This window comes from Argiope bruennichi, chromosome 4 (genome assembly GCF_947563725.1).
Source record: "Argiope bruennichi chromosome 4, qqArgBrue1.1, whole genome shotgun sequence".
NCBI classification, from domain to species: Eukaryota; Metazoa; Arthropoda; class Arachnida; order Araneae; family Araneidae; genus Argiope; species Argiope bruennichi.
In genome coordinates, this window is record NC_079154.1 from 121,085,363 (window position 1) to 121,372,139 (window position 286,777).

The 286,777-nt window shown below is 28.1% G+C and overlaps 1 protein-coding gene across 1 annotated transcript; it reads right to left on the minus strand.

Annotated features, from left to right (window-relative positions):
• Positions 1-6,601: 6,601 nt before the first annotated feature.
• Positions 6,602-215,543, minus strand: LOC129967035 (uncharacterized). Its single transcript, XM_056081671.1, has 9 exons — positions 215,188-215,543; positions 197,197-197,370; positions 187,764-187,928; positions 96,640-96,810; positions 94,857-94,991; positions 34,722-34,858; positions 17,286-17,400; positions 14,083-14,208; positions 6,602-8,219 (listed from the first exon to the last, which is right to left on the minus strand). Exons 1-9 carry the CDS (start codon positions 215,294-215,296, stop codon positions 7,009-7,011), a joined length of 2,343 nt encoding a protein of 780 aa, XP_055937646.1. The 5' UTR covers positions 215,297-215,543; the 3' UTR covers positions 6,602-7,008.
• Between the last annotated feature and the right edge of the window lie 71,234 nt (positions 215,544-286,777).

Below are 286,777 nucleotides of genomic sequence, written 5' to 3' on the forward strand. Positions count from 1 at the left end.
AAAGGGAGTGTGTGAGTATATCATATGAGCTAGAAGTCAGATTTCTGCCCTCGGAGGTTCAGGGGTCTTTACCTTCAGAAGCCACTGCACCCCTCTTCCCGCTGTAATGTGGACACGCCATCATCATCGCTGTAATTTCTATTCACCGTGAAAAAGAAATCTATAAAATATTTTCAAAATTCTACAAATTTAAAGAATTCAAATTTAAATTGCCAATGGCGAACGCAGTAGTGTTCACAAAATATATTTTTTTCGAGCTTAAAACCGGTCAGAGTCAATAGCATTTTTGTAAAAAATACTGTGATGTACAGATATTTATGGGATAGAGATTCCGAAACCCCCATGTCAATGAAAGACATTAATAGAAAACATATAAACAAATTTTCGTATATCTTATCTATCTTTCGTATCGTATACAAATTTTCGAATTCTCAATTTATCATATATAAGATAAATAGAGAACAGAACTAAAACAAGATTTCGCAATATGAAGAGTACGTATAAAGAACATAATGGCAAGAGTAAACTGATATCTCTATTTATTGATTGCAGAAAATCTGCCTTAAAACCCCAAGCCTGCTATAAAACCTATCTTTTTTTTAATTGTTGTTCCTTGAAACATGCGCGCGCAAATTCAACAAGCAAAAACATTCATAGGAAATATTGACAAGCTTATCCTAAGCAATTTTTTCAAATGCCAGGTAAAATTATAAATTTATAAAAACATATTATGTAATTTTGTGTGATCCAAATGCTCTAAAAATGATAAAACAGATAATTTCAAGAAATGTTTAATTTTAATCATTTGACAGATTTTATCAAAATAGATGTTTGCTGTTCGGCGAATGTTTCTTTTGGATGTCTTCATTGCTGTTATATAATTCAATAATAACTCAAATCGTTTATTATAAATATTAAATAATGTTGTTCTTGAAAATTATACTACAGGGAAATATTAAAACAGAAAAGAAAAAAGAAGAAAGGGAATATATTTTATGTGATAATTGTTCAACCAAAAATGCGATATTCCCAATACTACTTTATTACTTTATTGGTAACTTAGTTTATTCGATAAATATTGAAATATTTTATTCATATGTCGCCACTGTCAAAACAGGAAATTGCAATATGCATCTTAAAATTATGAATTTACTAAGCGTTCCATTAAAAACATAAAAATACTTTACATAAAAAGGCTTATTTCATCCATTAATATTTTAACTAATAAATTTACTTAAAAATTTAAATTCAACATCTTATTTCAACTATTTTTATGCGTTGTAAAGATTTATTTAAACTGATTTACTCGTTTGAAATAAAAGAAGAAAATGCAGAAAATGATCTTTTTAACTGAAAAAGGTTGTAATACAAAATTAAAGGGGTTTTTTTTTTTACGCCCTATCTTTTCTTCTCAATATCAAGCTGTTATCTGTCCCTTTTTCACGAGAATTTTGTGTACCTTCATGTCAATGCAACGATTACTGCCTGATACTTACATTCTGTCACTTGTATTATTCGAGTCTGCGTAAAAAAGTGTTCGTGTTTATAACTTGACAGGCAACCATTGTAAACTTCTGAATGGGTATCGCAGCCGATCCCTGCCGTCAGCAGTTTTGACACTATCTTTGGACAGGACGTACTTCAAGTTCTCGTATCAGCTATGTCACATCAAGTTAAAAATACACAGCATAAATAACAAAGTATCTTGAGTCTCATGCTCTGAGCATACTGGAATTGAACTAAATCTGTTTTGTCACTTTTATTTTATAACTTGGCGAATTGTGAGAATGGAAGATTAAATCGTTTGCCGGATTTTATAATTTTTCTCCCTTTATTCTTTCTAATATCTTTGCGTATTAACATTTTTAAAGCAAAATAATTGCTAAAATTTTTATTGAAAATTCTGTGCATAAATATAACAGATCATTTATAAGATGAAGTAATATCATACCATCTTATCACACTGTCTGGTAATTTTGCTGTAAAATATTATATCTTATATAATTGGAAGTTAATAATTTATGTATAAACTCAATTATACTGTTATAAATTTTTTAAAAAACTTTTGCTGTAAAAATATATATTTTATATAATTGGAAGTTATTATTTCATTTATGAAATCAATTCTACTTCTGTAAATTATTTAGAATATTTTTCTAAGTGATCTGAATTAAAAAATTTCTGAATCTATTCGATAATGCATATTTTGAAATATATTTGTTCATGTAAAATTATATAAGAAAATACTTTACATATCTTATACTTTCGAATACAATTCACAACAATGAGTTCGAAACTGAAAAAAATGGTAGTTGCATCGTTATTTTATAAAACCTATTGCATTTAAACAATAACGGCATGGATTTATGAGGAGGATATTATTAACTGAAAACATTAACATTATAAAACCAAAATCATAAATTGATAACAAAATCTTTATGACTAATTAAATCTTTAAATAAGGCGTTGTAAAAATGAAAACTCAAACTTTGTTTACATAGTAAGACATTACTTTTTCTATGTCCATTTTTTTATTTAAAAAACATAGCTATGTAATATCCGTAAAGATTTCTGCGGAAGAAAAGTAATTGTTAAAATCCTTTACTCTTTTACTAAATATTTTATTTGGTATTTTAGTAAACTTTGTACTTGAGTAAGTGTAAGAATTAAAAATAAAATAATATTAACGATTTTTAAATATAAATATTATTATTGAAAATGACAAAGTAAAGTAAATTTTTACATGTCTTGTAAGTTTCTCAATGTATTTTGATCATAATGAATCTATATAAAACCATTATAGAATATTCAAAAACAGAATGAAATAATACTTCAGAGAGAATTATTCTTTTTTTCTATGATTTATACAATTAAGCTTTGTTTCTTAGAATTTGAATCTAACAAATTTCATTAAATATTTTATTTCAAACAACGTAAATACAATTTTACTGTTTGTGCTTCTCTTTCGACAACTACTTTAACAAAAAGGAAGAATTAAATGCAGAGTATTTATATCAAAGGAGGAGGAAGAAAATTAGTTCTATCAAGAAAAATTGAAATGCAAATGCAAATAATTACTTTACTATCGTAGTTTTTATATCAATTATAATATTTAAATGTTATGTAATTTGACACAATTCTATCTTACACTTTTCAATACTAGTACCAAGAGTTCATTTGCTTTCTTCAAATCTTTTTTCGGATATGTCTTATACTGGAGAACAAGTTTTACGTATATTTTTAATCTAAAAGAATGAAAAAAATGTCTATTCAATTTATTTATATATTTTTCATAATATCGTTAAAAAATGAAGGCATTCTTTTTAGTTTTTATTTTTAAAAAGTATACTAATAAATATGAAATATATGATTTAAGAAAATTGTTGAACCGTTTATAATAATTATAGCAATTACTCCAAAATTTATGACAGAAAGTAATATACATGTAAACTTATGTTATAACATGAGCTGATATAATTTATTTCGTAGAATAAATTTTTGTGAAGAAAAAAAAAATATGGAAACAATATTTGCTCTATAAATTGAAATATTAATGCTTCTCTAAAGTAAAATGTATTTTTTTATAATATTCTGCATGAATTTATAATTAAGCTATGAAAATCTATATTAATTGAAACTATTTTTCAATTAAAAATTAACTTTCAATTTGTACGTTAGTTTTCTACTAATCTGTTAAATCAAGATTAATAGTTAAATATCAAGGCATCCTTTTTAAAATTATTGTATAAACTCAAATAAAATAACTTTTATTTGAGTTTATTAATTGCTTATATACTCAAATTGGGGAGTGTTGCGAAAGAAAACCAACCCACCTGTTTTTTTATATATACACCATAAACGCGAAGTATTTCCTGTTATTTTATTTTTTGTTCTCTTTACTTTACTTTATGGGCTTTGCACCTGTTTTTCTTTTCTGTCTGGTGGCGCCAGCGACTGATCTTTCAACATTATTAGTATTTTTTTTTATTTTTTGTAATGAGATGATTCTTTGGATAGAATTCCGTGCGGAGAGGCTGTGTCTTGGTGATGTTTGTTATACTAATCATGCTTAAAATTTCAAGAAGACTCCTCGAATCTTTCTTCATGCGGATTTAGGTTTCGAATCTTGGATATTTTTTTCAGGCAAGCTCTGTCCGGGACAATTTGAACCGAACGTTAGAAGGGTCGGCGAAAAAGATGTGAATCCTTTTTGTTTATCCATCAGAAAATATAGAATCTAATCCACAATAATAATTGACTGTTAAGAAACACAAAATAATTATCTTTTACATTCTCTTTACTTTGTTATATTATTAGATCCAAGAATTTTTTCGACAATCAGTTGAATCACATTCGTATAGGCCTTTGATAAGAATAGATTTGTTAATTGCGAAAGTAATTAAACAATAAAAAGAAACATTACTAGTTATGAATATGATGATTAGAGAACATATATTTTAATTTTATTACTGAAAGTGAAATTATTTTAATTTAGAGACAGTCGGGCCATAAATCTATACTTATATAAAGCTCTTATATGCGTGTGCGCTCTACAGGCCAGATCGTTCGACAACTACCAAATTTGGCACATGCATACCTTGGAGGTAGCGAATGTGCACCTGGGGTTTCTTTTTTTTGAATTTTTAATTAGAATTTAATTATTAATTAAAAAATAACTTTCCTGCCAAAAAATATTTTCGTTTCCTCACCTCCAAATGAGTAACGCTTCAGTTATTTTACCCACGCTAATGAGGATAAGCATAACATATTTTGGGCCTATTATTTCAAACGATTCTGTTTATTTTATTAGTGTTTGATGCGTTTAAAGTTAGACATTGTTAATTAATCGATTTTATAGATTCATTCTGAAGTACTTTTGAATTAAAATAAAACAGAATAAAGGAAATTAAAAATTTCTATTCTGCGTAGAATTACCCAACTGGTGTAGAAAACTCACGCATTTGCGTTACTGTAATTGGCGTTGAAAATTCACACATGCGCATTGTGTTCTGATTGTTGCCAACTCTAATTTCAACGGATACGGACTTGGTTTTGAAGGCTTAACATGTTTCCGACCGCTTAATTCAAACGATTCTGTTTATTTTCTTAGAGTTTCATGAATTTAAAACCAAACATTGTTAATTAATTGATCTGTTCATGATGAATCTGAGAAAATTTTGTAGAAAATTTCTAGAGATATTACATAAATTAAGAGATACATTCTTTTGTCCCCATAAGGTTTAAATACTCAGAGACTCTGTTTTCAGTACTCATATTTAAAAAAATGCTTCGTTTCAGTAAAAAAATGTTCTTATATTAATTGCAATTTAACCATTTCCACTTTAATTTTGAGCATAAATTCTACGGGAGCTAACAGAAAATTAGAGAGACTACATATTACGTTATGGCTGAAGGCCTTTATAATATTATGAATGAATTATATGACTATCAAAATTTGAAGCTTTAAAATATTTTTATGAAGAAGCTATTAAAATAGGAGTTACATAAAACATTTAATTATTAAAATTTTAACGAACATTAAGATTGGCGTACCGGCTGGTCACCAAACACGGCTAGTAAACGATAAAATTAAGTATGGTAAAGCATATTAACTACCTGTATGAGGAAGGCTAACTTTTTTCAGCGGTTATTTCACTTTAAATCGAAAATGCAGTAGGAAAACAATTTTAATGAACGCATTAAATTTATTTCAAATTACCGTAAAATTGAAAATGGATGTTGATACAACTGTGATCCATATAGCATATAATCTTTTCTGACAATAATATGTCTCTAGTTAACTTAAACTAGAAACTTATTATCATCAATTTGATATTTTTTTTTTTTTTTTTTTTTTTTTTTTGTAAACACGAATGCCGTTTTATTAAAATAAATGGAATTCAACAACAAGAATTTGTTATTTTAAAAGTATGATAGGCGAAACTCTAATTTAAATTTTTTATTTCCAGTTGACTATATTTAAAACAGTTTCAATTTCCACTTTTCAATTTTCCAACAGCTCATGTAGAAATTTATATTCCTTAATCAACGAGTGAGAGAAAAACGTGTTTTGAATTTAAGGTGCTGAAATTCAAACTACTCCTATCTGATAAAGAAAAAGATACATTTATCTATATCATGTTTACAATAATGTTAACTTCAGGTATGGAAACTATTGATTCATGTTTATCCTCTAACTTATAAATATTTTTAGAGAATGTTTACTTTAAAAATTATGAAGTATTTTCAAACAAACTATTTATTTTAGCAAGTAATCCTGATGCAAATATAGACAAGTTGGGTAATAAGGATATAAAAATCCAGATAAAAGTTATTTTTATCAAATAAAGAATATAACTATCTATAAGATGAATAAGATAAATTCAATGGAAACTTAGATATGCAATTCAAATAAAAAATTGAATATTTTCGTTCAGAATATTACGGAAAAGCACCCCGTGAAGATGAGAGTGTTTAATTTTTTTTTAAAAACAAAAGACTTACAAAAATAATACATCAGTTGAAAATTTTGAACTGACAGTTTATTTAATATTTGCACAAATTAAACTCGACATTTGAAAAGAGCATTGTTATACTGTCACAAAAATGAAACACTACTTGGAAATATTTACAAAACTGGCATTTGTAATTTTGTAATTAAAAATAACAAATTTATATGACACTTTCATTTTAATTTTTTTTTTTTGAAAATTAACAAAATAACATGGAGAAACAATCTGAAGTACTCATAAGATTCCGAATTTCATCAGATATCATAAATTCAGTTCAAATAATGGGCCATTTGATTCCTTTTATACAAATCACAAAGAATCACATCGTCAAAATAGTTGGTTTGAAAAGTATGAGCATTGGTAGTTTTATACATTCATTAAATTAAAATGATGTCATAGTTATTTCTGTCATTGCAATTTGTTTATTGTTAGTAAATTTAATTACATTAAATTATGATCCTAATGTCTTTACTATCATAATATACTTTTTTTTTATCTAAGGATTGAAATTTATCCTGTCCAGTGCCGATGAGTCAGAATATTCCACCACTTCATTTTCTGATAAAAATTTCATTTCTGAGTCATCATCAAGTTTTGAAAGCTTTTGAGCTTTCCATCGTTTTACAAAAAATAGCGCTCCGATGATTACACAAATAAGGATTACGATAATAACAGACACAATCGTAACCACTGGAGCACCCGCATTTGAAACAGACTCAGTTTTGGAAGCATGGGCTTCTGATTCAATGACGGACTTTTCTGTAACTCTTTCTTTTTGGGCGGTGAATTTCATTGTTGGTTCTTGTTGTGCAATGGTCACTTTTGATGACATTGTAGTTGTAAAGCTTTGCAGCCGAGCAGTTGTAAATTCCGTGGTTGAAGTACTTCGTGTTGTTGCACTTGATCTCGGTTTACTTGATGTTACATCTGAATTTGTTGCGCTATATGGAGGAACACTTGTAACAATCTGAGGACTTGTAACAATCCGAGGATCCGGTTTAGGAGTAGTGGGCCTTCTCGGTCTCAAATTATAAATCCTCCTCGTAGAAACAGCCTCTGTAGTTGTGGTTTGCCATGGAGAAGAAGTTGTTATACTTGTTGTTGTAAATAGAGGAGAGGAATTTATAATTAAAGGTGGTTTTGGGGATGTAGTTGACGTTGTTGATACTATAGTAGATGTTGTAGTTCTAAGTGTCGTTGTAGATGGAGTAGTTGTAGTAGTGGTAGTTGTCGATGGTGTTGTAGTAGTGGTAGTTGTCGATGGCGTTGTCGTAGAAGTAGTTGTCGATGGTGTTGTCGTAGAAGTAATTGTAGTTGTCGTTGGCAGTGTAGAAGTGGTAGTTGTCGATGGGGTGGTAGTAGTAGTGGTTGATGATGTTGTCGATGTTGTAGTAGTCGTTGTAGCAATTGTAGAGGTACTTGTTGAGCTGGTAGTTGTAGGAGAAGTTGGCTTTTCTGTGGATGTTGTTGCAAAAAAGATTACTGGTTGTGTGGCATTTATACTGGTATTTTTATCCAGACTCGTGGTTGTTTCAGTGCGAATCTGCGTCGTTTCTGGAATAAATTGGGGTGTCGGAGTTTCTGGAGCTGAAGTAGTCACAGATTTCGAGACATCAATTTCTGTTTCTATAGCAACATGTGTAGTCGGCATAGTTGTTCGATCAGCTGAATTTTCATTTTTTGTTTCGTCTGTTCCTGTTTCAGTATCTAAAAAAAAGAAAATAACTTTGCATAAATAAAAATTTTAGATAATTTGCATACTCCCAACATTTTATTTAAATCTTAAATTAGTAATCATATAGCTGATTTTAATTACTATACATTTTATTTCTTATTTTATAAGTTCTATTTTATGATTATATATTTAATACTGCATCATGGATTATCTAAGTAGTTTCTAAAAGAGAACTAACAGAATTTGATACGAGAATTTGACATATCCAAAGAACGTTCAGAACTTTTAGCACCAAAATTAAAGAAATAATTTGTCAAAAGACTGATATTAAAATAACAGTTTAAAAAATCTGAAAGAAAAAAATCCTTTACAATATAGACAAGATACAAAATATGCATTTTGCAATGATATTCCTCAGTTTGTTTTTTCACATAGTGATAGAATATGGGCAAAAATTTCAAGGCTTTTTTAGTCATTTAGGTAGGAAATTTGAAATAAGTGCTATTGCAAAAACATCGATCACTCTCTTTTTCTTGCATTCAATCACGCTGCGAAACTTTAGGTGGAATGTAAAATGCATTTGAAATGCGCAATAATTTCTGTATGATACATTGTAACAAAATATCTTGTAGAAATTCTGCTATCAGGGACATCATTAATTTGTTTCGTTGATCTAAGAATGGAAAAATTATTACACTTAAATTATTTGATAATATGAGCACAAAGATGCATTTTTCACATAGTCACATGGGCTATATAATCTAATCTAATTCTTAATCTAATTCATTCTATAGATGAACAGTCTAATTCATTTTATAGATGAACAAGGAAATAAATTCCCCAGAATATCAGAATAATTGAACAAATATGTAGACAGCAGATAACTGCTGGAGCTTCCAACACGAACCTATAATTTAACATAAAAGTAAATCCTATAAGGAGTGCTTTTTCATGAAATATTTCAATCAATTTATTTAATTTTCCTTTAATTGGGATTATGCAACATCACCATACATTATTTTTATTATAATAGTATTTAATATACAAAAAATATTGATCAGTTTTTATATATTGAAATTTATTTCATTATTTTATTCATTATTGTTTCAAATTTTACTCTTGAATTTACATTTCTCATAGATTCATGTAACTTCCATATTGATTTATTTTCATATTGAATGCTATTTAGGTCTAAGTTATATTATCTCTCTAAGAATTATATTATCTCTCTCTCTCTCTATATATATATATATATATATATATATGTGTGTGTGTGTGTGTGTGTGTGTGTGTGTGTGTGTGTGTGTGTGTCTGTCTGTCTGTCTGTGTATGTGTGTGTGTGTAGCATTATTTTAGTTGAAACAGAACGCAAGTTTGAAGACATGGAAGATGCTTTGGATTTTTTAATTATCTTTAATATCCCTTCCGGAAAATCAATTTATTTACAAGCAGGCGCAGACAAGGCACATCCACAACAGCGCGAAACGAAAGCAGAAGTTAGAAAGGGGTGAAGAAGGAACGAAAACAATGATGACTAGTCTTATATAACATGGGATTTCCGGCCACATGCCGATGGAATACATGTGTTGACCTTTGACAAGGACAACGGAAGTATCACTTTCATTTGATACGTAGTACTGATGGCGCATTTTTTTTTCACAGCTTCAGTTGAATTAATTAAATCGAAAGTCGAATTGGATCAAGAAATAAGAGAATGAAATTACTATGGGCTAAATTAAGATAAAGCTTTGGAAATTAATTTGGTTTAAATTAAGAGTTTAAAATATTATTACATATATATACAGGGTGGTTATAATTAAAGTCCACTTTAAGATGGTTATGTTTGGAAAAACTACTGGACTAAATGTTCAAATGTTACTAAACTAGGTAATAGTTTAAATAAGTGCATGGAAATTTCTTTCCCGGCAAAAAATGTTCAAAAACTCACATCATGGAAGAAATCTCACGTCTCGCGTTGTATGCAATATTGTTAAACAAAATAGGACATGAAAATGTGGCTTAAATGTGTTTATCATTTCTGAAAACGTGTTTGCAAAGCGTGTGTAATGTGTATTATCTCAAAAAGCACTGTTTATGATGATATTTTGAACAATTTGGCGAAACTGAAAGATGCGATACACTGACATGTCCGTAACTTGGATTTAGAAAATGGTGGTCGCCGCGTTGAGCATGCTTTGTAACACGTTTAAGAAACAATTAAATACATTTTGAACTGATGTCTTCCTTCAGATCCTATTTTGCTTAACGATATTCCATACAGCGCTAATTTCTCTCCTGATAGTGAGTTTTTGAGCTTTTCTTGACGGAAACGAAATTTCCAGAATCTTCTTTAAACTATTACCAAGTTTGATAAAATTTTGTCCAGTAGTTTTTCTTTCATGACCATTTCAAATTGGAACTTTAATTATAACCACCCTGTATTTAAATATAGTTTAATTAGCGAAAAAAGTGCTGGCATCTACGATTCCATCAGCATCATTGATCAGAATTTTGGTAAAAATAATGAAAGTTAAAAAATTTTAAACTACTCTTTTAATGTCTAAAAACCCTTTTACCAAAAAGTTTAAAATCCAAAATATCATACCAATAATTAAATTTTGCATCGTCAGAAAAAAGTGAGAAATACTCTTAATTAACTTTAATACAAATATTTGCAGATATTATGAAATTGAAATTCATTTTCTAATTTCTTTTTTTATGATGGTATTCAGTCCTTTTTAATTTTCTCTTTGTGTTGTTTTTATTCCTTTATCATTTATTGTTTTATTGTAAACTCAAGTTAACTTTTAATATATTAATGGAAGTACTTTTAAAATGCCCTTATTTTTCTTATTTTTCCTTCTTTTTATTTTTCTTTCCTTTCTTATTTTTCCTTCCTACTATAATATATTTAAAAATTCGTTTAAAATGACCAAAATTAAATCCTTAAAAATGTTAAAATATCTTGCAATTCAATTTTTTAATACACTTACTGATTTAATCTACCGTATGAAATCAAATTTTATTTAATATAAGCTAGGAACGGGTGATTAATTTTTTAAATTGAAAATTAATTTGGTGAATATTGTCACGTAGATGCTTTAGCGTGAGACTGAATGAGACACACAAGAAGTAGAGCTAAACCAATTTATTAACTGAACTCTGAACACAGAACACAGTGACTGACAAATCTTCTGCTTTTATACTAGCAGGGTAAGTTCCAGAATACTTTTCTGGAGACAGTAAGAAAAGTCCAGAACACTTGTCTGGTAAACTAAAGAAATGTCCAGAACACTTGTCTGGTAAACTAAAGAAATGTCCAGAATCTTCTGGAACATCAAATAAAGAGAAAAAAAAATTCAAGGAATTAATTATTTACACAGACCTTGAATCGCATTGTCTCTAGCGGGATTCGAACTTAAGGTCTCTTGATTATGAGACCAGTGCCATGACCATTCGGCCATGGAGATTCGATTGTCTTTCTTTCAATGCAGCAATATTTATAAATTTCAAATAATGCAAACATTTGAAAGAAATTAAATTAATTAAAAACGTATAAAAGGGAAATTTTATCAAATTCAAATGAATTGAGCCGTAAGCATCCCGAATTTTCCTTGTTTTTTTTTTCTTTAATATGATTAATTATTGCACAGGGCAATTCAAAATGAATATAGCGATTACAAACGGCTATATCTACTTAATGAAAAAGAATTCGTTGATAGGATGTACATATAATGTAGACGAAACATGAAATTTTTGTATATATATATGTCATAGATATTCTATGGGACTTCCCTTGATCACAATTTTAAATATGTAGGCTGTAGTCCATTTCACGCCATACATTCTGAATCATGTCTGCAGTCACCGACGCAAGAGCATTACAAATTCGTACTTTGAATTCTTCAATTGTTTTGGGCATGGGAAGCACATACACTCTACTTTCACATAACTCCATAGATAAAAATTGCATGGTGACAAGTCCGGACTCACCATTTTCACTAATGAGATAATCACAATGAAAAAGTTTTCTGCTGCGAAGTTTCAACTCGCGCATGCGTAGGCTTCCGCTTCACTGTACCTGCACCTTACGTAAAAAGTTTGAAGTTCAGTCTACATTTTGTATTAATCTTATCGATAAATTCTTTTTCATTAAATAGTTATAGCTGTTTGTAATTTCTATATTCATTCCGAATTACCCTGTATAATAAAATAACAAATATGAATAAAACTTCTCTATTTGAACTTCTAAATTAATCTTTTTGTATTCCAAGCATTACTCATTTTCTAAAGAAAATTTTACAAAAAGAATATTTCACAAATCTATTTTTACGGCCTTCGATAAAAATAGCCTATTTTTAGATTTGAAATACAAGTTTACAAAGTTACTTTCGTTTGTAAGATTTAAAATCGACAATCTATAAACATCTAGTACTTCACTTCGATTTTATATCAAACAGAATTAATTAACATATATATTGCTTCTTTACAAAATACTAAATATACACATATTTTTCAAAATTCTATTTTCATAAGTGAGCACACAAATTTTAAATGCCTCGAGACATGCTAAGAAACAGAAAAAAAAAATACATCAAAAGAAGAAGAAATGTCAAAATCAAGTATGAAATCTTGTTTCTGCCCTGAACAACTCCATAATATCTAGACATCCAAAAGGGCAAAAAAATTGGAATGCTTAGGAATTTAAGAAGTAGATATTTGAGATAAATTTTTTTGTGCCTCCTTTAAAGCCAATAAGCTCTGAAATGCCAATTTCATCTGACTCATTTTTTTTCCTCTGGAATGATAGAAATTCTGAGCAAAAGGGGAAAACTCGATGCCTATATGCCATTTTTTTTCTATGTCCATGGTTCGTTTCCGCTTTCCAAGACCGTGCCTCGGGCAATCATTTCCTTTTCTAAGTTTGCTTTTTGCAGTATGTATTTTTTATTTCCTTACTTCTGCGTGTTTGTAAAATGTTTGTAGAAGATTGTCCTCGGAATAAGATGGCTAACAGTGTGTGCTGACCTCTTTTTTATTAAAAGCAACTAAAGAAAATTCGTTCTCTGTCCATCATGGTAAACGCAATGGAAATATAAGCTCTTCGAATTTTCATTTCTTATCTTTAAAAAAGAAATGTCTATGCTATGTGAGTAATAAAAATAGTCATGTTGTTTGCACGATTCTACGATGATTTAGTGAATTTACTTTTGGGCCATGTTCCTATACAACAGCTAAGTAAAGATATTATGTGCAATGTTATGCAAAACATTCGACTATTAACTCATTTACAAAAATTAACTGTAGGGTGTACGGATTATATATTCATATAATTAATACTCAAAAGAAGAACATATTCAAAATTAGAAAATTAAGATATTTTTATTTCTACAATCTACTGACTCTGCTTTTAAAATAGTGATTTTGAAACCTCTTGGAAGCATATTCTCGATATTTTTAATGCTGGCTCTAATTTGTTTTGAATAAGCATATTTGGCAAAGTCCCTAAGTCAAATACTTGTGATAAAGAAACGTATTATATCTCTCAATGATTAGGGTGACCTAATCACAAATTAACTACTCCAACCCGCCCGAAGGCACACGGATAAAATTGAATGACCGAACCACCGCGACAACAACACTGGCAGAAACTGTGGCTGAGTCAGACGAGCCATCACCGGCCACGGTGCAACCCTTCCCTTGGGAAGTACGTCCCGTCATCTATGGGAGGTAGACACTTCCCCTTTTTCTTTACCCACTGGGGAGGAGAGAACCAACCACCATACCGGAAGCTTCTCATCCTCTTTTTTAAGGTCCCTCCCAATGAAAAGATCAAGGTAACCAAAAAATAAACTGTAATAAACTAAAGATAAAACTGTCATTTTCAGTACTTACTTTTAGTGCAGATTGATTCAAAATCAAAACAACAGCTACGTGATGCAACGCAGTCATCATTACAACCACAAGCAGATGAATTAGCAGATTCTCTGCAGCGACCACGGCAGGAGTCAGAAAATGTTTCTAAAATGACAATATTATAGAAATATTTTAAATTCCTTGTAATATCGTTACATTTTACATCATTATTAACATGCTAGGATATAAAGTACAACATGGAATAAAAAGGTAAAGCCAAATTTTTAAAAGATGGATAATAAAAATGGCACGTTTGCATATATGCATTATATAATAATTACGACATTTTTTAAATTGTGAATATTAACTTTTGCCATATAAGGACTATAGATGTATCAGAATTTTGATTTCGTTGCTTTCTAGCTGCTTGATTGCAAAATCTGAAATATTTCAAATTTAAATCCCACTAATTCTAACAATATTGAAAGACTGCAAAAATCTATTTAACGAAGCTACGGCAGATACCCTAGACGCCTGGATATCTCTGTGAAATTTCTACCTCATTTTTTAAATGTAGTTGATTATAGCACCATCGTGCACTTTTGTTCGCTGCAGACGCTCGCCTTAATGATTTTAAGAGACAGGGTGGCTTTCTGAGAGCTTTTGCAAGGCATCTGAGCAAGGGTTGCTTAATGTCTATCAACTAATCAAGAATTCTTTTGTGTACGCCCCTTAAAAATACGGACCGTCATTGTGATATCTGAGGGTAGTAGGAGAGTTTTAGATATCTTTGAAAGAGGAACTGGCGTGCTTCAGTGTTCTGATGTCCTTAAATTCAAATCATCTTAATGAGAATGATAAATAACAAATTTATGGAAAATTTAGTTATTTTTTTATATGGTTTGAATTCTCTGTCATACGATATCACTGCAAACGTTATATAGTCGTTTTTTTATTAATGTAATCATACTGTTTTAGGATATCAGATTTTTCAACTCATTAATTTGCGAAAGAAGAAACAATTCTTTACCATGCTCTTCCATGATTTTGATTTGAAGAACGTGAGTTGAAAAAAAAATATATAATTTGAAGGTTGAGAACCGATTGGATCTTAAATCTAAATACTTTTAACAACTTAACTGTTTTATCTCCTTTGCTATCTGATAAGATGACACCTTCTATTGTGGGAATATTTTCTTATTTTGATTCAAATGGAAATCCATTGAATATTTGACCTATCTATGTATTCGAAGTGATTTTAATATTGAATTATAATCTTTATGAATGGTTTATTTTTTTGCTTACAACTATCAAAATTCGATGAATCGATGCACGTATGGCTCTCGGGCAAAACAGTTAAGCGGTTAAATGCTTTAATTCGCAATGGGAACTTTCCGACACAAAAATATTTTTCAATGTTTGTACATCACTTAAACTATTGACGGTTTTTTTAGCTTTATTTAACAGTAGTTAAATTAAAATTTAACCAGAATCTTGATTTTAAAAAGTAATGAACTTAGTCATATAATGACTTCACATAATCTTATAGCCATTTTTTAAATCAATTTTAATTTTAATGGATTATTAAAAATATTACACTTAAAGGTAATGATAATTAAATTTCAATAATTTTAATATAGGGTATCTTAATAAGATGTTATTATTTTTTTAAACATAATATTGTATACTTTGGCAATTCAAGAAATATTTTTATGTATACAACTACTTCAAGTATAAATTATTAAAATATTTTAATTCGACTCCATTTGAATATATATATTTTTCAATATTTTCTTTTATGTTGCATTTGATCTCTTTTTAAAGTCTCTTTTCCAAATTAGTACTCTGAAAATATTCTCTAGATATTTTCTTTGAATTCCTCCGTCACAATTTTGTGAGCTTATTGGTCTTCGCCCACTCATTTTCATATTTATTTATTTTATTGGTTTAAAAAATAACTGAATAGGTCTGCATTGTTTCGCAGAAATGTTAAAAATTTATTTGTAAAAGTCATAGGTCCTCTATTATTTTGTATATTGTTTGTCAGAAAAATGAAGTCTGAAAATGAATTTAAAGTAGTTATAATAATACATTGCAAGAGTTATTATTACGAATTCCATTTTATTTACTTGAAATTTAATAGACTTTAAACATTCAAAAAATTGCATAAATTACACTTTGCTTTTTTGTGTTTGCCGCATTGAAAGTATTGTAAATTTTGATTCATGATATTAAATGCTTTTTTTTCTTTATCTTTTTTTTGCATTTTTTTGATTAAAAAAACACGTAAAGGCTTAAAATGATTTCCTCTTAGACATTTTATTAATATTTTCAGCTTAATATTTCAAAGAGTAAAAATTTACAGAATCCCGATTTTTGAATCCTATATTCTTATATCAAAGTAATAACTCATTAATAACAAAAATTGTATTTTTTAATAAAGAAAATCTTTCTAAATATATAGCTGAATAGAATTTTTCTCAGTTTCATTAAATTCATTAATGAAACGTGACATAAGTATTTTTGGCCAGATTGTTATCGATATTTAAATTATTTTTCTACAGCATTTGCAGCTGAAGATCAATCGACTCCCCTTTTATAAGACATTTGTCGAAATATAAATTTAGCTTTGGTATTCTTTTAGAAAAACATCCACCGGAAGTACTTGGTTATAGCACTGTTTCTTAGCATTAACGTTAGATGTCCGTTTTTTGTCGTATGGCATGTCCAAATTTTAAATACAGCTGTATTACTTCGATTAAAAAATAAAGATACGAATTTATTATATAATTATAATTTCAGTATATCCATTAACGATCTGTTGCGTTAACTTCGTGTTTAATAATAAAATACTTACCTTAATATTCATCGGTTACTTTTTACAGTTTAAATAAATGTTTTTGTTGTATGTTAAGGAATTTAGTTTCAAAACTAAGGAAGGAAAGTCTTCCTGATAACTGCTAAATACTGCATTAGCTTTCAGTTGTACAGTACAATTACAAATTTTTTTAAGGGATAACTATATATGATAACATAGTAGATTATTTAATTGATATTTGGCGAGTTTTCTACTCTTTGACGCGATTTGGCAGACATTGGTGAAAACTCCTGAACCATGTTCATTGGTTAGGCCGAATTTCTTAATATGAAACATTTAGGCCAGTTTAACTGTTATATGGTATTGGAAAAAGTCCTGAATATGGCTAAATAAATTACTTTAAAATACTTGTTTTAGTGATTACCAGAAGTGTTGTCTGTTGAATTGCCAATACTTTCACAATCGCCGTCGTTTAAACTAACATCATCAATTGCTGTGTCACCAATATAACTGCTTCCTCTGATTCCTTCAATGATTATCTAAAAAATAAAACATAATTCAAACAATGAATAAAATTAATGCAAATATTAATATAAGTTGCAATTTTTAAGAAAAATAAACTATTTAAATCAGGAACAGATGTCTGATTTCGAGTAATAAGTTTGTTTTACAGTTTCTTAATAATGAAAATGACATAATAATAATTGAAATAAGCAAGTAAAAAAATTAAAATAATTTTAAATTTAATATATATTGAGATTTGAATAAGGCAGCGTATGATAAGATAAAACTAATTTTCTAAGGAAGAATGATATTGAATCTGAGCAAACATCAGATTTAACCCGTAACTGGAGACGGGTATCAAAATGACTCCGAAATGTTCCTTAGCTCTGATTATCACGTGGTATTTTGTTCTTGAATACAATCAGCTTCACAGTACTATTTTCAAGTTGTTCTTTCAGCATTATGATGGCAAAAATCTAAATATGAATACGTGTGTACAACCGAGTTCTTCTTTTATTCTTTTTCAAATTTGTTGTTGTTGTTTATAGACTCCTTGACTCCATGTCTCTGAAACAGTTTTTAATTTGAATAATGCAGAAAGAATACAAAATATTTTGAAAATAATATTTTAAAATATTGTATTCTTTATTTTTGTTTGTTAAATTCTAACAGTTATTAACATTAATGTAATTCCGTGATATCTAAACGAAGTAAATACTCATTAAAAGAATTTTTAGGCTTTTATTATAACATCTTTCTAATATTTAATATAATAACATTTAATATTTTAATATGAATACTTTTAATACTTTTGATAACGACATGATTTCCAGAATGTATCGTGTATCCAAAATAAATCCGAATGCTGTTTAAAAATGATAAAAAGAAAAAAACAATGGAGTCATTTTGACTCCATGTCTCTGGTCGCGTAAGGAAATTCAGGTCCCCAGTTAAGGGTTAATTTGTTCTTTTGGAAACCCTTTAAATTTTCTTCCGGTTTGGTACATATCATCATTTTTTTTCTTTCATTCTTCATTTTGAATTTTTTAAATTAACAAATGAATATATATGTACAATAGCTTACTGGTCTGTATAGCCTGATATGTGTTCTTTTTATAGTCAGAATACTCTATGTTTATATCTTTTATATCTTTATATTCAGAATACTCTTTTTATATTCAGAATAATACTTAATGGAAAAGGATTGTGAATCAAAACATATATAAGTTGCATCAAAATATTGATTCCAATGTTAAAAAGCAGGTCAAGCAAGTACAAACAATTCATTTTTGCAAAGAATATGTGATTAGAATTTGAAAAGGGAAAAAATATAGGTTATGCGATCTATAAACGTTACATCGTGTGTAATAACATTTGAAACAGTCGTCGATTTAGCAAACAAGCCCTTTGAGCACTTACTTTTATTGTATGTTATAAAGTGTATCACAAGCAACATTAGATAATCTGTCGCATGCTCAAGTCATGTATGATGTATTATCATATCCGTCATGCTGAAAACACTTTCTAATGTTTTCTCAAGCAACATTAGATAATCTGTCGCATGCACAAGTCATGTATGATGTATTATCACACCCGTCTTGCTGAGCACAGTTTCTAATGTTTTCATTCATGTAATAAGGTTGTTGAGCTACTAATTTTTTTTTTCATTTATGTTGCACATTTTATTTTTCCTTTTCATTTATTTAATTCAGCTGCAATGTGCCTATTTAAAAATTTATTTTCTTTCTAATGCCTAACAAGTCTTTAATGTTATTTGATAATCTGTAGAGAAATTCTATCTGTTGTTTCTGTTAGAATGTCTCTATGTTAAGCATTTCAGATTTTTTGTAAAACATATACTTTCGTTATATATTTCATACACTTTTTAATGGAGTCTAATAAAATAAATTATTTTTACATTGTAAACCAATTATTTTCATATGAAAATAATTCATTTAAAGATATATATTATTAAAATATCATTTGCATCGCTCTTATACACTTTATGTAAAACATTTTAAAGTAAGGAAATAAAAATAATAAATTTGTTTGTGAAATACTTAATATTTTGCTGAATAGGTTTAATAAAAATATCACACAAATATCACATGAAACAAAAAATGTCGCTTCAATGGTATGTTTTGGAAAGATAAAGAAAAAATATGTATGAGTATAATTTGACATTATTTTTAAAAGGAATTTTATGAAAAAAATAAAATACTAAATTGATTATTTTGTTATTCTCCATTCATATATCACAAAGATGAAAAAGACTGTTTTATGTATGAAATATTTCATTTTATAATTCGTTCCAGCAAATATAAAATTGAATAAAAGGCGACAAAAGGAAAGCTTTTAAACACCATTCACACTATGCAGGAATTCTATTCTCTAGTGAAATTAAATTGTTTTGTAAATACGATATATATCAAAAATAAGAAAATATTTCATTTTAACAATCGGACTCTTAAATAATCAAAAATCGAAAAGCGTATTCAATTTCCATTCTTTGCTTCATATATTGTTATTAAACTTCATATATTTTCTTATTTAAGCTTCATCACAATAACATTCCATTTATAGGTATGAAAATACATAAAATCCATCTGTATCTCTTATTCTATTTAATATCAAAATTAAAGAACTTTGTTTTTAAATCGGAATCCAAATAAGTTTATTATCAATGCCTTCTTTTTTAACTCTAGAAGAAAATTCTATGTAAATTTAAAATTTAATAATTATTATAAACTTGTTGTTTCAAGCGACCTGGAGGGAATATTGGTTGTATTTTTTTCTTACTAATTTTTTAGATATAATTTTATATCCATGATTCCCTGAACTGTTTGATATTAAAATCGTATTATTTTAATTATATTACTTTCGTTCCACTTATTGTGTATAAGAATTTTTCTAATAATGACTGTCCCATAATATCACAAGGACATTAAAAATATAACTATAAGGCTGCTTTAACTTCTAAATTTCACGATATTATAACTTCAGAAATTAGGCAAAAAATTTTTTTTTCAAAAATTGATAGAATTTAATAATATTAATTTAATAATTTCAAAGATTATTAAATTAAAATCATTAAAAAGCCATTTTTAAAATTTTAAAACCACTTTTGTGCAATAATATTTTTAGAAGTTATTGTAGAAACACGAAAATGTCAACCATATTGTTTCTTATGGCACTTGTCATGGACAAGCCAGCTGTTACGAAGACAGAGATTTTAAGCCGGTGGGGGGCCGTCTCTTGTTTTTATAGTAGCACCATCTAGGGCCAAGAGAACGACTTCGCTACACACACGTCACAACACATTTTTACGAGGCAGACTTCATTCATGCATTTCATTCATTCATCCACCGATCGTAATTTAGACCTGAATCAGAAAACCCCTGATCCAGTACCCCCACAGAAATGTCATGTACATAGAGAACATGTACATAAAATGTACATAGAGAAATGTCAACCATTATTTACTTAATTAAAATTTCAAAAAAATGCTTCTTGGTGCACATTTTTACCTTCCAAAATATATATGTCCCAAGTTTAGCAGTTATAGGCGAAACATTCTGACATGTGCAGCGCCAACACACACGCATACATTCATATACATTCATCATTATTATTACTACAGATATAGATTTGCAATTTTACAACTCTTTCATTTTGTTGAATGAGCAGGAAATATATACAAAGGAACTCATTTTGATATTAATGTTGATTTATTTTATATAATGTTTACCATCTTTCCTGAATTGATATTACCGTTTGCGAAATTTAGCAATATTTCTAGCACAAATTCATTTTTCAGGAGTTATTTTATATTAATGAATCACTACAATTATAATTAACTAGTCCCCTTTTGCATCCAGCTGGTTCAACGGGAATATTTATAGTGCTTTATTTCCATTGAAATTCTAATGTATAACTTTAATAATCTTGGATATTTTAAAAATATTTATGATGTAATACCTTATACTTGATATATTTATAGTATAATTGAATCCTTTGAATGAAATCAAATTCCATGTGCTAGTAAAGATAGTACTTTCCGATTCAACCATGTTCCAATTTCCACAGTACTGTAATTTCACTTTCTTATTCTTCACTTAAATTACATATAGATCATTCTTCTGTTAATAACAAAATCATTCTCGCCAATAAATGAATGCTTTCCAGATTTCTTCCACAAAATTTAACATATTCAGTTATCATTTATCTAAATACCTTGAATTTATTAGTTATGTTGGTTTGTATTGAAAACTATCATAATGAAATGTATTTTAATATGGTTATTTATTAATTTTAAACGGCTGATTATGTCTTCACAGAATACTGAAAGATGATTCAAGGCTGTAAGACAATGTTGTTTAATATAATCAGTGAAAAGGAACAAAAAATAAAAGTAGTAAAAGAATATTAATACAATCTAGAACAATTGCAATTTTATTGCTTTTATATCTACTGTAGAAAATGTACCTATACACAGATACAGATTGAAATAGTAACTGCAATTATGTTACGTTGTTGGGTAGAATGTTTGGAATGCAATAAATAATTTTAGAAAAATTCATTATTTAAGCTTTTTTTTTGTAATATTATAAAAAATGCTACATCTGAAAATGTAAATTATATAGATTGTTGCAGTAAGCCTAACAGCAGTTTATTAATGATTCATGTGTGATTGACAACCAATGTACTACTTCTCCTGACTGTACGTAAACAAAACTCAGAAATAAATAATTCCTCTACCTCTCCAGTTCGATAGAAGCCAATCCAACTCGTCTAAAAATACAGATCACGTAGGCGTCGCAATAAACCTTTAAAACGTACAGAAAATGCGAAAGAGTAGTTTCTTCTTCCCTGGAGAGCTTGGGTGCACGAAACAAAGCCAACTTTACAGCGAGTCATTTTCTTACGCTTCACAATGGAGATAGTGTTTCGCGTGCCATGGATACTAAAAGAATAGTGGCACTTAAATCAACCGTAGACTTTTACTTTACCTGTCACTAAGACTTTTATTTGACGACGCTGAAAAACGATCGGAAAGAAAGATTTTGAAGGCTGCTGGTGTGTGTTGTGCCGCCAGAAATTGGGCTGGGTTATTGTGATGTTCTAAATTCGTAAGGTAGCGTGGCGGATTGATATGATTTTTATCAGCCAAGAACGATCGTGCTACGAATGAGCACGTATTCGTTAGGCTATGATTAATTTTCGACATTTTCTTTTATCCAAGAGCTTTTTAATTCGATTCGTTAAAAATGTTGTAGTACATGGTTTATTTATCTGTTAAATAAACTTTTGGCAAATATCTTGTTGGTGTTGCATCGATTTGATTGTGCAAGCTAACTGAAATCAATAATTACATTTTTGGTTAAAAATTATTGCTTTGTTAAACATTCATCATTATGATAATTTAACGAAATCATTCAATCCATTCAGAATCAAATACTACTTGGTGGATTTCTGATTCAATATTGTTAAAAACATAAGCAGTTTGATGCCCAAACTTAAAGTTAACTGACCAAACTGCATTTGAATGTTAAAAATGCAATCTTAGAATAATTTTATAATGTTTTTTTCGATAAATTCAAACTGTATAAATGGAATTAATAACCCTTAAATTACTAAATCTAATTAATCATACTCTTTAATCTGACGAAATACAAAAAATAAGATAAATTCAACAATAATAAAAAAATAATATAAAAATAAGATAAATTCAACAATAAATAGCGCTTTTCCTTTATTTAATTATATTTCGTACGTTATTTTCTATTCTTTTGATAAAAATCATATGTTTTAAAAACTGGTCACCATGATGCTTATATCAAATTATCTTTGAAGTAACTTATTAAGTCTAAAATTCATCTGAAGAGGAAACAACATGGATGATGGATTATTTATTATTTTCGCAATTATTATTGTCACTTTGTAAAAAAGGAAAATGCCGCGAATGTAGGTGGTTAGAAATTACGTTGTTATATCTGTCAAAGTACGAAAATCGTCTTTTGTCAGGAATATAATAACATCTTAAATACAAAAGCTTCATTTTCATTAGCAGGGAACAAATTATATAATAAAGAATTAAAGCAAGGTCTAAAAAAGTACACAAAAGTTTTAATTAAAATAATGTGCATCATGCATAGAAAGATTTCAACTATGACTATAATACATGTCTGAATGCATTTGAGCAGTTTTATAAGAACACGGGGTAGATAATTTAAAACTGAGTTTCAAAGTAGAATTCCCAGAAAAACTAAATTTGAAAAAAAAATAATAATGGCAGAGAAATACACAGATAATTAAAAAACAGTTTAAGTGAACAGGTAGTTAGCGGAAACAAGGTGCAAGCATTAATGAAATTAAAATATCAATATTTGAAAGTGAGAAAAAGAAGTACATAAGATATCAAATCCCAGAAAGAAAAGACAATAAAGAAGCTTATAAGTTAAATAGTTATAGGATTTTAAGAAACACTTAGAGCGTAGAGAAAGTCTATGAAAACAAACTATAAATAGAAATGAAACTAAAATATCAACATTTGTAAGCGACACGAAGAAATGCCGGAAATATCAAATCATAGAAAGAAGCCTACAAGTTTTAAGATTTAGGCAAGCTTGTCTGTAGATATTGAGGACTCCTTCAAGTGGCGAATAACATAATACCTTCCAATAAGATGCATTTTCAAATAATGCATCATATCTTAACTAACATAATTCGTCTTGATATGTACAGTACTGATATGTAGCTAGTAATTAAGAAAGAATGACACATGATTGCTGTAATGGCCAGGAAACAATTCCGATTTGAATCCCATTGAACAGTTGAAATATCATATAAAAATATCTGTATGAACCAGATACCCATAACTTATAAATAATTGAAATTATAATTGTTTCATGATATCATTTAATAAAGAAAGAAGAATCGCAAACAATTTTAGGATCGATGGAAAACTGTTCTGCAGCATTCTTCAAATTAAAAAATAAGTATTACAAATACTGAAAGGATATTGCAACATCAAGTTTCACATATATTTTATCAGAAATGTTTTTCTTTCTTCAAAATTTGGAGCGTAATATAAATATTTTACTAATTATTCATTCTATAATTGAACATTATTTTAATTACATAAATGGCTTACGCAGTGTTTGTTCTCGGCATAAGACTTATTTTTATAACGAAAAATTTAAAACATTTAATACAAATTTGAAAAACATTCAAATTTTTAAAAATATAATCAGTAGTGACCTTTATTGTAATTCATCAGAAATTGTAGAAACCATCCTTAACTATCTATAAAGCAAACTAATTTCTTTTTATTAGAAATTGTTTGAATTATTTAATTAAATTGAAATGAATATTATACTATTGAAAATTGCTACACAATTCACAAATTACTAATCGAGAATTATAAAAAGAATATTATACGTTTAATATGATGTTGCGTAAATGAGTACAATTTTTTTTTGTTTGGGAATAAACATGGATAAAAGAATAAATAAGAGAAATTGATTTGCATATAGATTGAGAAATCCTGTGGGTTTTTTTTCTTAATAAAATTGAAAATTCATTAGAAATCTAATTTAACTTTAATGCAGACTCCAACATAAAATAAAAAAAAAAATTTGCATTTTCTAATCGTAAAGATTTCTGGATACTTACTGAAATTATTCAGCCCTCCAGGACTTCAAAAAATTATAACAAACGACTATTTTAATAAATGGATAAAAGTTGTTACCCCAGAACCAAAATGTAAATAAATAAACATAAACTCTTCTGGAAAAAAGATTTTCCCCTACCTTAAGGGACCGACACATTTCTTTTAGTGTTTACTTTTGTTCTTAAGTTGATTAATCACTCGGATGATAAATCACCTTAAGGTTTTTCTTTTCCTTTGTTTCTGCAGGAAAAGCTAGCAAAAAAATTATATTATATGTGGCAAAAATATTAATTTATGAGTGAAGGTATTTTTTTTTTTAGCCACTGTGCAAATTCATAACAGAATTTTTTTTAAGGCATGTCAGTTTTATCCGCCAAAAAACGTGCAGGATTTCTATAATTATTTTATCTTGCAAAACATAAAGCCACTGTGCATAGTAACGACGTCCTTTGTGCTAACATATCTATAAAAGACTTATTTGTTTTCTAAGCTGATTAAAAATAAAACTTGTAACTTAGCTCCCCTTTCACCAAAGAGGAGTAATTTTACAGAAAAGATATTTTACATGGATTTTTTTAAAAAAAGAAGAAGAAAACAGTTACCTAGATTTTTTTAAATTCTACATTCCTATCTAATTCTGTAATAATAAAATAATTAAGCCTCAGCAAATAAGGAAAAAAAACTTTCTTAATGATTGCTTTCTGATTTAACTCCAGAAGAGTAATTTTTCTTCACTATTCGTTATGTAGGTAACGGATCATCTGCTGTGAGTATGTGACTGGCTTAAATACTATATTTTATCACTACTATATTTTATGAATAACACTACTTAGATATTGAATCCAGATATTTTAATGTATGTTCTAAATTATAAGTCAGAAAATTATGGCATGAAATGTAAGTAATAATCAAATGCAAATTTCTTGTTTGTTTGTGTTTTGCAAAGTGTTTGCAAAACACAAACTTGGTAGAAATGAACACTTTTCTTCCGATTTTCACAAATACATGAAATCAATTGTAATGATGTAAATATTGTAAACTAAAATTTTCATTTATGAAGTGAATGCAGAAATAAGCTTAGCAAATCATGATAGCAATGAAACTAACTCAAGAAACATTTTTTTTTCTTTCGAATTCATCGCATCTTATAATATGAATATATTGTAAAGGATGTTTTAAAATGAATTTGTCTAGGTATTATGCAATCAAATATTCTAAAAAAAAATACTCCATAGACACCTGTAATAAGCTTTTAAAATGTCTTAGCCATTTTGCAGTCCCTTACACTTGGAGTAACCCCGAAAACTCGGAAAATACTAAGCAAAGATAGTATCTTTTTTGTCTAAATTTAATATTTAAGTGCATTTATCCATTTAAAGATGCTGATTTCGTAAATTTAGTAAATTTTAGTAAATTTTATATTTAAAAAATTTTGTCTTCCCTTTAAAAATATTTGGTTTCCATTTAAAGTAATCCTGCCTGAAGGCCAGGAAATGGAAGTAGATTCGTTTAGTCCGAAGATATATAATCGTCTATCGTCAGCTGTAATGCTGGGGAAAATTTAAAATGCAATCGCCGCTGCGTGGCTATCTGAAGTGAAATTTTAACTTATATATAGGCATCTCATAATTGTGAAAATTACTTCAGGTTTAAAATGGCTGACATGTCAGCATGCGATTAAATTTTAGATTCAATAAATATTTGAGAATGATCAATAATGTAAGTTTTGCAATTTTTAACCATTAAATTCGCCCTTCACAGATCAAATTGTAGGTTATTATTACTAATATTATTATCAAATAATTATTAAAAGTAATATAAATCAAATAATTTATTAAAAGTAATATTTTAATAAGAACTTCTCAAAACATCAACAGCATTTACTTAGAGGTTTACACTATTCAGTCAAATGTGATATTTTAAGAATTTAGTAATTGATGCAAATACAACTATAAGAAAAACAGCATTTTTTATAAAAAATTCAATATAATATTTTCCCCCAAGTCAAAATTTCTTTAAAATATCCTTTATTTAATTTTATTTAGTTTTAAAATTAATTTTTATATTTGCAAAAAAGTTAGTAACAATTTTTTTTTGATTAGTGGATCTTTTATTTAGTTTTCTTTCATTAATTTAATCTATTTATGAGCTGGTTTTTACACGGAATATAAAAATTTATCTGGAATCCTCTACAAGTAGAATTCAGATCTCTACGAAAGGGGCATATTCCATACCAAATGTCGAATGTTTTGAAATTAACTGATTGAAATGTAAAGCTGCTGTAAACAAAATAAAAAATAAAATGAAATCAACGATCGCGAATTTTAAGTTATCATGTGAGAACATTATTATTTTTTAAGTCATTATTTGTCTTAATTCATTTAAGTTATTAACCATGTTTAAACCGGTTTGAAACTATCACGAGACTTCTCTATTGGTCTCTCTCTCTCTCTTTCTCTGAATATATATATATATATATATATATATATATATCTGGCAAACAAAGTTTTGGAGCTAGACTGATTTTGAGATGAAATAACAGCTAAGATGTCATAGATCTACGTCAATTTTTTAAAACTGCATCTGCTGACAAAGAAGCATACGTAATAATAAAGCAATACTAGTAAAAGCAGTTCAATCTTTTAAAAACGCGTCTGCTTTCAAAAAAGCATACATAATAATAATTCAATACTGGTAAAAGCAGATAAAAAATATTTCGATTAAAAAATAATTATGAAAATAGCCTTTTATGCTTTATTCATTGCCTATGCGATTTTGAGCTTCAATATTCGTTGCCTACGTGATTTCGAGTTTCAGAACCCCCAATGAAAGCAACATCATGTTCTCACGTGATAAAAGACAAATAAGAAATTTAAATATGTATGCGCCACAGGGACTAGAAATTTCCAATAGTTGAGAGTTCCAGAAATTTCAGATTAATGTACAGCAGTACGAAATGAATAAAATATTTAAAAAATGATATATAACATTTAATACGTCGGAGAGAAAATATTACAGGATATCCCATTTCTATATATTTTATTCATCTCCTTCATGGTGGCATTTCTTAAATTTAACATTATTTTTTATTATTCTCAATTATCTGCTCTGTACTATAGATGTCTATCTAGCAGAGTTTCGATCGATTCAAAGCTTCAAACGATTTATCATTAGTTGCTAGGAAACAAAACATATTTATAAATTGTCTAAGAATCCATTTCTTCAATGCTCTTCCTTTTCAGGATTCTTAGAGAGAACCCATGTAATGCATTTCGAATAAGTGTTTCTCTGGAATCTTGAAATGAATTTTCTTGTGCTATTTCCTTCAATCTGAGTGCGATGTGTTATGTATCATTCGAGAATACATTTGGATGCTATCAAAAGAGAAAATAGCACTGAAAAAAAACAATGTTGAATTGCTCAGTATTCAAAAACATTATCGTAAATAATTACTTTAATTTAGAGAAATCATTTAAATGTTTAAATTTAAATAAGGGGACTAAAACGTTCTCAAACTTTAAAAGTATCGAAATTTAATGATAAATAGAAGCAATTTTTTCCAAGTTATAATTATATTTTTTGTAGAGAGCGAGAGAGAGAAGAGTTCTTTTCATCTTAAAAAGATAAAAATCATTTTTGTTTAAAATATTTATTTTTAAATAGAAAATTGAATATTTCTTATGATATGATAAACTTCTAGTTCATAACCAAAAATTGACATGCTTAGAAGAAAACTATTCTGAATAAAATTACACAAACTTTAATATAAACATTATAGGCTGGAGATTTTACAATAAATTTATTTTCATTTTAATGACCTTAAAACAAGTATTTTTAAAAATTAATTATTCATAAATTAAATAAAGATTTTAAAGCCTGATTAAATGCTTATAAATTAAGATTCCAAGCTATATTTGATATTTCTTTTACTATATTTTGCATCTTAAAAATATGCATTCAACAGACGCATAGGACATAAATATTATAATGCAAAAATTCTCACTAATGCAGTATAAAATTTACACGAGTAATGAAATTTCAAATGAAACATCATGTTTTAAGGGGAAAAAATACCATAATCTTTATATTTTTAAAAAAACATGTTCCCATTGTTTTTGTTTTTAAAAGATAATTTATGAGCTCTTGGCTTTTAAAATAATTAATATTAAAAAATTAATATAAAAATCACAGCTTTAATATTTACAGTGAATTTATTTTCATTTTAATGCCTTTAAAATAAATATTGTTACAATTTACTTATTAATTATTAAAATAAAGATTTTAAAACCTTATTAAATTTTATATAAATTGATTCCAAACTGTATTTGATATTTTTTCACTATACTTTACATCTTAAAAATATACATTCAGCTGATGCATAAGACATAAATATTATAATGCAAAAATAATATATACGGCTGAAACTGAAAAACAAAACAATTTTTTGAAAGTGCAAAAGTGCTCTCTTTACATTTGCATATATTTTTTTATTATTTTTTTTATTTTTGTAAATGTATAATATAAAATGCATAATTTAATATTTTTATGCTATTTATATAAGAATTTTTTACTGTAAAAACATATTTGCCAATGCAAATTTCGTTATTTACTTTATATACTTAAAACAACGAACCATTTTGCATTCGAAGATAGATTTTATAGTAAACTTTTACATACAAAAGCACATACAAAGGGTGTGTACATATACAAAGAATACATTTTTAAAGAATTTGAGAACACATTTACATTACATACGCCTTTTCAAGGGTAGTATTGTAGTTTCTAATCAACTGCAATAGTATAGTATTCTTATCCTTTCTTGAAAAAAAAAATTGATTTTAAAACTATAAGAATTATTCTGATTTTTGTAAATAAAAACTAGTTTGTCTATAAAAGTTTAGTATTATTTAAAGTCTTTCATCTATTTTCGTGTACAATTGCGAAAACAGCAATCTTTCAAACTTTTACATATAAGCATATAATATACGTGCCATATAATCTAGAAGAATACTCAGAATAATATTTGAGCATTAGAAAAGTATACATGAAATATGAATCTAAAATATATGCTTGACTTATAATGTATGTAAAATTTTATCAAAATATAATATATATCAAGCTTTTACTTTCATTAAAAGTCAATCATGTGATTTTAAATTTCGAAAAGGACTGAGTAAAGCTTGAATAGAATAGAATGTTGCCTATGTATGCATATATTGTTATTATTATTATATATATAATTCTTTTAAATAATTAATCCATTAATATAATATAATCTGAGTTAATTGTTCCAATTTATTAATCAGCCTTTAAAAATGGGATTCAAAACTAAATATAAAAGATATCAGATATATTTTATAAGATCTTGGCCTTTTAAAATATTATTTTGTCTAAAGTATAATGCGTCTCCTAACAAAAAAAAAAAACCACGTTTCAATGATATTTGAAGGTTAAAACCTTTAACACTCAGTGAACTATGGTATCTGACATTTCACAATGTAGAAGTATTAAGGAATTTTTCAACCAATTTTTAACCAGACACGGAAATGAATAAAATACCATGAATCCAATTCCAAATGATATATTACACTTGGTACATCACCAAAAAAATGAAGAAAATATTACTGCCTCTCATATTTCTATATTTCACTCATCTCCGCTGCGTCTGCGTTTTTTATTTCAATTTTATTATATTTTCTTCTTCTCAATTATCTACTTGGCTGTACGGATTACCGATGCCGTTCAAGTAGATATTGAATGATAAATGTTTCAAATGATCTATCATAAGATTCAAGAAAAAAATCATCTATGGCTTGTCTAAGAATATTTTTTTTTCCCTCGTTCTCTTTCCATTAGATAGCAGAATAAATTTACGTAATGCATTTCAGTAATGCATTTGAATGGGGAGTTAAAATGGTAGGCATTATTTTACAGGCTTTATAGGTATTATTATTTTTTTAAGGTATAGGTATTTAAAAGTGTTTTAAAATGTATTTTTTTTATTTTAGTTACTTTTTCTTTTAGGCCTTAAAAGTTATGTGGAATCTTAAAAATACTTTCTTAAAATTAAAATCAATTCCTCTTGCTCTGAAATCCACAATTAATAATAGTTCACTATTAAATTACAATTAAGTTATGAAAATAATAAAAAAAAATTTCTAAATCGATGATATGTAAGTGCATAAAATTTAAACTCCAGCACACTGGAAATGGGGGAAATTGAATAATGAAATCCCAGCTTCATAGATATAAATTAAGTAATATTTAATAAAAATATATAAGTAATAATTTTCACACCAGTTTTAATAATTACTTAACAAATTTTATTATCGTTTTTTAAATCTTTGGACAAAAACGCATAACTTTTCAAATATAACTGAAAGTCATTGAAAAAATAACCTACCTAATATAATTTCTAAGTATTTAATTAAATGTAAATGCTAATTTTTTTCCTTTTTATGGTAACGATTATTTTTAGACAAATGTCATTTTTATTGGTTTCAGAGTTTAAAATCTCAGTTTTACAATTTATGACCTTTTTTTTTTATCCTGAATGGGCAATTAAATTTAGAAGCAAAAATTGCACCCCACTCAAAATATGAGTTTAATATATTTCACTTTAATTTTTTGTATTTTAGCTGAACAATATAATATTAGGCCTTTTATAATGCAACATAACTTTGTTAATATATTTTTTCTTTAAATTGTATGAAAATATATACTCTCACTTTTTAATATTTATTCCTTATACAGTAAAATTTTAAGTGCATACATTTAGGTTACTTTAAATTATTATAAGTAAATTAAAAATTTTGAGTAAAATTTTATTTCTAATATAATGTTAGTAAAGCTCATATTTATATTTATATAATTATATCAATTAAATAATTTCAGCAAAACTGATAGCTAGAAAATTGAAAAGAAAGGAGGAAAAACTAATTTAATTTAAATTTTGTTAAATTTAAGATTAATTACTTAAAAAATGGCCTAGACAATATATATTAATGGGGAATTTACTTTCTTTGGTATTTATTCATTGCTGTTTAATTATTAATGGTTTATTTTCAATTTTTTACATTTATGACATAAGTGTTGTAACATAAAATATTTTTAGTGAAGGTAAGTTTCTAATACTTTAGCCAATGATAAAAGTGTATTCCCAGAAAAAATTTTTATCTTGTTATATTAAAATCTTATATTTTTTCATTATTGTATCATAAATTTCATGGAATCTTAAATTAACTAAGAGATGGCGTCAGATCTATGAAATAAAATTTCTTTGAAACAATTGTTTTCAAATATTAAATATTTTACTACTATCGGAAACATAGGACTATACAAATTGCTATATCTTTAATATATAAAAAAATTAGTGAAAAATGAATTAAAGAAATTCAAATTCCATTAGAATTAAACAATTCATATTGAATAAAAATACATTAAAGCCAATAATAATGCGGGAAATCTATTTTGGAGTTACGTGGAAAAAATATTTAAATTCGCTGAGGCCGAAAGATATTTCCAAAACTCTGGAAAGTCGAATGTTTCATTTTAAGCTCAAAGTATTTTTCTACCCTTCTTTACATGCTAACTTCCCGACTTTCCTGACAGCTTAAACATCAAAATCTTACTTTTTCTTATATCGTTTCCTCATGAGAAATATGGAAATATGTTTCCACAGAAGTTACATTTTCCAGGAAATATAAATAGCTGTGATATCAGAGCATTTTACTTTTCTGGAAATTCTCGTAAGCAAAACCAGCTTTCGTAGAAAGCATCAAAATCTTTTTCTTGAGTCCTTCAGGAATTACGTCCTCCTATTCAGTCCATTTCCAAAAATGAAAATTTACGAACCCCATGGACAATGTATTCTTTCATCTTCATATTTTCTAGGTAGTATCTATTTATGTTTCACTGTATTTGGGTTCTCATGTTTTGCAGCAAACACGATGCAATTTTTTTCGTTTTTATTATTTGGCGCTTGTTTTCTAGATGCTTCAATAAAAAAAATCGTACCAATAAACCAAAGATGGAAACATTTTTCCAAATTATGTTTAATAAAATGATTTCCCACTTTGAAAAGAATTTTTCCCCATAGAAAAAACAGCATTGATAATTAATTAAAAATAAATTCCTAATAAATTTATTTGATAATTATTTTTAAAATTATCAGTTATTTAACAGATTTCAGCTAATTTTTTAAGGTTAAAAAAACCACTTGAAAAGGATTTTGAGAAAAAAAATGAATACAAAATGCTTGATATTTATGATAACGAATTGATATTATATTAATGACTAAATGTATGTATTAATGTTTGAATGCTTTAAATTATGGATTTAATGAATAAAAAGATCAAAAACAACCAAGTAAAATTATAAAAACGGTATTATTATTATCTTTTGAAAAATAATTTTTTTTTTCCAAATTATATGGAAATAAGAATAATCCGTGTGAGCATAACACACTGAAAACAAAACGAAACGAAACAAACAAAAAAGACGGTAAGTCACCAAAAATAACCATAAATTCTCTAAGGGAATAAAATTTTAAGAATAATATATTAGTTATAATATATTATTAATTTTAGTTATAATATATTATTAATTTTAGTTATAATATATTATTAATTTTCAAAAACTTTTGGAAATACACATTAGCTCATTAATGCTGCTAAATTACTGGAATTATAACAAAACATGTTATGTTTTGGTTACCTTATAGTAATGTTTTTTACACCTCACTCATATTTTATTTTATTTTTATTTTCTCCGTTTTTTGATAAAAATAAATTGTTTTCCATTTTCCAGAAAATAAATAACATCAGATTATTTTCACTTTCATAACCCTACATACTTAACAAAATTTTATAACTTCATAACATTTCTGCAGTTTCACAAAGACCCTGTATTTAAGTTATGTATCTAATATTAAGACACAGTATTTAATATTAGAGCATCATTAGACCGCTGCATATGGTTGGGAAAAATTCTTAGCTATGCAATGCTAGAAGAAAAAAATTCTGAATGACAATTTGCAACTTAAACAATTGCATAAATTGAGCTCCTGAATCTACAAAAAGATGCTTGCGAACTTTAGCTTTTTACTAGTACATTGTTTTCACATAGCATCGTAATTCAGTATTGTTAAAAAATAAATTATTATAATTAATGGATGTATTTATTGTAAGGTTATATTGTGGTCGAATTTTCTTATATCTTCACAAAATGGGGATTCGGACACAAATAGCGTAAAGCACTAAAGTTTCTTTCCCCTTTCATCAAGTAAGTTTCGGGTAAGATATTTTAGGTTTCGTCAAATCGTGTGCTGACTTGTTATTGTTTTCTTACATTAGAAATTGATTTGATGCTCATAGAATATTAAAGTTATCTATAAATTAAATAATTGCCCAAAAGAAATCCAAACGAGAAAAATAATAATTTAATGGCATTTTTAAAATGAATACTGTGTTTTACCATATTAAAAAAACGTATAGCATATGTATAGTAAATGTATAAAGTACAAGTAATATATATAAGCAAAAGTATATATATAAGCGTAAAAGTGAAAAAAAAACATATAGTAAACGTATAGTATATACTTTAGCATAAAAGATATTCAATTGAGTTGAAACGTTAAGAATGTTAAAAAAAAAACTTTATTTATATGATTTGTAAAATTTGTACCTGAAAATTCTCAGATATGTGAGGTAAGGATACATTTCCACGAAACCAGTGATTTCCCTGATCTCCGTAAAGTGACCATGCTGGTGGTAATTCTCCAAAAACATGACTCTCGGGCTTCACATAGATCCGTAGTCCTCCTGAAATTTAAAAATATCATTAAAATTTTCAATCAATTGACATTTTCAATTTAACGAAGGACCCAAAATATCCAATTTTGCTTGAGAAAATAGAAATTATATTAATATAATGCCTGAACTAAAATGAAAACCTTATTTCATAATATCGACATTTTTATTGATTTTTTTTTATTTGGGGCACATACTAAAGAGTACTGAATGGGCCTTCTGTCATTTCGGTAAAATTATTTTGGAAAGTATCACTTCGTGCTAACTGTCTCGTAATAATTTGTAAAATAATGAACGTCCACAATGAGTACTTTTTTTAAATCCTCGTAGATTCGAAACTAATTTTATTTCTATTTTATTTTTATTTTGGAGAGAAATGATTAAATAGTATACAATTAGAAAAACATCCGCATATTAAGTTTTATTTCACTTATATTTAATTTACATGTTTCCGAATATCTATTCTTATTTTTGATGAAATTTTCTAAATTAGATCCTGGTTCAATCTAGAGACAAAAAGTTAATACCATTGTTTAGATAATACCCAAATTAATATTTTTACTGCTCCGAAAATACATCGAATGCTATAAAACTTTTTTTACATTCCTATTTATCTAGCCTATTACCCCATATATACATAACTTGTATTTAAAATGTGCTTTGAAAGCAAATGAATAGAATTTGTTAATTTGCTGTTGCATTTGAAAGATTAAACTGTTCTCATAAGTATGCTGATGAATTCTTGTATTTCCATACAGGGTGTGGCAGGCAAACTTGAAGTTTCTGAGAGAATGTAATTCAATGAAATTTACAATGATGTGGTTTTTATGAATGCCTTAATTCTCTGCTATTTTCAGAGAAATAGGGGTGTAACCTGAGATCAGAATAATAGATAAATTTCTCAAATGCATATTTTGCAAAAAGTAATCTTGCTTTCAATATTTTTTCTTTGAATTTCATGCCTTTATACTATATTTTGATGAATAGTTTTAGAGTTTTAAAATATGTCATTAAATAATCTGCTCTAATTAAACATTAGAATGAATTGAACACAAAAGATTTCATAAGTTAGACCTAAAAAGAATTAAAATATAATCATTTTTGGTTTTTCAAAATTAATCAAAATGGATTTAATTAATAAGGAAACGTAGAGAATGTAGTAGATACTTAACTTTTGCAGAAATCTTTAATAAAATCTCGCTTTTTTAATGGCGTTTTTTCAGTGATTGGTCAGTTCTTTCAACCATTGAATTAGAAGAAATGATTCTCTCTCTTTCTCTCTCTCTCTCTCTCTCTCTTTTTTTTTTTTTTTTTGAGAATGTGCTGTTTTTTGAGAATGTTTTTTTTATTCAGATAAGAATACTTAAAACTCTAAATTTTCACATGAATTTTAATAACAATTGGACTTTAAAATGACACCATAAGTGAATTTTAATTTGGGAACTTTCGTAATTAATTATAAATTACTGAAATACATAATTTTTATATTTTAATATAGCACTCTTTTTTTAAAAAAATTTTAACAATCGTATTACCCAAAATTTCTGTTAAAGATGCCAATTTTAATATCTCATGAGTACTTTTCAGCACTATGTGAAAAATGTTATTATAAATTCAATCATGAATTTATGTTCAAAAATGTACATTGATATTATTGTCCAACTGCGAATATTTATAGCTTCAGTACTTTTTAAATAAGAATCTGCAAACCCGACTCCAGTTTAGCTGATGTATTAATAGTTTGTTTATTTTGGTTATGTAAATTTCACAAGGAAATAATTCAATCTAATTTCTGAAATCACAGAAATAAATGTCCGAAATTTACACTGAACCTTGTATTTGTAAATTTTTCTTTGGGTTTCTCATTTAATGAATTGTATTAGTAATTTTCCTAAACATCCACCTGAAGCGAGAAAACACTTTATTTTAACATAATACTACATGATTAACAAAAGCCAGCCAACATATCTTGCTTTCTTCCCTTATGGTACATTATCAGCATTCCATAAAGATTTATCTGCAACTCATATTTCTTCTTTAAGTATTGTCCCGACACGCATTTACCCACTCCAAACGATTTGCGGCTGACCACGGTCCACGACATTCACAAATAACTCAGCCAGTACATCACCCTGAAACATTAACTACCCCGAAACCCCATAATCAGCACCCTAAATGATAACGGGACAGGAACAAAAGACACCCCCTCACCCTCTTTCTGAAGAAATAAAAAATAAATCCAAACAGTCACATCTCCCCTTGATGAATTCCTAGTACGTGTCCAACCCGCTTCAGTTGGCGTCCAGAACTTTCGCAATCACTTGCCCTCAGTGACAATTTATCAGTCTTGGCTTCCTCCAATAAATGAGGCGTGCCCATTCTGTATCACAATAGTGGATTAGCTGAATTGAATCGGCACGTCGAATGATTGATAACTGGAAAGGCTGGTGGTGAATTAGAAATTAGAGTGTTATATTTCGGGACCCTAGGAATTACAGCACGCTGAGCGAAATAATAGGCTATGCTCTGGTAAGTCACAGTCCGGTGAGTCCACGGAACAGATTTGGAAGCGGCAATGAGTCCGGATTCCCAAGGTCCTGCAGGAAGGTCGAGTGACTTTAATTTTGGATAGCTTGTCTTTTATTGCTGCCAGGTAATGATGTGGAAAGAGTTAAGTGCTTCTTCCATTTGGAGTGTGAGGGCAAGTGCTGGTATTTTGTGATTGATAATTAATTGGAATTTAGTTAGTGGTCAGCCTTTGAATTTAGGTCAGGGGAGCAAATGTGGATCTGTTTAACAAAATGTTTTGCTGATATTAGGAAAATAATGGAAATTATTTCTGATGCCTTTACTTAAATATATAGTTCATTTAGAGTTTTTTTTTTCCCTTATGACTATTCTCACCTAAATATTTTCATTCGAATCACAAACACGCCAAAAGGAAATAATAATAAAGAATTTATTCGTAAAATTAGAAACAGATAATGTTCCATATTTAAAAAAAAGTAAAAATCAACGTACCATCTATGAATACAAGAGATAAATTCTACAAAATATTCCTTACTAGAAGAAAAAAATTACTATTCTCAACATTCTTTCGTGATTCAGCCTAGCAAAAAAATCACGAAATACCTTTCTCAAATTAATAAATTAAGTGGCAAAGCACAAGCAGTCGAGACTTAACTGGTAATTGGTAGTTTTTATACCTCCAAATATAGCAGAAAGTTGTTGTACCCACTTGCTCTACTCGATAAAAATATGGTATTCTGACAACGTAGCACAGAAAATATGATTTACTACATTTTATTTTCAGTCTTCTACCACTTTTAACGCCTTTAGTTCCTTAGCTTAGGGCCACTTTTCAGCCACATCGGGAAATACCATCAGTAAAACGCAGAACGAAAAATAGCTAAGAGCTGAAATTCAATCAATTCGTAACAAGCTTAGAAAGAAATCTATAAGCGTGTTGAGCAAAACAGTGACGCAAGTCCAAAATTGAATCAAGCTTTCAACTAGTTATCGTATAGCCCAAAGACATTTTTTAATGCGATTTTGCATTCACTCGCACGCAGTAAAAGCGGGAAATCGCCCAACGCTTCGTTTGCTGATATGTATTGTTAGCTAAATAGAGTGGTTAAAAAATTATTTCATAGAATATTTTAGGCAGGGATACAGAAAATAAACGTAAACAAAGTTCAAGAGTTATTTAAATAGTAGAGGAATTCTATCTGAATGTAATTCTGAAAAAATAATCGCATTTATTAAATAAAATTCTATGACGAGGTATAAAACGTCTTATTTATTTATTTATAATAAATCAAGACTATGAAGTAAAAATTTAATATTACTACTTCTCTTTGCTTTCGCTAGTCGTATTTATAATATTTTTTATTTTGGTGTTTAAGAGCAGCAGTGTCTCGGCTGTAATTCTTAATGATAAATATCGCCAGACGTTTTTCAATTAATTCTTGTTATAAATGAGAATACTTTTATTTATATATATTTGTTTTTTATAATTAGCTATTATTGTTATGACTATAGTAATATTCTTAAAATAGGAGAAATGTTCGAGTAAGTTTCTTTCTTCAATAAAAAGAAAAAATCTTTTTAACATTAAAATAATATTTGTAAGATAATAGGTTCATTAAATTAAGAAATAAAATAATAAGATTAATTATGTGCATGCTTCCAATGATATGTAGGAACAATGTAGCTTTGAAATATTATGAAATTTATGTAAACATAATATCGTTTCATTTTAAAAGTACAATAATATCCTTTTTTTATAAAAACATATCGTAGAAGTGAAGAAATAAAAGCTAAGAATTGTTTATGCATTATCGTTAAAAGTTGAGTTAACATGACATTTAATTAAATGTATGATTAATTTTTACGGTCAATGTAATATGAACATATGTTGTCAACCCTCCAACAACAAAATAATTTGTTAAAATGACTTCCACATAATAAAGGCAGTTATATTGCAATATAACTCTCAATCAATACGATTAAAGTAACTTAAAATTTTATGAATGCATTTAAAGAAAAAATAACTGAAAAAGAAAAGAAAGAAACTCAACAAAGAAACCCTCCAATTATAAGGTCCATGTAATAAAAGGGATAAGAACAAGTGCACAATGATAAAAGCTTCCAGTTGGAACTTAAATACGTTAGGAAAATTCATTAGGAATTTAAAAGTTAACTATTAAAAGTCGAAAAAAAAATGCTATAATTCGACTGAATATAAAAGCTAAACACTTATGTATATTTAATTTTAAATTATTGAAAAACATATTTTACCAACGTGTTTGCTTTCCAGCACGAATAGTGTCATCATAAGAAAGACTGATTAACTGTCATCCGTATTGGAAGCTGCCTGATGCCGAACCAGTGATCCCAGAGCTTGGCGACCATTTGGCGACTTTGACGAAAAGATGGATAATGCTCGAAACTTCGAGAATTTTGTCGATTATCTTCTGTTACCTCCATTAGGAACCGAAATATGCCCGATTGGTCTAGAAGATTCTAGCCCAGCCTTCCGGGAACTGTAAAAGCCCGGCACTCTCAAGCTGTGCATCATCGAGAGTCGGAGTCGCCTACAAGTAACGAGTATCGAGAGGATAGCGAAGAAACAGCGGAGTTCCAGCATTGTGTGGAGCGAGTGCTGAGCTGAGCTGTGAGTATCGAATTCTGTTGTCTACTGTGGAAGCAACGTCGTATCTTTTGTGTAGTAGCCAGTTGTGAGAAGTAGTGAGTCGGCAGCTAAAGCGAGAAGAGACAGTGAGAAGTTCAGCCGTTGGAGAGGCCTGTAGAGCGAAGCTCCGAGGATCCCATCTCCTGCTGGATTCTGCCTGGCCGCTTCGTGTGTTGTGGACGATTACTACTTGTGGGCTACTATCTGATGTAGAGTGCAACAATGTGCTGTCCTGTGTTCGTCTCGGCTGTAAATATTTGTCGTCTGAGTCATCGTGTAAATAAATGTCGTCGTTGTTTTCTACTGAAGCCTGCTGATTGCATTTTCACACCATATCACTACTACTATCAAAAGAACCCAGCGGTGAGGAAAATCCGTAAAAATATTAAAATTTTATATATTGTAAATATTTAATCAGAAAAGTATAGAAGTATTTGTTAAAAATATTTGGTTCCTCAGAATTTTTTAAAAATTTTTTTTCTATATTTATATATTGAGAAATTATCTGCATAATTAAAGTTTACAAATATATTATCAAATAGTGGAGTTGTTTCTAAAAGTTTTGGTTTTAACAGCGAATTGAATACTGTTAAGTTTCTGACAGCAATCAATCATATTGTTGAGGAAATTATGAAACTGAAAGCATAAATTGATATATAGCAGAAGTACTTATTTTAGTGTTTTCCTAATACCATATCTAGTTTTCCTTATTTGTAAAATCATGATACATATTTATTTATCACAGATTTTTACTGTTGAAATTTGCATGGCTCAGACTAATATATTAAAATTTGAACTTGTTTAAAATTCTATTTCTGTTAATCAAAATTTCATTACGAATTTAATTTTCTGATTATTGAAAACTCTTCAATAAAATATCTTCAAAGCCGAAAATATTATTTAAAATATTACCTGGGTTACATGTTGAAAAATATAACTTATTTATCCTTGAATTTATTTAAAATAATGCTTTTCCTATCTTTCATGAAATAGATTTCCTAATCAATATTATTTCTAAACTTCTCGATACATGGTTTCGATATAACACAATATTTTTCACAACATTGTTTCGAGGAAAAAAGAAACATATTTTCTTCATTTGATTTGATTGTATTTCATTTAACATGACTTCATTTAGTTTTTATTTAACATGACTTCACTTCATTACAGATAGGAGTATCCATTTATTACACTAGGACCAAGTGATAATTAATTCTTTTTTTTTCTTTTTTTTTACATATGAAAGCACCTAGGGGAGTTAAAACAAAATAAAGACGAAATTCTTGAAATATACTTTTGATTTCAAATTTGATTCACACATTAACAACTTCTTCTACTCAATGTATTTATCACCAAGAAAAATATATAATAATATATTCTTTATCTTCTAGTTTATCTTTTTTCACCTGCAAAAAACAATAAAGAAATACCAATCGAAAAAAAAAAGACTTTTAATTTTTAGAAATATTCTCTTGAAAGAGAAAAGAATCTTCAGTTTTCCTTTGATGTCTGGAGTCAAGAATTGAAATTTTGGGAATTAATCTTGGAAAGTAAATACCTTTCTTCATGTTTCATTTAATACAGATATGTCCAGAAAGCAAACATTGCTTTGTTTTTTTAACCGTAATCTTTTATCACAATAAAATCGTGGATAAAACCCTGTTAGAAAACAGACTGCTTTTTATCTCCTCATCAATAAGTAAAGAAAGAAAATTTAAGACTCTGATTAGAAAGATGATACTACTCCGAAAACAAGTTCCCCCATCTTTTGAGGCACGTCATGCGAAAATATTCTTTATAGTGCCATTTTTATTATTAGACTGTTTTTCACTTTCATTTTCAATTCTCTAGTTTTTAAATCTTTTGGTAAGACGACCAGAGAAGAATGTTAATGAAAAAACATTTCTGAAACTTCTTTGGGTTTTTTTCCAATTCTTTACAATGTAATTATGGCTCATGCAGATGTTGGAAACAATCCAAGAAGATTAGAAGCAAGAATATTTCATCCTATCTTGTTATTTTGTGTGAAAGGTTGGATAATGTAACAAAGAAAGAATAATACTTTGGCTCATCTAGTAGGAAATATTTATTATCATAGTTCTAAACTATGGCAGCTTTTATCTGTCATAAAATCTACAGAACATGGTAAAACATTTAGACAAATATATTTAAGAGATGAAAACGAAAAATGACATATCTGCATGCAAATGCATGTTTATTCAATTATTAACATTTTCCTTAATAATGGTTCCAACGCATTGTTGACTGTATGTTAGATAAACACCAAATGTTCTTTAGGAAAATTATGCATACTGCTAACAAAATTAGCGCATAAAAAGAAAACGGAGATGTAAGGTGTAATTGTCAAAGTTTATTCTACTAAATTTGAATATCATATAAAACTTTTTGTATATATCACTATTTCTAAGTTTTCTTTCTTTAATTATAACTACTACTCCAATACAATTGTCCATTTAAATTATTTTATTAAAATTATATATAATTTCAGCATATTTTACTTAATAAAGTAATTGTTACGAGTTTTCGAATCACGAAAAGGACATTTACAACATATTTTTCCAATTTTGTCCAATATTCTATGTTTATTCATAGTAGTTTCCTAAATAGAAATAAATATATATCTTTTAACGTGATCTATGTATAATTAATTATATCTTAATTTGGCTTCACAGAAGCCGTCTCTCAAATTGAAATCACAGCTCAGAGAAAGTAAGTAATTAATTCAATGCAATTTCAGACTGCATTACTTCTATCCTATGATGTATTCTGGCACAATAAGTAAAATGATGCCATGAAAAATAAATTAATGTATTGAAAACAAAATTTTAACAATTAGCTGTAAAAAATATCTAATGATAATTTAATAGACAAAATAAATGTAAAAAAAATAAGTAAATTGAATCAGTACAACAAAAACTATAAATTGCTAACATATGTAGGTTCTTATAATAATTTCCCTCATTTAGAATATTTACAAATAATTAAGAAATTAATGTCCGTTTTTTTTGAACTACTAAAATATTGATAAAGGAATGAAATTATCCTTTCTTAGTTTAATCAGAAACTCTTGAACCAGATAAACCATACAAAAATAAAACATTTTTATAATTAATAGAAAAAAGAACACATGAAATAAGGAAAAAATATATATTCTTAATGATTTTCATGGAAACTTATATTTTAGTTAATGATCTTCAGATATTACTATTTAGCTCGATGTTCTTTTTAGATTTCAAACATAATTTTTGGTGATTATGAATGCATAAAAAAGCTAATTAAAAGCTAATTAAAATCAAGAAATAAAAGTCATATTATTTTAGAAGTATCTGAAATAAAAGTAATATAAATTTAGTACCTAATTGCTGATGTAATCATTACTAACCATTTTCGCTTTTAATTTTTTTGCTATATATTTTTGAATAAAATTATTGTTGTTTGTTTTTGTTTTTGTTTTTTTTTTCAATATTCTTAATTATATATAGTTTAGTATTTGTTCATGTTTAGATTGCCACGAAATAAAAATATTTTAATGGCTTTCTAGAAATAAAATAAAATGTTGTCTCTTAATTTGAAAATAAAAGAAATTGAACTGTTTTCAAACGTAAAATTTATTTCTACGACTGAATATTTAATGTTATTTATGCAAATATTACTATACACTATTTTTAGTAATAATTCTTTAAAACATTTAATCAATAAAATTTTTTGATAAAAAATTTATAGCTAAATTTATCAGATCATCAGATCTTTGAAGTACTTTAAATTGCTTCAAATCCTTCGATTTTTAAAAATATAAGTTTTTATTTTTATGTCTATAACGCTTTCGGACAAAGTGAAAGTTAACAAATTATTTAGAAATCTAAAGTTATTTCCTAGAGTAAAAATTGAACTGAACCAAACTTTAACCTCTTCATAATTTTAAATGTATGAAAAGTATGTATTAATAATAATCATAATTTTGGTTGTATGGATCTAAAATTTATAAACAGACACTAAAAAGAGAAAAATAATAAAAGTCTTTTGATCATAAACGTGCTTAGGTTTTTACTGCTCTATCTGAATCGCTCACATACATTTATAAACTATTTAATTGCATATAAACGAAATACAGTAATACAGTACAATTATATAATATAAAAAACATAATTATTTCTTAAATAGTGATATATTATATGTATATTCATTAAATAATGTTTGGTTTTTCAAAGATGGGATTTCTGCTAAATCTCACATGAATCTGCATGTCTTTTGCGATGCTTCTTAAAAGTCCTATGGCTCCGCATTATACATTTTTTTCACTCAGCTTAACAAAACTAAGGTTCGACTAGTTTGCAGTCACAACAGACTTTCTCCACTTAAAAGAGTGATACTTCCATGGCTGGAACTTTTGACAGCCTTACTAGGAGCTCGTTTACTTCACCATCTTTGCAAAGAAACTGGTTTAGATAATCAAAAATCTACATTTTTGAATGAGTCAACTGTCGTATTAAGTTGGAGAAGAGATGATCCTAATCGATGGAAAACATTCGTATATAACCGAGTCATAGAAATTATTCAAAGCATTTCTTCAGCGCAGTGGCGGCATTGCCCAGATACAGAGAACTCAGTAGATCATCTTCCTTGTGAGTTTTCCCAGCAAAATTACCTTATCTAGAAATTTGGTGGAACGGTCCAAGTTGGTTGGCGCAAATTCCAGACGCCTAGCCAGTCCAAAACATTTTGACGAAAATTTATTAAATTATTATTATTGATGGATATAGAAACTCGTCAAGTAAAGACCCAAACATTTTGTACACCAACTATCCAAATTTAATCGATATATCCCGCTTCAATTCATACACAAAACTCTTGAGAATAGCAGCTTGGTTTTATCGCTATCTGTACAACTGTAAATCTCGACAACATTTTGCCTCATAATTAATAAATGATGAGTTGAATAAGACAAGAAACTATTGGATTTCAGTTATACAAAAGCAGTGTTTCTCTGTAGAAATCAACGCACTAGAGCATAATTGTTCCTTACCTAAATCCACAAAAATTTCTCGTTTTCGCCCATTTCTAAAAGATAATATTTTACGACTTGGTGGTTGGCTACAATTCGCACGGATATCACTTGAACAAAGACATCCAATACTACCTGTAGGATCTCATTATTTTGTGCACTTGTTGATCAGACACAAGCACATTCGCCTACATCACTTGGATGTTCGCGTAGTTTTTTCAGAATTACGCTCCTAGTGTTTTGATACTCCGAGGTCGTCAAGCCATCAAACGATTAAACCTTGCTTATCATGCAAACTGTCCCATTCTTTAACTTCTAATGAAATAGAAGTCCCTCTTTCAGCTGACAGACTTACTCCTTGTATAGCTTTCGATACTATTGGGATAGACTTTGCAGGCCCAGTTTATATTAGGACCTTTAAACCTTCAAATACGTCTTAAATCACGCTATTTACATGTTCTACTACTAGAACCTTGCATATCAAACTTGATTCTGACTTTTCTGTCGACAAGTTTCTTTCGGCTTCCATGTTTTCTTTTTCTTATAAATATTTGTCGGTAAAAGAGGACTTCCACGTACTATATACAGTGACAACGCCACCACCTTCTAGACACAAAGAAGGAACCATTTTTCTTTGAAATAAATTTTCAGGGAAAGTGCAGATATTGCTCACAATGGTATAAAGTGGAAGTTTATTGCATCACAAGCAGCTCGGTGGGGAGGACAGTGGGAGCGACCAATAGGTCTAACCAAACGATGCCTTCGAAAATCACTTGGTCACTCATTACTAGATGAGGATACATTTTGGAAAAGATGGTCCAAGGAATATCTTTTGGAGTTACGTACATATCATCAAGTACGAAATGTAAAACAATCACCACGAATACGAGTAGGAGGCCTGGTCCTATTACAAGAAGATCTACGACCACGACATATGTGGAAAAATTCTCTCGTAATGAAATTAATCGATGGTCGTGACGGAAAAATTCGTACTCCTTCGTGTCAAATAAAGGAGATTGCACGTCCAATTCAACTGGTCATATCTCTGGAGGTTGACCAGGGTGGAGAGGATGTTGCGGCAAGCAAGCAAGCAAACATTTTTGTATTACTTTTAGCTTGAGTGGCATCGCCTTTTTATTGTTATTATTCTATAAAAACTACTTATATACTTATAACGTACGTATTGTGAAGAAATAAATATATGTTATACTAACGTCTCTTTATTCTTGCATTTTCTATATATAGAAAAAAATTATTTTCTAGTAACTGTATTTTTATTGTAAAAGTTCAAATCTTTCTACAACATTCATAGTCCCTTTTGTATATTTACCTAAAATATTTAAATGATGCCTCACAATTCGTACCTTCTTTCCACTACTGAGATGAAATCGTTCACTTGAGATAGAAGATAGGCTGCTCTACAAATGCAGTTCATATCACCTTCTAAGACTCCTCTCAACTACTTTCCACCCAAATTTGATCACCATGTAGTATCATAAATTCTTCTTCTTTTTCCTAAAATAGCCACTTCTCAAATATCCATCAAATTTGCCCCCTTACAACAATTTTTATTCTTGCACAACAACTATTAGTCAGTAGATGTTCTCCTTATAACAACTATTGATTAGTAGCCTTCTGATAGGGGAAGAGATTAAGCTTGAACCACAAACGAAACTTCTTAAAAGGGAATTAAAACTCCCCGGCAGCTGCAGCTCCTTTTATAGGTCTCAGGAGGCGGGGCCAGAAGCCTCTCAACTAATCAGGAACGTTCGAGGCGTATCTCCGTTCCTACTGGACGGATCGGGAAAATTTTCGATGTTTCGGGTATAATCTAATTTTGCGCTAGAGTCGCCAAATTCGTCGCCAAATGGTGGCCAAGCTCTGGGACCGACTATAGAACCGACTATGCTGGGAAGACGCCTCACAAGTTCGTAACAGTATTTTTTTGGATAAAGTAATTTATCGAAAAAACTCAGAATTCAATAAGACAAACTTTATGAAAACCGATTTTCAGAAGTAAAATCTGCATGTGCAGACCTAGAATACCGAATGAAGTCCGGTTAACTTGATTATTATATGAAGAGCAGTAACAAGAGAAAGTTAATAATTTATAATATAGTAAAATGTAATTTATTTAGAACATTTTAGTTATTATTAATATATACTTTAACATGAAACGAAATCAATTAAAAACTATTTAATTATCAAGTAGAGTGACTAAATAAGTAATGAAACTAACTTCCATCTAATGTTGGTGGAAATGTTGCAGATGGCAAATGTTAATAGAAGACTTGGGATTTAATTCAAAATTTCGAATAGCCGTAATATAATACTGAAAAAATATAAATTTTATTTTAATATCAGAAACAAAACGGCTTGATCTTCTCAGCATTTGCAAGATATTAGTCTTTATACTACAGCTTATAAATTCTAAAACTTACTAACCATTTATTGTTGGAATTATATTATTTCTGACCAGTTGAATAGTTTAAATCTTAATTTATTTTTATCTAAAGCGTCCTATTTTTAATCTAATTTTAATGTAAAAATTTTCTATCAAGAAATTTTGTTTAGATTTAAATTATACCATTCATAATTTGCTTTAATATTTAGTTTCAAAGTTTGGATTTTAGGAATGAAGTAACAACATTATTCTAAGAGAAGTCATTACACAATTTTCATATAAATAATTCATAATTTTACATTAGATATAATTGAAAGTTTAAATATTTTTATTTATAATAAATTTAATATAATATTAGATAGTTATTAAACTATTCCAGTTTTTAATAGGATAATTTCGTACCACAAAATAACTCTATGTAAGCGTGCCTTTATATAATTTAGCAGAATGCACACGTTGAGAGAGATTTTAAGCACGTACATTATGCATAATTTGCTACTTTAATTAAAATAATTAGGAAAGAACATGTTTCCAGAAACCTTATCAATTTCAGAGGCAAAAGAAGAAGGATGCCCTCAAATTTAATTTAAGTCATGTCTCCTGTCTTAATTTAAATCTCCGCTAAAGCATAATGTTATATAAAATCAAGGACATGTTTCATGAATTTTGGAAGAGTTACTTTTGAAACAAATATGCTTTCTCTTAAGTCTAATAATTAAATATTATGTAGTAAACTTGGCGTAACATATTAAAATTCATGTTATTAACGTAACTAAAAAAGTTTTAAATTTTGTGCTAAAACTGAATAATTTCTAATTATTATCATAGTTCAAATTTAAATTTGTTTCAAATTAGTTTACTGACTAAATTGTACTCTAGACCTTATTTGAAATTTATAATTTAAATTTGCGGGATTATTTAAGACAGAAAACAATTCGATTGAGAATAAAAAAGCTAGAATTATTTTTAAGAACCAAAGATGTAATATTAATTCAAGAAAAATATTAATACAAGGGGTGTTCAAATGAAACGGTACGAAATGGCCCTGTGAGTATAAATGAAGACTTTATTCAAAGTATACACAATAGGCCTGAGCACAACGATCCCATTGATTAACGAGCCGAAGAATTCCTGTTCCCAGAATTCTGTTGCCGTGACGAGACCCAGTCCTTCATAGCGCCCTTGAGTTCGCCATCCGAGTTGAAGAGCTTCCCTTTCAGTTGATTTTTCAGGGGACTAAACACATGAAAATCGCAGGGTGACATGTCCTGGCTGTAGAGCGGATGGTCGAGTTTCTCCCTCTTGCACTTGATCAGTTCCGCTTGTGTGACCCTGGAGACGTGTGAACATGCGTTATCATGGAGCAGAACCACACTTTCTATGAGTATCCTCGGTCTTTTGTTCTTGATGGACCTTCATAGTCTTCGGAGTGTCTCACAATACACATCGGAGTTAATGGTTCTGAAAAAACATCTGAAAGGGAAGCGCTTCAACTCGGACCACCAACTCAAGGAGGCTGTGAAGGACTGGGTCTCGTCACGGCCACAGGAATTCTTCGGTTCGTTAATCAATGGGATCGTCGTGCTCAGGCCTATGGTTGTACTGTAATTAAAGTCTTCATTTATATCCAAAGTGTAGTTTCGTACCTTTTCATTTGAAAACCCCTTGTATGTCAGTTGTGTTATCAGTGAGTGCAGTTATAAGTACCAAAGATTAAATTTACAAACATTACTCATCGATCTTTGATTTCTTTCTTTTCATGGGAATCTAATTGCAGTGTTATTTCAAATTTTATGTTTTGACTATGCTTCATTTAACCGTGAACACAAATGAAGTTAAAAAATGTAAGAGTTTATAATAGTTTAATAATTTGCAGACATGGTATAGAAATGTCTTAAGAAATTTATGAGTTTATTTCCAGTGTAATATATTTTATACTATTATTAACTTCTAGTAAAATGTGTATGTTAAGCGTTAACATTCTATATAATTTATGTGTTATAAATTCTGTAAAATTATAATATATATTTTGTTATTTATTTATACTTCAACTGTTATTTTCATATTATAGCCCTTTGTATGAAATTTATTATTTGATGCTTGTTTAATATGTTGATATAATAATGTGAATATTAATTGAAATTAATAAATAAAATAAAGAATATCCTCTAAAATGCTAGTTAATAAGTGTGTATTTCGTTTAAATTTGCTTAAAGTGGATCTGCTATATATGTAACATATTTTAAATTTAAAAAAAAAATTAACGTCTTATATTGCACACATTGGTTAATAAGAAACTATGGACATTCCTTTGCGAAATTAGAAATAATATTTTGTTTGTGAAAAACTTATATGTGAATTTCGAAGTTATTTCATAGGCATTTTAAATTAGTTCTCGACCAACATGATAATCCTGCTTAATTTGAAAAAGAAATATGTTAATGAATTATAGATTTTTACTGGCTTTCAGTTATATTTTAATTAATATTATTTTTATTATTAAGAAATAAGTGATCAAATAATTATTAATATTATAAGTTCAAGATAGAACTATTACACGCTTCGTTATTAGTGCACTGAGCAACTCAGAAAGAATGTTAATCAATGCTAATGTTCTTGTGATTCATTAGTTTTCATAAAATAAAAGTAAATAAATAATAGGTAAGACTTTAATTGTCAAGATGTCATGATTATAGTAGTTTCAAAAAACAAAATTTCAATCAATTACGACAATATTTAATGTAATAGAAATAATAAATGACATTACCTTTATTATGCTGGCAATACACATGCTACAATGTACCCATTTTTTGTATTTATAGCCTAATACCTGCATATCAACAGAATTTCATTCTCTCAGACCGTTATGTTAAAAATTTTAATACCCATTATTTTTTGCATCATACTGATTGTGTTTACGACGTTTATTTCTACCTTTCATAATACCATGCCTGAAAAGCATAAATTAGCAGACTCAGATTTTGGGTTTTATCCTTTGGCTGTTCATTTGACCAGTTTCATTCCAAAACCAGTAAACCCCAGCTTGACAATACCGCTATACCACTAAGGTATATGGATTAAATATGACTGAACGGACTGCCATGACAGTATTGGCATGTAGAACTGTTGAATCCTAAGGGCCATCACCTATCACAACACAACCGTTCCATGGGAAACATGTCCTGTTCCAAAACTTACTACTCCGAACCGACCTAAGCCACACGGAAAAAACTGAATTACCGGATTTTCACGACAGCAACACTATCGGGAACCATGGTTAAGTCTTAAAGGCCATTACCGTCCAAGGTACAACCCTTCCCTTGGGAAATACATTCCATCATCGATGGGAGGGATATACAAACTCTTGTTTTTCTGTGCCCACGAGGTCGCCGAGAACCAACCACCATACTGGAAGCATCTCATCCTCATTTTTAAAGTGTTCCTCATTGGGAATCCAAAACTGATAAATAAACATAGATTTGAGCAATGCAAACTGATAATTGTCTTAGTTTGTTCCCCCTTTTAAAACACAAACGAGGTTATTTGTTATAAAAGTCCTCCAAGAATTCAACCTACCCACACTTCCATTCATATGAGCTAAATGAAATTTATATTTCAGTTTTGTATTAATGATCTCAAATCAAAATTCGTCGAAGTTTATATAGTAGTCTTGCAGATTGTATCAAACCTGCAAAAACCCTGTCGCTTTTAAAAAGCAGCAAACAAAAGATAATGATATTTCACTTCTGGCATAAATCTTTTGTTATATTAGCTAGAACACAGTGCATTAGAATAACCAATTGCTTATAATTAAAGAAAATAAAAACATCTGAACTTATGAGAAATAAAAAAGATGAACTTGCTATTTCTGTGACTTGTAAAGTTGAAAAATTTCTTATTATTCTTCTTTCGTAACCCCATTCACGATCCATAATCAAATTGTTAACTTCCAATCTTCAAATTTCAAACATGTGGTTTGTTAATGAAAATATAAAATTAAAGAAAAGTATAATAGCATTATACTATTTTAACTATTTTTAGAACTTTTAAGCTTACTTTGATATATTTTGACTGTAGTGAATACAAATTCTTCTTATATTTGAAAACAGAATGAAAAAGGAAACATTTAATATTTTTCACGTCCTCCAACGAAAGGTATTAATTGCTGAAACAATCTTTTTTTCTTTTCTTCTCATCGTCGGAAGATTAACTTTTGATCACTTCGACGCGATATTCAAAAGTTATTTCTCGGAACATACTTTAAAATAATGGCTTTTGACTGCCTAGCGAGCATAAAATTATCATTTATATAGTAGTCTTGCAGATTCTGCTAAACCCGCAAAAACCACGTCCCTTTTAAAAAGCAGCACCCATCTAACACACAGCCTCTTAAAGAGAAGACTGAGAAAAATCCCCCTTTTGTGGTTGGCAGCCAATAATATTCCCTAGAAATCCCTTTTCTTGAATGTCTTATTGATTTTACGGCTCTTTTAAGAAAGCCCCAGGAGTGTGGGGGAAAAAAATACCAAAAGTAAGAAACGCCCGACGTATTTTCAGATTTTCTTTTCTTTCTAACCTTTTTTTTTTTTTTTTTTTTTTGTCATCTTCTTTTATCGAACAGAAGTGTTCGGTATAGACACTCCACAAGAAAGAATGAGACTATGGAAACATCTCTTGGACAGGGAGAAGAAAAACGTATTAACTGATTTTTCTCTTTCCTGCTTGCGTTTCTCTCTATATTTTTTTTTACCCCCTCACATCACTTACGTACTGTGTGGGCACCTTTTTAGCTACTCCTGTTTTTCTTTCTTTTCTTCTACTTTTTAAATATCGTTACTGTTTGAAGACATCGCAGAGAAGATAAGTAACCGCAAAGTGAAAAATAAATTTTTCTTGCTGTGAGTTGATAATCTGATCGGAGCGAAGAGTCAATAGATAGAGGTGTTCCCTTTCTTTTTCTTTTCTTTTCTTTTTTTTTCGTTTGTTTTCACTGCGTTTTCTGTTAGAATATGTCTGTATATCCTTGTTTCTGTTTAGTGCGAGAGGAAAAGATCCGGGGTACTTCTGATAAGAAGTAATTTCATAGAAAGACTGACGAGGATAAATGACATGGGTGAAAACGGTAAAAGTGATCGCAATTGTAGGTAGTAAATTTCTTACTAATTTTTTAACAAACGTTTTTGATGTAAATTTGTTTTTTACGTTGCAGATTAGAGCTTTTTTAAAAAAATAAGATTAATTCTTTCCAAATGATATGCTTTGAATCAAACATCATCTTTGAAACATTAGCTATCTAAAAATAAATATAATTTAAAATATTCAATATAAATTTTCGTCGCATTATCTTTAAACAATTAAATAGAAAAGGGTTTAAGATGAAAAATGACTTTTCTGAAAGGAATCTTTTAATTGGAGGTTCATCTCACAAAAGGGAGCAGAAAGAAGAAGTTAAAATATGCATTAACAATGAAGCAATAAATTGATATAAATAAAGAGCATCCCAAAATTAATGCAAGATTTGAATTTGCCACCATTCCTGCAGTAAAGTGTTGGCAACCTTATTAAAAAACATTTGACAGCTGATAGTTTAGAATTAGTAAAGACAGAGCGTGACACGATAGAACAATGTGTTAACGCAAGGTTTGAATTAAATACAGAAATAAAGTTTTTTTCTTTATATTATTATGTATTTATTAAATCGTAAAGTACAAAGGATAGGATTAGGTATGGAATAACACATAGGACAAATGGCCTCCACGGCTTTGTGACACATTCTCACTTTTTTGTCGAAATTTTCCATGACTATTTTGCCTTAATGTCTCTGAATTTCATTGATTCAGCGTCGAATCTCCTCCTTCAATGCACACGAGCTTTTGGGATTGTTGGAATAGAACTTTGTCTTCAAATAACCCCATAGAAAGGAATAAAATGGTGTTAAATCCCACGATCTAAGGAGCCGATTTTCAAATTTTTGAAATGTGTCCGCCAAACATTCATTATTTTTAAAGTATTATTCTTTAATGCAAACATACTCTATTGTGTAACACTCCATTTCTACTAACCCTAAACTATTAACTGTTGAATGGTTTTTAATAGGGTTGCCAACACTTTACTGCACGAATGGTGGTAAATTTAAATAATTTTTGGACAAGATTTACTATTACCTTAAATTAGATATTGAAATAATGATGAAAGCTTTAATGGAATGAAATTCATTAAATTCCACCAAGATTTTCCTATTTTAAACGCCTTTCACTGAATTTTGAATTTTATTTACAATTGGAGACGAACTGCGTAACCAGGTAAATTGGACATTCAAAGACATTAAATAACGATTTCATGTTTGAAATAGTTATCCTTTATGAATTATGCTAAAAAATTTCCCCGTTCCTCAGTAATTATCGAAAAAAAAAATCATATTTTGTATTAAAAATGCGGCCATGAATATAGAGATGATTATGCTAAAAAAATCAACCCTGGCCTTACTACATCAGGTAAATGATGATTGCGAAAAAACATCGTAGTCATGAAGTATCAAAACTGAATGTTTAATTATCATATTCATGATAAGGGCTCATTTCGTGGTTGGAGAGAGTCATGGTTGAAATTATACCAAGTGTAACTGAGACTTTAAGTCACGCAAAAAGCTGAACAACCGAACAATGTACCGAAAACTGAACAATTTTAAGATTACAAAGTATTAGATAAATTATTACTTATTCATTTGAGGCAGAGAGCAAACATAAAAAATTTTATAAGTGCAACAAGTTTTCTCTAGCATATTTAATTATCATAGGATGCATTCTTTTTTAAAATGATTCGAGCGCGGGAAACGTGATAAAAGCCTTTTTTGTAGAGAGTTTACCTGCTACTGGTATGTGCTTTCCTTTTTGTTTCTATAAATAGTTGTGAATATTGTTATAGTTTATATCATGTTACGAGGAGTCATCCCAAATAAAGTTTACAAGCAGCAGCATTTGGAAAGTAGAAATTGTGGATGGGGATATTGTTAACCAGAGTGGAGACAGTTGGCGCTAGTTGTTTTAGACTGGTCGTTCGAGCAGATAGTGTTAGTACTGAGACCCTAAACAGCGACAGTAATCGCAAGACGCCTACAGAAGTGGTCTCGCACAGAGGTACGAGCCGTGATCCGATTTCCATGGGCCAAGAATGTGTCTCCATCGGACATTCACAGACAAATAGATGAAATGTAAAGGGGGCGAAGCAATGAGTATACAAAAGTTGGCGAAATGGTGTCATTCTTTCGAGTGGGCGGAGAGATTGCTGGAAACGTTTAGGTGGGAAGTCTGGAGCCACCCCTATACAGCCCCGTTTTGGCCCCCGGTGATTATTTCCTTTTCCTGGCATTGAAGAAACACTTATCCGAAAAAAGGTTCATATCAGAAGGTGATGTTCAAAAAGTTGCCGAGAACTGGCTCAATAGCCAGGAACCTGATTATTACCAAGACGGGTTAAGCAAATTGATCCAGCGGAGTGATAAATACCTCTACAGGTTTGGGGATTATGTAGATAAGTGATCACCACATATGACTCTTAATTACCATTTGTATCCTGTGTCTATTGCTGATAAAGCATTTTTACTTTGCCTTGTAAACTTTTTTTTTAGATCACGCCTCGTAGTATAATTGGAGATTGTGGAGATTTAAATTGGAGATTGTAATTTATCGATTTATTTCTGTAAAAAATGGTTTATCTCTAAGGCCTCAATTTCAGGGGATTTTTGGGTCACGAGGAGTCAATATTACTGGACAAAAGTCAGACCCCTGACAGAAAAAAATCTCTTGTTTGAATCCCTGATTGAGAGTGACCCTTTAAAAAGTCTTTTTTCATTCTATATTTATTCCTTTTGCTAATATTAACTTTGTATTTTTACTAATTTGGTTAAGTTCATCTGTATTTTAGTAGCAGCTTTAGCGTTCTCTAAATACAATTGTATCTTTTTTAGTTTGATTCAGAAATATTTTTTAATTTTTTTAAGTTTGTTTTCAGAAACAGATTTTAGTTTTAATTGAAATTTCATAATGCATATATTTTTGATTTTCTTATATATATATATATATATATATATATATATATATATATATATATATATATATATATATATATATATATATATATATATATATATACATATATATATATATATATATATATATATATATATATATATATATATATATATATATATATATATATATATATATATATATATATTGAATAATCAGACGAATTACGTTATTTAGTTTTTTTGCAAATGGAATAAAATTTCACTTTAAAAAATTAGAATAAATTCATCTCATATATAACAAAAATTTCTGGGTGATATTCAAATATTTAGGGCCAGATCAATCATAGAGACGGATTCGAAAATATTTTAAAAAGTAATGAAATGTTTAAATTTCCAATAAAAAAATCGTATATTAGTTGAAATTTGAAAGCGAATGTTCATGTTAAGGATCAATCTGAATAATGTTTGGTTAAATGTTTTGGAACCTGAATGAAATATATGAAGGATATATAGGAAGGAAAGTTTTTTTACTTTCAGCATTCTGCGATTTACTTTATATACAGTAGTTTAACTCTTTTCAAGTGGAGTTTTAATCAAAGAAAATTAATTATAACTCAAAAATTACTGCCCATTTTAGATCGAAATTTGATATACTATAAAAAGTCATACCAGATAAAATTATAGGAAAAAAATAATTTTCGTAATGGAAAAATACTGAGATACTAATTAATTAATTATGTTAATTAACTCGGTTAATCTTTTTTTCGATGTGAATAATCCCATTTTCTTGACTCATTTCGGTAGACATCATTTTTTTGAAAATGCGACGATAAATAATAAAGTTACAGAGGTGCCTTATTATTTTTTCGACGACGGTATTTCAGCGTAATTTTCGTTGTAAACATAACCAATTTAACTTGCAAAACAGCTTTATTTGCAGTAATAGGCAGTAATATCTGTACGAAATATGATTACGAATTCCACTTATAATATTTGCTTAATAAGAGACATTTACTTTTTAATAATTTAAGTAAAACTTTTACTCCATAGTAAAATTTCCACAAGTTACGAGACACGTTCCTCATATTAATGCAATGGTATATCGTTAAGGTAGATGAACGCTAGAAAGGATCCGAAGAATATTAAACTTGAGGGCGTTGCTCTTCCTTTGTCTCGAAAATTGGTAAGGTTGCCGAAAGCATGTTCGTTCCTAATTAACTTAATTAAAGCAGCGAATAGCGTATAATGTTCACACTAAAACTTCCTCTCTGCATGTTAATTCTGCTAAACTGCAGGTAACAACATGAACAAGAATTGCTTTACGCTTGCAATTGTGCTGATTTGTTTGGAACACTGGATTTTACCTCAATATACTAATTAAAATATATTGATTATTTTTGTGAAAATTATTTACCTTTAAAATCCATTTTAGATTTTAAAATGTCATAAAAATTTTGAATAATGAAATCTTTAAAGAAAAAAAAATTGCCTTTCAGCAGGGAAAAAGATTATGTTTATCCGGAAATAAGCAAAAATATCCCTTCCTCCCTCCACTTTCTCAATTCCTCCTCTAATTTCATTGAATTGAAGAGCTATGAGAATGAAAAATGACGGAAAAGAATGTAAGAGAGGAGAAATTCAAAGGAAGATGCCATAAAATTAACAGCTATTAGAACGGCGTGAGTATCCTTTTTCAATATTCTAAGCTATTGCAGTTATCAAAATATATTCAACGCAAATGTTATTTGCTACACTTATAGTCAGTCAATACTTCGCATCAATCAAGTGATAACTCATTTGATTAAAGTTATATTTCTATCTACAAACATAAGAGAATTAAAAAAATAGAACTAAACATTTAAAGTACCTATCATTTATAACGACGTGGAGGTTAACCTCCGAACCATGACCACGATTTTTGAACTAGATATTAAATATTTCTTGTCCTTTCAAATATGATCATTACTTGAATTATAATATTCATATAGTTGCGTATACAAAGATATATATATAGAGAGAGATATCATTAGAATTTTTTCTATAAGCAGTACACTTAAAAGAGACTCAAATACATTTACTGTTATCTTTATAAGCGTAAGAAAATTATTTCTTCCACATTTTCGACATTTAGTTTTACCTATCAAACCTAATAAAAATTAATGTTGTTTCATTTTGTACAATAAAAATATTTATAATTATTAATGATCAAAACATTTGGTCATATGGCTTATTTTTCAAATACATATAATAATTACTAATTTAAATTAAAATTTAATTCGTAAACGTAAAAAAAAATGTTATATGAGCATGAGCACATTATAGACTTAGGAGTATATTAAAGAGAGGAAAATTTCATGAGTGAACCACACATCTCAGAAATATATTTTCAATTTTACACAATAATTGACGAGAGAAGGATAATTTAAATCAAACAAATTATCCTTCATAATAACGTAAAATTTACTTGTGAAACTTTTATATAATTTAAATTGCTTAGAAGTCAAGAGATTGAGGAGTACTTTTTAATTAACTTTTACTACATTTCAAGCTATGATAATGGTATCATGTTAGAAAGCAGTCAGCAGTTACATTATCTTCCACTCTTTAATTCCTCGTAATTCTAATCCTTATGTAACTAAGAAAATGAAATGGCGAATGGGGGATTGAAATTACATCCCGGGGCAAAGAAGATTTAAATTACCCTTTCATCTTGCTGAAAAGGAATTTTTAAATTTCAAATGCTTAGTCATTAATCGCTTGTTAATTAAAAAATTGTAAAAGCGTTGGGATTATCCACATAATGTTCCTTCAGAAATAATTAGAAATCCGAAAATAGTAATTAATTTTGGTAATAATTTCTAAAGGATTTAATGCAATGATTATTTAGTGGCTCCGAAAGTCATTAAAATAATCTTAAAGACTTAGTTTTCTCAAATAAACTAAATAACTAAATCCTTGTGAATAAATAGAAAACATCTATTATCCAGTATTTGGTCCATGAATTAGAAGCATATCTAACATTTGTATATTTGGGCAGAATAAAGAGCTCATGGATTAATTCGGAATGTCTAAATGAAAATTCTTTTACATCTTTGCTTAAATAGGTAAACATGGATATAACGAAAAGCAATTTATCCTTCGCAAGAACATTTTCATGTCATATTAATGATTTAATCCCACAGTGTATCGTGACCTACTCAACAGCTCTAGATAATAAATTTTATGTAACTGAGTATAACAGAGAACATGAAATTTATTCTATATTAGCCGTCTTTTGCGACCAACCGGTTCGCTAAGAAATTTATTCTATATTAGCCGTCTTTAGCGACCAACCGGTTCGCTAAGAAATTTATTCTATATTAGCCGTCTTTAGCGATCAACCGGTTCGCTAGCATTAATGCTTAATAAAGTTTTCAATTAAATACTTTATGTAACCTAGTCCTCTCAATAATTTCTTCAGAAAAATATTTTTCAGCTTTAAATTTTGTTAGTCATATGAAAAGCTGTGCTGCTCAATGCTCTACGTATCTCTCTCGGAGTTTCTATCAGCCGCCGTAAAATTTATAGCTATCAACTCTCGTAAAACTTTAAATTAAAGTGGAAATGATTAAACTGCAATTAATATAAAGCATTTTTTATTCATAGTTTGGCTTGGTTTGGTTTAGTTATATTAACGTCCCATTTGAAGCAACAAAAAGGCTATTTTGGGACGGACCTCGTCATTTTGAACCGCGGTCAGATGACGAGGACGACACCTGAGCTGGCACCTCCCTCTCCTCACCACACCACACCACACCAGCGGGAGGACGTTTGGTCATGACGGATTAAACGTGCAACAGACCCCCTAACACGACGGTTCTTCGGTGGAATAGGGTCTCGAACCTGAAACCCTCCGGCTCAGAGCCGAGACCTTACCACCAGGCCACCGCGGCCCTTTTTATTCATAGTTTTTTTATGTACTGAAAACAGAGTCGTGCAGCAAGGAAGCCCTATGCCCGCTGCAAATTTTTTTTTCATAGTTTATGTAACATCTCAATGAATTAATTATTCAACAAAAATTTCTGTGTCGTCAATTATAATACTTTATTTTGTTTTGATCTGTAAATGATTATACGAAATTAAACATAAAAAAATTATGGTCTAAATTTTATATAATCATTTTTCCTAAGGAAAACAATGCTGCGGTATCCTGGTGGTTCGAAACCCGATTCTACCGAAGAACCGTCGTGTAAGGGGGTCTGTTGCTTGTTAAATCCGTCAGGGCCAATCGTCCCAAAATAGCCCTAGTGTTGCTTTAAAACAGGACGTTAATATAACTAAATAAACAACCTAAGGAATCATATTCTGTAAAATAGACAACGCATTTAAACTTTCTGGGTTCCTTTATTATTTTTTCTACTTAAACGTTAAGTTGTTATATGTCTTCAAAACATCCAATGCATCATTCATGTTTCAAGTAACTCATAATATAGTAATTAATTTGCAAAGGTAAAAATGTTAAACACATAAATTGAAAGAGGATCCACCTCCATTTTTACTTCCCAGCTCAATTTTTGAATCTAAAAACTTTTTAAAGACATGTGCATATAATTTTTGATTTTATGGGAATCTCAACGTAATGATTATCTATCATTATATGTACACATCATCTGGCAAAATAAACTTTATATTTATTTCCGAAAAGTATTTTTCATTAATTTTATTGTTTGTGTTTCCTTCTAAAGGAATCTGAAATCTGAATTTGAAAAAAATCTGAATTTGACAGTATTTCTAAACATCCTATGAATGTCATTCGAAGTTGAAAATTATTATTAATATTTTCCAATATTTCTTTGCAGTTGGCAACACAAGTCGAATTTCTTTTAGGTCACAAAGAAACATTGGTAAACAGTAGCTCTATGAATATGAGATATGAAAATCTCCCAATGAGTAAGTAATACTTTTTCCTGTTTCCTCATTCGTCATGTGACAATATACTTATCGCAACAGGGACATATTACTTGGTGTTTTTCTCCTTTCGTTTCATTCTTTTCGACTCATATTCTTTCAAAATATAAACCTCCAACTTGGTTTTCAAAACATCAACGCAATCGCATTGTGATCAGGATATGATAGAACGAAAGAATAAAAAATTTTCTCTCTGAAAGGAAAAAAAAAAAAAAAAAATATTTTCCTTTTATGTCAAAATTTACTCTCGAACGTACTAATGTTCTATATGTATCATAAATAATTTCTTCTTTATATGTATAATAAAAGGCTTGACATTTTCTGTAAAAATTCAATCTGTTAAATTTTCTAAGAAAACCCCATCAAAAAATTCTAAAATAAAGAAGAACAGAAAAGGCATGCAACAGGAATCTATTAAATTGTAGCATTTATAATGTATTTACTAATTTCACTCAGGGCTTTTGTTTCCAACATGTTGAACAAATGAGTTTGTTAATCAACTTAAGTATTCGAATAGCCCATTCATTTAAACGTAAGCAAAAACTACTTTATGATTTAAATCACCATATATCTCCATTTCTGACTCAAATTTAAATTTTACGTTACATTTCAGCTGTACAATATAATTTGGCAGCGTTTAATCCGAAATCTGTGTAAAAATAAAATAACTTCACCAATATAAAATTTTATTATAAACTCCCTTTTCAAATTTTTCAAATCATATGCTTTCCAAACTTGTTTTATAAATATTTGAAGTGTCAAGACCTGTTACAATCAAGTTCGGAAGTTGCAGGTATCAAAATTAAGTTGATATTATATTACAGTTTGCTGAATCTACAGTAGTTAATAAGAAAGTGATTCATAGAAAAGAATTTGAAGGTTATAAATTCTTCAAAGAATCACTGAAAATAAAATTCGGGCGTTTCCATTTGTAGAAATTAATATAAGATTTTAATGAAATGTGATCAAGGAGATGAGATTCTGGAACTGGATTTAATATAATTACCTCAACAGCATATTTCTTCTGGAATATTGTTAGTAAATATTTCCGATAAGATTGAAGAATTATAAAGAAAACTTCCTTTTTCCTCTTTTCCATATTTATGAAAATTTTATGGATTAGAAATATTAACAAGAGTGTTCATACTTGCAATGCAAGTCAATATTTGTATGGCTTTGAGAAAACAGAGAGTAGAGATAATATGACTGTTAGTGAAAATGGTTCATGACAACGTTAGTCATTTTTCTATCCATTTTTCCAGGAAACAGAAGCAAAATGGAAGCAACTTACAAGTCGTCACTTGGAAACATTAATTATAAGCACTCAATTGTTCTAAGAAATATTTTTAATCTTTTAAAAAAATAATCAAAACCAAGTAAACAATTATATGCCGTAAACGGGACATCATTGTCATGTGAGATACTTCGCCAGTTTCAGAAAATAATGTATGGTTGTTTAATATATATTCTTGAATCAAATAATAAAGATGCCATTGATTTGATAGATGACTATGTTTAATGATATTGTTACGAAATTTCCGGGTTCGTATGGATAGTGGGAGTTATATGGTGTGGAGAACGCTCAATCAGCAGGCGGCAGTAGAAACAGAAACAACGACGTTTATTTACACGAAGACACACAGGACAGCACAAAGACGACAACTATATACAGCACAGAAGACGATTATCTTCAGCCGAGACGTGCAGCATTCAACAAGACTCTACTGCAGACAGTAGCGCACAGCTTAGTTCATCACTAGCTTGACTCCGTCGCTGCTCCGCTTATCCCTGGAAGACCAGTTCTTCACCGTCGATTACGACTACTCTCGCACTACTCGATCTGGTTCACGACGACTCGGCAGGGGCAGGACTACTTCCTTTTATAGGTCTCAGGAGGCGGGGCTAGAAGCCTCTCAACTAATCAGGAATGTTCGAGGCGTATCTCGGTTCCTAATGGACGGTTCGGGAAAATTCTCATGTTTCGGGTATCATCTATTTTGGCGCCAAAATCGCCATATTCGTCGCCAAGTCGCCAAATGGTCGCCAAGTTATACTCCTATGGAACCAACTATGCTGGGAAGCCGCATCACAGATTCGTAACAATATATGTTGTTAATGACCATATTTAATTCTAGCCTTTTTGCACGCTTCAACTGCTATAAATTATTTATAGGTTTTAATCAGTACTTTCGTTAAAAATTTATTGAAGAACTGCTTTTGATAGTCAATTAAATGATTCAAATAACCTATTTCATTAAAAATGAATGAAATCTAAATTTTTATACTTAAATCAACCTATGGTTAACCCCTCTCAGATTTAAATTTTATTTTACATTCCGTTAAAATAATATATAATTTGACAAATTTTTTCCCTTTAAATTCTTTGTAAAAATGGAATAATTTTGCATATCTAGAATTTTGTCTTTCTCTCAGATTATTATATACTTTTTTTAAACTGTACATTTCCCATGTGTGTTATATAAATATCCCAGATATCAAAATAAAAGAAGCCAGTTGGAAAATTGCCTATATCAGAATTATGATAAAAATATTCCGGATTCGAAAAAATAACTCTATAGTGGTTAATAAAGAAATCATCTGCGGAAAAGCCTTCAGAAGTCACAATATCTCTAGAAGAATCATTAAGAAAAAATTGCAAAAATCTAATCCATTTTTGGTTTCTTCCATCTCCATTGGAAGAAACCAAGACACCAGATTTTATTGAAAAGTGAGGAAGATGCGATTCTTGAATAAGCCCTTGTTTGTTTAGATTTGGAAACACTTCTTGAGGCTCTTCGGGGAAGATTCTTAGATTCTCTGGGGTAGGCAGTTTCCACAAGTTTACTGCCACTTGACAAAGGACCAATTTTTTCCAAGTACCTCTGCAACAAATCAAATCGGACGTGGGGACTCGTAAATAAAAGAGCAATCAGAGGAATGACTATAACAGCTGCAACGAATCTGGTTGTACACTTTCTTTCCATGATGCATCTGATGAGCATGGTGAAATGTTGAAGGTCAAAGTACCCAGGAGATTGTTGGAATGGTTCTTTAAAATTATAGCTTGGAATGCTTGCTAAAGTAAAGTTCTTGAGGAAAAAGAGTGCCAAGAATTTTGCTGAGAAGCTGTTTCGATTGTATGAAGACTGAAGTTTGAGGTAAAATATCTTCGTATGAATGACAGAAGGTAAATCTTTCACTTACCAAGAGTGCTTGATGAAACTTTACTGAATGTTCAAAATATCACGTACATAATTGAATCTCCTTAGAATGGAAAAGTGGGAAATTTACTTTTCTGATGAAATTGTAAACATTATTTTTAAACATTAGTTTTGTAAGTTTTAAATATTTCAAATTTTATATTTTGAAAATTTTTACATATCTTTCTTTACAATGAAGAGTTATTACAAATGTATGAGGTCTTTTCATAGTTAAAAAAATATTTTACTTATGTTTTGGAGAAATTCAATCGGTTTTAACGTGCTGGAAAAGTTTCCTTTCTCAAAGGGAACTTTGCCAATACTGTTTTTGCATTTTTTCAACGCCTAATTGCTTGCTAAATTTAAATTGCTTTGTTCCAACAGAATGCCAAACTAGAGATTAAAATTAATGGTTTATGAAGATTTTAAAATGTTTTTAATATTGCTAATTTACAAATGAAATAAAAAAATGGGATTAAATTGTCCCAGTTCGATTTTTTTAACTTAATGAAATAAAATTGAAAATAATTATATCGCTGTCTTCGTAACAGTGGGTTTGTCCATGGCAAGTGCCATAAGAAACAACAACAACAGAAAATAATTATAGCATTTCATTGCAGTATTAATATAAAAATTTTGCGAAGTTGATGATGGAATATTTATAAGAAGTTCTTTAACAGTATAATTTAATTTTCTTTATAAATTCCAATACATTTATTTTTAAAACATGATTTTGAAAAAAATATGTGAAATCAGTTTCTCTTTATTTTATTCGTTGAGACATTAACAGCCAGCTCTTGGTTCCATACTGTGATTAAGTGGAAGAATAACGATCTGCTCAACTATTACATCGTGATTTCTGGCTAATAATCGTGTCCAATCAATAATCAATGTCAATAATCGTGTCCAATCAATAATCAATGTCAATAATCGTGTTCTGGCTAATAATCAATCCTTGATGAGAAGGCCAGGACAACAATTACGCAGAATTACACTATTAAAATTACCTTATCAACCGAAAAACTCTATACTGAGGAAAACAGAAAAATTTTCTCTGATGAACTTTGATTTTTGGAATAGTATCTGGAATCGAGCCTTTTAGAAATAAGACCATGACATTCCGATTTTCACAAGAATATATCAAAATTATTTATTTTTGAAAAAAACATAGTTATAAGTGATACATGAAGCCTCTATAGGAAATATGTTATAAAATAGGTAACACCTGAAAAAAAAATCTGATAAATTTAATATATTTTAAATATTTATGCTATTTTTTTTATTTTCCCTTAAATTTTGTTATGATTTGTCTTCATTTTCCCCTACAGTATGTGCACTTGACTAATGAAAAATTGATTTTCCTTTTGAGTTCTTTCTAATTCTGAGTCAGAAAACCTTCTTTGTATTGACATCAAGTAGGAAGATGAGAAGTCATCTTATAAGCAGATGGTTCATAGTTTATCTGACCTCCGAGACAGGTCAACGATTGCATTTGACCGATGTCAGCTTGTTTGTATAGTTTACTATTCCTTTGTTGTTTTATTATCCCGGTCATTCGATCAATCAGCATACCTTGTTTGGTTGGGCATTTTTCATTTGCGGCCTTGTATTAGTTAATGAGCAAGAATTTGTTCCCTTTCTTCTACTTTCTACACTAGCATGTTTTGGTTTAATTACTTTACTTAATTCCTTTTCTTTCTGCTCCTTACTATCTGTAAAAAAGTGTTATTATAATAGCTGTTAAAGGAAACAGAAGAGGCATATTCCTGTATCTGCGCCAAAATTACCATTTTTGGAATAAAAAAAATCAAATTCTTTTAGAAGTATTTAGATTTTTCCTTATCCAGTAATATAAAGGTTAAAGGCAGCTCTTATATTTTATTTAAATAATGTATCATTAATTTCTAAAACATGCCATTACATTTCTTTTTTATATCAGTGAAATTTTTATTTCAAACACACCACCAAGTTAAAAATTTTTGTTTTGACCTCAAATTACCAGGAAAGGTGAAAACAGGTGTTCAATAAAATATTTCAAATTACCATTAATGCTACTGGGATCTTCTCTTTTAAAACTCCTTCTATCTCCTGCATAATTAATAAGTCGGCTTTCCCTTTGAGAAAGCATCATGCGCATTCACGTAAAAGGTAGCTGAATTCCTGCTGGCGAAGCGAGTTAAAATATTTTTTCGTAATGGTTCCTCCTAGGGCACTTAATGCCTAGGAGGAGGAAAAAATAGCATCGGCAAGCTTTTAAATCTTCTGGTAGCTAAGACACAGGTCGGCTATTGCTTAAAAAATTTCTAAAGTGTTTTTAAAAATTGACTAGTGAGACTGTTTAGTTATTTATTACTGGAACATAAATTATTTACTCTTAGGAAACTAATAAATATTCAATAAATTATATATATATATATATATATATATTAATTCGAGAGAAGCTATGTAAAATTGCTGAATCGGCTAAAAGCCTAACTTTCATATTCGTGAAGGGACAAAATACCGCTGACGAGACAAATTCTTTTTTAAAACCTCCCTGTGTTTCCCCTGCCTTAATGGCGCGTGTAGCGAAAATCCCTATCGAAATCTTATTATATATTAGCACTATTAAGAAATATTTTCCCAATCAAAATCTTGGGTTATATAAGACCAGGGATAAAATGTTCAAGTGCTTTTTCCTCATTCCTCTCCGTGTCGTTCTGTTTTGTGTGTGTGCTCATCGCTTGTACATATGCAATCTTTTCCAAAATGAAATAAAACGAAGTCACGAAATCGAAAGTTTTTTCACTGTCTTCAAAACTGTCAATAAAACGCATGTTGTCATAAAAAAAGTGATTAAAATGCTATTTTCAGGAATGAAAAGTTATAACTCTTTTTTAAAAACTCGTCACCTCTAGCAAAATATGATATGTATAGAGAGAGTTTAGTTCATTTGAATATTATTGAATTCTCTTCTTGTAATTTAACGTAGAACATTCTTAAAATTGAAATCTTTATTACAAATGTAGGTTTATGTAGTGGATGACGAATGAATACCCCCTCTAAGTTACCACACCATAACAATAGAAAAATTATTTCTTGCACGGATGAATCATTTACTAGGTCCAAGTACAAGGCACACATATTTTTGTTGCAATGAGATCTCAAGCTTCCAAGATTCTTTGGTGTTAGAAATCCAGACTCAGACACTAAGCATCAGTTACAAAAATCAAAAGAAAACATTATTAACTTTCAAATACAAGCTTAAAATCTGAAAGATACAAGAGCTAAGTATTTTATGGTTGGCTATTTATATATATATCGCTGATTTCATATCTTATTCCATTCCTCTAACTCAGGTTGCTGTAAGGTTCAATGTTACCGAGTGTATTTCTAATCCTCCATAGTACCTTGTACCTTAAGATAAGACGAGTGAAGATTAGCAATTAATTCTTTTTTTATTTAATCAATCAGTTGCATCTCTATAGTTATTTAATACCAAAGAGAATTTAATTGATTGCCAAGGTTTTTGGAAGAGAAACATAGCCTCAGTCTTAATTCAGGTGATCAGCAAGTATGCCTGCATTATGGGAATTTTTATATCGATTTTTGCAATTGAAAATGATGGAGATGAAGAAAATTAGAGTAAATAAGTGACAATGTTCTAAAATCAAGACTTATTTATGTTGTTGGAGCCATTTTTGCGATAATTTTATGAATTAGTTTAAAATATTCTATGTTTATTTATCGATTTGCTCAATTCTTTTCATACTTTTACTACTTTTATTTCCTTTAAAAAGAACATAAAGTAATCCTAAATGCAGTTTGTCAGTATTCGATTTAAATTTCAAAAGGAAAGAGCGATATAATTTAATAATTTTATATTTTTATTAATTTTAGATGAGTAAATATACATTGTGTTTGATAAATGGAGTTGTTAATTGGTTGTACCGAAAAAACATTATGATTAAATGTGTAAAGCCTATTGTATATATTGCAGATACAAGGCATGTACCAATGTGCATTCAGATGACGAATGTATTGTACAGTAAATTGTTTTTATACTTTTATAGAAATAACTTGTTAAAGTACTAATTTAAGCACTGGTATTAATCTTTAAATGCATCTCTTAAAACTATTATACATACCACCTATATATATAATGGATTGCATTTTAACTTTAATTTCCTTAGCATTGCAAGGAATAATTTGGAATAAAGATTTGCTTTATGATCTCGGATATCTCAGCACTCAATGTAATTTTTTTAATTTACTACATTTTCTTTTAACAAAATATTTCAAAAACGAAGTCATGCTTATTTAATGAACGACATTTAAGTTCGTAATATTATATGAAGCATTCAATACTTTTATTTCCAATTCAAAGTTTCATTTGTCATATAGACTCACATTTATTGGTCTGTTTTTAAAATTTGTTTGTTTTTCAAAATTTGCATGGTTTATATTTATACCTAGAATCATTACATTTTAACTTAAACGGGTAATCATATTGGATGTTATATTATAAACATCTTTTAAACATTGTGAAAATAATATTTATTTCTATTTTGAGCAATCGCTGATTCATCTGTTATTTAAAAATAAACGCTTCTTTATTTTTCAGTAATACCTATAACAAAAATATAGTTTCATTTATTAATTTTCTAGACTTTAATGGCTAAAATGATAATGAAAAAAAGCACATACTAAAGGTCACAACTGATACTCTGATATTTAATTGGCCACTATATAAATGGCTACTATTGTAATGGCCCTTTAATCCTTTTCTTATACGAACAGTATAAAGTTTTATTTTATATAAAGGAAAATTTATCAGTGAATTATAAGCAGAGAAGAAAATTGATGTGTGGTTATTTCTTGGCAAACTACAACAAATCAATGAACCAAATATCATCCAATCAACGAAATGTCTCATTTTTCCAGATTCCCCAAAACACCTCATACATTTAAAAAAGTACAATTAGACCTTGATATTTGATTTATAGATCTTTATCAGCAACCTTAATCACGTTCGACAGCTTATAGTTTAATCCTTGGAAAAGGTATGTGGTCAGAATATAAGACAAGTTTCATGAACTGTGTTCGTTACTATATTTATAGGTCGTCATTACTATGAAAGACGCGTTCCTATGCTCAACCAGACTTGCTCAATTATTCATTGAATCAACAATTACATGAAGGGCATCAATTCTGATCCAGATCAGAATTTGAATGTAGCTCTTCTCTAATTATACTATACCTACCACTTTAATATATGTTTATATATCTACTTAAAAGGTATTTCATTTTTTGGCAGAGGTATTGACTTTTATATCTGGCATCTTTCCCACTTAAAAATAGAATGAATCCAAGGGGATAAAAAAAATTGATAATAAGCATTACATTAAATGAAAATTCCTGGTACTAATTTGTCTTCAATGATTAAATCAATACAAAATGTAATACATTTTGAAATAAAAACATATTTTTTTAATAAATAAGAAAATATCAATTATAAAATTAAATAAACAATACAAAATGTAATACATTTTGAAATAAAAACATATTCTTAATAAATAAGAAAATATCAATTGTACAATTAAATATAATGTTTAGTTTTTTTATTGTGGCAGTATTTAACTTTGATTGATTAAATTTTGATTTGATTTTTTTAAACAGTTTGTTTACTAATGTTCCGTAATTTTGTTTTATTTGATTTTTAATGCCAGAATTTACTGTATGTGTAATGCATATAATAATTATTGTCTTACAAAATCTCAACTACTTGAGAGCTTCGGATCATGAGGGGTCAATGCTTTGACAAAAAGTCAGACTCTTCAGAGAAAAAAAATTCCCTGATTTGAGTCCCTTGAAAAAGTCTTCAGACGGGATTCATCGTTATTTTATTATTTTTTTTTCAATTTTTAATTTCTTTTCTATTTTAATGATATATATATACTTAATGTTCATTAATTATTTCTAATTAAGTTAATTTTAATAGATGAATTAAATTCACGAATTTGTAAAGAAGAAATTAATGGATCTGCGTTTTTCTTCGTTTTCCGTATTCTACGTTAAAATCACGGCATAAGGATGTTTTACTGTATTAGGCAGCAATATAATTAATGTCTGAAGAAGAAAAATACTGACTCTATTATTATTTGCTTAGATGTTTTTACCTTCTAGCTAGAGGCGAAGATCAAAATCACTCAACCGAAATGTAATTCGCCGACATTTAAGCATATAATATATATGAAAACATGATTGCATGAAATGTATTGACTTATAATTACGGATAGGATGATAATTGTTATGATAGCAATACAAAACTGATAACAGTTATTGATAATTGCGTATATATTCCTATTAAATTGCAATAAACAATTAATAATATAAATATGGTGTTCGTGCTATAGTGGTGCAGTCCATGATGCCAAACATTTGATATTTGAATGCACCAAGTTTATTCCTGAAAGACGTACAGTATAAATCAACTTTCATTTCCTTTTGTACATATATTAATAGTAGTTTCCCCCGTATTATTTAAACTTTACTTCAGTGTGTTTGCCTACATATATTTGCATATATACGTACTTTTGTATTTTGAATATTTTATTTGATCATGCTTCTTCAATTGTTTTATATTATCTACTGTATGTCTCTGTTACTACGTGAGCAATTTTGTTTCATTTTTCGTTTTGATTGTGTATCTACTTGTTTTCCCTCATTTTCTTTCTTCTTTCTTTGCATTTGTGCCTGCATCCTTATATTTGAAATTTATTCTACTATCAATTGTGTACTGACTTACAAGCCTTGTGGTATACTTGTTGGCACACAAAGAGTTAATACATCGAGAACCAATAATAATAATAATAATAGCTAGAAATTATAATTATTAATTTTTTTTCTTTAATTCATGCTATTAAAATTAATTTAGAAATCTATTGCGCAAAGAAATATGTTATCTTAAAACTATAAAAAAATATTAATTTACCTAATATTTCATTTAAATATTTTGGAGCTGAATGATTATTTATATTTCTTCAGAACCTCAAGCCAGTACATATAAATATCGCAGTTCAAATAAGTAGAAATAAGGGGGAAAAGTGAAACTATTTTAATTCAATTTTGATAGACATAGCTCGTGCTATAAATTGTTTGGCATCTTGAGTTGTGCATATCATATTGATAAGAACTATCTGTTCAGGGAGATTACTCTACTGAATTTCGAATATTGTATAATGTCCAGCATTTGATTCTAGTTTGTTATTTTACTATAGCAATGTTGAAATTATATTAATCCACATATACAACTAGTGTTTTTAAACATCCGTGTTCGCTTAAAGGCTTACAAATCTAAATAAAATAAAAATAAATGGATATTCTTAAAAAATTTCTAAAAACTTTTTTAGTAGTTTACAGATTTTTTCAGTGTATAAACTTCCTCTTGGACGACATGACAGATAAAGGAAAAAATTTATATTTTACGAAATTTAAAATCTTGAAGTTTGAAAATAAATTTGAATATAAAACCCAACAGTGCCAAAATAGATAACCTTTCAGTCAAATAAAACGAATACTGAATAGGGGCTTTTCAAAATAGAGTTACAGTGTTTCAAAAGGTATCAGCTGTCTTTTCAAAGAAACTTTCTATTGCAAGGCAGACAGAAAAAAAAGAATAAAATTCGAATGCTTGACCAACTTGTCAGTTTGATTCTGGAGAAAGATAAGATGATCTGACTGAAATGTGAACTGAAACCAGAACTTTCTTCTCTGTAAGTTATTTTACTCATAGAGAAAAAGAGATTCTTATCAAATATTTTTCTGAGGCTCATGACTTGGAAACTGATATAATGAATGAAACTTTTCTTTTTTTAAAAAAATAAAAATATGGAAAGAAAAAAATAGTTTCATAAAAATATCCTGTACATGAAATATGATTATAATTTAAAATAACCGTGATTGGGCAACTAAATATGAAAAAAAAATTAATACTTCACTTTTTGAATTTATTTCTAGAAATTTAAACAACAGTTAAGAGAAGAAATCTGAGTGAAAATGAAGCACCATGTTCGAACTCTTTATCAAACTGTATGAAAAAAAAAATAGAAATAGCTTTTTTTTCAAAGAACAACCCCTATCTGAAATCATTATTCAGCACTGATTCTTATAATAAATATTTTTTAAGCTATATTTTTAACAATTACTCTCTCTGCCAATTATTCATTTGTACCTAGAAGTTCACTATTGTAAAACAAACCTTGTTAGGGTAGAAAAAGATGCATTTGAATAGAGAAAAAAAGAATAGAAAACCAATTTCGTCAGAAAAACTTATTTTCTTTCTAAATTTAAAATTCATATAAAACTTCGTAGGGAATATTGAGGGATAATATCATGCTCCTGCTTTCCCTTATTTCAGAAAGATATTTCTTTTTCTTTCCTCATCCGAAGGATGACTGAAAAGGCGTATAAGATTTGGTTACCTAAAAAATGTAATTTAATGCAAGCGCACACTTTATTATTTAGGGAAGTCCACTTTATATTTTGGAAGTCCAATTCCCATTTATATGCATTTTAAATTTAGAAATAAAACAAATTTTCTGTTGGAATCGATTTTTCTATTTTTATTCTTTTACTCAAAATATATTTAAGCACATCTTAAGCAAGAGAATATTATATGATGTATTTCTAAGATATTAATATACGCAAAACCTTTATGCCTTTCTTCAAAAAAATTTTAAAAGTGATGCTTCACGATTGGAAGAGTTTGAGTGAAAATGAGAAATACTAAGTGCATTTTCCACTATTATTGAATTGTACATATAGAAGCCTATTCAACAAAAAATGAGTTAGATACACGGTCTGATTTTTTGATGTAAACTTCCAATAAATTTAAAATTCTATCTTTCGTAATGTTTCACTAATAGCATTTAGCTTAAAATACATCTATTTATATGTTATATATCTATCTATCAACATATATCTCTTTCTCTACACACACACACACACACACACACAAATATATATATATATATATATATATATATATATATATATATATATATATATATATATTATAACTTAGGGATGAAAAATAGATGGTCTTGTATAACTTAATTTTATTTATTTTGTACTTCACTCTCCTAATAAAAGTAAAATATTATCAATAATGCACTTATTTCTCAAATATATATAAAAATTTGGAAAATAATATAACCAGGAATTGCTTTTAACTAAAAATGCTGAATGATATAGATCTTAAAATTCACAATTTAGGTACATTTTCTTTTCATGCCGCTGGAAAATTTATATTAAAACTTAAATTTAAGTAAGCATCATATTTATATTGGATATAAACCCAGTTTTTTTTCTGACAGAAAAATGTTAAAGTTTAATGTAGTTTCCTGCAGCCATATATCTTCGAGACATGCTCCTAAAAATGAATTCAGAAATGCATTTTCTATTGATATTTTTGGTTTGGATGCAACTGATAAAAATTTGACTGTGTTATTATATTTCATTAAAGATTCTTTTATCGAATGAAAAGAATTGAAATGTAGGAAGAAATCGTAATTCAATTATATGAATAAGTTCCGCCTTTATTCTCCAATTCTATTATTATATGTAGCTTAAATTTTTCATTTGCGTGTAGACGAACTCATAATTTTTTTGTTTATTTGAAAGATGCATAAAAAATTCAAGAATGATTATATCTATTCATATTTCCATGTACCTCAAGTTCTGAATATGATTTTTAGAATGATGGATTTGTATTTGAAATCAAGAAAAAAACGAGTTTATTTAAAATCATTCAATTTCTTTAAGCATTAAATTTTAAAAAGCAGAGTAGTATTCGAAATTGAAAGAATAGAACAATATTCTTCTCACGGTTCATGTGGAAAAATATTGAACTATAAATTTAGCTCTATCACTTTTTAAAATTATTTGAAAAATAATATAGTTTCTTTTACATAGAAAAGATATTTTTCATTTCATTTTAAACTACCTATGAATTATTATTTATCTTTGTTAAATTCAATTACACATTATTAATTTTAAAAGAATTAGTAATAAATGATTTCGTTATAGAAATTATTTAGGGTTTAATCATTTAAATTCATAGGAAATTTAACATTTCCTATTTTACTCTGTTAATACTATTTCTCTAAGAAACTTAAATAAAAATGCTGTTTTAGTTTAATCTTTCAAAAATAAACTCAAAATGGTTTTAAAAATACAGCAATAAGGTTACAATACTAAAAGATGTTTATTTTATATTATTTCAAAGCAAATGTTTACATTCCAGCTGAAATATATCTTTAAAAAATGAAAAATCTGACTTAAATATATTGATTAAAGGGAGGTTAAATATTGAATGTACACATAAAAATTAAACCAAAAAAATTATAAAAAATATAAAAAAAGAATCCGGCCTGAAGACTTTTTCAAGGGTCACCCTCAGGCAGGGATTCAAAGAAAGGGATTTTTTCTGTGAGGAAATACAGACATTGTCTAATAATGATTCCTCGTGACCCGAAAATCCCCTGAAATTATGCTCAAGAGATATACCATTTTAACAGAAAGGAAATATAAAACAACAAATTAGAAGAAATTAACCACAACAAAGTAAAAATAAAATAACAAAAAAAAAAAAAACAATAAAAAAAAACTAGAACTAAAATTAAAAATTAAAAACGAAAATGCCAGTACATACCATCAACAGTCAAGGAAACTTTAAACTATCGATTGTGATTCCCTGTTTTTAAAAAACTAGCGGTAAATTATGTAAACAGATGTAGGCACCCAGCGCCATCTATTGAGTGATCCAATATGCAATTATATATATATATATATATATATATATATATATATATATATATATATATATATATATATATATATATATGAATTTCTTTTGCGTAGGTATTTTACATACATAAAGAAAAAAGCAATTGTCTATTTGCTAAACCTAGTAACAGTAAGATATCATATTACTGCATTTAAACAAAGTTTTGAAAACTAACCTGAAACATTGCGTTACAAAAATAAATAAAATTAGTAAACATAACGGATTAGTGACCAGACGGAGGCCATGCAGGAAACTTGATGGGACCGCTGAAGAGCAACCCCACCTAACACGAAAGAACAAACTACACTTGATGACAGTGGACCCTTGCGAAAAAAATAAGAAACACACTACAGAAAACGCATATTGGTACAGAAAAAGAATTTTAAAAAAGTGGTGAAACATTAAAAATGAATAAAATAAATTAAATGAGTGTTGACTTTTTACATTAGGAAAGAGAGCTAAATACAAAAGATTTGACAAAATGCCTCTAATAGAAGATTTAACGACAGGAATTTTTATGAGTTCGACTTCAAAAGACATACAATTTCTTGGCCATCTGAGTCTGTGTTCTCGCCATAGTGCACAAGCTTTGATCATGTGATTTAAAGATCCTTCTTCGGTGCCACAATGACAAGTCGAACTTTGGTCAAAGAAAATTCATCAAATATATATAGTTTATATATAGTTTAATATAATAATATATATAAACTTTTAGCTTCATCGCAAATTTATTCACTTATATTAGGAAGAAGGCATTTTTTATAACAGCAGAAGATATATTATGCTTCGTCATGATACTTAATGGATTCAAAAATTAAATTGCCCCGGTTCATTTGATGTGGATCACAGAAGTTTAATTCAGCCTCATTTCATTGGATATAATCAATACGCTTCTTGAACGGATATGTTATCTTTACCCCTTCTTTTGTTTATCGAAATTGATTGGTTCTGCATTAACGAAAAAGAAGCAATAGCTTATATTTCAAAGCAGCATTAATCGTTTTCCAATTTTAAATTTCTTTTGTGATATAGATTATTTAATATCATTTAAAAGAGTGTGCTAAAAATATCAAAATCCAAATAGTTAGCTGGTGGTTAATTGATTGTCGTAGGCACTGGAGACAATTCCGCTTTATTCTATATCTCTAAAATAAAACTTTGATAAATTGTAAACCGATTGAAGCATTAACTTTTTCATCAATCTTCTACGAAAAATAAAAATAACAATAGTGCAATCAATATCGATTCCGGAATAGAAGGAAAATTCAATTATATTTTTTGAAACTTTCGATAATGGGATATATTTGTTTTTCTTTATAGATTCTGATATATATATAGTATTTTTAGAGAAAGTATTAAAATCTTCAAAGAATTAAACTTCGATATTTTTTTTATGATATTTCGATTATTATATTTCTCAGAATGAGAAAAGAAGAAAAATCAATGCTCTTAAAATTGCCCCTGTCCATCTATGCGTATATGTTTTTAACTAGGGGAATGAAAGCTGCACGTGATACTTACATACACATCTTGATTTCCTGTACTTGTTGGACTATTTCCAGCAAAAGAGAAAATAAATTTTTGCAAAAGATTTGTGCATTTTTTTTTCAATACCGCATCTTTAAAAATAACATATCATAAAGAGCTTCAGTCTGCAAATATATTTTTTGAAAGATTTCTTCTTGTGGAATAGAAATGTGAGATACATTTTTACTGATTAAATTTACTTTTATTTGTAAGCATCTGAAAGAAAATATTAGATACAATTTTAGAGTCCAATTTATATTGAGTAGCTGAAATATTATGAATATCTTTTCATAAAAATACTAATCTTGTCCATTCTTTTCTAGTTTTGATATTCGGTAGATATTGCTCTACACATAGTACCTAAAAATTACTAAAGCCACTAAAAAGAAAATTAACATTTGCTGGCAAATTTGTAATTCCTAATTCCTTCACATTCATTTTTTAAATTTATTTGAATAATTTTTCTTACAGATTCCTACAAATCTTTAACTAGATTGCGATTGAATGAAGAAGAGATGATTGAAGGAATTGAAATTTGAAATCAGTTTTCTCAAACAAATTTGGGACTATTCTTTTCAAATGGCAGGGTGCTTGGAAATATGTATGACTATCAAGAAACAACATGGCCATAAGCAAAGTGTCATAATCAGCAATAATTTGACAGTAGACATTGGCATCAGTAGATGTTTTCAGTGGAACTAAGGGACCAATAGACACACAAAAAAATTTTTCAACAGAGAAAAATTCCTCTATCAACCCATTTGATGAGTTATCATGTGGCAGAGTAGCATATCCATAAATTCGAGTAAGCAAAATTCCGTGTATTGCCATCAACTCCACACAGAAAAAAGTCTACTGTTTTCAGTCATGAAATTTTTCCAATACCAAATTTCATTCACTCGCAAAATGCTAATACTTAGGTTTTACAATGAGATCCAAGAGATCTTGTTGATCACCAGATATTAATACCAACGTGTTGTAAAATTTGTTCCAGAGAATGAAGAGATGAATTTTGGAAGTATCCGAGTTTGCTTGTGCTGAAAGATATGGTAATTTTTCTGTTAATGGACTATCTGTATGTCAATAGTGAAGCATGCTTCCGTTATCAAAAAATTTACAATCACTATTCTACTTTTTTATCAGAAATTTTTTGACGCACTTGACATTTTTTGGAAAGTCTATACAGTTATTTTTTCGAAGAAAACTGAGAAGTTCAATATTTATGGATATTGGAATAAATGCCATTGGTGTCTAAAAAACTATACTTGGTTGAAAATATTTTATTTTTTCTCCGTGAATATTCGAATTCCAATGATTAGTTGTGCTCTTACAAAAGGAAAGCTTTAAATTCAGGTTAATGCATCTGCACAAGAGCTTGCTGTGGGGATGAATTTGAGAGAGATACGTTCTTAATATTTGTATTACTCAATCTATATTAGTGATAAATATGAAATGATTTTAACTTTAAAAGTTTAAAATACTAAACATCTGCCAATCATTTCATCATTAATTAAATATAATCATTTAAATTTCAATGTGAAATAGATTTAACATCAAATTAAAGATTCTGTATTTCTCGACGTAAAATATCAATATTAAGAAAGATTAAGAATAATAGCAATCATGAATGGGAAAAGAAAACGTAATGAACCTTCAGAATATGTTTAAGTAATTAAAATTGTTTTTTTATTCTTTTACAGATGGAAGGAAGAATTTTTTTTTTTTTTCATTCAACATTGAAGACTTCGCAATGGTCCAATTTGAGAAAAGTATAATTTAGGATCCTCCTAATTCATTTCCTCGGAATAATTAAAATATTTTCCGTCTCTAAATCAATCAAAAAATGCGTCGGTGTACTAAGAAAGGAGTCACTAAATGGCGCAAACTATTATGAATCAGTTAATTAATATGCTATAATAATCAGTTATACAATTAAAGAGTGATAATGTCTTCATCCCCCAAAATAGCTAATGGCTAATATTTATCTTTAAGGAACAAAGATGCATTTAATTAATAACTTTGAACAGTTAGTGAGCAGCAATTTTTAATATAAAAAAACTCTTTAATATTTAGAAATTAACGTAAATATTTACCTTTTCAGTGTGCATGTATATTGTAAATATAACGAATCCAAATAATTTTAAAAGTTACCTTGTGTTTTAAATGTAAATATCCGATAATTATTTAGAAATGATGCATTTTTCATATAATTATTCAGATAATAATACTTTTTCACCAAAAAAATTAAAGCAAAGTCACTTTGACTTTATAACTATGAGCTTCTTTTCATGTAAATACACGATTTTCAAATAATAGGTACACTTAATGAAGAAGAGACGCAATAAAATGCATCTTGATGATTACATGCATTTCATTTTGCATAAACAGTCAGATGGAGTTATGAAATTGTACTAAGTATATTTTACTAAGAAACATGTATTTTATTTTTTTTTAAAAAACTGATGCTTGACAGAAAATAAATGTGTAATTGCTTATGTGTCAATACTGGTAAAACAGGCGAGAGCGTATAAAAAATTAGAAATTGTTTCGCAATTTAGTTTTATTTTCAATATAAGAATAAGATATACAATTTTGCATCTTATCTTATTTTTACATCATTAAATTCGCACGTAGCTATATTTGTATAGTGAATTTTACAATGAAATGATAAAAATAATATTACATTGAATGCCTGCAAAACATGCTGAATAGAAAACATGCAATGAAACGAAAAATAAAGCCACTTAAGAATCTTTTAATCGATATTTGATGAATCTGCATCGAGTATCTATCGTATAAAGATTATTTTTTTTTAAAAAAAGCACCAGAAAAGAATGCAAAAAATGGTTATCGATATTTAATGCTTGAGTGGATTTACTAGATTCTTGGTGATTCGCAACATCTTCGATGGGGAGAAAGACACTAGTTTTTTTTTTCTCTTAATAATAGGTGCGTGTTCATTAACTTGCTATAGTTGTCCTTTCATTAGCTAAAATTTAGACAGAAGGGGCTAATCACCTCTTAAGGGTGAAATTCGTCAAAAATAAAACTGTATATTCTCCGATCTTAATCCTCTTTCACTCCTAATTAAGCTAATGCCAGGTTAAGAGCGAAAGTTCTTGCCTGGAATTAAACGTGCAGGAAAAACATCATTAAATTTTCGCCTCATTTATTACAGCAGACGATTTTTCACGGACGAAAAGAAGCGAATTAAAAATGCATAATTGATGCCAGATTCCAAAAGCATGACAAAAGAGTTTTAACGAGAGAAATTTTATCAGAAGAATTCCAGAATGTTCCCGAATTTCTCTTCAAAATTAAGAAATTAATGGAATTCCTTATAGGTAAATTTTTTTGTATAACTCAGAATTCTAGAGATATTTTTAAATATTGAAGTTTGAAAATAATTTGAATTTTAAGAAAAGCCATTTCTCTTTTGACAATGTTCCAAGAATAATTGTTTTATGAAAGCAGCATCATAAAGTACAAATAATTTAATCCATGTATAATAATTGAACTTTATATATGTCTGAGCTTTTAAAATATCATAATTTTTAGAATAGTATATTTCCTTTTTTTATGAAAATTCGTAATTAATTAACGCAACATTCTGAATGCATTATTAAACCAAAGTTGATTATGCAATGTTTCATTTTGAATCATTTTTTTATTCAGTTAATCTAAAAACTTTAATAATTTAGCAAATATTAATTAATTTATTTATTGTATTTTAAGCTGAAAGAGAAAAACTTAATGATAAATTAATTCTGTTGACTTTAAATATTTTAAACTTGTTATAGTTACATACTAATTTTAAAATTATTTTTCTCTTTTATTTAATCATTTTTGTTGTAAATTAAAGAAAAGTTTAATCTTTTAAATCATGTGAAATTTAATACAAATGTTATTTTTTATGATTAAATACTGACATGCGGCTCTCAGGGATGGTGCAATGGTTAGGGCTGCGAAATACCATATAGTATTCTCATGTTCGATTTCGCGTTTGCAAGTTCTTTTAGATTTTGTTTAGACAAGCCATGTCCAGGATTTTATTCATAATTTTACAAAAAAAAAAAAAAAAAAAAAAAAAAAAAAAAGCTGCCAAACGAAGTTTGGTTTTGCAGGAACTATTATCATATATATTCTCAAATGCATCAAAACTAGTAATGTTCTTTTAAGAGTGCTAAGGTGTTACATTCAACAAGCGAGGTTATGCATATTCATACGCTAGTTTTAACAAACAGAATTTATATGTTATCATTGTGTTATGATAAAACTACCTACACAAACCATTTAACAAATAGCTATATATGTTTTTAAATAGTGTTCTGATGTAAATCTACATTCAGCAAATAAATAATCAACAAATGATATTGAAGAAATATTTAATGTGCATTACATATGAGCAAAATACACTGCACGTTAAATGATATCAAAATGGAATGCATATTTTTAAGTTATGCATTCTTTATCTTAAATAATATCAAAATAGAATATAATAATTTTAAGTTGTAAATTCTTTATTTTAAATAATGTCAGAATTGAATGTATAGTTTTAGGTTATGTACTATTTTAGAATATTCCTGGGAAAAAAGAAAACTTTATGGAAACTATCAACTTAGCCTGACAACTAAACTCAACCTCACTAATTCCTCCTCTAATTTTACTTTGCTCCTCACTGAAAGTCTTATTATTTTTCTTCATATGTTATACATCATTTTGGACTAAACAAGAATTTATCTTCCCTCTGTTTTCCTTTATCGTGTTCTCTACTTTGCATTGTTCCTCACTGAAAGCAGTATTATTATTTTTCTTCATTTGTTATGCATCGTTTTGGACTAAACAAGAATTTATCTTCCCTCTGTTTTCCTTTATCGTGTTCTCTACTTTGCATTGTTCCTCACTGAAAGCAGTATTATTATTTTTCTTCATATGTTATACATCGTTTTGGACTAAACAAGAATTTATCTTCCCTCTGTTTTCCTTTATCGTGTTCTCTACTTTGCATTGTTCCTCACTGAAAGCAGCATTATTATTTTTCTTCATTTGTTATGCATCGTTTTGGACTAAACAAGAATTTATCTTGCCTTTATTTTCCTTTATCTTGTTCTTTACTTTGTATTTCTCCTCACAGAAAACAGTATTATAATTTTTCTTCATTTGTTATACATCGTGCTTGACTAGACAGAAACTTATCTTGCTTCTATTTTTCTTTATCTCTTTTTTCCAACTTATCTTTCTCTAACTTCTTTGCATGTTTCTTCTTTTTATTTACTTTATTTTTTTTTAATTTCCTTATTATTTAACTTAAAATTATTTCTTCAATTAACTATATTATTTTTCAAAATTATCTATTATCATTTGCTGCATCTGTATTTCTACTTCTTATTTTGCTTATGTATTTACTTTATTTATTAATTTTTTATATTTTTTGCGTTATTTATTACCGATTTTTTTTCTATTTATCTTTTGCTCTGTTTATATTTTATACATCTAATTTATTAATTTATTTATGTTCATTATACTTCAAAATTATATATTGTTTCCTTATACGGATTAATGGTTATATATGCCTTTACATTGTGGGGTATGTATTGAAGCGACCAATCATCTCCCTCCAAAAGGGTCAGACCAAGTTGGTTTTTCTTAAAAGAATTCATCGGCAGAAATGCTATTGCAGCTACATCGATAATTACTTTACTGAAAATATAGTGTCTGAAAAATATTATTAATCAAATGTCCAATCTAAGAATATCCACTAATTGTATTTTTTACTTGTTAAAGGCACTCAAAATGAAGATAAAGTAACGCAATGCCCCAAAAAACAGAAATGTGTCACGTCATTACCAAAGTTACACAAACAATGCATAATTTACATTTGCAACACAGCAATCATTCATTTTTACATATTTTAGTATTGACAGTCGCATGTCAAAAATGAATAAAACTATCACAAATTCTAAGAGAGCAAGGAAAATAAATGGACTTTTGTCATAAATTATATTTTATTATGATTGTTTGAGTAACTGAAAAATAATTACATATTTCTGAAACACGGAAGTTTGGAATTACTCTTAAGAACGAATAGTATATATTTAGATGCAAAATGAGGAGAAATATTTGAACCTATTGTGGAAGCGTTTTATGGAAAATTTTGACACATCCAATAAATCATAATGTTTATATCTATTCAGCAGTTTGTTTAATATTTCATGTATCTCAAATTTCAGATCATATATTGTATTATTAATGATATTTTCTTATATTCATTTATTAAATCTTTGGTATTTTTTTCATTTCATTTTTCAAGAAAAGTCGTGCAAAGTGTTTTCTTTCAATCTAAAGAGCAAACATGAAGCATTCTTACTAAAACAAAAAAGCTTTCATTTTTTGAATTTAAAGCTAATTTTTATTATGTTAAAGATAAATCAAATATATAAATAATATATTATTTCGTTTGTCACTTATTTTATGTTTCCATTGCGACGGCCATATTAACTATCCGTCATAGCTGTTTTCTCTTTATTTTGAATTATGAATATCTGTATTATATCTGAATTCCACTTTTTATTTGAGATGTATTATATTGAAAACTTCTCGGTAACTCAGAGACTTGGTAAAAAGCAACGGTAACATAACGAAAAAATCCCCTTGTCTCCGAAAAAAGAAACAACGGACGTCCTAGTATGCCCACTGTAGATAATGTGTTAAAAAAGAAGATTTGATATTTTCTGTATTAAATATTGTGCTTTCTTAAAAAGATGTTATCATTGCTTAAATCATTGCACGTTTATTGCTCAGTTCAATTTCATTTTAGAATCCAATAAAATATTTACGATAAAAGTTTATGATATCACATTCAATTTATTATAAAGTATACGCATAAACATTAATAACTGCTGTAGTTCATAAAGCATTGTTAGCACATTTAAAAAAAATGTTAATATTAGATTTTCTTTTTATGACAAAAGGGCCTATACTGACTAATAGCGACAATTTAAAAGCATTAAAGTTAGGTTACAGCATTTCTGATATTATAATTATTTTATTTATTAATATTATTTAATAAAAATAAATTGCATTATATGCTGAGAAATATAAATATTTATTTATAATAAAATTGTATAATAATATAAATATGGATTAACTTTTTAAACAAAACTAAAAAAAATTTAATTAATTTTACATAGAAAATGTGTAATTTTCTGTGATTTGCCTTAACGGGCGTTATGTTGTAAAGCAGCAATAATAAAAAAAATCTAAAAATTGACTAATCAAGCTTGTGAAGCTAGGAAATTCTTCAATAATTCATTTTTTCCTTATAAAATCAAATGATATTTTTAATTGTTTGATATGCAAATTTCATGTTGGTTTTATGACTTGAAAATTATGGGAGACGCCTAAGGGCTTACAACATTTCCATCTTCTTTCTTGGAAACAATTTATCAAAACTTCTTATATGTAAACTAAATTTAAAATTTCGATAATGTTCATTGTGTTTCTGTATACGAATAGCAAATAACGAATATGAAAACTGATTCCTAAGTTTCTGTAACCGAATAGATTTAAAAGTTTTGCTAGAAAGTAAATATTAGCGAATATTGTAAAGTTCAAAGATAATTTTAAAATTATATTCGTTTTATCAAATTTAAAAGAAACTACGTTTTATAGTAATTTTATTATATTGAAGCTGAATTAGATAATTCCTTATTCACTATTTATAAATAAAAAAAGCCATATATTTATTTCTAATCAACTAACATATTAGATATTCTTAGATCAGAAATAAAAATTATTAGAGAAGAAAATAAGATGCCGCAAATAAGGCAATCTATTAAAAAGTTTCTTACGATTCTCCCCCTATAGCTAATTTTTTTGCTGAATGTCTACGAGACATGCCATTTTGTTGCAATCAACAATCTCCTATTAAATAGGAATGCAGAGGAAAAAGGGAATGCCGGGAAATATGAGGTCTTAGATCTTGATTAGGTGAGGTGGGCTGTTTCTTTTGCTCTCACCCCCTTAGCAATCTATTCTTCTCATCACATTTAGGCTTACCTTAATCACTGTCTGGGGAATAGGGAATAGAGTAAAAATTGTAGCGAGGCACATATTCACAAAGGTGGCATTAAAAATACATTACGGATTTCTGTGCGAAATTCGATACAAGGTGGTAAAACAGTAAAATAACATTTCAGTACATTAATTATAAGTGAATTTAATACATATTATTTAATTTTCAATTTGTTAATAAAATATGAATTTAGTTTTCTTAATTACCTTAACGTTTAAGTGTGATCAACCATTGCTAGAAGCCAAGTATGGCATGAGAATCAAGTTTCTTTTTCAAACTTCAAGTCAGGGGTGGAAAAAATTGGGTTCTAATAGGTTCAATGTGCCAGGTTCGTATGTAATGAAAATCTTTTAGAATTTTATATCAGACCCTCTGGACCCGAAGCTAGGAAAAGATTATTAAGTAGGTAGGGCATATATATATATATATATTAATGTTCCCTTTTGAAAATTGTTAAGATTTATTTTGGAAGGTGACCAAATAATGAAAAAGAAAACCTGTCATTACAACACTGTTGCCGGATTTCCTACCACCATTTCTCATCATAGGAAAGGTATTTGATTTTAGAGGGGGATTAGAGCACACTTAAACCGTGTATAGGGTATATCTTCAGAGGAATAAAATTTTGAAAGAATTATATGCCCACTGGGCCATGGCGTTCTAAAAAATTATAAGAATATTTATTAATGTAAGTATAAATAACTTCCATATAAGGTAGTAAATTCTTTGTACTTTGTATGAATTCTCATTATAAGAAATATATAATGCAGGAACTTCTTTCCTGTAAAATGTAACAAAGTAAATTAATACAATGTAAGGTAATATTTTTCAGTCATGGAGTCGATTCATGTATACATGACTTTTGAAAAAAGTGAATTTTAAACATGACTTTTGAAAAATTTGACTTTTATACATGACTTTTGCTACTCCAGTCTCTTTTTGAATTATATTATTTATTTCACGGATCGGAGAAGGATTTGAACTTACGAGACATCCAAGACAATATTTTGCAGCATTTTGGAGAGAATGTCGGTTTACACTTATTATATGAGTGGGAAATCATTGAAATTGATAATATTTATAGACTTATAAAACAATCGTATTTTTTTCAAATATTGGCATAACAATAAGTGAACATTGTTGGACTTCAATTCTTGCCGAATCGCTGAAATTTCTGCATCAAAGTTGAATTATTTTGAAATTTTTTAATTGCGTTTTTATTTTATTTTATTGTTTTTCTACATTTAGATTTTGATTATCAACAAAAATATGAAAAAGTGATCAGAGAGAAGAAAAAAGAAGAGAAACCTCAAATGATTTTAGAATTATTATAATAATATATCATCTACTGTACTTTATTAACAGATAAAGGGATTCAATCATTAATTAACAAACAATTACGAATTATTATTAGGAACAAGTTATTTGCATAAAAATATTTTTACAATCTGAAATATTTCTACCATGCACAGTTAGTTTCATGGTAAGGTATATAACTTCCCAAGTATCTCTGAAGGATGAGAAAGGATGTCCAGATCAACGATTCCGAGTCTTGACGATTAACGATTAACTTGGCAAAGTTGATAATAAAAATACAAGTCCCTGAATACTCAAACATTTTGACAATATCTCCATTAGTTTTGGTCTTTGTTTTAGAGTATGCGAAGCCCTATCCCGGGAACTATACAAGCAGATGCGCAAGCAAGTGAGTAGTCAAATCTTGAGAAGAAGTATTTGAGTGAACTCTCTCTTATAAGTGAGGATCTCCAGCTTATTCCTCTTAACATTTCCGCTCTTCTGGTTTTTTTGATAACGCTTTGTTACTAGTGTGTCACTAATTTCTGCAAGCGTTATTTTGTGCACTGGCTTCATTTTGTTTACTATTTTCCACATTTTCGTGTAGAATGAAGCATCGTTTCATTTTATTGAGCCTGTTGGACTTTTCCACTTAATTCCAATTTAAGGATTTTTACGTAACAATATACGTACTTACTTAAAATGTGCTGATATAATTCTGTTTATAATCTAATACATGTATAATTATTGACAATATTCTGGAAAAATTATTAGTTTTTCAACTCGTCTATCTTCATTTTTAATATTTGGAAATACAATGTCAAATGTCAATTTAAAAATGTCGTTCTTCGAACTGAAATGCTTCTTCTAAAATATAAATTAACACCAGTTGGAAAAGTACATTAAAAATATTTTAAAATATCAAAGAAAGTGTCACATTTTTATCATTCAAATCTTAGCTAATTGAACTTGTCAGAAAAGTTTATGCAGAAATAAATTGGAAGTATTCTAATTTATTCCGAATCAGAATTTACTCCGAAGAAAGAAAGAATTATGTTCATAATTAGCAAAACCTGCCAAATGTTATTTTGTTGAAACTAATAATATATGTCGACTGAAATTAAATCTAGATTGCATTTTCCTGCTCAAAGTTCCGCTTTTTAAGAAATATTTTGAGAAGAATTCTTTCATTTACTGATCTTACTCCTGATACATTCTGTGTCAAAACCCATTTAATTATTAATTTAATCTATTTGTAACTCACTTTCAAAATTTTTAAATTTTACGATCGAACTCAAAATTTTTCTTTATATTCTTTGCAATATTGTATTTTCTTAGTTTCAAATTAAATTCTTTAGTGATATTCGAGAGAACATTTTAAGTTTCTCCAACTGTATTTCAAATCAATTTTTCGCTTTATTCAGTGGACGTATTACCGTTGACTAAGATGGAAAAAAATCCGTTTTAAAAATGACAATCTTACTATGAAAAGGGAGAATCATACTCAGCTCTGAAAAATTTAAGAAAATAAAATTTTGCTCTAAGAGAGCTTTTTAATATTAAAAATGATAACAGTATGAGAATATATTATTCTTCTGTATTTAAAAAAGATCACAACATACTGTCAATAGCGCACTTGACTAATAGTCATGATTAAATTCTAACAGCTGTGATAGGGACTGATAACAAATTTAAGTATAAATCTCTTCAAATTCTAATTAAAAAACTTAAATAAACAGCATAATTGTCCCCAGTTGTTGAATGTGAACATATTTTTTAATATGTAAAAAGGTAAAGATATTCTATACATATTACATTATGAATATTGTTACATATTGAAGGCCGGAAAAGCCTGGTTGGTAAGGCGTCTGATTCGTATCCCTTGGGTTGCAAGTCGTCCGAACCTCGACGGCCGAAGACTCCCCGCGTGTGTGGTGGCTGGCGCACATATAAATCTGTCGTGGTCACAAAGTCCTCCATGTCGAGAGTAATGCCACTGGGGGTACTGCATCAGGGGTGATCGTTCTTTGATTCAGGTTTAAGTCGCGATCTATGGTTGAGTGAGTGTCATGCTTGAATGAAGTCTGCCCCGTGAAAAGGGTCGTGAAGTGTGTAGTGGAAAAATCGTATTCTTGGCTCCAGTTGGAGCCACTAAATCAAGAGACGCATCCTTTCGGCTTAAGGCGCTAGCTTGTCCATGGCAAGAGCCATAAAAAACAACAGCAACAGATATTCTTCGTTTATGTAAATTATTATAAGCCACTTTTATTATTCTCAATCCTATTGTCTTGCACTTAGAATGCATAGCTTACCGAAACGTGGTTTACATATTGCAAATATAGATCTGGCTGACGTAAGCAGAGAACATGGGATTAAAAACTGAAAGGATTGCCTGTATCGAGAGCATTTTATCAGCGAAATAAGAAAAGGAAAATGTTGTGTCAAACAAAATGCACAATGCTTATTTAAAAGAATGAAAATTCACAATTGCAAATTTACTATCGCAGCTGTACCTTTGAGTAATTATATGAAGCATGTATCGTTTTGCGGTAGCAATCTTTGAAATCACATTTTGCTCTCAAAACGTAGCTTTGGATACTGGTATGTACTTGCCATTATTGTATTTGCCATGTTACATAAGACTTGTCATTCCTGCAGTTTGATTGCTGTATTAATGTGAAATTGCTTCCCATTGAATTTGCGTTAGACATTTAATCTGTTTATATATTTTTCTTTGCTTAAATCCATAACGTCCTCAGTTTTTGCCGTTATAATCAAATATTTTATTATAAAAATACCTAAATTCCATGCTTACACTCAAAATTTCGTAAAACCTTTTGGAACATCCTGTATTTATATAATTTGGCAACAGGATCATTAAAAAAATTATTAGAACATATATTTTTGTGATTGGATTATTCTCTATGTACATTTTTTTTAATTAACTATGCCTAACTGGTATTTATAAGAAAAAAATTGACGAAAATATGTGTTAAATGAATCTTATTAAGAAACTCTGAGAAATATGACAATATCTATTATGAACATTTTTATTAACTCTTTGAAGCACATAAACACAAATTTTATGATTTGTTAAAAATTAGGCAATTAATTTACATGCTTAGGGTCGAAGGGAAGAGAAAATACCTTTAAAAAATTTATAGTGGACTGCACCACGAGGAGGGGGGTTCACTGGAGTACCACCGCAGACCTACGATTTATTCTTCTTATGAATAATTAATACTTTTTAATTTTTTTTGTAACATAATTATTTATTATTTATTTATGCAAATGCTAAAACATACAATATTATCAATGAAAACTACTTATACAATCTTACAACATGAAATAAAATATAAAAGAAAAATAAACAACTTTAATAATAAGTAATCTTCAAATAAAGCTAACAACGGCAAGTTATTTACGTGGAATTTAGACTTTAAATACAATCAACAATAAATTCAAGGTATGCAAAAACATAATATTTAAATTAACCATTTAAAAATTAAGAAAATTATACTATATTAGAAAATATATTTAACATCCCCATAGTATCGTTACTTGCTAATATAAGAAGAAAGCAACTGAAAAGTGTACATTTCAACAATCCCATTCGTATAACCCTTACTCAAATGTAACACATGGCAAACCCTCCATAAATTATCAGCCACTTGACTTAAGAGAGTCAGGGGAAGGAAAACAGATCTGTTTCGCTAACGCATTTCAAGTGGTAGAGATTCTCATGCCGTAGGTGCGCGGTGGTTATGTCTCTGAAACCACCTAAAAAGATGTAAAGTATGAAGAACTTATCTTTCGCGATTTGATTTGAAAAAAATGAGTATGTTGTAGACAACTTTCATACAACAAATTTATGCTTGCATTTTGAATTTGTTTGTTCTTTGCTTGTTGAAAAAAAATGTAAGTTGAAAGTACTGAGAAAAAGCATTAAAATTGACCATTTTTTGTAAGAGGGATATTAACTAGTCTGCTGACAGGTTAATTATTAAAGTTAGAATATTATTTTAGAGTCTTTGGTTTCGATCAGAAACCATCGTGCATTTAGAAATAATTTTTAGAAAGTGGTGGTTTCACTGTAATACAACCGCGCGTCAAAGGGTTTAAAAGTTAATTATTTATTATATTCTTTGACTATAATGGGTATATATAAACCGGGTATATCCACTTTTACAGGGAGTATGTAAAAATAGCCATTTTACAGGAAATTTAAAATTTTAATCATGCCAAAGTCGGGGTGGGAAAAGTTAAATATAAGTTCAATACAAGCTGAAGTATTCTACTTTAGTTCATTGATTAATGTTTGAAATTCAAAGGAAAAATAAATAAATGCAAAAAATAATATTGATTTAATTGTTTTGATTTGATATATATTCAGTGTTAAAAAAATTAGCTAATACTTCTATATTCATTTCATAAAGATGTAAATGATAAACTAAAATTGTATTGTAATTGTTTTAAAGATTTTTTGAAAATAGCTGGCCAAAATTAAAAAAAAAAAAAAAATATTTAATATATTTTCTTCTATTTTATTTAAGCTATCACAACTCTTTGCTGAAAAAGAAATATATTGAAAATTTACTTATTATTACAAATTTAAATTTCATTTGCTGTAAACTTTTTTTGTTATAAATGCAATTAAATAAACATATTTAAGGTTAAATTAATTTTTCTATATGATTAAATTATTTAAAATTTTTAAAAAATATATATATTTTAAGAAACGTTTCATGTAATTAAAAATTTCTTCTGTCATTTTCGGTTGAAAAATAAAATGTTTTAGAAATCTTTTTCATGTTTTTAAATTACGAGAATCAAAATCTATTAATTTTTCTGAATAGAATACCTCAAAAGCAGCATTTTATTTCTAATAAGATATTATATATTTTTCTAATATTTCTAATATTTGCGTTGTGTTTTTATGTGCATGTTTTTCATTTTATGCATTCGTATTATATATTATAACGTATGTCAACAACTGTTATAAATTTTATAAAATGTATTACTTTAAAAAATGCTGTTTATTTTGAATTGAGAAAGTTTATTTAGCTAATGGACGACTTCATCATATAAAAATATTTTTTTTCCTTTCTAATTTTCAATTCCTTACGGATAATTTTTTATCACATACTCAAAAGTATGTTTTAGGAAAACGGTCTTGTTAAAGTCGGCGAATAACTATCAAAAAGTGCAAATAAGGATGTTAAATACAGAGCAAATTTGCATAAGGAATTTCTTACAAACACCTTCAATTGTACCGCAATATCTGGATATCCCCTTTAGGGACACATTTGTGCGAAAAGCAAATAGTCAATAAGTCAAAAAACAAGTCCGTCGGAGAGATTCTCTGAGAACTAGTAAGTGAAATAACATAAACAGGAGTTCGAATAACGTACTAGAAAATGAAAGAATAAAAAAAAAGAATAGAAGATGTCTTCTTCAGATTTGGAATAACAAGAGCGAGCCATATTTACTTTTCGAAGATTTCAACTCCCCGAATGACATGAAAAAAAATTCCATATGAGAGAAAAGTAAATACGTCTTCAGATTGGAATATGCAAAAGCAACGATTTACTCTGCCGCCAAGAAAATCCTTTGAAAATACCGACGTATGTTTTCGATAATTTTACTCTGTTGCTATTCGAGGATAAAGAAGATTGTGGAAGGAAAAGAATAAAAATAGTTTGTTTGATTCAAAGATAGTATTTCCGATTACTGACCCGGATGCAAGGTTTAAGAGATCCTACATTTGATTATTGGAAGAAATATCGATATTTCACGATGCTTTATAACTGTAAAATAAAACTAAAAATATTAATGTTTCAGTAGGAGAAATGAATGAAATGAAAGTATTTGGAATTTTAAAAGTAAGTTAAATAAAGGCATAAAAGAATGGAAGATTATTTTTTTCAAAGAGCAAGAAGAATTATTTATGGAAAAATATTTAACAATGTTTAACTTTCATCCTTTCGCAATTTAAAGCATATTTTTACTTTTGTTAATGTGTATCCACTTTTGATTCATCAAAAAGAATTTGAAAAAGGATTTTTATCTTCAAACGGTGTGAATAATAACTATCCAATGCTTGAAAAAATATTTTTATTTAATTAAAAAATAAGAATTTTTTTAAAAAAAATTCTTTTATGATATATGTTGAAAGATTAAGGTACAAAAAGATTTTTTATTACATTTATAATTATTTATTTCTTCTGCCAAATTTTTTTTTCAAAATAACCTGATAGCATTGTTGCACGGAAACAAATTATTGCAGACTAAAGCGTTGCAGTAAAATATTACTTTTTAAGAAATCAGAAACAAGTAATAAGACGTAAGAAGAATTAATTGATTTATAGTAAAATTCCATTTTTATATGCATTATTCTACTTTCACAATAGGAGATATTTACAGATTTTTATTTTTTTGACAGGAAGGTCAAATTATATAATTACTTAGTAAATTCGTTGGCTGATCCTTAGATTTTGAATGTCAACAAGTACAATAAATAATTGCTGTAAGATGTGTGCGCGTTTCTCGATGAAATGATATCTAATTAAAAATCACCATATCATTCTTGAATTTGAAGTATACGAGGTACACGATAAGAACCAATCATAAAGGTGTGAAATAGCATAAATTTAGTATGAAAAGTTGGTATGCGCATATAAATGCTATGAGTTTAGCATTAGTTCTTAAATGAAAGATTTTTATCATACTAAATTGGTATTAGTTTAGTACTCTGAAATTGTTCATTTTCCTTTAACCAGTATAGGTTTCAAGAGTGATACCCTAATTCGTAAATTTGAAGCTAGAAAATATATTATCAAGTAAAATGTCTCAAACAATAACACATCAAAGAATTGCTTTCAAGATAGACCATGCAGAAAAATTAAGAGGGAACGTAAAGGACTAGGAAACAGGGCATATTTCTGTCACAGATTGTTATCAACATCAAAATATAAATGTCCTTTTCATTTGATCGGCTTATTACTAGTAATTCTTATACAAAAAATTTATTTAAATATCGTATTATATAACACTGAAGAATACTGTACTATCGTAAATAATGTTCAAATCTATACCAATAGGTGGGAATCACTGAAAAGTCTAGTGACAAAATCAATCGTGTTCAGTAAAATGGTTCGTATCTCATATAAATACATTCATGTCTATAAATTAAGGATAATTCTGAGTCACGCGGAAATAGAACAAATAGAACTCTAAAATACATATATCACCCATAAAATAACTACACACATCTTCAAAAATCATATGCAAATTTCAGGAAGACACCAGATGTCACCGGCAGTACGTCAGAATGACGAGAGTGTAAGAGAGTGATGCATAAGGAATACAGGCAAAAAAGTAAAATTGTTCGCAAGCGCTTTATAAGCCTTTCAGTGCAATAACCGTATAGTTATGACACAAAGGACGCATTTGGATGATTTTTTACGTGGTAGAATTATCGGAAATCTGGCATGTGAGCGCACCAAGCTGGAAATATCCGAGGAACTTGGAATCGCCCAGAGTGTCATCTCCAGGCTTTGGCAACTATTCCAAGATGATGGTAATGTGAGTAGACGTTACAACATTAGTCGCCCCCGAGTTACAGCGACGAATGAGGACAGGCATTTGGCAGTTACTGCCAAAAGAAACAGACAGAGCACAGCATCAGACCTGTCTCGTCAGCTCTCTTCAGCCACTGGCACGACAGTTTCAAGACAGACCGTGTACAGACGCTTAGGGCAGATTGGTCTATATTCTTGTAGGACTTTCATATGTCTTCCAGTTACTGTAACTCACTGTGGCCTATGGTTAGCCTGGAGTAGAGAGCATGCATTGTGGACACTACAACAGTGGACTTATGTGAGGTTTTCCGACGAGTCCAGGTTTAGCTTACAATCTGATTCTTGCCGGACTTGGATATGGAGAGCGCCACCAAGGTACTCGCTACCACCAAGAGAACATCATTGAACGACACCGTTACGGTGGTGCAGGATTGCTCGTTTGGGGAGGAATTATTCTGGGTTCCAGAACTGATCTGCATATTCAAATTGGAACCATGCCAAATCTATCGGGACGACATTTTCGAACAACATGTACATTTGTTTCGGGACACCATGGACACAGAATTCGTGTTTATGGATGACAACGCCCGTCCTCACCGTGCAAACATCATAAACGAAAGCCTTCGATCGGAGGATATCACCCGTATGGACTGGCCAGCATTCTCACCGGACTTGAATCCAGTAGAGCATGTGTGGGACATGCTTCGCCGACGACTTGCAGCCCGTCAACCACCTCCTACATGTCTACCGTAACTTCGGAGAACATTGCTTGATGAGTGGTGCAATATTTCCCAAGAACAGGTCGATAATTTGATACTCAGCATGCCTAGGCGTTGTACGGACCTTATTGCATTGTCTGGAAGACATAATATGCATTAACTATCATACCAATCATGTAATATTGGTTTTTGTAAATAGTTTTTTTATTTGCTCCAGGGAACGAAAAATTGCAATTTTTATTAAGGATATCAAACATATAGCATCTTTTTTGCTCTTTACCTTTTTGTTTAATAAATAGGCTTCAAAAATAAGTCACATTTGCTTTGCTTCTGCCTCTTTTTTTTCCCTGAACTTGCATTATCCTTAACTTATGGACGTGAGTGTGGATGGAAATTTACGCACTTACTAATATAGTTAATTCGGCTTTTCTAGTGAATATTACAGAAAAAAACAAACTAATCATTTCTTGATCCAGTTAAAAAAATATTATATACATAATTTTTATTCAGTAGTATTAAAACCATTCTTTATTTTGACCTCCAACACGCGCAATTTAAAATTTTGTCCCATTTTTATAAATCTGAGGCATTAAAATAGCATTTGCTTCTTTTATACAGATATTTTTTGGTACAATTAACAGTTATATGAAGTTTGCGATTACTTTTTTATTGAAGTTTCCACTCTACGAGCTTCCAGAAAGCTCTCGGCTGCTTTAATGAAGACTTGTAGAATGGGTCTATTTACTTCAAGATTGATGCTGTGTTTTTCTCTTTTCTTATTATTTCTATATGTGTTTTAAGCATCAACCAAGTTTTAAGATTTTCCAGTATTTCTGTGATTGCATTTTTCATTAACGGCTGTTAAAAAGTGCAGATTAATTTAATCAAGAAAAATAACGCAAATTTAGTGTAAAGTGCAGCATTTGTTTATATTCAACCATTTATATAGTTCTGCGTTTTATGGTTGAAAGCCTATAAAGATATTTCCATAGAAGAAAATTCAAAGTTTGAAAAGAAAAAAGAGTTTTTCAAAAATTTGCAAAAGAAAATAATGCAATATTTAGGTTCACTTAGTTACTATATGTCAGTTAATTTTGAATATATCAAATACATCCGAAAAATGTTGTACCTAGTCAGATTTGTTAAAAAATAATACATTCTTAACCTTCATAAAAACAATTACTCCTACCTGTTGTAGAACCAAACATGTGATACCAGAAAATGAAACAGCCGCCACTGTATTCAGATGGATAAACTGGAGAAAATAATCTTGCCGTATCATTCACATTTCTAGGTGCCGAAGCTTCCATGAAGAGATAAAAACCTGAAAAAATTATCAGATGAAAAAATCTCAAACTTTGATTGCAGCAGCAAATTAAAATTGAATTTATCCTATCTTTTCATGATTATTAAAGAAAACACAAATACAGCCTTGTTGCTCGTCGGAAATTAAAAATAACACATGAGGAAAAATAAGTTGAAAATATTACTAACTGATCATTGCAAGCTGCGGCTTCTCAAATAATAAGTGATACAATAATTCATCCTATACTCTTTTAGCATTTCTGATGTGATGTTTTAAAAGTTTACAGATATGCATGTCTTAAATTCTTTCAACATCTTTTAGTAACGGAAGAATAAAAACCTGAGGTTTGATGTAGCGCCAGAAAAAAAAAGAAAAAAAAAACAAGTATCGCGATACGCTCATATTCGCATCTTTTCAAAACTTCACTTTAAGCAACGCGCAGAAAAAATTGTGTGATGAGTTATTGTACTGCTTTGATGTCCTTCGCATTTCTGCGGGGGGGGGGGCATTGAACACTTATAATTATATTAAATTTAAACTTTTAACTCTATTTTTTTTTATTTCCGATGATCAATAAGGCTATACTTTGTCTTGTTTCCCTTATTAGACTTGCAGAGTCTTTCATCTTATTTTCATCCCGCTCCATTCTTAGTTTCGTGTGTTTTATTAATTTCAATGCCTTCAATTTTTAATAAGAGCAATATTTTAAAATTCTTTGCAAACAAAAATTAGCGTATATAAGTTATTTCATTTTTACTTTAAATTTAAAAAATCAAAGGATACTTCAAAAGTATCAAAGCATGAAACAAAATGAAAAAATGATGAATAATTACATGAATTAAGAAGATTCCTGAATTAATTCATGAATTAAGAAGCATATGAAATTCATAAGTAAGGTTGGTTTTTTATTTTAAACGAAAATATTATTTTATTAAGAATTGCGCACTGAAAAGGGTATTATACTTACTGCTATATGATACAGAGCAATGCAATCAATATATAGATTGTATTAAGGGTGTAAATATTAAAATATCATGTAACATTTGTAATAGAATATGGGTGCCAAAAACTTAAACTTGTTGACTACAAGGGACTCTTCGTCAATTATTTAAATAAAAGCAATTATAAAATATATGTAGTGCTGCATGCGTGTATTGCTCCAAGTTCTTCGAGTATTTTAACTTAGTATTCAATGTTGTTTGATATTTTCACCAGACTGCTATGAATGTTTTTGTCATGCTGCATGTGATTTGCATTTGGTTTTCCCTACACCTAAGTTGTTGCGCCATAGAAAATTTTCATGCCATTAAATCGGCGTTGAGCTGACAAACAACCTCATAGTAACAATACTTGCGATTCAGATTCTATCTTATTTTTTAAATAACCTTGTTTGCATGATCTTTTATATTATTTACCAAACGCTTCCTTCCATAATTTCAGGAACATTCTGTATAAATATATATTTTTAATTTCATGGTATTCCAAGAATTTAATTTATATTTAAAAGCTTCAAATATCTAAATTATTTTATCTGTGCATATCTGCCTTATTTTTTAACTGTATTGATCACAATTTCCTCAAATATATTCTAATTATTCTGTGCCTAACCGTTTAAAAAAACATCTTCGCAACTGTGGCATTTGCATTTGCATTAGATGAATCTTACCTCCTTTTCCTTCACCGAAAGTATGATCATAAGAAGGTCCAGTTCCGACATGACCCGATGGAGTAGCAAATTGATTCCGTTTCCAGTCGAAATCATGAGTTGGGTCATGCGACCAGCCACACAAATCAGGATCTTCGAAATCGCAGGACGTTTGAGGATCTGTTGTGGAAACTGCAATAAGAACAAAAAAAAATTCTCTATTACGCAAAATAAAATTTAATTTATATTTTTTAAAAAACGATAACAGCCAATATGTGTATATGTGTGTGTGCGTGTGTGCATTGCACAAATCGTATATGATTTCTGAGTGTTATGGTGTTAAAAAAGGTAAAGGCCTAAAAAGAAGGCCTGGCGGTTAATTTCTTTTACAGTCTAAATTAAATTTATAAAATGTCGACAGACCATTATAATATTAATAAACAAGTTATCATTCAAAAATGGATATAGCTATTGATAATACAATTAATGAAGTCATTTATATATTATGAAAAGTTCATCCTTTAAATGTTTCATACTTTTAATACGTTTAAACATATTCAAAATATTCATCTTTCGCTCATATTTTTCAATAAGCTTACCATATATGAATAGGCACGGAAAAGATTTTGAATATTCTTTATTTTGTGTTATTTTATAATTTTAATGCTGCTGAAAACTAATAGAACAGCAAATTAAAATCCGAGCATGATTTAGATAAAATTAATTAATAATTATGAAAATATTCTTCATTCTTCTCGGCTGCCATTGTTTCATATTATGTAATAACAAAAAAAAAAATGTTGATTGGACGTCAGAATAGATTGCCGCCATTTTTGTGCAATTTTTGTCTCTTATATGGCGTTACAGGACAATAGAAAATAAAGATAATTATACTGAAATAGCATCATGAGTTTAAGTTTCAAAGTCCAGCGGGAAATATTCTTCATAAAATTATCTCTTGTATTCTCTAATAAAAGTAATATATCCTTCCCCTTCTCCTAAATTTCAGACTTCATGCAAGGCAGATAATTCCAAAAGTGTTCAGATTTTATTTTCAGAGTCTTGCAAATGAGAGTTGTGCACTTCTTAGTACAGTAAAGAAAACTAGTACTTGAGTATTTATTTGAAGGTTTTGGTTGAGTCGAAATTAATTTTTGGCTTTACTCTATCTTTTCTACTGCGTTAGCATGCGATCTTCGACGATTAATCGTAAGCATGTTGTTAATACACAAAAGCCAGATAGCAGAATATGTATTTTGGACTACTTTTTCTCGACCGAATAAATCCAAAATTTAATATGAAACTATAATTGCAGTTACCAGAAATTACGAAATGTGTGCATGATTTTTTATTGTAATGAAAAAATTCAGCTAATTTATATAAAAAAAATTTCACTATAAAAAGAACATAACTCTGTACTGTAAAGTTATTTTTAAAAGTGGGTTATTCACTGCAGTGATACCGAACGTGTTATTCATTTGATGCTCAAGACGCTTTTTGATAGTTTTATATTATCAATGTGATTCTATGGGCCCAAATCTAAACATTAACTAATAAACACTCTCTGCAAGGTGGCCGAGTAATATATCCCTTGTTATGAAACCATAATACTACCATTTAATATTATCAGAAGAGAATTCAAATAGAATATAAAAAATTATTATACCCCTATTTCAATGTGGAAATATAAAAAAAGAAACTACAAATAACTGTTGACTATTGAATTCCATTTCAAACGAGGATAGCTAAGTAATATTGGATTTTTTGAACAATAACTAGAATTCCAGTGTTATTTTGGGAACAGTAATTTGATATTTGAATGTAAATCATCAGCAATACTTTTCGAAAACATTTTGATTAGAGAACAATTTTCTTTTATTGGAATTGTTTATATATCGGAAATTCTACAATGGTTGTTTTATTTTCTCAATAAAAACATGAGTTAAAGATGTACAGAGAAAAGAGAAATGAACAAAAACTTGTGAAAGTTCTTTCTCGGCGTCCCCTTAGTCATAAATAAATTAATACTTATGATTCTGAATAAGTAATATTTTAAGTTCCTTATTAATTTCTGCATCATCGGTACAACTAATTTCTTGAATAGCAAATAAATTTTATAATTTACTAATTAGTACAATGATGAAAGGGACTCAAATCACATAACATCAAAGTTGGAATAGGAATTATTGGTTCTCATACCATCAAAAATTTAATTTCATACAACGTTTTCTTATAACATCATGCCATTATTCATTCACAGCGTATTTTAAATTCAGTACAAATGAAAATCAATTATTTAGATTATGAAATTTCATTGAAAAGTTCCAATATTTTGTAATGTAAGCATTTTTCAAATACAAATTTTGTTTTGGGTGCGAGTATGTAAATACATTATTTTTTTTTATTTTTGTGAAAAATATTTTTATTTTCGTTTCTTATTATTTTTATAAATACTATGCATTTTTTAAAGTCCTTAGAATATCATTCTTTATTTTGTAACTGGAATATTTAATAAAACAACGGATTTCGATATCTTATTATATAATTGTTTAAAATAATATGATATGGAAATGTTGTGTCTAATAATTATTCTTCGCTTCTAAATTAATATTTTAAAACAATTAAAAACAAATTTTTGTGTTAAATAGATTCCCCGTTATATTTGTTATGTATTATGAAGTCGCTGTATTTATCAAATGGCATTAAAAATTTAACTTGTATTTCGAATTTGTTTCGCCTCTTTAAAATCAATTTTATTTCACTTTAATCATTTTCATTTCTCAAATATAAAAATGAATAAATAAATGATCTCTTTTTACTTTGTCATTTTATTTTTTAAAACAGAATCAAAATATATTGAATAATTCAAAACTGACTCTCTGTATTTATTTTTCTACTTCAAAAAAAGCTCCAGACGTATGGAATAATTCAAAATTTCATGACTGTATGACACTTTTATTAGAAAAAAAAATTTCAAAAACTTCTAGACGCATATATCAGACAGATTTCTCATCAATCCCAGCACAGCCTCATATTTCATAGAAACAATATAAAATCGCGTTATTTCAACAAAGACATTAAATAAGAAATGAAAAAGTCTTTTATATTTTAGAGGAAAGAAATAATTAGAAACTATAACTCCGGGCTACACTTTCCTAGACAACAATATTTTAAACTTTCACGAAGCAATTGCTAAACAAAAAAAAAATTATTTACCGATACTAACAATTTGCAGTAATTTAGCGATGCCGATTTTTTTTATCGGTATTATTTTCGTTCAAGGAATGCTTTTTGAATAAATAACGCCTCTGCAGTTTAATGAAAAGGTTACAGGGCTTAAAATTTGTACAAGCGTTTGTTTTTCTCAGGAGAGTAATGGTCCCAATTTACTCGGAATGATAGCAATTTCAAAGGCGTGTTTCCTTGTTTCACGAAATTTTGAAAAGATAAAAAAAACTGGGATAGATTAAACGTAATTTCAGAAACATTCACGACTTGGAGTAAATTGGCACATAATAAAAATGTAATGGTGAATGGTTAGAAATATTAAGTTAAATTTAATGCACTGACTGTGCAAATATCTCCGTTTATGCAATTCACGTATTAAGTACTAAGTACTAGTAACTACTTAGCTAGAAAAAGAATTTTAACTAATCCTTTGAAAAACTTTAATGTACTAAAACACTAAAGCTTCAAGTAGTTCTGCATTGGATTCTGTAAAACGGAATAAATAAAGTTAAGTAAAAAAGTCCAAAATGCATTAAACAGAGTGTTGTTAATCCATGTAGATTCTTCGAATCCTATAAGAATTTATGCTCCATTACTATTGTTTAAAGTGTAATGGGGAAGTATTTTAGAAATATTGTGAAAAATTCAGTATATCCAAAAATATTACGCAATTAATTAAAAAAAATATATTAGTGTTAGAAGATAAGTTCTAAAGACCATATTGGTAAAGAGAGCATAATGGAATTTCGAATGCATGGTGCATTATTTTAAGATGCACTAAATAATGATATGAGAAACAGCAAACAACTTTCTCAGGGACGGTCACAGTGACAAAATATATTAACTTGCAAAAAGCAGTAGCTAAATTAATTCTTTGAAAAAAAATTATGTACTAAAGAACTAAAGCTTCAAGCGGTTCTGCAAATTTTCTCGTGCCGTCGAAAAGTCGAATTCTGCACTAAACAGAGCGTTATTAATCCCTGTGGATCATCAACTTGATAGGTTCTTCAAATCTTATAAGAATTTATGGTCCATTATTATTATTTCAAGTGTAATAGAAAAGTATTTCAGAAAGATCGTGAAAAGTTCAGGACATCCAAAAATATCAAGTAATTATTTAAAGTAAGTAATTATCAGTATAAGAAGACAATTCTTAAAGACCATATGGTTCAAGGAAGTATAATAACACTTCGGATGCTAATAACATGACAAAAAGTAATCTGCTTTTCCAGTATCGGACACAGTAATAAAATATCTAAACTTGTAAAAGGCAGTAGCTAAACTAATTCTTTGAAGAAAAAAAATTAATGTACTAAAGTACTAAAGCTTCAAGTAGTGCTGCATTGGATTCTGCAAATTTTCTCGCGTTAGGAGAAAGGAATAAAGAAGAATTAGGGAAGAAAAATTGAATACTGAACTAAACAGAGCGTCGTTAATCCGTGTAGATTCTTTAAATCCTATAAGAATTTATGAGAATAGTCCATTATTATTGTTAAAGTGTAATCGGCTTCAAAAAATATCATTTCAAAAAACACATCAATACAAAAAGATAAGTTTTAAATACCATATGGGTCAAGGAAGCATAATGAAATTTCGGATTCTAATCTTTTAAGGTACACAAAACAATGACATGAGAAACAACAATCATTTTTTTCCAGTTATGGTCGCAGTAACAAAATATATAAGCCTGCAAAACGCAGTAGCTACTTTTAATTTAATGCACTGAAACTTTCGCAGTTCCAAAACTGTAAATGATGCTTAAAAGGTAGTTGCAGCATCGAAAAAGTCAGGTTTGATGAATTAAAAATCAAAGCAACCAATAAACACTATGGAGTAATGGTAAAAAAATAATCACATTTTATTGTCTTTCACAAATGTTTCATGGGTTAGCCTTAAAAATGATTATATGACGAGAGTCACATCCAAATTTTTCATTGTAACTGCAAGCATCCCGTCACTGTTTTTCATCTCTTTCTTAATCGAATACAGTAAAATAGTGGCATATAAAATATATCATAAAATACTTAAAGTTTAGAAGCTCTTAAACTTCCAAATAGTCTTTAAAAATTAACCATGTTTTTTCACATCATAAAATCCTTAATCTTTACCAATAGCACTGATTTTTTTCTCTTGCAATCTTTTAGATAAATCTTCGAATTTCTTGTTAATAGAATTAATATAAAAGCAGGTAGGAAACTGCAGTTAATATGTTTTAAAACATGGCTTTTTTCACATTCAAAGGCAATGTGTCTCACTATCAAATACAATACAAGATTTCATCGAAATTATTAAGCACGGTATAACGAAAGTTAGAAACTCAGTATGAAGAATCTAAATGTGATTAATCTGTTTAACCTCTAAATCTGAAGTTTATGAAGCCTTAGATGCAAAATTATTTAGAAATACATCCGAAAGAAAAGTAATAAAAACGAAATAGATTAAACATGTATGAAGATAATATAAAATTGAATATCTGAAAAAAAGCTTGGTAAAAGTGTGTATGTCTCTTTGTCAAAATTCTTTCATAAATTAACTAAACTTCAACATTGTAGATAAATATTGCATTTTGTCATAAAGTGGCATTATGTTGCTAACATTTCCATTTATAACTTTAAAATTTTGTACCTTCCAATGGGTGTTGTTTTTGATATACGTAATTCTGTTATAACAGCTTATGGATAGTTTAGAAAAATATTTATAAGCGTTTTAAAATTTCTATATGTCATATTATTATTAAGACACAGTATGTTATTGCAGAACTTGATTTTAAACGAAAAAAAAACTTTTAAATGAAAATTCTTTATTGATGTAGAAACGTACGCATGAAAAAAAATTCTCTTTAAATCAATTTTTAACTATATATTTGTTTTAAGAAACAATATGTTTATAAACAAAATATTTTAAAATTTTGAAATTCTGTGACATTTATATTGTATATCTTCGAGTAATTCCCAGAAATGTCTCGGCAATAACATTAGAGAAATTTCTTATCAATATAATACAGTGACACAATATTTCTTAGTAACGATTTAAAATTCTCAGCAGTTTAACAGCAATAAATAACGAAGAAAAATATATTTCTTCTCTTAGATTAAGAAAGTAATTGGAAGCTATATCTCCAAACTTAGCCTAAGACATTTTAAGCATTCATAAAACAACTGGTGAATAAAAAAAACCCTTGCTTATGCTAATAATTTATAGTAATTTAACGATCACTAGTTTCTTTTATCAGTTTCATTTTTATTCGAGGAATGCTTGCTTGTTAAATATATAATGGCAAGGTTACGATATATACGTATATGTATATATGAATGAATTGAATTTGCTCAAGAGTTTAGTTTTTTTCATGAGAGTAATAGCACCACATTTATTCGGGAGAACAGTAGTTTCAAAGGAACATTTTCAGCAAGATTTGAAAAGAAAAAGAAGGAAAAAAAAAAGAATCGATTAGGAACAATCTTGGGAAACCTTCAGGATTTGCTGCAAATTAGATTTTTAAAAAATATAATGTGAATGGTTTGAAATTCTAAGTTAAATTTAAGTCATTTTATACGTAAATAAGTCGTTTTATTCATTCCACGTATTGCCGGTGTTAATTGATAATAAGTATTAATTAGAAATAGAATTTTCTCTAATCCTTTAGAAAAATCAATGCCCTTGTTTTATGAAAAACTACTATTTATTTTCTTTTATATATTCAACAATGCAATTTGAGAAAAGAATAAGAAAAGGACAAAAAAATGTTAGTGATTTTAGTGCGTTGCGTCATAATATTATTATTTCTATTGAAAGTTATCAAATTTTCAGAGTTTCTATCTACTCAAAAAGTCTCTAATTGGTACATTTTTCTTACTACCTTTCTGTTGCTAATAAAATAAAGCTAACAAAACAATTTCCTTACATTATTCTAATAATATTTCAGCGCTTTATTTTAATTTTTGAAAACAAATTAAAAATAAACTATAGAAATAAATTTACTGATATCATAAATTGAATGTAATATTTTAATAAAAAATATTTGACAAGTAGTGATATAAAATCCTTGATTCTTTTTATAACTCTTAGTTTAATCTAAAATTTCATTACAAGGAATTATTAATTGTTAATAGACAGTCAGTGAATATTAATTTGGCTGTACATATTATATAAAGTATTCAACTGAAGCTGTTCATTATTATATTTTTCTCAGATATATAACTCAGGGAAAATATTGATTGAAAGACTTGAGGAAAATATTTTCTCTCAAGTCTACTAAGTCGTTTCTATTGACCAGTCAAACACCAGAGGACAAATCTCAGGGAAAATAATATTTATTTATTACAAATAGCCATAAGATTGGCTATGACGCCATTAGATCTCTAGCCTTCCAAAATTTCTGAACTTTACAGTTTAATAACGCAAGTGCAGAGCACGAGTCAAGATGAGTAGCATCAAATATTTGATGTTGTCTGCACAGAGGACATAAGAGAGAGTCACAAAGCCCAAGTCAATGCAATTATGCGGGTAAACAGTCATGGCCTTTAGTAAGACGGAAAAAAGCCACAGATGCACTTCTAGAAAAATCTGGGATCAACTATGTATTCTCAAGCAGTGAGGCCTATGGCTTACAGGCAGAATCACACAGTGCTCACTTCTTTATCCTGGTGGAGTATCTTCTTATTATTAGAAGTTTGACTGAATGAAATGAGAGGCTTTTCAAAGGTCTCTGGAGAACTCTTGCACCCGTTTTGGCCAAAAAGTTTGCAGCCTCATTCCCAGGAATCTCTCAGTGAACTGGGATTAGTAGCTGAGAAAATAATATTCGACATTCGAAAATGAGCAATCTTGAAACATTTAAAACAAACAGAAAATTGTTTCCATCAGTATTAAAAATAAAGTTTCTCATATATGTTCTTTGTTCTAAAAATCGAACCGCACGTCCTAGTAACTATCAAGTTGTAAAAGACACGGCGCGAAACAGTTTTGTGCAATTGAATTCAAATTCCAAAGATTTTTGTGGCTGGATACAACTGAAGAAAAGCAAATTTTTTTTTTAATTTTCAGTGCCTTAAGGCATTATTGGTGCTGTATATAAAAAAATACCTAATAACTCCATATTTATTGGTGAGAGTATAACAAATCCATACATGCAGTGTATGTATGTGGTTATGTAAATCTTCAGAAATTATTTATTGTCTATTCATTCATTGGAATGAGTCGTAGACGATATTTTATTACTTTCCTTTGGTGGGAAAGGTGGAAACGAACTATAGATTCTCTAAAAGAATTATTCATTTTAGCCATGGAAATATTAGCCATTCAAACATTACCCATGCTTTCTTGTGCCATATTTTGGAACATGATTGTTCCGTTTTTCTAATTAAAGTGGCTCCAAACTTTTTAGGCATTTGGACTTCTTTCACATTCTATTTTACTAATTTATTATTAGTTGATACATCTTGAATGGTGCACAACATAGCTTTGTGCCAAAAAACACAAATTCAAACTCTTTTCATGCCAAAAAGTGCCTAACAACTCCATAACTATTGAGGAGAATACAACAGCATTATACATCGCTGTATATGGTTATGTAAATTTTCAGAAATAATTTATTGTCTATTTATTTCATTAGATGAGTCGTAGACGATATTTTATTGCTTTCTTTTGGTGGGAAAAATGAAAACTAATTATAGATTCTCTAAAAGAGCGATTCCTATTATACTGAAATTAACAACACTTTGAGGCTCATTTTCAGAAAAATTGAACCAAGAGAGGACAGTTAGTAAACAGGTAAATAATTCTTAAAAGTTCCCTTTGTATATCGTGCCAGAATATTTTCTTGTTGTTTTTTTTACAAGAAAGTATAGGTGTTGGTAATGTGTGCCATTGCTCTAAAGAATATTGCATATTGAAAAAAGGAGGTCTTAATATATCTCTTTGCTTATAACATATTATCTTGAAACAAACTAGTTATCTGAAATGCTGTATAAGCTTCAAGAGAAAAAAATCTAATAAAAACAATATTGCAAGAGTAGTTTCAACAATAATCAAGTTTATAATCAATAATAAATGACGAAACTGTAAAGATGCTTTTTTCGTTTTACCCTTTTCCATCAGATTTTTGCGCCCTCAATCCCTACTGACCCCCAGAGCTTAAATATGAATGAAACCATCGTAAATATCCTGGATCTTTGCTCCCTTGCGTCATCTTTAAACGCACTCGTAAAAAATCAAGATTTTTTATGACCCAGAACATTTTTTATCGCAATTTCGAAGCAAAGCAAGGAAAACGATTTTTTTTATGTCATAACTTCAGTGTATAAAGGATTCTCAGCCATAACAATGAGAAAGAAGAGCAAATGTGATTGAATTATGCAACAAGTTAATCCATAAAAGTAAAAATACCGATATATCCAAGTATTTCTCGCAGTCTTTTATCCAGGATAAGTTACGCTTGCCGTTCGTCAATTCACAAAGGAAATCTAAAAATTGCATTAAATCCAAATGTTAATTTTTTTAATTAAGCAGGTCCCCCAGGATCGTAAGCAGCATCAGGTACAACATAGATATGCTTATCTAAAAATGTTTTGTATAATGTGATTATTGCTCTCAAAGAAAAATAATTATGCATTTATGCAAGATTAAAATAAGAAAAAAAATTATAGGATAAATAAGATGGAATTTCACAGTTTTTGTAAATAGTAAAAGGGAAAGATTCTAAAAAAATAGACAATGAATATATTTAAAAATGAAGAGAGCATAAAACATTTTAAAGAGAAAATTATGAAAAAATTAAAAGCAAGGAAAAAACAGACAGGTGAATGAATTGAGTTTCAGCCATTCTATATGCATTTGGATAGTTAAAATCGTCAGTTCCGACAGCGACACAAAAAAAATCATTATCCTTGCTTTATAAACCATTTATCTTTGCTATTTCATGTTATTTTATAGGCAGTTCAGCTGTTGTGAAGAGCAACGAGAAACAACTCAAAATTCTATTTTAACTTCAACTGAAACTTATTTGAGCTGTATTATAGAAGAATATATTCAAATTTCAGGATAGTATTCAAAATTGTTTTTATGTTACTTATTAAATATTTTTGAAATCTTGAAGATGAAAAGTCAACAAATACAAAAACATTCTCAGAGATAAAGATACAGTAGTTAAGCAGTTGCAATGTGCAAGCTTTAAATTAGTTCCAAAGTCATTTTTAAAAACAAAGTATGAGATGCTAATATATTATAGTTCATACACAGAGCAATTCTAGTTAAATATTAACTTTCAAAAAGCTGTAAAATCAAAATTACATACAAGGAAAAAACCGGAATTTTTTAACCCTTTAAAAGGCCATTTTTTTTCTAGTCATATTATGTTAAAATATTTTTAGGCTTGAAATTAGAATAAGAAAAGGGATTCATTTGGCTTATTAGATAAATTTAATTTGATTAATTAATTAATTTAGTTAAATTAACAATTAAGTATCAAATCAAGACACATCATTTTGTGTAAAATAAAGAACTAACGCATCTAAGTTTCTGCCTTTCTAAAAAAATTTGTCAGAACTTATGCCAACCTACATAAATTCACACAAAGATTGATAAAGTTGGTGGGAAGCATACTTCCCACGGCTCTAGAAAGGGTTAAAGAAAATATATAGTTTAAAGCTTTAGCAACAGATGGCGCTTTTTATGTAAAGATGTATGTAGGTTCCGATGACAGGCGTTGCATGGATTTTACGTTAAACACACTGTACTGTTCATTATGCTTGGCTGAAATAGTATTTTTACTGAAAAGCATAATTAATAAAACTATAATCTCTAAGGCATTCGACAGTCCTAGTAATTTTAAATGAATGTTCACCCAATACATCAAAATTAAGCCACTTCGGATAGTAAATGGTTGGTTCCCACCCCCCACCCCCGATCAAATATAGCAGGGAAAATAATGATAAAATCGGTTTTTAACTATGCTATCTCAGAAAAAACCACAATGATATCGATTCATAACTGTCGCTAGATTTGCTTCAGATATGCTGTTAACCGTTTTCTGTCATAAGCTCAGAAAGAAAAGAAAACAATATGTTGCACAACAAATCAAACTATATCTGCGTTGACGTTGTAAATGTGTGAGCAATGCCTAGCTTCAGTTAAGTTAAGTTTGCAATGGGGTCATTGAATATGCATGTTTCAGATACGCCAAATAGCCAGAAATCATAATGATTAAGATCAGGTAATCTTGGCAAAGTATTTGACGGAAAATAGCATTGAAACACTTGTCGTAGTGAAAAGATTTTCAATTAGGAGTACCACAACAACCATAAGTTATTGTTTCTATCATTAAAGTTTCAATGAAAGAAAAATAGCTATAATTATGTACATTGAACAGCAAGTACAATTGATTTAAAGCGAGACAATGGAATAGCTGCCGTGTAGGATTACCAGAACCATTGATGCTCGAATTATGTCCATTTTATGACGTGTAAAGCATCATGCATTGCTAAAATGTTGAACTATTTTTTTTATTTCAATTTTCTCTGTCATACATTCTGCTTTTTTCTGTTTGATTATTTTAGAGTCTTTTGGAAATCGGGCTTTAATTATTATCCCCATGTTTATTCCATTTATATAAAATGAAATATGCTAACTAGTTTAATACAATTAGGAAATGTAAAGGTCTAAATTCTCCTTTTGAAATTGTAAAAAACTGAAATTAATGACTGCTATATAAACTTATAATTCAAAATATACATATTTTTTTTTACAAATAAAATCATGAATATTGAAATAATTAAACAGGAGCCTCATTGTGTCTTTGTTTATGTGATATCCATACACTGTTCTTTTTAACTAGAGGCGGTTTATAATCAAATAAACATCAAATTCGCTTTTTCAAAAAATCATTACATAGAGAATTTTGGTATGAATTTTTGATGACAAATTTTAGAAATGTGTCATCACATAAAATTATAAATTAATAATAATATTCCATTTTTACACTACAGATGACATTTTTCCAATGTATCTATTCTTTAATTTTTTTTTATATATATCACCAATAATACAACAGGGAAAGAATAAGATACTGGGAGATGGTTTTTCAAACAATTTTCTGTTTGCTGCTGATATATCATTATTTGCATTTCACATCAGAACAATTTATCGAACTTTATTGTCATTCATTAACACAAGCCATTCATGGATGCTGTGATATGGAGCTGCACGCATGTTAATGAATAATGGTTCATCTGACAGGCTTTTGCGACATAATTTCGGCGCCCTTTATCGGGTAATCTGTGCTAAACTACAAACACATAGTGCGGTGGTCAAAGTTCAAAGGCTGTCGGCAGTGGAGTTGACAGCATGCTAAACTAATTACACTAAAACTCAAGTGCATATAGCGGCAGTGGAAATCTTTGTATTAAAAGCAATGTCACAAACAACTCAAATCTGTTTATTTGGATTGGTACAATGAAGGATTTGTGTAAATTGTTTATATTTGCCCTTCCGTTTCTTATTGCAGTCCATATTAATAAACTGGTTGTAAGTCAAGTCTTTAAATTTTCATTATTGTTGGAAACGCATGATTAATATAGATAATATACATCAAGCGTTGATTCCCGTTTGAGTATTGCATTTGTTGTATCAGCAGAAGAGACTCTATTATTGATATGAGTTATTTATTGTTATATAAAGACGTTCATAATAAGCAATGTTTAAATTCCTCTGATTTAGGGAATATCTTTTTTAACAACAAATATAAAAAATTGTTATAGAATATATTACATATGGATATTTTTAATATTACAATGTGTGTGTGTGTGTGTGTGTGTGTGTGTGTGTGTGTGTGTGTGTGTGTGTGTGTGTGTGTGTGTGTGTGTGTGTGTGTGTGTGTGTGTGTGTGTGTGTGATGGATTTCGAATCTTGTTGGCTAAATAAAATGTAACATTATTCTGTTAAAGCAGAAGGCAGGTTTGAAGACATAGATGAGACTTTATATTTTTAATTTCGTTTTATTTTTTTCCGAGTGGCAAGCATGATTATTTACAAGAAGGCGCAGCGCGGCGCAAAAGCAGAAGGCAAAAAGGGAAGAAGACCCGAAACAAATGATCACTAGTCTTATATAACATAGGATTTCCGGCCATGTGCCGATGGAATGACCTTTGACAAGGGCAACGTATTAAATGAAGTATCACTTTCATTTGATACGTTGTGCTGATATATATATATATATATATATATATATATATATATATATATATATATATATATATATATATATATGATTATAAATTATGATTTATTTCATTTTTGCAAGTTCTGGTTCACATTTCTGGCTGAAAATCACATTAATTCCCTGGAGATATTCTGAACTCTGTCGCTTTATGTTTCTCAAGCCGGTTTTGTTCAGAGAATATTTGGAACATTCGTTACATCTTCAACTGCAATATAGTGCTGGTCAATTTTAATTTATGTTCATTTCTATTTAGTAATACTCCTTCGTTTATTAAAACTACAATTGGTCGCTTTTAAACTACTTTTTTGTTATTGAAAAGATTCCCTTTTCGAACTACATAATAAGTAACTAGTTCCGAGTAAACTATAAATTTTCGTGATGCTTAAATCTTTTTTATGAAATTTTTCTAATCACCAAGTGATTTAGATTTTGAGATAACTAAAAAGTGTGCAATTGCTTAATAATTTTAATACACACCATTGGGTGAAGTCTTATTGAATGGTAAATTTCGATGTGAAGATTTTATATAGAATCTAAATGAATTTTTTCGCCATCGTCCAAATATCATTAAGAATATCATAAGTGATTATAATAAATGGATTTTCAAAACATCCATTGTCGAATTTTACATATCTTTTCGGAAAAAATAAATTATTCTAAATTTCGAACCATATATTATTTAAATATTATTAATTACTTTAGATTCATTCATAGCATTAAAGGAAAAACAATTATTTGTTTCATGATATAGATGAATATAGCATTAATCGTCACACATATCGAATAATATGCTATTTTAATATAGCTAAGAATTCGTGTTTTCCTCAAATAATCTTTTGCAAGCACCTTTAGACGTCCTAAGATTTGCGTTTTAATGCAGTATTCTACAAAAAATTCGGAAAATAGGATCATTTACGTTTAGGTTTAAGTAAATTTTACTATATTATTCAGAAATATAAATTTTTATAAATTAATGTCATATTTTACCACATGAAAGTCAGCCCAAAATAATCTTATCAATATTTTATAGTATTAAATAACAGCTAAAGCTTCCTATTTACTTTCATGTTGTAATAAACACAATAAATGAAACCAAAAATTTTCGGGTCATATTTCTAAGCCATTCAATTTTGTTGCTGGCCATCTCTTTTGTCTGAAATTTACTTTCGACAATTTCTTTTCTTCTTTTAAGAAAAACAAACTTTCTTCATATCTTTATGTAGCTTTCTTTCCCTTTTAAGTAAAGGTCCAAGAAACAAGCTTTTTCTTTCTTTTTTTTTATGAAACTTGAGCTTTGCCATTTCAAAATATCCGACTACTTTGTCCGCTGTGTTCAAATAAAATTTCGCTTACGCCTTAGAGATCAAAATAAGAGATAAGAAAACATTTCATGCAAGACGATGCCTTTTTCCATAAAGATGGAAGAAGATTAAAATAAAACCCAACTTTCAAAAGTACCACTGTGTTACAGTTTCATTGAAAACAGAAAGCCTACCTGAGTTTCTGGATCTAATACTTTAGGAAAGAAGTATTTTTTTTATCTTTTCGAGAAGGAAATAATGCAGGTGGCCAACGTATACCTTTAAAACCTACGACCGAGTGATAGCTTTATAATGCGAGAGAAGGCTGTATTTTGTTATGCCTGCATATAGATGCTATTGTAAGATCAAACAAATCTTGAAGGTATTCAAAGCAACGTTATTTTCTTATGATCGTTTAGAGCGAACATGAAATTTTTGCAGAGATAAAGATATCATTTGAGCATGTAAGAACATTTTTCTTTGTGAGCATTTTCATCTGAGGGAAGTTCTCCTGAATGGATAACTGTTTACTATCAACATTTATGACTTCTTAAACTCTTAGTATTATATCTTAATTAAATTAAGATCTTAGCGTATGATAACCTGTATTATTTATCTTTTCGAGAAGCAAATAATGCAGGTGGTAAACGTATATACCTTTTAAACCTGCGACAGAGTGACAGCTTTATAATGCGAGATAAGGCTCTATTTTGTTATGCCTGCATATAGATGCTATTGTAAGATTCATACTGAAACAATCTTGAAGGTATTCAAAGCAACGTTATTTTCTTATGATCGTTTAGAGCGAATATGAAATTTTTGCAGAGATAAAAATGATTATTTGAGCATGTAAGAACATTTTTCTTTGTGAACATTTACATCTGAGGGAAGTTCTCCTGAATGGATAATTGTTTACTATCAATATCTATGATTTCTTAAACTCTTAGTTTTATATTTTAATTAAATTAAGATCTTAGCGTATGATTACCTGTATTATTCTAATATGTAATTTGAGAAACTTTTATATTTAAATCATTTATTAAGACAAAGTAATAAATAACTTAAAAGATAAAAAAAAATCCCTGCGTAAAGGATGAGTATATTCTTACCGAGTGAAATAGCGAAAATTTTACTAAATGATTTGCCATTTAAATAAGTGGTTAAATAAATCACGGGAACGAATAAAATGAATCATGAGAATATAACTGAAATGAGATATTCGAACTAAAATATGCATATTTATACTTAAGATATCCGACTAGGTTTGGAGGAGATCTAAAAAAAATTATATTATATTTTTTATTAATATAAGAATAAAATGGTGAATCAAAGTGAAATTATTTAAATATATATGTAGCTTTAGAAGAAAAATCATATTCTGATGTAAATTTTAGCATTTATTTACAACAATTAGGATTGTTCTAGAGAATCATATTGTTAGATTTTTTTCATTTTTCTTTTTAATTTTACTCGTGAAATGCGTCTTAAAAAGTAACTAACTACTGTCTAAGAATTATATTCAAAAATGAATTTTTTTTGTGTATAATATAGGGAATTATCTAAGAAATTTTTGAATATTTTTCACAAATATTTACAATAAGCAATCAGAAATTCTAGAGCATTCAATATCAAATCCATAGTTCATTACATTCTGCATTACATAACAAGCCCTAATTATAAATTTCATTAAGATATTTTGATTATTTTTTTGAGATATGATGATGATTGTGCAGTAAAATTATAAAAAAAAATCTTTCTTCAGAAAATGCATTTAAAGTTTTTATATGCTTATAAATAAGCATCTCTTGAATGCCTATAGTTTGCAATACTTTAGCTTCTAATTAACATGAAGACAAAATGATGATATCACTAGAAACAGAACCGCGCCAATTCTTTGATACTGCAAAAAATAAAAATACGAATTTTCACCAAGATTCATCTTTTCAACGTAATGGGATACCTTAAAAAATAGTTTTAAAGAATAATATATTATTAAACTTGTGATAACTCAATTTATTTTTAAATAGCTCATTTTTTAAGCGTTCGCCATACATAATATCTGAACTTTTTTGTTAAAGCATCGAACAATGGAAAGAATTTCCAATGATTGAAACTATGGATTTGAAGGCAAAGCAAATTGATAAAACTCAACAAATGGTTAAATTACAAAATGCTCTGTTTTATCGTTACAAAATGCCAACCAATGCACTATTATAGATGTAACAACTACGACTCTTCCATTGTTAGTAAAATTCATATATTTCATAAAAGAAACGAAAGAAAAAATAAAATTTTTATTAAAAGGTTTTAAAAAATATGTTTTATGTCATTATCATCAGAATTAGTTGACAAATTTCATTTTAAATTAGCAAATAACAATTAAATGACGCCAATTGCTATTCATATAATAAATGATATCCAAACATATAAAACGGTAAAGTACATGGCACAAAAATTGCTTTTATTATTTATTCCCGAATGTCATTTATTACTTATTGTTGAGTCAAATATAAACAAACCATAATTCGAAATTCAGGCTGCTTCCAATAGAATATTTTCATCTGCACTGAATTCAACTCTCCACTGAGCTCATTTCAGAAGCACAAAATATTATTAGAAATGTTTTGGAGAATATTTGCCGTGTCGCCAAATAGCTCATTCAGTCAGAAGACATTAAATAAAGATCAAGAAATAGTATTTAAACAGAAAGCTTGATAAAACGCAAAAATAGGCTAATAGGCTTACTCACCGACAAATGATGACTTAACTATGGAAGTGAAGGTCCATAAAGTCACAAATAATAATCTAGCAAAAATGCTTTTTGTATTACAAATTTATCTTTTTAATTTCCTTTTAGGCATTTTCCTTTTTAATTTCCTTTAGGCATTTAGGTACTTTCCTTTTTAATTTCCTTTTTAGGCATTGTTTCCCTCAATTTTAGTAATGTTTTTGTTTTATTCATTTGATACATAATTGATTTTATGGCATGTTTTTAAATGCTATGATTGAATTCAAGCGTTCCCTTCAAAATATTTTAATTTCCTGCTTTTGCCAATCATTAATTACTTAGTAGGATTACTTTTTTATTAGATAATGTGCATACTTTTTTAACTTGCACTAAACCGATTCAATTGATTTCAGGTTTTTTGGTCGCATCAAATAACAATATATACATATATACATATCCCATATGAATCAGTCAAGAAATTTGAGTGAACAAGCTTATAGTCAAAGGCGGCTTGTTAAATAGAATTTATTAATAATATTATACAAAATTTAGATAAATATCTTTTTTATCTGTTTACCCGTTTGAAATTTCTAATATGTATAATTCACATTTCTCTATATAAATTTTTCGCTCTTATAAGTAATTATTGTATTGTTCAAAGCAATATACCAGAATATGTTTCCGTGGGTTTCAACATAAATGGCTCGCATAATGTAAATACCAAAGTAATTTTCAGAGGACAGAACGTTAATGATAAAGAAAAAGAAAAAGAGAAAAGAAAATATCAGATCTCTGTTTTACCCTTAAACAAATAAGAGAAAACGTCTTTCGAAATACGATATTATCTTAATGAATCAGCGAAACTCCAGTATAACGGAAGTAAATGTTCTTTACTGCTGAATTCAGTCGTATCTTTCGATACAGTAGCTTGAAATTGCCTAATCGATATTTATGATCTACAGCCGATATAAGATACAACAGAAATAAGAAAGGAAAGTTACATTTTGGCAATGATTAGAAAGAAGTGACTAAAGAAAAAAAAAAGACCAGGACATAAAAGCATTGTGTTACATATGGAAGTAAATGAGCTTCTCATCGACAATGGATATAGACAGCTATAATCAACAAAATGGGAAAACAAAGGAGGAATTGTATCGAATTTATTTCATGCTATCAACAAAGCAGGACTAATGTTATAAAATATAAAAAAATGGGGTTCTTAAGAAAGCACATCAACAGTACCTCTTCCTTAGCATAAATACATCAGCCGGATTTAAAAAGAAAGGAACAATCAACAAATAAACTTTATTTTACTTTGAAAGACAGACTGCCATTATTTAATTCTAAATATATCTGAATGCACGCCTTTTGAACTAAATAAAATAAATGGAATTTTGGATTTTATCAAGAAATATTTCCTTGCGAACCTAAAAGCACATTTCATTTTATTGCATTTGTCTATTTTCCAAGATCTCCCTATTCAATATAACCTAATTTGTTTGTTGAAAGTCACATTTAAACGGAAATATAATGGTATTTGTGCAAGGAAATATCAAAAGAAAGCATTTCTTTGTGTTGTAGTTGGTTTCTTTAGCTGGGCCTGATTCAAAACTGACTATATTAAAATAAGTTTTCAAACTATATTAAAATAATTTGAATAGCCAGATTTTTTTTTTGCCAAAATGAAATTGAATTTTAATACCTTGGTTCTTTTCATGGTTTCTTTTAAGACTTGTTATATGAAAATACCAGTTTTGTTTAAAATTAAATAAAGGTTGGTCGCAAAATAAATTTTCTGCTTAAAACATCCTTGGAAAATTAATTTCATGTATGCACTGTATTGGGCATAATAGACGAATCTGGTAAAAGGAAAAAATAATTGTGTATATATACCAGAAGTGTCACATATTTTACATAAGGTAGGTAAGATCATTAAAATGATGCTTTCAAACTTAGTTTAGTTTGGTTTAATTCAGTTATATTAACGTCACAGTTAAAAGCAAGTTTAAAGTTCAGTTTAAAGCAACACTAGGGCTATTTTGAGGCGGACCTCATAATTTTGAACAACGGTCAGATGATGAGGACGATACCTGAGCTAGCATCCCCTCTCCAAACTTCCACACCATACCAGCGGGAGGACGTTTGATCCCGACGGATTTAATGTGCTCCAGACCCGCTTACACGATGGCTCTTCGGTGTAAGTGGATTTCGTACCTGAAACCTTTCGGTTCCGAAGCCGAGACCGCAAAGGGAGTCTAGTTTTGGTTAATAAAAGATGATTTTCTGTGAAATTTATGCTTTCGTCCTTCATTTCTGTATGTGTATATTTTTGTTACTTGAGCACTAATTAAATTTTGCGTAATCCATTTGCAGAGTTTTCTTTATGAGCTGCTGTCGTTATAAAAGCATCAAAATCTTCTTTATCAGTGACTTTGTTTTTAAATTTTTTTAGAAATTCGTTTTCCAATATATTCCAAAATGAAATTTGCTAATTTTAGCTGAATTATTAATTTTAACTGAAAATATGTCCAGACAAGGTGAACGAACACTAATTCGTAGTATTTAGCATACATAAAATGTTGTTCATAAATTAATGAGCTCGAAAATGTCGAATAAAAATAAAAGAAGAAATATTTCATCAGTGAAATATTTAACAATTTATGAACTATTCGAAATTATGCAATTTTAAGTTTATTATAAAATGTAAAATTGAATAATATTTAAAAGATATTTTGTGATGAATGTCAATATTTTTAAGAGAATCAATGCTTATGTGTATTTGATTATAATTTCCGTACATTGTCGCTTATATAATCATTCTGTAGTTCAAGATGCATGAAAGATGAAATCATGAAAACAGACAACTCTAACAAGCTTTTGAATGTGAATAATTATCTTGATTATATACAGAGAAATATCATAAGAATGGCTTAACGTCATATGAGAATCTATATTAATTCAAATATGCATTATAGTGTGAATCAATATTTATTCATATATGTATTATAATTTAACAACTCTCTTATTAGTCCAAATGTACTCACAAACTAGATAACGCCTATTCGAAATACATTTTAATATGTACATTTTGACATAATTTATAAAATACGTTACATAGCTTATAAAATTAAATCAATATTTGGTTTCTGCTTTTTCATTTAGTTTGTGTTTTAAATTGTTTATTTAATTATTTATTTTGTAGTACGTTACATTGCTTCTTACATTATCGCTTGCAGGTTATTAAAATGAAAAGATTTATAGAAAGTATTTTATATATCATAATTTAATAGAAAATGCCGGCGTCATGGCATAAGGGTAGCGCATCTTCCCCGTGATCTGGGCGTCCCGGGTTCGAGTCCCGGTTTGGGCATGGTTGTTCTATCTGTGAGATGTGTGAATGTGCCCTCCTGTATGAAGGGGCTGTGCAAGCGAATGAGTGATGCGTGAGTAGTCAAGTCGTACTCTTGGCTCAAGTTGGCTCTACAATAAAAACAAGAGGCGCTACCCCTTAGGCTTAAATCGGCTGTCTTTAAACAGCGGGCTTGTCCGTGGCAAGTGCCCTAAGAAACCGCAACTTAGAAAATGCGTTTTCTTTTTTATATTTTTATTATTTTCGATATCTACAAATATTCATAACTCCCAGTCTTATAAAATATCGAGTTTACGACTGTTCTAGTTTCTCCAGTTTATATCCAGTATCCAATTTATCATTTTCCTAATGGAATTATCTATCTTTTAAACTAATCTTTACCAAAGCCATTTCAAGCAATCATTTTTTAAAAAAGTAATACATATACGATAATAGAGAGTATATTAAATTAAACAACAAATAGAAAATGCCAAAGTGTGACATTAAGATTTTGAATATTAAGAATAGTTCTTGAATGTTTCATCATTTAGTAACCTAAATAAAACTGTTGAATTAATATTCATCATAAAGTTTCTTGAATAATTTCAGAAATATGAAGCATTTCCGTCATTATTTCATACATTTTTTTCATAAAACATTTGCTATCAATTGCAATTCGCAATCTTGAACATTTTGCCATTTTATTCAAACAAGTTCTTTTAAATCTTCTATATCAAAATAAGAAATATAAGGAACTACGTTTTTCATTAAAGTGAAATAAAATCAAAACAGAACCAAACTTCTCAAATAACCATCGTTTTTCAGTTTTATTTGAAGAGAAATGAAATCAACCTGCGTCTACTGCTCTTATAATTTTGATAGTCAAACTATTTTTTTTAACTTTTAATGAGGAAAAATATTCATTTCGCAATAAAGAAAGTCTAAAATAGCAAAAAAAAAAAAAATGGTGCTTTCATAAAACTGAATAAACGTAATGATGTAGCAGCAAGAATTCCATATTTTCCAAACTGAGTATCAAAATTTTAGGAATTTTTTCCAAATACTTTTAGAAAATATCTACAATTTCTAACTTTAATCAAATATTCTGTTAGAAATTTGAATATTTTATTGTGATATTACGAACGTCATGATAAATATAAGAAAACATTTAATTAAATACTGATATATTTTACGAGCTCTATGAAATAAACCAGTTAAACTTTAGTCATGAAATATCACTTCACAATCCTTCCTATTTCCTTCTAAGATATGATAAACATAATAAAAAAAATATATGATATTTTATTGTGATATTACGAACGCTGTGACAAATATAAAAAAAAATCTTCAATTAAATACTGATATATTTTACGAACTCCATGAAATAAAACAATCAAATTCTAGTCATGAAATATCACATCCCAATTCTTCCTATTTCCTACCAACATATATTAAATATAATAAATCAAATACATGATATTTTATTGTGATATTATTAATGCTGTGACAAATATTTAAAAAAAACTCTAATTAAATACTGATATATTTTATGAACTCCCTGAAATAAATAAATCAAACTTTAGTCATGAAATATCACCTCTCAATCCTTCCCATTTCCTTCCAAGATATATTAAACATAATAAATAAAATACAAAATTTCCTTGTCAGATTTCTTAGCAATCGAACTTTGTTCTGGGTTGTCATTTTTGTCCTTTATTTACTTACGGCAATTTCTTTGTTTCTTTAAGAGTCGCAAGTTTTCTTCATAACTTCAGTGCCCCCTTTCTTTTCTTTCGAGCAAAGATCCATGGAACACTGTTTTCTTTATTATCTTCCTTCTTTTTTCCTGTGAAACTAGGTATTCTAGTCTCCAAATACTTGGTTACTTTGTTCGCTGTATTCAAACAAAACTTCTTTTAAGTCTTCCAGATCCAAATAAGAGATAAAATAGCCCTAGCCGGTAAATGCCCTTTTCCATAAAGAGGGAAAAAAGATTAAAATAAAACCGATCTTTAAAGAGAACTTTTGTCCTATAGTTTCATTTAAAAAGAGAAAAATTTATCTAAGTGTTTTTTTGTTATTTATTTTTATACTTAGGAAAGTCAAAGTGTTTTTTTTTATATCTTTTTGAAAGGTGAAAGAATACGCGTGGTTATTGAACAGTTTCGGAATCTGTGAAGAGTTGGTTGTTCAATAAATATGTAAGCAAGTACTACTTCAGTTATTGGAATTTATACTCCTTTTTTCGTTTTTTTATTGTGAAATAATTATATAAGATTCATAATAAAACTATCTAGTAAATCTCAGACCACTATTGCTTTCTCAAAATTTTTTTTGTCTAATATTCAATTGTTTCAAGAATAAGGGCAATATTTTTTTTGAAAAGGACACTTGTTAGCAATTTTTTAATAAAGATTGCAAGAAAACACAACTACTAGCAGTTAACCCTTAATAAGCAGACTTTACTCTATTTCTCTAAAATAATTTTTATGATGTATCAAAAATTATGGCCACAGTATCATTTTGTTTAATACAAATTATTAGAAATATTTTTATTAGTTTTGGTAGACAGAGATTTTTATAAAGTAAGTCAAAAGTTTAATTCTTATTTCACACATATTGAATTCAAAAAATAGAATTTGATATTCAAAGAATCTTTATTTTTTGGAAATCAACCTTTTTAACACTCAAAACTGTACTCACATGACTCTCAACATAAATAATCATTAAACTATAAATACTGCAATAACGTGCAGAAGAAGAAATATAATGTTATTAAATAAATAACAATTATTTTGTATTTCTTGGTTTTAGTTTTAAAGTAAATAATACAAATATGTTTTCAAATAATTTATAAATAAATCAAACTCGAATATAATGAAAACAACATATTCTTCATTTGATTATTTAAGACTGATTTAGTCGACTGAGGATTATTAGTCGATAATTATCCAATGCAGTTAATATAATGAAGAAGTGAAATAAAAAGCAACTTAATGTTTTTGTCAAAAATTAAAAAGAAGCGATTGAAATATTAAGTGCGAGAAATTAAAAGCTACAAGTGACGTAAATAAGACAATGGATCTTATAATTAATTATAATATATTAGGATGGAAAGCAAAGCAATAGTTGATAACAATTTGCATATGCCATCTAAAAACCAATTATTATGAGATAAAATATTAGTTGAACAAGTATAAAGAAAATTCTTGCAATAACTCTTGCTCAGCGCGAATGCATCATTTTTTTTCATTAAACGTAAGGAATAATCAATAAAAAAATATAATCTTAGTTCGAAAGACGAGCAATCATTACTTAAATCCAAATATTTCTGAAAGCATGTCTTATGTTTCTGTGTCAGAAATAGTATAAATGGAATCTTGTTATTTGTCAAGAAACATTTTTTTACGAACCAATAGTCTTTTGATTCTTGATTCTACGTTACTTTTCAAGAACACCGAATTCAATCAAACTGAATTCATGTACTGCATTTAAACTGGAATATGATACATTTTTGAAAACAAATGATAAATGAAGGCATTGCTTTGGATTTGAATGGAATTCTTTAAAGAAATCTGTTATAAGGATTTTCGAAACTGCATAAAATATTTTCTGAAAAGAGAAACTGGGTTTTTATATTTCTATTTCATTCATTGCTTTATTCAGTAATTGGGTATTTGCCCTATGTCAACTGCCATATTATTTTAAACTTGACAATATAGGATTGCAATAAAATCATACGTTATATCAACCTATGAATGCTATATTTTCATATAAAGTTATACTATTATACAAATTTGTAACAATGGCAGAATGCTAATTTTTTGTATCAGTATATATACGCGGACTAAAATACTAATATACTAATTTAAATCTTCCATTTGTAATATTTTCAATAATTACAGATAATAAAATTCAATCTATTCTGGAAATGGATAAAATATTTAATAATGCAGTTTCTATTGAAATCGCCAATTCGTGAACAGACAAATAATATTTTAATTTAAAAAAATAAAAAAATATATATTGATGTTCATTTTCAAATAGGACTCTTTTCCATATATCCTGTATGTGATTAACTTCAAATAAAAATGTGTATATACATTTGCATGTGCAACAAAATCTCATAAATCTCTTCTTTTTATTAAATTTTGTAAGCTTCAGCTTGAATTTGTTACTGAGGCTTAAAAGATATTTTAAAATCAAAACTCCTCATGTTATATATTTTTATATTTTTGCATAATGATATTCCTTAATACTTAGTTTCTGCTCCGTTAAATTGTCGTTTGGCTTCCTTTTGCAAAAACTACAAATTACATAAGTGAACACAGTATTTTCAAATCTTAATTATTATTAAATTTTTAAATTCTTACTTACAAATTTAAATGTTGCACAATACATTAGGCATGAAGTGACAATTCAAATTATTCATGTGACAATAATCGACATAAAATTTTAAATAATTACAAGTTCTTTTGATGTTGACCTCAATAGTCCAGCTTTTTTGGAATAAAAGACCTAAATATGGCATATTGGTGGGGTAGTCGACTAAAGTAAAATATGTTTCTTATTAAGAAACATCTTGTAATAAAATAATTGCAATTTTTATAATAATATTTCAAAAAAATGAAAACATTTTTTTTGAAAAATTTAATTAATTCTTCAAATAGAATTTAATTAATTCCTTCATAAGATAAACAGATTAAATTTTACTCTAACTTTTGCAACTACTTCAAATAGAATTTAACATAGCAAAAAAAAAAAAAAAAAAAAAATCCAGAATTTTTCCACTATGACTTGCGGTTATTCCAACTTTGTTTTTGGCTCTGTCTTTTGCGGGACATTTTCTTATTGCACTTTGTTCCCTACTTTTATGAGTAACAAACTTAGTTCATGACTTCAGCTCTTTCTTTTCTTTTGAGAAAGGTCCATGAAACGTTTTCTGCTTTGCTTCTTCATTCTTTTTTATGGGCCTTTAGCTGGTTCTGTTTCCAAATACTTGCCTACTTTGCCCGTGCTGTTCAAACAAAACTTCTTTTACGCTTTCTACATCGAAATAAGAGATAGTGAACAATGCGAGAAGAAAGATCCATAAAGATGAAAGGAGATTAAAATAAAACACAACTTTTAAAAATATCTTCGTGTAATGCTGCGTTTGAACAGAAAATTCTATTTTTCTTCCAATTATATTTTAACAAGGGAAAATAATTTTTATCTTGGCGCGCGAAATAGAATATAAGTAACCTTCGAATAATTCTAAAACATAAAACTAGGTGCTACCGCCATGCAATATTTTGCAGCATATTATTAATAGAACTTTTTGGTATAATTTCTTTATTTGCTCTTCTCTCTTTCTTATCTCTTCTCTTCTTCATATGCCATCTACATCTATATATATTGCTTTTATAATAAGCCGATGGTTCCCACCTAATAAAAAACTTTCATTTTTAGCCAGTTCAATAGAACATTATAATTGAAATTTGAAAATTAACCTTGGAAGTATAAAAACAAGAAAGAATATATTTGTATAAATAGAAATATCTTCGAATTTATTAAATAAATGATAAGGAAGAAACAAATAGTTAAATCTATTCTCAGTAAATGTATATTTCCTTCGCCTGTATTTTATATAAGAATTAAGCAAGAAAAATTGAAGATTTAAATTCTCTTGAGCATATACACGTCAAATATTCCCTAATCTTAAAATATATAGCTTCAGTCACTCAACCACATTTACAAGATTGTACTATATATATATATTGCAGATGGTGTAAAACAAATTTATATCAAATGTTCAGTGGAAAGAAAGATGTTATGTAAAACATTTTAGAAATATTCCAATGACAAACACAATATACTATGTGCTTTATTAAGTTTAATTATAACATTTTTTATACTATAATACTACTAGTTTTTTACAATCCCCGTTTATGAAAAAGCTGTGAAAAATTCTGGTAGCTGCGCATTTTCATTTTACTAATTTAAAATCTGAAATAAATAGATGTCAAGATAAATGCTTAAAGAGTAATCAAATAATAGCAATTATCTTATTTATATTTTTGAAATCTTAAAGAGCAACTACAAAATGTTGTCAACTACTTCAAAATAAAAGATTTTTTAACGATTATGACATAAATAATTTGTACAGAAACAATATATAACATCTTTTTATAGGAAATGAGAAATTAGTAGTTATTTCCATATTTTCCTTAAAATAAATAAAGAATATGTTTCTAAGCTATTTGTGTAACAACACTATTAACTCTCTTACTGTTATATAATACAAACACATTTATTTTAAAATTCAAATGAATCTTCTTTTTCTTCATTAATGAATCTAGTTGTATATTTAAATATCATTGCTAGAAATAATTTATAGATCTTTATGATCAATGAGTTACTCTACAAATAGCAGAAATAAAAAGGATTTTTATATCTTCTTAAATTTTATCGACGATTAGAATGTAGCATGTGAGGAAAAAAAATAATGACTTTTCTGTTACAGAAAGAAATAAATTACTTTCACGGCGACAACGAATCCAAATGAATCTGAAACCAGGAAAGAAGAAGAAGAAAAAAATGGCTGGGGGGGGGATTTATCTTATACAATCAATAAAGGATGAGTAATATGATGTAGAAGCAAATTCATAACCTTGTAGGTAAAATACAAATTTGAGTCTTTGCTTTATATATCTTTTGCATATATAAAGCAAAACATAGCTTGTTAAATGCATATATACGAATTGAGATTTCAAATGAAGGAATGAATTATCCAATGAATATATTATTACTTTTTTTATAAAAATAGTTACATTACTTGGTTAAATCCTCCTCTATTTTTTTTTATAAAATATGTTAAGCAAAATTAATAAATAAATTACCAAGAACGCCTTTGCAAAACGAACGTCATCGAATATTTATTTATTTATTTTATTATTATTATTTTGTATTTGTTTATCTTTCAAGGATTCAGCATTCTATCCAACGCAATTCATATGCAAAAAAAATCATTTTAATGAAAATATTTGAAATAAATGGAAGCTAGTTCTCAGAAAATGTTACATCTTCTTAAATTTCGAATCTTTAGTACGAAACATTGCACGTGATAATGTTTTAGGTTTGATTTATCTAACTTTTTTTCGATTGAATTGATTGTTACAATGTTACTTGAATACATAATTATTACAAATCTCTTACTTGAATACTCATTTATTACGAATCTGTTACTTGAATACTCATTTATTACGAATCTGTTACCCGAATACTCATTTAGTGCGAATCTGTTACTTGAATACACAATTATTACGATTATATTACTTGAATACTCATTTATTCCGAATCTGTTACTTGAATACACAATCATTACTATTATATTACTTGAGTACTCATTTATTACGAATCTGCTACTTGAATGCTTGAGTGTTACTAATATGCTACATAAAACTTGCTAGGGATTACCTCTTGTTAATAATATTTAAATTATATATTTTTTATTATGAAATACACACAAAAAAAATTCTAAAAACGCATTAATTTTGAGTATAGCAATTCCATAACAACTTTTATAAAGCATATATTTTAGAACATTCACAAAAAAATCTCACAACGCTACTTTAATTTTTAAAAAAAGACTTTGCCATTCGAAAAATCATATATAATCAAAAGCCCAACATAGAGAAAAATATATTTAATTCATATAAATATATTTAATTTATTTTCATTCATGAACAACATGATATGAAATACATTCGGGTTACTTCTAACTTTTACAAAATATTAATTAATTCATTCTTAATTGCTTAGAATAAAAAAAACGTAAAAAAATGTTGAAATAAAATATTATGCCTGTTTAATGAATACATAAAATAAAAACATATGAATGATCAATATTTCAAAAATTTCAAACATAGCAGCTTTAAAAAAATAAGTTAAAATGAAAACTATTTATTCACATCCTTCATATTAATTGGTTGGTTGGTTGGTTTTGTGGTGTTTTATGGCGCAAAAGCCATATCTGGCCATACTGCGCGAAGCAAAGGTTTAAGTTAAAAAATACAGTTAAAGTAAGAAAATCTCGAAAATGGAGACAATTCCATGTGGCATGACCCTTGATCTTAGAGCATAGTTTATTTTATTCGATATTTCGGTTGACATAAATACCTATTATTAATGTTAACTGAAATATGCATTGCAATCAATAAATTTATTTAAATAAAAATTAAATAATAACTTTAAATTATTATTGATTCTAAATGCAATTTTGAGTTGTATAGTCTTGGCGACCTTTGCTTTATAACTCTAACTTGTAATTTTATATACAAAATCTAAATAAAATAATAAAAAGCGGAAAATATTCTTAATCTTTTTCGGGTTAACAATAACTTTGATCGATTGATCTATAACTTTGAGAGTATTCTGCGAAGTTATTATATCATAATAATAAAGGGCGTTGGAAGAATCAGGGGAAAAAATAGGGATTGATTGTAGATATCAACTTTATGTAGATATAAGACCTGAGAATACTTTTATAACAGGCTATGGAATTTCTGTAGCATAGTATAAGTAATATATCTGAAATTATAAATCATAAAAAGCATGAAAAGTTTCTTTTATATATGGTTCAACAATTTCTTAGTTTAGATAAGCTGCACAATATATCTTTGATACATTCTGACGGTTTTGGGTATTTACTTAAACAGGTAACTTGATTTAGAAAGTAAATGAAATATATTATTGGATTATGGATATATATTTACATGTTTTTGTGCCTCAGTGGAAAGCTCGACAAAATCTGTAGAATCTTTAACAAAATCTGTACTGCGAAAATCAGATTGAGATGTAATGATTTTTGTAATATATATGTAAAATTATTTTGGTTGAAACAGAATGCAGGTTGGTTAAGCAGTGAAGAGACTTTGTATTTTTAATTTCGTTTTATTCTCTCTCGGGAGGTAAGCATGTTTATTTACAAGAAGGCACAGCTCGGCACAAATGATCACTAGTTTTATATAACATGGGATTTCCAGCCACGCGTCAATTGAATACACGCGTTGACCTTTGACAACTTGACAAGGGCACCGAATGGATCAATTTCATTTGAGACGTAGATTGATTGCGCAGTAATTTTTACACAGCTTCATATGTGGAATGAGATCAGAAAATAAGAGAATATTTTACTATGGGCTAAATTAAGATAAAGTTTCGGAAATTAATTTGGATTAAGTAATAATATAATTACATATATATATATTCTGGATTTACAAAATATAGCACCTATTAACATCATCATATCACATTATCTCTTCATTTTCTATAACTTCAAGAACAAAAGTTTGTTTTAATTTAATTAAATTTTTAGGGTAAATTATATTCTTATGTTGTCACACTATTTTAACATCCCAACATAATGTAAACATAGTTTAGACTCTATGTGATTTATATAAAAATTATTTTGTAACTTCATTTTCAAATATCATAACCCTATGAAACAGAACAGTGTTTAGCTATTCGATTGGCATGGATAGAGCTAGATAAATAATCTGCCAGATTTGAACCATTGGCAGCATTCCTGTTACTACGTTAACTGCCCTATTACTAGTTAAAACTATCTTCTCCTTCAGCTTGTTTCAATATTTCAGAAAGTCTACTTGTCACTATTATACAGAATTTATCACTAACTCTTTGCTTTTCTATTCTCGAAATGTAACTAATGGTCAAGAAGATAATATAGGGATTCCCTTGGCCATTCATAAAACAACAAGCGATGACAAAAAATTATTATTTTTATTTTTTTAACTTATTAATAACTTACGCTGTAATGTATTTCAACATATTACATTTCATTTTCACATGATTAAAATTGTTAGCTGGCGTTCTTTCTGAAATTTCCAAGCCCTATCAATAAAATTACTTTTTTCGTTAACATTTACCGAAATATTCATTTGTTCAAAAAATACTGCACCAGTTCAAACTCTGAAAAACGCTTAGTAAATTATGTTCCACAGTAATTGTATTTACAATGATGAAATACTGAGGATTTACTGAATCTAAATTTTATCCCAAGAATGCATTTTCATTCGATATATAACTATTAATAGAACGCGCACGGTATCGCCAGTTGCATGAAGAATGCCAGCTTAATCAAAACATCAATAATATAAAACAAAATTTTCAAAATAAGTTAAAAAATTGATTTTTTCACTTTTATTCCTTTTCGAGATAACGTCAGGAATCAAATAAATAAAATAAATTTAATGAAAGATAAATTCGGAATATATAAGACAAAAATTGAAAAAAAAAATATAAATAAATGGAAAATGATAACTGAAAAACGAAAGAAAAAAAACTGAAATGGCCGTATAAAGAAAAAAGAGACAAGGAAATTAAGAAGCTATTAGAACAGCAAATTATTCTATTAGAATTTAAATTAATAAAAATTATCTCCATCATTCAAGATTTTTCAAATTAGGCTCCATGCCAAATTAACAAAGAATAAGACTTCTCATGTAGGATCCGTATTTTCGGTCATATATCAGTGAAAAAAATTCGCCAGCAAAAAAAAAGTAATTAAGAATCAATGATAAGACGTATCTTCATTGCTCTCGCTTGGAATTAAAGAAGAATGTTCGAATACTTACTTCAAAAAAATTTGGAAAAGACAAGAGAATTAAAATGTCTGTTGCAAGAATTTTTAAAGTTTTCATGATTAGTAAGTAATTTTCAGTTTCTCAAATACAAAGTAAACAAAAAGAAAGTATTGCAATTGTCAAAAACTCTAGATTTTAAAGAAAATCTCCACCTTTCAGAATTCTCAGAAAAATGCAAAGAAAAATACAATTTTGGAATTAGTGTCTATCTGCCTGTGAACACGATAACACAAAAATGTATTGCGCTGGACGAATGAAAGTCTATGTAATGAATACTAAATTGTTAGATTTCTGTTATATTTTAAACAAAATCCATTTACAGGAAGACTGTCAATCCGACTATATAATTAAAATGTGACATAAAAATTAAAAAAAAGAGTTTGATAAACATAATTTGGGACATAGATTTTGAATCTTATGAAAATGTTCTGAATGAATTTTGAAATAAATCTGTCGAAATGTTGATTGTCTATCGTTCTGTATTTTCGTATGCATAACTCAAAAACACGATGACTTAAATAAAAATAAATAAAATTTGGTATGCGCTGCCATGACTACTAAAGGGCATCCAAGTATATATTCAATTTTCTTGTTATTATAACGATGTGTTTGCGAGTAATCGCCAAAGATTGAACGCTAGACTCAGTAAAAACACTAGATTCATATCGAAGATCAACATTTCATTATGTTTCATTGTTTCTCACCAATGTCATGGTTTTAATGCACAAATACCTATTCTCTTTACAATATTAAAAAATAAACTCTTTCATGTTTGATATTCTGAAAATGAAAATCTGCGCACTCGTGGGTGGCATTCATGGCTTTGCCCAAAGATCCTCGAAATCTCTCTATTAACCTTTACTAGAGAGAATGCGAGATAGTTTCAGGGAGACCACTTCCGCAAGCTTATTTCTCATAGTTCAGTAAATTACGGCGAAGATGCAAAACACATTTTCTTATCCCTTCTCTAATAGTTTTTTTTTTTCAATCTTTAGCAATGATATAATGGCAAATGCGTCGGAAAAGTCATAAATTCGCAAAATGTGAGATGAAACTTTACTAGTTTAAATTTTAAAAATGGATCTATGAGGTGCATTGCATTGAATCAGAATTACGACTATGGTTTTTGCAAATTTCGTAGTACGTGCGATAGATTTGTCTGTACATTGCAGATAAACGTTCCTTTAAAAAAATATTGAAAGGATCTATTTAGTCCTGCCTATCAGTAGCATTAAAAACATTAGCCAAAACTAAATGAATATATATATATATATATATATATATATATATATATATATATATACACACAAAATGTTTCCTGGAGCATCAATTTATATGGCTCATAAAATAAAAATAATGAATTGATATGTAGGAAATAATAAAATAATTATTTCTAGCATCAAGATATAATAAACTAATAACTTTTATTTCAATACCTCCCCTCCAATAGAAATAAATAAAACCTCTTATACATTTCTATATTACTTTAATAAATAAGCAAGATTCTAATATAACGGAAGAATAGGTTCTTTATATCTGAATTCAGCCGCATTCTCGATATCGTTGAAAGAAATTGCTTGTCGATATTTATGATCCCTAACCGATGCAAGAAAGAAGTTAAAAACAGAAGAATTTTATATATTTTTAAAGATTAGAAAGAAGCAACTGAAGAATAAACAGAGGAAAATAATAGTCTTCTATTACATATGGAAGTTAATAAGCATCTCATGGTTAATGGATCTAGAGAAATATAAGCTAAAGAAATTGGAGAATAAATCAAAAGTTGTATTGAATCTTATTTCTTGATATAATTTAGGATATAATAATGCTATGAAATATTAGAAGAAATTTTTTTATATATAAATATGGAAGTTGTATTTTGAAATAAAAACGCTTCAATTGGAATTTATAATGAAAGGAACAATCAGTAAATTAATTAAATATTATAAATTAAGAGAGGGTCAGTCATTATTTAATTCTAAAACTTTCTGAGCTTTCTTCTTTGCTTTCTTACGAGAAAATTATATAAATGCTACTTCAGATTTTTTTACCGCATTTTAAATATTTCTTTGCGCTTCAAATGACATTATTAAATTTAATGCATTTACTTATTTTTCAAGTTGGATTGAATGCCATCCAACTCGATTCATTTAAAAAGAATCTTAATAGCATTTATTCAAGCAAATGTGAAAGAAAGGTTTTTCTTTGCACCAAGAACGATTTCTCTGGTTTATCATGTTTCGAATTTGGCTATTGAAAATATTTAGAAAGCATTACTTAAATAGGGAAAGTGAATTTTATATTTATATTCTTTTTCTGAAGTATTATATGTAAAAACACTGCTTTATTTTAAGCAAAAAATAAAAATATGAATATATAAGACTTTTTATTTGGCTTCAATTCAAACTATTTTGGTAGAGGAATATTCTGTCGTTTTATAATTATTTTGAATCTAATTCATCGGACATCATTTTAGAACAGCTCAAAATTTAACATTCAGCAAATGAAGCACTTTATGAGATAGTGAAAAGGTATAAACCATTATTAATAAAATTATTTATTGTAAATCATGAAATTAAATAATTTTCAGACATGTTGATCACATAATTCTCATATTCATTCAAACAATATATCCATACACATTCATCATAAATATAATCTATATACGTATAATAATGGCGGAAAAATTCTGATGATACATTTGCAATAAAAACCTACTTTCAGGAATAAAGATTTATTTAATATTCTTTGTAAAAATTATTTTTATAAGTGCACTTTTATTAGCGTGCTAAGAAAAAATTTTTACTTCGAAATATTTATAAGTCTCTGGTGAAAGCTTATAAGCCAGTTAACAGCTACGCTACACGAGTAATTGCTTTTGTATTGTGGTCATGTTACTCGGCTGCGAACCACAAGGTCCCAGGTTCTATCCTCGCCCAAAACAAGTCACCGCTACAAGTCCTAGTCTTTAAGCTTTAATGAGTTTAGTCTTCAGCATATAATCAAGATTTAATTTAAATAATTGATGAATTAATGCTTAATAAAAGTTGAATGATATCATCTAGAATATGGAAATCTAAAAAATTCAAATGTTTAGAGCATTAGATAGTTAATGAAAATCGATAATAAAATTCCATCCGCAGAAGGAAACGAGATGTATATATATCGAAATATGGTTATTATCTAAAATGACTTGTTCATTTCTTTTAGTCAGACAATTTTTAATTTAAAAAGGTTTGAAATTTGTTAACTTATTAATTTCAAAAATCCTTATGGAATTTTTTGTGCTTCATTCGAAACTAACGATATTTCCTTCAATATCATGAAACTTATACACTAATGAACATAAAACTATATTTCAAATGTAATTAGACCATTTAAAATTGATTTTTAACTATTTATATGTTTTTAATTCACTAAAGAGGATATCGGAAAATTTGATTCATTGTGTAAGAAATAAATAATTTATTCCAAAGTTTTCTAAATGAAATAAATAAATGTAAAGGTAGAAATTATTAAATATAAAAATGTCTCTTTCATTTGCTTTCACAACTCTAAATTCAATTTGACATTATTTTTATTTTCTACAATAACATTTCTTTTTATATTGAAGCGAACAATCATAAAGTAAATGTTTGGAAATGCATTCACGATTTTTTAAAAATACTTTCTTTTTATCTTTCTTGTTGAATAACGCTAACTTGAATTCTCGATAATTGAATAAAAATGATAAATTCTTCGATTATAATTAAAACTCAGCATAAACTCCTTGTTTAAACTTTCTTTTGCGAATAATTCTTTCTGAAAAAAAGAAGAAAAATAGTTCCGTTTTTAATAAAACATCCGCTTCTATATTTTTCCAATTACATTCTGTCACATGACTTTGGAAATTCCAACTCGCTGTCCGATTTGATTAATAAAAATAACGACTTCTCATTTACTCTCGAGTTAAGTTGAGCTGTATTTTACGGTTCGGAAATCTTCCTGTTTATCGTTTGATCTCGAAAGAATTCTGAAAACTATCGCAGTTTCTTCTTTCCTTCTATCGGAATGGGTATCGATAGCGATCTGTTGTTGCCATGGCAACACCTAACTGACGTCACAGGAGCGTAACAAGTAAATATCATTAAAAATGCAAAAAGTTGCCATACACTTTACAGGCGAAAAATTCTGCTGGAATGCAACTGAAAGTAAGGAAAGGATAAAAAAATAACTTTCAGGTGATGCATATTGCAACCTTGAAAAGTCTCGAGAATTATGATGAAACTTTAAAATTTGAAACAGTATTTGGAGAGGAAAAAATCGATCTGCCTTATATGTGTGTGAATGTATAGATTAAAATAAAACAATAAGAATTTCTTCATTTCACAAAAAGGAATAAAAAACGAATCCATTAGTTTTAAATGCGTGCAAATCTTTTGTTAATATTTTATTTTTGAAGTTTTAATAGAGATATCTTGCTTTGATGAAGCCTTGTTTATAATTTATTCTTTTCTTCCTTTTATAAATTTTTCTCCTCCTTTCGATGAGTAGCAGAACATAAAAATTTGAATTACTTATAGAAAGCTATATTTTAGAAGTTGTTTAACCTTAATTTAAAACTGCTTTGAAATTCGAAAATGAAATAATTGTGAGTGAAAATCTTTAGGTAAAAATTCATTGCATTATAACAAAAAAAATCGAATGCTTTCCTGATCTTTAAAATAAACAGTGAATCATACCAACAATCGAAAATTAGAATAATATATGAAGAATCTAATTTTTAAAATAAAAAATAAATAGCGATAATTTTGAATTTCCATTTTCTTCCCGAAATGTAAAAATTGAAGTTATTATTCTTTTTAGATTCTAACATAATAAATATTACAAATACAATAAACTCTACTTTTAAATATATTGATTAATATAACTGATCTAAGATCTGGGAATAAATACTAAAAAAAAAGAAGAAGAATCACAATAGATATTTATTAAATTTCGATAACCCTAAATGTCAATTACAATATTTTTTGTGGAATGTGTTAGAAGTGAAAAGAATTTGAGACAAAAACTTTCATTAATCTTTTAATAGTTTTTTTTATTTTCATTATAAAATTTTGCTAAATGTAATAAATTCTTTGAAATTTAATTTCTCTGTAATTCAATCTTTTATCTTTTGTAACCGTTTTTACTGTCGTATTAAATCCTTTCTAGTTCAATGTAATTTCGTCATAAACTTCAAATTCGATTTATTTTCCCATTAATGATCTTCATATATTCCGAAATTAGTCTAACTGATTTCAATTAAATTAAGATATAATAAAATCGAATAATAAATAAGTGTTCTTCTTACCTTTAGCTTGATATTATTTAGTAAAAGTAAATGTATTTCAGTTTTAATTACTATACAATCTATAATTCAGTGAAAACAAAGGAGAGTTAAAAAAATAAAGCAAATTAAGGGTAAGGAAAGAGGAATTACAATAGATCTAAATCCTTCAATTCCAAATATTGAGAATTATTGACATAAAACGATTGCTTTTCTTTTAATTAGAGTGTAAAATTCCTGAAATGTCTCTGAAAAATAGATTTCAAGCAAAACATAAATTTGGTTCAAGAGTAAATTCTCTCTCTCTCTCTCTCTAATACTATTCTTTTCTTACTGTAAAGCTTTCATTTTTCTAAATTTCTAAATTATTTCATGTGATTTATAACTGAGACATTTAGAAAAATTTAGTACATTTAGTTTGAACATATATCAGTTCATTTAGTATGAACTAATTGACTAAAATTTGATCAGTTTCTACTAAATTAATCTTGACTTCAAAGTTTCTGTTGCAATTTATTTTTTGAACCTGATATTCAATGTTCTTTTCATTAATTAGCTATGTTTTACCACTACTAGATTGCCTAGACAATTCCAAATATGAATTTGAACAGTGAAGTATTAACAACTGACAGAGAAAACTAAAATGAAAAAATACGAACAACTGACGTCTTTTGTCATGCCACAGAATTGAATTTGTTTTTATGAAAGTTCTCGAAGGAATAAGACATGTGTGATACAATGAACAATCCTGATAGAGGGAAGCAATCTTTTTATCAACATAATCTGAAAATTTGTGCACAACTGTGAGTGAAATTGCTCATCATCTTCAAATATCCGAAACCATTGAATATATTCACTAAATTTCAGTAATGAATACAGATTTGCTGTTTCATTGTGCAATTTTTATGCAGTTACGAATATTTCTTAGGATTTTGAACTTTTTCAAACCCAATTTAAAAATTACAAACAGCAAACAAAAAAGCATGAATATATTTTCAATAAATCGCCTACGTTATTTTGAAATTGTTTGAATATCTAAACAAAAACTTTTTAGAATATTTTAGAACATTTCCTAATATAGAGATTTATGAATCATTAGTTCTATTTTAATAGCAACCACACGTGTTATTTTATTTTTTATGAACTAGTTTATTCCTTTGCTGATTTTATGAATATTAAATAATGAAATAGATAGATTTTCGTTCTAACTAACTGTTTAAAAAAGGAAGAAACTGCTGTTTGATTATTTGTTTTGAAATGAATTGTGTTTGGGATATTTCAATAAGATCTTTTTATAAATATATAAATTTAATAAATATCACAAATATATTAATGCTTTAAATACAAAGAAGGCAATATTTCTTTTCTTAAATACATGCTTTCATTACCAAGGACGTGTGTAGGCAACTTAAGAAAAATGCTATCCTTTATAATATGTTGCTAGTCGCATAACTGTGCCAAATGGTTTGAGGCGCAATAAATTGAACCGGAATAGTGGTTCTATTCTAAGACAAAGGGTTGCATGTCTCATGGAAGAAGATAAATGTTATTGTAAGAGCAACAGTTAGTATGAATCATGTAGGATCAGGTGGCATTGGAGAAGGAATCGTGGAAGATTTCTATGGTAGTTAAGAAGTAAAAGCAATTGTCCTTCTCTAAGTGATATTGGTACATGTTTCCTGTTCTATGGAATTCTTTGGTTAGTGAAAAAGAAAATGAAAACCTCTAAATAGATAATTTCAACTTACGCTAGTAAAGTTCTTGGTTTGAGTTTTTGCAAATAAAAATGTGACTTGAGTTATCTGAATAAAAATAGTTTTTAGGAGACAATTTAGGAAATAGTTTTGCTAGGAGACAAAGAAGGCGTGTAGGATATAATAGTTATATCCAAAAATTGCAAAAATTACTGGTTCTAGTTTTATATTTTATACCAGATATGTTTTTAATCATGAAAGATGTAATACTTTTTATTATTAATTTTCATTCCATATATTTTATTTTATAATAGTATATTTTTATTTTAGGCATTGATTACTTTTAAACATTAAGAGCTCATAAGATATAGAATATTTTTTATTTCATTAATTTATTATTTCATGACTCTAATGGATGAAATCTGCAAAAGAATTCACTTAACTATGCAGTTTTAAACTATAATGAAATCAATTAGAATGGAATCGATGCAGCTATTCTTTTTTGAAATAGAGCTAAGAATCCAAATGTTTATTTTTAAATCAAATTTCGATTGCACTTTTGCTTCTTACTGAATTTAGTAAAATGATTCATGGCACAATTAGGTTTTGAATGTTTTGGAAAAGAAACATGTATCGTAAAATCTTAAAAAACATCAAACTTTTGATGATGGACAAAACTAATAAAGCATAAATTAATGCAGAAACAATGTAAAAAAATTGAATCACATATTTCATGCACAATGGAACATTCTTTTACATTAATAACACACGATACATTAATGGGCAAGGACAAAAAGGTCATTACCCTCTCAGTCAATCAATATTCAATAGAGCTTGTCAAATGACTCGACTTGTTTTCATGAAAAAACAATAAGGAGACGCATATTATCCCGTAATGCACGTACGTTAAAACACTAGATTTTTTTTTTTTTGCTTTGTTATCTTATTGCTACTAAAAGAATAAAGAGCCTTTAAAAGCACTCATGTTACACTACAAATTATTTTTTTAATTAATTCTTTATGGAAGAAATGAAAATTTTATTTAACTTTTATCACCTGAATAATGAATGCATGCTTCAAATTCATATACGTAATAAAATAGCTATTGAATCATAATCAAATTAAATAAAAGTCATTGCGACTATATATATATGTAATGAATTTCAAATCCTGTCGACTAAATAATATGTAACATATTTTTGGTTTAAGTAGAATGCAAGTTCGAAGCAGTGAAGAGACTTGGTATTTTTAATTCCGTTTTATTCTCTCTCGGGAGGCAAACACGATTATTTACAATAAGGCGCAAGCGGCACAAAAGCAGAAGGCAAAAATGTACGAACAAATGATCACTTGTCTTATATAACATAGGATTTCTGGCCAGGCCCCAATTCAATACACGTGGTAACTTTTGACACCTTTTCAAGAGCAACCGAAGATATCACTTTCTCTCTCTCGATGTGTAGTACTGATGGCGCATTATTTTTACAGAGGAATTAATTAAACCGAAAGTGGAATTGGATCACGAAATAAGAGAAATGGGCTAAATTAAGATAAAATCTTGGAAATTAATTTAGATTAAATTAAGAGTTTAAAATATCATTACACACACACACACACACACACACACACACACACATATATATATATATATATATATATATATATATATATATATATATATGCTACACATCTCTTCTCAAAAAAATAGGCCGAATTCAATCAAACTTTTACAAGATGAGGAAAAGTATTTTATCAAATCTTCAAAATGCAAAAGTTACTTAAACATTATATTAATTAAAAAGGAACCAAAATTTCCCTTTTTTTACATTTTAACCGAATATACCATTTTTTTTTCTTTTGTTTAAATGTATCTTTTGATGTTTCTTAATATCTTTAAAATGATGGTTTAACCGTCTTTAAAATTAAGCTTAAATAAGTCATTCAATGATCACTTTTCTTATATTACAGCATATATGAACAGAATTTTGGCTTTCTTCTACATGAATTATTAGCAAACTTATAAAAAAGATTACATGTTGTCGGGTTTTAAAAACAGTTTGGTTCAATTTATATTCTAATTTTAAGTTTTAAAAAACGTGTCAGAATATATAAGGAATTTTTTATATTAAGATATTTTATACAAAAGTAATTTTTATGTTCAATGTATTATTTATGGGATAGTTTTAATTGCGAGGAAAGCTGGATACATCAAGTAATTCTTAAATTTTAATAAAAGGATTTTTTTTAAAAGAAATTTTAATCAAACCATCAAAGTCTTTTTTCATATGAATTATCATTAAAATGTACGCATATAAATAAATTAATATTAATCAAAAATATAAGATCAAGAGAATATTTATGCTCTTTTTATATATTTCGTGCATCCATTTATATACATTTGTCAAACATCTTTTTTGGAAAATAAGTTATTACATAATGCAGTCTTAAATATTTAAATTTCGTTTGGTAAATCAGTGTTGTTAATTCTAAATATTTAAAATTTATGATAAATATAAGCAATGGAAAATTACTATAGTCAAAGCTTATTGTAATTGTTTTTAAAAAATTCTTAAATTTGATAAATTCCTCTAAATTTTTCATAATTATAGCTATTTTTTTTCTTTATTTATAGGTGAAACTAACGAATTAATTAAATGAATGGCGAACGTGGCACTAAAAAAATTATTATTATATTATTTCCAAACAAATTATGCTAATTCAAAGTATGCAAAAAGATATGATAATAAATTTGATAAATTTTTAATTTGTTTTAAATAAAAATATCTTAACGATGCCATAACATTACTGAATTTTTTTTTATACTTCAGAATGCAACATAAAATTCCTGAGCATTTTTTGCCATCACATGGAAATTTATTTTATAAAATGGCAATATTTTTATAAAACTTATAAATTGCATCCCTTACGAGTTTGGATTATTATACCAGAAAATAATTATAATGGATATTTGATTAATAAATACATATAGTAAACATTCCAAAATTCATTTGCATATTTTGGAGATTTTGTAAATTTAAGATGTTAATAAATTAAAAATTCTGATAAAAAAATTGCCTCCACATAATAATGTTATCTGAATAATGTATTTGAGAATATTAAGTTAAAAATTTGTTCCATAGTATGTTTGCAACAAATAAACTGGTTTTTTAACAGAAAAAGTATATTATAATTTACATGACATTTCTGACTGAAACTGAACATTAGTAATAAACAATTTAGCATCAAAAATAAGGAAATCTGCAAGAAATATATTGTTTGTTTAAAAACGGATGTATTTTTATTACTAGTGTGATATATAATGTATATAAATACGGACTAAATTCAATTAAAATTTAACATGAACCTCTATGTAAGTAACCCTCATTAGAAACTATAGATGAAAAAATTATAGGAATTATATATGAGTATAACAATCATTAAAAATACTCACTTACATACTAGTATTCTCCAAATGTATTTTCTATATTTTGACATCTTTTTATCAATATTTTGAAGTAGAATATATTTTAATGTATTGTAAGAATACATTAAAATATAATACATTGCTCTCATTTTAAATGATTAATGATTCTGTTTAATTTAGAATCTTTAAAACATATAATAGTTCTAATTTTTATTCAAAATGAGAGCAATGATGTTAATCAGGATTATGTTATGAAAAAAAAAATCAAAAATGTTAGAAAGCAATTTTTAATAGGATGTTTAACACTGGATAGGATTTTTAATAGTATGTGCGAAAAATATTTTGGTTTCAATTTATTTTATATTACATATATGTAAGTTTACTGTACGTCAATAGTTTCACAAGGTGTGTTTTATCAGATTTCAAATATAGAATTTTTTTACTTGACAAATTCAAAAGCGTGCTCTATGTCAGTAGAAGGTAATATTAGATATATCTTTTTATTTTAATTTCCAAATATCTATATTTTAATTCAACTGTAGCAAATATGAAAGAATAAACGATAAAGAAAAACATTCGAACTGTGTTTTAAAAAACTCAAAGAAATATTGATTATCATAGGAAATAAATAATAGAACTTCTTATTAAGAATTTTTCCAAAACCAGATTTATATTCTGAATAAGCCACCAATGCAGCTCAGATGGGTAAAATTTATAGCAACTCTTCACAACTCTCCCTTGCTTGGTAAAAACTATGGAAACAGCAAGGATCCTAAAGGCAATAAATATTTCGGTGACTTTCTGAGCTGGCTATAAAAGTCTGATCCCAATAAACACTCCAGCATACTAGGAGAGAGAATGCAGAGAAAAAAAGGTACTCCTACGTTAGAGATTGGCGTCTGACCATCCAGGGAAATAATTGGAACCATCTACAAGAAAGATTGCTATATGGTCTGTCCAATGCAAACAAAATAGACCTACAACGACGGACAGGAAACTTGGTTTATAAGAGGGGACCGCATTCAAAGTACTGTCAACTGTTTGTCGTTCTATATTCATATCCGATTGTGATAGGCATTTCGGTTAGTTTCGAAAATCAATAAATCTGTTCGTTTAAAATAAATGATGAATTGAAACTATCTTTTGTAAATAACAGATTAAAGCAAATAAAATATCCCTAACATTTCAGCAATCGGTATTTCAAAACCCTTTCCATTGTTACTATGTTATTCTAAACATGAGGAATATTACATTAAACCAACGGCTTCGATAATAATTCGAGTTAGATTAACTTTTTAACACTGTGACTGCTGCTGATATCTTTTGACTCATTCCTTGTATTCACACTTATTATCTGAATAGGTGAATCCTTCATTATTATAGGTAAGAGAAAATATGTGTTCTAATTTGATGGAATGACAGAAATAGGCATTAGTTATGGCAAATGTTACTTATGACATCATTATGGAATATGCTAAAATAAATTCATAATGATAAATACATTTGCAATCATTTGGTTTATAATTGAATTCTACCTGTTCTATTTTTCATATTTTATGCTATTTCTTATCGATGAAATTTTTAGGATTTTCTTGAAACTCTTTTGAGAAAAATCTCCACTAAAATAAATTTAAAGAAATAGATGAAGTTGAGATAATCTTGCTGCCTTATTTTTCTATCAATTCCAATATAAGAAATACTAGAAAGCTACATATATATAGCTTTTTTTTCCAAAGAAAAAAAGATTACTGAAGAGTGTGTTTTCCCGTGGAAAAAAATTATTCATTATTGCAATAAAGCATTTGAGACAATCTTGTTGTATTTTTATCCTTTATTTCAGCATTAAATCTTCTGGTAATATGGAGAATTTAGTAATAATCAATTGTTTAAATACAATTTTCTTGCTAAAAACCAGTAATAAATGCATAAATCTGAATGAGCCGTGACTGGTAATTGTATGTTGAAGCTGAATTAGAATCTTTTGACTTTTAATTGTAATATTTTTATTGCTGTAACAGTGTCTCCTAAAACGGCCTTTATCATTCTTTTATGTAGTGTTGTTTTGCCTTTCTACTTTCTGTGCTTCTATTTTTTCATTGGCAGATTTTTCATAATTTTTTAAAGAATCCTTGCCATTTCCGCATTCTCTTAGCACCATATCAAATAATTTAAGAAAGACTATCAAGAAGAAAAAGGTAATTACACAAAGCTAATATCTTCCCTCCCCCTTATTTACAATGCATACGGATTAAGTTTGAGCGATCTAACAGCCACTACAGCATTTTCAGGGACTAAGCTTGAATCCTAATGGCCATCACCGGCCAGCGGTAAAATCCTTCCTGTGGAAATCCCGTTCCGTCATCAATAGGAAGTAGCCCGCCCCACTATTTCTGTACTCATTCGAGTGCCGAGACCCAACCACTATGCAGCAAGCTTCTTATCATCATATCTGAGCACCCCCCCCTTCCGGTGGGAGGAAGAAAAAGGTAATCAGACTTTATTGATTGATTTAAAAATATCTAGCTCAAAAATCAATTACATATTAGGCAACTTTTAGAAATAAATGGACAAAGAAACTATCAAAAAGAAAATTTAAGTATCGAACTGATTCGTTTTGCATTTTGTATTAAAATTATTTATAATGAAAGTAGTAAACTCTTATAAAGTTGTAATCTTCAAATTCAGTATTTATTTATTTTTGTATCCTGGCACTTTTTTTTTTCTTTTTGTAATTATTTCAAACTTTTTGCCATTTTCAGTTAATTTCGTTCATAAAAACAGTCTCAGATATACTAAAGAGAAAATTTAAGAATCAAGTGAATTATATGTATCAATTTTGATATGCGAATTTAATATCAAATTCATAATTTTTAGTGAAATTCGAACTATTGCTCTCGAAAGCGGTAATTTTCTAACATGTGTGCTCTGCCTTGTTTGATACTCTTTGAACGGCAAAAAAGTATCTTTGTTTGCATATTTTTTTAATAGTAGAATTGATTTAAAAATAAATAAAATTATTACATTTAATTTTAAATATTGTTTTTAGTTACCTATGTATTATCACTCACTTTTAGTGAGAATCTTAAACACATTTATTGCATGAACAATGTTTCGTGGCTATAGATGTTAAAATAAATTGTTAGAATGTAATTAAAGTGAATGAGAAAAAGATCACGATTTAAAAACTTTTAGCTTTCAATAGATAATGTTTATATCTCAAAGTATATAATATTTTTATCATTTTGACTTTGAATCTTCGAAATTACCGATTTCAAGTACTAAATAGACAAATTAAAAACCTTCAATAATAAATTGTTATTAGGAAAAAAGCTTCTGCTATTATTGGGGGTATTATTTTTGATCCCTCAGGCACAATTACGTACATACATGCTATGTATATGACACAATTCTTTGATGAAATATATGAGAAAAATCAAGTAATGAACAAGTTGTATTGCACACTTATACTCACTTTAAAATAGTGAGTCACATTCTTTTGCACTGCCTTATGATGATCTTTCATATTTACAAACATAAATTTTTGTATTAAACCTTATACACTTATACTCACTTTAAAATAGTGAGTCACATTCTTTTGCACTGCCTTATGATGATCTTTCATATTTACAAACATAAATTTTTGTATTAAACCTTATACACTTATACTCACTTTAAAATAGTGAGTCACATTCTTTTGCACTGCCTTATGATGATCTTTCATATTTACAAACATAAATTTTTGTATTAAACCTTATACACTTATACTCCCTTTAAAATAGTGAGTCACATTCTTTTGCACTGCCTTATGATGATCTTTCATATTTACAAACATAAACTTTTGTATTAAGCCTTCAATACCATTTTTAAAAAGTTATTTGTATAAAATTAATATTTCAATTGGAGCTACGCTGTACAGAATTATGAGAAATATAATATATTTTTAGATACAGTTTTTGATGTACAATGAAAAAAATTATTTCTCATGTTGTATATTTTTTACGTGTGAAATATAAAAATATACACAAAAATTTTAAAACATATACAAAGATATTTTTGCATATAGATTTTTTAATATACTTTTTTCTCAAAAATATAAATATTTAAATGAACTCCTTCTAAACTTTTCAGTAAACTATTAAAATTGATAAAATAAGTAGTTTCGATTATTTCATAATGATATTAAAATCGATTCAATTTAACCTTTACCATAATTCTTAAATTGATATATTTTCGTTAATATTATCTGAAAAATTGTATAGAATCATGCACAAATAAATTTTATTTTCTTTCTATGATACGGAATCGGATTAATGAATGAAATGGACTTCTGGTCAATCTACATTGATTAATATTTTTATTTATATTTTTCCATAATATATGAAAAACCCTTAAACTTGTTACAAACTTGCATTTCAATCCTATGCTATATATTTCATTTTATTCTCCGTATTCGAAAGAAAGGTGATACAACTGAATGAAAATTCTAAAGTTCCATGCTCACAAAATTCATGCATATAATATCTTCGTTTTCTTAAAATCAAAATCTCGTAAATAAATGAAGCAGATTTATGATCCATATACATATACATAAGCAGACTGCAATATACAGTTCGCATAAAACACAAATATTTTATATTTACAACTTCATGCTTGTTTTGTCATTCGATATATCTTTTATATTATTTTTATTCGTCATATTATGAGTATATTCATCACAACTGTCTAAAAATTCCAATGTTTTCTTCTTATTCAAGTATTCCTCTTTCCATAATGGCAACAAATTGTCGGAGTCTTCTAGCCTTACTGAACCGAAAACAAAAACTCCATTATAGAATTCCAATATTTCGAGCATCACGTACACCTCTTGTATTTTAGTATTGATTTGCTATAAGAGCTCGGTTTTTGCTGTAATCCAGTACCACTGTTGGTCCTCTATTGCTTCTTGAGGAATTGGAATTTGATGACGGTCTTTTATTTTCGATGTTATCGTTGCTTGTAAAAATTTTTAAAAAGAAAGCAATATTCTTTGAGTAGTCATATAATATTCTTTGTTGTGATACCATCGAATATCCATAACTGACCTTTGAATTATGCTGCTTTTAGATTAAAGCTATAAATTAATATCGACAATATTAATTAATCGATCAAGCATTGTAATTTAAGTACTGTGGAGTTTTTTTTTTTTGTTTTTTTTTTCTTTTGCTTCATGCTCCTTTGTTATAATAATTTCCCTTTATATTTTTATTCCTTTTTGATAACTCTTTAATTCTTTTTCAAAAAGAAGTTCTTATATTTTTTACACTTAAAAATGTAGAAAGTAGATCATTGTATTTCAGAAATATTGTACCTATTTCAAGAGAACATCACTCAATGTTTTTTATAATATGCATTTATTATATTAAATTTAATGAAGTGCTAAGTGGAATTATCAATAATTGTTAACACTCGAGTTCTTTTACAAAGCATTTTATGAAAAAGAGGTTAGTAAAGTTTTTTATCTAGGGGAAAAAACGATGAAATAACTCGAATGAAGAGAATAAAAAAAAGGAATAGTTTCAATAGACGCATAAAATATTAAAAATTGAGAAACTGAAAAGAACCAGAAATATAAAATGTTTGCTTAAATATAACTTGATATCCTTCTTTATTGCGGATGGTCTAGAGAAGAAATCTCAGTTTCTGACCAGATGTTAAGGAATCGAGAATCGATTCCAACATGTACACGTTTACGATGCGCTATAAATCCGCAGAGAGAAAAATCCGTTCACAGATATAATATGAAGAGGCATAGGAACATACATCTTCTCCGTCATTTGACCTCAATTTCAGGTCCAGACTTATTTTTAAATGTACAAACAAAGCATAAATCAGAAAATACAAAGTTTTAGGCTTTTGACTAAAGGTCTAGAGTTTTTGCATTCAAACAATCAGTCTATTCTTAGACCCACCTAACTAGATTGAACTCATAATTATTTCAATTTACTGACTAGTTCTTTGAAATATTTTTCCATTGCATTTGTTTTATTAGTAAGTCCAAACTGATTCATTTTTCATTTGGTTTTCAAGTAATTTCAAAATTGGTAAAGAAATATTAATTAAGCAAAATGCAATTTAAATGCAAAAACAATTAATTTTTGATATAAAACCCATGAAGGTGATTAATTATGTATTTGATATCAAATCAAAAACTATCATTCTGAAAATAAAATGATTTCATTGATAAAAAAAATAAAACGAACTGCCGAAAAAAAATGTTGAATCAGTGGAGTACTGGATATACACTGTAACCTGGAGCTAAATCTTAGTCTGGAGCTTAAAAAGTCAAATTAATTATAAGAATATGTAATTAATTCAGCATTATTTAATCTAGATATCAAACATAGAATATGTAACAAAGTAATTATTGTGAAAAGCTATGAAATATTAATTTTTTTTTTGTAAGAATGTAAAATTTAAATTAATATTTTGTTAAGAAATTCTTGACTGAATCGGTATTTTTTTAAAAAAGACTTGTAAAATATTTAAAATTGCCTTTTTTGAAAATGACAAATAAATTGCAATAATGTTATCGATTTCTATTATTCACTAATTATAACAAAATAGAGAAAAATAAAGTCATAAAACTGAGCAATGTAGGAGTATCAACGATGTTTGGTTGGCGATGAGTGAATTTCCACCAGATAAATTCTGTAATCATGTTTTGTTCATAATAAATGTGTGTGATTGTTATTCAAAAAATCATTAAATATTGAATTTCATAAAAATTTATAAATTTAAAAATTTTATTAATTTTTATCACATTTTTAAATATTAAAATGTAACAGATATCAAAGCGATATTATTTTGATAGTTTTAAACCCACTTCCTTCATTGTAAACGAACCGTCCTAAAAGAGTTAAGCTCCATTACATCAAAATGCTAATGTTATTAAAAATGTAATTGCTCAGTTCATCAGTTCATCTACTTTATTTATAGTACTATAATATCACTTTCTTATTCTTTTTGTAAATCACATAATATTATATTATTCCTTAGTTTCCAACAATGGAAGAAAATCACGAGATTAAATATTTGACAGCATATTGAAAAAAAGGTTGGAATTCTAATTCAACAATAAAATCTATTGTAGAAAACTGCAAAAAATAAATATATTAAAAAAATTGCCAAACTTCAAGAAACATTTGTATGAGAAGTTGGTATCGTTAAAACTATATTTAAAATTCCAAAACGGTGAAAAATCTATTTTTCCTGCAACATTTGAGGAAGGTATGGTGAAAATATCAAAATTTTACTTCATTTTCAATTAGTTATAATTGCAATTACAATTTTGAAAAAAAATAGCTTATTGGTGTATATTCTAATACTTTAAAGCATATATATGCCATTTTTGGTATATTTACACCAGACGGTCTGTTGTTGTTTCTTATGGCACTTGCCACTGACAAGCCTGCTGTTCAGAGACAGCCGATTTAAGCCTTATGGGGAGCGCCTCTTGTTTTTTATCGTAGAGCCAACTTGGGCCAAGATTACGACTTGACTATTCACGCATCACTCATTCGTTTGCACAACTCCATTTTACAGCAGGGCACATTCTCACATCTCACAGAGAGAACAGGAGGAACAACCATGCCAAACCGGGACTCGAAACCGGGACGCTCAGATCACGGGGAAGATGCGCCACCCCTATGCCAGGACACCGGCACATCAGACGGTGTGACTTATAGAAACCCAACATACTCATACAAATTCAGTTTTATAAGTGGTATTTATTAAGAAGAAGAATTGTGTTCATCGAGGGAAATATAATAAATGGAACATATTTAAAGCTTAATATAATGCATGCAGTTATGTATTACAAAGTAATGTTTAAAATGTTTTTGAACAAGTTGTTAGTTTTCCCTTCAACATCTTCATATCTCAAGCAATATAACGCGTTTTAAGCATCGTAAATTAGTGAAAAGGAGATAGCATGGATTTTGGATGTATTTTACATCGATCGGAAAAATTTGACACACATCAGCAATTTTCATTAACATAACTGGACAACAAATTCTTTTTGACTAAATCAACGCAAATAAGTGCACAAACCGACAGATATCAACTTTAACAGGTTTGCTCTGAAATATGACACAAATCTACAACCATAATATAAAACTATGCTAAATCTCATCTATCTGACTAATTTATTTTAGGGATAGCGTGTTCAGATAGATATGGGCAGACGAACAAATGTTCAAAATAGTTCAAAATTTGTTAGGTATCTTCAATTTTGGATGAAGATGTCACATCAAATTCCGTGCTTCTAATTAACTGCCTATTTATATTTTAGTAGACATATCGAGAGAAAAAGGTAGTTCCAAAAATGGCTATTTTCGACTCATGGAAGATTGTAACAGGTTTTCTCTGAAATATGACACAAATCCACAACCATAATAATAAAACTATGCTAAATCTCATCTATCTGACTAATTTATTTTAGGGATAGCATGTTCAGATAGATATGGGCAGACGAACAAATGTTCAAAATAGTTCAAAATTTGTTAGGTATCTTCAATTTTGGATGAAGATGTCACATCAAATTCCGTGCTTCTAATTAACTGCCTATTTATATTTTAGTAGACATATCGAGAGAAAAAGGTAGTTCCAAAAATGGCTATTTTCGACTCATGGAAGATTGTAACAGGTTTTCTCTGAAATATGACACAAATCCACAACCATAATAATAAAACTATGCTAAATTTCATCTATCTGACTAATTTATTTTAGGGATAGCATGTTCAGATAGATATGGGCAGACGAACAAATGTTCAAAATAGTTCAAAATTTGTTAGGTATCTTCAATTTTGGATGAAGATGTCACATCAAATTCCGTGCTTCTAATTAACTGCCTATTTATATTTTAGTAGACATATCGAGAGAAAAAGGTAGTTCCAAAAATGGCTATTTTCGACTCATGGAAGATTGTAACAGGTTTTCTCTGAAATATGACACAAATCCACAACCATAATAATAAAACTATGCTAAATCTCATCTATCTGACTAATTTATTTTAGGGATAGCATGTTCAGATAGATATGGGCAGACGAACAAATGTTCAAAATAGTTCAAAATTTGATAGGTATCTTCAATTTTGGATAAAGATGTCACATCAAATTCAGTGCTTCTAATTAATTGCCTGTTTATATTTTAGTAAACAGATCGAGTGAAATATATAGTTCCAAAAATGACTATTTTCTACTCATGGGGGATTGTAATCTATGTATGAATTCATGAAAGTCTGTTGATCGACTTTTAGATTTATTTATTTTTCTTTTCTTTTCTTTTTTGTATGTTTAGTATATGAGAAAGCAAAAGTCAAATGTGTGATTGAAAGAACGTCCCGAATCTGTTTGTTTCAATCCATATCTGTGATTGCGTTTCTTAAACGGTTGTTCATTTAAAACTAATGACTCATTTCCGTTTTCCGATGCTAACCGAAACGACCATCCATCAATAACAAATGAGTCAAGATGGGAAAAACTATACTTTATTGATTGCGAACCAAGAGAGATGTTTACGCTGTAGCATCCACCACATTGTAACAATTGTCCGCATGACGTCACTCGCTTAATGATGAGATTGACAAAGGCTCTTTTCAACCAGTTTGGCATTGTAGGGGGTGATGGATGATTTGTATGGCGCCAACTTCTCCACCCACAAGTGTGTGGTCAGCACCGCTGATATACACAAAGGGAAGACTTGCGTCGGTGAACGCTTTTGAAGGCCACCGCAACTTCTTACAAATATGCTTATCACAGTCAGCTATATCTAATAATGATGATAGTTTGAAACGATAAATCGCTGACCAATGCATAAACATATATTCAGCCAGAAAAATCTTTAAAGCTCTTGCTTCCAATATTTCTTAAATAATATACCTTCATTGACATTAAGAGCACTTTCATTCTACTATTTATGGATCTAAGTTTTATTCAATTTATTTTCCTATATTTTAAATTGAGAAAAAAATGAAACTATTATAATAACATTTCCATAATTATAAAAAGATAGAAATTATTAGTAAAGTTTTGTTACAGGCTGTTGTAAACCTTTTAAAAATAAGAATGTTTTTTTTATCATAAAAAGCATAAAGTAATTAAAAAAATAAATTTTATTTTATGTATGTGCAAATTATTGCAAGAAATTAGTTAAAATAAAATTCATTGCTATTATTATATTTTCAAAAATACAGAGAATATATAAATTTTCAAATTTAATTACTTTCCCCTTAAATCACGAATTTTTTAAGAAGCTAATTTTAAAAATTATCCAAAAATTCCACAGTTTAATTAATTTATTTATTTTCCTTTTTATGGAAATATTAACCCTTCTTTGTAAAATGATGGAAATTTCCATCATAACATTTCGTGAACCAAAAAATGTACTCAAAACAGGTATACTGTAAATTGGTTGTTGCTGACAACTTTTTTCGCGATTATTGCGTAATAAGGAAAGTAGCTGTCAAAAATAAATCGCTCGTCACTCTCATTATAGAGGGTTTGAACTTGTAGTTCACTACTTGTTGTGGTTGGAAGAAACGAGCGATTTTTTAAATATTTTTTTATAACTAATCTGAGATGTTTTTACTAATAAAAAGAATGATGAGTGGAGAAATTTAGAAGAGGGGGACATTGAAGATTTTGTACTGAACTTAGCATGCAAATTTGCATGACAATGGATATTTCCATAATACTGTTTTTTTAAATTATTTTATATTATATATCTATACTGTGATTTTTTAAAAACGTTTTTCCTTTATACTAGAACATGAATTATATCACTCTGATTTATTTCACAAAAAAAGAAAGTAAAATCATGCAACGAAGGGTTAATACATAGTCAAAATTAATTGCTTACATTTTATGCTAAAGATTCATTTCTAGTTTAAAAATGAATGTATCTGGGAATAAAACGCTTGCAGCCGACGTCTTGGCGTAGGGGTAGCGCGTCTTCCCGGTGATCTGAGCTTCCCAGGTTCGAATCCCGATTTGGGCATGGTTGTTCTTCCACTATACTGTGAAGCGAGTGAAAGCGATCCCCTCTGAAAAGGGGTTGGCAAGCGAATGTATGGATGTGTGTCATCTTCCTCTGGATGAGTGAATGAAGTCCCCCCCCCCAGCGTAAAATGGGTTGTGACGCATGAGTAGCGAAGACGTACTTTTGACCCTAGATGGCGCTACTGAAAAACAAGAGACGCTCTTTAAGGCTTAAAATCGCTGACTTCGTCATCGGGCTTGTCTACAACAAGTCCCATAAGAAACAACATCAATTATTTGCTATAAAGCCTTTTCGAATCATGCATAAAAATGCAGTTTATGACTTTTTCCTTTGCTCCTTATTAATATATATATATATATATATATATATATATATATATATATATATATATATATATATATATATATATATATATATATATATATATATATATATATACCAGCTGATAAGGAATGAAATCCTTAAATAATAGACAACTTCTACCAGTTTCCGAAGATTGAAGTCATAAAGCTCATTAGTGCGGTATTTGTATCTGTGCTTTGAAAATAAAGCCATTAAATAATGCAATATTTGTACTAGTATTTGAAGAGTGAAGTCTTTATGTTTACTATCATAACAATTATACTAACTTACCATAAGCAAAAAACGCAAAATATATAAGAATATTCTTTGGGTTATTCACCAGAAGTGAAAAATCCCTTCCTAAAATCTCGTCATTTATCATAGTTTGAGTGTTTATATTGCTTTCTTGGATTGATTCTTTTTGTTCAGTATCATAACAATTATGCTAACTTACCATCAGCAAAAAACTCAAAATATGTAAGGATATTCTTTGGATTATTTAACAAAAGGAGAGCAAAATATCTTCCTAAAATCTCATCATTTATCTTAATTTGAGTTCTTAAGCTAACTTCTTGGATTGAAAGGAATCTTAATGTAACAGCTAACATCACATTTATCAGCCAGCAATCATCCAATAAAACGAAACGATTACATCTGATTGCTCTTACGTGCTGTTTGATTTTTATTGAAGATTTTTTTTCACAATTTCAGGAGAAACTGCTAGAACTATTAGCGCTTTCGATTGAGAAAATGGAATGCGGTTTCATTATATTAGACCACACCCCTTCGAAATGTGTGCGTCACCCTTTTAGGACTTAATACCACCCTGCGGTGAAGCCCCATCTATTGCCCCCTCGAGTGGAACGTACTTGTTAAGAGAAACATTTTTATACCTTCTTTCTCCTTCATGTAGGCGCATAAAAACATAAAGAAAAATAAGTCTGTACCCCCTCCAACGCCTGGCCATAGAATTAATACTTTTCTTATCACGGCAAAAGCTCTTAGCCTTCGTGGTTCAGACTCCCGGCGGATGTATAAAAAAGTTTTCTTTATTCTTTCGCACTTTTTTTTTTGGTACAAAAAGGTTGAAAGCATGCATTGATACTCCAATCTTGTTTTCTTTATGCTGCAGAGAATCAAGGCTTTATCTTTTATTCGACGTTTAAATGAAAATGTTTCCTAGACGAGGATACGCAGGGAGGGGGGGGGATGAAACTGAGGATCGTTAATTCCGTTTACGCAACAAGGGGTATTGGTAAAAGAGAGAGGCTGAGACGTTATGTAAAAAGTTTAAAAGTTTTATTATTTTTTAGTACGGGTAAAGTGTACAGAATTTTTTGTTTTTATTGTTGAAAATATATTCTTGTTTGGTAAGAGAGAAATGCGAAGATTAGTAGAATAAATGGTGTTGTTTTAATGCAAACTCTTGAAAAGAAAAAAAAATGTAGGGAGATGAACAAAAAAAAAAGCATTAAAAGCTTGCGTTGCAAAAATATTTTCTTCCTTTTTTTACTGGTTAATGCTTTTTGTTAATTAAATCAATTTCGTTAACAAACCGCCATATTTTTGATTTTTGATTATACATTTCTGATTCATTTTCCTTTTTTATTCAGAATAAATAAAACCTTCTAAGAAACAAATATTAACATTGTTTATTTCGTTTAGCATTATATTTCAAATAGAATATAAATTATTTACCAAACTATGAAATATTTCAAAGTAAAACAAAATAAATGTTTTTTTAAAAAACCTTAATATGATTCATATGTAAAGAAATGAAAAATGTGACAAGTGAATTAAACATTTGCAAAGGAATATTAAAAAAAATAATGCAGCTTTAATGCACAAAGGAGATAGAACTGCACAATAATTCATACTAACAACAAAAGTCATTGTTTTGTTATTGTCATTAATTTTGTATAATTAATAAATAAAATAATAATAAATAAATAATAAAAAATATAATAAAATAAATAAATAATAAATAAAAATATAATAAATTAATAATAAAAGGTAATTGAGTATAAGTTAATAAAACTTATTTGGTTTGAATTAAGCTGCGTTTGCTAAAAATATTTATTATATTATTGACCAATAATTATATTCGTTTACTTGAATAATTTCCAAATTCACATGGATTCAAATTCTTGTTATTGTTTTTGTTTTTTATTAAATGATAAATTTGAAATCCCAAAACCTTATTTAAAACTTTCTGAGCAATATATCGACACATTCTGAGAGATAGGGAAAATAAAAGGAAAGACAAATGGGAAAAAATTGCTGAAAAAGGCAAATAGAAATAAATATATTTAATTTTATATAATTAAGTTCATTAAATTTATAACTAATTATATACTCTGAAATAACATATAATTTTTAATTTAAAAACCTAACCCTTTCCTCCCAGCTGTTTCCTAAAAATTTGCAAGAGTATTGAATTAAGAATAAAGTTTTAGCATTTCTATATACTAGAGCATCTTCGAAGCAACAACGGTGAGATTGCCTGAGAAAAAGGTATTCATAAGAAAATGGCGACCAGTTTTTATTTTTATCGCACAGTTAGATCGACAATTCATATGTTCTCTTTCAAAAAGTGGGTTTGGAAATTTGTTATTGAAGTCTTTATTCATGTGGTTCAATTGAAACTTTTCTAATTATTTTGCTGTAAATATTATTTTTGGGATACTAAAAAAAATGTATCACAGGCAAATCTAAAAAATATCTAGTTGTATGAAAGTTATAGTGGAACAAAGCTATAGAAACACTTTAATGCAATTCATTGAAGAAATGTTAAATTGCGATGAGTACCTACAATGCATTCACCTGTCTTAAATAACCAGCGGGAGTGGTCTCCCGAAAAATTTCTCGCATACTTTCTAAAAAAAGTTCTATTTCCAACCCGCCCATCATAACATGTGGGTCCTTGTGCCAGACCATGAGTGCCACAAGGGCTCAAATTTTTATTTTTAGAATCCTGAACATTAAAATTATATATTTCGTAGAATAATAAATAAAGTTGGTAGTTGTACAATAACCATATTCCATTGGCAAAAGATAATTCGAAAAAGCCTATTAAAGTAAATTTTAATTTCTGTATTAAACAATTAATCGTTCGCATGAAATTAACGCACAAGCACCAAAAAAAATAGACTTTTAATTTTTGATTGCTCTTTTTGACCTATTCAAACCAAAATTCGACTCGTAACTGCAATTGTAATCGCAAGATTGAAATTCCATATATTTAAGTTATCAGTTTTACACGTATGCAAAATTATAGACTGGAAATTGGTTAATTCTTTGACAGATTTGATTAAAAATTTGATAAGAACATGCAGTTTAAATGGCGTAAAACTCTGAACCAAATTTTATTTCCCAATGTTTTTAAATTTTAGAATTATCATATTTACATATACTACATCAGGCAGACATTCAGTTCTTCGACTAATTTGCCACCAAATTTCATACATTTTAGATCCTAAATGTATATTAAATTTTATCTATCTAAAACTTTACATTTTTGGGGTTGTCGTGTTCCTCTTGTGGTAAGTTGGTTTCTCTGAATGGATAACATTCAAAATTTGAGAGCATTTTATAAATTTGGTGATAACACCACATAACAAGTTTCATCCATACAGATAGATAATTTGTAATTATTATTTTTGGCTTAAAAAAGTCTGAAACGACAATTTGTCAAAATTTGTAATTCGAATTTTTTGACGATTACAGCTTTTTCTCTTTGAATACTAAGTATACAAGAAAGTAAAAAACAAAGTTATATAATGTTGCGATATAAAAACATCTAGAAAACTATAGAGGAAGTAAACAATTGGTAAACATCTGTTAATGAACAGCTGTCGACGACTTAAAGGAAGAAGTCAAGACACTGGAACGTTGTTTATCGAAATCTAAAATAGAGGAAATCATTTTTAGCTTGTTGCAAATATCCGGATATTGTTACTGGTTGTTGTTTAGAATTTGAAGAATATTAAGTTTCAAACTTATGAGTTCTTTCGGATATTTATAATTTTTACTTACTTCAATTTTGTTTTACTTAAAAATCCATTTGATTTAAAAAGATAATTGATTGTTATTTATTTGAATATTTGATAAATCATATGTTAAATAAATACTTAATGTACGGCAATAAAACGCTTAAAAATAATTAGTTAAAAATAATTTATACTTTCTGAACTGTTTATAAACTTATTCTTTGCAAGCTTTTCTACAATATTATAAATTGTGAAAGTACTGAAAATGAGCAGAAAATATGATAAGATTTTCTGCTCATTATATTTTATATTTTATTTTAAGTTCAACTACGCACTAAATGAATTGAATTTCTGAAAACTTTAATGTTATTCAAAAATGATAATTCAAAGCATTTTAAATTTAAAGAACTTGTAAAAATTTTGAAGCGTTAATTTGCACTATAAAATTTTTATATTAAAATACTAATATATGATGCACTTTTTGTGTCTATTTGTTAATAATATTGGTTTTTTTTTATTTAGGCTATTGAAAATTCAGAGAAAATTGCCATGCTTCCAAATTATATATAAAGTTTTCAAAATTATACTTAGACATATATATAATTTTTAAATGTATCGTTTGCATTATTTAAGATTTTCAAAATAAAATTGTAGGCTTCCTTTTTTCAAATAAAATAAAACATTCCAGTTCAAAACATATAAATGCAATAAAAATTTGCATAAAATTTTATAAAGAATTAACTCATTTATTTGTTGTATTCGACTGCTTCTTTCAAATGATTTAATCTATAAAAATTTCTTTTTATTTTTCAACAAAAATGAAATTATTTTACGATTAAAAGCAAAATTTCCAATTTTTTGTAATTAATTGCGAAATCATGAGAGTTAATATCAAATACCAAGGAGATTATAGTGTTACTATTACATTAATAGCAAACGATAGCTGAATAATCATAAAACTTATTGATAAAGGTATTTTAGAAAAAGTTATGAGCATTTACTAACAGGTATTGATTTGTATTTTCTCTTTAATACATTTAAAGAAAATGGCTATTTTTCAATCAATTTCTGTAATTAAATAAGAAGGATTCATTTGAAATTGAAAATATGTAATGATAAAATGGTTAACTTTTCATACAAAAATATTCTTTAATTTTCTTACAAAAGTCTACTGTTATATACATTCCTCTCTGTTGAAGAAAAGTACTTGATAAGAAACATTCCTTTATCTCAGTTTGCAATCTCCTAGATATTCGAAATCGAGATCACTCAGTCAAATATTTTCGTTTCAAATCAGATCCTGAAAAGCAAACTCTATCGGAAATCAATAAGTTAGTCATTTTCGCGATGCAGTTTTCGAGATACAAGGAATGTTGACGTAAGACGTGGATAAGAAGTAGCATAGATTTGAAAGATTTCCATCCAAGTCATTGAACGTGCTGGCATTGAAATGGCTAAACTTACAAATGTTTCCTTTGAAAAGATGTCGGTACTGAAAGAAATTCATCTCATTTATGTGAGACATATCTCTATAACATTTAATCTCTTCGAATTTCACGTCTGGTATAGCGAGCAATAACTGTAATCATGTAATAAATATCTCACTCAAAAGCTTTACATGTTTAAAATTGTTACGAATTCAACAAATATAATCTTTGAGAAAGATTTTAGATTGGCAACAACAATAGTTCATATATTCTTAAAATCATAACCTTACTGTTGATTGGCGAGTACTAATCAAGCTCTTATGGTAAATAAATTCAATATTTTAACAAATTTCTTTCATTGTTTTTGTAGAATATCTGCATTGTTGAATTAAGACTCTGTGGATTTTTTAAAACTTATTTTAAAATAAAATCGTTTTCGTGTGCAATATGCAGTATATTTGATTTTTAGTAACTAGTTTTATATTTCAATACTTATTCCAGTAAACAGCTTCTATTGCAATTTAAACCAATTTAACACATTCGATAAAAGCAATTAAACAGTTTCTCAATTAATTATCTGTATTCTCAAATGCATTTATACTTAGCATTTCAGCTGCACTATCATAGCCATGGAACTAAGAGGCTTGAATGTTTATATATATATATATATATATATATATATATATATATAGTCAACAAATATATGCATTTATATAATATGCACTTTTGTCAGGCAGACTAAATCAAAATGTTGCAAAACATACTATAGTTCAATTTAATTTGATGTCTTTGTGCAATAAGGAAATAATTATATTCTAAGAATTCATTATAGCAATGTATGTCAAAATATGATCATACAGAATTGAAATAACTCAAAATTCTCCACAAAAAATTGCAATATAATAAATAAATTTGAAAACGTCTTGTATTATCTTTTTTCTGTCATGTTTTTTCTGAAATATCAATGGTAACATTGCCTTCACTTGTTAAACACTGCATTTCATAATTTTGAACCATTTTTAAAACAACAGCACATTCTTTGCTATAACATCTGAAGACATATCATTTCCCAAACTAACATAAGACGCATAGATGTTATTGGCTGGTAAGGAAAGGCAAATATCTTTCTGACTAAGTGTCACACTGAGACTATTCTTGGCTCACCAAACTTCCCAGAGACATTTCCCGATACTTAATATCCTCTCGTGAGTATTTCGATAAAAGTCTCCTAAGTATCCGCCGAGCACGTGGGAATACTAATACATTTTACCTCCCCTAAGTATCCGGGAACATATCGTAGATTCAATCGGATATGAGATGGATGTTCTGACGGGATTAGAAGGGAGACTCTCGGATTCGTCCATCGACAACCGATGCCGGAACACACTCGCTTTTCATGTTAGTCTAGTGCAAGGGGACTGTATAGAAACACGAAAGGGTGACTTAATACAAAAGAGGAAAGGGACGATACGTTCAAGTAAACGGAATTTGTTACATTTATACATCAAATTACATATAATTTTTACCGAAAGGTTTTTAGTTTTTTAGGCTTTTATTCCTAATTTTAAAGATTATCTTGCATAACTGCTTAATTATATCACTGAAAATATAGCATTAGTATGATTGTATTTATGTATGATTTAGATAAATTGCTTTTTCTATTTGAGAAATAAATGTATCCTATATTCCTAAAATCAAATAAACGATTCTCTTGCATAACTGTTTAATTATATCACTGAAAGTATAGCATCAGTAGGATAGCATTTATGTATGAATTAGATAAAGTGCTTTTTCTATTGGAGAAATAAGTGTATCCTATATTCCTAAAATCAAATAATCAACATGAATTAAATGCTCCTATTATTTGATGTCGTAACTTAATGATAATTGTTAAATTCCATATGTTTAGTTTATAACTAGAGAATCTATCAGTTGTGTTATACTACGCTACCAGACTAAATAATTTTTGTGAACAACAAGATCAGATCATAGGTATATGGCATCATTTAGTAAAAAAAAAAAAAATTGCATTTGATTTTTAATCTTTATTACAATATTAGTTGACAAACACAGTGAAACATAAAACAACAAAACAGAGGCAAATAAAAAATTAAAAAATATTTTTAAAAAATAATTACAATTTCACTCGATTTGTAAACAGTTATCGTAATTGTATTGGATGAAGAATCAACTGCTATGGTACCTATAAGGTAATTATGTGGATTCACTTTATAGTAAAATCTAACTGGTAAATTTGAAGATAAATATACATTTTTCAATAGTGCAAATTTTTCTTCTAGGTTGTTCTCCACAGTTGCATGAAATACATATTTATAATAATTACTAAGCTTTTTACACAAGCACAGCTTTTGGAAATTTGCTATTAAATGCAAAAATAATGTCTAAATCATGAAAATGAGACGATATTTATTTATAGTTCTTGGAATTGCAGTTTCATAGCATATTATAAATAATCTGATACAAATATTGTATTTATTGTATTATTATAATATATTTGTATATTATAATGCATATTTGTATACATTTATATTATTATAATATTATAGTGTATTATTATAATAATTATTATATGAGGGATTACGAGGTTTTAGAAGGAATTAAGCATTCTTCATAAATGACAAATCATGATATTTAAAAAATCAAATATATGTGAAAAAGTTTTAAATTAGAAATAGGAACTTTTTAATATTTATACAATATTTGGGCTACCAATACTGAGTATGATACTGGGACGTAAGTTTACACACATTCAAACACAAACACTAACTTAAAAAAATTACAAAGAACTAAATCTGAATTATAAAACAAAACAATTATTTGGAAGAATAATTATTATAATTTTTTTTTAAAAAAACCTAAACAAACCTAACCATCGAGTAAGTAAATAAGAATACAGAAATTTGTATTTGGATGGATTCAACAATAATTAGTAGCTATACATTAGGAATGTCAGTAGTTTATAATAAATGTCCTATTTACAGTTAAAATAAAAATCTCAATAAAACGTTTTGCAGAATAAAACGTTCAGAATAAAACTTTGACAAAGTATACGAACTCACACAATTTACTTAAAAATATATAAAACATAATATTATTAAAACTTTAATTACACACACAGAAGACATTATTACTTTAGTAAAAGCAATCGATCTTGTAAAAGCAGATTTTAAAATTCAATCTAATTTAAACAGAACAAATTAATTATCAGTTCCAGACTAGTAAATTTTATCAGACAGTCTAGAAACTTTAGAATAGTACCAAATAGAATAAATAAATTCAGACTCAGTACTTTCATAATAGCTCAATATTGATTATTTCAAATAACAGAAAACTGCTTACGACAGAAAATAATTAATCCAATTATTTCATTATTTAAATTACTCAATAAATTTCAGAACTACGGTATGTAGAATTACAAATTCTGTATGTATTTTGTCTACGCAATGTCTGTACTTTCAAAGACAAATCACATTAGCTGGAGAAATGAATTCATTTTAGATAATCCTTAAAGTTAATAGTAGTAAAAAGTATTATTTTTTTAAATATTAATTAAGTTACTTATACATATAGAAAAGTTTTAGAATGATGCATAATATACACGATGCACTAACCTATATGTTATGATAGATATATATAGTAAACAATAATATCTTTATAAATTGATATTTTTATAATTCATATCTTAATTAATATCTTTATAAATTGACGATTTTTTTTCGAGAAATAATACACAATTTACCCTTATTTTTCCATTGTTAGCTTATAAAATCTATTCTTCCATTGGCGACGGTATGTTAATATTTTAACGTTATTAGCAATAAATCTAATCAAGATATATTTGGCTGTCCAATAAGAAATGGGAGCAAAAGTATAATTGTAAACTTCATGGATTTATTGAATTAGAGGATATTGAAATGTTATAACTTCGAGATAAAATTCAAAAACAAAAAATAATAATATATGCACCTAAATATGAGTTATATAATGAATAAATTCAATGAATTCAATCTGAAAAACTAATAGCTTCGATTTAGCATCCGATCAAATGAATTTAGGGGAAAAATATGAGGTAGAAAAATGGTATTTAATTAAAAAATATTATGCAATGAGAAAAATAAAAAAGATTAATATTAGTAAAAATATTATATTGTAATTTTGCAAATTATACATATGAATGGACATATCCTTTCACCTTTCAAATAATATTTAAAAGTACATACGCTGTCCCAACTCTCTAGGATATTGGTATGTTTACCAAAAAACTCTACCCCTGGAGACCCAAAATATTTGCTAAGTTAAACACATTGGCAAACTATAGAGACTTGTTGCTTACTAATCCCGATCTAGTGTAATTACCCAGTGCAGATATAGAAAAGTAACATTCTGTATTAGTCCTATTAACCTTGGAATCTCCTAAGTATCATATGATTAATAAGCCTGAAATTTAATATGTATAAAGGAATAAGATACGTTACTCAAAGACATACAAGGTGATCTAGTCACCATTTGTATTTTAATTGGAAGAAAGTAGAAGGAACTTCAACAACCGTCCTGATTACATCAAACATCTAAAAGCATGTTAACAATAGTATAGGAGGTTATAAAGAAATTCAAAAAAATAATGCAAATCTGACACGCAATTGCTTTACGAGAACTTTACTAACAACTATTCCTTATTTTCATCATTTCCCGCACATTTATGCCATTTTTTTCTGTTCTCCGAAATAGAAGATCAAAAAGTGATACTCGAAAGACATGTTAACAGACGCATGTTTTCAGATAGCCCATATTTTGTTGTTGTTCTTATTTAAGTTTAAACATATGTTAAACTAGCCACTAACTACATTTTAACAAAGCACTGTTCCTTCTATAGGCTGCTAAATATCCATTTTCAATGAAATATTTTTAATTTGAGAACTAATCACAGTATGTTAAATTCTACTGATTCAACTAAAAAAAAAAATCAATGAGACATATTGCATAAAATTTGCACTCCTATCTTAATAAAATTCGAAATAGTTGTATTAAAATACCAGTTATTGCATATTAAAAATATAAGCTTTAGGCACTAAGGCAGGTGCGGATATCCTTTTACTTCAATAAAAGAATTCATACTGCATTATGAATGAGGAAAAAGCGAAATATAATATAAACATGTTATCTTTTGCCAAGTTTGAATTAATATTTTATCTTGGATAAAGCATAAAGGGGAGACATCTGAATACATAAACGAATAAATATGTTTAAAACGAGGCTGTTATAAATATTTACTCTAAGGATGTTATGTATATATCTTTACTTTCAAATTATTTATTTTCAAAATAAAATAACTCTTTCTTCTTGTGCACACCTACTATCATAAATCAAATTTAATAGTTTCTTAATGCGTAAGTTTATTATTATCCAAGTGTTAGATCTCATTCATTGGTAATACATTTATTTATTTTTTACTTTTGTTGTGCAGAGAAAGTACAGTAATCGTTGAAAAATTCGAACTCGAGATTTTGACGAATCTCCAATTTTTAGATTTTCCTGCGTTAAAAACATATTTTTGGAAAAAAATTTCTGTTTGTCTCTCTGTGACAAAGATGACTCAAAAGCATTTCGAGCTAGATGTTTGAAATTTGATATACGGTCTTTATACCAAATTTGTGGATTTCTATGAAATTTTGAGCACATTCCGTTCAGCGGAAGTCTGTCAGTCCGGCTGTTCGAATACGATTTAACGCGATAACTACAAAACGAAGAGACATATAAAATTCGACAGACAAAATAAACATTTATAATCTAAATACCTGTCAAAATTTGAGCCAAATCTTACAAGGGATTGGCCGTCTGTCGGTCTTAATTTTAGAAACAAGCAAACGAGGCAACTCAAAGTCGCAATGACTTAAATATATCAAATTTGGTACGTGATATATATTTTTTTTTGCTACAAGTGTAATTTCCTGCCAAGTTTTTATTTCAATCGGCTAAGAAAAGCGCATTTAAAATACGAATCCGTTTCGGCGATAATAATTGCATGCTAGGGATTTATCGCCAAATAATGCTCCAAGGATGACACAACATATTAAATGAAAAGGTTCAATTCACGTCAAGTTTAAATATTTCATAACTATTGTACACAAATAATATGCAAGATGTTCTCTGAGATAAAACCTTTATTAGAGAGTGTGTGAGAAAGAAACTCAAATGCTAATAGCGACAAAATAATCAATACAGTAATCGTTATATCATTTCAAATGTTACATGAATCGGATAAGGAAAAAAGAAAAATGCATTTCAGTTTTTATAGAAACGCATATTTATTTCAAAAACAGCATGAAAAACAAACCTATCGGTAATATTAATATTTTTTTTAATAATTCATTCTTTAATACTATGGCATATACTGATCCTCAGTGGCTAATTTCAAAACGGATTCTAATAATTCAGTAATTATAAACGTAGCAGAAAATGTAATTAATTAATTTCATAAATGTAATGATTGATCTTACAGGTAATTAAAGATATGGAGTTAATTTCATTTGACGTTTGATTGCATTATCCAGCTTTATCGATCATTGTTTTAGCTTTATTGAACAGCACTGGTTCTTGACTCCCTCTATTCATATTTATTTAGTTACTAATTCAGTATCTATAAAGGAAAATCAAAAATAACGGAAAAGATTTTTTCCAAAGATAATTACTAATGCCGAGAAGAAAGGCGTTTTCATGTAACACGACTTATAGTTGGCCATTAACGAATGTTGAGATGCGTCTTTTATAATTAAATATAGTGCAATTTTTTAATTATGTTACTACTTTTTTAAAATGTTGGTATCCATCCTTTAATATGCCTTACGAATTCATTAATATCATCAAATTTTAAACTTTTATATAGCCTTATATATTTGAAGTTGTAAATATTTCAAATTTCTGATACAGTTTTTTGCATACATTCTGAATACATGAATAAAATTTATGAAAAGAATTCAAAACGTGAAATGTCCACACCAAATACTTAATACTGAAAATTACAAAAAGCTTTAATGAAAGGTAAACAAGATTACATGATATCAAAACTGCCATTTTCTATTAAGTAAGCACAGGGATTCTCAAATGTGCACATAATCAAAGGGTATCTATTATTTTGATATATCTTGATCGTAACCATTATAAAATTTTAATGTCATTGGATATCCTTCATTGGAGTCTTTTATTCAAGTACTGAAGGTTCCTTTCTGTATACATTTATAAATATTTTCTGCCTTATGTATGATTCTACATATAGCTACCACAATTAATAAAAAAAATTAATAAAAATTAATAAAAAAATAAAGATAATTTATAAAAAGAATTCAAAACACTTCACTATGAAAAGAACTTCACACTTCATTATGAAAAGAATTCAATAAACAATTCGATCTTTGATTCCTTTCTTAGAGATAGAGAGACTTTCGATACTTTCCCTTTCCTTTTTCAATGTATGATACAAAAGTTTTCCTTCTAGCATTCTGTAAAATTATTAATCCAGTACCTATAGCCGAAAATTAGATGTTCCTTCAAAAAATTTTTAAGAGGTGTTATTTATATTATTTTAAATGATATCTCAAAAGTCTCCAAACCTTCTGTTGCACACTTTCCCATTTGGGGGGGGGGGGGATAAGACTATTGTATCTTAACAATCTGGGTGCAAGTAAAAGAGGATTTTAAAAATAGCAACAAAAAAATTATGGCTGTAATTTTGTTGTTTTGATCATTTCAGCAAGGATCCATTATTACAGCCATTATTAAGTTTTCTTCTACTGAGAGTTGAAGATTGGCTTCTAAATGTAAAAAAGTGAAGTATAATGGAATTGTTCTTTCATACTTTCCGGCTCAGAAACCCAAAGTCCTAAGTCAAGGAAACTCGATGTGTTATTTTGTGACTACAGTTGCAATCATTGCTAAAGTTTGAAGTCATTTGACTCCAAAAGAGCATCCGAAATACACATTCTCGAGACATATTCAATAAATATGCTAGATTACTACCAAAGATCTATCGTTCACTAAAGCCATGAAAAATTTTTGATTTATTTATATCACCCTTATTCGAGATTATGCAAGAAAGTTTAGGAAAGACCACTCCTGATGGTTTTATTTGACATGGCTTTATTTATATTTGTAAAGTTGGAATTGGGCAACCAATTTTTCACTCTTATTTTTGAGGGGCCAAAGCTTTGAAATGTTTTACTCTTACATTGTTATCTTCAATAACAACACGCTATTTTAATATTTTTAAAATTAAATTACCCGTTAGTAGATTTATTTAATTAAATTTTTACGTCATGTAAATGGTGGTGTTTCTCAGAAAATTTCGCAAAAATCCTAAAATATTTCTCTTTATTCTAAAATATTTATAATCTCAGTATTCTAAAATATTTATAAAAAAGAATTATAATTTTTTAAAAATAAATAACAGAGATTTAAATGAAATCTACCATCGCAAATTTCAAGTTATCAAGTGAGAACATTATTATTTTTATGTCATTATTTGTCGTAATTAATTTAAATCATTAACCAGTTTAAACCGGTTTGAAACAATCACGAGACTTCTCCATCGGTCTCTCTCTCTCTCTCTCTCTCTATATATATATATATATATATATATATATATATATATATATATATATATATAGAGAGAGAGAGAGAGAGAGAGAGAGAGAGAGTTTTTTAACTTTCATTTTCAATTTTCTAGCTGGCAAACAAAGTTTTGGAGCTCGACCGATTTTAAGATGAAATAACAGCTATGATGTCATAGTTTTACGTCAATCTTTTAAAAATGCATCTGCTGTCAAAGAAGCATACATAATAATAAAGCAATACTGGTAAAATCATGTAAAAAAATATATGCAATTAAAAGATAATGGTAAAAATTGCCATATATGCCTTATTCATTGCCTACGCGATTTCGAGCTTTAGAACCTCCTAACCAAAACAACATCATGTTATCACATGATAATATTCTACTCTGAGATAAATGAATAATATTGTGTTTCTATAAACTATTTTTTTAAACTTATTTGTTTTTATATCTTTTTGAATCGGAATTAAAACTGTTGAAATCCTAAAGGTTATAGGTTAGAGACCAAACTCATAAAAATCCACTTCATAGAAGAAACAGATTCAAGTTTATTCTTAGTCTAATAGTCGGGCGCAGATGCAATTTGCAAGTTCAGAAGTACGAATTTCTATTTCAGCATTGTACTAGTTGATCGTGAATCATGTCACAAAATTACGATAGCCATCGTCAAACATAAAAAGAATCTTTTAAAATGATTAATCTAATGTTAAGGCCAAATATTGTTAGGAATTAAATTTTTGGAGCCAAAATATTTGGTAAATTAACAAAATAGGAGAAAAAATTATTGAAGGAACTTTAAATTTCAAATACTTCAAGTGACATTCCCTTGACAAAATACATGGATGCAACCAAAAAAACATTTTCCAATGTTGAACATCATTCAGATTAAATATTAATTTATCAGAAATTATGATTTCAACTGATAACAAACTGTGATACATAAATCAAAATACATTGCAAATAGAAATTTTACAGCGACACACAAATCTAAAATATTTATTATATTATATATTCTTAAAGTTCTTTTAATGTTACATACAAATTTTCAATCTATTCCTAAAATCTTTCACAACTGAGAGTCATATCCAGTCTCAATAACAACTGATAGGGATTTTTCTAAAGTAAACCCATTCCTAAATCACCATCTAATCTTGAATATTTCCCTAATTTAGCATCTTACTGCCAACTGAAAGGCTGTATACCAAGAGACCCAATCGACTCCAAACTATGGAGCTCTCGATTTATCATTGGATCGTCCTCTTATCTTAACGGACAGCGAATCATTTCGGAGAGCTAATAGACCTCTCCATATCCGTGCATATCGAACCAGGCTAAGTGTTATGGAATAAATGAAGTGCGATTCAAGAGGGACCAGTGGAACACTTACACAGGAAGAGAATTTATACCTAACCCTTATCCTGATTTATAATAATTCATCAGGAATTAGATAAGATAAAGTCTAATTTTGTCAGTCTATTTTTAAATAAGGGACAAAAGCTATTCGTGATAAAAAATAATTGACTTAATTATGCAATACTTGTATTTTTCTCATACGTGATATGAAATATTGTTCGTGATATATATATATATATATACAAAAGTACCTTTCTGGATTTAAAAATCGAAATTGCTAATGATAAAACAATAGTTGATATCTACGGTAAAAGGGATGAATTCAACTTTAAAATAACAAAACTTTGTAATTATCATTCCAAACTAAACTCTAAAATTTTCAAAAATCTAATTTTTTCACAATTTAACAGGATCAAAACGGTTTGCAATAATAAAAATTCCTATATTGAAGCATCAAATAACCTCATAAAAAATTTAATTAATAATGAATTTCCAAGAAACTACTGTAATATCAACTTTTTGATTAAACAAAATATGATTTGAGATTAATACTTTACCTAAAATTAAAATAGAACTTTCCTTGCATATTAGATCACTCAATTGATGGCGCTGGGAGACTGCAATTATTGTTTACCTTTAATACGTTAGCTTTGTGTTTTTAAAAAGCGGGAATCACAATCGATAGCTTAAACATTCCTTGCTGCTGCTAGTATGTTCTTTCCTTTTTGTTTTTTCTTTAATAGTTTAAGTGTTTTTAGGGTTTTTTGTTATTGTATTTTTACTTATTAGTGGTTAATTTCTTCTAATTTGTTGTTTTGTATTGTCCTTTCTGTTAAAATGGTTATCTCTTAGGCCTAATTTCAGGGGATTTTCGGGTCACGAGGAATCATTATAAGACATTCTTGTCAGCATTCCCTCACAGAAAAAAATCCCTTTTTTTGGATCCCTGCCTGAGGGTGACCCTTGAAAAAGTCTTCAGGCCGGATTCTTTTTTTATTTGGTTTATTTGATTTTCCTATTAACTTGATTTTAATACTTTTTGTATCAATTCATCTGTGTTTTAGAAGTAGCTGCATTTGCGCTACTTCTAATACTCTAAATACTATGAAGTTTTTCCTGTTCCTTTTTTGGTTTCAGTTTGAATAAGAAATAATTTTTAGTTACGATTCCAAAACTATTTCTTTCGTTTTCAGTTTGGTTTCGTTTTCAAAATATTTCTCACTTTAGATTGGTTACTATATATATATATATAAAAATTCGATAATATGTGTCAAAGTGAAGTATTTCTAGCGTTTCAGTGCTGAGGTTTGAGATTCTGTTTCCTATTTGTTAAAAAAAGCAAATAAATGAAATTTCATGATATTATCGTGAGCTATAACACAATTTCTTATTTTTCCATGAGATTACATTGGTGAGTCATTCTCTTGTCCACCTTTGAAAAAAACTAACAATTGTCATTAATCGATTTGCTGATAAAAATTGTTTCAGTTCAATCAATTCAGAAGAAACTTTAGTGTAAAAATTGAACGTTTCTTTTTCCGCTCGATATATCATATGGTATGTTCTTGCCAATGTATTCTTCAATCTTCTAGTTGCTTTATTCCAACAAAATTAAACAATAGAACAATGATCTAATTTGAAAAAAAATCAGCATGTTATCATTTGGTTTTATTAAGTATAAAAATAGCTATGAATTTATAATAAATCATGAAACAGTAAAGAATTAAAAATTAATTTTTGCAGGAAATTTGAAAAATCAATTATCAAAATCGTTGAAGTAAAAAGGCATATTTGTAGCAAATTAAGAACATATTATTAATTCATATAACTATCTACATTAGTTAGCTTTCATAAAGTGCTAAAGCATTTCAAATCATTATCTATCTCTCAAAAGTCACCTAACTTCTGGAAAATGACTATAGCCATAACTATAATCTTTTAAGCGCAGTTAAGAGTAAATCATCCATTAAATAGCTTGCCACTGAGGCTTCTTAACTTCCTGAGATTTTGGACTGCTGCCATTCGTCTGAAGCAAGGATCAGTGACAAATAATTTTAGTTTGGAACCATTATATAGAACAAATAGATATGACAGAATATAAAAGAAAAGTAGGAAGTTATTCAAATAACTAGTGATTGAAAATTATTATTCAATGATTTTTGTAAGAGAATTTTGCAAAGCATTACTGGTATAAAATACAGTAACTACTCGTAAACATAGAAGTGAGCAAAAATCAGTCTTTAAAAAGTTGCTTTTTAAACTCTATTAATTTCTATAAATTTTGAATTCAATACTAAGTTTTTATATTCAGCCCAAGATGTGAAATTTTCTCTCTTTGCATAAAATAAATTGAGGATAATCATAGATATATGTAATCTATTCTATCCTTATTTAACGTAGAAATATTGATTTACACAATTACTCCAAATATATTTACATATTCATGAATAAAACAGGAAGCATCATAGCTCGAATAGTTGATATATAAATAAGGAAATATTGATAAAAATTTCGTTAATCTGATATACCCATAACATTTTCCTTTATTTGAATACTGATGCGAAGTTTTTAAAAATTGTACAAAAGGGGGCGGGGATTGGGGAGAAGAGAAGAGAAGGAAACACCATCTCTTTTTCCTGAATTTCATTCGATTATAGAAAAACTGCGAACTCTTCTATGCATATCTATATATTTATTATAAATTATTTTTTATAAATTTTTTTCGTCATTATGCTCTAAGGAGCAGTCAGAAAAATTTTACGATTTGATTTAAAAAGGTAATCCTTCTAAAAGGTAATCTAGATTTCGTGATCAAAATATTATTATAGGGTGAGACTCATAATTAGTTCTTATTCTTTATTTTTAACTGAATAATATCAAAATAATATCAGTAAGAACCATTGGAAGTGGTTCACAGCGAAACTTTTTCTCACCTTTTCCAATAAAGGTTTTTTTTTTCACTCTTCCCTCACATGAAATTGTGAACCACCAAATGTAATACCACCACCGTAATATTTTTAAGCAACAGTTGAGACAGTTTGAGAATCTTTGCTATGAATATAACATTTTTACTGAATTTATCGGACGAATATGTATCTTGGAAAACTTTTTAGACCTTTCGAAACTAAATTTTGAACCAAAATAGCATTTGTATTCACAAGATCATGTACCAAATTTCATTGATTTAAAACAGAGAAAATGTCCCAGCTCAAATATGCGAAATCATAAACCGGCAAATGATCAAATTTCAGACAGATTTTGCTTCAAAATATGATAAGAATCTACATTTCAAATGCTAAATGCAAATGCCAAATATATATATATATATATATATATATATATATATATAATATATATATATATATATATATATATATATATATATATATATATATATATATATATATATATATATATATATATATATATATATATATAATGATAAAACAATAGTTGGTATCTACGATAAAAGGGATGAACTCAACTTTAAAATAACAAAACTTTGTAATTATCATTCCAATCTAAACTCTAAAATTTTCAAAAATCTAATTTTTTCACAATTTAACAGGATCAAAACGGTTTGCAATAATAAAAATTCCTATATTGAAGCATCAAACAACCTCATAAAAAATTTAATTAATAATGAATTTCCAAGAAACTACTGTAATATCAACTTTTTGATTAAACAAAATATGATTTGGGATTAATACTTTACCTAAAATTAAAATAGAACTTTAATTGCATATTAGATCACTCAATTGATGGCGCTGGGAGACTACAATTATATATATATATATATATATATATATATATATATATATATATATATATATATATGTATATGCAGTCCATATACTAATTTTTTTTCGTGTAATTTAAAGTATTTTTGAGTCGAGTCTTATCTTATTCACAAATATACAGACAAATTGGAAGACGACGAAGATATATACATATATATAAAATGTCAAAAATTGTTTTTAGAACAGTGAGAGGTTTGAAACGTAGAAATTCTTCAACTCACGAGTTTTATTTATTTGGCAAATACAATGCCTTTTCTATTCTTCTGATACAAGAAAATAAAAAAAACTACAGTGGCTGAGAAAGAACTTAAATAATTGTAGAGTTTTTTTGCTTTCCTAAAGAGCAAGTTGCGGTTGACAAGTAGAGCTTTTGCCCTGTTATTTAGACTAGTTTATTTCGTATTAAAATTTAAAACACTTCTCGTGATTGAAACTTCATGTGAGAAACTAGTGATGCTACAGATTTCTCAAGAAGTAACAAGAGCAAAATAATTCAATCTCTTGTAAACCAATCCCAGAAACTGGGGCAAATCAAAATTCAAGATCCAACTTAGAAGGATTAAGAATTCCTTTTCATTTCCATGAGAAAAAATCTATTCTCAAAATATCTCTAATGCATGAAACAGTCAAATATAATGCATCTTTAAAAAATAGCAACAATTTTATTCGAATGCCACAGTTGTTGATTTTTATATCCCCCAACTAGTAAACTTTCACCACATTTATTAACAAAGCAGGAAACATTCGATACTTTGTACCATCAAACCACAACCAATCAGCTTAATTTAAAATAACTTCTATAATTTCCTTCGAATTTTTCTTAATATTCTTTGTTTCCTCTTTCTAGGCAATCTATATATATTAGAATATCGTTTAGAAACAAATTAGGTATAATTTTTTTTAAATTTTAATTCAAAAAGTCATTTTATATTTAAAATACCAATTGTTAATACCATTTGAAATTATTGTTAATTATATTTTTAAAAATGGAAAATAAAATGCAAAAATATTAAGAAAATTATTTATTTTTTAAGCGAGGTATCATTGGATTAAATGGAAAATTAATCGTTGCTCATGATACGAAGAAACAAAACACTTCTCACTATCCATTTCCCAAATGCATTTTGAATACCATAAATTAATTCATATTTCAGAAACCTAGGATTTTTTCTCAATTTGAATTAAATTACATTTTATCGTTGCATTGATGTAATGGGAATTATTTTTGATATTTTATTTTTGGTGATGAGAAATCCAAGAAAGAATATTTCGTACATTTTGTAAAATTTCGAATATTTGATATCATATAAATAATAAGGGCAATAATAATCTTCGGGAAACACAAAAACCTGTGCTTCAATTCACAGCTTATTTAAATGCAACATTTTGAAAGAAAAATAAATTTAAAAGTAGCAGACGATACTTATATCAAATAATAATCAGTTTCCAGAAATTTTTATTCTTAATCATTTACTTTTTTTTTTAATTTCTGTATCGAAATCACTCTAAAAAGGTGTAAATATTCTCTATACATTTTAGAATATAGTTTCCATTCATATTGTTTACTTGAAAGCACGGCGTTTTTTATCTAATTTCCTATTAAAAGAACGTATACTTAATTACAAACAAATGATCGAATTTTTGTGTCTTTTTTGAATTTTGATCCTAGCATGAAGAAAATTCTTATAAACAAAATAAATTTGTAAAATATATTAACATTTACTTTTACTTAATAATACTGGATATCAAATTAATGCCATTTATTGTGGCATTAGAAAATATTTTATTTCTGTAACTCTAGTGGTTTCTCTCTGATTTATTTTAGATTTAGATGGAGTATTTCTTAAAATAAAAATAATAAAATTTTTTGTTAATTCCCTGGAAATTAAAAAAAAAATTATCAAAATTCCGAAATCGAAATAAAACAATAAAGGTGTGAAGTGCTGATAAAAGTTTTTAGAATTTTTTTTTTCCTTATCTATATTGACAAATTGATCCGATATTAATTATATTATCATATATTGCTTGATAAAAGTTGCGAATAGTCTAGTAACTAATTATTTTAAAGATATGAATTTCAAGATAAGTTCTATTTTCCAGATATCATTTTTCATTTAAATGAATTCCTTTAATATCAGTCAAATTATATTTTGATCTTCAAGCTCTGCTTTCTTAATATTATTATTCTCAAAAACATTACATATAACATTACATGAATTGAATTAATACAGGAAGCCGAAAATGAATTATGACTTTATCAAATCTTGTTTTTGATATGTGTTAATAATTGTCACAAAGTTCCTTCTCAGCGTAAAAGTTCTCCTTGGAAATATGAACTCAATTTCAAGAGATTCTAATTTAAATTTTGGTATAATCATTTTACGTTTAACTTAATCATGTTAGAAAAGTACAAATCCGATAGGACTTTGAATCTTTTCCCCATTTTTTGCCACTAATTAAATCACAAATCAGGCTAAAGTTTCTGAACAATAACCAGTAAGCACATTTAAACTGATGAATATTTTTCTATTCTGATTAGACTGATACAAAGAATTTTGAACAATGTTTAACGTTAGTAAGCTACGTTGGTTAATTGATACGAATTTTACTTAACAAAGCTTTGCTCTTTCTTGTCATTCAAGGGAAATTTCCACTAATAGACTTAATATAGAAATTTTGACATTCTTTGAAATTTCACTCTGCATATCAAATGTAAATTTCATGATTTGACTATGGTGGCGAGGATGCAATAAATTTAACAATTTCAAAATTATCAAACAAAGTTCATTTAAAGATATCAAAGAGTAGTGGGAAAAGATGTTTGTAGTTTGTTTTCTTATATCAACTGTTTTTGATTGTTTGGGGGCATTCTTTCTGAAAATATTTATTGTGATTTAGTTTTTTAAAGTAGTCAGAAAACACCTAATGTTTTTCCGATTTCACAGTTCCGATTTACAAAGTATTGTTTTCCACTTTAAAGTACATCAATAAAATAAAAATATTTTTGAAATATTTTTTTTCTAGTTTCTCAAAATTTTAACTTATTTCATAATTCAATTTCATAAATATTATGGCAGCTGCTTCCCAATTTTTTCTAGTTTCTTCACCAGATGACCCTCCTCATATAGATTTAAAATTTATCTAAGAATAATACATTAATTTAAAATTAAATTGAGGAAACAAATACAGTTTTGAATCGTAATTATGAAAAAATAAACGAATAAAATTTTAAAATTCTAAAACATTAAAGACATTATCTCAAATGTGGAAGAATTACATCAAACTTGCCCCTAACCAAAAGCGCAGTTTGGAATGATATAAAAAATTTTAAAAATCTATGCAAGAAATTATAAAATATTATTGAATTATGTAAAAAGTTATATATTAAAAAGAAAAATGTATGTAAGCAAATAAATATACAAGAATATTTGAAAATATTCAACAAGATTTATGAGAAAAATAAAAATACGAAGGAAAACATTGCGAAGTATCTCGGGTTTTTAAACAAAATTTCTCGATGTATTGGGTTTACAGAAACCTTTTTCAATAAAGTATGTTTATCATTATTTAAAAGAAACTAAAAGCCGAGTTAACTAGCTATCGAATATTTTGCTATAAAAGGGTTTCGACCTATTTCAACATCTAAAATTGGAAATATTTCAAAAAGCCTTCAAAGAGTGATATTGACTTACATGTACATTTGCACAAACATAAAATTATCCACTGCCTATAACCGAAACTGTATTTTACCGAAAAGAAGATTAAGAGAACAGTAGAAAACTTTGGGTTCGAATAAATTTGCAAGCTTACGGAGTCGAAGAAACTTCTTTCTTTCGTTCTTTTTTCCCCTTCCCTCTTTCTAGCAAACCGTATTTCTATTCTAGAAGTTAAATTAGTTTCAGTTCTTATCAGTTCGATTTGGCTTACAGCCAAAAACAAATTCCAGCTAGGCTAGAAGTGGCCTCTTAGGAATGTGGTAAATTTGGTTTGCTTTAGCACATCTTTTCTATAAAAGTGACCGTTCCAGCACCATTTTTCAAGATGAAAAAACGTAAGGAAAATAAAGTATTATTTATTCCAAAGGATTTATTTTTGCCACTCTCTCAACCGAAGAAATGTCGTTAAAGAAAAGCATTTCGTAACATCATTAAAAAAATGAGCGAAATGCTTCCAATGGAATATGGGACTAATGTTGGTTTTGTCTTGATAATTACTTAGCATCAATATTGTATTTTCATTTTTGAATATTTAAAATATAAATGTTATAGATTGTTTTGGGAAAAACACAATTAAATCCTCCTAAACTTAATAAAATCCTCGTATTTATCTCATAACATATGAAAAACGAAATGCCATTTTATTTCCTATATAGTCTTTTTTTTTTAAATTCAAGTGAAGAATACTGTTCAGAATTCTTCCACTTACATAATTTTTTACACTTTTATAAATGCATATTAGTTAGGATAGAATTTTTTAAACAATTTTTCATTCTATTCATTTAGAATTCATTCTCAAGAGTTCAATCGTTTTTTTTTTTTTTTTTTTTTTTTTTTGTTGTTTGCTTGTTTGTTGGTTGGTTTTTTTTTTTTTTTTTCATTCATTTTTAGGAATTCGAATTCTAAAATTTTAGACTGTTTCCGGAGAATTAAAGAATATTTTAATTATTTTAGATCTCTTAGTTATAATTTAATACATTATTTCAAATTAATATCACAAAGCTATTCCTCTCTAGAATCCATTTCAAGAAATATTAAATTTTAAATTCTGTAATAATAATAATTCTTAAATATGGAATGTATTACATCAAAAAATTAGAAAATTAAAAAAATGACGCAGTTTAAAATAGATTTTTATTAATTTTGTAAATTGTGGGAAATAACAGTTTTTAACGAAAAATCATATAAAATTATAAAGAAACGGAAACGCAAGGTAATGATGAAAATAATTCCTTGAATATTCATTTAAAGTCAGAATATATTATAAACGGGCTTAAAATTCCAATTAAAATATTTCTACCAAAATATCAAACCTTTAGTGCTTTGCTTTGACATCGATTTTTTTTATGTAAAAAATATTAATCAAAGTGCATTAGAATATTATGAAAAAAATTAAAATTAAATAATTTATAATTAGAATGGCAATATTACTAATTTAGTTTAAATTTAATGGATAATTACTAATTTAGTAAAAAATTAAATATATAGATTGCGTACAAATCATAATATTTATTATAAGAAATTTATAATATTGATAGTAAGTTATCTTTTCTGAAGATGGAATTTATATTACTGTTTAAAATGTTGATTTAAACTTAAATAATATCAACCAATTTAGTAGAATGATTTGTGTTTGATGTTTGAATGACATTGGTTCGGTAAGCCTATGCGCGATCGCGTTTAGATCCACATAATGCTTGACACTTTTCTGTCTATCCTTACCGCTCTTTCGAGTTTTGCTTTAGCTATAAGAATTTTGGTTAAAATATGCATTTAATACACTGATCAAAACAATTTTTTAATGCTTTTATTTTTATTTTAAAATGAGGAAGAAAACTATGTGCACATGTCTATATTTATAATATATATTTCAAGATATAGACGACTAGAGAAAAATATTCAGAATGGTTGTAAATTTAACTGAAAATGTTTCTGTATCTACATACAATATAAATGTAATGAAATGTAACGCTGCATTTCCATTTAATATCTACTACAATTATTCCACTTCAAATGACAATGATAAGAGATAATTTAATTAAATTGGGATATTTCCATACTATTCCATACTTTATATCCATACACTTGGGGTCAATTCAGTTATCATATAAACATAAATGTAGAGATACATGCTGTTTAAAAATTAATTGTTTGTAATTTCCAGACAATGTTTAATAGTGACGCTTAATTCAGTTAATGATTAATTAAATTTTACTGGCTATATATATATATATATATATATATATATATATATATTTCCATTCATAAAAAAAGTTTCATAATATTTTAAATAAATTATACAAAAGTTTCATAAGGAATCAATATAACAAAAAATTAAAATTGACTTTTGATTAATAATTAAAGTAATCACTGGCAATAATTCTTATGAATAATGAGTTTAAATCATTCTTATTAAATGCAGTTATAAAAATATTCATAAAAATAACATTATCAGAACACAAATAGTCATAGAGTTTAGAGTTTCCACTGTAGAATAACGATAACTCGAACGACTCAGTTCTTGAAATTTCAAACTTTCTAATTAAATATTCTATAAAATGAATCAACTAGAAAATATCAATAAATTAAAACTAATTACAGAATCTATTTCAAAATAAACAAGCAAGTTCATCTACTTCAGAAATATAATCTCCAAATATTACAAATTTGAAAGTACAAAGGTTATCGTAAATGTTTAGATTTTTTTCCTTTATCGATAGAATTCTGATAGAAATAACATTTTATGGATATAATTAGAGCCAGTTAAGGTAATTGGGAAAGAATTTAAGAGGTATTGTCATTTTCCTCTATTCGAAATGATTGTAAAAGGAAAATCGACCTATGATCTGTGCAAGCACAAACACGTTTTTAGACACCTCATTAAACAATGTTTTTTTCCAAATTAATCCATTAATTAATCAGTCTTAGCTTCGGTGACATTCATAATTACCCCAGAGACTATAGGATAATTGGTAACACCTGTTTTGGTTTCTAATCGCTGTAATGAAATAATTTTAAAAGAATGCATTAGAAATAATACAAAATTACAGTTCCTATAATCTCAAAATTTGTTTTATCTCTCATCACTAACAACAACATTGTTACCTCTCAAAATATTGCTTTTTTCACTATTTTGATTTATAAAAAATTACTTTATTTCATGAAATAAAGCTTATCATAGTTAGTTAATACTTTCAATTTGGTGTAATTTATCTATTTTTATTTTTAATAATTTATGATCAATTTTGTTTGGAAATAAACCATTATGAAAACCAGAAATGACAACTCTATTAGATACTGGTAGTGAAGATTTAAGATTTAGAAACGCATTTTAAAATGAATTTAAACTAATATTTCAATTTAACAGCAGAAAATACATCGTTCTCTTCAAGTAGAACATACAATCTTAGATTTTTCTTCGTCTCTTTTTTCGACGTGTATGCTATCTGAAAATATTCTACTTAAACAACAGCAGCTAGTAGAAAAACTTTCATCTGACCATTGGCAACTCTATTCTGTAATTTTTCTCCAAATCCATTTTTCGTTTAATCAAATTGGTGATCTTTACACTTATCACATTCAAATGAAAACTGCCAACTCCATCAATCCCTCCAATTAATGAATAACCTATCTTGATTCTGGCACCTACGGCACAAGCGATTTAAATATGCATAATTGTTGAGAAATCAAGAAATATGTATATTTTGATACATATTGGTTTACAATATGTATCAAAGGGGATATGCTACTTCTTCCATTTTTTTATTGAAAACAGTCAAAATGATTATGTTCTAATTCTTGCTTCAGCATCATAATTTTTTCCCTTCTACGCATCATTTTCCTTTTGCACTTCCATAATTGACGTCAAAAAATCTCAAGTCGTCATTAACAACGAAGTTTCATTCGTGAAAGCTATATGTTTGTAGGTTACATGGAGTAATTATTAATTTTGTTATAATTATTAATTTTGCATAAAATAATGACTGTTATTTAATGAAAGTTGTAAGGGCCGCTACAACTTTCTTTAATTTACTTCATAATCACTTCATATCCAATAATAAATTATTCAAAACGCATAAAAAATGTATAAATATTGTTTATTTTTAATTACTCTAAGATCAAAATTATTGGAAGCAACTGAGAAATATATCCTGTTTTACAGGATAATGACCAAAAATAACAACTGAATCTGATTTGTACAATCCTAGAGATGCATGAAATATATAACTTTGCAACTTTTCTTTCAAATAAGCGAATTGGGAAATAAACAATGATACTTAGAATAATTTTGGTTTCACTATTACTGAACAAGGTAGCAACTAAAGTAAACAAGCTTTAGAAAATAATACTGAAAATAGCTGTAGAGTGTTCGTTTGCCTCAAGAGTGCTTTATGTAACGCGGTAGGCTTCAAAATTCGATAAGGCATCACTTATTAACTATTCCCAAATATTTCTTGTTCCCAGTTATTCTATTTAAGATAATATTGAAATAATTTCTCATAATTCTGTAAGTAAAAAAGCAGAATTACAGCAGACCGAAATATCAACTAGCGTTATTATTTCAATTTATATCTTAATTAACTCAAGTAGGGAAATATATGTCAGGAGAATAAACTAGGTAAATAGAAAAAGAGAAAATAAATTATCTGTTTTTAAAGCTTCGAATGGAGTATAAATTGTGCATTAGTTAAGCAATAGTTTCAAAAGCATGTGAAAATTCTGTCATTAATAATTTGTGCATAGTAAAATTTTCAATTAATTTTCCATCAGTATGATTATCTTATTTTTGTAAAACTTTGGAAGGAAATCGAAAGCAATTGCATGATATTGGCTCAATATATAGTGTTATCTGTTTATCTGTTTTTAAAGCTTCGAATGGAGTATAAATTGTGCATTAGTTAAGCAATAGTTTCAAAAGCATGTGAAAATTCTGTCATTAATAATTTGTGCATAGTAAAATTTTCAATTAATTTTCCATCAGTATGATTATCTTATTTTTGTAAAACTTTGGAAGGAAATCGAAAGCAATTGCATGATATTGGCTCAATATATAGTGTGAATATAAATTTTTATGCTAAAAAATTCATTAAAAGGAATAATAAAGAACAATTTTTTTCATGTGCTTAAAGAAAAAATGAATTCATGAAAACCATTTAATTTGTTACAACATTTCTTGCATAATAATGCCTGCAGTTATTCATTATGAAATATTTTAAATATTATTTGGTAATATATTTTACAGTTTTATTTATATTAAGGATAATAAACTGCTAAATTAAAAAAAAAGATTGAAGAAATAATTAAAATTTTATGACTTTACTTAAATTTCTTAAGAAATAAATTTTCTTGATATTTGTTTAATTTTCTTATTACTTTTTTTTCTTTCTTATAATTAATGTCTATTAATATTGCCCCACTTAATTAATAACAAATAATATTTTATTAGTGGTTATAAATTATAATATCAAATAAATATATGTCTTTATTTTATGCGTGTCAATTAAATAAATAAATATCTACTGAAATAAAAAAAATCTTTATTTCACGAAAATATCTTAGTTATTGATTTCATTTTCTACTTAGTTCAAATGAAACTCTTTTCGGCTTTCAGGGAAATTAAACGCAAACTTCTCAACAACGCTTGCGGTCAAACTTCAAACTAATCCAATATTTCTCCGGTATTTCTAAATGGAGATACAGATATCGATCTCAGTTACAATTAATTAAAATTCCTTCCAAAAGAGTTTTCATTACCTCAAATTAATTTCCGAATTTGAATTATTGACGTGACAGGCATCAACATTGTGCAGTATGAAATGCCTTGAAGTAGCTGAATTCGGTATTTTGTCTCAACTATTCTCTTCAATAAATGATGACAGGAAATATGAATAGTTTGAAAATAAAAGTTTTGCCGCCAGTATAGTCAAAAGTTTTACATTAATTTATGATATGTATTGTCTATCATCTGAAGTTAATACATTCTATATATAAAAGGAAAAAAGCAAATAACAAATAACTTTTGATGTTAAGTTAATAATTACGCGCAATAATTCTGTTTGTATCAATTTACTATAGATTCATTAAATATTTCGAAGCCCACATATGCTGAAACTATAAAATTCTTGAACAATAAATAATAAATAAATAAAATGAATAATTTGAAAATAAAGGTTTTAACTTAGACTTGAAAAAAATAAAATAAGGCTTGAAAATAAAGACTTTAACCAAGCCTTGAAAAAAGTAAAATAGGGCTTGAAAATAAAGGCTTAACCAAAATAAGGCTTTGGCCTTAAAGCCAAAATGCTGCAATTATTATTTAAATATTTTGCAGATTATAAAATGATTATTCAATCCTTTTTTGTTTTCTTATTAAATGAATTCATTCATAATTAATGAAATGAATTCGTCTCAATTCCGTTATTAATTGACATTATCAATGAATTCAATGCCATCAATTAAATTCATGTTCTGAACATTATTAAACAATTCTGCGTCTTTCTATAATCTTCATTTATTACAGTTTCATTTTAATAGAAAGAAGCTGTAAAAATCAATGGCTATAAAAAAATGACATTATTTTATTAATATACTTTTAAAAATATAATTAATTGATTAATTAATTCAATCAAGTTAATTAGTAGTTTTGCAATGTCTTTCTTGTTTGCCATCAGTTTCGTCCTTTCCAGAAAAAAAAAATACATGATGGAATTCAAGCGAAATTCTTCCTTACGTTTGTTTCCAAATCGTCAGGTAAACAAACTTTCAGTCATGTTGTTCTCGCTAATTTTATTAGCTCTATTGAATTAATGCAGCCGATTTCTTAAAGAACATCTGTCTGATGTCACTGATTTTAGTATTGTTATTTTGATTTATTTAATGAAGATTGCTGCTGAAAAAGCAACATTCATTTTCTGATTCGATTACATATTGGTGAATCTATATAAGTAAAATCCAATTTCTTTTGTTGTTGCTGTTGTTGATAGCAGAAATTCCATTTTAGACCCAACTATGAGTTTTCAGACTTTAATTTTCTATAGACGTAGTAATATAGGTAATGAGATTGTATTTACATATATTTTAAGTATGAGAAAGGTTTTAGTAAAGATTTTCTTGCAATTAATTTATAATTTCTTTTCCATTGTGCTTGCGCAGGGCAAGTAACATATTTGAACTGTCATGACCAGAAACTATCAACTTATGGAAAGTGTTTGTAAAGTTTGACGAAGATATTGTCATTTCAGTTTGTTTTGATAGCACAAAAAATACTTAAATTGCATAACATAAAGTACAATAAAATATTTACATTACAACATGTAAAAAGAATATTTCATTTTATTAAAACTTCCTTTGCATTGATCAAAACCAAGTTTGTAAATTTTTCTCTCCGTTTTGGATATATCCCTTCTTCTTACTGCAACCGTTTACTTAAAATTTTGCATCATCAAGTATTATAATGTATTCCATTCTTCTAACTGTTCCATGTTGAGCACATGCTGGCGAACATTATGTTCTTTTTTAGTCTTTTAAGTTGTGAATATTGGTTTATTATCTTACGTAATTTTGATAAAGTTGCTACTATTTCCTTAGCTGTTGATTTTTATGTCGACGGATTTTCTCTTGTTAATAGCTATTTCGCTTGAAAATATTTGAAACAGCCCTATCTCTTTCGGGCAAGCGTTTGGTGTCTCTTTTCCAAAAAGAAGTAAATATTGAAGGGATTTTTTTTTTCATTCCGATTAATAATGTTCCAATTTTGCATTTATAAATTTTAACACAACAAATTTCACACAGTTTTTAAATTATGAAATATAAATATTTACCTCAAAAAGTGCAAAAATATAATCTTTAATTCCCAACTTGTTTATATGTGTCACGTTGAAAGAAAAATAAATTCAAAAGCAGACGGTATTTCTCATTTTAGATTAAAGCTGTTGCCATAAATTTTCTATTCCTTTTTTTTTGTAAATTCTTTATCGAAATTGTTAAAATTATATGTAAATGCCCTTTGTATATATATTATTGTATAAATATTATATGTCAGAGAAAAAAATTGAAATGAAACAATATAAAGCTGAAACGTTTAATATTTATTTTTGTTTTAACAAATGAGAGTTGTAAAAATAAATACATTAGATTGTTGAAATGGTTGATACATTTTATCTCTTAACATTTGTGTAAGTTTGACAGAAAGATATTTCAGTAATTTATTTTATTTATCTGTACTCATGTTTCGTTTCTTCATAAAATGATCTTATAATATGCAAACACTGGCGTATTCATAGTAAAATGCATCTTGTAGATTTTCTTGAACTTTTGTTGACAATTTGTAAAAGAAATATCGTTAAAGTGCTGGTCGTTTACCTGCAGAAACGAGCATTACTGTTTTTACCCATGATTCAAAATCAATACAAAATCCATCCATATGTATGAACTAAGAAACCAGTTCCTGAATCACCTCTTAAAGAAATGAGATACATTTTTTATGCAATATATTTACCTCTTGCATTGAAAACCTATTTTTTTCTGGCCAATTCTTGTCTGCATTCAAAATTGATTATTAAACAAATTCTTTTCTAAAACTTTATTAAAATAGATAAATAAATAAATAAGCATTTTAACTCGGAATACTGATGGAAGAAACTTAATTTTTAAATTTTTAATTTGATTATCAGCATAGAAAATATTTCGTGTGTCTGAAGAAAAAACTGGTTAGATTTTGTCTCCTTAGATATTCCAGCAATTAGATGCATTTATCATGAATTTATTTACGAATAAAATCAGTTCTTTGATAATATGATCTTTCTCTTCCTTATAAGGATCTATTTTATTTTGGTCAATTTTTAGCCTTTATTATATGCACTCATGATGCATATAATAAAGAATTAATTAATTTACATACTAAGCATAGGTAGAAATTAAGCATAGGTAGCATATTAAGCAAGGTTGAACATTGACAATTATTATGGGATATCTTAGTTTCTTATTAACCTAAACTTTTTAACCATAGAGTTAGCATTAATTTTATGTGAATTCAATGAAAGCGTGTTGAGAGAGAAAATCTAGTAGCTACCTTTAAAAGAGAAATATCTGGCAATTAACTAGTTTTGAAAGATTAGTGCTTGGCAGGTACATTCACTTAATGCTTGCCAATAATATAAACATTTAATGCACAACTATAGACTTGATAGATAGTGTTAACTATTTGATAGATAGATCAATGTTGTCATTCCTTTGGTGCGTATACGCTTTTTAGGAAAAAATGATGCTTTTATGTAATAAAATGAAATAATTTGCTATTTGTTTCAAAACCCAAAAGCTTAATACTCAAAGTATAATACCTTTCAATTTCACTTATTTGTTATTAGCAAAAATGAAATTATTATTTAAAAGAAATTTATTTAAGAAATTATTAATTAAAAGAAATCTATTTGAGAAATTATTATTTAAAAGAAGTTTATTTTAGAAATTATTATTTAAAAGAAATTTATTTAAGTAATTATGATTTAAAAGAAATTTATTTTAGAAATTATTATTTAAAAGAAATTTATCTAAGAAATTATTATTTAAAAGTTCATTATATTCAAATTGTAAAATATATATAGGCCAAATCAAGGCAACATATTGCTTATGAATATCTCATTCGTATCTATCTAATCACTACCACATGAATATTCAAAATCCTCAGAAATTACCAATGTATTCCATATTTTATTCACCTGCATATATCAGGTAAATATATGCTACTGGAGAATTCCCTTACAATCCATTCCAACCGTTTTAATGCAATAATGCAGCATACATATTTGAAATGACCTTTAAATATTAAAATCCCTATTGAGTTAAAAATCCTTTATTTCAGTTGTCTCACAAAGCAGTTCCAGTTACATTCTTTCAAGTAGAAAATACATTTGCATTCGTTTTCTAGGTATTTTCTTCCGAATAGAACGCTCTCGGTGTTTCTAGACCCAAAAATCACAAGATATTCATAGAGATTTCTCCGCAGGGAAATAAAACAGAAATCTTCCCCCGTGCGCTTCGTGTCGAGGGATGCGTTGACGTCAGCATATGTTTCCGAATACAGAAGTAAAAATCAAATCTTCAGCTGCCATCCATGTTTGGTCACAATACATTTCAGAATATCCATTCAGCTTTTAATGCCTTGTGCAAATTCCCTCAAGAACGCTAATGAATCGGACTCGTAAATCTGATGAAGATATTTCATACTACAACGCAATATAACTAAAACCTGTCGCGCTAATTTAGAAACTTAATATAAACACTGTAGGAACACATGACAGCGTGATATAACACAGCGTGATATTTGAGATATCTTTCGGATGCTGTGTCAATTCAATTAGAGATTTTCTTTATAAATAAAGTTATAAAGTTATCGGACATAAAAGATAAAAAGAAGATTAAGAAATATCAACGAATGAAGAATATCTCAAAAATTCGAACAAAATTATTATTTAGTAAATGTCTTGTTAATGTTCCCACTTCTATTTAAATTTTTAGTAATAATAAAGGACTGTGTGTGTGTGTGAGAGAGAGAGAGACAGAAAGTGTGTGTCTGTATTGACGCTATAAACTTAACTTCCATCTGGTAGTGATTTTTTAATTCTTTTTTTATTACAATATTAATCTATTGAAAATTATGCAAGATTTTGATATTTTTTTACGTTAATTTTATAATTTATTATTGTTTAAAATGATTATTATATAATTTTTTTCAAATATATTTTTAATTACATCCTTTTTTTAGTTATGTAAATTTTTCTTGAATTCTTTGATGGTATTTAAAAATATTTTATACATTTCCTTCCATAGTATCTTTTATTTTTGTAAAGAAATATAAATTTATTTCATTGTTTAATCAAATCAATTGATATTTTTTGCTATAACTTAAGGCTAAAGGAAGATATCCGCGCTTTTTGCATGAAGAAAAAATGTATTTTTAGTAAATAGCCAGTACGCTGTGATTTCAAAAATTGAAAAAAAAAAATGTAGAAGGCTTAGCTTTTATTTTTAAATATTGCAGAGTATTTTGTATTAATACATTTTAAATAATCCAGAGTGATATTAATGTTTACCATTGTGCCTTTTAAATGCATAAAATTATTCAGTCAACCTTATAGTATTTCGCATTAATACATTTTAAATAATCTGGAGCAATACTAATGTTTACCATTGTGCCTTTTAAATACATAAAATTATTTAATCAGCCACACTTATTTTCAAACAAAATTCTCTCTCTTAGAATTTTTTTTTTTTTTTTTTTGTGAAATAAGAACGGTGAATTCCTTAGTCATTAGTTTCTATCATAAAAATGAAGTATTATTTCTTTAAGTAATCTTAGCAATTCCATTCAAAGAATTCAACTACTTCTCATTACATCAATTGCAAATTCCTATTTAATATATTATTTAAATATCAATACCTAAACGAAATATAATTAACTTAAAAATACATTGATTTCGTACATATGCTTTCGTACAATTTTTTTAAAAAACCTATATTATTAGGAAGTCCAGTATGAAGAATTTAAAAGAAATAAAGTTCCTTATAATATAAGTGTATCTGTTTGTTTAAGCATGATAAAAACATGCTTATAAAAACTTTAAAATGTGACCAAAAATGTCACGAAAAATAGAACAGAGTATCTGAAGGTTTAACCAAAGAAAAGGTATCTTGAGTTTCCTTCTTGGAATTTTATACAAAAATCCATCATCAGCATACAAAACAGGAAAAAAAATTCTGAATTTCTCTCTATTTAATTTACATTTTCAAGAATTACATGCCCTGTTCTCCTATTAGCTGAAGAAATGCTTTTCTCAAAAATGTTTTTAAAAAATTCTAATCTCATTCCTTCTGAGTAAAGAAGCCTTTGAATTAATTTGGAAAGATATTTGTTTTAGTTTCTAAAACCAAGAGAAAAATGTTTTTTATAAAACGAAAATTTCAGCTCTCACTTAATGAAACGTTGCTTTTTTTCACTTTTTTTTAAGACTTACGTAGCTCTTTAAATATTTATTTCAAAAATCAAGGTTAGCTCTTTGAAAAAAAATTATTGCATTTTAATAATATGCGCAACTTAAAAATAAAAAAATGCCTTGTCTGTTTTTTTACAAACTGTTTATTCTAGAATGGAAAAGTACCTTATTAAGAAAGATTCATAAAAATGAATCTCTCTTTAAAAATATTTAAATGAAATGCTGAAATATTTTTAACATTCTTCTTTTCCTTAAATTAATTAAAGCTTGATGTTTTTTGTTTTAATTAGAAATATGCATCATTTCTTTAATTAATAATTTTTTTCTCTGAAAAAAATTGCAGTTGTTTCAGCTACTGATTTACAATGAGAAAAATAAGTTTGTTTGGAAGGCTTTCTTCCTAATTTGACGTAATAATCTTAATTCACAAAAAAAAACACAAAGCCAACATTTCTTTTCCTTCGATTATAACTTAAAACGAACAAATATTACTTACTGTAAACATTATTCATTATTTTATGTGGTTGCATTAAACAAAATACTGCTGATTGTGTCTATAACGTTATGTAACTAGGACTATATGACAAATGTAATTTGTTTCGTAATTATATTTTATTAATTATAAAATTTTTCTTTCTTAAAATAAAATTTCTTCAGAAAGAATTAAATTCTATATTAGCGCTCAAAAAAGCATTTGGTTGCAAATTTTTTCCTCAATTGCGCACAGATAAGCATATGATTTATACATTTATTACTTGCTTTTTAAATTTATTCCAATATTTTAATATTTAATTAATAAATCAATTCATTATAACATAATAATTCACATTTTCCTTTTTTAACTTATTCCAATATTTTAAAATTTAACGCTATGTAACTAGGATTATATAACAAATGTAATTTGTATTATAACATAATAATTCACATTTTCCTTTTTTAACTTATTCAAATATTTTAATATTTAATTATTAAATCAATTCATTATAACATAATTTTTTTTTTTTTTTTACAAAATTCTATCAGTTATGTTCAAATATGAGGTTCGGTATGAGGTTCAGATTTCTTTAACAATTAATTCAATTTAGTACTTTATTGTACAGTAAAAAAAAAGGTTGAGTCGCTAATACGATTCACTATGGAACAAATAATTTTCCTTATCTTCTTATTTTAAAAAGTTTTAATTAGCACATTAAATATTGTGATTTAAATTTCATTACATTTTGCGCAAGCTATATTTAAATAAAATATAACAAACCATTTTAATTTTTTTGTTCCTTATAATCTAATATAATACAAAATCCATTCGAATACGACTCAAAATTTAAATGTTAATATCATTAATTAAGTTTTAAAAAAAATGTTATAATCTATATTCCATCCACTTAAGAAACAAATTTACAAGTAATTTCGAATTTCTGATTTTACTTCATATGAAGTAAAAGGTTTTACTTCATATGAAGTAAAATTGAAGTTTTTCTTAAAAATGATTTTGAGATTAACCTGTTCACTGCCATTTACGAGACATTTCACAGGAAACTGCTGTAAAATTAAGCGTCTGTAAATTTCTTTGGCAGTGAATGGGTTAATTATCATTTGATAAACTCATTAAAAAAAGGTTGTGTTTGTTATATAAGAACTATAATTGATATGGTAAATGTTTAAAACGTTAATTAACATTTGATGCTTTATCATACATTTTAAAATTCGCCGATTTCAGGACTAAATTCATGTTCTGTATCTCATTTATGATTTAAATAATTAGCATAAAAAATAGTTGCATAAAATTCTGGAATGGCAAATAAATTAATAACATTATAATTGCATTAGCATTCTACAAGTCATGGCAAAAAAGTACCTCCAGTACATTCGTATGAGAAAAGTAAATGCTTTATTCATATTTATTTAGAATTCCATTTTATCGTGCACAATTTCGAGATGTCATCTTCAATTCAATTTTAATACCTAAAATGCATTGCAATATTTCAACACACTTTAAGAGGTTAAATTCACTAATTCTATTTGATTATATTATCGCCTAGAAAATTTTCATTCGTTAAATTTGCAGTAAATGAACTCATTATTTTTTTCTAATTGAAAGTTTTAATAATATTGATGAATTTGACTAATTAGTGAAATTTAATTTATCTGTGAATCTCTGGAAGAAATACGTAATTAATAAATTCATCAAATTCATTAAAATGTTTCTAAGTGAAAGTGTGAATTATTTCTGATTTTCTGTGTGAGAAATGTTACTAATTTGTGAACTCTTAGTTATCTGTGATTTAAATCTATTAAATGTCTTGTATTTCAATAATCTTAGCATTGCAATTTATCAAAAAAATCCATCATTTTACTTAAAATATAAGTTGGACCCGACAACATACGTAAAACCCTTCGTAGACCAAAGTCTCAACCGAAAAGTAAGAAACCATGTTCAATATTTTATTTATTTGATTGAGACATGATTTGATAAGTTCACATATGAATTACAGAAATGAGCAGTTTGTTGATATTGTTTATTTTTACTTATGATCCCGATGAGAAGTACCAAATGAATTTGTCCCCGGGCAAAAGAATAAAGAAATAGAAGTTATCAATAAATCAGTAATAAAAATCCAACGATTTTGCTCAGCTAGAAACAATTAACTTGTTCAATTGTGATTCTGAATTCATATTTGCTATCTTTTAATATAATTTGATTTTTTAATGTACAAAATCAAAAGATCAAGTATAAACAAATTCATTCTGATCCAAAGGTTTTAGGATAAATTACCAAAGCCACTAGTTCAGCTATCAACTATATCCTGTCTTTTTTTATGTTGAAGCATCTAAATTTGTCATCTCTTAAAAGCCTATATTTTTATCATTTATTGTTTCTTTTTATTAATAAGATAATTTACTAATATGGTTCGGTTTTAAAATGGAAAATTTATCATTTTATTAATTTATTGAGAAAAATTATCATTCGACTTACCCACACACGTTGGTGGTTCCGCACTCCATCGTCTACCATCACAATATATGGACGCACCGCCATCCAGGGTGTATCCTGGGAGGCAATCATACGTCAGCACAGCTCCTCTGTACATCAATGTTACACGTGCATTGTCAACGTGAGAGGGTCTGTGGCAACCACGAGCTGTAGAAATAATGAAGTTATGTTTTATTCTTTATACTAAAGCATAATGATTATAAGTATAATAGATGGTAATTGTCCTTGTAAATAGCACGACGAAAAATGCTAGTTAGTCGAAGGCGGAGTGCTCATTGCCATTGTTTTTAAAATCTATGTTTGTTTTTTTCGTAATATTCATCGATTTTTTGTTCTGAAAGTGACATGAATATAGATCAAATTAATTGATTAACATATTGAAAAACATCAATTTTAGTATGAAAACGTCTTTCAGTTTGTGCAACCTCAACACAACGGGAAAACAAGAAAACAAAGCTGTGTTTTCTCACTATCACTTAACGATGCTAAAATGCTGATGGCAAAATGATAAAATTACAGAAGGAAAATATTATTTAATCTTCCCCGTACTAAGAATGAGGTAGTTATTTTTTCTTTTTTGCCACTTGGCCAATAAATTCCTTATATTCTATGTATCTCTTTTTATTATTATTATTTTCCAAATGCCATTTAATTTCCTTTGTAATGAAAATGGAATATTGCCCCACTACATGCTGCTAAGTATGTACTAAGGTAATATTGCTATCCCTATTCCTTTTAGTTCCTTTCGAAGCTAATTATAGTTTTTCTCAAGGAAAATTGACATATTTAGAAGACGGAGATGAAGTAATTTTTGTTTTCACTTCACTTACATCCGACTAGAAAATCCTTTGTCTTTTGTTCTCCCTTTAAAAAAAATCCATCAGAGCTTAAAATATTTTAATACATATCGTTTAGTTTGGATTTCACGTAATTAATAAACAAAATATTTATTAAAATAGAACTTAATTTTCTTGAAAAAGTATTTTTAAAACCAATATATTATATACCTAAAAATATTTTTAGGCATGCATCCATACGTTAAATCGAAGGCAATTTAGAGGTAAATAGGCTCCATAAATATGCCAGTATTCAATAAAGAACAATATTCTTTTATTATTACTTGAATAAAAAGTAAATGATTTCTGATTTTCGGTTCAAATAAAATTCTGAATACTTTTCATCTATTATCCAATGAAATAATATTTTGAATCATAGACAAGCCTTTTTAATAAGAACAATTAACCCTTGCAACATTTGAAAAAATCTTCTCCAGAATATTCTGGTTTCTTAATATAAGAAACTCTCTGAAACTGCTTTCACAAGAAAAAATAAATTCGTATGTAAAGTATATTGATATGAAATACGATAACGATTTTTAAATCTCACTGACTTGAACATGAGAAATTATTTGATGACGCAGTCATAGGACAAAAGTACTTGGATAAACTGTCAAACAAATAATTGTTCTTTTTAATCTAATTTTAACTATAATTTTTTCTTCATACTAGCAGCGCAAAAGGTTTCTAAACTTCTAAGTGAGTGGCACATTTGATGCGCACGGCATAATCATGAATTTATTTCGTTATCATGTCCAGTTTATTACCTCATGATTTCTTTAATGTTTCCACTGCAGGCAATATGATTTTGAAAATAAGTGGTATTAGACTATATAAAACAATGAACAGCCTGTTGAAATATGTGTTATAGTTATAAACGAATTTACGTAATTACTTATAAATTAATTAATAGTAAAAAAAGTCTAAGCATAAATTATTTATTAAAATCACTCGTAGAAATTTCTTTTGAAAAAAATATTATTAAATAATTATTTCACGTTTTACAAATCCTTCTGTAGATTATGAAAAAAAAATGTTATCTGTACTTGCTAATATTGGAATCTTACTCTAGAATAATTAAATGAAATTTTTCATTTATTATATGTTTTTTCTTCCAATGAAATTTCAAGTCATTGAAAGATCAAATGAGTACGCCAAACATGGCTCAATGATATTGAATTACATATTCTTTTATTTCTAAATTAGCAAGTGATCTATTAGTAACAAAGTGATAAGCAATGTATAACAACCACAAGACAGCATGAATGAAAACTCCAGGATTAACTTCTTGCCTTAGATAAATCTCAACTTTTAAGTGGCACAATATCTGTTCTGTTGTCATGCAAATATTAAAATTATTATTTAGTATCTAAATCAAGCTAATGTAGCGTCCATACCATTTCTGTATTTAAATTTATGTTTTACAGGTTCATTTCCCATCTGCACCATGTTGGCACTAAAACTAAAATTCTCTTGCGGAAACAACTGATCCAGTTAAAATTTTACTAATATAATATATTTATCAATAAGGAAAATATGAAAGAGTAAAATATAAATATTGAACGAAAGATTAGAGAATTAGGCTTTATACATAGTGCAAATGTATCCAGTTCTTTGATATTCTTTTATATAATAATTTTACAAAATTTATGTTAAATATATATCCTTTTGGCTATTAGGAGTTTCATTAAAATATTTTGAAAAACAATATCTTCTGAGAAATTATTACAAAATACTTTTATACTTCCTTTAAGGTCTCCGCTTCTAGAAAAATAAAGCTATAAACGTTGTTACGAAATTAAGAGGAAATTCGTAACTGAAGTAGCAGACATTGAACTTCCTTTCCGAAAATTGCTGCGTATTTTACAAAATACAAGTAAATGTAGATTTTTCTAAAAATAATGCAGATGTCTATTTCAAGCGTGATATTGTCTTTCTGAATAATTATTCATTTTTCTTATGAAAAATTTTAAATTCTTAGAATATTTGCTCAAACTTTTATTTTAAATTTTACTTGAGCCTCATAAATAAAATGTTACCCTCGAATCAAATTCAGCACCATAAATATACTCACAATAAATAAAAAAAAATTCATTCCAGAACCTGGCAAGTGGAAATATTTTATTTATAATACTATTGAGTTATATTTTGATGTAATACCTTTTTTTTTTTTAGAAAATCTTAAACTTTAAAGCTTCAGGGGTGAATCTACAAGAGAAAAAAATTGAATTTCTAAAATCCCTAATAAGAACGTTTTTTTTTCTAGGAGAAAAAAAAAATTTAGTATCAGAAACCATCTGAAAGATTCATCAATAATTCAGAGTTCCCCTCATTAAAGGAACATCGAAACGCTCTTTGAAAAAGAAAAGGATTACTACTCCCGACAGCCTCATATAAAATGGTTTTCTCTATTTTTGATGACATTACTATGTTTTTTTATGAGCAACACATGGAAAGCTTCTAAAAAACTTCAAAATAAATTATTAAATTTTCCTTAATTCTATTTGCATTGAGGCATTATACAAACAGGATCAGAATTTTATAAACTGAAAATCTTATTTTAATAATTTTGCTACAGTGTATCAAAAGTATTTTTAGTTTTTGAGTGCTTACGTTTCAAAGTTTTTATCTGCCATTTGTACCCTTCTATTGTTAAGTTATATAAAAGATTCTATTTATTATAATTTGGATACATACAATTATCTTTCTTACATTTTAAGACCAGATGACAGATTTAAGACATATTATTGTAGCTGAAGATGAATTTCAGCAAAGAAACATGAGAGGAATCGTGACGAGAGATCAAAAATGGTTCAAAAGTTTCAAATAAGAGCTAGCATTTGAAATCAAACTCAAGAATAGTAGGTTTTCAGCTATATATCTCCTGAGAACAAATTTGCAGTTACACACATTCAAAGGAACTGAAGAGAAGAATAGAATCAGTGCCACTGAAAAAATCACAGGAAAGATTGGGTACTTCTTGTCAAGCACAATAAAATTAAAAATATGTTAAAAATCAAGAGAAATACTTCACAATAAGTAAATCATCGAGTGGAAAAGTTCTATTACACCCTTCTGAAATTTCGGGAGGTTTTCTCGGCGAATATTGGCTTGAAATGAAAGTAGAAATATCGCACAAATTCGGAAACAACAAGTAAATTTTATTCAAGGATGAAACCAATTTCAAAAACGGACGTTTTAGAAAATGTTTACAATCAGTATTTATAGAATTTTGTGTTAATCGTCCACATCAAGTTACGATTAAACGACCAATCTGGCTTCTTTGTATTCTATCATGAACAGCTGGATATGTTTGTTTTCTTTTTGTAAATAGAAAAATGGCTGGTCTATAGGACAATGCAAATCTCTCACGTCTTTAAATAGGGCAAAAGAAATCACTGTTTTGCTCTATTCACCAAATCTTGTTGAGTTGAACAAACTCGTGCTTCTATTGGTAGAATTGGATTTTGCTATAACCGCTTTTCAAAAATTCGCCAAGAAATCTTCAAATATATTCAGATTCTGATATCGCCAAGAAATCTTCAGTCGTTAAAAAATTACATGAAATTATTATCAACTTATACATGAATTTCTTATATTTTGTCACTTATAATAACTTATAACTTATAATGTAGTGAAGATTAATTTTTAAAAAGACGAAAATACTTTTGATACATCTTAATAAAAAAGCGAATGATCTTTTGATGAAGATAACTTTTTAAAAAATGATGTTCACTAAATAGAAGTAAATAATAATAGATTTTCTTTAACCTATTGGCGATTTTCTATAAATTTTTATAAAGACTTGAACTATTTGGTTTGAATACCAAATGAAATATTTTTTGAAATTAATGCCTTCGTTAATGAGTATGTAATAGCTTTTAAATGTATATGCATTGCACATATACTGAAAAGAGTATTATAATCTTGACTCATTTTAAGTCATATAACAGAATCGTTTTCTCGATACGAAGTTCAGCAAACATTTTCTAAAACATAAAAAATATATATGTACGAAAGCAGTTTTTCAAAAGCAAATACAATTCTCAACTGCGAGGTATATGTATCTCAAATTTGGAAATAAAAAATTAATTTTCTTCATCCAAAAGCGTGATTTTTTTTTAAAAAAATCATCATTATTTTAAAACAAACTTTTAATTTAAATCAAACAATGTAACAAGTCAAGAATGTTTCTAAAAAGTTGTTTTAAACGGTATAAAATAATAAAAATTGCCTTATTAATGCCTTTGAAAATAAAAACCGGTTTTAAAATATTATTACAATGTGGAAACTAACTTAACTATTTCAGTGAAAAACGAAATTTTTAAAATGAGAAAAAAATTAAAACACATTTTTTAAAGCATCAAGAATTTTTTTACAAATGTATCTTTTAGTAAAATTTGCTTTCGTTCCTGGAAGTTTTATTAGGAAGGTAAAGGAATGAAATAATAGAAAACAAAAGAAATTTTTCAAAGAAGGCTTGTGTTTATTGAAACTTTCAAAATACATTCTCAAATTCCATTTCAGTTTATTTTGGTTTTTAAACAAAAGGCGATAATTTTGTCTTTTATGAACAAAGTTTCATTTTCTAACTATTGCAACAATCTATGATACTCTGTACATTTTATATCGTTACTGAAAGCAGTTGAAAGAAGTATTATTTCAATTAACATTAGTAATATTTAAAAGAGATAAAAGCCTCCAGATATATATTTTTACATTCATCAATCATAATTTATTAATGTAAATAGTTTTGCTCCTGAAGTTGGATAACATTGAAAAAGAAAACACATATTGGAAACAACAGAGATACGAAATGGTATAGGTGTAGGAATTCATTTTCGTAAGTAAAATATTTTGGCGTTAATGCAATTTCCATTTGCAAGTTCATTAAAGGCACATCAATCACGATAAAGTCACTGAACATGAATATTTCTTAGGGTTTCGAAAATGTCAGCAAAACTATCCTAAATGTTAGAATTAATATAAATTATTCCTAAGGAAGACTTCTTCATAAATATTTTTTCATTAAACAGAATGGTTTTTAAAGAATTTTATTGACTAAAATTATTTTAAAACAGTAACAGAGAAAAAAACGATTTAAATTTCTCATTAAATGAAATTTTTAAAAGATAATATAAAAAATCGTGATGAAATTTGGAAATAATTCTTTGTATTACTCATTATTTATCCTAGGTTTTTTTATGCATTTTAAAATAATATTTCTGTATAAATTTGAATTATTATTTATCTTTATTGGAGTCAATTAATAGTCATATAATGCACTATAAAAGCATAAATTTAAAATCTATTGCCAATTGTGCAAGAGAAGAAATCTCATAGACATACAAATGAAATCAGGAATGCTAATTAGCAAAAACTGCTTACCACTAACTTGATGTCATGCTGATTTTATTTTTTTGCATAAATTTTTGTTCCAAATTTTAAAGTTTTAAAAAAATTAGAGATATTATATGAAGTTTGTATAATATAGTTTTCCTTGTAAAATTAGATTTTGGAAAAAAAATACTCAGCATGTATTTGAAATACAAACCTCAATATTTCATTCATCAAAAGTATCTCCATATGATTATTCTGCTTCAGTATGTACTACCCTCATTACGATCAAAAATTGTAACAAAAATTAAAATTTAAAAATTTGTTATTTATTCAGACATCAAAATCATTTACTTTTCTGTTACTGCATCATCCCCATTTTAGATTGTTTTATAGGCTTGGATGGCATAGCAGACACTGTGGAAACTGCTTGCATAAAGGTTTGTGATACTACTATGATCAAAGTGAACTCAAAATGGTAATACGAAACAAGAGGTATCAATTTAACATTCAAAATGCATTGCATTGCATTTAAAATAATCTCTTTCGTCTGCAATCCACTTTAACCAACGTTCTTTCCAATCTTTAAAACACTCCTTAAAGTCATTTCCGCCGAAACCTTTCATAGCGAATTTTTTAATCTAATTTATGAACACAAAGAGGCGATTTTCACTGTGAAATTACAATGTGCCTCATCACTTCAATTCGGAGAAAGTGAACCTATAATCGATCATTTTCTTTTTGTTAAAAGTTTGTAGAAGTTTGCTGCAATGACATTAGACAATACATTAGTCAATAACAATGGACAACAGTAATAGACAATAATTATACACTAGACAGTAATAATGAGTCTAGAAAAAAACACATTATGGTTTTGCAAAGCCCATGAGTGATTTCTAAACAGCTTTGTTGTTTATGACATTTTCCATATAGGAACACGTTAAATAATACCTCTAATTGTTAAATGATGATGACTTAAAGCCAATTATCTGATATCATAGACACACTTATGAGAAAAAACAAATAATGGTTTTCCAAAGTATGATTCATCTATGACAGATTCTCTACCTCCTTTAAACATTTTAATCTATTTAAATAATCCAGTTTGTAAAAAAAAAAAAAAAAAAAAAAAAAAAAAATGCCTTTAAAGGCTTTGCACACCATTTCAGATATTTTTATTGTTAAAATTGTTTGCAAATTTTAATGCATAAACATTACTGATTTATACTCACTATTATGGAAAGTCAACAAAGTTAAGATTCGCATCTTATTAAAAACAAATGTATCAAGTGATGGCAAAATGAAATAAATTTCGAACTGTTGCCAAATACTTATAGAAATAATAAAAATACTTGATAAAAAATATCTATAATAAACATATTTTAAAATAATCATTCCAGATACTTTTTAATCACAGTAGTGATCTGAATCATTTATATTTCTTATATGTGCTTTTTCATACCGTGATTTTAAAAAAGTTTCGATCATCGCTTTTCAATAGTAAATCTATGATGAAACTATGAAAATATTGGAAACTATATTGGAATGCTGCTTGCAGTCACTGGTAGAGTTCTAAATTAATAACTCACATTTAATTATTGCTTCCTAACTAAAGTTTATCAATTTCGTGAAAACTTCATCTCTTTTTTAAAAAAAGTCATGTTCTCTTTTACATTAAAAGTTAAGTTCACGTTATACAAAAAAATAATATCAGTTCGTTAATCTTTCATTCCCTAGACGAGATCTGAAATTCCGTAAATTCCAGAATGAATGCGCTGTGTCATTTATATCGAAAATAGTTGAATTCAGCTATTTTGTTTTTTTTTTATTATTATTATTTTCGAGTAGGCAGCAATTCTTTAACATTAATTTACTTTGTTTTGAGAATGAAATGTATAAAAAAAATATGAGGTCATATCAGTGTAAAAATATTTCAAAAAACTCTTTTAAGTTTAAACACAAGAAAACGAAAAAAAAATCTTGAAACAAAGAATAATTTGTTTCAAAATATTGCTCTAAAATTAGAGCTAAACATAACCGCGATGTCAGAAAAAACCCACTTTATTCTGTTTTAAGACTACGCATTAAAATTCCTTTGTAAAAAGTTTCAGAATTTGATGAAATAATAAAAAATATCACATGCGTATGAAACAATCAAGAAGAAGTGATTTAATTATTCTAGAACATTCTAAATCATAAAAAAACGCTGAATATGAACGAATTGCTTATGCAAACAATTTTGTCATTTTTAAGAAAAATTAATATGTAGCGACTTTTTTTTTCTTTCGGATATTGTAAATACGCTAAAAGCTTTAAGAAATATTTAAATAAAAATAAATTTCTTGGCATTTTTTCTCATAAATTTAGCAAGACATGTGAATGAGAATTAATTAATTCTCTGAAAATTATTACAGCAATGCGAAATGCTAAATATTTTATGAATTTTACGTGGTATAAAAATAAAAATACATACACTGAAAAAAAAAACATCTAAATAAAAATTGTAAATATTTTCTTTCCTTCGACCTTTAAATAAACGTTTATCACTGAATTTGTATGCCATCTTACTTAAAAATCCTAAAATTGATGCATTCTTTAACTGTCTGCTGTGAGATAGATTTTATAAAACAAAAACCAGAGAAGGTGGCCTTAATTTACATTGATGCTATTTTTAGAAGAGATTTGATGAAAAAATCTTTGAGTCTATAAAAAAAAGAGTATATAGAAAGTTACTGTAATCTGTATAAAAGTTTAATGCAAATGCATATAATGATAGTCAATAATCTTTATTTCATATAATCTTCCAATTATTTCTGATACTGTTATTTCTATTATTTCTCTATCCTTACTAACTGAATGCATAAAGTTTGAAAGTATTCCTAGGTTTACATAGGGCCGCGGTGGCCTGGTGGTAAGGTCTCGGCTTGTGAGCAGTAGGGTTTCAGGTTCGAGACCCGATTCCGCCGAAAAACCGTCGTGTAAGGGGGTCTGTTGCACGTTAAATCCATCATGCCAAACGTCCTCCCGCTGGTGTGGTATGGAGAGGAGGTGCCAGCTCAGGTGTCGTCCTCGTCATCTGACCGTGGTTCAAAATGACGAGGTCCGTCCCAAAATAGCCCTAGTGTGGCTTTACAACGAGGCGTTAATATAACTAAACTTAGGTTTACACAAACCAGTTCTAGCATTGATTCCTCGATATTAATTGTTTCCCTATCCTTAGTTCAATATTGAGTTTTACTTACAAACACAAACAGGTAGCGGATTGTTCCATTGTCCTCTAACACACGTGGCGAATCTTTTCCCGGCCAGTTCATACCCGGGCTCGCACAGGAACTTGGCTATCCGACCTCTAGACCTGATTTTCACTCTTCCGTTTTTCAGCTTATTTCGGATCCACGGACACCTATTCCAATTCCCTGAAAAGATAAGGATTATTGATTAGGTGAAAATTTAAAAAATAACACTTATTTAATATGGTTACTTAGTGCCAAAACAAGTGTTTCTGTCATAATGAGTCTATGTCCTATTATTGCACTATAGTTAACATAACTAATGATTAATATTGAAGAGGTGGAAAATAATGCTTCTTTCTTCAACTGACTTTAATTGATTGATTTCTCATTTTATTATTTTTTCATTTGCAAAAGAGGAGAAAAGAAAAAAAAATTAATTGACAAAAAAATTAAATTCGAGACATTAACGAATCTTTAAATCAGAAAAATTATTTTTTGGCATTATTTCTGTCTGTGAAAACGATAACTCTAACACGCTTTGAGCTAGATGGGTAAAATTTTGATAGGTGATTTTTAAATTAAATTTGCAGATTTCTCTCAAAGTTAGAAAGAAATCCATTCAGGGAATATCCAGACATACATCCGAATATAAATTAACAAGACACTACGAAACAAAGAGACAGAGAGATGGAGAAAATTTGGTACACAAATTTAACGTCTAAAATGTGGATAACCTAAAATTATGAATCAATTACATGAAGGAATTGACCATCTGTCTTACTTCATGTAAAAAAAAAAAAAAAAAAACCGTAATGACATAAATGTAAAAAATTTGGTAGTTGATTTTTGTGATTACAAAAGACGTTTTAGGCTCTTTCATAACCAATATTTTCCAAAATCGAAAATTGCTTAATTTATCTTTCTTTTTAATTAGAAAATGCATCATTCACATATTTATATAATAAAAGATGCATGATCAATATCAAAATCCAATTTTCTCTAACTTCTAAATTTTAAGGGGAAAGATGAATCGAATAGCTGCAGTTAGACAAAATGAGTATTAAAAATATCAATTTTCCTTTAACAAAAGATTATATTTTATAAGGAATGTATTGATTTAAACACTCTCTTATAAAATATTGCTTAAGAAACTAATAATATCCATCAAGAGTCTCACGAATTAATAAATTCAAATGTAGGATCCTGCTATCTATTGGAAGTTTTGGAATTCTAATTAATAATAAAATTTATATTTCATAATTGCAATTTTTAGAGTAAAATAATATCTTTTATAAAACTGATCCAGTCAACCATGGAAAAAAAGCTGTTTGACAACTGATAGCTCCACATCGAAAAGAGGAACGCCATACTAATTATTTACCAGAGTAATATACAAACGTAGGGTTTGATTGTTATTTGTATTTCTTATTGGAAAATACAATGACTGCTAATGTTTAATTGAGTGTATTATGGGACTTGATTATGCATGAAGGATCCAAATAATTAGATTGAATTATGACGCGAATGATCCAAATTATTAGATTGGATTATGACACGAATGATCCAAATTATTATATTGAATTATGACACGAAGGATGTGTGTTTCTGTGTGGGGGGGGGCGCGTATATGAGTGTGCGCTTGTGTATCTTATGTTCAAATATTCAGTTTGATTTAAGTTAGCACCACTTTGTAATTAGGTATTACTAATCACTACATAACACTCTTAACTTGTATTTAAAAGTCTAAAAAAATTAAGACTATATTTGCCGTCCAATGAAAATTCCTTGATGTATCGTTTATGATGAATCATTGTCAATAAAGCATTTGTATATGCAATATTTGTATATGTGTGCTTTGTATATGCAATTTTAAAATATGAAACAAGAAATGAATTATATATACATCATTATATAATTAATTCTGAATGAAATTAATTATAAAATATGAAGTAAGAAATGAAATAAATTATAAGAAATGATTTTTTTAAATCTTCGTTTCAATCTCTGTTTTTTTTTATTTCAATCCATTAAAATGAATTTCATTAATGTTATCATCTTTATGAATTAGTAATTGAATTTTGATTAGGATTATGCTATTAAATGGTATTTAAATAATTAAACTAATTAAATGATTTCATTATATTTTAATCAATATTAGGAATTTAGAGCCTGATTTGTTGAGAATTTCGGCTTGATTTAATTATAGGAACCTTTCTCAAAACCAAAGAAGGTACTTCCATCAAGATTACTAGCTCCTCCATTACTCCAGATTACTAGTGAGATGTAGACATATCAGCATGCAATTTGGGTATATAGATGATTAGGTCGAATACTCAATAAAGATTCGAAACATTTTTAAGTATTCAAACAATGAAGCTAATTTAGAAAGTCCTGCTGAAATGGATCGTTCCATTTGCCTATATTAATTATAATTAAATCCTATAATTAAATCGTTACAAATACTCTTCGTGATTTCTCTAAATGGAATCAATATTAAAATAATCGCTCAATCAATCAATATCCATGCATGCTTTTCAATATGTAAAATAATTATTTTGACTTTTACTGGAACCTCACTCAGAGCCAAAGAAGGACTTTTCCAGTTAGATAAAAAATTCCACATTACGAGTGCAATGCTAAGACCTATAAGAATTGAATTATGATTAACAATGATTAAGTATAATGTGTGATAGTAATTAAATACTTTTTTAATTATTGACCTGATGAATTTAACTTCAAAAAAGTATAATGTGTGATAATAATTAAATACTTTTTTAATTATTCAACTAATTAATTTAACTTCAGAAAAGTATAATGTGTGATAATAATTAAATACTTTTTTAATTATTCACCTAATGAATTTAACTTCAAAAAAGTATAATGTGTGATAATAATTAAATACTTTTTTAATTATTCAACTAATGAATTTAACTTCAGAAAAGTATAATGTGTGATAATAATTAAATAATGTTTTAATTATTCACCTAATGAATTTAACTTGAGAAAACTTTGAGGCAAATTGCTCTAATTGCCAATACTAATTAAGTCGTATAATTGAGTAGATACAAGTATTACTAGTAATTATTTTAAAACTATTTAAAATATTTTCAATATGTAGAATAATCCCATAGATTATATGAAGTGAAATAATTTTCGATTAAATAAAATAGTGAACAATATGAAAACTTTCTCAGAACTGAGTTTAAATTAGTTCCAGATGATAAATCATAACTTAATGTTTCCAGTCACTCCTAATTTTCAAAATTGTTGAAAATTAATTTTAAAAAAATAGCTATTAGAAGTTTTGATTTAATTTTTTTCTTAATACATTTCTCTAAATATGTCAGTTCAGATTACGTGACAAGTACATGATAAATTCAGTTGCGTTTGATATCAAAAAGCAAGTTTTCTTATAATGTATTATGTTGCATCGTCTTTTATTCCTCCTATATAGTGTTCAAAGAACTCCAAAATTTCTATTACACAAAATATTATACGACGATTAAATGATTTCATTAAATTTAACTTTAAGTTTATAAGTGTAAAATACTTCTAGATTATTTGGACATATATTTCCACTTTATAGCATTTAGAAAATGAATCAATATTTTAGGTTTTAGTTTTAAAATAAATACTTTATTTTAAATATTTAACTGCTCCCTTAATGTATATTAGATTATAATATAATAGTTTTATATTCATATCGAAATTCCAGAAAAATCAAATTATAAATTTTTCTTCATTTTCATATTCTGTAAACGAACGTCAGTAAGCCTAATACAATATTCATAATCTAAATTAATTTTAAATGCCAGTGGGAATTAAAATTATATAATGAAATTTTCTTTTAACTGCTAAATTTTTCTCAATAATATGATTATCAGAACAAAAAATTTAAAAAGATTCAATTGAATCCAAGAATTTCTGAAATTTCAATAATAAAACTGATTAGATTGGGAATTCATTTATACGCACTGCTTTTCAAATAATTATTACTAAATATATATGGTAAGATGTAAAATAATATTTATTTCAATTAGTTTCATTTACTTCCGTCTTATGAAAGATTTAATATTTATGCATAAATCTTATTCACATTAATTTCATAAGGCCAGAACTATTTATTATTAAGAATTAATTAATTAGAGTTTACTATTCTAGCTTTTCTAATACATTTAACATAATTTTCACTCCACTAATTTTTATTATATTTAGAATTACATATTTGCAGTTTTCAATCAATTTCTTTTAAATACCGAAGAATTAATTATTTCAAATTTTTATTCAGGTTTCCTTATTACTTACTTTCTTTCTTTAGAATAATTAATGAATAAAAAAATTCATATACTTTTAAAATCAAGTTGTAAGATAATGCTCTCTCTCTATTTTCATTATTTTATACTATTTAAATTTAGATTAGAATGTTTAATTATATAGCATACCATAAATGCTTGCCATTATTTTTCTAAGGATCATATTTCGATAAACGAGTTTATAAATTATTTCTTTTTGATTGACTATACATTTTTAAATCATTTAATTCAAAAGGGCAGACCCTTGTTAATTGTTACCCATGATTTAAATAGAAAACAATCATTGTATTCAGTGCCGCTCATTACTGGCGTAGCTGTTTGCGAATAATATTTCAAAAAATAGAGGTAATGTATTATCTCTTATTGCTAAGATAATACATACCTCCTGCTTTTGAACCAGGTCAGTTCAGAAGCAGGAGGACCTATATTATTCTGTTTCCTCTATTTAGCTACAAATTGTTCGCAGGATTCTCAGCCGTTCATTACTGGCATAGTTGTTTACGATCATTTTTCAAAGATGGAGATTATGAGTTATCTGCTTTTGCTCAGCTATTAATCAGCTCTGGTCAGAATCGGGTAGACCTAAATTAATCGTTTCCCCAATTTAATTACAAATTGTTTACTCAGTTAATATGATATGAGAGATATTCCTCCAAGCGAAATGGAAAGAGTCTTCATTTCCTTTGAAAATCCTCCTATAGCTGGGTCTAACTCGGCACTCAAAGGCAGTTTAACCGATAAAACATTCCAACATCTAGATTTTTTACAAGAGACTTGGGTCCGTACTCACGATAGCCTTCCATTACAATGCATTCCAGAATCAATAAAAAAGTTATTCTTTCAATTATTCATTCCAAAGAAAGTGTTTGTTAAAGATTAAGCTATGCACATAAATTAAAATAGAGAAAATAGTCTCCCCAGAATCTTTTTTGCATAGTCTTTAAAAGCGGTCTTAACCCTTTTGCCCTAATATAAAATTGTGGGCCATGGGCAAGGCTGTGGTGCTCAAATTTTTATTTTCAGTGTCACACAGTTGAATTGTCTGTTTCCTATTATAGCAAAAAAAAACAACCGATATTTGTGCATGGTATTTTATTGCACAGCAACAGGGAGACCAGTTTTTTTTTTATTTTGTAAAATCACGTTTTTTGGAGAAAATATTCAGATACGAATCACATACTAATTACATATGAATTTTTACAACCTTACTTACATATGAAATTGTCATTTAAATAAAAAAAACATCAATGCACTTAGTTTAACATGTTATTCGAATAGGTAATTCGAATGATAATTGCATTGTTGCTATTAGATGTGAGCCGAACTTATGTGTATTTGGATAATGTCAAATAGAGCCATCTAACAAAATTTTGAGATACCAATAGGCTATCATCCTATGGCAACAATGCAAGACACCTATATAGATAAACTTAAAAATTAAAACCTTATCTAAATACAAAATTTCATCCAAATTGTTAGAGCCGTTTCCGAGACACAAGAAATAAATTTATATATATGTACAAGAATTGCTCATTTAAAGTTATAAGATTAGCGAATAATAAATATGAAAAATAAATACTTGGCATGGATCTAGCATTTTTATTGAATCTGGCGTGCGATGTTTGGCGACGACTTTTTCTTTTGTAATTAATCGAAAGCCTGTAGTTAATACACAAGTACCAGAAAACCGAATATGTATTTTAGGTCCCTTTTATCCTATCGGTTGAAATTTAACATTAAAGTGAAATTGTAGTCAAATCATATACCAAAATTCAATTTGCCAAAACTGCTATATTTTTGAATTACTGAGGTTATATTCATTCAAAATGCGAATGAAGATTGACAGACAGTCAACTCCTTGACAAACTTGATTCCAAATTTCATATGGTTCTACATTTTAGATGCTTACTTTTGAATCAAATTTTTTCGACCTATTTATTTAAGTTTTCTAATTATCCTATGAACTTGTTCCCTTGCAGCAGGATAGGCGAATTTAAAATGAATGAATTTCATTCAAAATTTAATAGAAATCTTCGAATTTGATGTTGAGTTCGTATAGAAAAGTTCTTACATCTTTCAACTCAAAACATTTTTGATTTATCGTGTCCACAGACTAGCAGAATTACAAAAATATATTTTTCAGACTAGGAGAGATCTGAAATGCAGAGATTCTTCAAAATTTCGATTTTTTTTTTTTTTTGACGATTACAATATTTTCTCGTTTTAGGCTTCGTATACGAGAAAATAGAAAGGGATTCTGGGTAATGAATTTCAGGAATCCTGTGTTATGATATTTACTTGATAAAATAGTTTTCTGAGAAGCTTATACTGATATTTTTTTGTCTCGTATTTGATTATTCTATAATGTTCCGATGTCTACAATGCTCCTTTTTGTGCATACAAATTATTGATTTCCTTCTAACATTCCAATTTCTATGATATTTGATAATTCTAATCCAGAAAAACTATTATGAATAGCTTCCTTGAAGAGCTTTGATAAGCGAAATAAATAAATAAATAAAAGAATCTTTCAGAATAACTGCGGAGTAATATAATATAATTTATAGAATATCACTATAACTGTAGATGAGTTTTCACTTTGTAATAAATTTAACCGGATCTAAAATAAATATCCGTTCTGAAAATGACTGTCTGACGGGATATGGCGTTTCAAAATGTCAAAGGAATAATACGTTTTAATTGTGAAATGAAAGCGGATGTAAAATTAACATATTCTTGAAATTTCTAGTGTATATAAAAGAATGTAAAAATAAACCCAGATTTTTTTTAATATATATATTAGAAAGCCCTTTCGAAAAAGTTCTTAGCACAACATATGAATGTAGCTTACATATCAGTATTTTATTCGCACTTTAAAATAATTTTATATAGTACTCTTATTTGTAATTGTAAAATAAATTTGTAAACCTAAAGTACGACAAATCCACAGTGATAACCCAAATGTCTCCTACACTAGTTTAAACAAAGAATAAATGCTGAATTTAACTTCAACGTTATTAGGATTCTCAATTTCTTCTCACGTTTAATAAATCAGTTAATTAACGCAAATTTACATTTTTAATGAACGTTAACAGATAAAAATACTATATTTTTTTAAAAAGTTCTTTTTAATCATATTTATCAACTTATTGTTATAGTTAACCATTTTTATAGTTTCAGAGATCACTGCAAAATATTTGTTACATTCTCAACTTTATTCAATTTTTCATTGAAATCAAAATCTCACATTATTTTATCCATTTACATATCGTCAAGTATTGAAATGGTAAAAATAACTGTAAGTAATTATTAAATAACAATTCAGATATAAATAATATATATTTAAAACAAAAAGCCTGATATGTATGCTAATGTTAAAATGTATAACTCGACTATTATTTCATAAAACTGCTAGTCAATTCATGAAACAATTTATTTATCTGTTGTTTCGTCAAATATCTAGTAGTTTCTTGAAATAACGGATAATGTTCTATGAAATTCGGCATTTTATGCTTTCATGATAAATTATAAATAAAGTTATAAATTACCAGAACGATTAAAACTGTCTTCCAAATCTTTATATAAGCTGTCTACTATCAATTATCACTATTTTTTTCCTTTAAAGAGCTTACAGTAAGAGCTTTTTTTCCTTTAAAGAGCTTTAAAAGCTGGAAAAATTCAATCTGTTCTTCTGTCGTTCAACTTATGCTACATCAATTTACATTATTTATCTTATATAACAAAATTATTTTAAATTTTAACATAAAGCCAATATTTCCATATTATTCAATGAATAAAGAAATGCAAGTCGATTTTCTCTTTTAAAACTTAACAAACTTTTACGAAAGCTGTTATATTTTAGGTAATGTGTAAAATATTCAGTACATGCAACTAAGCCATTTTCTTAAATATTCCATTAATTACTTTGTCTAAAACTCTTTATGAAAAATTTCAGTAAAAATGGAAAGGTAATCGCTTCTTTGATAGGATGCAAAAGTATATTTTATTCTTATTTATAAATTCAATTTATTTTTAGTTATTATATTGAACAAAAAGTTATGCATGATTAGATGTACTACTTCAAAAAAAATTAACTGATGCATAAAATTAATCAGTATTTCAATTTCCACTATTTCCTGCAGTAATTTTCCATCTATCTTTACGACTCTGGCTTTGAAGAATTTTTCGGAATCCATTAAAAATAATCATTTATTGTAATTTCTTCAAAATGTTTTCTAATGAAGTTTTGTAAGCTGGAAATGTCACTGTGATGTAAAAAGTTTATAATCTTAGTCATCCTATCTACAATGCATTGTAAGAAAAGAAGAAAGCTTTAAAGAAAGTCAGTTCAGCCTCATGTTATAGAGTATTATTTTATTCAAAGGTCACTTTTTATCTTATGCGTATTTCAGTTATTTAGTTTTCGTATTGTTTTTCATGAACGTTTACATCTGTTGTTGTTGTTTCTAATGATCCCATGAACAAGCTCGATTTTAAGCCAAGGGAGCGTCCCTTGTTTTAGTAGCGCCAACTAGGGCCAAAAGTACGTCTTAGCTACTCACGCATCACATTAGCTTGCACAACCCCTTTTTACAGGGGGGCACATTCACACATCTCACAGATAGAGCAGATGAAGAATAACCATACCCGAACCGGGACTCGCACCCAGGACTGCCCAGAGCACGGGAAAGACGCGCTACCCCAATGCCAGGACGCCGGCAAATCTTCTACATACTATCATTCATATATATATAATCTAAGGTTTGACTAAGTTTCTGTTTTAGATTCAAATATATACGCAAAGTATGGAATCATAAAAGTATAACATAATCATAAATTATTATTTATAATCATTAAAAGTATTTGCTCTCATAGCAGTGTCAGCATTTACTTCTCAATTTACAACAAAGTTCCTCTCATACTGAAATTGAAATTGGATTTTTTAGCAGTATTTTCATTCAAATTGATTTGTAAATTAATCTTAGCAATTCAATCTATGTACTCATAAACAGTATGTTTAATACGAAGTTTGCCTTACGTGCATTTTATTGTCATACTTTAAACAAAAATATAATTTAAATTGTGTTCTTTTTTTCAATTCATTTTTTGTAATCATAAATGCAGGTGATCAAAAAGTAAAGGAAAATGAGTTAATTGTTTATATTTCCAGTAAAATGCAAAGTTATGAAGCTGGTGTAAGTTTAAGCATTAGGTGACAAATTTATAGATACAGAATGATAAAACATACTTAAATGTTAACTCCCTATTAATTGTATCTAAAAAAGCCACCCAAATATTCCCAACAAGATGTATGGGAATTTTTGTCGTTCCATTATCACCCAATGAATTTACACATTTACACCACTCCCAGAGTACCCCCTCGTTTATGAGGATGCACTAGTTATCTAATAAGTAAACGAATTAGATAGATACAGAATGATAAAACATACTTAAATGTTAAATCCCTATTAATTGTATCTAAAGAAGCCACCCAAATATTCCCAACAAGATGTATGGGAATTTTTGTCGTTCCATTATCATCCAATGAATTAACACATTTACACCACTCCCAGAGTGCCACCTCGTTTATGAGGATGCAATAGTTATCTAATAAGTAAACGAATTAGATAGATACAGAATGATAAAACATACTTAAATGTTAAATCCCTATTAATTGTATCGAAAGAAGCCACCCAAATATTCCCAACAAGATGTATGGGAATTTTTGTCGTTCCATTATCACCCAATGAATTAACACATTTACACCACTCCCAGAGTGCCACCTCGTTTATGAGGATGCAATAGTTATCTAATAAGTAAACGAATTAGATAGATACAGAATGATAAAACATACTTAAATGTTAAATCCCTATTAATTGTATCGAAAGAAGCCACCCAAATATTCCCAACAAGATGTATGGGAATTTTTGTCGTTCCATTATCACCCAATGAATTAACACATTTACACCACTCCCAGAGTGCCACCTCGTTTATGAGGATGCAATAGTTATCTAATAAGTAAACGAATTAGATAGATACAGAATGATAAAACATACTTAAATGTTAAATCCCTATTAATTGTATCTAAAGAAGCCACCCAGATATTTCCAACAAGATGTATGGGAATTTTTGTCGTTCCATTATCACCCAATGAATTTACACATCTACACCACTCCCAGAGTGCCATCTCGTTTATGAGAATGAATAGTTATGTAGTAAGTAAACGAATTAGATACATACAGAATTTATAGATACAGAATGATAAAAAATACATAAATTTTAACTATCTATTAATTGTATCTAAAGAAGCTACCCAAATATTCCCAACAAGATGTATGGAAATTTTTGTCGTTCCATTATCACCCAATAAATTTACACATCTATACCACTCTCAGAGTGCCACCTCTTTTATGAGGATGAATAGTTATCTAGGAAGTAAATGAATTTTCGATACCCATAGCATATATTAATGATGTTGAGGTCAGATAATTATCTTATCGCTGATTAAGAAATATATCTCGCTACGTTCACAATATCGCAGTTAGGTTCTATCTCAAGATTCAAATCTCTCTCTCACTATATTTTAAATAACCGTTAGAAATCATTTATAATATGCTGATAAGTTTAAAAAAAGCATTTTCTGAAGAGATTTAGCAGCGTTTCCATGATGAAAAAAATTCTTAATAATCACATAAAGTTTCAATTAATACATAATTTGTCTATTTTATTTTTTTCCCTACTTTATAGAAAATGAAATATAAAAATAAATGGTATGAATTCAATATTGTCACAATATATTATCATCTATAACAATATTAATTTGATAGATTTTCACGCATTAAATATTTTAAAGTAAGATAACCCTTTTCTTTTCGTCTAATCCGATGAAATATTTTATTTGAAAAAAGACTGAATAAAATATTCTTTCTCGATAAAACAAAATAAATATATTACCCGATATTAAAATTGTCAGCATAAAAAAGGAAAGGAAATATACTTCAGAATTTTAGCCAAATAAAATATAAACTATGCTGACACTTTCACGATATTTTATACAAAAGGATTTAGCTGTAAAATTTCTTACGAATGACTATTATATGCACCATAATATCATACGCCAAATAAAATTTTTCAGTTAGAAAATCGTATTTTTCACTGCATTGCATATTGAATAGTTATTTATTATTTTTTTAAATAAGAAGATGCTATTTTTGAAGTTATTTTATCCACAAAAGTGACAATATTCATAAAAATGTAATATCTTCTAATGCATTTCTTTTTATTTCAAACAAAATAAGATTCATTTTTCCTTTAAAGATTATTAATGTTCACATTTTAATTCTTCAACTTTAGATAATAAGAAAATATCCAATGAATTTTCGCTGAATTGTTAAAGACAAACAATTTCGAACTTGAAACATTTATAAATAATCATTATTTTTTAAATTAATGTACTTTTAAAAAATTTAATTGATTTCCAAAAAAAATTCAATAAAATTCAAATTGATCAATTTGAAAAATTCCTCCTAAATGAATTAAAATGATCAATTGCAAAATCCTTACTTTATTGCATATGATGTATACAAGAAGAAAAATTCATAATCGTTTGAAAATTACATATCAAGATGTTGTTAAGTTTTCTTGTTTCAGACTTTCTTCAATTCAAATTGATTTACATTTTTTAATCTTAGGATGAACACAAAATTGGAAAGAACTATGCAAAATTTGATGTTTAATGTTTTTAATCAAATTATCAGCGTTTTAACAAATTTTGAATAATGTTTATTCATCCTAAGTCCATCCAGAGATAATTCCATGCAATAACTCCAAAAGCAAATAGCTGTAAAGAAAACGTACAGAATATTGATTTATCACTTGAATTTTATAAGTGCATCAAATGCTGGATAGATGTCTTTTAATGATTAATGCCTCGTCTTTTATGATTTAAAAGCAACAGCATAAACACAAAAACTTGTTAAATATAATTTAGAAACTGTCCTGATATTAGAAGCTGAGAAAAAAAATATATCGTATAATGTTAGAAATTATAGCAGCATTTTACTTTCGACACATTTATACTATTTTTCAACGTGACATTACTTTTAAAAAAGTTGAATTACATTGTTATATTCAGAATTGAGGTTAAACTATATTTATTCGGTAAAATTAATCGATATAAAATTAATCGGTAAAATTAAATAGGTATGTATTTTATAGAGTTTCTGATAAGTGTTATCAAAATAATTAAAATTTAGTTTGAAAATATCATTTCATTGGTCTCTTTTTCTTAAGTGAATTCATTTGATGAATTAATATCCTAAAAAAATCGCAGTGAAAAAGAACAGTAACTTATATTTTGAAGAAAAGAATTCTCTTTTTAAGATCCCTTTTTTTTTAAAAGGAATCCAAATAATTTTTCTCCCTCACAGAAGCAGAAAAAAAAACGGATGATTTTTTAAATTCTCTTAATATACGGTTGATGAAAAGGATTCTCAATGTTTTTTTTATTTATTATGATTTTATGTTGATATCAAAGAATTTTAAAAAAATCGTAATAAAAGATTTTAGGATCGTTTTTTTTTAATTTTATCGGAATTCAAACAATAATTATCAGTTAATTTCGTGTCAGTGCTGTATTGAATTAATTGAATTAGCGAGCAATTAAGTCACTTGATATCTTAAAGCTAATAGGAAGTGTTTGTCAAAAGTTAAATTTTTATTTTCGGCTATATCGCTATTCAGTTTTTAAGAACTGAATTATAAATTCAATAGTTCCTTATTATTATAAATTTATTTCCTGTTTTAAAGTGTTTTTTTTTCTTTAAAACAGGAAATAGCATTATTTGACTTCTGAACCTATCAGAGCAATACATTTTCATCAACTTGAATTTTTCTAAATGAACTTTGCAATAATTGAGAAGTTCTACATAGCCAAACCAGGAAAAAAAAGAAAATGTTGCTTTTTTTCTATAGTTAATTCCACAGAAAAGATCAAATAATTACTGGAAAAAATTTCGTTTGAGCATTTATTTCTCCATTACTATAACTTTCGGGATTTTAGTGCAAAATAAAAGTTTCCTTAAAAGCAATTAGTAACAAAAAAACTTCATTGCATGTATTCTGAGAAACAAAGTGATTTTCTGCTTGTATGATGAATACTTTTACTGGATTGCGGTACTTTTACTAGAATACAAAGAGATTGAAAAGAAGAACATTTCCAGAGGAATTCATTCTTAAAACCAATGTTCCAAATTCACTAATGCATCAGCGTTCAATATGTAAATTTATATGTGATAATGAGCTTACTTATGAGAGTATTGGCATTCTAACAATTGTTAATTTTAGATGTATTTCTTTTTTCTCTAGCTTAATGATTAGAGTTTTTAAAGAAAGAAGTAGATGTTAAAGAAAATTTCTTACATATTAATTAAATGATAATTTTTTTTTATTAATAAAGATCATAGACTCAATTTCAGTCCACATATCACAGAGAATGCCGGTTAGTAAATAAATAAAATTAAAACTAATCACAAGGAAAAACATATTCTTCAGAATACAAACTGAACTATAAATATCAAAGAAAGTCTGTAAGCAATGCTTCTAAAATTCAAATTAAATGATGCATATTTGATCTTATTATATGCTATTGTGAATTCATGCGGATACTTCATTAGGTTACAGAGTTGTGCAGCATAATATAAACACTCAAGAGATATTTTTAAAATGCATTATACTTTTATATCTCTACTAAAATGCTTCCCAGTGAAATGAATATAAAACATACTCATCTATAGGTTTATATTTAAATTATTAGAAATCTTGAAAGCAATGCTTCTAAAATTCAAATTAAATTATACAAATTTGATCTTATTATGCGCTATTGTGAATTCATGCGGATTCTTCATTAGGTTACAGAGTGCGTAGCATATTATAAACACTCAAGAGATATTTTTAAAATGCATTATACTTTGATATCTCTACTAAAACGCTTCCCAGTGAAATGAATATAAAACATACTCATCTATAGGTTTATATTTAAATTATTAGAAATCTTGAAAGCAATGCTTCTAAAATTCAAATTAAATTATACAAATTTGATCTTATTATGCGCTATTGTGAATTCATGCGGATTCTTCATTAGGTTACAGAGTGCGTAGCATATTATAAACACTCAAGAGATATTTTTAAAATGCATTATACTTTGATATCTCTACTAAAACGCTTCCCAGTGAAATGAATTTAAAACGTACTCATTTATATTTAAATTATTTTGAATCTGAAAAGGAAAAGTTGAAATTTTAATTTGAATGCAAATGCATTTGCTATATTTAATTTGTTTGAATTCTATATGTATTATTCCTATAAAATTTAAAGAGAATTAAAAATTGAATTTTCTTAGAGAATATTACTTTTTCAAAATTTAAACAACAATAATGTGTAATAAAAAAAGCGGATAAACAGCGGATTTAAAATATTTGCTTATCTATATCATATAAAAAATTTTTTTCAGCTAGCAGAATCATTTAAATAAAAAAAACTGTGACACTTTGAATACATGGTTATGTATTTTTCAAAGTATCGCAGTTTTTTAATGAATACAGAAATTATTAGTAGGGCAAAATATTATGCCATAAATATTTGACAACTTATAATTTACATTTGAAGAAAATAATATGGATCTTTTTCAACTCAATGTTGATATAAAGTTTGTTATTTACAAAACTAATTTTTAAGTTTGATTAAAACTAACTTTGATTAAATTTAAGATTAAATTAACTGTTTTCAATGTAAGAATTTTTGAAACAAAATAGGTTCATCTGCTGGTGGGCAGCGTGCAGGTAATTAATGCAGAGGTTTATATTGATAAAAGCAGTCTAAAATACACAGTCTAATATCGAGTTCTATAATGAAGGTATAGCCAGTCAGACCTAATGTGGACTTTCCCCCTTGCAACACACCACTCTCTTCGTGATCAAGAATACCTTAAGAAATGAATAATGTATATCTTTTCAGAGACCTGCATTTGAAACGATATGTCAGAATCACTGCTTCTAGAAATTTTCTTCTCTTAATTCAATGAATAACGAAATTACTGAAGCGTTTCCTAACGTTTGATATATATACAGATAGATGATAAATTGAATTCATATATATTGTCATCAAAGATATTGTTCAAAATGTCCGTGTTCAAATGTAAATGAACTTTCTAGAGAAACTATAACAATAATTTATCTTTTCTAAGGAAATGAATAACAATTCAATGCGAATTTCCTACTGTTAAATTCTAGGTGAGTGTTTTTAAGCGCTTTGCAACACTTGACTTTCCAAATACTTTTGTATGAAATACTTGCTGCTTTTATATGAAACATTAGGATAATATCAACCGTCAAATTATATGGAATAATCAAGGCATAATTTTCTTGTGACTATAGGTAAAAGTATTTAAAAAATTAAGTTCATTTATAAAATAAGAAAGCTTTGTAACTTTATATGCAACATTTATTTAAAGAATGGAAAAGAGAATTATGAAATCAAGTTTTGTGGTGGTTTTTCTTATTGACAACGTTTCAGGTTAGAGCTTCGCCAATAGGAAATGTAAAGGAATGTTCACACATGATTCATAGAAAAGGTGAATGTTTACAGATGCTATTCGGTGGAATATACGCTTTAGTATGTCAAGTAACCTTTTAGTATGTTAAGTAATACAACCATATCGTCTTTTAAGTAGATTGAACTAACAAATTAGAGAATAATTATCACCAAAAATGTAAAAATATTATTGCACAGGAAGATTATTTGCTAAATAATTTATTAAAATCCATTCCTCTTTTTAACCATTTTCTCTACTAATTTACATTCATTCGGATTTAGCTAGTACGAAATTGCATTTCATTAAAGATCAGCTATTTATCGTCAATAGTTATCTGAGCAACATCAAATTACACTTTAATATGCCGTACTAACTTATCAAAAAATACAGTAATATTATTTGATTTTGCCTAAACAATTATTTTGTTGAAATAAAAATATTTTTATTATTAATCTAAGAGAAATTATTTATAGCTTTTAAAAAAATAGCATACAAACGAAAAATTGCATCCGAATTTGTTTTAAGCGTTCCTTTTACTTTATTTACTAAGGAAAATACTATTTCCTCTTTATTGAAATAAGAATTTTAAAAAAAGAAACGTTTTAAAAATTATTAATTACAATGAAACACATTTGCGTTCAAATAGTTAACTCACTTGAATGCAACTGTGATTTATACAATATAAAAATAAATTAGAAGTTAATTTTCAAGCCTACTCATCTACGAAACCTTTTTAAAAGCAGTTTTTTGTACGAGTAATTAAGTTTCATTTCAAAGGAAGAATAAACATTCTTTAAAGTCTATTCGATTTTGGTCTATTGTTTGTCTAATCTATGACGTAGATTCAAATCAAGACTTTAATTAACAAATAAACTCTTCTTGTTAGACTACTATTATACTTTTTGCTCTTTAGAATGGAAAAAAAACAATTCTTTTCAATTGCTCTACAAGGTTTCTATTGTCTTCTGTTTCTTAAAATATTTACTCTTGTCTCCGTTAATTTTTAGCGCAAATCAATTATTTAATCTCTATTCTAGGCTATGAATGTGACTTTCTTTTTGAAAAAAATACAAAAGACAAAAATAAAAAAAAATACAAATAGGCAGTTTTAACTTAAAGGCTTTTTAATGAACATTTCTAATTTAGTTGGTGAATGTAGATTGTCAATAATTCCTAGGATTTAAGCGATAAATTCTATTCAAAGCTTTTGTTGTGTCAGATCAAACTCATTTCTGAGAACAAACCATTTTCGGAGGTGTTTTTTTTTTTTTTGTTGTTTTTTTTTTGTTGTTGTTTTTAAAACTTTAATGTAACCATTAAGCATTTTATAAGATGAAATTTTGAAATTAGAGTTTCTACATGACACTGAACAGAAATAACACTATACTTCTACAAGAAATCATTCCGTCGATATATAAAAGGATCAGAAGTTAAATACAGCTCTTCTACAATATAACATTTGTCAGCAAGTATAAAATAGTAAGAATGGATTATTTATAGATAACTTGGTTCAAAAAATAATAGCGGGTTTCCCCAACATTCGTTCATTTTTATTTTTCCTATATTTTATAATAAAAAAATGTATTCATTGGTGATGCAAAGTAAATAAATTCACCTCACAAACTATTAAAAAATTGGGAATATACTGTTGTGAACCTTTTAACACATTTTCTAAAATTGCTTATTTTGCATTACCGCATACGTAAGGGTAAATCCATTCACCAAATCAATTAAACATAGGATAGCAAATTATACTTACATATCTTTTAGATATCTCTCAAAATTAGAATAAAAGATTGTGAAAATAAAGTTGATATTATTAAAACGTAGAGTAAAAATAATTTTTGTATAAAAATATCTTCTGAACTTATTAAGAAGGGCTTTGAAATTTTGATTAATTTTGAATTAAATTTTGTAAAATAGTGACAAATCTTGTAGTTGTAAGTCTAATGGCCTGCCCTACAGAGAGTTTTCAAGGAATTTTTCATTTCTACATCCCAATTTGCTATTAGTATTTCAGCATATAAGCGTCATCTTGTTAAAACTCTCAAAAAGAAAACTGACTACACTTATAATAAAAGAGTATATCAACCTTACCGCTTTCTTCTTCATCATCGTCGTAGATTTCACCAGCTATTAAAGTCTGAACAGTAAAAATAACTAGAATGATAAAAGTCGATTCTATGCAAAACCGCTTTATATCCATATTTCTTGGGTTCTTTGAAAACAACTCACAGCAATCTTCCCAAGTATTTCCAGTTGGAAAAAGTTCAAACTCACAGTCACGATTATTGAGGAAAAGAAGGGATAGAAGCTCGAAAGGGACTTATCTCAAATAAATAGTGGCATTCAAGGATCTGACACCTTCTCCATGTTATTCTTGTCTTAGCGGGAAAAATCCGAATTCAAGTCTCGTCGCTGTTCAAATGTTAGAGTGGAAGTTGAGCGGAACTTGACTCTTTGGCGCTCCAAGACCGACGGACATCCGGTCCGGAACAGTTTGAATGACGAAGGGAAATAGAACCCTCTGTATCGTAAGAATTGTTGAAGACAGGATGGCTCTGTGATTTTTCAGCTGAAGGAATAAGAATGTTCCAAAATCTCCCTCAGTCACTGACAAAATCCAAGCTGTCATATTTCACATATAAACAATATTAGAAGATTCTACTCGTACTCAGATTTTAAAATTATAAGTTACTTTTTAATTTATGTTTGTACTTTCTGTCAAAAATTCTGCAATGAAATTCGCCAATTCATATATTTAAGCACCAAAATTTGTGTTGGGGCATATTACACTAAGTTTTTCTGATCTGAAATAAATTTTTAAAAAATTTAATTAAAAATTGAAAAGTGATAGTTCAAAAGTAAAAAGTAGAAAACAATTAAAATAAAATATATTCTTATATTTGATACACTAGTAAAAATAAGATATTTTTTTCAAAAATAATATCTGCTGTCCTTACTTATATTTCAATATTTTTTTTGTTAAATCAGTCATAAATCAGTCAATAAACTGACTGATTAATGAAAATTGAATATCCCTATTTAATAAAACAGGCAGTTTTAGACCACTTCATCGACCATCTCAAAGATACCCTCTGCCCGCAGTTGCTCAAGACTTATTGGCTTATGATTGTAAAAATGTTGATTGTTCTAATCTATTCTATTCAAAACTTAATAAATCTATCAGATTTGATAGCAAAAGATAGAAGCGTTCATTTATATATTTAAAAGTTGAAGTGTGAAAAATATTTCGCTGAATATGATTCCTTAGGACCAAAGGACTGTATAAAATTTAAACTTCATCATTTTTTGAAGTATATTCATAGATCGAAATAAAATAAAATAGTGTTATTCATGTCATTTAAATCCTTTTGAAAGCAAAACTAAAAATTGAATTTTATGATGAATCAGAAATTTTTGTTGAATAATTCTTGAGATATTTTATAAATTATGAAAGTTATTCTGTAAAGCACATAAGACTTAAATGAATCTATTTTCAGTGCTCTTTTTTTAAAAAAATGCTTGGTTTCGTAAAAAAACGTTTCTTTATGTTAATTGCAGTTTAATCATTCCCACTTAAATTGAAATTTGAAATTTTTTGGTAGCTGACAGAAAATTAGAGAGATACATAGTACATTATGGCTTTATAATAATGAGTTATATATTATAATATTATGAGTGAAATACTTTATAATATACTTTATAAATTTTATTTTAATTGTTTTCTACTTTTTACTTTTTAACTATCACTTTTCAATACTTTATAATATTATGAGTGAAATACATGGCTATCAAAATTTGACGCTTAAAAAGGATTTGATGCAGAATTTATTAAAAGAGAAGTTACATAAAATATTTAAATGAAGATTTTAACTAACATTACGATTGGCGAACTGGCTGGTCACCAAAGGCGGCTAGTATTTATAAATTCAGCAAAAAAAAAATATTTGTAAAAATAATAAAACTTTAATTTTTTTCTAATTGTAATTTTGGTAATTGTGAAAAATTATCGAATTCCTAAAATTTTATCTATTTAGTTACTTAATAATAATTTAATAATTATATTAATTTGTCAAACTAAATTTCCCGCTATAACTACGAACTAAAATTGCAAACCATTTCTCCTATAAAATAGTTTTCCAATGTCAGAAATTTTATTTCAGAAACAATTACTTTCACTTAAGATATCTTTTCAAAACTCATTTAAACTGAAATATCGATTGATTTGGAAATGCAACAGAGAGAATTTCGGAGCAAATCTATTTCAAAGTTAAATAGCTCCCTTTGCCTAGCATTAAAATGAAAGAATCGATAACTCTTAAATTTTAATTATAAAGGAACAAAGAAGTCTGTTTAAATAACAATCGGAAGAGATTTAATTTCGGATTTGCCTCGAAATAATTAGTTGGAGTTAATAGGAAAATGGCTGAACAAAGGTAAATGATTTTTTCATGAGGCTATTTGATACACTATTTAAAATTTATCAGTTTCGAATTCATGCTTAAATTCAGTTTATTCAGATGATTATTTATTAAAATGTAAATATTCTGCAATAATGAATTTCACAGAAATGTATTCAGCATTTTTTTACACGAAAGCGGTCCAAACATTAATAGAATTTTAAAAGCACTCATTGAAATAAAGTTCTTTTTTAAAATATAAATTGAGTTGGAATATAGATGCTGTAAAACTATAGAACTGTGCTCTGGCCTAATGAACGTATCTTCCAGAATCGAGATTTAATATTTAGAATCTCGGGACGAATGCTGCTATTAAATTACTAACTCATAATTATTTTTGAACGTTTTATTTCAGTGTATTTAGCTTTAAAGTATTTAATTATCTAAACAGAAGATTTGCGGATTATTATTTGTGTTTTCTCTACACAGCTGAATACTCTTTCCGTCATTTTTGTACACACTTTAGAATGATTGCCCCATTCGAAACGTCATGACCAAATTGCGTGCTTTAAGGATGCTTGACAAATTGTATACCGTAGCTGTCTTTATTGATGTAACAGCGAATATAGAAATATTCCGTATCTCGGGACGAATGCTGCTATTAAATTACTAACTCATAACTATTTTTGAATGTTTTATTTCAGTATATTTAGCTTTAAATTATTTAATTATCTAAAAAGAAGATTTGCGGATTATTATTTGTGTTTTCTCTATATAATTGAATACTCTTTCCGTCATTTTTGTACACACTTTAGAATGATTGCCCCATTCGAAACGTCATAACCAAATTGCGTGCTTTAGGGATGCTTGACAAATTGTATACCTTAGATGTATGTATTGATGTAACATGGAATGTAGAAACATTCTTCCTGATTGGAGTATTTTTTCTATATTAAATTGTTTGCTAAACGACTCTCAATGATTCTATGCTGAGCGACCACATTTGAGAGACGAAAACACTAATTTTATAAATTTGAATATACTTTAATACAGCAAAAAAATATAATTATAGTTTTTTTAAACAAGCTGCAATTTTTTAAAGGAGACCGACTTATAAAAACATGAATCGCTGAAATTTTTATTAGAAATCTTCATCTTGGTACAAAAATCTAACGTATTCAGATGCATTAATAAAATGATGAAATTTAGTAATTGATCGAAAGCCTATTTAATTTAGTGGTGTGTTGTAAAAGAATTGGTATGTTTTTGAGCATGAAACTTGATAATTATCGTAAATTACAGCATACCCTTCTGTCCATTCGTCTAATTTCTCGACAAATGCAACATTACACTTATTAATCAAAAACAAAATCGTTAATTCAGAATCAGAAAAAAACTTGTTTAACATCCTGCCAAATTTCCTTGTTGGATGTATAAAAGCTGACGTCTTCATCTCTTTTCTTAACTAAATTTATCTCATTATCTGGATACTTACTTCATAGCTTAGTGACTTGAAAGAAAAATGTAATGCTATAATAAAATAAAGAAATGAGAGAACATTATCATTTTGCAAAATAAATTTTGATTAGGATGAGTTGGATTTTTAAACCAACAGATATTTCTTCTTCGAAACACAATGATGAACTGTACCATCCAAAGTATTTTGAAAAAAAAAAGTAAATTGAACTTTCTGCTATAACCTTTCTAGAGAAATATTTTTATTAAAGTAATTTAAATTAAATATAGATAATGATATTTCGAAATCCAAACTCTTTTCTTTGGTCCTGGTGTGAGTCAAGCTTCTATAGTCGATATTCATCGATGATCCGTAATTATATTTATATTGGTTTATTTTCTTTTTTTACATGATAAACCCCATTCACAAAATAGTGTAATGATCTTACACGGTAAAGCGTTTTATATTATTAATAACCAAAGAAGAAAGGTTGGCCTTTACAGATTAAACTAATTACACTTAATTGGGCCACGTTCTTAAGGTACCCCTGCGTCAGAATGCAGTCTATTTTTCACTCAATTCTGTTGTCGATGATGCAAATAGGACTTGTGGCGGATTGGGATGAGCGAGGATAGAACCTGGAACCTTATGGTTCGCATCCCAGTAATATAACCACAATACAAAAGCAATTGCTCGTGTTGTGTGGCTATTAACTGGCTTATAAGCTTTTACCACAGACTCTCCCTCCAGTGAGTCGGAGGTGAGACGAACGATATGGCTGTGAGGTATTAGCTGTTGATTCTAATGCGCCTGTACCCATTTGAGTAGCGCCAAACGTTATGGCGAGCGTGTGTGGTTGAGTGGTTGCTGATGCTGTTGCTGCGCCAAGTGAGTCTGACGACTTTGGGTTGCTGCGTCTTTTTTGTGTGTGTGTGTTGCTGCGTCAAGTGAATCTGACGACTTTGATTGCTGTGGGTAGATGGCGCCACAACATCTGTACAAAGGTTGAAGGTTCATCGTCCGAGGTCACCAATATAGGCGATTGGAAGGAGTGAAGATTGAACCTAGGACATTGTGGTTCGCAGTCCAGTAACATGACCAGGATACAAAAGCATATGCTCGTGTAGCGTAGCTGTTAACTGGCTTATAAGCTTTCACCACAGACTTATAGCCTGGGTACATTACAAGAGGCTCAAATTGTTAAGAATTTAAGAAAACTGTCATCTGTTTTTATCTTTTTTAGTTCTGTACTTACAAAGAATCTACAAAAAATCTGGAATTGTTCATGCACTCATTTTTTATAATTTGGTCTTGAATCTTGGTTTGATAAACTTAATAAATCTTTTTCTCCAATTCAATTTATTAACACATTATTAATAAGGAAGTCAAAATTATATACGGAAAGAATAAATTAAAAATAAACAATAAAAATATATTGCCTCATTTTTAAAAATTATAAAAATAAATATCTGAAAGAAGCATTCATTTCTCACCAGTTTTTGGATCCAAGTTGATTTTTTATGCATTTCAAATTTGAAAACGTGTAAAGAAGAGAGGAACTTGAAAGTGCAAATTTATTGGAAATCAGGACGGTTAACAAGAATATTGTTTCCAAATAAGCCTAAGGCCTACTCTGCAAAGAATTAAGCTATAAACTTCTATTTCCTATAATATATTGACATTAATAAATTTAAGTAAATTTGTATTAACTGCAAGATATTGTGCCTAAATCTATTATATATTTTGAAACTGTTTATTTCGTTCAATCTAAATCAAAATTTGACACCAATCAGTAGTTTTAGTTAAGTTACTAAAATAAAGATTAGTTAATTAATTAGTTAATTATTAATTAGTTAACTTACTTAAATAAAGACAGAATAACATTAGTTGACTGGTTTCACCTAAAATTCATCTCAAATAATTATGATGTAAACCATATTTCTTTTCCTGTTTATCTAGCCTTTGACGACAGACGAATTTCCATATGACGAATTTCGACAAAATTTGGTATCCACAATTTTAGTGTAGAATTTGTGTCCAGATCTTGTACTTAACACGTTACATGTGTTCGAGTAACATGTTTACAGAGAAACAGATCTATAGATACGTAGACAAAATTTAGAAAACCCATTTTTTGTAATGAGAGCTATCTATTATTTTCTAAATGATTTCAAATGCTCTAGATCTATTTTTTTAACTCTTATGATATTTCATTCACCAGAAAAGTGAAAAAAGACGTATTTTTAACAATTGTATCTTAAGACACAATGATTTAAATTTTAAAAAACTTTGATAAATTTAATCATTTTTCAATGACATTTTATTTATTTCAATACGGTAATAAAAATTATAAATCGATAAAATTATGGGAAATAACACCGATAAAATTATAACGATAACATAATATGGTCAAAAAATTATTACCGTGGTATTGCTTCCGAAATCTCCTATATGTCATGCTCCAGGATAATATTTTACTCATAATTATAAAATTTTACTTACAAATCTTGATTAGTCATTCTTCTTTTAAATATTAACAAATATTTGTATCATCGATGAAAAAATGCTCAGCCCTTCAGTTCAGCAAATTCAGAACTCTAAAAGTGCTCAAAATAGTGAAGCTTTATCCAAAATGTTAAAGTTTTGAAAGTTACAATGCCAAGTTTTAATAAATATAGAATTTAAGAAAAGTTTATTTAGTTCGCAATCAGACACATATTTTATCTAAAATCTATTTCCATTGTCTTATATATATATATATATATATATATATATATATATATATAGAGAGAGAGAGAGAGAGAGAGAGAGGGGGAGAAAGAGAGAGATTCTAAAAGCATCGGTAATGCTACAGATGCATTAAGAATTTTATATAAATCAATTGAAAGGAACTTGAATTAAGAAGCTTTCATACATAACATCTTAAGTTTTTTTCTTAAACAATCAACTTCTTGTAAAAATTCCTTAAATAAGTTTTAAATAAATCATTTTGAAAACAAAATTAAATGCTGTTTTTTTTTTATATAGTTTACCAAGTTTCAGTAATGGACGGATATTTATGAATATTTTAGTATTTTAAAATAAATTTCATTACAAACTCATTAGTAGTGACTATAAAATTTTAGAGGCAATTATATTTTCAGAAAAAAATTTGCTTTTATATGCAAATAAAGTATTTTACAGAAAAAATAATTGCTAAAATAATAATTAATAAAATAAAGTAGTAGAAAATATGAGCATCTATAAGAACATAAATAACATTTTTTCAGAAAAAGGATTCCACAACGTTTAGTCTCTCGTAATCCTCAATTTAAATTCTTTTTAAAATATGTTTCTAGAAAATGCAGTTTAATTAAAATTATCTTCCCAGTTTCTTTTTTTTTCTTCTTTTTGTTCCATTTTTATTAACAACCACTGTTTTACTGTTTCCGGTCTGAAATAAGTAATTAAACTCGAGAGCAAGGACTAATAATATAAACTGAGAAAAAAAAAAACGAAATAATATTTGCATTAAAGAAAACTCTCTTTTTCGTAATATGAAGTGCATACAAATGGAAAACTGTGTATTTCATCATGTAAATCCAATTACCAATTTTTTAAGAAAAAAAAAATATGCTTGCCTTACTTCATTCTTTCTTTACTTTGGGAAAACAAGCTCGATTTCTTTTACTTCAATCGCTTCATTTTAGTTAATCATATCGAAATAAAGATAAAATACTTCAAATGTTCTTTAAGCATCCGTGACAAAATGTAATTAATTAACTAGTTAATTACATTTCACTCGAAGCTGGATCAATAACATCTTCATCCTGAATTGAAGGTTTTTTTCCCTCAATAATTTTCTTGTTGCTTTTTCTGGAAATCATTTTAAGATTTATTGTCGTTTTATTTGAATAGAGAATCTCTTAAGTAGACCAGCATTCAATTTTTTCTGAAGATCTCTCAAGAATTACGTAATTAATTAGGATCTCAAATATACCATTTCATTACTCTTCATTATCTGTCACTGTCATATAACGAATTCTGCATAAAGAATTTTTGAAAAGAGAAGAGACCCTTTTTTTTCAAAAGAAATTACCTGTGCAAAAAAGTCACATTTATTGGTTTTACGTCATATAATATAAAAAAAATGAAATCTCAAAAGTTTATTCTTAATAACAATTCGATGGTGATCTCCAAAATGATCTTTTTTTAACATATGATAATGTTTCAACAATTAATAATTTCAAATTAATGTATTATAATGAATTAAAATTTCAAATTAGCCGTATCTGTTCAAAATTCATATAATCAAGATATAATTGAGTCATGGGTATAACAACTATTACCTTATTGCAGACTATATTACAATTAACTGCGACACTTATTTGTTCTTTTCTTTTACAGTAGACACAACGGGTTCAAAATCTTGATAATTTGGTATATCTGACTTGCAACATTTCTAAAAAATAACTGAAAATATTTATCCTAAATAAAGTATTAGAGTGTTCTAAAATGTGACGAAATCTCTGCTAAATTTAATTAATTAAAAAATCAAAAAGTTTTAGATAATAGTTTATAAGATTAAGCAAACGTACTACTGAATCAACGGAAAATAATATAAATAAAAAAATAACTGTTTTTAAATTAATATAGAGGTTTATTAAAAAAACGCATGAATTGAAAACTTCACATATGAATTAAAACTTTTAATAGCAAATACCAAAGTCCATAACACTTAAATGAAATTATAGTTGCAGCAATGCGGGCTTTTACCAGTGTTGTCTATTGCGCTAGTCCAATATTCAATTTCGCTTGCTTTTACCAATGATGTCTGTTGTGTGAATCTAACATGAACATGTGTTATATTTGAAAAACCCAGATTATTGAGATATTTAATCGAAGTAAATATTTTGTTCTCTTGAAGTCTCAAACTGAGATTTGTGATGTTGCTGATTTAAAATCCTCATTAGCAATATAAAACTACTTTAATAGAATGAATACCAATATCTGATAAATGCAACATAACTTTCCTTACACACGGCATTTAATTGTCAGCATGTTTGTTATATTTGGTAATTTTTCAATTAATAAATTTAATTCGTAATTTTAAAATTTCCTTCCATAATTATTTATGTTATTTATTTAATTTAATACTATAATGAAAGAAAGTAATATCTTAAGAAAGCTTAATATGAGGAAATTCTGCTTTTTCCATATTAAATTTGCACATTTGTACGAAATTAATTGTTAATTTAAACTGGAAACAACATTTTATGTGCCAAAATATATTTAAATGTATCTTTATACTTTTGTTTCTTTTTTTAAAAAAACACATTTTTAATCTTCAAACGTTGTAAACGCTTATCTTACCAATTTTTCATATCTGCGAACTTCTTCCAGTACTTAGAACAAGAGATGCAATAGAAAGTTGAACCTAAATAACCTCCTGATTCCCTAGTCCCCGCTCCCATTACTTCCGCCTATTGTGGGAGATAAAAATAGAATATCTTGTAAAAGCTAGAAAATGAACTAGGTGCAAGGTATTGCTGCGGAAATTCCCTTATGTTTCCTCGGAGAATATGTAGCAATGCAGAGTAGAAACAAAAAGCTATAAAAGCTTTTTGTAAGACTTGAATTTTATCTTTCAAGGAAGTGTAGTTGGCATATAAAATCCGGCATTACATTTTATGCATGCGACTAAAAATTGAATACAGAATGGTTGAAACTTTGATAAACTCTCAAATGAATACTATTACATAGTTACAATGATGTATTTTTAATAATTTCAATTATTTTTAATACCATCAACAAAAAAATTGAAATTTACGCAACTAGTTTGCAATTATATCTAACAGGTATCTTGCTAAGAACATAATATGGATACTATGCTTATAAGCATTAGATTGGTGCAAAAAGCTATCTTTTCAACAGTTTAGCTATCTTTTTCAACAGTTTTTATCAAAATTAACAAATTTTCATTTGATGTGCTTTAGCTAATAATTTATATTTTAAACCAAGTTGTGCATAATTTTATTTAATTCTACGTGTATATTGTTATTTTTTTATATAAAATGAACAAAAAAATAATTTTCATCTTTGTTTTTTTTTAACTTTTAAAAAAATAAGAATGCTGTTAATGGTAACAAAGAAATAGGTGAATTTGAATATGCTGATTAATAAAATTAATTACTCAGAACTGGTGATAGATTATTTTCAGATTATTTTTCACTAAAATGTATTCAACGTTTCAATCCGCCAGCTTATATTTACGACGAGAAAATGTTTCCCATAACGGAATTGGATCGTCATATTTCAGTATATGAAATATGACGACAGATAACCTGATGTTAAAGCTAAACAAGTTTTTATATAGCTCAATATTTGAATCAAACACAAATTGGAAAAAAAAATGAACTTTGAGGATTATTCGTAAGATGTATGGAAAATACTCCATTTTTAAAATAAATAATAAATAGCTACGAAATGTTTGATTATTTAACATAAATCAAAGGTGACATTTGAAAAGAAAATCTTGCAGTAATTGTGATGGACTAGCACATAAACCTGATCGAAATTTGCAATTCGCATATGAAGGTATTGAAAAGGTATAAATTTGAGTATATTACAAATTTGCAGAATATTTCTAATTTTTCCGATAGTATTGCTATAAACTATTGAAATTAGATAAAATAGTCAAAGAAAAATATCTTAAGTTTGGACTCTGTTAAGATTCATGCTTCTCTACACTATTAGTACAAAATATTGTACAGTATTTCCTCAATGCTCATGGGTATTTTGTGCTAATAATTCTTCAATTTGTTTGGTATTTTGTGTTAATAGAGTATTTCTGTATAATAACGGAAGATCATGCACATCTTTTGAAACTCAAAAAAATATATATATTGGAGTTTTTCAGAAAAATGATATTATATCAATAATCTAGCGTGACAATCAAGTTGATATTTATTTTAACAAAAATATTTGAATAGCAAAAATCGTCATGGAAATCATGCAATGAAATATTAAATAGTTCAGCATTTTATATTGGCAAGCCTTAGAAGTTCTATGCATAGGTTTAATACATATGTATGTAATGATATTTTAAACTCTTAATTTAATCCAAATTAATTTCCAAAACTTTATCTTAATTTAGCCCATAGTAAAATATTCACTTATTTCCTGATCTATTTCCACTTTCGGTTTAATCCATTCATTTGTAAAAATTATGTGCCATCAATATTACGTATCAAATGAAAGTGATACTTTCGTTACCCTTGTCAGAGGTCAACACATGTATTCCATTGGCGCGTGGCCGGAAATCCCATGTTATATAAGACTAGTGATCATTTATTTCGCCCCTCGTTTTTACTTCTACTTTTGTGCCGCTTTGCGCCTTCTTGAAAATAAATTGCTTTTTCGAGATGGATATTAAAGAGAATTAAAAATACAATGTCTATTCAATGTCTTCAAACTTGCATTCTGCTTCAAACAAAAATATATTACATATATATGAAGAGAGAAAATACTTATTCATGAAATATAGCAGTTATGGCTTTAAAAGTATCCAGATAAATAAAATAGGACTTCAAAGTGTTAATATTCTCTTCAAAATTGCCATTTATTCATCATAAGTATGAACTATCGTTAATGCAAGTTTTCGCCATGTCTCTTCACGTTTTTTTTTTTTGTTGTTGTTGTTGTTGTTGTTTTTGTTTTAAAGAAAGTTAATTGTTTTAAAAATGATGTAGCTTTAATTAGCAACTAGATTATATGTTTGACAAACAATAAAGAAAACCCATTTACAATGAATATCTACAAAATTTGGCAAACCTGTTATAAAAGAATTCGTTGAACAGATAACACATTGCTTTTTTTACAAAGCAATCAAAACTAAAAGCATTGAATAGAAAAGGAAAATTAATTTTTGAAGATATGAAAGGAGTATTATTAGGTAGAAAATTCAAATTGATCAAATTCAGCCAATTAAATTCTTAAAAGATTAGCCATTATAACTTATCTCTTAAGAATTTATAATTTATAATAGTATATTATATTTATATTTATAATGAAATAAGCTTTTAATTTTATGTTAGGATAGAAGGTGTACTTGATGGAATTTTAAAAATTCAAGGTTTCAAAATTAATTTTCAAAATGCAAATATGTTAAAGATACAATCATACACATATTTTTAATAACAGAAATACATTTTATAGATTTTTATAACATTACTCATAATTTTTAAATATTATGCCTCGCTCTCATTTATTTTATTACAAATTCTAAAAAATTTATTTTATTCTGAAAAAAATCAATAAATGGATATTCAATATATAATGTTCAAAATTAAATTTTATTCCTCATAAACTTTTGGTCATCATTAAGTTCTGTAGTCATCTCATTTCTAGAAATTATCTCGGAATATTGAATATTTCCGGCATGAATAGTTGAAGGCATTAACAGTTGACCATCGTTAATTTTAGTTAAGACTGCCATATGTCACATAACTTAATTTCCAATATAGTTAATCAATCTGTCATGTGCAGAGAACATTTTCAGCATTGTTTGGCCAAGAATTAAAGCGATTTATAATTACTTATATCAAGACAAAGGCATACTAATTACATTAATATGCCTTTGTCTTGACATAAGTAAGAAATTCAATGGATTGCGTCATCCATTCATACAATTAAGTATCTTTAACACACAACAATATACAATGTTAGCAATAAATAATTGTTCCCCTTCGGAGGGCTCCAGAATGCGTTCCTAGTTTAAATTAGATAATATTTGAATTACAGATAATTCAAATGATGCCTTCAACATTTATTAAATAAAAAAATTAGTACCAAAAATAGCCAATAGATGTAGCTATAAAACGGTATTTATTTGCATATATTGAAAATGTGGAACTTGCGTTACAACGAGTGCTTGTTAGTATTATTCTTTGGATAAAAAGAAGGCGGATTTTGCTAGAACATTAGTTGCTCTTCTGTACATCATGCTTGAGGTGTAATAGAAAGAGCTATGGGTAAAATTGTTCTACCAAAACCAAAATAATGTTGCAATGTAAAAGAATTCGATCATAATAAACCGATACGAAGATTTACAATGTCACCGTATGCCCTAAGCAAGATAATACAGAAATTTGAAATGACTGAAACATTCCTCCACATAGAAAACGAAAGTAAATCCCGTTTTTTAGAGTCGAAAATGTAGCTATCATGGTCGTTGACGCCAACAGTCAATCGCCGCAAGGTAGTGTGAATGTGCCAGTCGTTTCCCATGCATTCGGAAACCTCACATTGAAGTCATTTGCTACGACAGTATTTCACAGATGCACGGGTGATCAGCCGTTATTTTCCAAATGCATGGCCTTCTCATTCATCGGATATCATCTAGTGCAACTTTTGGTTGTGGGGTTTTCTGAAGGGCAATATATATCGACAAAAGCTAGCATCTCCCGCAGATTGAAAGGACAGCATTCGGCACCATATTCTTGATATTCCGATGCATTTACATAGAATAGTTGTATGATTAAATTCCATTGTTCAGCATGACGGGGGGACATAATGAGAAGTAACAATGCTTCAGTGTTTAAATATTATTTAACATTTTTAAAGCAGTTAAAATATTTTATCTGTAATACAGCGCCACCTATCGATGTATTTAGGGACTAACTCTTTTTATTTAATGAATTTTCTTTTTATTTAATGAATTTTAAGCACATCATTTGGATTATCTATAGTTCACATTTCCCCTCATTTGGATCTCTGGAAGGTATAAGGTATTCTAGTGCCCTCTCAAGTGCGAAACGTATTTCTTGCTCATCTTATAGCTTTTTTTTGGCAGTTTGTTCTAAACTATTCACAATTGTCAATGATTCTCGTAATCCGAACAACGATATCTGATGACCAACAACAATTTAAGAGTATGTTGTAATTTATTAATTAGTGATAAGGCAAGACGCGAGGTCATTTAGGTATAGGAAAAGGCACAAATTCTGTAAGTCTACAAAAGTACAAAAATATCATTATTAGGATATTTTCGACTAGAAAATTTATGGCACTCAACTGCTTTTTCAATTATTAATGTTATGCTCCTTTTTGAAGTATTGTTCTGAAATTACAAATTTAGAAAAAACAGTCTATCAAAAAAGTACTGGGACACACTACAAATTCACTGATTTTTATCATAATATTTTACTTAAATATACAAATGAAAACCAAAACAAAGAGATGAATATTATTTTGATATTTACCAATCATAATAATTTAATCAAAACTCTCAAATTAATGCAATTATGGCTATAATTGAAAATAGAAGAAACCAAGTAAAAAAACATGCTCAAAAAGTATTCGAACACTTCCCAATAAAATAAGAAAATCAATGCAAACTTAAAAGTTAATATCTTGTTGAGCCGTCCTTGCTTATTATCTCCTCTCCATAGCCTATTTCGCATGGATTGGACCAATTTTTTGAAAAATGATCCATCGATTTTGGCCCACTCTTTACCAAATGTTTTCTTAAATCCTGCTTCTTAGAAATTTGATATTCATACAATTTTTGCTGCAAATAATCCTAAGCATTCTCGATGGAAATAAAGTCTGGATTTTGTGCAGGAGTCTTAATAACACTAGGGACCCATAACTTGCAAATATCAGCTGCAGGTTTCGGGTCATTACCTTGGTACAGTTTAAATCTTGAAAATAATGTACAGTTTATGTCTTGAAATTTCCAGCTTGTTCGTACTTTGCTTTAAATTTCGCTTGGGAATGTCAAGATAGCACATTTATTCATTGTACCCTCAATAAAATGCAAGTTCCCGTCACCAGTGTTTACCATACAACCCCAGACTATTTGATTGCCACCTCCATATTTGATAGTAGGTCGTACATTTTTTGCATGCATTGTTGTATTTGGTTTCCTCCAAACTTTTTGTATTGCTTTCATCAACAAAAAATTACATTTTTCTTAAATTCTTTTAGCTGCTTTACATACATTTTAGCAAATTCCAGCCTAGCCTGTCGATTTGATTTGATGATGCAGGGCTTTCTTGGAAGTACTCAGCCATGATATTTATGTTTTCCTAAAACATTTTTAACAGTTTCAGGATTTATAGATTTTACAAATTTAATTTTACATATGCACAGTCAATTTTACTGCACTAATTTTCAGATTAAAGTAAACTTGTTTCACTTCTTCGTCACTTGTTTTTTCTTCAGTTTTATTAAATGTCCTTGGACGCCCTGATCTTTGCTTGCTTTCAATATTATTTGTTTTCTTGAACCTGTAACCAATGTAAAAAAAAAAAAAAAAAAAAAAAAAAAAAAAAAAAAACAGTAGACTCATTCGGTTCAAGATACGCCCTATACAGCGAACTGATTTCCCATTTTTTTTCGTATGACTTATTACAATATTTCGCACATCCACCAATATATCTTTGTTTCTCGCCATTTTTTTTCTATAAAAAATTCTAATCTGTTGAATTTTTTATGCTTAAAATTGTAGTCTAAAAAGGTGGTAGTCAATTGAATTCTATTGATGTACTTTATGTTTGTTAAATTTCTCATTTGAAAAGTGGTCCAATACTTTCTCCGACTCTTATTTGCCTTTGAATTATATTTGAAAATCTAGATCAAATTATAATTTTAAAATAACAAGAAAATTTTCCTTGCCAAATGTACAACAAATGCTAAAATATTTCTTGATTTATTTTTTTTTAATTTTAATATGATAAATAGTTTTATAAATAGCTTTGTAGTTATTCATTCCAGATGTCCCAATACTTTTTTGAGTGACTGTATATGATTCTACACAACATATTCACAGCTACAGCATCTATGAAAGATATTTATTTTCATTTTGTAGCTATTTTGGTATATAGCGAATGGATTATGGGCTAAGTGCGACCACGGAAGGACAATTCCGTTTTCCGTACAGATATATTTAATTCATCTTGTACCTTGAACCTGAATTCGTTTTCATTTAATTCGTGTTCACAACACTGCCATTTCAACCACTAGATATAATGAGGATTTTTCTTTCACCTTAATTATCAACTTCTTAATTTTTAATATTGATCTGTTTCTTTCTTTCTGTATCATTCTTAATTCAATTTTCAGACGACTGCTCTTCAGAAATACCGAGTTTATCATTTCTGATTTTTATCCATTTCTCCTGAATACTCTTACGAAATTTCTACTGTCATTTGAGATGATTTATAAATTTCTCTCTTACATATTTTTCTTCATCTTAACCAGGTTATTAGACATAACCCAAAATGAAAGGTATCTGATTTCAAAAATTTAAATATAATGCTGAATTTGGTTAACGTGAGAGTGTTTACTATATGCAAAACGATTCAAAAGTAAATACTATTCGCTGTTCAAAACTCAGTACGAGAGAGAAAAGGATCTTGACAGAATTATAATCGAATTCATAAAATAATGTATTATTTTATTTTACATAATTACATCTGAAAACACATTTTTCGTTGAGGCAAATGCATTCTTGTTCAATTAAAAGGGTTCCATTGATTATTATTTTTTTTATATTTAATTATGAGTTTTATATTATATCATTTTTACATGTATTGGTATCGTTTTATATCATTTTGACAACGTTGTATTGGTACACATTGTTTGAAAGTAAAGCTTTGATAATATTTTACTTCATTATGCTCCAAAAAAGAAATAAAATTTGACAAATTTTTAAAAATATCAAAATGCCATTGTACATATAATTTTATCTCCTCATAGTAATGTTGTTAAATAAAATCGAGCATAAAAAAGATCTTTAGTGCAAAAAAATTTCGATGCATCTAATTGATGCAGATAATAATAAATTCGGTGTTAAGGTATGGCGCTTTAAAATGTTTTGAAATGAATGTTAAAAGGATTCAGAATCATAAGGAAGATAGAAAAAAAAAGAAACTGAAAAGAATAATCATTAATTTTTTATATCTCTACTAATAATATATATTAATCACATTTTACAATTTTAAGCAGAAGTCATTCGTCAAAAAAATAAGAAAAAATCAAATAGAAACGTAAAGTCTGATAAACGATAATATGAATTTTTATTTACATTCAAATATTGATTATCATTTTATTTTATTTGCTTAACTTAAATAAATTCATGATTCGTATAAGCATTAGGCTATTCCATTTCCAATACCCTGAATGGTGCGTGCGTGTGTGTGTGTGTGTGTGTGTGTGTGTGTGTGTGTGTGTGTGTGTGTGTGTATTGACGATTAACAAAACAGGAAAAAAAAATTCCAAATGTGAATTTTTTTTTTGTCTTTAATTATATTTTAGAGAGTAAAAATCTGCACTAGAAGTAATTTTTTTAAAAAAATTTTAATAAGAAGCTTTAAGAAACGTTAAATAGTCTATAGTTTAACATCATGAGATGAAATAAAAAAAATAATAAAAAAAATTCTTATGCACTTTAAAATAGGTAATTCGAAGTTGACGCGACTAAAATAAACATTGAAATTAAATAAAACAGACTCTTATTAATATTAAATAAGAAATTCAAAGCGTAAGAGAAAAATCTTTAAAAACGCAGGATTTGAATTCACAAAGCTCTATTATACATATTTCCATTTATTCACATTTGAGATTTTAAAATATCCTCTATAATTATTCAGATTCTTCAGCTCATGACATTTATTGTTATCTTCAACATAAGATTAAGATCATTTCATCATCCACAAAAGTAAAATTTACCACGATGCATATTTTCTCTAACTTTTCTTTTTCCTTGCAAATATTCATGAATTTAAGTAAAAAATATTCCAAATCATTTTTATATAGATTTATTATATTTATTATGCAACCATTTCTAAATTGAAAAGAAGATTACATTTGCATTGCGAATTCAGATAACTAATATTCCAAGTAAAATTATATATATTATATATATATTATATATATTATATATATATATAAAATTATATATATATATATATATATATATATATATATATATATATATATATATATATATATATATATATATATATATATATATATATATATATATATATATATATATATATATATATATATATATATATATATATATATATATATATATATATATCATAAAAAAATCTTATGTAATAAGATTTCAAAGTTACAGTTAATCCTTCAATTTTTTTGAACGAAAGAAATAGCTAGTCTACTTTTTAAGATTTTTCAAATATACTTATTGGAAACTCTATGATGTGTGTAACAAATCAGGGATTATTTCTGAAAGAACTAGATGTGATTTCATTCGAGAAAACATCATTACAGTTACGAGTTCGCTTCTTAACATTGTTTACAAGCTTAAAACTTATTATTAATACAGTTTTGCTAAAGATGGCAGTCAAGACAATCATGAGAAACAAAGGGATTAAAATGCCCTAATTAGTGAAAGAATTCGACTTCTGTTGTTTGTAGAGTATGAAAAGACTTTTAAACTAAGAAACGGAGCACTCAGAGATTTGCAGCAAGATAACTAGTTTTGTTTATGCTTTATGATGCAAGAATCATTAGATTAACTAAAATGCACTATACAAATGAAATTGCAAAGGAAAAATACCTATCTTATCTTAAAATGACACTGCCGTGAAACAAAGGTAATGGCTATTTTTAATAATAATGCAAATGTGCATTTATTATTAGTTTCAATTTCTGTTAATATTATTTTATTTCCAAATAATTGGTATATTCTATGGAAAAAGATAGAAAAGAGTCAATATCTATCACTTCATAACCATGGGATAGATGTAACGGCAAATATCATATAGCATTTCATTTTAGGATATCATAAACTAAGACATGCTACTGAGAGAAAAGACCCTCAAAATATAATTCGGAAACATGTAGAGCACTTTTATCTTTTTTTACTTCTTCTAAAACCTATTTCTCTGTTCACGAAAGCAGTTTTATATGCTTTATCTTTACAGATTTTCAATTAGAAATTTAATTAAAAATAATCTAGAGAGTGTTCTGTGTATTTTATCTTGTTTCCAAACCTCCCTCTCTCCCAAAAAAAAGGAACTAATTCTTTTTTTCCCTATTAGTTGGTAATCTTTAGAAAATCCTTTATTTGTAGAAATAAAGAAAAATATGATTGCTTGTTACATCATTCTTATTTGCTAAACGAAAACTGTTCACTGTAAATTGAAATTTTTTTTTTCTGATATTGAATGCTCTGATATCTGCCAAAAATATCTGAAGTCCAAATATTTGTATTGAGAGGGGTTAATATCTTTTGAATATATATATATATATATATATATATATATATATATATATATATATATATATATATATATATATATATATATATATATATATATATATATATAATTTGTTTTTTATTTGAATTTAAAGCAAACAACGAGGAAGGTAATCAAAGAAACATATTCCACTCCTAACGGAACGCTTTACCTTTAAAAAATACTTCGACTGATGCAGATTATTAACCTGCTAAATGCAGCAGATAAAATTGTATAAATTTGAATATTAGAGAGAAAGCAACTTTGTATTTTCTATATGACTGTAATTGAAAATATATTGATTCCACTCAATATTTAGGCATGCACCTTTATAAAAAATTGGTTCTTAACTAATAAAAGAAAAGGGAAGAAATACTGGAATAAATGGAAAACAAAAAAAAGTTAAAACCTGAATGTGGCTGAAGCTGAAACGAAACAGATGTTTGAGAAATTGAATCCTAAAAATCTTTAATAAATAAAATATATAAAACGTTTCAAAAACTGACATTTCATACAAAACAGTTGGCCCCAAAAGAGAGCTCGCCCGTGAAAATCTTCGTAATTATTTCAAAAGTACATTTATTTTTTCATATCATTTCTGGATATTTCATAAGTATGTTCTATTATTCGTGTATTCGTATATGTAAGCATTCATTCTCCTTTAACTACTTGTCATACGAATTTATTTAATCTTTTAATTAGATGACACATCCGAGTTTGGATATTGATTATTTTGATTCTTATAATAATATTACCGCATTGAAGAAAGACAGTCAAATCTCCATGGCCGAATTGAGTTGGCACTGATCTAAAAATCAAGAGGCCGTAAGTGCGAATCTCGCTAGAGACAATGCATTCATAGTATATGCAAATATTTAATTCCTTGATTTTATGTTTTCCTTTATTTCATGTTCCAGAAGATACTGGACATTTCTTTAGTTTACCCGACAAGTGTTCTGGACTTTTCTTACTGTCTCCAGAAAAGTATTCTGGAACTTTCCCTGCTAGTATAAAAGCAGAAGATCTTGCAGTCACTGTAATCTCAGTTCTGAGTTCAGTTAATAAATTGGTTTAACTCAACTTCTTGTGTGTGTCATTGAGTTCCACACTCAAGTACCTACGTGACAATATAAGGAGCTATATGAGATACTAAAGCTTTTCTAAGTGATTTTTGCATTTTTAAATACCTAATCCTGTCGTTTAATTGCAGGCTTAAAACTAAAAATTCAGTAATTAGACATGCGTGTCAGACACTTCATTGTATGCGACAGTGTCAAAGGAAAAATGTTTTTTCGAATATCCTACTGCAACAATTTGGCTTCGAAACATTTTTTTTTATTATTTCATTTAGCAACTTCAATGACCAGTCTGCATGACTGAGTATCCGGTGGGAAAACAGAATTATTTTATACTAACCGCCTTTGGTGACCAACCGGTTCGCCAATCTTAATGCACGTTAAAATTTTAATAATTAAATATTTTTTGTAACTCCTATTTTAGTTGCTTCTTCATTAAAATATTTTAAAACTTCAAATTTTAATAGTCATATAATTCACTCATAATATGATAAAGGCCTTCAGCCATAACGTAATATGTATCTCTCTAATTTTCTGTTAGCTCCCGTAGAATTTATGCTTTAAATTAAAGTGGAAATGATTAAACTGCAATTAATATAATAATATTTTTTTTACTGAAACTAAGCATTTTTTTTAAACTGAAAATAGAGTCGCTGAGTATTTAAACCTTATGGGCACTAAAGAATATTTTTCTTAATTTATATAATATCTCAAGAAATTTTCAACAAAATTTTCTCTAATTCATCATGAAAAGATCGATTAATTAGCAATGTCTAGTTTTAAATGCATCAAACACTAAAAAAATAAACAGAATCTTTTGAATTAATCGGTTGGAAACATGTTAAGCCTTCAAAACCAAGTTCGTATTCGTTGAAAATAGAATTGACAACAATCAGAATACAATACGTATGCATCAAATTTCAAACGCCTATTATGGTAACGCAAATGCGTGAATTTTTACGCCAGTTGGAGTAACGTTACGCAGATTAGAAATTTTTAAATTCCTTTATTCTGTTTTATTTTAATTCAAAAGTATTTCAGAATGAATTTGAAAGATCGATTCATTAACAATGTTTAATTTTAAATGCATCAAACATTAAGAAAATAAACAGAATCGTTTGAAATAAGCGGCCGAAAAATTGTTAAGCCTATCCTCTTTAGCGTGGGAAAAAAACTGAAGCCTTACTCATTTGATGGTGGGGAAATATTTTTTTGGCGGGAAAGTTAGTTTTTAATTAATAGTTAACATTCTAATTAAAATTTCAAATAAAAGGACCCCAGGTGCACATTCGTGACCTCCAAGGTATGCATGTGCCAAATTTGGTAATTGTAGGTCGAACGGTCTGGCCCGTAGAGCGCCAATACACACACACATTGAGCTTTATGTAAGTATAGATTAAAGACGCCGATACTTGGAATATTTTATAAACAGACATATTGTACAAATGCATTAAAAACCTTTGCGATTATTGGAAAAGTATAGTTATTGTCCTTTCATATCATTTTCGGATATTTCACAAGTAAATTTCTATCATCATACACACTTAAAGGGAAAATGTTTATTTAAACATCCTTCAGCAGCAATTTGGTTTCGAAGCATTTTTTATTATTTCATTTAGCAACCCCAATGACCAGTCTGAATGACTGAGTATCAGGTGGGAAAACAGAATTAATTTATACTAAAGGCGCCAATACTTGGAATATTTTATAAACTGACATATTGTACAAATGCATTAAAAACCTTTGCGATTATTGGAAAAGTATAGTTATTGTCCTTCCATATCATTTTCGGATATTTCACAAGTAAATTTCTATCATCATACACACTTAAAGGGAAAATGTTTATTCAAACATCCTTCAGCAGCAATTTGGTTTCGAAGCATTTTTTATTATTTCATTTAGCAACCCCAATGACCAGTCTGAATGACTGAGTATCAGGTGGGAAAACAGAATTAATTTATACTAAAGGCGCCAATACTTGGAATATTTTATAAACTGACATATTGTGCAAATGCATTAAAAACCTTTGCGATTATTGGAAAAGTATAGTTATTGTCCTTTTATATCATTTTCGGATATTTCACAAGTAAATTTCTATCATCATACACACTTAAAGGGAAAATGTTTATTCAAACATCCTTCAGCAGCAATTTGGTTTCGAAGCATTTTTTATTATTTCATTTAGCAACCCCAATGACCAGTCTGAATGACTGAGTATCAGGTGGGAAAACAGAATTAATTTATACTAAAGGCGCCAATACTTGGAATATTTTATAAACTGACATATTGTACAAATGCATTAAAAACCTTTGCGATTATTGGAAAAGTATAGTTATTGTCCTTTCATATCATTTTCGGATATTTCACAAGTAAATTTCTATCATCATACACACTTAAAGGGAAAATGTTTATTTAAACATCCTTCAGCAGCAATTTGGTTTCGAAGCATTTTTTATTATTTCATTTAGCAACCCCAATGACCAGTCTGAATGACTGAGTATCAGGTGGGAAAACAGAATTAATTTATACTAAAGGCGCCAATACTTGGAATATTTTATAAACTGACATATTGTGCAAATGCATTAAAAACCTTTTCGATTATTGGAAAAGTATAGTTATTGTCCTTTTATATCATTTTCGGATATTTCACAAGTAAATTTCTATCATCATACGCACTTAAAGGGAAAATGTTTATTTAAACATCCTTCAGCAGCAATTTGGTTTCGAAGCATTTTTTATTATTTCATTTAGCAACCCCAATGACCAGTCTGAATGACTGAGTATCAGGTGGGAAAACAGAATTAATTTATACTAAAGGCGCCAATACTTGGAATATTTTATAAACTGACATATTGTGCAAATGCATTAAAAACCTTTGCGATTATTGGAAAAGTATAGTTATTGTCCTTTTATATCATTTTCGGATATTTCACAAGTAAATTTCTATCATCATACACACTTAAAGGGAAAATGTTTATTCAAACATCCTTCAGCAGCAATTTGGTTTCGAAGCATTTTTTATTATTTCATTTAGCAACCCCAATAAACCAATCTATGCGACTGAGTATCCGGTGGGAAACAGAATTCTTTTATATATAATGCTCCAATAATTGGAGAGGGAATTATTTTCAAAAATCGATAAATAGAATAAAAAAGTATTATAACAATATAAATAGGTAATCTTTATAACGCTATAATGCATCATAATATTATTCGATAAATTTTATGGAAACGAAAGTGCTTTTCGACATTGTTGCTGAGATATAATTCTACTCGCAACTCGGAATTGCTTTAAAAGTGGATTAGCATGTATGGAAGCGAAGCAAAATTGAAAATTGAAGCGGAAATCACGGGAAAAAAATGGTATTTAACACCGCTAAACAACTATGTCACCAATTACAGGAAAATACAGAAATTGGCCCATTTCCAACCTGTTCTTTTCTTTTTCCCCTATGAAATTTGGTTTTAATTTTTAACAATTTCTCTTTAATACTCAGATTATTTCCTACCCTTCTGTTAATTGCTTAAAAGTTTCCCGGAATTGTTTTGGCGTAAATAAATTCCTCAAACAAAGATAATTATTTTCTAACGAGGATGGGACAAAGTTATTATGAATGTGAATATTTTAATTCTAAACCAGCGATCCTGGGCTAGTTACATTAAAAGCGAGCAAATTAAGCAGACATTAAAATATACTCATTAAATGCAGTCGCCATGGCGAAATTTTTTTAATCTGACATTTGGCTCATTTGAAATTCAAAAGCAATTTTTTAAATATTTCCTCTGAATCAAATACAATCATTTTACGAAATGTGCACAAAATATTGCAACTGTATTTATACATGTTCAGTTTCTGATAGGCAGGGGGCACCTCAAGAATGAGGATGTGTAGCTTCAAGTATGGTTGGTTCTCGTCACCCTGGTGGGTATAGAAAAAGTAGGGGTTAGCTACCTCTCTCGATGTCTGGACGTACTTGCCTTGGGAAAGGTTGCACCGTGACTGGTCATGGCACTTAGGATTCAACCACAGTTTCCGCCAGCGTTGCTTTGGCGGTGGTCCGATCATTGAATTTTTCTTATGTGCCTTAGGATGGGTCGGAGTAGTCAATTTATGATACATGTCGTGCTTATGTTGTATAATTTAAAAAATGTGGCAAATGAAAACAAAGCTAAGGTTCTTATGAGTGTCAGATAAAGTTAAGAATTTCAAAATCAATTGACAAAATAAATTAATTACTTTTTATTTATAAATTTCAAAAAAGTTTTAATGGAACCGATACTTTAGACAAGCACAAAACGCATTAATTTGTTATGTTTTGGTCCAATCTATTATACACACAATTTTAAAATCATCAATGGTTATGAGATTTCCCTATTTGGTATTATAAGAGTTTGTTAGAATTATTTTTTTAAATAATGTTTTATTTTCCAGACTTTATTATTAATTCCGCAAGTCTAAGACAAAAAAATCTTTCATTTCTGTTCTATGCAACGCAAAATAATGCCACAGCAAGAGAAGAACGATAGCATATCGGAGCAAAACATCTTTTCTGCAAACAAAACTCTGAGACCCTGGGGTAACCCCAGGCTTAATTCAGAAAATACTGGCTCCATAGAAGGATTATTGTAAGTACGAGCAGACCATTTGTCTTGCTTCGGTCAAGGCTTGATCTATAAAGGTGACCTGACCCTCAGAGTCTGACAACTGGGGATTACTGGCTGCTCTGGGCAAACTTTTCCAGGAAAAACTATTCAAGACATTGTCTAGTGTTCCCGTTGTTTTGAAACAAATAAAAATGGTTCTTATAAGCATTGCGGGGAAATGATAGCATGCATTAAATTAAACCACTACATATATACGATGAATTCGCTGCATTTAGTCTGTGGTAAATTAAATGCTTCATATCTATTTAATTTTAGTTTTATAATTTTCATTTGGATTCATTTGTTCAGTGTTTTTTTTGTTAAAAAAATCGATTCCTGTAATCGAATTTTCACCCTTTTCCTTCTTTGTTAGAGTTTTGAAATTTATATGCATATATATTATCAGGAACACTACACTAATTTGATATTTAGATCTATATAAATTTTGATTTGGTACAAACGGCGCCACCTGAAGAAGAATTTGAGAAAAAATGGTTTCAAGTTTATACAACATTCATAATAATGGATTATATATTAATTGTGGAAAGTTATCAAAATAAAAAAATCATACACTTTTGATTACAATTATGAAAGAAAAATTTGTTTGGAAAATGCAGAAATCAATTTTGCCTTAAAATCATTCTTGTTTAAATAAATAAATAAAATTAATTTATTGAAATGTGATTTTACTGCTTGTCATAGCATTCTAAATTCCATTATTGTTTTTTTCAAAGCATCATCATATTTTTTAATACTGAAAACGTATTTCGATAATAGTCCTTATAAACTTCAAAAAGAATAATTATCTCAAATTTATTAATTACATTCAGCATTTACAGTTTATGAAATGTAGTTAATAAAATTTTGTATTTCAATCTTATAATAATTGGAATACTGAATTTTGGCATCTTTTAAATATTATATAAAAATAACCCTATTGTTTCCAAAATAAGAATTAAAAATTAAGAATATAAGATTTAGATTATTAGATAAAATATTGATACTTATAAATAAAACACGATATCACTCTTCTTATATGAAGATCTATTTCCATAATATAGTTTTTTTTTTATTTCAAACTATTTACTAACGGGTTGTCAGTTTCAGCAAAAAGCTAATACTGCCTACGAACAGACTTGGTCAACAAAGGAAGTCTGCAGTAGTTTGAAGCCAACAGTGCATCAATTGAAACTTGCAAGTAAAATGGAATGCCATCCTTTTTATATAAGGCTTTTTTTATTTTTACAGTTCTTATTTATTCATATTAATATACTACATTCGCTTTCATGATGACAATTTCTTTTATTATTACTTTCATCTGGTGCAAACAGGACGTTTCTTTCAGTGGAAGACCAGTAACTTGTACAAAAAATACATGTACAACGAAGGATATCCAACTAACGACACATCGAAGTACAAAGAACGTGTGGTGAAAACTTATAAGCCATTTAACAGCTACACTACCCGAGCAGTTGCTTTTGTATTGTGGTCATGTCACTCGGTTGCGAATCACAGGGTTCCAGGTTCTATCCTCGCTCATCACCAATCCGCCACAAACGTACTCTTTAAAGAACGGATATTAGATGTTATTTTTAATCTGATATTGATTTTACATCAATATTCTATTAAAATAATATAATTCAAAGCATTTTGCTAATTTTTTCAAAATTAAGGAATTACATCAATGACGGCCCAAAAAAAACAGGTTTTGTCGATATGTTTTCGATTGATTTAATCAGATTTGAGATATTTTTAAACGCAGCATTAATATTCGAAAAAAAAATATACGGAGTTTTTACTTCCAGAAATTCATCTTAAGCAAATAGGATTATTGTTTTTGTATAAATGTTCTTTTCAGTCTGGAAGCATACGAAGAATAAACAAATTTAATAGAAACGCTTTTTTCATAAACACACTTTTATTATTGGGCAATAAATGGAGTTCTAAATTTTTAAATTTTCCCTACATTTTATTCTTTAGTTTTAATTTATTATTACAAATAGTATCGAACCTTGAAATCAGTATTAGAAAGCGAAATTTAATGAAATTGGTCGATTACCAATTAATAATGCACCTAATCTATTGAAAAATGAACTACCTCTTATACTGACATTTGTAAAAATAAGAAATTAAATCGATTATGAATTTCATTTTTTTTTTTTTTTTTTTTTTTTGAAATATGAACTATTTATGTCAGAAAAGTTTGTAGCAAATTAAAAATTCTTGATGTCTTCGTTTTAAAATAATTATCTTTTAGAGATTGAATTTAGTATTTATATTTGCAATATTACTTTTATTTGGAACCGGCAAATTATTGACTATTCTGGAATTTATAAGCAACTAAAAATCACATGAAGACGTACTTCATCGTACAAGATGTATCTATTGAAATTCAAGTGGATAATAGGTCAACTAAAAGTTTTTACATCTTATTTCAATTTTATCAAATATGATCAAGATGTTTAACTCAAATCATAAATGGAAGCCTTAATGGACACCTTATTTTTTCTTGTTTACTTATTGTTACGTAACTAAACAATTCGGTCACTAGAAGGCCAATTTTATCCTCCACTTTATCATTTAGCCAAGATAAATTTTCTGGACATGAATCACCTCGTCAAGAAGGAAGGAAAAGGCGAGGCTATCAATGTCAATGCGATTAGCGAAGTCACATGCTCTGATTAATATTAAAGATCTTGGCTAACAAGGAAAGAATACAGTTAGAATGACTTTACAATGTTTTATATCGTATAAAACTGAATGGAAATGACAGATAAATAAACTAATGATAGAAAATGAATAAAAAAATCAAATTATTCAAAAATATGGTTGCATGGTTTTTAGTGGTTTTGGAATTAAAAAACATGATTCATAATGCTTTTTTTTTTACTTTTCTTATTCATATTAAGCAAACTCATATCGTTACAGTAATCATTTTCTTTTATCACTACCATCTTCACTTTATATGATTAAAGTTTCTTTTGCTTTAGTAACTTAATGATAAAATTATTGATTTACTGCGTTTTATCACAATAAAATAAAAGTTTTTTAAAGAAGAACTTTTAATTATTCGACGATATTATCAAAAAATGAGTGTTGAATTCATTTTGTCAATTATCCTTCTCCTATTCCTTTCATTGGAATTACATAATTAATTGACTGATTATGTAATTTGATTTACATAAATTTCCGCACCGGTTTCTTTCCCTTGTTATATGTATCTGTTTACTGAGTAGAAAATTTGGTTTTTAATCTATATTAATTCAAATTAATAAATTTAAAATGCAAAAAATACTAGGATACTTGTAAACATCTTGGCTGTCCTTCGTATTCTTATATTTTCTTTTCGACTTAAAATAAAAAAATTACTAAGATAATCATAAATATCTCGAATGTCCTTTACATTCTTGTATAAATTTAGATAATAATGAACAGAACAGAACAGTCAATAAAAACAGAATTAGTCGTCTGCTCATTAGAGTAAATTGATATGTATATCAAGAGTTTAAGTAAAAATCGAACTTAATAGTAAAATATTAGTTCTCACTGAATCAATGATAATGTTATTCAGTAAGAAAAAATATTTTAAAAGCAATTTAAATAGTTCCGTTGAACAATACTTTTATAGCTAAAAAGAAAGTTTCAACTTTTTTTTTTTTTTTGTTAAACAAAAAACAAACAAACATGTGATTATCTCTTCAGAAGATCAAAGACAATACTTTTTTAAGAAAAGATACTGAAATGAGATAACTTTTATTTTCAGATTTTCATGAAAAGTGTAATCACCATTTTTTTTCTTTTTCATTCAGATGTAGATATTACTGCCTTAAACGATTTTTCTTATAAAATGATTCGTATAAATGTCTAATGTAGTAAGATCTTTTTTTCCTTTGTAAGAAATAACAGAAAGCATGTAATTTTCTTTTTAAAAGAGCGAAGGAAATCCGATTCGGAAAATAACTTAAGACAACAAAAATTAGAAACTTTCAATCTCTAGCAATGCTTGTCGCATTTCTTTTCTTGTAAACTTTACATATTTCCATGATAAGATATTTTCGCAAGCAAAAATTCTATATTTAATTTCTTATTCCTTCCTTTTTTGTGAATTCTTGCTCATTTCAAGAGGGAGTCTCGAGTTTATGTTATATAATTACGTTGAAAATCCTTTTTTCTCAAAAGTGCCAAACATTTATTATGCAATATTCTTAATTTTTGAAAAGTCCATCACGAAATCGTTTGCATTTTGTTTCTATGCTCATTCTTTGTGAAGTTGTATTGATTTTTATATTTTCAAAATAAACATTTTAATACTATTTTACATCTTAAAATAATCTAAATTTTTATGGAATTTTCTTACTAAAAATCTCAATAATCAAAATCTAACGCATATTTTTGATAAATTTGGTAGAACAGTTTTTCAATATGTTCTGTAGTTCTAAAAGTAAATATTAAACAATCTGTTACAACATTTTTTTAACATTTGGAAACATTCTAGACAACAACATTTAGAAATATTTAATAGCTGTTTCAATATTTCACCATGTTATTTATAAGTTAAGGATTGAATTGAAACACATATAGCTCATTAGCTAAGTAATATGTTCCTGCAAAATTTTCATAAAACTCTTTCATAAATTTCTGGATTAGAAAGTCTTTGCTTTATATCTTGTTTTAACAAAAAGTATAGTTTTTTAATTTTCTTTTAACATTTTGACATTTAATCGTCATATTTTGGTTTTATAGATGTTTTTTAAATCTATTTTATGCCAGAATTAAAAAATATAGCTCTTTTATAGCCTTTTTTAAATAATTTCCCGGACGTTTCATATAGCTTAAAACATTTAATGAATTTTCGAATTAACCACCAGAAGTTGATATATTAATTGTTGTTTAGATATAATGTTTGTGAATAAATCCAAAATCTTTGCAATGAAGTTAACTTTCAATTTATACGCAATGGAATAATGATGTGATACTATTCAACAGATGATAATGTAATATATTTCTTTTGGATGAATTTTTATTACGTTAAAACTGTTTGAAATAAGTAAGACGCATTAACATTACGTAATGAGTTAACAATTTTGAAATTTTTTAGAAGAATAAAATTAGTCATTTGTAACATGATAATGAACAGATGATATGGTATTTTTTTCAGGGAATACGGTAGGTGCATGCAACACCCTTTGGCTGATGTTGAGCTACTGATACCTTATCTTTTCACAGCCACTGGTTGGTAGCCTTAGTGCAAAGTGACATGCTTGTTCTTTTTCTTTGAAATGGGCCATGCCTTTTTCATGGATATTCGTATTATTTTGCTACTCATATATATATTCAAATATCTCGCTCATCCACCGACTTAACAAAATTCAACTTTCAAAAATTCAGCCTTATTCCATTTCTATTATTTGCAAGGATTAAATCAAAGAGGTACTAGTAATTCAGATTTTTTTACATTTGGTTATAAACCAGTTTGACTCTAAAAGTAAAAGACAAACTCTGATTTCTAACCCATTCATAATTCCATATTTGTAACCTTAACATCAAAGATAAATTTATCGAGTTTTCTAAATAGATGCTATAAATAATATCTTTCCAATTTTAAAAAGTCATTATGTCACGCTATTTCCCAATAAGTAGTAGTAAGCTTTTTCTTGACTTATCCACTCGTTATGAATGTAAATCCCTGCTTCTATCTAAAAAGCTTACTAATCATGACTTTTCGAATATATTACTATAATCAAAAAGTATCAAGATCGTTGTCATTAAAAACAAGAAAAAATTGCTGGTCAAAGTAGTATTCAAAATATTCACCTCGAAGTAAACTCCTGCTAGGTACTTCTGCCAACATTTTTCTATCCTTATTTGAAAACTTTTTTTTTCTCTAGTTTAAAAAGTTTTTTTCTCTAGTTTCAAAAGTTTTTTCTTTGGTTTTGAAGCAACTTCAGGTTATCTAGTACGCTTTCTTTTATTGAAAGAACAATCTGAAAACAGTAACTATGAAAAAGTCGTGCGAAAAGAAAATGTATGTCGTGAATACATTACTTCCAGAACCGTAATTTTTGGCAAAAATTCAGGAATAATAACAGCATTGTTTCAAGGCACATTACCATAATAGCACACTCATGAATTATCGCGCAGCAATTCATGTAATTTGGTCAGTTTTATTATAAGAATTTGCGTAGCAATATCTCTAACTGATAAACAGCAATAACTAAGCACTAATTCGCTGATTTGAATGGCATTTTAAAGATTTGACGAAGTTGATGATGTGTAGAGAATAATTTTTTGATATATTCTCTACCTTCTTTAAATAATTTATGAACTCAAGCAGTTCTTATAAAAGACATTTCGCAACCTTTCATATATTTTTGTAACCGAAATTCCATTGTAGAAAGAAATTCATTGCTCATTCTTCGCTCAATTATAAGAGTCTTTTGGAATAAAATTCCTTATTTCATTGAAAATGATTTTATTTTAAAATGATTATATGAAATCAAATACTGAATGTTTTCATATGTTCATAAAAGAAAAAATATTTCACAAATATTTCAAATAATTTCTTGTAATGATGTATTCTATATGAAGAATTCGAAATATTTCTTTACCGGAGTACTATAACAACAAAATTAGTTCTTCATTGAATATATGTTTGTGTATGTTTCCATTATAGTATAATGAAACTAGCACATCATAATCATTAAATAATTATAATGACTCTAAACTGTTGTCTGGTGTGTAACTAAGTTGAAAAAAAATTTGGCAAAAATATAAAATTTTTTTATTCAATATTTCTAAATTCTGAAATTTTCTTTGTAAAACCATTTGCATTTTTTTTATAAGTTGATTCCTTGAGAAGTTGTATTGATTTTTATATTTAAATAATAAACTTTTTGATGTTATTTTACATTTTTATATGTTATTTTCACAAATTATAAATTTTAGTGAAAATTACTCAGGAAAAGCTTCATAAATCAAAATTAATTCATAATTATTCATTTCTAATACATTATTTCTTAAAATCTCTTACAGTTACTGACCTACAGAATAAGAAATCTGTTCATTTAGAATGAATTTGCAATATCTTTAATGCTGCACATTTCGAAAAAAATTGAACATTTCATGTTATTTATTGGTCGGATATTAATACTTAATGACTGGATAGAAATACAGTCATTAAGTATTTCTATCCAGTCCTTATAGGTATAGATAATACCTATTCTTTAATTCAGGAACTAAGTAATATATATATATATATATTAATCTATCTACAAGATTATGAACAAATCATATCATAAACTTCTAAACTAAATAATATTTATTTTATATTTTTTCTGTGCAAAATAAAACATTTTTCTTTCTATTAATAAAACTATTGACATTGACAAGAATACTTTTGTTTCATAATTATTTTTTTAATATGTTTTCTATTGAAATTGTAAAATATAAGTATTTTATAACATTCTCAAAAAGATTTATTCTAAGCTTAATCATATACCGTAGTTACAAGAATTTTAAAATCTACACATTCAGCTAACTATGTGTCACGGGACTAAAATAAGGCGTGAAATAAGTGTTAACTTTCCCTACATTGCCACCGCTTTCGTTTACTTTTACATGGGATTGCCGTTTCAGGCATTACTCCCCTTACGCAACGCGTTAAATAGTATAACGAAACAGAAGTACCGGTACTAGATAACTCCCTGCAGACCATTCATTACTCGAGGCAGGAATTGGACCAGAGTCACTTTCTTTGTCTGAATGCTTGCTTTTTTTCTTCTTTGCCCGTTGCCCATGAACCCTCCACGCCGGAAATCGCAAACGATTACCACCGATAAGTGACATCCGGACATTTTGTCTGGACTCCTCGATAGGCCGGCCGTTCGGAAGGAAGACATTGAGAAATCCGAGAAACAAAATATGTTGTGGCTGCCCTCAAATATTTATGGATTTCTTCGATTTCTCAGCAGATCTTTGAATGATAATGGATCATATTTCCCTGTTGTTTTTAAAGTGTTGGAAAATTTTAATTGATTTTACATTTTTTAAAACTGTAATTTCGATTAAAAATAAGCGAATTTAAATTACAAGTTTCGTAGATTTTTTCGATATTTCTTTTCCATTTCCGAAAGATAATTTTGAAATATTGATTTTAAGATTATTTGAAGTTATAATGAAACAAACAATTTTATTTGTTAAAAAACAATAAATAATTTTCCCTTTGACTTCCTGTTATAAATATGCAAATGAATTTGCATGTACAGCGTGGCCGAAATTATTATCCTTTCTAAGAAAACGAACTTTCTTCTATATATATAAGTAAAACTCATGCGAAAAATACATTCCACTGATTATTTTTTTTCTTATTGAAAAATTTTGATTATTTTTACGAAATAATTTTAAAAGATTGTGTTTTTTTTCTCTGGTTTTCGCAGCCTTTTGTTGAAAAATAATACCGTACACACAAAATAATCTCCTGAACGATATGGCAACACATGCGCAAATAAATGCACATTGGAAATTCAGCAAGTTTCTTTGGTTGTGACTACAATCGTATAGACAAATAAAAGCCTTAATTGAAAAAATTGTGTAAAAATTTTTATTCGGTGTAAACGCTTGTATTAAAACAATCCTTGCCAATATAATTCATTATCTTACATAATTATTTTTATGTTAAAAAATTTGACTGCTTAATTTATAAATAAAATTTTCCATTTGATGATACGTTGCGATATTTTCTACATGTTTTTTCTCTGTTGGTGTAAATGCCATAATTTATTATATACATCATTGCAAATGTGAATTACCTTATGCAGAAATAAAACTTCTCAATTCTTTGAATTCTCCGATTCAAGCATTTTGGAGATTGTAGGAGATTATAATACTTTTTTCTTTCAGAGAAATAAAAATAAATACATTCATAAATTCGTTTATAACTTTTGATCATATTATTACGAAAATTATTCTCGAGCTAATAAATAAGAACTATATACACAAAATATTTAAATAAATAATTTAATCAAATTCATGCCACAAATAAGTTTTGTTCTTTAATGATTTGCTCAATGAAATGAAATTCAGATTCTGAAACAGATTACCTAAAAAAATGGGAAGTTTTGTTGAAAATAGTTTTGAATTGTATGAAATGTTCAAGATTTTCATCACTGTGTTCATACAGGTGCTCTAATTCAAATAGTCGATATTAATTTATTTACAATACATTCCTACACCAATAATATGAATGTAATAGTAATTTGACTCAAAAAATTTTTTGATATTTGAAATTTGTGATTTATTATTATTATTATTCAAATTATACATAAAGCAAACAAACAAAAAAGAAATGTTATATATTAGATTAATACATAAATATAACCTGTTATGTTCTAGTATATGCGCTTCAGTCTTGGTTTCATTCACTTTTACTATTTGACATGATAAGAAAATATTAGACAGTTTTTATTTCAAATACAGATTAAACTATAGAGTCTTGTACATAATTCATTATTAATTTCTTATTATAAGCTTGCTTTTACAAACACCTCTTAAAATTTGAATGTTTTTACTTTAAATAAAGCTGCACTGTTTTAAGTTTTCAAATTTTAATTAATTTGATATTGAACTGAAACCCAAAATTTCACATTATGATTTTAGTGAAAATGAGTTCCTAGCATTTTAAATGCTCTGACATGATATGTGTGTTAATTCCCTTTTCATTTTTGAGATATATTTAATATGTCACAAAATATACTTCTTTTGTTGTTGTTTCTAATGGTTCTTGTCCTAGACAAGCCCACTGACTTTAAGAAGTCATTTGTGATTTTAAGCCAAGGGTGCGTCTCTTGTTTTTTTTTCAGTAGCGCCATCTGGGGCCAAGAGAACGACTTAGCTACGTACACGTCACAACTCCTTTTACGGGGCGGACTTCATTCAAGCATTTCATTCACTCATCTACAGATAGTCATTTAGACCTGAATCAGGGAACGATCACCTCTGATCCAGTACCCTCAGTGGTATTACTCTTGACATTGTGACCACGACAGATTTATACGTGCGTCAGCCACCATACACGCGGGGAGTCTTCGGCCGGTGGGGTTGGAACAAGCAAACCCAAGGCATGCGAATCCAACGCCCTACCAACCAGGCTATACTGGCCAAAAAATGCTTCTATAACGGATATTCAATTACTTATCCATTCGAAAAGTATAGTATATTTTAAGATTGATATAGTTTTGTAAAATAAATTTATAAATGTAAAAAAATAATATTATTTGATTTCCACATTTAATTGGTTTGATTACTTTCAACGTCATATTTCGTTCTCTTCCATAATAAAATGAATAAGTTAAAAGTAAAAGTAAATTTGCTTTCTTTATGGAATGAAAATTATGCATTCCCCTCTTTATACAACATAAATCTCAAAATAAGCTCTTATAAGAGTTTCTACTTTTAATTTTGCAGATGATAAGCCTTAAATATATTTTTGTTCAACAGAATCTTTTAGGAAGACTTTATCTGACTTTTGTTTTATTCCCAGGCGAAAGTAAATGATTTAAGTCCTCAAAACAGAACCAAAACTACAAAAGCAGCAGCTGAAAGACAACGCTGCAACTTTTAAGTCCTCGGAATCTTTTTATTTGTGAAATTCTCGCTAATCCTCTTAAAGAGTACTTTTCTAAAGTTCTAAAAATCTTAAGTAAGACCATTAAGATTTCTTAATTTGATATCAGCAAAGTTTGTTTTATCCTGCTCATGAAATAATAGATGGAAGTCAATATCTAATAAAAAATATGTTTAAAAAGTTGTAATACCATTTAAAATAATGACTTTATAGTTGGATTTGAATGGGTTTTTGTTCATTTGTTTGTATTTTCATTGCGAACTTATGGAATGCATCGTATATCAAATTAAAACTCACTGTCAGACACAATTTAGAAAAAAGAAATTATAATAAGCTATATAAACTTTTAAAATATTAATAGAAATTCGGTATTTGTAAATAAAATATACAAAATTTAAAAAACTCCACTTGAAAATTCTTTTGAAGAAGTTTAAACAAGCTTATTAATTAGATTTTTTTCTGTTGCATGAATATATTACTTGATTCTAGATTCACATTCCAGGCATTCAGATACTAAAGTATAAACAGATATGAAACATCCATTATCCTACTTAAAGGACAAGTTTTTTTTTCAGTAGTGGTTGGATGCATGAGTGAATGCCTTTTATATAATTGAGTTAAAACCGCGTCATTTTTTTCATTAGGAAATATATGTTCTTGTTTTAAGTTTATATTATGAAGAAATGATTATCATTATAAACGAGATTATACAATTAATTACTATATTATGTATAAAACTAAATATAAAATTTAATAATTATCGCAATCAATTTTATAATAAATCTTATTTTTAAATATTTCGGATTTGTTCCATGAATTAATGAAATTTAGTTCTAGGACATTATGGTGGAAAAGTTTAATTCAATAAAATTAACGAACATCATTTTCAATACACAATTCCATAGTTCTTATACAATAAATCTACACATATTTCCAAATTTGATTTTTCTTTGTCAAGATAGCTGTATGTTATATTTTTTTCTTATAGTGAATTACTCTTTCCCACGTTATAAGACATGGTGTCTAAGAAATGGCTGACACACACAACTGCTAAACCGTTAAGAATATATTTCCTTCAACAACAGCCTTAAAATGAGGCCAGGGTTGACTGGTTGGTAGGGCGTTGGATTCGCTTCTCTTGGTTTGCGTGTTCGAACCCCGCCAGCCAAAGACTTTCCGTATATGTGTTGTGGCTGGCGCACGTATAAATCTGCCGTTGTCACAAAATCTTCCACGTCGAGAGTAACACCATTGTGGGTATTGGACCAGGGGTGATAATTCTCTAATTCAAATCTGAATTACTACCTGTGGATGAGGGAATGAAATACTTGAATGAAGTCCACCCCGTGAAAAGGGTTGTGACATGTGTGTAGTTAAGTCGTGCTCCTGGTTTTAAATGGCGCTACTGAAAAACAAGAGACAAACCCTTGGCTTAAAATCACTGATTTTTAAAGTCAATAGACTTGCTTTTGACAAGTGTCAATAGAAACAGCGACACATCCCTAGAATTCGTTTGTCTGACTCTCCTATAGATCGATTTATTCCATTGTATTAGTATGCAGCCACTTTTTGATTATAAATCGTGAAAAGTAAAAAAAAAAACTAACACCGCATTTTATTTAAAAGAAATTCAGGAATTAAAATCAATTCGAAAGATAATATAAGATAAAGGAAGAAAAAGAGATAAGATATTAAAGAAAGATAAAGAAAGTTTGGTTATTTCATGATTTCAAAGCATAGTACGAAATGGGTTGCGCCCTATTGTCCAAACTATGTTAGTCTTAAGTCATTTACCCCCCCCCAAAAAAAACAGACATTCTAATAACAGTGAATATGAAATTTAATTTGCTGTTGATACCAAAATTTAGCAGTCAGGGCTTAAAGATTCCATTTTTTTCCCTCCCATAGCTTTTATAAAAATATTAAGCGGAACTATTCGTAGGATAAGTTTTGTTTACACGGCATCTTTCCCTTATCGAAGCATACATATAAATTACGTTTCCATTGCAGGAACTTCTCAAACAACAATGGCCTATACTTGGTATTTACTTATCTATTTATTTCTATTCTATCCTTTTCTAATAATAAAAGCCTTTTATTTACTGTAGCAAACATCTTGGTAAACGACTTAATCTTTCTTAATCCTCAGTATGTGATTGGCGGGCTGTGGTTGCGTATTGAACGGAACCTTCGAAAGTTACTGAGATAGACAACAACAGAATGATTTTTCTGAGCTCTGTCTTCCTAAAATTTGCATTGTATGCGTTTACCAACTCTGAGAGAAAAGGAATTCAAGATTTTATTCCTAGTTCCATTCTATCAAAGAAATTATTAGTTAAGGCTTGGTTGAAGAACATGAATCAGAGGAAGAAACTAACAAATTCTTAGTTGCGTAACTAAATATTATTGCACCTCTTGTGAATATTTAATATGAGGCCAATTTTTAAAATTTTGTATGGTAAAATCAGATACTGTGTTTGCAGTTATGTAATTGTTAAGTTTCGAATTACACTATTATATAATTACACTATAATGAGTTTTATCCTGTGATTGAGATTTTAATTAGTATTAATCGAAATCGAATGTGTATATGTGTTCTTTAAAGAATAAAAAAACAATACATACATTACATATTAAGGTGTATGCACACACTTGTAACTTCGAAAACCGTTCAAAATATCGAATTTTTTTTTTATTGCTTAATAATCTTCACTGATCTTTTAGCTTTCAAACGATACCAAGATGTTGTCAATATTCGCAATATTTCTCGATTTATAATTATTTTTCTTGAGGTGCTTGCATTAAAAACTCTGGTTACGATGTTTTTAAAACTCATTTTATGAAGAATGATATTTTTCCACTATACTGCTTCATTCAAACAATCATAACTCAACAAGAAATTAACCAAATACAGTAATTTATATATCAAAATAATCTGTAGGAAATAGCAAATGTTTTGTGCCTCAATCAAAGTTATATTTATAGAAATAAATTTTTAATAGCTATTTAAATGTTAAAATTACAGAAAAAAGCTCGCTTTTTCTATTTATCGCTGATGAAAAAATTGTTTTAAAAAAACTATATATTTTTATAACTTGATTGAGGTAGACAACACGAAGACTAATATTAGGCATCATTTCCAACTAGAATTGTGTCTGTACAAATTCAAATTTAAGATATCATGTTTCAAAAAATATGCTAATTAGCTCATTAAATATTATTAATTAATTAATAATTAGTTTAATATAATTTTTCTCACTGAAATGAGTTTAAACATATATTAATGACCTACTGTGAAAAAATTGGATTTTTAAAGTTAAAATTTAAAAAAAAATCTTCTTGTGTGTACGTACACCTTAAGTTGTGAAGCATTAAAAATGCATAAAATACATTAAATGAGTGTTAACATATTACATGAGGAGAGAATTAATACTAAAGATTTGACAAAATGTCCCTAATAGAAGATTTAATGGCTGGAATTTTTATAAGTTTATCGACTTCAAGAGACATCCAATTTGTTGGCCATCTAAATCTGTGTTCTCGCCATAGAGCACAGGATTTTATCACGTGGTTTATAGATCCTTCTTCAGTGCCACACTGGCAAGTCGAAATCTGGTCAAACAAACGACTTTGATGCACAGAAAATACACCATGGCTAGTGTATACTTGGTTAAGGTAAAAATCACTCTCAATTCGGTTAACCGAAGCGTTTTTAAAATGCTGAAAGGTTGTTCTCCTCTTGATGGAATTATTCCATCTCTTCTCCAATCCGTAATTATTAGTTTTTTAGTCTCATTTCTGAGTTGGTATTTTGGACTCATGGAAAAATATTTCTTAGGTTTCTAAGTTTAAAGCTTTTATCTACAGGGTTCTTTATTAATTGCAAGGGTCCAGTGTCATCAAATGTAGTCTGTTCCTTCCTTCTCGATGGGGTGTGGCTTCGGCGGTCCCGTCAAGTTTCTCTCATGGGCTCTGGCTAGGTCGAAGTATAGCACAGCTATGTGTGCTCTTTAAGGAAACCATAGGACTGCTACCTATTGATGGTGTTCCACCAAGAAATCATAAAGTTCAAGCAATTCAATATATCAGCGTGTAATGAACCAACATTAAATTACTATTTCAAGTGTTAATTAAGTGTTACGAAATCGCTTTCAACAGCAGAAGATGCCACAATTTCCCTTTATTAAGAATCCTTTAATTTCTACTAAAGGGGAATCGAGTTTCCATCAAAAATATCGTCATGAAACGCGTTATGTAAAATAATAATTTACGATAGTATCTCAGTATTTATCGCTATCAATACCAAAAGGACCTAAACTCCCGTTGAATAAAACTAAAGTGATGTGACGCCTGGATTTCACTGCGTAATCCCTCCCCATACTTGAGGCATATGATTTATTCCTTTGAGACACTCGCCCAGTTAGAGGTGGGGCCAGGGGAGCCTTTTGAGACCCTTCAAAAGATGTATGATTTTCTTAATAGCCATAAGATAACCAGGGTCCAGTTTTCGAGGAGAATAGAGGATTTTCCTTATGCCTGAAATAAAAACTGGAGTGTTCTAGTAATCTGAACGAGAATGATCTGAGGAACGATTGTTAAAATTCGGAACAATATTCCTTCCCCTTTGTAAATTCAAAGACATAAGTCGATATCTAAAATAAAAGATGAAAATCGAATTATTTTTTACCATAATTCCCATGCATTTCTCAAGCTGTTGGGACAACTTTTATTGCTTTGACCTAAGAAATAACGCAAAAATGCCGCGTGTAATTAAATTTGCTGGGCATTTTTTTCTCCGCTCACACTAAAACGAAGATTTCTTTTGATGTTTACAACCTCCATTTAATTAACTGTCTTGTTTCACTTAGTGCACATTAATAAATCCTCCTGTATAACGTCATTAGTAAGACTTATCTAAAATAATTCCCTAACGCATTGGTTAATAGGGATTGATTGGATTAAAACTGAATCACTCAGCTTCTCGTCCTAATACAATAAATCAAGCACATTCATGAGGGGTTTATGTGGCTGAACTCCCATTAAGGAAAAAAAAATTCTTCTCTTTTGGATTAAGTCTTCTCGAGAAGATTGATTCTTTTAAGTGCCATACACCGGAAGTAATTTTTCAATATAAGACAAAATAAGGATGAATAAGTTTTATTGGAATTTCGTCTTTGCCGTTTAATAAAGTCAGACAGTTCATTAAAAATGAATCATAGTATTACATGGAATTGGTACTTTTATTATGATGATGAAATAATGATTTGATCATTTTTGTCACCCTATTTAGTTTCATAAAAAAAAATTTCAAATTTCAGTACATTAATAAATGCATTTTTATTATATTTTAAATAAAGAACATATGCAATACTTAATGAATACAATAATGTAGTTAACTATAGAAATGTTTCTCGGGCGCCGAGTTATAATCTTGTCGTCTTATAACTGGGATTTGATTATACTTTTTGTTAAAGTCGGGAAAGAAGATAGAGATTAGGAGGATTTAGGTTCCTTTTCTCACGCTGCTTGATTTGAAAGAAACTTAAAAAGAAGTTATTTATTTTGAGGCAATAAAATATCATTTAGCGAGTTGATGTATATTATGATGACAACATTTAGATAGAGAAAATTAAAGAAATATAAATTGATGAAAACTTCTATTAAAATATTTCTTTATTTATAGCTTATTCTTTATTGATGAAAACGTCCATTAAAATATTTCATTACTTATAGCTTATTCTTTATTGATGAAAACTTCCATTAAAATATTTCATTACTTATAGCTTATTCTTTATTGATGAAAACTTCCATTAAAATATTTCATTATTTATAGCTTATTCTTTATTGATGAAAACTTCCATTAAAATATTTCATTATTTATAGCTTATTCTTTATTGATGAAAACTTCCATTAAAATATTTCATTATTTATAGCTTATTCTTTATTGATGAAAACTTCCATTAAAATATTTCATTACTTATAGCTTACTATTTATTACTGAAAGCATGAAATTTTTCAATTCAAAATAATTGAGAAAATTGATGAAGAAAAGTTGTTGAATGACATCTACTAAAATATTTGACTATTTATTACTTACTACTGGTTAAAGAACGTACAAACTTTTCAACTCAAATATTTTAATTTAAAATTCATAAGTATGCGAGATTTTAATTGATTCACAGTAATGCAAAATATTCAGTAACTATATTAATTGTTGTATACTGCTAGGCATAATAATATCTGTAATACATATAAACACAATCCACTATATGTATGCAAGTGTCATCCTCAATTCATACGTTCCTCCTGTCCATTTCATATCAATATTAATTGAATAATCAGCATTCTTCAAGTCTTTATAATGATGTACTAACAAGATTCATCATTTTAGTGACTTAAACATGTTCCATCTAGGAGTGCATTCACATTAAACCTTCGGAAGCGAATAACACCAAAATTATGCAATGAAATATTTTCCTCATGAATTAATTAAGTGTAAAAATATTCTATGCATATTTGGAATGGGTTTTGCATTCTGTATGTTATCATTTGTATAATCAATTCGATTATATAATCATATAGTAAAGCAACATAGAAAATGAAGTGATATAAAAATTCCTGTTGACTAAAAACAGCCTCGTTGTCACTTTGTTCTGTAGACAGTAATAAAATATATTACCATAAGATGAGCTTGATATATCTATCAACTGAAAAAAAAATTAATTTTTAACTATTCTATGCTTATTGATATTTCCTTTTGACTAGAAATTCAAATTTTTAAAGGAAAACAGTTTTAAATTTCGGTAAAATAAATACTGGGAGATTTTAGAATCATCGTGCATTTTCTGCTAAAATAGATTTTATTTAGCTTTATACTTATATTTTGATTGAATACATTCACTATAAGATAGAAAGTCCTTAATGTCCATGTAATTACCTGAATATCTAGAAATATTTTCTAACGTTCTATATAACGCATCGAAATATTATCTCTAACATATTTAGTATGTTTCAGATGTAATAGAGGTAATTCCTTTACCAGACATTCACCTTGACTGAGTTTCATTGTTATTCGCTTAGAGCATTTGGTTATTCTTTGGATCAGATGAATCAGATGCCCGCATTTGCGAAAGACATTTTCGTCACTGAATATTTTTTAATGAGTTATATTATCAGAAATTAATATGTTGATTAAAATCGCCATTTTTCTTATAAATCATATAACTATTCTAACAAATTATAACATAACTTATCAAGTTCAGATTATGGATGATTTGGATGGACTAGGTGAGTTTTCTCAAACTGAAAAGTTTTATTTTTCTAATTTGAAACGTTAGTTTTTTCTAAATAGTTTTCTTCAAAACTCCGAATTTGCTCTTCTATTATGGGCAATGTTTCTTACTGCTTTTTATGTTGAAAAATGGTCATCTTCCTTTGAATATATTCAGTAAATAATTAATGACTAGCCTATTGACTCTGGGTTTCTAAATTTGAGACTCAAATCACCCAGATATATTTGAATGTCATTCCACTCAAAAGAGCACAACCAACGTCTTTTCTTTTTTCTAATGTAGCATTCTGTTAAATTTCAAGCAAGTATATTAGGAATAGTCTCCTCGAAACTTCCTCGCATATTCTCCAATAAATATCATATTCCCTCCCCTCCCCCCACATAAAATTGTGGACTTGGGTAAGGTCACAAATATTTTGCATGTCATTGGCGAAAGATAGCTCTGAACTATATATCTTTGGCGATAATCCGGAATTTTTATTCCATTTATCGTTTGAAATGTATTTTAAAAACCCTTTTTTTTTATCTATTTCCACTACGCAATAGTTTTTTTTATTATTATTATTAATAAGTCAATCCTTGTGCACCACAAAGTATAGCACAAGGCTTACAAAAGTAAGTAGAAACAACTACATACATAGATAAAAATATTACATATAAAAATAAGGATAAAAACAACAGGAAAAAATAAACAACAAGACTAATTAAAAATTGAAGCAGCAAAGGCAATAAATTTACAGAATGAGAAAAAAGTCATTTTGTGGTGAACCAAAACATGAAGCGGAGGTGGAAACTTAATATTACAGGCATCGAGATCCACAATAAAATCTCTTCTCCCTTCAGTAAGTTTGGAGCAATCAAAAAGCAAGTGTTCGACATTTTGAACTCCACCCATGCTGCAAGAGCACAGATCAGTGTTCGACAATCCAAATTTCTTGAGATAGAAATTAAAATTACCGTTTCCAGTAAGAAATTTTGTTAAGTGAAAATCACTGAAAAAATGCTTGTTAGTCAACCTTTGAGAAATTGTGGGGAAAAATAATTTGGTTAAAGAGGCAGTTGACGAATTTTGATACAGCTCGTTCCATAAGAGAAGGCCTTTTTGTAATTCTCATTACGAATGTGACTACGCAATAGTTGTAGTCACAAAATCGTATACCGAATTTCATTGATTCACGTTATTAAGTTTTCGAATTATCGCGCTTTTATGCATGCGAAAGTACAGACTGACGGTTAACCCTTCGACAGCTTTAGGTCAAAGCTCTAAAAAAAATCTGCAGTATAAATATTAAAATTGAGTACAGATTTCATCTATCTTACTCCTCATGCTTTGTAATTATTGTATTCGAACAAACAAATAAACAAACTTCCTCTGAAAAGATTTCATTCAAAATTTGAAACAAATGTACAAATTGGGCCTTAAGTCAATATCAAAGTCATATATCAAATGTCATATATCATTAAGTCATATATCAAATGTCACATGTATAACTCAAAGCGTTTTTTTAATCACCATGTTCACAGATAGGCAGAAAGAGTGACTGACAGATATAACAACATAATTATATTTTTCAGACAAAAACATGGAGATTTATCAGAATCTTGACATCGAATGTATTGACGGTTGCAATTTGTATTCGAGAAATTAAAACAGATTAACTCATTGCAACTAATAAAAGCAGTACCAAAATTTATAGACTTAAGATATAACATGAAACAAACAATAGAGGTTGAGTAAAAATGAATTTCCTGATTTGAAGATTCAGTTGTTGAGCGTTTATATTTAAAATATATACCATAAAGCTTAAGGTAAAACAAATGTCATTAATTCAATCGGTTAAAAAATTTAAAGAAATTTGAAAGTCTATACCGAAATATCTTAGCAAGATAAATTTTTCACTTAATTCGTATCTTTATCTAATTTTTAAAATTTAATGTATAATTAAATTAATTTTCATTAAATTAAATTAAAACTTCTGCAAATTTATATTCATCAATTTTAAAAGCTATAATGTTTGAAACAATTATTTGTAGATTAATAATTATTTATATTAATTCGGCGATGGCTCCTTAAATATATTTTAATCAGAAATCATAAAGGAATTAGTTTGTATTTATCTACTGCTGCAAAGGCAAAGAAAAATTATATAGTTAATTTACATTCAAAATCATATTTCATCAGACGTGATGATTTCATTGAAATATCAAATAATTTCATTTTAGAAATCTGAGCAAACCATAGGGGCAATGAAATTTGTCACTTTGAACAGTAGTTAGATTCTAAGGAACCGATCTCCAAATTTTAGGGGCCAATATGAGAATATCTGAGTCTCCATAATTTTGTGGATATCAGCGATTTCACGAGATATCATCCCCAATATTGAAACTGCATTAACGAAATTAGATCCTAAGATTAGACTCAACATGACGGAATTTTATTGACTGGGAGAGGACGTAACGAGTATGTAGACGAGAAAACGTCAACTAAATAAATGGGTTCTCGCTTCCCCTGGAGATATTGCAACGATGTTGTGATAATCACCCAAAGAGAGTCGTTGGAACATATGGTATTGGCTTGTGGACTAGTGGTAAATATTTTGGAACTCATTTTAGTGCCTGAGTTATTATTAGCAATAGCTGATCATTCAGGTATAAGACGATCAAATGTCAGGAAATGGTGAACTCATTGTGAATTTTATTACACATATTAAATTAACGTCTAAATACAAGAAGTAAGAGAGTTTTCAGGGCTGTGAATCTGAATTTAAATCGCCATGATGGTTTGTTTAAACGGAGAGAATGTTATTTGAAACTGCAGCCAACTCGTCAAACTTCCTGCAATAAAAGACAATGTGTCTGTCAAAACGAATTTAGTATGTTCAGACCTGTAGCATGCCATTGTTGACTTCTGTTATAGAGCAAGCAATCTATCTATCTGTAAGACAAGACTTCTTCATAAGCCAAAAGAAATTCCAGAAATGGCATAAAAACCTGGGGAAAAACTGAAAATTAACTAATTAAAATTAATTTTCAAGCCTCCAGGCGGAAACGTCCTAACACGATTATATTTACGTTTTGTTAAACAATCTTATTTCTTAAAAGAAATATTTTCTATAACAACGCTAATGCCAGAATAAAATTACATTTATTACCATCGCAAAGCAAGTATGCATAAATTCAATAACTAAAATAATGAAAAATATTTTTGTGGAATAAACCCAAACTTTAAGGGAATTAATTTTTTTAAGTTTGTCAAAATTTGGGAAAAAATTGTTTGGAAATAATACTAGGATGACTGAAAAGCTAATTTTAAACTTTCTATTTAATTATGCTAAGTTTAATTAAACAATTAAAAATTATTTAAGTGCGAAAAAATACTTTTTGTGTGAAAATATGCTCCGAGGGTTTTGAGAAAAAAATGTAAAACTTAAATCAATTTTTAATTAAAAAATCTAATATTTTGAATATATATATATATGCGTGTGCGTGTGTGTGTGTGTGTAATGATGCTTTAAACTTTAATTTCAATTTAATTTTATCTTAATTTAGCCCATAGTAACTTTATTCTAAAATATTCTCTTATTTCTTAATCCATTTCCACTGTCTCAACTTAATTAATTCAAGAGTAGCTTTGTAAAATTGCTGAATCGACTAAAAGCCTAACTTTCCTACACTCCGCGTGAAGGGACAAATACCGCTGACGAGACAAATTATTTTTTAAAACCTCCCTGTGTTTCCCCTGCCTTGTCCGCGCGTGTAGCGGAAATCCCTATTGAAATATCATTCTATATTAGCACTATGAAGAAATATTTTCCCTATCAATTTCTCTGGTTGTATAAGACCAGGGATAAAATGTCCAAGAGCGTTTTCCTCATTCCTTTCTGTGTCGTTCTGTGTGCTCATCGCTGTACATATGCCTGCTTCTCTAAAATGAAATAAAACGATGTCACGAAATCATTGTCTTCAAAACTGCATTCTGCTTCCCATAAAATAATGTTTATATATATATATATATATATATATATATATATATATATATATATATATATATATATATACACACACACACTTCGATTCACTGAAAACCACTATTTAGTGAGCACCTACATCACAGGCAGTAAATATTGCCAAATCTAATAGCTTTCAATCAAATTATCTATAAAATAGTATGAGCATCTTTTGCATTATGTAATTATTGACGTACATTGCAGTTTACAAATAATTTCACATCTATATACAAACATTACCAAATCAAAAGAATTAAATCAATCGATTTCAAATGTGAGCATATGGTATATAAAAAGAATATATTCTTATTCTTTCTTCCTGGCTATATAAAGATCTATCAAATTTCCTCCTTGTCATTGCATTGATGGGAAAACATTTAACCAGATCTCGATTTGGGCAATAAAAGAAACTGCTCAGACATATCAGAAAATAGGAGAAGGAAGGAACACACGGACATCGTATCAATTCATGGCTGATTGCTTTTCCAGGAACAAAACAGTGCTTCGTTGTTATTAATGAAATAGCGGCAATATATTGCAATCCTCCTCGCGGCAAGAAAATAAGTGCGCCACTACTACAGAAAGAGTTTGTTTGCCCGCGATGCGATGCTGTGGATAAGGCTTCAAATAAGTACATGTTGATGAGATATCGTTTACCGATGTGATGGATTGATCTATAAATAAAGAGGTCTATTTAAGTTGTTGTGAGAATCTCCAACCTAAATGATTTGATAGGAGTTTATAAAATGATTTTTGCATTATATTTTATCCGATCGTGATTAGTTTTTATTTTAACTAATCATTCGTTTTCATCGAATGTTCAGATTTATAATAAATAATGGTGAATATTAATGTTTTGAATATGAATTGAGCAGGTGTTAGAAATGACTTTTATATCATCAGATTGTACTGTCTTCTTTCGAATTTCTATTATATACGCATCAAAATTCGGTACAAAATCTATTTAATTCAATATTCAATTGTTTTTAAAATGCGAATTTTGTTTCTAGCTGCAGAAATAAATTTTGTAACTTAGTTTTCAACAATTTCTTTTCATTTAAAGGATTCTTTCAATACTCTCAAATATAGTGTGGTGAATAGCATAAGCCAGTTAACAACTCTTCAACCCAAACAGTCGTTTTGGTATAATGGTTTAGTTACTTGACTGCTTACCACAAGTTCCCAGGTTCTATCCTCGCGCGTCTCATATCGCCAAATTGGTGACCTCGGATGCTGAAATTTCAACCTTCGTACAGCTGTTGTGGCACCATCTACCCGCATCCAAAGTCGTCAGACTCACGTGACGCAGCAACCCTAAGCCGTCAGACTCACGTGACGCAGCAACCCTAAGCCGTCAGACACACTTAGCGCATCAGCACCCACACACGCTTACAATAACGCTTGGCACTATTCAACTGGGTAGGGCCCATTAGACAACAGCTAATAACTCAATACATCTCCACTCAACAGCCATATCGTTCGTCCCACCTCCGACTCACTGGAGGGAGAGTACTGTGGTGAATAGCATATAAGGCAGTTAACAACTCTTCGACCCGAACGATCATTTTGGTATAATGGTTTAGTTACTGGACTGCTAACCACAAGGACCCAGGTTCTATCCTCGCGCGTCTCTTATCGCCAAAATAGTAAATTGGTTTCGAATGATATCGAAACTAGGCTTAAAGAAAATTAGCACAAATAAATCATTTAGATTTTCTTTTGATAGAAAAATTCATGCTTCGCATGCAATCCTGCTGTAACATAGTTTAATCGGGCTGTTGGAATTTAGTGTTTAATTAGATTCCCAGCTCATTTAAGAAAGAACATTTATTTTAAGAATTAAAACAGTATCAGCAAATTTAAATTACCAACTTCTTTATTTCTCCTCTTTGAAGTAAAGAATTATCTGTAACTTAATATATATTCACAGAAATCACGTTGATAAAAACTGTTGCAATATTTTACCATGCTATTAAAATAGTGTGTTTTACGAGTGTTGGCTATTTATAAATGTTTAAGAAAAAAATGGCTTAAGCATATTAATTATATTCACTTTATCCATTATTTCTGTTTTTTCAAAAAAAATATGCATGACAATTATACAGCACTAATTAAAACCCAATTAATCGGACACGTATAATTTTCTGCAAACTATATTGGAAGATATGGTTAAATATTCTTTCCGTCAAACTAAGATCAATTTTTCTGAATACTTTTATTCCTAGAAAACATTTTTTTCATACATAGAAATATCATATTTTAAAAGTTCCTAAAGGTCTGACCGAATTTTTTTTTTTTTTGGAATTCTTATTTTACCTGCATTAGTGTGTGTGTGTGTGTGTGTGTGTGTGTGTGTGTGTGTGTGTGTGTGTGTGTGTGTGTGTGTGTGTGTGTGTGTGTGTGTGTGTGTGTGTGTGTGTGCGTGTGTGTGTGCGTGCGTGTGTGTGTGTGTGCGCGCGCGTGTGTGTGTGCGCGCGCGTGTGTGTGTGTGTGTGCGTGCGTGTGTGTGTGTGTGTGAAAACATATTTTAACAGTGGGTAGCCAAAAAAGTGAAATTTTAGACATCTTAACTTCGATGTATTTCAACTAAGGAGGCAAAATTTATACAAGAAATGATAGGGATTTCTTTTACACATGTCGACTTAGGAAAGGGAATCTTAGGTATCTTTAGAAGAATGTTGTAAAAATTATGGAATTTTATCCTTTCACTCAAAGCTTGAGAAATTGCTTAAAACATCAATTTTCTACAGAGCGTGCAGAATTAATAAAATAAAAAAGTGGAAATTGGTTCAGAAATAAGAGAACATTTTAGATAAAATGGATTAAATTAAGATAAAAATTTGAAAAATAGTTAGGTTTTAAATTCTTTTAAGAGATATCATTACATATATATTCAGTAAGTACATGCATATTTCAACTGCTGTTTGTATACTATTAAGATTTGGCATTCATATGAGAATTATTTTTAAATAGGAATTTTCAAAGTGCAATCAATTGAAATTTATTTTTATTTTTTGTAATCATCATAAGTGAAATTATTTTCATTCTTAAATAATTATATATACATGTGTGTTTGTATGCTAAAGGGAGAGAAAAAGAGAGAGTTATCTTATTTTTTAACTATTATTTTTTTAATAAATGTCTATGTTCTATTTTATAATGAGATTATCAATCTTTTCTAATAGATGCTTCATTTTACATCAGATATCAATTTCTTATAAAAACATATCTTTTATTCATAAATGACATCTTGATAATTTTTGTTTTCGACATTGTCTCCATCCCATTCATTTTAAGCATATAACAAAATGTATTCTAGAACAAGGCATAGTTCTTAAAGTAACATTTACTTCAAAGGAAACCACTTTTACTCGCAACGAATTTCCTAGGATCCCTCATGAAACAGGTGATTTCTATTTCCAGAAACTCTTAATAACACTACGCACTGAGAAATGAGACTTCCTCCCATTGTTTCACGGCAGCGCAACTTTGAATTGTATCTTCCCAAAATTATTGTTGCTCCGAATTTATATGCGCTGATAGTAGTTCCTGAAGCATTGCCGCTGTTAATCTTTGACCCGAGGTTCCCCCTTTTCAGGTAATTTAATAAGAAATTTATGATCGAGAAAACTTGCGTCATTTATTTTACATGAGAGCGAATTATTTATAGTTATCGCTTTATTAGAAAATTCTTCAAAAATGGGTGTTACTCCCTGTAGTTCGTAATAAATTAAAAAGTACAGAATTTTCCTTTTAGTGTGCTATTTTGGTGCAATTTTATGCTCTTTTTAAAAGAGTAGAAGGCGAAAGTTCATTATAATAGGTTATTTTCCCTAATATTGGTGCATTTATATTTATAGATAGATATAAATTATATCTGTAGACTTGTTTTTTCTTCCTTTCATACGTAATACACATTGAGAAAATATTATAATCTAAAAAAATTTGAAATCGAAATTTTGCTGAATCTTCTTAGATCTCTCTGAGTCAGCATTTTTGTAATAATTGGAATTTTTCAGCATTATGAGCATAACTCAAAAATGCTTTTAGAAGATAAGTGAAATTTTGTATATGGTCTTATACAAAATATATGGTCTTATGTTATGGCAATAATTTTCAGATTTTTATTTTGAAAGATATCCATTCAGTAGAAGTCTGTCTGTCCAAGTACAAGTGTGCCCGATAGTAGCAAAATGTAAAGAGCTAGATAGATAAAATTTGGTGCACGTGGATTCGCATAAAATTTTGTTAGAATTCCGTCCAGGAATTTCTGTCAGTTACTTTGTACTTCCGTATGACTATAGACTTCTCAAAAACGCATTGATTTAAATAAACGTAATTTTGTATGTGATTTTGTGAATAAAATTGTGATTTTTCATATGAAATTTTGGTTTCAATCGGTAGGGAATTAAGACACCCAAAATATATATATTCATTTTTTGGATACTTGCGTATTATCCGTATGCCAAGATTCAGTCGCCAAAAATCGTAAGGTTAATCGCTTACCAGAATTTAGCTGCTATAATCACTCGAAATATTTATATCTAGCGACTATCTAAAGTCATGCAAAACATTTCTTGGCTTTACCAAAGGAAGGAGTACCCTTTAATAGACACTTCATTATGCGAGAAAGTTTAGAAGACCACAATCGGTTATTTGAATTAGAAGTATATAACTTTTCGCATTAAGTACTCTAATACTTATTTTACGAGTACTTATTAAAAAACGGTATAACAACTGTTTTATAATAGTACTCTATAAAACTGTGAATTATATCATAATCTCATTGTTTTTTGAAAAATTAATAGAAGATTCGAAGAAGATTAGCCAGGAGTATCGTAGTATAATATTTCAGGCATTATTCTTCTTTCTTTATAATACTTATCAAGAAGTACTCTCAATTCAATACTTATCAAGAAGTACTCTCAATTCAATACTTATCAAGAAGTACTCTCAATTCAATACTTATCAAGAAGTACTCTCAATTCAATACTTATCAAGAAGTACTCTCAATTCAATACTTATCAAGAAGTACTCTCAATTCAATACTTATCAAGAAGTACTCTCAATTCAATACTTATCAAGAAGTACTCTCAATTCAATACTTATCAAGAAGTACTCTCAATTCAATACTTATCAAGAAGTACTCTCAATTCAATACTTATCAAGAAGTACTCTCAATTCAATACTTATCAAGAAGTACTCTCAATTCAATACTTATCAAGAAGTACTCTCAATTCAATACTTATCAAGAAGTACTCTCAATTCAATACTTATCAAGAAGTACTCTCAATTTTTGCAACTATAACACATACAGAAATACGCTCATTTATAAGCTCAATAACGAAATAGTGGAAAAAATGCTGTAAAACACATTTAAAAATGTTTTGGAAAAATTCATTAAAATTAATGAAATGAAACTAATTCGATAGAAAAGCTAATTCTTTTAGTTATAAAATTGCAACAATGACTTTTTATGTGATATTGAGGAATAAATAATTTAAAATTTTATTGGTTTGTAAATAACTAAAAATCTAATAAAATTTTGAAAACTTTTTTTAAGTCATCACTTAATATTCAAGAAATAACTATGTTCCAAATGTGATAATTTAGCTTCTCCAACTTAGCCCAATTGAGCGTCTTATATATCGTTATATATATCGCAAAGTTAACCCAATAAATTAACAGATGATATCCAGACTATAAACATTATCATGATAAATTTGGTAATTTATAGCCAATAAATAATAATTTATCAATTTGCAATTTCATCTTCGCAAAGTCCTTTCTAAAATTTGGATGTGTTCAAACATTATATTAGAATAAGATCATATGAATCACTCAATATGCGTCAATATCTTAACTCAAATAACCGTCTTGGATCAATCATGGCAGTCTTGGTTTTCAATTCTTTGCTCTGCATTATCCTTATATCTTGCTTACCGATAAAAAAATTGATATTATAAAATAGTAACTAAATTTAATATTAAAAGTAATCAATTTATAAAGTAATGCCATTTTATCTGTGCACAGAAACTAACAATTTTAACTTTACCAATATGGATAGACTGAAAAAAAATTATAAAATTAATAGTAAAATGTATTACTTATCTAAGTATCTCTCACTGCTCCATTGCATTCCTTTAATTTTGAAACTTTTTTAATGATTAATTATTTCAATGTTTCAGACGGTTTCTACAATTTGTTTTATTTGTAAATTTTTGGCTATAGTCCAATACATGCACCTTATAGCATATTTTCTCATTTGAAATTCAAATATCTGGTTACTTTATTTAAACTGCTGGTTACTTTATTTTAATTTTCTTAGGTGTAGCACTGTATGTTGACCTCGGGTCTATTGCGATATTATTATTTTTTTATGAATGGAATAAAAGAAAAGCATGCAGAGGACAAAATGTACATTATAAATTTATTGGAATAAAAACTGTCTGTAGCACAGCAAACCAACTACTTGAATAATAACATATAAAGCATGCATAGTTTCAGATGGTAAATTTTTTGAACATTTACTTTAAGTACACTAACACTATCATTAATACCATTGCCATTAACATTAACATACCAATTGTACACTAGCACTACCATTAATATAATTACCATTAACATACCATTTGTGCACTAGTACCATTTTTACACTAAAACTACCATTAGTATCATTACCATTAACATTAACATACCATTTGTACACTAACAATACCATAATTAAGTACATTAACAGTAACATTAAATATGTATTGTATATTCTATCTGGTATGTATCCTTCTTTTACTTAATTCACTGAGAAAGAAACCATAGCGACTAACTTATACATTTCTGTGACCTTTTCAGTTGCAAGCGTCTTATTTCTCTATGTCTGACTTATGCTTAATATTTAAAATTAACTTTTTTGGGCCATCCTGTATACCTATAGTTCCTTCCAAAATATTTTGTTCCTTAATATTTTGCAAGTATTATAAAAGGAAATCTAGCATAACTAAAAAAATAATTGATGTTTTTATTATTGAAGCTAATGACGAAAAAAAATTCATCTTTTGTAGTCAAACAAAATACTTTTAATGCAATAATTCTGTATAATTAGAAATTTTGTATTAAATAACAAAATAATGCATTTATTTATAAGGAGAAAAGTTCCTAATTATAAACTTTATTTGGCAATCAATAAAATGTCTGTGCTATAGATCCTCTAACTATTTATTTTAATAATTTCTATTTCTGAAATGTAATCAAAAAAATCCCAAAGAACTTCCCAGAAATACTAACATAAAAAGAGCATCCGTCCTGCCATAATCTTTTATTTAATACAAATAAATCATTCTATACGATGCCGGGCCAATTCCGAGAGAAATATAATGATACTAATAAATTGTACTCGCTGTCAACAAAAATTATTTAATTAAACCTGAAACAGCCACCGCATTGGAAAAAATAAATAAATCACTAGTTAACTAATCCAGCATCACGGAATTGAACGTTGCCTCAAAGAGTGGCATAATTTTTCATGGTTAAATGAATAGCATTAATGAGAACAGACGCCTGGAATTAGCGGAAACATTCCTAATTTTACAAACTTTATCCTGGATTTGTCAAAAATGTAACATTATTATTTCGGAGGAGGGAGGGGGCGGGGGTGCTTCCAAGTTATTCGTTAGTGTTAAATCATTTTTATTAAAATCGTCATTAGTGGTCTGTTTAAAACTTTCTCGCATGCAATCTATAAAGGTGCTACCCCAGGGAACGTCTATCATGGCATTAGCATGCAATAGTTACGAAATATCAACCTTTGGCGCGAATATAACATTTTTATTGAATCTATCATATAATCCTTGGCTATTTTTTTGGCGATTAATGCTTGACAATCGAATTTATGCTTTCGAAGCATTTTTGTCAATCGATTGAAAACTTGGTTGCAGAACTGCAATCGTAGTCACAAAACTCTATACCAAATTTGATATATTTAAGTCATTCCGTTTTCAAACCATCACGTTTAAGTGTTTCTGAAAATTCAGACCGACAGACAGTTATTTAGTTGTTGGATTTGGCTCAAAATTTGAAAGTTGTTAGAATGATGTTAATTCTGTGCATCGAATTTTATATACCTGGTTATCGTGTTAAATTACATTCGAACAACTGAAAGACAGACTTCTGTCTGTATTTTGCTCAAAATTTGACAGAAATGTACAAATATCATATAAAGAACCGTATATCAAATTCCATCCGTCTAGATCAAAGTGTTATTGAGTTATCTTCATCGCAGATACACAGATGGACAATTTCCAAAAAAATATGCTTTTCGAACTTCGGGATATGTAAAAAGTGAAAAATCGCCCATATATTGAATTCGAATTTTTTGCTATACATTCTCTATACTATATATACGGAAAAGTAAAAAGAAAAACTAGATTTTAGTCAAAAGAATTAAGAAGAATTTTCCTTTACAGAATTTCCTAGCATACCTCTCTCATGCTCTTTGCTAAATGATTCTGTTTTCTTAGCATGTTCTTTCTTACCTTTAAATGCTATAATTTTTGGTATATAAGTCTTCCTACCATCAAATCAAATAGTGAAGAGATACGACATTTTGGATTGAGCATTGCAGTCCCGTTTTTGCATCCCGTTCCGGCTTTACACTTTTTCTTATCTAAGCTTATTATATGCACAAAATCCCATTTAATAAGCTTAAGATATATATTGAAATGGTTGAGTAATTATGAAATAATCATGAACAATTACTAATATAAATACTTGTTCAATCCTATTCTATTACGAACTATTTCACCGTATTCTGTGAAGATATGCCATGAAAGAGCTAGGAGGTCAATTTCCTTTTATATATCTATATATTTAATACTAGTTGCCTTTAGTGACCAGCTGGTTCACTGAGAATATTGATTTTACTTAATTCTAGTTAAGTTTTTAGATATATTGTCTTTGCTTAATCTAAATCATCTGAACCTTAAAGCAGTATTATTTTAATTTTTCTATATATGCTCTGTTTATAATTGAGCACATGAAACTTCCTAATGGAGACCAGTTTTATGACATCATAGTTCTTTTAAACAAATAAATATACAATTAATCTATCTAAATTTATGAGTAAATGTATTTAAATATATGAGTAAATCTACAATAAATTTATAAATGAAATACACAGTTAATCTAGTCGCCTCGGGCGACAAGCTGGTTTACCTAAAATATTGGTTATATTTGATTTCAGAAAATTGGGTTTTTTTCTACAACTTTATATTCATGATTGATATTATTATTCATGATATTACTTCATGATCACGATTGTTTGATATAAAATCCGGATGATGATTATTGCATTACTTAATTATTCTGTTTCTCGTGTACATGAACCGACCTATATATATATATATATATATATATATATATATATATATATATATATATATATATATATATATATATATATATATATATATATATATATATATATATATATATTTATATATATATATATATTTCTATATATATATATATATTGTTACGTAGGTTCAAAAACGGCAGAAGGAAGCTTGATTTTTAATTAATTAAATTTCCATTTTTTAAAAAAATTACTCGTAGGTGCACATTTTCACCCTCTAAAGTATGCATGTGCCAAATTTGGTTTGTAAGTCAAAGGATCTAGCTTATAGAGCGCCAACACACACATATATTGATCTTTATTATCAATGTAGATAATAAAGAAATCCAGCGAACTAGTCACCATGTCCCAACCACTAGTCCTCTATATATGCATTCATTACCTCTATACAAGCTATCAAGTGCCCACTATCTTTAATCTCCCTCCTTGTTCGAGAGAAAAAGTCAATTTTGCAAAGCATTTTCTATGGGAAAGTATTACGACAAAGCTACCCAGCCATAATCATTGAACTGATTTCGAAAATTTTGTTTTCATATGAAAGCCAATATCCTCTTAGATACGTTATAAAAAGCCACCTCCCCTGCTTCTCCCTCTGTTTTTAGAGATACCAAAAAAACCAAATCTTCGTAATGCATTCGCTATAAAGAAATCTGGCGACATTGTTCACTAAGGCCAATCACTGAACCTATGTATAAAAATTTTATTTTATATCAAAGTTCATGACACCTTGATATGTCATCATGAGCTTTTCACCACCCTCTATTATCAGGGGAAATCGAAAAACAAAACAAATCTTCCATGTGCTTTCTAAATGAGGAAATCTTGCGGAAGAATTCCACAGCTCCAACCACAAAACCTATTTCAAAAAATAATATTTCTCTGAATGATCGTAACCTTTCTGTGTATCAACAAAGGACGTTTACCTGCTTCCTTTTCATTTCGAAATATTTTGCAAAATAAAACCTTGACGAACTTTCAGCCTCAACAATTGGAAAAATTTCATCACTGCCTGGAGATTTCATCATGATGAAATATGTTTAACCAATTAGAAAGCTCTATCATTATTAAGCAGGTTTTACTTATATTATTGTAGTTATTCTTTTATATTATACGTTTGTTATGGCATGATATAGTTAATCAATGCTTTATGATTTGAATAAACTAATTTTATTAACTAGGCGTCTTCGTGGATTATATTAATGAGTTTAATATAGTTTCGTCGACGAATTTGATTAAACTATTCTTATCAAAATAAAATAAAGTGATGTTTTAAATTATGGCAGCACAATAATAGTAAAGCATTCTGATTGACTAGTTAAGTTGTTGAAACTAATTTACTATGAAAATTAGTGAAATCAATCCAGTGATTAAACTTGTCAAAACATGATATGGCCTTATGAATGGTAGAATTAATTTAATGTGAGATAAAAAATGACAAAACTGATACAATGTTAATTTAATGTGAGATAAAAAATGACAAAACTGATACAATGTTAATTTAATGTGAAATAAAAAAATGACAAAACTGATACAATGTTAATTTAATGTGAAATAAAAAATGACAAAACTGATACAATGTTAATTTAATGTGAAATAAAAAATGACAAAACTGATACAATGTTAATTTAATGTGAGATAAAAAAATGACAAAACTGATACAATGTTAATTTAATGTGAAATAAAAAATGACAAAACTGATACAATGTTAATTTAATGTGAAATAAAAAATGACAAAACTGATACAATGTTAATTTAATGTGACATAAAAAATGACAAAACTGATACAATGTTAATTTAATGTGACATAAAAAATGACAAAACTGATACAATGTTAATTTAATGTGAGATAAAAAATGACAAAACTGATACAATGTTAATTTAATGTGAAATAAAAAACTGACGAAATTGACACATCGTTTGGGTCTGGAGGAATAGTTTGCTGGTTTTTGCCACTTGTTTTAAATAGCTATTGATGGACAAAGAGTTAATTTCCAAAGACGGCTAATATTTTTATTATATTAATATTTTTTTTATTTTGTTAAGTATTTACAGTGTTGTTTAATATCATCGTAATTGATATCAAGTCCAGCATTTCAATAAGACAGAAATAAAATTTAATTTTTTTATATATTTCCTAAAATGCTCAATAGAATGATTCGAAATTTGACTTATTCGACGAATACGATGACGACAAAAACATTCCAAAATCATATATGAAATTCCTGCCAGATAAATTAAAGGTAACTGTTTTCAAGCTCCTAAGCTGAATTTCGGCTCTAATATGACCGACTACGGATGAAGAACATTTATGAGCTTATTAATTTTGAAGATGTCCATTGCATTTCCAAATGTCCATGGAATGCCGAGAATTTTCTGGGATGGCTCATAGATCACAAAGCAGCTTTCGTAAATGTGGGTGATAAAAAATTTGGACTGTTGTAATAAAATTGAATGTGTTCACGTACAGTCAAAATATAAAATATCACTAAACAAAGAGTTTTCTTCTTAATTAACTTGTCATTTCTGAGTATTCTCTCTTTTTTCTCATTCACTCATGGCGTTTCTGGTTACACATATTGTTCGTTCTCGGATTCGTAAACCCTCTGCACTTTTACACATGTGTCAAGAAGCACTTATTTAGTCAAAATATGGGTGAAAGGTGATAAGAAAAGAGCAAATATTTACATTTAACTATAAGGTAAACTAGGATTATTCACGGACTTAGGAGGCATTAAAACTGCGGATTACTCGTAACATTGTCGTAAAACGATACCAATACACAATAAAATACTTTAATGCAAATTTTATTTACTGTAAAGGAATAAATTTTATTTACTGTATAAGCATTAAAATATGATGAAAAAATAGGTGATTTATGTTTTTAATATTTGGTAGTTTACTTTTTTATAAAATGATAGCTTTCATCCTGGCATTCGGGTAGTGCGTCTTCTCCGTGATCTGGGCGTCTCAGGTTCAAGTTCCGTTTCGGGAATGGTTGTTGTTCGCCTTCTATGTTCTGTCTGTGAGGTGTGTGAATGCGCCCCCCTGTAAGAAGGAGTTGTGCTCAGCGAATGTGATGCATCAGTAGCTAAGTCGCACTCTTGGCCCTAGATGGCGTTACTTAAAAAACAAAAACCGCTCACTCAGCTTAAAATCGCTGACATCCTCAGCAGGCTTGTTAACGATAAGTGCCATTAGAAACAACAACAAAATGATAATAACCTTTATATTAAAACACTTATTTTTTTATTTGTTATTGAATTTTGTGATAACATTTTGAAATTAACTACTGTAGATAGTCTAGATCACATTTACTGATATTATATAAAATATCCTTCGTGTCACTCCTGAAAGCTTTTTTGTCTTTTGAATTAGCCATATAAGCAATCAATACCCAATTTTAAATTAATTTAAATAAAATAGTACCATCATAAATGACGCATGAGTATAGAAATAAGAAAACTGAACGAAAAAATATCTAATAGGGTTTAAATCAAGGCCAGATTGACGAGGAATTTCAAAAATGGTTCGTCTTTCTGCATCTTACCCCTTAGCTAAGTAGAATCACCGAAAGGTGGTAGCCACGGGGTACTTCTTCTTATGTGCGGTCGACTTTCCCGCCATCACCAAACAAAGCAATACCGACAGGATTTGTTGTGGCCGACTGATTTAGTCTCGAGGAATTAAAACGAACAGTACCTATATTCTGCTAACTTCCCCAATATTTAATATAGAGATTTTCAAATTACTTTTTATAATTTATCACAAAATTAAACATGATGCAAAGATTTATCTAGTTTAATAATAATAGTATTAATTATTAGTGGGAATTATTGGAATACTTATTTCTTCTTTCACAGTTCAATTACATGTCACTAAAACACAATTAAAAATTACTTAGATTTTATTTAATTTCTTACTGCGTGAGGAATTGTAGAAAAAATTTTATATTTGAAATTTCCTAGTTCTGTTAGCATCTTAATATAGGCTCTGTCAGGCTTGATAGATATGATTTAATGTATGCACAAACATTGCTGAACTGTCAAACAAATTTTTAAAACTAATTTTGATCTATTAGTCGTTTTAGGAAGAAAAATCAACAAAACTCCGGTTAATTACCTTCGCAGTATGGATTCAATTGTTGCCAGAAGGATTACTCCTACAACCCATTGGTTAACTGATGGATGAAATAACGAATAAATGTTAAATCTGTAATTAGTCGGCACACGAAATGTAATTACACGTTTGAATGATGTTGCTGGGCACCGCTGATTATTTAACCTTTGATATACAAAGTTATCCCCGATGCACTAACATCACTAATGCCGATGTCCATTAATAAAGTTTGACAATGGTTGAGTCTTTAAATATATTGTAAATGTCATCAACAGTATAATGCAACTTCTGCTGGTTTTAATTCTATATGCAACCTGAGGTGTGTATCGTCGTTGATGTCAGAAATTAGAATATAATTCTTTGTTGGTATCTAATGTACTCTCAAATATCTGGCAAAATTAAAAAATAATTAACCATTCATAAGAAAATCATGAATAATAAATATTTCGAAGCTTCAAAATTTTTCAAAAGTTTAAAACGATCAGTTTTAGCTCTTACATCTGTAGGTCATTTTTATTTCATAAGTATCGCCATTTTTAAGTGAACATTACAATAAGTAACTTTTCGATGCGATTAAACCTACATTTTACATTAACGTTTTGCTTTATTTTAAAGTTCATGTACTGTTAATCTCAGAATTTTGATACTAGCTCTTTTTAACGATTGTGCTACGCTAAGGAAAGCGGTTGTTACTCTTTCTGATGGAAAATGGTACATTTAATAGTATGAATGGCATACAAAAAATATTTATATTCTTATTTATCAGAATTTTGTATTATCTGTAAATAATCTCAGTTCATTGTACTGCTACATTTACACTTCTCCTCTCACTTTTTTTTGACGGAATAAAAGCTTTATTACACAAACATAAATCCCCCCGGGGGGCACCTCGAAATGAGGATGAGATGCTTCCGGAATGGTGGTTGGATCTCGCCACCCTGGAGGGTACACTAATAGGTGGGGGATCTGGCTCCTCTCATCGATGACGGGACGTACTTCCTTCGGGGAGGGTTGTACCGTGCCCGGTGACGGCTCTTAGGACTCAACCACAGTTCCCGCCAATGTTGCTGTTGCGGCGGTCCGGTCATTCAGTTTTTTTGTTTAAATCCATGTGCCTTCGGGCGGGTCGGAGAGTTAGATGGTTGACTTACACAAACGTAAAAGGGTGGAAGGCTCTGATTCAGAGAATGAACAGTATTATAATTATACTGAATATATGTCTTTTTTTCTTTGTTATAATAAAGCTGGTATAAAAATTAACTGAAAAATGTGCAAGATTTTTTATACTTCGATTTTCGTTCTTTTTAATAAATTTTCTACAGTATACATTAGAGTACCTATGACAAATGTATAAAGTGCTGACTTTATTAAATATATATATAGATAGATAGATAGATACATAAATAACAAAGAATTTTTATATGAAAACAGTGTTTTTAATAGCGTAAATGGGATAGAAAGTAAGCATTTATACTTCGATCAAAGAGAATTTTATATTATCCGTCTTTCTCTCACGCTATATTAGAAGCCTATGTAGTTGAGAATCATTATAAAGTCATCATTATCTATATATTTGAGAATTTCAAACATATTAGAAACGGCTTTATTTATTTTAGTTAATTTGTTTTAAAAGTTCATTTATTTTAACCGAATTTCAATTATCTTTCATTCATAAATCTTAAGGAAGAAATGGAAAAGTAAGAATGTTAATACATTATACTTTCCACCCTTCCCTTGGAGGAAAATGACTTATCAAAGAACGCGAATGAGATTTTCACACTCCCATTAACACACACAATAAACTCAAGAAATTCTTCTCAACCTCTTTCCTTCTATAGAAATTTAGAATTCTAAATCATTGCTATCTTAATTAAGAGATACAAAAAAATTTCGAAACGCTAACAGTTATTCTTCTGAGCCCAGTACGCTTAATTTTGAGCCATCAGCTAAAATTAAGTAATTTTAAGTCATCAGCAGTAAGTATCAGCGACTTGATTTTAAACCTATTGAAGTAATTAAATTTTCTGTATACTTAAAAGCAAAATATTATCTAGTACTTGTTAATTTTTAAGCCTCCTCGGGGTTTTCAAAACGATTTTCAGATCATGCTAAGATAATAGATTTACTTGTAGATTTTCAGATTACGCCAGGACCGCCAAGCTTCATTATATATAAGATGCTTGATTACGCCAAGATTTACTTGACGATTTTGAAATCATGCCAATATCACCAAACTCTTTTGTATTTAAGTTACCAAAATTATTGGAAACGATTCGCATTTTTTTTTTCTCAGCTTATCGCATATAGTGGTATTATTTATACAAGACATAAAAATAAATTTATATATTTTATTTTGCACTTTTAATCTATATTAATAATAATAGTATCCTCTTCTTCTCTCTTCGTACATGTAATATTTAACTTTTACGCATGTAAACGAGTAATAAGTCAATCACAAGGAAAAATTACCTTCGTAGGTTATCTGCTCACCTCCGAAGCAAATATGCATGACCAGCACCAGTTTCGAAACGTCGCGTGATTGACGTGCAGGAGAAAATATTCGCAATGAACATAAATTTAACCGAACCAGTACAAAGATGACAAATATGAAATGATGTACAAGTTGTTTGCACTAAAAACTTGATTTCTGTATTTGATTCCTATTTGACTGGAAACCCAGAAAAAAATTTTTAAAACGGAAATGTATGCAACTTGTAATTTGCAACATACCATATATTTTATTCCTTACTGTCTTCTCACAGGATAATTCTTTGGTAGGGTTAAATGTTATGGAAAAAAATTCACCCTCTAAAAATATTCAAAAAAAAAAAAATGGTAAACATAGCTTTATTTTCTTATGTTTAATACATGCCAACATTTCGCATTATTATTTTTATATTATGATGTAGCCAGTTATGCATTTTTATTATAAATGCTATCAACTGCTGTTTCATCTGCAACTGGATACGCATTACCATACCAACTAGAAAATACAAATTTTTAAATATATTTCTTTTTGCAACATATTCTAGAGAAAACTTTTAAAATTTCAAATTTCAAAATTCATTATTGCATTTTCCATTATTGTATTTTTTTCAATAAAATGTAATTTTCTTAATTTCTGCAAAAAATTTTAAATATTTAAATAGTTTCCAACTTTAAATTCGCAATCTCTAAAATAGTAATTGATTCCTTGTTGTATAACTGCTGCCAATCATATCTTCAAGTAAGCTTCCTGTTATTTCACATGCTAATACTGTGAAGTAATTTCTGAAGCAAAAAGATCGAAGTAATTCAACTTAAATATAGGTAACTCTTTTAATGAATGGAAACAACAGACAACAAATTTCGTTTTTTTACTAGGAAACAAATTATTTTTTCAATACAATAATCATTAAACAATAAAAAAAGGCTTTTGATAAAACTGCAATGATTTTTTCTAACCACAAATATAATGATATTGTTACGAAATTTCCGGGGTTCGTTTGGATAGTGGGATTTATATGGTGTGGAGAACACTCAATCAGCAGGCGGCAGTAGAAAATGAACGTAGACGTTTATTTACACGAAGACACACAGGACAGCACGAAGACGACAACTATATACAGCACAGAAGACGATTATCTTCAGCAGAGACGTGCAGCATACAACAAGACTCTACTGCAGACAGTAGCGCACAGCTTAGTTCAGCACTAGCTTGACTCCGTCGCTACTCCGCTTATCCCTGAAAAACCAGTTCTTCACCGTCGATTCCGACTACTCTCCACCGTCGATTTCGACCACTCTTCTCAGTCGCTTCCGACTACCACTTCAATTCACGACTACTCTTCTCTCTCGATTCCGACTACTCTGTCTGACCGCAGACTCTTCGACTACCACTGGTTCACGACTGCGACGACCCCGGCAGCTGCAGGCTGCTCCTTTTATAGGTCTCAGGAGGCGGGACTAGAAGCCTCTCAACCAATGAGGAACGTTCGAGGCGTAACTCGGTTCCTACTGAACGGATCGGGAAAATTCTCAATGTTTCGGGTATAATCTATTTTGGCGCCAAGTCGCCAAATGGTCGCCAAGCTCTGGGACCTCCTATGGAACCAACTATGCTGGGAAGCCGAGTCACAGATTCGTAACAATATCTAATACAATGTTATAAATATAATGATAATATAATGTATATAAATATAATGATAATCTCATTATATTTAGCTAAATTGAAAACAATGTCTAATAACCTTTTTTCTTTGTAATAAATCAAAAGCGGAAATCAGCATTTAAAAGAGTAAGCATAAAACCTTTATCCAAATGCAGTTTATTAAGCTTATAATAAGTAGAAAATTTTTTTTTTTTCTTCGGTGTTTATTCAAGTAAAACTTAAATGGAAATGTGCAGCATTAACTGTCAAATAAAATTACTAAAATAACTTTAAAAACAAAGAAAATTTGGAAAATAAATAAAACTATAAGTAATTATTACCTTCGCATTTCGGAATCAAGGATTGGTCTAACGTCCGAATAGTTAACTGAATACTATATAATATAATGATGAAAGGCTAAATCTATAATTAGATTGCATATGAGAAGTAATTTCATATTCACCGTAATGATATAGTTCCGCTGATTACTTAACCTGTTACATACTGCATAGTCTTCGATGTATTGACATCACTAATGTCTGTGCATAGTGTAACGAGACGTTAAACAAATTTCATAAATAATCAACAATTTCAAGAGCAGGCATAGTTTTTATTACTCTTACATGAGGCAATCATCAATATAAGGTGCTTTATTATGTATTATAAATAAATGCAATAAAACTTATGATTTCTTGTTGAATCAATTTCAAATAATTTTAAAAGACCTTGATTGCTAAAACACTAAATTTAAAGGTTCTCAATCTTTTAGAGTTTCGAATATCAGATTTTATATTATGTACGAGTTTAATCGTAACTCTTTCCAAAGATAATAAAAATTAAAGGATATATGAACGTCTAATTCGAAAGCTCCTAATATAATAATATTCTGGGGTTCATTCGTCTGTCTAATCATCCTCTGAGCTTAATTACATCAGAAATTTATTTATATAAGTAACGATTTTTATTTCACGTAATTTAAAGATAAAAATTTCTATCTAAAATATTGTCATATTTATTAAAGAGAAAGTGAAAACTCTCCAAAGAAATTAATGCCCAAATAAAGAGTTTTTATTGTAAATTGAACAGTGACCAATACACGAAAACGAAAGATTTGAAGAAGTAATAAAATTGTTTTTATTTTGTTATAAAAATAAGAAAACATTGTTTCACATTGTGATAAAAATTAATTAAACCGTTTATTTTGAAAATGGGGCAAGTCCATTTTTTGTTATTGAGATATATTTAAAGGTTTGCGTTTCAATAAATTTAACAATATTGGTAAGTATTAATAGATATATTTTTTGTATTTTGTGGTACTAGATAATGTAAATTTGTAATCCAATAGTGTTTACAATGCTGATTAAAAAAATAAGAGTTTTATTATAACTAAATACTTGCCTCACTTTCAAAATTAATGAATTATTGTAAACGTATATTTAATTTGGAAATATTTCAGTTTCATCAGCCTTTTTTTAATAATAAAAACAAAATGCTATTCAAATTTTTATAAATATTTAATCATTTGATAAAAAGTGATTTAATCATTTGATAAAAGTTCATCGGTATTTTTCTTTCTTTTTAAAACCACTTTTTCCAGAGGTTGGAATGAAAATAAATCTCCACGTTTAATTTCATGCACTAAAAATTCATTATGTTTTCGACAATTTTGTATTACTTCATAGTAATCCTGGGAATATGCAAGGAACTGGTTTCTGGATCAAATAGTTACTGGATAGTTCCACACCAAAATCGCAATCGTTCGGTAGAAATGAATGTCCTGACAATAAAAATTTGTGATCAATGATATTTATTTCATTGTCACTGGACTGAATAATCGGTGATGGAAATAAACATATTATTATCAACACAAAAAATTAAGATATAGTTTATATTATTTATGAAATACTGTACAACCACCGATTTTCAATATCAAAAATAGATAAATAGAAACACCCTATATTTCAGACATTATGTCAAACAGCCACATTTGCTTCACCATACAGAAACCAGAGTTAAATTTTTCCGAAATATATTCGGTCAAATATAATTTCAATCCAAGATGGACTTGACCCACTTTCAATGTAAACGCCTCAATTATTAAATTCATATTAAATTACAGAAAATAATGCAGGGAAATAAATTTTGTTATTACCAAAAAGTTACTTTTCTGAATTTTTTTAGAGGTGAAAAACGGTTTTTGTGTGATTATAATGTCTGAAGATAGCTTTAAAATTTCGGTTAATTTCATACATTATTAAAATATTAAAAATCCCTTATGAATGTGCACTTACAATATAAAAAGTATCTACGCACTAACTTTGGTTGATCTAGATCCAATGAATCTGTCCTATAGAGTGTTTTGATTAATTTTTCCATCGCACATTAAAGATTTATATGAGAAATTTTTTGACAGTAAAACCTCTTGTTTCTTACCCTATCTTAGAAATGCACCTAAATTTTGCTATAAAACATCTATTATAAGTATATTAAAAAATTAAAACTTATTAAATGGTTTACTAATTGAATTTAATTATTAAATAAAAATCAGAAGAATAAGAAATATTTTTTTAATTATTTTTCTACTCTTTAGTCTTTAATTAATTCATTATTACAAAGTTAAGGAAATATTATAATAATTTTTTTGTAATTCTTCACTGATCACTGGTAATTACGTACAGCCAAACTTTAATAAAATGAAAGGTTAAACTTACATTTTGAATTAGAAAAGTAGGGGATTATCATAAAAAGCAGATAATTGTCCAAAATTTAAAAACTATATTGCATCAGGAAGTTAAAAAAAAATTCAATCGTGAAGGAATTCAAGTTAAATAAAAGTGTTTAAAAAGTTTTCCCTAATCACCCCTATAAGAAAAAGTTTCGACAGTTTTAAAAATCAAATTATTTTATGATTTTTATATCTAAATTAAAAACAAAAATTTATTTGTATCGCATGTGACGTGTGAAACAATTCAGTCTCGTTGTAAGGAATAATGTTTTCATGAGAAAAATTTAAATATTTGTTTAACTACTTGGGAAGTTGTAAAAGAAACATTTACAAAATAATTGTAAGTTGTTTTCATAAAAGTTTGCACCGAAGTTACAAAATAGGTATTTTCCCTACTTTCCAAAAATGTATAAAACCACTACATCTAATCAGTTATTTATCGCATATACTATGGTAAATTAACATTTCCATCGTTGCACACGCTTATTTGCTGAAAATGTTTCGATAATCAGTGTAGAGCTGTCGAATAAATCTATTTGACAGTTTAACTTGAAAGAGTAAATGTATGAAAGGTAAACAAAGCTGGGATAATTACCTTCACATTTTGGGATCAACTGTTGCCTGAAGGACTACTTAATGCCCAGTTGGTTAACTGAAAATACCTAATATGACGATGAAACGCTAAATCTATTATAATTAGTTCCTGCTTTGAAATACGATTGCACATTTGCAGATATTTACTGAATTCCGATGATTATTTGCTCTTTGAGATGCAACATAATCCTCTACCCCTAAAGTCGAAGCTTATTAATTTGACCTTGACAATAATTAGGTCATTAAATGTATTTTGAAAACAGTGATTGACTCGATATCTATTTATTGTTTTTCCATAAAGTTGTTCATTTTCAATATATTGAGCTAGAAACTTAAATTATGATTATAATTTTTCATTGAATGGACCTTTATTACGTTAAAGTGTTCATTTATTTCAATGCGTATGATCTACGCTCTCTTACTTTATTATCTAACATCCGATTTTCCTCATATATTCAGTGACAACCAACAAATATTTCACTAAACATTCCAATTCCATTTTTTATTATTGATATTCTGTTATATTTATTTCGAGTTCAGGTATGATGTGTTAGTAAATGAATGTCTATCCTGATTATAATACTTTATAATAATAGGAATACTTATCTTGATAATAATGGGTGTATAAATTTAGCAGGACAATTTTTAATCACACATTTTTACTATAGTGTTAAAAAGAATTATTAAAAATATTTTATACTTTAATTATAATTCATAATAAATATAAAGGAAAATTGAAATAGCTTCTTTCATAAATTCGGTATCAAATGGGAATAAAGATATGTGGTATCACAGAATCAGAATCACACAAATGTATAGAACAGTATGTTACTATCAAAATCACACAAATGTATAGAACAGTATGTTACTATCAAAATCACACAAATGTATAGAACAGTAAGTTACTATCAAAATTACACAAATGTATAGAACAGTATGTTACTATCAATAAACAGTATGTTACTATCAATAAACAGTATGTTGCTATCAAAATCACACAAATGTATAGAACAGTAGGTTACTATCAAAATCACACAAATGTATAGAGCAGTATGTTACTATCAAAATCACACAAATGTATAGAACAGTATGTTACTATCAATAAACCGTATGTCACTATCAATAAACAGTATGTTGCTATCAAAATCACACAAATGTATAGAACAGTAGGTTACTATCAAAATCACACAAATGTATAGAGCAGTATGTTACTATCAAAATCACACAAATGTATAGAACAGTATGTTACTATCAATAAACCGTATGTCACTATCAATAAACAGTATGTTGCTATCAAAATCACACAAATGTATAGAACAGTAGGTTACTATCAAAATCACACAAATGTATAGAGCAGTATGTTACTATCAAAATCACACAAATGTATAGAACAGTATGTTACTATCAATAAACAGTATGTTGCTATCAATAAACAGTATGTTGCTATCAAAATCACACAAATGTATAGAACAATAGGTTACAATCAAAATCACACAAATGTATAGAGCAGTATGTTACTATCAAAATCACACAAATGTATAGAAAAGTATCTTACTATCAATAAACAATATTTTACTATCAAAATCACACAAATGTATAGAACAGTAGGTTACTATCAAAATCACACAAATGTATAGAGCAGTATGTTACTATCAAAATCACACAAATGTATAGAACAGTATGTTACCATCAATAAACAGTATGTTGTTATCAAAATCACACAAATGTATAGAACAGTAGGTTACTATCAAAATCACACAAATGTATAGAACAATAGGTTACTATCAAAATCACACAAATGTATAGAACAATAGGTTACTATCAAAATCACACAAATGTATAGAACAATAGGTTACTATCAAAATCACACAAATGTATAGAGCAGTCAGTATGTTACAATCAAAATCACATAAATGAATCGAATTTCAAAAGTCAAGAACATCAGGTGTGAACGAACAAGAGATTATAAAACTTCATCTTTATAAAAATAAATTAAGTTATATTAAAGCAACTTGAACAACAAATTTAATAAAAATAATTTGTAAAATATTCTAATTTATTTTAATAAGTAAATTTTTAATTATATTTGTACCTTTTAACTTTTAATTTAGAATTCATTAGTATAAATAATATGTATTCTTATTAATTGACTTTTCTAGAATCAGATAGCGCCACTTGTATCAGTTCAAAATTTAGCTTAATTTATCACTTATCAGATAAGTAAGCTTTCTAGATATTGAATTAGTACATTATCAAGGAGAATACATAGATATACAAAATTTCAAAACTCTAGGAAATAAAAAAATGAGTGAAAATTTTCTCTTAAAAATTCAATCTTTACAAACATGGAAGAAATCAAGTTAAGGATAATTAAGTTCTATGAATATTGAATTAGTGAATTATCATGGAGAAATTTCAAGATTCTAGTAGATAAGAAAATGTTATCTCAAAATTCCATCTTTACAAACATGGAAAAAGTGAAGTTATTTAAAAGTGCTTAAAAATTAATAAATAACAGCACCAACAGCAAAACTATTTAGTTCATATATAAAACACTCATATAATAATTTTTTGTTTATGTAAATATTTAAAATATGCTAATTAATAATGTTTAAAATTGGATTCATTATTGAAAGATTCATAGGTATAAATGATTATTTATATCATAAATAATGCAAAATAGCTATCAATATATTAATCATGTTCTGTTTATTTAATTAATCTTTTTTTTAACTTAGTATGAACCGCAACATTCAAACATACAAAGCCATTAGATAACTTTTTTTTATTGATGGATCTTTTAAAGTTCTTCGTTAGATCAATACGCGTCTCCCACGCGATTAAATGAAATCGAAGAAATTCCTTCCCCTCTCATCTTTCAATCTAAATAGGATCTTTTCGAAGTTTAATTTCACTCCGTCACGATGCACTCCATCGACACGTCATTTCCGGCCTATATCGAAGTAATTTCCGGACTGGAAATGTAGCTAATCTGAAATCTGTTCCCTACCCTTTCCAGCACTATTAAGAAAAGGCGAATGTTTCAATGACTTTGCAGCGCAATGACGTTTCGCCAGCTAATGGCCGAAGATGAATGGATGAATATAGAGACGTCTCCTTCTACTAAGCGTACATCATCATCGTTAGTTTCGAGTTATTAGAGGAGCTACAAGAGGCACGAAGCATACGCGTGCAATTTTTTGAAACATGATGACGCTATAAGAAAAAAATAGTGAAAATAAATAGAGCTCATTCCATTTAGATTCTCAAATATATATGGATAAAGAATTGGGGTCATCGAAAAAAAAGAAACCGTGAATCTGCATATTTTAAAATTATTCCATTCTAGTTTAATTCGGATAAAACGTGCTTTTCTGTTCGTTTCTATATCGATACATATTATCGAAGGCACATTGGCCTAGATGAATAGAATTTAGAATTTGATAGTTGCTCCAAAACTGCATAGCTTTGTTAAATATGGGATTAATTGCGTCAAAAGGAAAAAGAACATACTTTTCTTAAACACATGCTTCATTTTGCTGTGATATTATATGATAAAAACAGTACTAAGAAACAAAGATTTAACATGCACATTCTGCATCACGTTACATGAATTATAAAACTGTGGTGGTAACATTATAAGCCAGTTAACAACTTCCGGAGAAGAGTGTACACTTTTGTCTAGTGGCTTTGTTACTCGGCTATGAACCCTAACGTTGCGAGTTCGAACCTTAACATGCACAAAGCATTCAAGCCTACTTTGTCATACATATGTTTTTATGCAACAGCATAAATGTATGCTTTTCAAGCACACATTGTACTTTTACAAGTATGTTCCCAAGAAAAAGAGAGGCTCTTTAAAGTAACAAATCATTGAAAGGTATTTTCCCATGCATGAAATTTTATTTAGAAGTGAACTAACGTGAGGGTGTAATGTACTCACGGTACGTGCTCTAAATGCTGAT

Excerpts from the sequence above, each read along its gene's own strand:
- LOC129967035 (XM_056081671.1), bottom strand. The coding sequence starts at position 215,296 with ATGGATATAAAGCGGTTTTGCATAGAATCGACTTTTATCATTCTAGTT. Across the intron at positions 187,929-197,196 it reads TCCGCTACCTGTTTGTGTTT|CTCGTGGTTGCCACAGACCC; the intron begins GTAAGTAAAACT and ends TTATTTCTACAG. Across the intron at positions 34,859-94,856 it reads CATGTTTGGTTCTACAACAG|GAGGACTACGGATCTATGTG; the intron begins GTAGGAGTAATT and ends TTTAAATTTCAG.